The 248611-nt window shown below is 41.7% G+C and overlaps 6 protein-coding genes across 14 annotated transcripts; 3 read left to right on the top strand and 3 right to left on the bottom strand.

Annotated features, from left to right (window-relative positions):
* Window positions 1–13041: 13041 nt before the first annotated feature.
* Window positions 13042–73662, top strand: zbtb46 (zinc finger and BTB domain containing 46). Of its 4 annotated transcripts, XM_063463820.1 has the most exons (9): window positions 13042–13293; window positions 34076–34299; window positions 34418–35357; window positions 57349–57630; window positions 62353–62690; window positions 64159–64201; window positions 64320–64445; window positions 67953–68128; window positions 69217–73662. In XM_063463820.1, the coding sequence occupies exons 2-9, from the start codon at window positions 34114–34116 to the stop codon at window positions 69655–69657; spliced, it is 2532 nt and encodes an 843-aa protein (XP_063319890.1). In that variant the 5' UTR covers window positions 13042–13293; window positions 34076–34113; the 3' UTR covers window positions 69658–73662. The 4 variants fall into 4 exon arrangements, 3 of the variants coding, with proteins under 3 accessions (XP_063319890.1, XP_063319889.1, XP_063319888.1); XR_010091907.1 differs by lacking the exon at window positions 69217–73662 and having other exon boundaries at window positions 13049–13293; window positions 64320–67268; window positions 67953–68003; XM_063463819.1 differs by lacking the exon at window positions 69217–73662 and having other exon boundaries at window positions 13049–13293; window positions 34079–34299; window positions 64320–67978.
* A 2924-nt stretch (window positions 73663–76586) lies between these two features.
* slc2a4rg (SLC2A4 regulator) lies at window positions 76587–113188 on the bottom strand. 2 transcript variants are annotated; one of them, XM_063464548.1, is made up of 9 exons: window positions 112744–113188; window positions 110886–111121; window positions 91978–92078; window positions 89676–89914; window positions 87034–87134; window positions 85348–85621; window positions 84208–84348; window positions 82269–82396; window positions 76587–80933 (listed from the first exon to the last, which is right to left on the bottom strand). In XM_063464548.1, the coding sequence occupies exons 1-9, from the start codon at window positions 113011–113013 to the stop codon at window positions 80822–80824; spliced, it is 1602 nt and encodes a 533-aa protein (XP_063320618.1). In that variant the 5' UTR covers window positions 113014–113188; the 3' UTR covers window positions 76587–80821. The 2 variants fall into 2 exon arrangements, with proteins under 2 accessions (XP_063320618.1, XP_063320619.1); XM_063464549.1 differs by lacking the exon at window positions 84208–84348.
* A 974-nt stretch (window positions 113189–114162) lies between these two features.
* Window positions 114163–159361, bottom strand: LOC134619065 (uncharacterized). 4 transcript variants are annotated; one of them, XM_063464789.1, is made up of 9 exons: window positions 159003–159361; window positions 125975–126176; window positions 124511–124565; window positions 124256–124346; window positions 123726–124132; window positions 123215–123367; window positions 122447–122608; window positions 120900–121040; window positions 114163–117783 (listed from the first exon to the last, which is right to left on the bottom strand). In XM_063464789.1, the coding sequence occupies exons 2-9, from the start codon at window positions 126100–126102 to the stop codon at window positions 117277–117279; spliced, it is 1644 nt and encodes a 547-aa protein (XP_063320859.1). In that variant the 5' UTR covers window positions 126103–126176; window positions 159003–159361; the 3' UTR covers window positions 114163–117276. The 4 variants fall into 4 exon arrangements, with proteins under 4 accessions (XP_063320859.1, XP_063320863.1, XP_063320862.1 ...); XM_063464793.1 differs by having other exon boundaries at window positions 124256–124343; XM_063464792.1 differs by lacking the exon at window positions 159003–159361 and adding an exon at window positions 142804–142906.
* Window positions 159362–164500: 5139 nt separating this feature from the next.
* Window positions 164501–215038, top strand: nkain4 (sodium/potassium transporting ATPase interacting 4). 2 transcript variants are annotated; one of them, XM_063463822.1, is made up of 7 exons: window positions 164501–164807; window positions 182580–182717; window positions 183900–183980; window positions 192072–192272; window positions 203303–203363; window positions 211929–212013; window positions 212719–215038. In XM_063463822.1, the coding sequence occupies exons 1-7, from the start codon at window positions 164754–164756 to the stop codon at window positions 212726–212728; spliced, it is 630 nt and encodes a 209-aa protein (XP_063319892.1). In that variant the 5' UTR covers window positions 164501–164753; the 3' UTR covers window positions 212729–215038. The 2 variants fall into 2 exon arrangements, with proteins under 2 accessions (XP_063319892.1, XP_063319893.1); XM_063463823.1 differs by lacking the exon at window positions 211929–212013.
* A 121-nt stretch (window positions 215039–215159) lies between these two features.
* Window positions 215160–218810, bottom strand: birc7 (baculoviral IAP repeat containing 7). The gene is made up of 7 exons (XM_063463821.1): window positions 218152–218810; window positions 217567–217666; window positions 217099–217180; window positions 216927–216972; window positions 215964–216173; window positions 215652–215717; window positions 215160–215470 (listed from the first exon to the last, which is right to left on the bottom strand). Exons 1-7 carry the CDS (start codon window positions 218690–218692, stop codon window positions 215271–215273), a joined length of 1245 nt encoding a protein of 414 aa, XP_063319891.1. The 5' UTR covers window positions 218693–218810; the 3' UTR covers window positions 215160–215270.
* A 1049-nt stretch (window positions 218811–219859) lies between these two features.
* LOC134618722 (YTH domain-containing family protein 1-like) lies at window positions 219860–227847 on the top strand. Its single transcript, XM_063464258.1, has 6 exons — window positions 219860–220325; window positions 221137–221161; window positions 224177–224256; window positions 224528–226174; window positions 226322–226366; window positions 226537–227847. Exons 1-6 carry the CDS (start codon window positions 220299–220301, stop codon window positions 226561–226563), a joined length of 1851 nt encoding a protein of 616 aa, XP_063320328.1. The 5' UTR covers window positions 219860–220298; the 3' UTR covers window positions 226564–227847.
* Window positions 227848–248611: the final 20764 nt, after the last annotated feature.

Raw genomic sequence — 248611 nt, 5'->3', positions numbered from 1 at the left:
GTGAGTGTATGTGTGTTAAAGAGTTTAAAGGTGTGGTGGGAGTTGTAAGCTGAGGTCAGTTAGTTCCGACCTCGAGGAGAGCACGGCCACAACCTTGGAACAGTGTGGGGGTGGTTCACTTCCCCTTTCCCTGCCTCACGGCTTCCTGTGAGTGCTAGAACCGTTAACCACACCCTCCTCCTCTGGCCTACACCCCCACACACCACCATAGCAGGCCCTAGAAAACATCCACAACTCTCCTCTCCCCTCTTTCTCCTTCATTCCCTGGCCAATGAACACACACACACACACACACACTCTCTCCAACAATAGCCCTCTTCCCTTATACCTCTCCCTGCTCTTGAACTCGACTCTACCCTGGCAACCATCTCTGCGCTTCCCTGGCCTGGTCCGCCTCTGACCCCAGACCAGCTAATTGTCATGAAGATGATTTAGGATGAACGTACGTAGGCACGCTTCTGTTTGAGCCATTGTGGTTCTGCAGGTAGGTCTGTGCTCGTGATCTGACCACACAAACGAGACGCACAACCACCTCGTTGAAAGGCATTCTAAAGATCCCGTCTGTGCTTAGCAACAGCTGAGTCACCGATGAAAGATGTCGGTGAGCTGATTCTCCAACACTCGCCATTATCAAAAGAGATGAAATGATCTGTTTTATGGGATTTATGACACCAATAAAACAACCACAACAAAGCACAGTCATGTTCTGATCTATTTCACTTTATGCCACCCTATCACACCTACAGCAGCAGCATTCCTACTATACTCCCATCAGTCATTATGCTGCAGAAGAGGAGAATTGTGAACGAGATCTTCTGTGTCAGTGCGTGTGTATGTGTGTCTGTGTGGGCGTATATAAGCCTGTGGTCTGTGGAGGGACAGTGTGGAAGAGTATGTGTGTGGGGAGAGAGAGGTGTGTGTATATATTATGAACAATGGTTGTGGTGTTTTTTTTCTTTCGGGGGGGGGGGGGGGGGGGGGGGGTCTATTCCTCGAAAGGGAGTGCTGTTCCCGTAGGGGGAGAGGAGGAGTGGGGTGGAGTGCATGGTGGACTGAGTGTATGTGGGGGAGTGAGTGTGGGGGCAGTTAGGCCATCTGGACTGTGAGGAGGCTGAAGAAAGGGAGAGAAAGAGAGAGAGAGAGTGTGTGTGTGTGTGTGTGTGTGTGTGTGTGTGTGTGTGTGTGTGTGTGTGTGTGTGGGTGTGTGTGCGTGCATGTGTGTGAGAAAGCAAGGAGGCAGTAGGGATGAGAAGAGAGAAGGAGGGAGGGATGGAGAGCCAGAACTGAGGCTGTAGGAGACAGGATGGAGGTACACGAAGAGCAACAGAAGGAGGAATGTTGCTCATGGTCATAAACATTTCTACAGCATGGTAGTACTCAGCGTCGGCAGTATGTATCGATTTCACTTGATAGAGAGACAATAAATGTGAAAGCTTATGTGAGCATAAAGAAAAGACGTGCATCTCAAAGCCTCCACATTCACTTACTGTTTTTTTTATATATATATGAAAGAACTATGCTAAAGAAAAAATTCTATATACATAATGATAGGCTGCCAAAGCCATCCCACAGCTATTCTTGTGCTCACTTTGGTTTACTAGCATATATTAAAATGCAATGAAGGGCATGTAGACTCAGATTCACAAGATATGAGTACAATCTAACTGAAATCATCCTAATTCATTATTTACATGCAGTGACAGCAGAGTCTTTGTAGTGTTCATACGTGCCTGGAGGAGAACTCGCTGTTTAGTCATTTTACATAAGTGGTTCCAGAATTGTACTTGATTTTACTGTTTAAGTTACAATAAATATCTTTACAGACAATTTCGAAGCAGTTTGTTCTTCACTCGAAGACCAAAATGAATCTTTCCCGATCCATCGCAATCCACAGCAAGCACTCTGAGGTATTAGAAAGCCTTCTGGAAAAAAAATAAATCAAGATTGCATATTCCATGTTTGTCTACTGCTGCATGCACGTTCAGATCAAGATGCAATTTTCACAAAAAGTTCCAAAATTCAAGGTTCTTTCTGCCACTGCAGACACTTTGATTCTGTCTTTCACAGCTGAACAAACATGGCTGGTGCTCTGCAACCCCTGTCAATTCTGACAACCAAATTTGTTCTAATTTCATCCTATATTTATTTTATAGTTACAGCAGAATAACATGCAACACTGGTCCTAAGCCTATATCAAACGGTTACACAGAATGAAGTCTTACGGGGCGGAATGCTTCGATTTGCACACCGAGGTGTGTTTACAGATCTTGGGAGGTTATTTCTGTAGGTTGCATGCCTATGTGCAGTGTGGAGAAGAAGAAAGAAAACATGCTATGGACAGCCTAAAGTGATGCTCCTTGACTCAGTATCAGTTGTGGCCAGTTGTGGAAAGAGGTGAGCTGGCTCTTCATCTCTGCTTGAGGCTAGTGGCTGGAGGCCCAACCAAAGATCACACCCAAATCTCTGAGCAAACTGCCAAGAAATGAGTTGCATAGTAGCTAATGTAGATGCCAAGATTTGACAAGGAAAAAACAGTATGGAATAGAAATATATAGATATTCTAATTCTTAGTCTGCTGCAAGGATTTTGATCCTGTTTGCAAACCCATACATCATGACTGAACAATGTTACAGGAGTGCAATTCTAAATAAGGTCAAATCATCAAGATGCACAACTTTGATGTCTGAAGAGCCACGTATCACAGAAACATTCATTTACTGGTTGCATACATGGACTACCAACCCGACCACCCTGACTACATTATTATCTTTCAAGAATTTAAATTCAGTGTATGTGAAGCACCAAAAAAAAAGAAAGAAAGAAACAAAAAAGAAAAACGAATTGCTTTGGGTCCATTATTCATTTCCTTTACCACAAATACCACCACTGGGCAACTTCTCTGTCTGCAAAAGCACAAGAGGCCTTTTCAGAGCAGCCGTTTTAACTCATTATAAAGAAAAGTACAGCTGATCCTTGTACAGCAGTGAAACTGAAACAGAAATCCACCATCTTTGATTTGTGTGAAAACATGTGAAAATGCTCCTCATGAGAAAACCTACAGTAGGGGCACTGGGAGACAAACCTGCATAGCAATCCCTTTTCAGCACAGAATATTTCTCACTGTCTGTGCAGCAGTAGTAGTAAAGATTTTCATTGTTGAGCCCCGTGTTTCCTCTTTCAAAGGACTAAACTGGATTTTGAACAGGGAATCATCCTCAAGACAGGGTCGCGTGGATTAGCCAATGATCCTAGGGTACAAACAAAATGTGTGCCAGTTATCCTGGCACAGATTTGGAGCTTTTAGGAATGTGGAGTTGTTTATTTTGCTACATGTTAGTGATAAGAAAATAAATGTACCTGTTATCCAGGTAGATGTGTGACATGCGCAAATGTGAGTGCGCTACCAGAACGGCCTGTGAAGGAGACACACAGGTGCACAAAGCTGATGTGAGTATTGAGGTGAACTCAATTTCGGAGTTGTGTACAGTATTCGTGAGAACAAAAAGAGGAATCCCTACTGTTCCTGGATTGCCAGCTGACCCCCATCCCTTTTGACTATCAACCTCATTCCTCCTCCCATCATTTCCCTCCCCTGATGTTTTGGCCACATCAATATCACCTCCTCCTTTTCCAAACCTCCCACAAGACCTCACCTCATCCCCTTCCCTGCCCTGAGCTCTTCAGGTCCTCCAGGCTGAGAGGTCAGTATGGGTCAGGAGCTCGTGACTCCCTCATTCACGGTCTCTCCTCTCTGTCCTGACCTCCAGTGTTGTTCTATCACAGCTCTGTTCCCTTTTTCTGTCCTCCACACAAACACTCACCCTCTCCACTCATTATCTGACCCACTTTTTTCTCTCTCTTCGCTTTCTCCCGCTTTCTGCGCTCCTTCGTTAGCTCAAGCTGTTCTTGGATGCCTTATTGATTGGGGTTTCTATTCACCTTCACTCACATCCTCTTCTCTCCCTCTCTCTATTCCTTTTGTTCCCCAGTGTACTGTAATGCTCAAACCTCTTTGATCCGCGTGTTTGTGTCTGTGTACTGCTTTCCTAAATGTCTCCATTTACTGTAAGCTCTACTACCACGCCATGCACGATTTCTCTGTCCAGCAAGCGCACACATACACACAAACACACATATTACAGATATATACTGATAGCGTCAGAGGACTTTACTTTGATTTCTCTCTAACCTTAATGATAGCAGGTACTTGGTTAACCCTCACCTTAAACTGACCTTACGCTAAACTTAAAATACGGTGAATGTCTTCACTGTACAGTTTAATAATTTACATCATTGAGACTCCCTAACCAAGACATACCCCCATTATGTGTCTGCTTAAACAGATCCACAACATGAGTAACACCTGGACAACCCACACACACAGAAAAACACATCATACACATAGTCAGGCTCACATTTTATTTATTTGTCTGTTCTGTCTGACTTTTTTCTTCATTTTTGTGTTTGCGTGCACTTTTGGATGTGTGGGGTTTTTTTGCACATGATATAAACCAACATGTTTCTCCCAGCATGTTAACCAGGAGTCTTATGTGGGGTGTGTTTTCCCAAAGGCCACCAGTGTTAAATCATCATTTTGAAGAAGGACCGCGCAGCTAAAAACCTCAGGTACTTTAGGGGATTTACTCACAAACCCGCATGGGCACAGTGCGCATACACATTATATTAACAGAGCAAACACAAACACCGCCGAGGGGAGGGGCTGCACTTTACCCCCACATAGACGAAGGGAGAGGAGATGAGGTGCAGAACAAAAATTAGAAACCAAATTAGAGGAACTGGTCAGGCGAGGAGAGGAAGAGAGGAGATGGAGGGGTGGGAGGGAAAAGGGTAGAAGGAAAGGCGGACTAGGACAAACAGAGCCGGTGACCTGAGGAGGGAGTGTCTGAGAACCTTACCAGCATGGATCAACAAGAAGGCTGCTGAGAGGACAGAAATACAAGTTAAAACAGTGAGCACAACACGCTGAGAGAAAAAGAGCACGAGTACAAATGTCAAACATGTTTGTTGGTGTGAGGCGTCTTTGCCCAAACTATCACCTTTTGACCCTTGTGTAGCACCTCTAAAATGATCCCAACAGAAGCCTCTCTTGTGCCAATCACTCTTTGACCTCACGCTAAACCCCTCCCACCCTCCACCCCCAACACATGTCATCATCACCCCCTCACATCCCAGTGAGATAAACACAGGTTTGAACACAAGTAAGCCTCACAGCAAAATAGGATTTTTTAAAAACTCACACGGCACACTGCGACCCCCCTGGCTCCCGCTCGTGATGAAACCATCTCCTGACTGGTGCATCCCACGCCTTCCCATTCAGCCTCTCCTTATCGAAGAGCGTAAAAAAAAAGAAAAAGACAGAGAGTCAGCAGGGTGGGGCTGGAGAAAAAACACTTATCATATTGTCATTCTGATGACTTTGCCTCTTCCCACTTACAATGCTGCGTTCTAGTCGTCACACCTAGATACGTGCAATTTGCACCGGCCTAGCGCTTGATGAGTATCCCCCTCACATAAAATAAACCCTTCCTTGATGTGAAGACAGTCTAACTGGGATACTTATACATTACAACCTCCTACAACTGTGACCTCCGCCCCCGACCTCTTCCAATTCTTCCCCATTCTCCCTCTCTCATCCTTTCTGTAGCTTCCTCTCCCTTTCTGTCTCCCTGTCTTCTATTGCCTCATCTCTTTCTCTTGTTGGTGTAAGTAAGCAGCTTAAACACCTACAGGGTGTGACATTGGGGCCCCACGCGCCTCCGAATGCAGTCAGTGCGGGCGGGAGAAGGCAGCGCTGAAAAGGAAAGCGTTTCATCCGTCTATTCTCTCCTCCCCGCTCTGCCTGGCATCGACGGCGCGAGTGTGGTTAAGGCATAGCCAAGGCTGTCCCCTCACATTAGCCGGGGCTGAGCCAGACAAGCCGTCATCCCCCCCGCAAGACTGTGCTCCACTGCTCATCTTAACACCCCCCCCCCCCCCAAAATCAAAAATTTTTTTCTCTCATCCTCTCATCCTCTATCCTCCTCTCCTCCACTCAGCTCAGCTCTGCCATGGGCACCAGTCCCCAATCTCCAAGGTGATTATGACAAAAACGAACGACCCCCAAGAGACGGGGCCAGCAGAGATAAGAGAGAAAGAAGAGGATGGTGGAGGGAGAGAATGAGGAGGAGGAGGAAGGGATTGGAGATGGATGATGTAACAGAGAATTTTGGCTGTGCATTATGATTTGGGTTGAGAATTTCAGAACCAGCAGCACATAGCAGTTCATATCTATCTATATCTGTATCTCTCTATCATACTGAAATTAGTTTTGTGCAGGAAGAAAGAAGCCAGTGGTGGTAGGTTGATAGCTGTGGGGGGAATTAAACAAGTACTCTTGTACTGCAGTGCATATGGATACCTTTACTTTATGTATTTCTTCCAACTTCCAGCTTGCTACTTTCTACTTGTACTTTGCTTCATTTAAAAGGGAAACGCTGTACTTTTTTGGTTTCGAACAACATATGGTGCATTGGTATAAATTAAAATAAATTAAACTACCCAGCAGTGCATTAAAATCTGATTCAAACCAATCCAATAATATGATCCAATAACAAAGACTATTAAAGGCCATTATGTATAAGGAATACTTCTTAATTTGAATGCCTACAAGGGACTGAGGTACCAGATAGATAGATAGATAGATAGATAGATAGATAGATAGATAGATAGATAGATAGATAGATAGATAGATAGATAGATAGATAGATAGATAGATAGATAGATAGATAGATAGATAGATAGATAGATAGTCATTACATGCTGTATATAATTAGATAGATAGAACAAATAAGATCCTATTTCTTCTGTAAGGGTCAAAGATCATTGCTGTGGTGTGGAATGGGGTCATGACCCCACATGGTCAGCAGAGTCAAATCAAGTAGCAGTGCTGAACTCGAGGAGGTCATTAAAGAGGCAGAGTGTCCTGATGGGGACAAGCAGCATGGGGGGAGGCTGTTAACCCCTTCCTTCGCCTTTCCCTGCTGAAACAAGAGAAAGCAATGAGAAAGGAAATGTAGTGGAGGAGAAGAGATGAGAGGTCATATTATTGTAGCATAGCAACCCAGGTTTCAGTGTGGGTTGAGGCGAGCAATAATATATAATATTGCTGAGAGGTTAGACAGCTTAGAAGAACCTTTCAAGATGGATGTGGAAAGAGAGGTGCACTTTCTGCACAGAAGAGGGGGAGGGAAGGTAGGAGAGGGGGTGGGGGTGAGCCGAGTCGGTAGAAAAAAATAGCCCAATCCTCCCATCTCCATCCACTCCCGACACTCGTCTCTTTCTCACTGTCTCTCACTCTCTAATACTATGTTAGTTTCCCTCTCTCTATCTTACTTTCCCTCCCTCTTCTTCCGCTCTGTGCATCATTAAAACAAGCAGAGTAGTGTTCAGAGCGTGGGGCTGAACTGAGACGGTGACCTCCACAATAAGAAGATGTTCTTGCTTCGGGGAAGAGAAGGTCGTTTTGTACTCCTCTCTGTCTCTCTCTCTTTTTCTTCTACTTACTTCCATTGGAGTAAATGAGATTTGGAGGGGGTAGTATAGTGGAGGAAGGGATCAAGAGGGTAGACATGCAGACGGTGAAAGACGAAGAAAGAAAGATGCAGAGGGAGAGAGGGCTGTTTAATGTAGGATTCATAACACAGAGAAGAAGAATATGATAAACAGGAAAGATGTGAATTCCCCTAAAGTAAAGTGGATAGTAGGGTTAGAGCAAGGCAGCCAGGGGCTGATACCACAGAAATGGGCATGAAAAGCCTGAATATGAGTCTGCCTGCATTTTCATTTGGGAAGAAGATCCTCTTTGCTCGGAAATGGGTAAAACACATCTTCCTTGTCCACACATGCCGATGGACAGCATGAGGTCAGCCAGGAGCAACTGTTATCAAAGAAAGCCACGATGTTGGATGTGGTGATGCGCAGCTTGTCCAGGGGCATCTTTTCATCTTATACATACAATAGTCACCAAGGCCTGAGGCCTTAGGGAGGACAGAAATTCCTATGGGTGACACAAGGACAGGCAGTGGTGAACAGCTCCACTGCCCCCCCCCCCCCCCCCCCCCCCCCCCAAACTCCACGCGGTGCCTTCACGCTGGCGCAAAATGTGTGGGCAGCGAGCACAAACACATTCTCTGAATCCTCCAGATGATTATGCATCCCTTAAATCCAATAACCTCAATTCATTCTGCTTTTCCTGGTGTCATTCTACATTGTAATTCATTCATTTACACTTTCTTTGAGAAATTGGCTCATTCTGTGGATTCTTCTCCTCCATTATTAATGCTACCCTTCCTTACTTTCCTCTTACCCCTCGTTCCTTTCCTTCCTCCCTTCCATCCTCTCATCAGTGGACTTGGTTCCCATACTCTTAATTTGGCCTTTCTCTCCGAGGGAGGACTCTCTTTATAAAAGGCTTGTCGTTTCCCAATACTGATTTGAGTATCACTAAGCTGCACCTTCACACATATTGTTGTCTCACACCTTGTGCCAAATATTCCTTTGTAAAGCCTTCCCCCATCCCCTGCCTGCACCTGGTAGAGATAGTGTTCTTTCAGCCGCAGGCTCTGCCTTCTATACAAGCAGGGCTAGGATGGCACAAGCAGCACACAGCTGTTCCCCTTGGTAAATTGATAGTGAAGGGTAGTGGATGGGGCTTTGAAAGCGCCTTGTGCTATTTTTGTGACAGTTGTAGATTTTTTTTGCTGTTTAATTCAATGTGACCAATTATGCTCCCGCGATCCTCAGCAGGGGAGCTTGGAGAGCAAATTAATGCTTGACTTCAAAAAGTTTTCCTAAAGTGCGTTTACATTCTTCATCCCGTTTTTTTGTTTGTTTGTTTTTTCTCTGATTCAAATTCAAGTCATTAGAAAGGGACCTGGTCTCACTTCCTGCACTGAGACAATGTGTGTTCTTTGTGTCTGGCTTTAAACTTCTTCTCTGCCTTAGCAACAAACTGTTAAAGTCTAAACAACAAGCTTACTTTCATTATTTAATAGCAAAACTTAGGTGGGAAAAGCAGAATACAGAAGAACAGTGACTGCCCCTTTGGGTAAACAGCAGCCCACAACACACCCATCACCTTGTGCTTCAAGGACTCTTTGTAAACATAAGTACCACACACACTCACAGGCTAAACCCACTGTAATACCGAAATCCCGCTTTTCCCTCACACCACTCGCTCTCTCCTGGGTGGATTGCCTTGATGAGTGCTCCTAGGAGTGAATACATGTGTAAGTGGCCTAATGACGCCTAAACCCATCCATGAGCAGACAGAGGGGGAGAGAAAAGAGCGGGTGAGAGACAGGAGGAGTGGGGTTGAGGAGGGGATGCCAGGGTCATGCTTGTCGTGAGAGGCGGATTGGAAGGCCACGCTGGCGTGAGGGAGCACAGCTTTGAGTAAAGCAGCTTGTTTCAGAGAGGGATTGTGTTTGCAGACCCTACTCACAGAGAGCGAGTGTGTGTGTGTGTGTGTGTGTGTGTGTGTGTGTGTGTGTGTGTGTGTGTGTGTGTGTGTGTGTGTGTGTGTGTGTGTGTGTGTGTGTGTGTGTGAGAGAGAGAGGGATCTGTGCCTGGGCATTACAGACCTACAGCCTTAATCCACATGGCCTGACATCCTCTGTTATCCAGCCCTCTGCAGCCAACTACCAGACTGATGGAGACACAGCTCTACCCCCTGCTGCGCCATGCCACACATCACTCTCCACAGACACACACACACACGTGCATGCACGCACAGTGCATGTTTTGCTGTACTACCCGCTCTCTTCCCCATATTTTGTCCCCACTTCCTCAAACCTACAGTGATTCCTGGTCACAGCCCATATATTCTATTTCCTAAGAAATAGGCTCATACCCAGTTCCTCATTACTATATACATCCACACACAAAGTTCACTATAATCAGTGACACACACAAACTCCAGTCTGTTGACACTGTAAAAGTTCCGAATAAAGAGACAAGTTCTATATTTAAAATATTAATAATAATTAAAGTTTCCTTATGAGTTAATATGCATTTCCCCTCAGTTTTCTTTGTTTACTTTTGTACTTGTACTTAATTTAGGTACATCTATTTTATGCTACTCCTTCATCTGCTGGATTTCTGTACATCAAGGAAGGGACCAGTCATAGCAAATGCTTTTACACTCACTGGAAACTTTATACACCTGTTTGTCTGTTCATTAATGCAAATGTTTAATCAATCAGTCACATGGCAACTGCTCTGTGCATTTAAGCTTTTACGGTGAAATTCTAAGTGAGCATTAGAATGAGGTAGGTGATTTAAGTGACTCTGAACGTGGCGTAGTAGTTGGGTCAAATGGGCTGCTTTCATAAACTGCTGTTCTACTGAGATTTTCCTGCACAACCTTCTCTATGGTTTACAGAGAATGGTCCAAAAATTAAAAATATCCAGTGAGCAGCAGTTTTCTGGGAATAAAAATGCCTTGTTGGTGCCAGAGGTCAGAGGAGAATGGGCAGACTGCTTCAAGCTGACAGGGAGGCAATGCTAATTCAAATAACCATCCATCCATCAACCTGGATTGGGGGGTGGGGTGGGGATGGGGGTGGCTATTCAAATAACTACTTGTTACAAATATGAAGAAGAGCATCTCTGATCGCACAACACATGGAAGATGGGCTACAGCTACAGAAGACCACACAGGCTGCTCCTGTTAGCTAAGAACAGGAAGCTGAAGCTCCATCGGCTCAATCAATTTGAACAATAGAGGGCTGGCAAAAGGTTGTCTGGTTTGAGTCTTCTTGATTTTTTCTGTGGCATTCAGATGGTAGTTTCAGAATGTAGGTAAGTAATATGGCATAAACAACATGAAAGCTTGGATGGATCCTGCTTGGATCAGGCTGATGGTGGTGTACTGGTGTGGTTGCTATGTTCTTGGTACGCTTTGGAATCCTTACTACCAACTGAGTGTCATTTAAACACAGCAGTCTACCTGAGTGTTATTCACCACCTGGGCCCACGTCCTCATTTTAGGTTTGACAGCGTTTTAGTAGATAAAGGTGAATGGCTTGGGCATGAATTGAGCTGCGGTTTGGGGAAGGCCTCGAAGGGGACTGGTGGCTGCTCCCAGGCCTGGCAGATCCCCGTGTACTAAACAGAAGTGAAGAAGTTAAAGAATTGAAAAGGGGAGGGTGGGGCATATAAACAAGAATGAACAGCTTGTAGAACTGGAGGAACATATATAGATAAGAACCGGAAGGAGTGTGTGTGTTTGGAAACATTGGTCACACTCCTGAAATTCAGACTTTATCTCCAATTGCTGACCATGACGAACCCTATATGACCAAAGTGTAGCCATGTTTGTTGGTTCCAGAAGGACAGCATGCTGTGTCACAACGTTCAGATTATCTTACTAAACATGACAATGATTTCACTGTACTCGACTGGCCTCCATAATCACCAGATCTCAATCCAATAGAGAACCTTTGGGAGGAGGTGGAACAGGAGATTCACATCATGGATGCACAGATGACAAATCTGCCGCTCTTGGCCTAAAACTCTCTGAGCAACCTTCCCTCCTTGTTCAAGCTATCTAAGACTCAACTAGGTGCTGGAAAGAATTTATGCAGTTCTAATGGTAAAACGGGGTCGAACCCAGAACTAACAATGTGTACTTAATAAAGCGATTAGTGAGTCTATAGTAAAATGCGGTGTAAAAAGCTCTTGTATTTGTTGTAGCTCTACAACATAGAATACCACATGAAAAGGATGTTTGAATAGTGGAAGATGTTGGGATGAATCTTATAACTGAAGCAGAAATACACAGTGTCAGTTTTCAGAGTTTGTATTGTACCGAATGTTATCTACACACCTATGAATGTGAAAGTCAGTGTAATACATATCAGCCAGTCGGCCAGCACAAGTTGGACTGCGATGCCCTGCCTGATCTTATGACACCTGCAGTTTATCTCAACACCCTTTGGAAGAATCTGACTCCAGGTCTAACTGGACTAAACAAGAGTTTTCAGATAAATAAATAAACAGACAAACAAGCCCCACCTCCTAAGTGTACGTTCCTCATAATAGCAACATCTGTGCTTTTGCATTTTGAATGAATTTGTTTTAGTAGCAACAGAGTATTTTTACATTGTTGTATTGACGTTTTTACGTCAATAACAACAACAAAAAAATGTCTGAGTCCTTCTTCCATGTCTGAGAATTTCATCTGTTCAGTCAGTCCATCTGTTGACTCTAAACCCACTGATACAGACCTGTACTTTAACGGGACGTACACTACATTCCAATAAATGCACTGTTTGTTTTGGACTAGCACAGAACTTCTCACATCTGTCCCCCCTACCTTTTGTGTTAAATGTTTGCCACCTCATAATTTTCCCCAGAACTTAAAGGCATGCAATGAGAAGAAGAAGAAAAAATCCATCATGTGTGAAAAGGAGAGCTCAGGCTGAAAGTGGAATTACCCCTGACTTTTTGCCAAAAAAGAGACACTTGCAGGCCTGAGCATCACATGTCTGTCATAGGTGTTTTCCAGTCAAACTGTGTCAAACTGCAAAAGCCACTCTTGTTTTTGTTTTTTTTGTTTTTTAAATCTTGACTGATCGGTGTTTTCTTGTTGTTGCCACAAGAGGGGGTAAGTTACAATAATCCCCCGGTCACTACTGAGCCCTATGGCAACAGACGCACAAGCTAGAAGACCCACGGGGGCTCATCACAGCCCCACTGCTTACATCATAACGCATATTATTATTACTACTATTATTATTATCATTATTATTATTATTATTATGGCCGTTTCGGAATCATTTTACATTAAATGGATATAGGCTACACATAGTGCGTTCACGCTGTCTCATTTCCTGACTGTCCAGAGAGACAGCGAGAGGAGATACGGGGACACGGAGAGCGAGAGAGAGAGAGAGAGCGTAGGGTTAGAACTGAGAGAGAAGGGGAGAGAGAGCGAGAGAGAGGGAGAGAGATAGACATGCACAGAAGAGGAGGAGGAGGAGGGGGAGGCTCCTGATACCAAGACACGGAAAAGCAGGGGAGGGAAAGAGAGAAAGAAAAAGGGGCTGGTGGAGGAAGAGGAGCGGGGAGTTGGAGAAAACGGGGAATAAGACTTACAAAGAGCATACAGAGGAGAAGAAGGAGAGTACCTAGTGCTTTGGACATCCCCTCCTTTCTTCTCTTAGGCTGTCACACCAGATTGGACTCCGAAGGACCGACACCACGTCCACCCCAGACCCCATGGGGTAACAGGTATGTCTGACTTCCTTATATTACTAGTAGCCCTTTAAAAAAATACAGCGTTCAGCCTCTCTCCCTTTGGTAACAGGTTTAAGATTTCATTGAGACGCGGCGGATATCGCAATATTTCCATGGCTTCAGGCTCTATCTTACCAACAATTAGTTTTCTGCCTCACGGAGCCATCGCGTCTACAGCTGATAGTTGGTGGGCGCACAGGTTGGAGACATGACACAATGCAACTCTTCACAAATCGTGGCGCTATAGTAGTTGGCCATCGGAAAAGCTACTGTATGAAGGCCTGTCTGTCTGTTTTTTCTTTCTTTCAGTTTTTTTCTCTCTCTTAGTGCTTTTTAGTCCAGTCCGTCGGCATCATGTTAGCCACGCAGAGTGTATTTTGACAGCGATATACCCGACCGAGTGAGCAGGCAACAGTCTGAAAGTACGCCTACCTGTTCCATACGTGACAGCCAGCTGTCTATTGCGCTTGTTGATATTTGGAGAAGCTGTAATTTGTTGAATGGATACGCATATCAAAGCCATATTTCACACATTAGGCGGCGAATTATTAAACAGATAGACCAAAAAAAATCTATTCCTGTCCACTTTGCTGTGTTTTTCCACATGTGTTTGAACATACTACCAAACTGCTTCAAATCCAAATTAATATTACTAGTACAAATGGGTAGTAGCAAACACTTTTTCATTGTTAGCGCGCAGGAAGAAAATGCAGTTTCCAGTTTGCGTAATTTTCGACTGGTTTTGAATAAAAACCATGCACCACTTAGTCAAACGTGTCCTTTTGACTTTTCGAAAAAGCCCATCTTTTAGGTTAGGCAGGTGTATGTGACACTTGCCGACACATACATCATTTTTCTCTTGGGGTTCGTGTCAGCTCCTCGAGTTTGACGAAACCACCGGATCCTGCTGAAATTTTTTACAAAGTTTTGAAAAGCATGACACGATATCACCACACTGATTGGGGTGTGGGGAGATTGTCAAGCGCACACGCCGTACCAGAAAATACGAGTGATGCTCCGTACACACGTCTGGAGGGGATTCAAAATGAAAGCGCTCTGAGTCTGGAAGACAAGGGCTTAAACCCTCCTCCTTCTCCCCTCGATTAACCTCCGTTTGGGGGATTTCTCCAGCTGGAAATTTCTGCTGCGTCAACACCCAACCCTAGAGTACCAGACAAGACAGAGTGGGGGGGGGGGGGGGGGGGGGGGATTTTGTTTGCAGATGGTGCTCTTGGGTATTTTTTTTCTTCTTCTTTTCTTTTTCTGTAATTGTTGAGGTACAGCTGATCATCATCTGATCCTCGTTGAGAGTTGAAAAGAGAGTGGCGTCAAGTGTTTTCTGTTTATTAAAGCTGAAGCGTCTCTCCCGCTCGGTCTGTCTCCAGTGCTGTGGGTACAGTGTATGTCTGCTGTCTGTGTCTGCCCTCTCAAACCGGTCAGTTCCGTCTTCCTCCATTTTCTACCATGCTTACCATGTGAGAGGGGAACAACCCCACTTCATTCACGCTCTGTAAAGAAAACGGCGGTGAGCGCCTGGCTGTTGTGCATCCCCTGCACAGCCAGGTGAGAGCTCAGCAAAGAGATCTATGCATTGATCTAATCACTGTCCATTATCACAGGGGATTTCAAACTTTTATATAACATAAGACAAACTTAGACTGACGCTGGGATTTATTCCTCATGAGATTATTTTAATTGTTTCACCTTGTTATGTATAACCTACATCAGTTAAAGCCTGTTTTTCAGATTAGGCAGAAGCAAAGTTACAAGTTACAAAAGTCAGCGAGAGAAGGCTGAGAAGACATATACTTGGGCTTTTTTGTGCTAACACAAATCAAACAAAAACACTGCAGATTTAAAGCGTGCCCTTTTGGCTTATAGCTTTGTAATGCCAGTTAGATCTAGGTCTTTTCCTCTGTTTGACATCAGCTAACTGGATCTCTGGGATTAAGAGACCATCAAGCCATTTTTCCAAATTGTCTTAGGCCTCTCTCTGGATTTGTCTGGTTACTTTGTCCTTCCTACTACTCAGTTAAGAGTTGGCGCTTGATATGATAAATCCTCCAAAGTCTTTTATTCAGTAATTCAATTACTGTAGGCTTGTCTGTGTGTGTGTTTGTGTGTTTGCATGCATGCCGTGCACATTTTGCAAAGTCCTCATGAGGAGGTGAAAGCCTAATTATCTTCTTTTAATGCCTACAATCCTCAGCTGTTCTGGTATTCAAACACATTTCAATATGCCATCCATACTGTCACGTTAGCTTCTTCCACAATCCTGTCTGTGGGTCCTGACATGACATCCCAGTGGGGCTGCTTCCCTAAAGTGGGGTTGTGCAGTATCATTATTAAGAACAGTGGATGTCAGTGTTGCTGTGTATGTGTGTGTGTGTGTGTGTGTGTGTGTCTCTGCACCTCCATCTGTGTGTTCCACGGGGAGAATATAATACAGACCAAGACAACAGTTACAAGGATGAGTGGAGGAGGAGTGTAGGCGAGATCGGCCGAAAGATGGAAAAAATATTAGCTGCGCGTGTTCTTGTGGGACTGCAAAGCAGGATTTGAAGCACTTTACACTTGTGCATTCTCTCATGAATGGACCTTTTGAAGTTGATTAAACAAGATTAAGTGCATCAGCATGACTTTTCTGTCTTTTTCTCGGTTGAAACCAAAGTTTCCCATCGTGTTTGCTGGAGGCTGGCGGAGGTTGTTGCACTGAATAATATCCACACGCCGCAGCAGATTTTGGACATCTGTGGGAAACAGTGAGGGTGTGGCTGTGTGTGAATAGATGGTGAGAAAATGAGAAGGAGGGTTCTTGGTTTGGGTGGTGGTCAGGTATGAAGCTCCACACTATGGCCTCTTCATTGTGTGCGTGTGTGTATGAATGTAAGCCTGTAGCTGTGTAGGTGGTGCTCAGGTTGTGGGCTGAACTGTGTGGTAGCGAGTTGGTCGACTTCAGCTACGCAGACCCTGGGGATGTAGTGTACTACACCCTCACAACATTAAGCGTGTGTTCATATAAACAGCGTGACAATACTCTATACATTAAGTTTATCTAATTTACAGTACATTTTCCCAAAAGATAGAAGGATCAGTGCTCCACAAAGACACATTTGTCCCTGTTAACAACCTTGTACTTGATTCATCTCCCTGTCTCTATCTCTCCCTGCCAGTTTTCTCAACCTGATTGCCCCTCAGAGCTTACTTGTTAATGGGAACACCTGTTTGGTTAATACACTGCAAAATGAACCACTTACTCTGGCATGTACATGTCTTACATGACACAACACATCTCTCTGGAGTTTTGTGACAACTCTGTTTCCTACCTGTTACATCGTGGATATTATAATTCTCACATCTATTTCATTTTTAGACAGTTTAGTTTGGCACATATTAACCCCCCACCTGCCCCTACCCATATCTCCACCGGTTCCATCCCCCCATTTCGTAATAGCTCCCGAGGCCCTTTAGCTTAACTGGTTCTATAGCTCATTGTGCAGGGATGAATACAGGTGTTCCTAATCCCCATGGGGTTACACGGATGCTGTGGGGGATGTGTGTGCGTCCGTATATTTGTGTGTAACAGCTGGCTTCCCTTTCTACTCATTTGACATGCTCTATCTGCCCCCAGCAGAGAGAACAGGTGAGTTTAATCCATCCCCACCCCAGACCCGCACACATGTGCAGAATTACTCCCTACCTCTCACATATATCTTAATATTTCATAGCGTTGTTTGCGCTCACTTGGTCACCTGCTTGTGCAAAAGGACGTCAATGAAAATAACAATCTGTTAAGTTCCTTTCTTTCGTTACTTTGTCCCTGAATTTTAAATTAAAAAATCGTTGCCAGCTTTTAATCTTTTTTTTTTTTTTTTTTGTCTTTTACAATTCAGAAGAAAGATTGAAGTCCTGAAGGAAAATTTAAATTTGATTGCTGCTAAAAATAAATGCAAGGGAATTTTGAAAATTTTTGCTTAGGAGCTGTTGATATTGCAAAACACCTTTTTGGATCACACATTCCTGAGAAAACAGATGACGGATTTCACTTCGCGTGCTCTCACCAGGGTGTGTTTTTCTTTTATTTAGGAATGTGGAGCAGAACGGCTTTTTTTCCAGGGAGCCATCATCACACAATGCTTATCAGCATCATGAGCAATTTTCTGGAATTGGCAACATTATCTAACATCAGTTATCAATTGCATCAATGCGCACATTCGGGCCAGCTTGTGAAAACCGATCAGATCCTCTCCATTATTTCGTCACCGCACTTCTAATTGTTGCTTTAATATTCTGTGCGTTTTCACTTGCTCGGAAGCTGTCAAAACAAAATTGCAACAAGTGAAGTGATGATGGCAGTTTTGCACGTCAGGTAATGCAGGCCGGTTAGATAACAAACACATATTATCTTCCAGTTAGCATTCTGTCTGTTGGTAATAAACAAACAAGAGACAAAACAGAAATTATATCTGTTTTCTTATCCCTTTAAGCTTGCTTATTTACACTACATATTTCTCTGTCTCAGGCAGTTAGCAACTGTGCCCTTCATGTTTTTTCCATTAACTCCTTTGGTGTTAAGCTACAGATTACCCCATGTTTTAGGATATTCTGACTCAAACTTTTATATCTCTGTGGGAAGTATGAAAAAAATCAGCTTTTTAGAGTTAATCTATCTTTTTGCATCCAAGTTATTTAAAAAAAAAGGACCCATCACAGTAATTTGCAAAAGAATGACACACAAGAACAGTGTCTGCATTCTGAACCTGTGATACTGTATCACAACTCTCTAGTAATGAGCTGACATGAGACTGATTAGCGTTGTTGTTCGCATGATTTGCTTTTGTTGACAAAAAACATATTTTATCTTACCCAGACTTTCTTACCTCTTTCTAGATGATTAAATGATTTCTGCCCCTTTTGCAAATTGTTTTACTCGCCCTTGAATATTTCCAAATGTCACTTTTTTTGGCTCAGTCTCATATGTATATATGCTGGGTAGGCTGTCCTTAATGCATAATCATTATCTGGCGTGGATGAACTGGTAAACCAGTGAGAAAATACAGTCTGCACGAGCGTGCGCTCAGTTGAATTATTTTATCAACAAGATAGTTGGCGTCCTCGTCTCTCCACTTTGCAGAAAGGTCGCCATCTCCTTAGTCAAATTTATATAAGCCATTAAAAACTTGAAGGTTTTTGGGCTTAGAAAAACCTCTTTGTTGAGGTCTGGAGTTTGCAGACTGTTGAAAGCTTCATATAAGTACATGGTTGTTAGTTGTTATTTTCCCAGTGAAAGAGTTTGTCTTTTATACACATAGTGTGAGCATTTGATGAGAAATTGAGCGGCTTTGAGCAAATACATCTTTAGAAACAGTCAACTAGCCTCGGGCTCTGGCTGGTGAGAGATTTCCATATCAAAGCTCAGGTGAGAGAACGAGACAGGGGAGGCAGAGCGAGGAAGGAAAAGAGAGAACGTGAAGGAGAGAGAATGGGGAGGGGGGTGACTGTGTTGGAGGAGGGGTGGTGGTGGTGATGAAACAGACATTCATTCCAAAAGCGCTCTAGCCCTTGTTATTCTGTCGCTTTTTTTTGTGCAGCACAGTTTAGTCTGTGTGTGTCAGTGCTGTCTGTCTCAATCTAAACTCCTGCTTAAAAAAAACACACACGCAGAAAGGAAGGTTGGCAGGACTCAAATACAAACCAGCACCTTTCTGTACTCAAATACCACACAAAAACTGTCTCTACAACCTTATGTTGACTGGCTCTGACCGCAGAAACAGTGTGTGGAGCAGAGAATGGTTTTCTCCCACTAATACTGAATAACATCTGACCTGTAAGCTTCTGCCAATATTTGGATCTCAGTTTAATATTAGTACTGTAGCATAGAGCCATCATTTTCCCTGGAACTATTTCTCTTCTTTAGCTATAAGTATCAGACCTGACCCCATGGAATTGATGGCGACACTCTAATTAATGGATAGAGTTTTCGTTTGACGCTTTCAAAGATGTGTGTGTGCCTCCGTATGTGTGTGCGTGTTTCTGACGAACATTATTCAGCTTTGTAGAGTTTTGTAATCCAGCCATGGACTCAGGCTAGAGTGCTAAAGTGCTGCTAACAAGGCCTGTTTAACATTCTCTCCCCTGCTCAACATACAATTATTCCACTTCGCTGCCATTAACATGTACAGTAGGACTGGGCTTTTAATTGGCCTGATATGACTAATGCCAGATCAACTTGGATTTGCTAATTAGTTTTTGCTTTAAAAGTGCCATCAGGACATGAAATATTCATTGATGTGAGGTGGAGCGAGGACTGTGGGTGGTATTAGTGGGATATTAGTGGTATAGGCAGGCTGCTCGAATGTGCTGGGAGAAGAGATTGAACCTACGTTGGCCTGTTGTGGTCGGTTATTCATACTTTGGGTGAGGTGTTAGTTTTTTCGTCATAATTTCAGACACCCACACACACACAAAGAGAGACACGCACACAGATTCATTGCGCTCACGCACGCACGCACACCACCTCCTTTCTCAACATCACAAGGCCACCTCGTCGTCTCCAGCCTCCACCTCTTCTCTCTTTCTCTCCTGCTCTCACTTCCCCCTGTGCCCTTCTCCCCCTTCCCATTATTTCATCTCCTATTTTTTTCTTCTTGCCTTCTCATCTCACATCCTCTTCTCTCCTAACCTTTCTGCGTTCCTTCACTTTGCCCTAGCCCCCCGTCGTCCCCGCGCCCACCTCCCCTTGCACCGTCCCAGCTGTATCAACCTGGCTTTTTTCTCTCCAGGCCTCTTCTTCCTCATCCTCTCCCTCCGCTTCCTCCTCCTCTTCCAAATTCTCCTTTTCTTTTTTTCCCCTCCCACTCCTTAATCTTCCACCTCTCCTCCTCCTCCTCCGTCTCTCCTCCACCACCCCCTCCTCTGCTGTAAGTGGGCCAGGTGCCTCATGTGGCCTCCCCTACTCCATTTCTCATTTTTACCCTCCCTCTACTCCTTTTCTCATTTTTACCCTTTCTCTGTTCCCTTTCTCATTTTTATCCTTCCCCTTGACCCTAGCGCATATTTATACATTCTGTTAATATGAAAAGTTGCAGGGTCCAGTTTTCTGCCAAGTACACCAACAGACTTAGCTCAGATGCGGTATTACCTGTGAAGATAAGCCGTTCAACTTGCAGTAAGTTTTCTGTTAGGACTGGAGGAAGTTATTTCACTTCAGAAAGGTTTTAACAAAGCTTTTTTTTGTTGTTCCAAAACCACGTCCTTTGTGTGTTTACATGTGAAATTCATAAATCAACGAAACAAGTGGACCTTTGTCATAGTGGCCGTACATTTTATGGGCTCTTCGGCGTCAGTGTAGTTCCCTTTATGAACAAAAGAGGTGAAGCCAATCCACATGGGAACAGAAGTGAGTAGGTTCACATCCCTTTTTCGGTGGCAAGGGGCAAATTTCCCCAACGGCCCTCTCACCACTCTTTCCAACACCGCATTTTCAAACATGTACAGGCACACACACACACACTAACTGAAACATGCATATGTAAGCATCATTGTTGCTGTCTTTTTGTTCTCTTCTAGCACAGTGAGATGGCATTGAGCTTTTCACCTCTCTCTCTATTTTTTTTCCTCACTCTTCCTCTTTTCACTCATTGCCATTCTGTCTGCCTTTGTCTGTAGCTGGCTCTATCCCCGTGCCCTCATCTTTTTTACTCTATCTTTTTCACCCCCGCATCCCTCCCTCCCTCCCTCTTGTCTTGTATCTCACCTCCCCCCTCCTGGTTGTTTTGGTGTGTGTGCTGGTGTGTCATGAAGGGGGTGGCAGTTGATTGGTGGTTGGTGGTTTGGACAGACACCTGATACTGGCACTGGCTCACAATGTGGGAATGTGTGACTTCTTCAAAATTAGGTTTCCGTGGTGGGTGTTGTCCTTAGCGATGGTGAGCACCATGGTGAGAGTTTACACAGTGGTCCTTTTGTCCTTCCCTCGCTCATTGTGTTTCTTATGCCTTCTTCTCTTTATGAATTTACAGTTCTTTCCATTGCTGTCTGGGGGTCGGGGAGGTGGGCGGGCGGGCAAGCAGTAGTTCCAAAAGCCTGCAAGCAATGGCAGCAGTCAACAGGTGACAGTCAGCGTCACGTTCAACTTAACGCTGGCTGAGTGAAGAGACAGACAGATAAGCAGGGAGGGGGTGACAGAAAATGAGGTATCAGGACCGAAGTGAGGATTGAAGTGAAGCGTTTGTCTGATCAAGCCTCACTTTTCATCAGTCACAGTGGACATAATGGCCTTGAGCCACTCTTCAGTCAATGCAAATGTCCTTTAAAAAGTCCCTTTTTACAAAAAAACAAAAACAAACAATTACATTCCAACAAAAGAAACTTTACTTGAAACTTTACCTTAAATCTGCTCCTTTTTTTGCCAGAAGCTTTAGGAGGTATGCCATTAAAATGGAGCAGTTACTCCATGCGCAGCACAGCAGCGAAACAAGGAAGACAAAGAGTGTAATTGATTTTGTATCTTCACTGATTACTCTAAGAATTTAGTCAGAAGAGGAGCTGCAGCCTTTTTGTTGAAGAGGTAGAGCCTCCATATCGATGCTATGCATTGACTAATACCTGTGGTGATACCCTATGTCATGTACTAAACTCTTAAGTCTTGTGGACTTAACAATAAGTGTTTAGTTCTCCAGAAGTCCACTAAGCAGTGCAGTAGATGAGAAACCTAATGAGTCTATACTGACGGTTTTCCATACTCCCTCCTTCTTCTTTTGCAGCTTCAAGGCTACTTTTTTCCACCTCCTTCCATTTCTGTTGCTTTTGTATTAGTTCCCTGTCTCTCCTCCTCTCTTTCCGTTCTCTTACATCTCCTGTCTCCCTGCCTCTTTCTTACCCTTCACTGTCTCTTTTCTGACTCCAAAATGCGAGTCTCTCTATATTTAGATACTCTTCTCCTCTCCCCTTGATTTCTCTCCCTTTATCTCACCTCCTTTTTTTTTCTGCCGTTGAAGGACAGATTTGCAAAAGCACTCCAAGATTCATCAGTGTTGTATAGCAGCTGCTTTTTGATCAGCTTGATGAGTGACAACACAGCCCCGGGCTATTATATACAAATGTGTTTTTATAAACGCTTCGCTCACTATATGTAAATCCCAGAGCTGCTCAGTAGTACAGTTAGTTTTGGGAGTGTTAGTCACGAGTGAATATTGTATGTGGAGTGCTAAGCTAATACAGTACAATGATGTGTTTTGTTTTTTTTAAATTTCTTGTTTTGTGTGCGCTCCAGAGTGTTTGTGAATAAGATTAGCAGGGAGTAAAGTCTCGTAATATTTGCTCAGGGGGGATGCAGGTTGTGCCTGTTGAACTTGTGAGTACACACTTAAGCTGTCGTGGTTTTTTTTTTTTTTGCTCCCCTCTTTGCGTGAGCTCATTGTAAGCTGTGGCCCAGTGTGGATTTGAGAAAGATGCCTCTGTTTGCTGTCTGACAGAGCGACAGTCTCACCAAGTTACCCTAACACACACAGACACACTTTCTGGACGCCCGCCTCGGCACCAGATAGCGACTGGCCACCAGCAGTGAGTCACCATCATTCAGTCATTCAGCTGTACATCGAAAAACCACACACTCCAACAAACAACAATTAGCTTTCAGCTGTCAGACATTTCAGACGTGTAGTCCTTAAGGCCTACTATACAACGTGATCTTTTTTTTTCTTTTCTTTTTTTTTTACGTTGTCTTCCTCCTCTCCTGGTAACCCTTTGTCTCGTTTCCTCCTCACTGTTCACTTGCTTTATGTGTGTATATGTGTGTGCTTGTGTCCTAGTGTGTGTTCTTGCCTGAGACCTTTGGAGCTGGTGGCTGCAGTGACTGTTTTAACAGCTCGGGAACAGCCTGCTTGTGTTCTTTGTGGTGCAGTCATGTACAGTCGTGTCTAGCTGAGTCGTGACAGGTTGCTTTTTTGCTGTGACAGGTTTTGTGTTAAGACCTATGAGAGGGTCTGGACAACCACACACACACAGACACAGACATTTTCACGCACACACACCGAGTGGCTCGCTGGCATGGAGAGAAAGAGAGAGAGAGAGATCAGAGTAAGTGTTAAATGTGAGTTCTGAGCCAGTCCGTAGCCTTATATTGTCACCATCACTCTGGCCACAAAGCCATTTGGTGCTTTTGAAAACAGAACTGAGATTTGCCAAAATAAGAGAAACTAGAGGAGACGAGACGAGGGGATATAAAAACAAGCCCAGGGGAGAAGAGTACAATAAATGAAAATTATGCCTTTTAAACAACTTGAGTCATCATTTTTGTAATTTTATTTCGTTTGGGCTTTATTGTGACAGGATGGTTTGAGAGTGGATGAGAAAGTCTAAGCGGGGTGAAGACACGCAGCAAATGGCTCGGGGTAGAATCAAATCTTGGCCTCTGCAGCACATATTTTACCTGCTCAACCCAGTGAGCACCCTACTGTAGTTTTGTTTTTTAGTAGCTGCTGTAGTCAAACAGCACAATCTCTTGCTTCTTTTATGTCGAGTTTTGGCCAAGCTTAACCTTTTGTGCAAGGAAACATATATATATGGGAACTTGATGTGCAACATATCACTGAAATGAACAAGTCACAAAAGTTAAAGAAAGTCCAATAATAATATCATCTAATAACTCTCTATAGTTGGATTATTGGTTTAAAGTATTTCACCGAGTGCCCTAGAAAGGGTTAACACCACTTTTGTTATTCTTTTTCTATGTTTGATGTGGAAGTACAGTACTTAACTCCCTGCGCAGAGTCTAGGTTGGATGATATGTTAAATGTTTCCAACTGGGCGCTGTCAGTTCAAAAACTGGCGACTGCCAATATATTCACAAAGGTGTGAATGTGGTGTGGTGTGTGTGTGTTTGTGTGTGTGTGCAGGGAACCCCTACACCCATATGCACTTGCTTGTTGTAATCAAAGCAAAATCTCCTCTCAGATATTTGTTTGGTTTTAAACTGAACAAAACCAGCAAGCTTTGGGGTCCAAGCGGAAGCTATAAGATGTTAGGAATCTTTGTACACTTTAACTAAACAACCTTATATGTTATTAAATGATCAATATCTTCAACCAGTAACGTGCGACGGTTGTTGCTTCTGTTAGCTCGCATGCTTGTCTGACATGAGAACAGAGACTTTCACACCGGTTCTTTGTTCTGCAGTACTTAACATCAACTATACAATGCCAGGTCTCCGCGGCGCTAGATTTGCCGTTCAGAATCTCGCTTTCAATCTGTCAGTGTCTGTGTACAACTGCAGCTCGACACAACAAAAAGGAGACACTGCGCAGCTATTCAGCAGTTGCATTTTACAAGTTTGGTATGTACCAAGAGGCAGGCAGCTAGATCGGCAGAATAAAGAGACAAAAACATAAGCAACAAATATCAAGTCTCAAAAAAAAAAACACCCAACACTAACAGAGCCCTAAATTCAAAGTCATCAGGGGTCTTTGGGATGAGCTTAACCCTCAACTGTGAGTGGTAGTGTCGTGATGGTCGCAAATCATTTGTTTGCAGGGAACAAATCTCTAAAAAGAATTATACATTCACTACATTCATCTTACTGCACAAGCAACTTGTTGTTTTTCTTCCACTTCTCTGTCAAACATAAAATCAAATCAGCTTCACTCACCAGCTATGGCCAATGACAGCCAATGATGCATGTAAGGGCATGCTGTAAGCTAGCATATGATTGGCTAAGAACTAAACCTGGGACTAAGAGGAAAAGCTTACAATGAATAAACAAGGACTGAGAGCTGGGAAATGCCAGAAGTGTAGGACTGATGGGGTTGGTGAGTTAGTGGGTGAATGAGAGCCTCAGATAGGCTACCTCTTGGTCACGACAGAGTGAGGGACACATGCCGGAAATAATCACTGCAGTATACCGTATACTGATGCAGTGACAGGAGTGAGTTGGTGACTGAACCACGGCAAATATTTTATGCAAATAAAAATTAACCATGCCCCCCTGACAAAAAAGTGAAATTTCTCCCATCACCAGTAACTGACCTTACAAATTCTCTTTTACCAAATGGAAGTAAATCCCTGCAGCTCGTTTCCAAAATCATGTGGAAAGCCATTTCAGTAAAGCGGAGACTGAGGTGTTCACTAAGAACTTTTAATGTTACATGTTTTGTGATCTGGCATCCACATATTTATGCAGTTATGCAGTACAGTTGGTCAAAGTTTAACTTGAAAGTCTGTTAGCAAAAGCTGTCTTCAAGTTCTCGTCTGCATAATTTTCTTTTTCTTTTTTTTGCTTCAGCTTGTGTTCCTTCCCCTGTATGACACACATGTAGAGATTTCGCAGTGATGGGTGTAATGTTATTTTTTTTCAATAGGACTGAAAATACAGACATAACCTTGGTGTTTATAAAGAAAGAGGGAACATTTATCTGTTCCAGCAGTCCAGATAATCTACTACTCTCCCTCATGAGGAATGTAAAAGACATGATGCATTTGTGATCCATCAGAATACTCTTTTTCTTAAACAAAGATTTCAAGAAGCCATGGACTAATCCTGCTATTAGACAATGCCAAACGTTAAAACCTGCACGTCCCACAAATTTCCTCAGACTATCAGGGGTTTGTGAATCAGCAGATGAGTCTCTGAACTATTCCAGTCATGAAACTTGGGTTTCACACCAACAGACCACATAAGGTGATGTGATCATTCTCACAAGTGACCTTCCCCCAGCACCCCACCCCCATCTCTAATGCCACACTTACACCACTTGTCTCCACCCACCTGAAAAACCATAAACGAACACTTCCTGTTGGTGATTTCACTTCCACGTACACCGCAAACGTTTTTCACAAACCAGTAGCCTTTTCCCGTCTTTACCTGCACATGCATTGCAGGTGATTGTGCGGCAGATTCTGGAAGATTCTAGCACTGGCTGTTAGATATTTGAATGATACCTGCTCATTTGCAGCAATTTATTTATCAGGGTGCTCCCTCTGTCTGGCTAGTCCCGGTCCCCTTTCTGTTAATGACAGCGTGTATGGAAGAAACGACACACTGTCTGGAGATCTGCTCTCATCCTTTCACGCGCTTCATATCCTCCCTTTCCTTTTCATCTATCCTTGCTTCCTTTATTTCCAGCTCTCGCTTGTTTCTCCCTGTCCTCTCACCTTTCCTCCCTCCGGTATAGCCCTCTTTCGTTGTATTACAGTCCCTGGCTGCTGCCTCCACCCCCCCAACCCCCCAAGCCTTGTGCTTCTCCCTCCCACTCCCCCCCCCCCCCCCCTTTCATTTTGGGTTCTCCGACAGTGGTAATGAGATGTTTCATTATTTGCATTTCACAGCTTTTAATAGAGGGAGAATTTAGGCTAAGCCCCGGGTCGTCAGTCAGGGAGTTACCATGGGAGACATAGCAGGCTTAGGGGCCTAGAGAGAAAGATAGCCCAGAAACTACATTCACATACACACACACACGCACACACACATCTTGGAGTGTGAAGGAGGAAGACGTTGGAAAGAGACAACAGAGAGATGGTCACATGGATCTTCTCACCCTTTTTTTAAAAAACTCTAAAATGTTAAGTAGTGTCACAGCTTGCAAGGCATTTAAGGTGAAGTTGAAACCCAGCCAGGGTATTTAAGCTAAAGGACATCAACAGCAGTGTGTTTGAGTCACACCTCTTTCCCGGTCACTCCGGGATGATCCCAGTCCATCCTTACTATGACCGGATTTCCATCAGATCACTCTAGGCTTAACACCTGCCTGGCTGAAGGTGAGAATGCATGGTGCCGGAAAACGTCTGGAGCTGCTTAACCGTATAGATCAGTGGGACGGAATGATGGGAGGGTTGTAGAGGCTGATCTTTTTGGATGTGCAAAAAAAAAAACCAAAACAATAAAAAGAAGTACAGGTAACTGCATGAAAGTCTTCAGGTGAAAATAAGGGAGGTGCGGATATTGTTTTTGGTCAGTGTGTGCAAGGTGTGACCAAGGATGGAAAAGCAAGGGATGAAGGGAGTTTTGCTAAGTCTCCCTAAGCCTCCCGGATCCTCTTTGGTCCCTCTCCACATGACATGGCTATCCTTCTTTGAGTCAATCTCTTCCTCCACCTTGGCTCCTTGGATGCCGGCCAGTGAAACAGAGAGCGGGCAGAGAAAGGGAGAGTGAGGTAGAGGTGCAAAATGTGGCACGATTAGAGCTGGTGGGGAAGGTGGAGAAAATAAAGGTGGACAGATGGAGGGCGTGTGATAAAAGAAACAAGGGAGACAGAAAACACGGAAAACCTACAGGGAGATTTAAAGAAGTCAGAAACTGAGATAAAATGACAGACAAGACATTAGCAATAGTTTTTTTTTCAACTGACAATAAAGGAAAAAGCAGCTAAGAACAAGCCAGCTAATAGCTTTGTTGTTTTATTTTTTTTCTAATTGCTTGCATGCCTGCCTGGGCCTGGCTCTGTGTCATATGCATGTGTTTGAGTATGTGTGTGTTATTTTTGTTCGTGCCCGCCTTGTTGATGGACTGCCACCCTGGCTTGTCCCGGAAGGCTGCCAGCTCCGTCGGATTGGGGATTAACCCCGGGATAATGGCCTTGATGCCCAGTTGAGTGGAAGCAAAGCTGTTTAAAAAATATTGGCTGCCTGAGTCACTCTCCCCTCTCTTCCTGTCTCCCCCTCTTTCTATCTTCTCTCTCCATCGTTCTAGCCTTGGCGTTTCTGTGATTCTCTGCTCTAGCTCTTTTTTCTCTCTCTCTGTTTTTCAGTGGTCTTTATCTCTTCCATTCTCATCTCTCCAGCTCTACGTTTTTTTTCCCCTGTCTCCCTTTTGACTCTTCACCTTGCTCCGTTTTCGCGTAACCTCGTCCCGCATTCAACGCGACCTCTTGTAGGCCCCTCATTTGTAAAGTGTTCGGCGAACATCGATAACACTCATCACACATTCAGTTTTACATTGAAAATAATAAACCTTGAAATTCAATAGAACTTTTTTTGTTTTGTTTTGTTTTTTAAGTAGTGGAAGCAGTAGATTTGAAACTAGAAAGTAACAGCTGCCCTGTGCCACATGTGTATGTAAGAACAGTGCCTCTATTGTTCAGCCGAATATCATTTTAATTCCCTTTATGCATGTTCTAATTTGTTCCAGTACTTTTCTCTCATTACGCAGAAAAAAAAGAGTCCACTCACATTCAAATAAACAAATTCTTACTTCCTCTTATTTTTGTCGGTATTAGTGTCAAAAAGCCACGTAATATAAACAACTTATTTTTATTCTACTTTGTTTGAAAGGTTAACACAGCGCATAATCATTCAGTTCAGACCTGCCACCTCGGTTCCTTTTTCCACAGAAACTGCCTGCTCTGATATGATAGGGTGATGGTGCAAGTCAGTACTAGAAAATATGCAAAAAGGAGCGTGTTGCCTTTTTAGCTTAACTGATAAAATTTTGTAGCTCAGGCATGAAGCCGGGGTGGTTGACAGCATAAATGCCAGCTCTTGGCTACCGAGTCCCGCTTTGATATTCCTCTGCCTACCTCCTTATATTCATTCACTTCTTCAATCTCTGGCCAGTTTCTATTGCATCCTCCCCTGCTGATTGTCAAAGACAGCGCCAAGATAATGATAGGGATGTTAAACGGGGGGAATTCAGTGTAATAAGGCCTGCTTTTGTTTATGAATTAAATGAATTGATCTTGTATTAGTAAAGATAAGAGATCTATTGCAGCACTGTGCCCTTTGGCAGTGTGTTTCAAAGCTGCATGTATTCTGTAATCCGTGCTGTGCTATGTTCATTATTTTGAACATAAGTCTAATATTCGATCTCGTTTAGCTGCCGTTGGTCTCCACAGACTCTTGAAAGAAATATCTGTAACAACAATGTAAATGCAAAACACAGAAAAGTGGTGTAAATGAACCAAAAGAATTTTATACGTGCAAAAACAAGTTCACGCTGTACTTTAAATGTTTTTAAAATGTTTTCACTCTCATGATTTTATCAGTTTATTTTTTTTCTCTTGATTTATTAATGGCTTTATTTATTTATGTGGCCACTCAAAATGGGGGCTGTGTGAACTCTGTGTTCACTCGGTTTGACATGCCGAACTCATTTTATCAAATAATGAGCTGAATTGTTACATTTGTCGAGCAGAAGGCCACAATTTGAATTTGGAGTGATTAGCTGAGGGTGGCGGTTTTGCGAGCAGCACATTGGCCACTTAATGATAATTTGCCCTGACCAACTGGAAATCCTTTAATTCAAAATAAATACAACTGCAAACTGCCCAGATAGTGCTAACATGCACATGAAGGAATTTTAAAGCCAGTTAATCTGTGTACCTGCTGACAGGAATGTTAATGACGGCTGAATCAACAGACACCAAAAGTAAAAGTGTGCTTTTGAGCGAGTTGTATTTGCTAAAATATGTCGTGCAATCCCATATTATCACCCTGTGCGAAGATGTTGCACATGTTGTAACTTCTTCATCCAGAGTGATGTGCGAATCCCTCGTGGAATCTCAGCGTTGGCCTGCCGTGAAAGCGCTGTGTTAAACCCTAGTACAAACAAAGTATCGCTCTGCCTTTGATCCACAAGGACCTTGCGCTCCGTCTCCCCTCGGTCCTGTGCGGTCAAGGAGGCAGAGAAGTGGCTCGGAGGGACAGGCTGCATTAAGAGAAACAGAAGAAGGAGGAAGCCCCATTCTCTCACTCCATCACACGTCTCATCTCTTTAGTCGTCTGGCTGGGGCCTAAAGTGACTTTGCCGTGATGTGACCAGGACAAACCGGGTGTGATGCCATGACGGCTCTGCTAAGCGTGTGAACGTGGGTGTTTTTAGTTCTTGCATGTGTATTGTGTATTTAGGGGCAGGGACTGAATGTGTGTGCGTGTTTTGAGGGGAACGGTGCTCTTGATTTTGTGTGTGCGCGTGTGTGTGTGTGTGAAGAAAGGAGGGGTTAAGGAGGACAGTCACTTTTGATTTGGCCTCAGAAGGGTGACAGGGACTTGGAGCTCCAGTGGCATGCTTTACTGAAACAATCTTCTCTGACCTCAAACAGGCACACACAGACTGTCAGCCTGCCTCCTGATGACTTGTTCCTTACTTCTTTTTTTTATTATTTATTTTTCACTTTTGCAGTGAAATTTCATAGAAGGATGAAAAGCTTTTTCTTCCTGCTGTGTGACATCCTGAAAGCAGGCTTTAGTTTCTGTAGCCTTGGTGAGACTGCTAATGCTTTGGATGCGACGCAAAAGTCTCTGGCTCGCTCTCTGTATGGCTGATTGTTTGACAAGTTCATTTTACCTTGCCTTCCAGTCTTGCATCAGATATATACTGTATATTTGAAAAAAAAGTAATGATTTAATATAACAGCAGGCTGTACTCATATTGTAGGAGGGATGGGTTTTGGTCTTGGTGATTCTGGGGTAAAAAGGCGGAGATCTTTGAGGAAGAGAGAAGCTACTATGAACATGATGTTTATGTGTAGCTCAGGATTGGTTCCTCTGGAAAAGGAGTCTTTGACTGGAGGGATTTGGACATGCTGAAATTAAACAAGCCAATTAGGCAAGCAAAGAGTTTAGAGGTCAAAGCGCTCTCCATTAAAGCTGCTTTTCTCTACCTAACGACTAACTCAGTATGTCTCGAGTCTGTTGAGGCAATAAATCTGATTATACCTCTCCCTTTCTTTCTCTTTTTCTCTCAGTCACTGCTGTTTGGGTTTTTTTTCTTGTTTTACACTCCACTGGTTGCTGCTTTTGGTAAATCTAAGGCATCATTTAACATGTTTTGGGGTGCAATTCTAGCTGCGCGCTCACATTACATTCAACCAAACTCAATGACACTTTTTTTGTACCTGGTCTATTGTATCAGAGCAGTACCACAGGGCCATTATCATTAGATCTATGGACATCCATCACAGAAGAATATGAAAAGTCGCAACTATACGCTGATAAGGATTGTAAGCTGTATTTAAAATAAGTCAAATCAAATTACAATCACATTTTTTTTTCCTTCATCTCGTGGTGCGTAGCACTGATGCACGATATCTGTGTCAGACGTTTCTGACTTCTCTCAGTTACAGATGTGCAATGAATTTTGTTACAAACTGATTCCTGCACAGGCTGTAACTAATGGTTGTTTTCATCACCTGCTAATCTGCCGGCTTTTTCAACTTAGACGTTAATCCCTCTCTCTACACACCGTTAAATAATAATGAACATTCCTATAGTGCAATTTTAGAAAGTCCGAGGTGATTCTTAAGGTGTCCTTTGTCCAACTTTGATTTTAAAACCCAAAGAAATTTTGGTTAGTGTGACAAAGAAACACATTGAAATCTCACACAGACTTTTAAAAAATTAATTTCTTTTCCTTTTTTTCATGTTACTCATTCAGTCGAGAGCTCATCTTTGTAACACAGACGGAAACAGAAAGCTGGCTGATCCTAAATGTGTGAGCGAAGACATTATTGCTCCACCTAATGACTTGCTATAGCTGACTTCCTCTAAACTACCAACAAATCTATGTCTGAAATGGTGCTGACCGCTGCTGAACGGTGTGTGTGTGTGCTGTACAGTGACCCTTTATTTCTCCATCCATGTTGGTGGGAGAAAAAAAGCCGGGCACAGAAACCAGAGGAATATGTCTCAGTGAATAAATGACTCCTTTTGTGTTTTATGTGGCTCTGAGAGCAAGTCTATCTTATAGACTTGTCTATACAATTGGATGTGCCAGTGGCCCTGAGAGAAGAAGAGCAGAGGGATGAGGAGCAGAACAGCTATGTCTTTAAAGCCGCTCGGTTTGTCCTCAGAGGTGAGAGGTGAAGACTCTCAATACCTCTATCAGAGCAATGCAAAAAGGAAAAAATATTTCAAGGTTAAACTGCCAATAGATTTTTTCTGAGAAATGTGTGAGCTGGTGGATAAAAGCATTGCGTCAAAACTTACCTTTTGAGACTTTGAGGGACACTGTTATTCTACCTTCACATCCAACTTTCTTCCTCCTCACAGTTTTTTTTTCTCTGACGAACACCAATCACAGCGAAAGGTTTTGAGCTTGCTTTGCATTGATTGTTTTTTTTTTCTACTTGTGCAAGGCAGGCTTCACTAGTTGTCACCATCACTCCATCCACTTGTCCACTGCTGTTCATAGGAGGTGTGTTTGTCCAAGTGGACGTGGGAGACACTGTGGATTTATCTGATCTTACAAGCCATCAGGTTGAGCAGAGCTTTGCTAAACATGACCTGAAGTGTGCCGGCCCCCGAGCAAACGCTGCTGTCACCTTGGTCAACCCGAGCTGTCATCTCGTAGAATGGCCCATGAGAGCTGACAGCTGTGGCGTTCCCAAAACAAATCACTGCTGCGTTTGGTAACACTCTGCGTCCCCACGATTTAGCCCTCACCGAGACAAGAGCAGGAGCGGCGGCTGCTAATGCTCTGGCTAATGTACTGCCTGCATGTGTGGGTCTTCTTCTTCCTCTCTCTCCCTCTCTCTCTCTGTGTGTGTGTGTGTGTGTGTGCATGTACATGTTTGTATTTGAAAAATCTTAATGTGGTTTTCTTTGTTTTCCCGCCACCTTCTTCCCAGGTTCAACATAACGATGTTCACGTCTCCCTTTGTCTCCTTCTTCACTCCCCTCGCTATGGCCTTTTCCTGCAGCGCTTCTCCAGTGTTTGAGCTCACAGTACATCTTATGTGTCACCTAACCTGTGCACAGCAGGCTATAATGTTTCATCTACATTCAAAGGAAAAAAATGATAAAAAACAAAAAACAAAAAGACAAATCAGAAATTGCTATTTGTGTGGCTAAAAGTAGAATCTCTCTTATGAGATAAGAGATTGTAAACATTCAAGTCGTGAGCTTTTTTATGGGATTTAATTTGCAAGAGTAACAATAAAATATGACAGTCTTCCTGTTGTACCACCATGAAAGTTAGATCTTTGTTCCCTGACAGTCAAGCCACTCCACAATTTGTCATTAAGGGTCCTTTCTTTGTAGTTTAAAAAAAAACAAAAAAAACCTCAGTGTTCGCAAACCTTGACTGAACCGTGCAAGATCACAAACACTGAGGTGAAGGTTCAAGAGTGGATTTCTGTCTTAACTAGACAGCTGATTGAATATTCATAGTCAAAGGGAAATGAGAATAAATAAATAAATAAAACAAATAGGAACCGAGGCTGTGTTTATTGATATATGTAATGGTGAAGTGGTCCGTACTAAATGAGTCTGTTTGCTCCCTCAAAAACTGTTTTGTGAAAGTGTTACACTTTTTAACTGACATTTTTAATGAGCTTACACATGCTCTCTCTCTCTCACACACACTCACTGTCACACACACACACACACACTCACACTCGCAGCCACGCACTCACACACTCGCAGCCACACACACTCCCACACACACATAAATGTACCTGTCAGACATGGTTTAAACACAGAGAATTTTGACTATTTGTTACTGGGCTGTTTTTAGACATCAAGCTACGGCATTTGAGATGTGGTTTCCATTGATGTCAGGTTTTTTTTTTTATGTCACAGTCATTACTGATATATCCTTACCCTGGCTCATCTATAAAAGAGTGGTTCAGTTAAATTCACTTTTTTTTCTCGCCCCGTTACATGAAAATTAAATAAGGTTTGCAAAAATGGATTAGATTCTATTGCTGCTATATATACATATTTATCTATTTCTCTGCATTGCAGAAACCAGACGTCCGTACTGTACATTTCAAATGGTACACTTAAAATATTTTGATATGTTTCGCAGATTTAGTTGACTGATTGCACGTCGTCTTTAATTTTCCAGCAGATGTTTGGAGGAGAGGCTTTTGTTCAGCTACACAGATGAACAACAGGAAGGAGGACATGGAGATCTCGTCTCACTACCGTCAGCTCCTCAGAGAGCTCAATGAGCAGAGGCAGCATGGCATCCTTTGCGATGCCTGTGTCATTGTGGACGGAAAGATCTTCAAAGCTCATAAGAATGTCCTCCTGGGATCGTCACGCTACTTTAAGACTCTTTACTGCCAGGTAAGAGACCTCATTGGGGCAAAAAAATTATCTTTTACAGATATTTTTCCTTTATAGCATGAGGTAAATGTTTTTTTTTAAACCACTGCTGCTAATACTCCTTCTTATAACCCTCCAGGTTAAAAAGGGGGCAGAGCCTCACCACCAGACTACTGTCACTCATCTGGATATTGTCACAGCAACAGGCTTCAAAGCCATCCTGGACTTCATGTACTCGGCGCACCTTGCTCTCACCAGTAAGAATGTGATTGAGGTCATGTCAGCTGCCAGCTACCTGCAGATGACAGATATTGTCCAGGCTTGCCACAGCTTCATCAAGGCTGCACTAGACATCAGCATCCGCTCAGAGATGGCTGATGAGCTGGCCGACTTTGAAATGGGCGCTGTGGCTGCTGCTGGCCTAGGTGGAGGCGGGGGCGTTGGAGGTGGTGGAGTAGGAGCTGGTCTACCAGGGGCAGGGGGTGTTGCAGGAGCTGGTTTAGGAGGCGGAGGGGGCATAGTGGGCATGGCGTCTGAAGCCCTTGCTTCCATCATGTCTGGTCGCAGCACCTCTCCTTGGCTGGCTCGCCGGACCAGCCCGGCCAACTCTTCTGGGGACTCAGCCATCGCCAGCTGCCATGAGGGCGGCAGCACGTATGGAAAGGAGGACCAAGAACCACCGAAGAGCCATGAGAGCCAGGAAGAAGCCTGCCATGACTCCCAGCCCGCATGGCCTCATGACTATCGGCCTGGCATCACTGTCAAAGAGGAACAGGTATCCCCTGCCTCCTCCTCTCATCCCCGGGACACTCCCAGGGGGGCAGCCCAAAGCCAGGCGGAGCAAGGGACTGGGGGACCTGGTGGAGGAGGTGGAGAAGGGCCCTGGCAACCTCTGTCAGGATCAGGGCGAAGGAAGAACAGGAAGAACAAGGACACAGTCAGACATATTACCCAGCAGGCTGAGAGGAACTGGGACCGCGAGCGGGACAGAGAGAGAGAAAGAGACAGTAGGCCTGGATCTCCTCTGCCCTCCATGCTGGCTGTAGCTGGATGGAACTACAATGGGCAGGATATCCCAGGTAGGACCGACAAGCTTAGAACACTTTCTCCTATTTGTGGAAAGTTTAAAAGCAGTAATAGTGAAAACAAACCAGGTGTCTTCAGGTCAGAAATGTGGTCTTTAGATTATCAGGTCAACAGAACAGCAGCAGATGGAATTAAATTGGACGGGCTCTCAAAACTGGTAGGATGGAGGGAGGCCAAAGAAAGCCCTTTGTGGTGCTGATTTGATGACTTTGAGGCTTTAGGGTGTCCTGGAGTTGCTAGAGTTTTATAATGCTGGTCCCTACTTAGTTAGTTATCCAGTCATGTAATTAGTGATTACTGGTGAGATAATAAGATCAGGTTAGATAATTGGGTGAGAGTGTCACCTAACACCTAACTGTAGCAAAATCTAATTTATCTTTTAAAAGCCATCTTCTAACCAACAGACCAGTAGATGTGTTGGAGCAATTAAATTGCTTTGTTGACTTTATGTGCATTAGAGTGTGCATGACACTTTACAATATGGTGCATTAGTGCCTAATACTTTCATTCCTGCATGCGTATTTCAATGCATGTCAGCTATCCACAGTTTACTAGTATAAAATGACCTCTTTTCCTCCTCCGGGGTTGAGCTTAGCGAGCTTATACACTAACGTGTTGGGCCTAAGATGATTATCTCAAATCTTGGAGGTGTGAGGTGAAGCCTGGGTAAATGCAGATGGATAATGAAATCCTCTCCTTACTGCAGTTTATGTAAGCCACACTCCCACATAAACAAGCAAATGCATATGCAAACGCACTCATGAACACATATTTATTTTGAGAAAGCCTGTCTTGATCCTCGGCCTTGTGTGTTTAGTGAATTCCTTTAGACTAAAACTTATACATGAAAAACTTACCTGTCTGTGTGTGTGTTCGTTCACCTCTGTGTGAGTGTGAGCGTGTGTGTGTATGTCTATGTGAAGCCCAAGGCGTCGATAGGTAGATCATTAAAAGTAAGGGAAGCTAATCCTGGGCGCATTAAGGGAGTTGGCTGTGAAATGGGCACACGCGTCGCGCAGCGAAAGAAAACAGGATAATTGAATTGACCTGGGTCACTGCACGGATTACCAGCGCGTCCTCGCCATCCCAAGCTCCTCCCCTCTCTCTGGGGTTTAGGGAAGGACCTTCTGGAAAGGGCGAGAGGAGGGAAAAGGAAGAGAGAGTGGCAGATGAGAGGGGTAATGAGAAGGAAAAACGACAGAGACAAAAAGAAACGCACGTTGGAGAGTGCATCGTACTGGGCTTACGAGAGTTAGGCTGTGCATCTCAAAGTCTTCTAAGCAAGGTTATTGCAGTTACTAAAGCTAAAACCGAGAGTAGATGTGAAAAACAAAACAATGTTTTCACAAACTGAAATGGAAATTAAAAATTATACTTCAGAAGGAAGAAGTTTAAGTTAAAGAAAGATTGAATTTGGTCAAAAGCATGAGGAGACTGAGAATTCTTCTTAATTTCTTGCCCTTGGTAAACAACCCCATGTTATAATAAAAAAAGGCCTTTAAAACGAATTAAACCCACTTTGGAAATCAACAAAAAGTAAACTGATTAAATTAATAAAAATGTCCCAGGTCCCTGATTTTGTGATTGTAGTACGGTGCCAGAACCACATGCACTCACAAGGTGAATGGCTCTATTAATCCCTTGGTCATAACCATGGTTCTGAGCTGTGGTGGAAAGAAGAGTTTAAGCCTGCCTGTGGTGAAGCAGCCATTAATAAGAAAGGTGTTGTCTCACCTAAAGGTTAGAGGAAGTCTAGTGTTGCTGCTGGTGTAGACTCGCCTGGTGCTCGCCAAAAGGCAACCATTTATCCTCGCTTTCACCCGGGTTTTGGGACTGGGCTCAGCATGGCGAAGAATGGAAGGATTGGGTCTCCTTCAGTTGGATGCCATTTAGCAGTAGAACATCATGTTACCAGCGGGCTTATTTGAGATTTAACAGCGGCAGTTTATATCAGGATGTGTGACACCATATTGTGTATTGAGTCCGTTTGCAGTGGGTGGTGTCTGTGTGCTCAGTAAAAGTTTAGGGGATTGCTGAACAGGTTTAGTGGCCTGATATTAGTCAGGGAGCCTGTACGGGGAGTGGTGAATTGTTTTGGTTGTGGGAGTGCTCCTCTGCTCGTAATGTGTAATGTCCACAAGTTTGTTTGACAAAGTCAGGGGTAAAAATATACAGGATGTCTGTGAGCTTATGAGAGTTAGTGTTCTTAAGTCCTAAGTCCCCCTTAAGTCCAGGATTTTGTCACCTGCAGGCAAAGATCACAATCAGGAGTGAAGGGAAAGGCCAAAGAATTAGAAAGTGATGCATGATTCTGTTACAGATTTTTCAAATATAATATTAGAAAGCGTTTCAGCGATGGCAAGGAGTTACGTCTGTTTTATGACAGATTCTTTGCTGCTACTTGACAAATAAAGAGCCTATAATAATGGAACACTAAAAGCTCTCGCTGACACATAAATAATATTAATTTAAAGATGAAAACAAACAGACCCAACAAACGTAAAACATGTACATACACAGCCTATTGCTGCGATTGTTATCCCTACAAATAGAAAGCCCACGCTGCATTATTTTGATGATGTGACCATGGCAGGTCTGCTACTGTGTTCTTTAGGCAATAAAGTCTGTAATTACTGAGTCATTCATTCTTTACTTCATTAGTTTTACTGACGTGTGGGATCGAACGCAATTTATCCTACTGCCAATTATATAAATCAGAGCGCATTTAATGTTTGACCGATAAACGATTTTCAAGTTTTCCAAATAGTTGCCTAAGTTCCTGCTGATCGACTTATAGGCTGTTTTTTATTGTCTTTTTTGTAGGGATCATTCTGAATGGTCACATCAGTTCAAAGGAAAAAGCATACATGAAAGGTATGCATAATAATGATGATGATTCATTCCATTCACTCTCACAGTAAGCCAAGATACTGCAAGCAGGCGTTAAATCAGTCACATTGAAATAAAAATGCAGACATAAGAAATGTTACTAATACAACAAAGCCTGCTAAATGTCCTTATTGTGAGGTGGTAGGTTAACGGTTTAAAGTTAGATAGTTATTGTGGTGAGGGTGTTGTTTCATGTCCAGTTGTTGCTTGCCATAAAGGGTATCCAGGAGAAAGGGCACCTTCAGTCTTAGATTAACTTAATTGCTTCATTCTTTATTGATGAGAAGTGCCTAGACACACTCTCTCCCTCACTCTTTCTCTCCCTCTCTCTCTCATTCATTCATCTGTAATCAGTGTCCATGCTTTGCTATTAGAAACGCTTATATGACGCACAACCATAAGGATTTCACTGGATTATTCTCTAATATAAGGATAATGTATAGCTGCAGAAAGGCTCAGTGTATTAGCGTGCATGAAAATGCCATGTGCCCATGTTGACATAAACAGCTGCGGGAATTAGGATTTGTTTTCTTTAGATCCCCTTCCGTTGCAAGCATCTGCTCTGTTCACTTGATGTCATTATTGAGGCCAGTAAGCACTCAGCATCCTTTTCTCTCCCGTGCTAACGCTTGATCTCCGCATTTCTTACGTTCACCTTGTCTGCCGCCGCGAATGTTTGAAACATCACATGTGAAGCCAGAAAAGAAACCAGCCCCGCTTACATCTCAGTGAACTGAAACATGTGTATGTTTCTTTTTTACACAATACTATATTAGAGGTGACAATTTTTGAGGAAGAGAGTTTTTAATAGTCTGTACTTCTTTTGCCTGCATATGTCTCAAACCTTTGAATAATTATCCAAGATTATTTTTAGTTTGGCCCCCGCTGCTTCGTCCAGACCTGGATTAGAAAGCTCCAGCAAATCAAAGACATTGTTTTGAATATCAGGAGTCAATTTTTTTATTTTTTTTAATCAGTTTAGTATATTCTTCTTCGGGGCCTTGAGTCAGCCTCTCTTTGTGTAATCCACGCAGGGTGTGCAATCAGTTAATCAATTTGATGAATGTGGCAGCTGTGTTTAAAGGAGGTAAAGTTGGTAGTCTGCTAATCTTGGGCCGGTAGCTCAATCCCCGGCTCCTCTAGTCCGCATGTCAAAGTGTCCCTGGGCAAGAAACTCAACCCCAGCCCTGGCTGCCCTCGATGTGTCAGTGTGTTAGTGGATGCGGCTGTGAGTGGTCTACAAGACTGTAGAACTGCTACGTAACTGCAGTTCGTTTGATTAAACAATATTAAATATTTTTTTATTAACCAAGAAAGTGAACCTCAAATGTGCATATGAGCGATAATATTCTTGGCAACTCATGAAACGTAAGATTGTGCACACTACACACAATCTCATACAGTATTTATAGATATCGCCAGATATCAGGAAGACGGCTAAGTTGTGACTATATGAGTGTCATTTTGAGACATTATGTGCCGTCTGTGCTCATTTTACTTATTTTATTAAAGTAGGAGTCACTTCTTTGGTTGGTGGATATGACATTTTGGAGGCAGACGTCACCCTTTCTTCTGAACCTGCCCCCTCAGACTGAGAAGAAGCCAGAGCTGCTGAAAACACGAGTTAACGATTGACTTAAAAAAAAAATTCTTGCTGCTTTTATACTTGGGGCAAACACAAACTTGATCTTTATCCCACATAATAACGGCACTGGAAATACTTTTTGCTTGTGTTTTTGCTGGTATTAAAACACACACACACACACACAGTGACCTTTAGTGGCAGCTTGGGGGATTTTGGCAATGGCCGGTGTGATATACACGCTCACATACACACAGCTTAGAGCATCTGATTATGTAGACGTGAACAGTTCAATCACACGTGGGCTGTTCTTTCCATTTCCCTCTAGCTGTTGCACATTGATTACATCGAGAATCTTTTTTGAAATCCAACATCTTTATCTGACTCTCTTCCTCTCTGCTCTGTGGCCTCAGAGTTCCCCTCCTAAACCACTTATTCACATTCGCTCACACATATACCCACAAAGATGCACTAAAAAGAGTGAAATCATTTTTCCATAGAAGCTCGTCCTGTTTATTCGCACGAGCTCTTAAGCGTTGCAGTTGGCGCTGCGTGTTTTGGCGTCCTCGAGTTCACATTTTCATCCTCTCGTGCTCCGGAGCCTCCTGGAGCCACTCGGGGGCCCGCAGACAGGTGCTCTCAAAATTGCCCTCTACTTTGCACTTCCGCATAAACTTTCTCTCATTTTTTTTCCCTCTTCGTCTCCCTGCGCTCCTCTCCCCAAGTCTCGGCAGTCTAAAGGTGAACACTTGAAATAATGAATCGGATCCCCCTTTCGCCCCCTTCCTCTCTGTATTCCAGTTAAGACTCTCCCCATAGTATTTGCACTTCATTAAACTTGAAATAGGTTTAATATTTAAAACACCATGAACAGATTTCAACCCCCACACCCTTCGCACACCTCTCCACTTTTTCCTCTCCCATCTCCTCGCTCACGGTTTAATAATCTACTCTCATATTTCGTGCCTAATTCACTCCTCCTTCATTAAAAACCAAAATAGATTTAATATTTCAGACTGTGTAGACTTAATTTTTAACCCCTTTCTTCATAGCTTAGTGTTTGACACATGATGGGTTAGATAACTACATCATGTTGAGGCCTCTCTTGTCAATCCCCCCGATTCACTTTTTCACTCACTCCAGTTCACTTTTTCTCGTGCCTCCCGGTTCATCTTTCTCATTTTTTCCGCCGTCATTCTATTATCAGTTCTGTCTCTCTGCGCCTTTGTACTGCAGGCCTCTCTCTATGCCTCTTTCTGTCTCCTCCACCCTCTGTTTGCTCTGCTGCTTTGTCCTCTCTGACTGCATAGCTGATTTTGGACCTTTCCTCCCATCCTATTGACTTCTACGGCCTGTTCACCCCACCTCCTTCAGTTTCCCCCTTCTCTCCTCCATCCTCTCCTTCCCCTTTTTGTCCTTTGCTACTGCACATACACAAACTCATTTGCCCCCTTGTATGGTCTTTTTTGTTCTCTGGGGAGTTGTGACAGAACACTGCAATACTCTTTTTTCCCCCTTTTGCTCTTTCCATCTCCTTTTCAGTCCCCACTAAATTTAAAAAGAAAAAAAGTTCCATTATCACTGTGGTAACCAATCGTTTCTCACCGCCCACCAGCCCTCTTTGTCATATGACCTCACATCCTGCTGGACATTACGGGCAGTCCACCAGCTAAAAGCCCCTTCTCCTACTCCACCACGGCATCACACCCCACACACACACACACGTTCACACAATTTTTCACACTCTTGCTGTCTGTCTTTTTCTCTCACAGCACTCTCTCTCTCTCTCTCTGAGTTCTCAATACTGACACCTGCTCTATTTATACTTCTCTGGCTTTAAAAGAACCATTTTGGACAGGAAGCTGCCCCCTCCCCACTCCTGACCGTGGCTTTTTTCCAGAACGTCAGCACCCCCCACCTCTCTACCTCCTGCCCCTGGAACAATCCAGAGAAGGATTGCTGGGTGGAGGAGAAGAAGAAGAAGAAGGGAAGGATATAGTTTGCGTATGTTTGTGTGTGTGTGTTGTTGGAGATTGGCTGAGGGGGGGTTAAAGATTAGCCATCCCACCTTGAGTGAACTTGGGTCGTGCCAGCGCGTGTGCTTTAGTCAACCACAGCCCACACAAAACCTGTAGACTCTCACCCACTAAAGCGCGGGTATGTAAACGCATACATGCAGCAGCTGGAAATGTCTTCTAAAATGTTCTGTAGTATAATCCCAATATCTCACTTCAAAATGTGGCCAAATAAACCCCCCCAACACACACACGCACCACACACAAACATCTTGGCATTGATCACACAGGTCTCAGAATTAAACTACCCAGAATGCATCCTGACAGGATGTCCTGTTGGCACGATGCAGGGGTGGGTGGGTCAAGAGGTTTCTGTGGTTAAACATTCATAGCAGTACCCCCACAGCTAAAACATGGCCCCGGCACATCCACACGCAACTCTTCAAACTTCATTGGAAGATAAATTTAACGTCTGTGGTTGCGGATCAAAAACACACACCTATGAAGTTAGACATGATGACACATTTGTTATTCTCTCAGTTATCAGTTATTTGTTCTAACGCTCAGGTTCATCTTTTAAAAAAGAAGACGATTACTGAATTGTCTTTGTTTTCCTGTTGACTTTCGGAGACGCGTTTTTCCTTTCATATCAACGACCGCATACAGCTTGTTTTACTCTAATTGTTCGGTGCCTAAAAAAATCAATAATACCAAAATCTGTGTCAAACCAGATTTTTTAAATAGTATTTGCCTTGCAAGCACACCTCACTATAACCATTCTATTTTTGCTTACCTATCACTTACCTTATCTCATTTTAACTACTCAGACACATTGCTGTGCGCGCGCGTGCGTGTGTGTGTCTGTGAGTGAGTGTGTGCGTGTGTGTGTCTGAGAGAGAGAGAGACAAAAGACGAAAAATATCAAGATAGTGAAAGCACAACATGAAAGAACGTTACTACAACTGGATTTTGACTTTCTTTGTTATGCTCGATAGAAGGTAGGCAGCACAGAAGGTGGGTATTGTGTAAAGTTAAATGTGGGCTGCATTTATTTACTTATTATTTACTGGGAAATTGATGCAATGTAACGGTTTATTAGCAGTTAGCAGCTACACTTTGAAGTGCACACGTGGATGTCTGTGGTGAAGACACACATAGCCGTGTGGTTTTTAATGCACTTTGGTCCTGTGATTTCTAAGTGGATTTAAAGGCATTTCTTTTTGATGGATTATCAGTAATGATGATAGAATGAGTAAGGAGAAGTAAGTTGCCCTGTATCATGCCTGGGTGTGCAGAACTGACTGAGTTTAATGTCCATCATTCTGCACAGGTTTCAGAATTACTCAAGGTGTTGCAAGATAACTGACAGGGTCATAGTGTTACAGTTAAAATTAAATTTGGGAACTTCTGATCCTAATTTGCCACAATAGGAACTTATTTACTGTAAATCCATTCTCCTTATACGGTAAAGTTTTTTCACACATGAAATGCTCCATTTGAATAAGTTCAAGGTGCTGCTGTGCAGAAGGCCAGGCACAGGACAAAACTGCGTAAGAAACATGACAAACTCTATAATTTCACTTGTAATTAACTTGTTAACTTGCAATTTAATGTTAAAAACAAATTGATTTTACATATGAGTGAGTGCTCCTGCTTCCACTCTTTGATGGAGGATCCATGACAAAGCTCCTGATTTAGACACATGAGATGTGATGTGATGTGCGCTAGGATGCCTCCCTCCTCCTGTGATCTGATATCCAGTAATGGTCCTTGTAGTCAGTGAGCCTGGATAGCACTGCTAGCTCATGGTGTGTGACATGGTACCCAAAAATTACCAAGAGTTAGTCGAGCGCAAGCAGGCAGGATACTGATACTGAAGTGTGGGGGAGAGCGAAAGAGGGGCAAACACGTACACCGTCATAGTGACGGACATGTAGAAGCAGAAGCTGCAACTTTAGGAAAGAGTTTAACCTTAAAATAAAGTACTTTACAGTAAGTTCATCAAGTCAAATGCATGCGCTCTCTTTCTCTCTCATTTTCAGTCAATGTGAAGTTCCTCTTTCCCAGTCTGTTTATTTTAGAAAGGTGGCTTTGTTCTATTTACTGTACCCACTCCCTCAGCAGCCTCTACCCCTGTCCGACCAGTTAGAAAAGGGGAGCGATGAGGAAGAGGAGGGGGAGGAGGGCATGATGTTTGGACAAACGGACAACCCGAACAGGATATAGAGGTCTACAGCCTGTGGGTGTGTCGGTTTGGCTGTGACACAACTCGCACACAAACACTCAAGCGTGCACACGCACGAACACACACACACACACACAATCGTGGGAGTGTTCCCGCTGGAGGGCAAAGTCTCCCTTCCTCTTACACATTCATTCTCTCTTTTTCCCTCCTTCCCTTCATTCCCCCTTTCCGCTGTCACACCCCTCTACACCTCCTTCCTTTAGACCTTTCTTTCTCCTTCATCCCTCTTTCCTTCTCTTGTGACACCCCCCACCTCCCACCCCTCTGCCTTTCTTTCAAAAAAAAAAAAGGGAAAAAGAAAGTGTTAAAGATACAGAAGAGTTGGCCAACAGCAATGAGAAACTAGGAGGGAGAGGCCAAAATCACCACAGGGGACAATTATGGCTTGGGCTGTGTACGTGTGTGTGTTTGTGTGCGGTTCTTTTTGGGTTTGATAGTTACAGTGACGTTGTTGAAAACAGTCCTGGAAGCCACTATCTGTCCTTCACAAGTATTCTTCCCCTTCTTCTCTCCTCTATCCCTCCTTCCCTCCGTCTGTTTGGACCTTTTTTACCATCCTGTCAATTTACGCTGTCACTTCTGTTTTCATTCATCTCGTACACTGGAGCTACAGCCACTTCTTGTGCTGTGCGTTTGTGTGTGTGTGCGGCCATGTGTGTGTGTGTGTTTGTGTGTGTGTGGTTTCAGATTGAGTACATGGGCTTCAAATAAAGGCAGAGCTGTGGGTTAAACTTCCTCCTCATCAGCAGGATCTGTGTCAGTTTGTTTGCTTGTGTAAAACCAGAATTTCCAGGTTAGGTTCCAAAAGTTTAAAAAAGCGAGAAGAAACACTAGTGGATAGTCACATTTGTAATAATGCAAATAATTCAATGATACTTTTTTGTAATAAAGCTTTTTTTTTAAAAAATCTTGTACTTGCTTGAATTGCTGTAGTGTTTGAAATGTGCTATATAAAAAAAACTCCTCTTGCCTTGCCTCACTGCAGTTGCGATTTTGAAAGCAGTTCCTCCTGATTTTACACTCCACTATTCAATAGAATTCATATAATCATCCCATGATGATAACACATGTGCTATTACATTTCTAAACACAGATCAGTGCTAGCGCCATAAAAATACCCAACATGAAATACACATAATTCATACTAAAATGTTCATTTCTAAATTTTCTCGCTCAGTTACAATAAATGCAATATAATATATTGTTATAAAAGAGCAGCGGGACCTATAAATGGCCTGCTTTTAGTTACTGTGTGACTTCTTTCACATGTAAACACACATCAGGGAAAAGCTGCAGAGAGAAAAAAAACAAGTGATGTCACACTGTTGGTGGTTTGTCAGAGGTTACAAACACAGGCCAGTCTTTCCTTTCCCAAGTGTCTATATTCATTATTTTTGTATTAGCATTGCCTTTCTGTGTAACATCGATGGGTTTTTCTCTGACGAACATACGGCGACATATTTCTCCTGTTAGAACAGCGGTTAGCCCAGAATTGACGTCAGGACTCCAGGTCTCTGTATCCTCTGTGCCTTGCTGTCCCTTAACATAGTTTGATAAAAGGAGGCCACAGTCTCCTTTTGTTCCCGTTGTCTCCCACTCTTCCCCAACCCCTTTGCCCCAGATCACCTGCCTGCCCACACTCCTCATTGTTTCCACCTTCCTCTGCCTCTCGCCTCGCAACTTTTTCCTCCTCGCTACCCTCATGCTCCAGCAGCAGCAAGCAAACAATAACTTCATCTGATCCACTTAATCTCCTCGCTATCTTTTTTTCTGCCCCACCCCCTAAAACCTTCTTTCTTATATGTCAGTAAATCTGAATCTGAATTGGGTCACGGGCTTGTTTCAGGTGGGCCCCAGCAACTGTACCCGTATCTTTTTTTTCCCCTTCATCAAATTCCCCAGTTGACACTACACCTCGCCTGAGTGACCATTAAAAAAACAGTTAAACCTCTCTGATAAAGTCAGAGTGAATGAGAAATTAGGCAGTGGAACGTGGTGGTAAATATGTAAGTGAGCATGTGTTTGAGGAGGGCACAAAGAGATAGAGAAAATTTTGTATATGGTGGAAATGTAATTGTGACCCTGGCTTTTTTTTTTTTTTTTCTTTTCCCCTCTGTGTGGTTAGACTGTTTGGCCTTCCCGTAGTTTATCTAGCCTCAGAGACATCCAACTTCAAGGTTTAGTTTTGTGTGTCTTTGTAGATGTGTGTGTGTGTCTGTGTGCTGTACAGGAAAGAAGAAAGCGAGCAACGGGGGTGAGAGGTAGATTTGATAGCGGAGGACACCCAGACCCTTCTTCCCTCTCTCCCCCTTCATACCCCTCTGTTTAGACCTTGATAAGTGGAGCCGAAGTCTGTGGGGGTTAGGGATTCCTGTCTAGCACAAATGCATGCGTACACAAAGACACACACACACACACACACATTGGGATCCGCCCGCTCCACATTCCTGTGTCCGACTAAGGAAGCAGCCTAGCCGTCTTCCCCTCCACTCCCAAATTATCCCCTTCTTCTAAAATCACTACATACTTATCACACACACCTCTTTACCGCTCTCTTCCATTCTGACTCATACATACCTCCTCTATCTTTCTCCATCCTTCCACTGAGCCCAGTGCAAACAGCATGTCTAATCATCTCACAGTGAGCGTAAAATGTTTTACTAGAACAAGTGAAAAAGATCTGGTGGTACAGTGACATAATGTCCCTGTTTTTGCAGTGCAAATACAAGTTCAGATTATGTCTTGCATCACTCTTAAGATTGCTTTGATAGAAGCCGAAAAACACCAAAATCACTATAAAAGCTTACTGTATGGCCAAATATTAAGTAAAATTGACCTCTCACAGATTTTCAGGTATTTCTGCCGCTCACCTATCACTCTGTTGCAGTGGGGTTTCTTTGTATGATCTCTCACTGCTCACCTTTTTTTCTCTCAACTCTCAACTTTCATCTCTTTTTATTCATTTCACTCTTTTGTGTCCTTCTTCTTCTGCTGTCCAACTCTGTTTATATATTTTGCCCCCTTTCTCTCTCTCCCCCCCCCTCCCTCTATTCCTCCCTCCCTCCCTTTCAAGGGTGGGTTACAGGGGTTAGGAAGAGGTCATGTGGTCTCACGCTGCCCTTTCCTCTAATGGCTTCTTAATGAGAAAGAGAGAGCGAGGGAGAAGCAGGGAGAGAAGTGCTTTTGAGAAGTGGGGTGAGATATCAGCAGTTCTGCTTGGGGTACTGACTCTGTGTGTGCATGTGTGCGCGTGCGTGTGTGTGTGTCTGTGTACGAGGCTGTGCGTACAGCTGAACATGTATTTGTGCACGCACATAGTCTGCGCTACTTGACCGACCCCTTGCTCCATTTGAAGGCCTTTCCTTGCTCTCTGTTCCTCTCTGGGGAAAGAGGAAATGACACGTTTGTAGCCTCGAATAAGCTCTGCAGCTCATCACACACAGTGTCCACTGGGTCTGGCTCGGGGATGGGTGGGAGATGTTTTGGAGGTGAGGGAGGAGGGTAGTGCGGGTGGGGGGCTGGGCTGGGGTGGGGTGGGGGCTCTTTAATTTGCACAGCTTCTGCTGATTTGATCATAAGCAATTAATCTCAATGGCTCAGCTCGGGTGCAGTGGGGGAAGAGAAATGAACACAGTCCTCTTTATGCAGGCGTCCCTTGCTCTGGTTTTCCCCTCTGTCCGTGCAATGTGATTTTTACACTTCTTATCCCTTATATTTGTATCATAGAGGGAACAAGCTGTGGGGATTCTGCTGTGGCGGTCGTTCCCATGTCGTCCCATGTGATTTCCCCTGCAGAACAACCCCAGCAAATTTTGTCTTTGCAGACAAATATTAGTACCAAATCCCCATTTTTTTTCCCTTTTTTTCACAATCTGGTTTGAAAAGCTTTTAATGAGTCTAAGGTTGGCAAACATATTAATCACTTATATGGATTAGCAAAATTTTGAGTCAAGTATAAAAATACAAGTTGATACTTGGAAAGCCAAACTTGGATTTGCACAGTAAGTGTGTAATCAGCTCCACGTTGGTTACAGCACCACAATTCAGAGCTGCATTAGGACAGGGCATCGTCTATTTTGGTTTTCAGACTGCTGACAGGCTCGTGGAGTAGTGCGAGGTTCAAGGTCCAGATCTGTCGTGATTGATCTTGAGATCCATCCAGCTTTTATCAGCTCAGGAGTGACACAGATCCCCCCTGATCCACTAGCACCAAGCTTGCAGCTAGCACAGGTGTATATGCTCATCTATAGCTCATCTGTTGCGCTTCCTTCTCCTGTTTAACCCTTTGCTCTGTTCCTTCATTTTCACTCATATGTCTGTATATGAGACAAACAGTCATTCCCTCACTCTCCCTTTCTCTGCAGTTACTGTGCCAGCTTTCCATCTCCCTCTATCTCCCTCGCCCTTGCTTTTTCCTCTCCATGGCACCATACTCCTCCCATGCTGAGGCCAGAGCTCTCTGCCTCCATTGTTGGAGGCAGGTTGCCAAGGATACAAGCACAGAGGCACAGTCTTAATGTTATGAGATGGGAGAGATGAGCAGAGAGAAGGGAAGAGGGGCAATAGCCTCTCTGGTCACTGGGCAGCTCCACAGCAAGCTAATGCTCTCCAGAGTACATGTAACTCCCTAAGCTTCCCACTTTGTGAAGTGTTCCTGTGTGGATGGAGCACAGTGACACTGGTGGGTTGTGGAGTAACTTTTGTTCTGGTCGCCCGCTCCCCGCTCACCTGTTGTGACTGTATTGTATGACTGCAGTGCATGTGTTGTGTTGTGTGTTTGCACATTTGTCAGGCAGTCATTTGGTGGGAGCATTCGAGCTGCCGTTCTTTGGATATAAAACATATTAACCAAATTAATTTAAATGCAATCGTCTGCACATAACCGAGTGCTAAATTTGAAGAAATCTAAAAACATTAAATAAGAGTCTCAGTACACTTGGGTCCAGTGCAAATGATTTATTAATGGTTTTTCGTTAATCAGGTGTTTTGAATTATTGGTTTCATGACTAATTGTTTCTGAAATGAAATGAAATAATCATATTGCTTTAATTTTAAGTAGGTAAGTAGGCAGTGGTATCTGTAGTCAGTTCCAGAAACTTCCATCACAACTATGTGGTGAGTTTGTGGAAAGGTGAGATATTTTTAAGAAAATATAATATACCTTTTTTCCTCACCACTGAACTCTCTTGAATATGTGGGCATTAATATGCCATTTATCTCATTTATAGTTCCACAACCTGCTCCAGGATGTCCAGCTGGAAATATTTTGACATTTGCCAACTTTGTTTGCTTCTTAAACTTGTCTTAAATTTATTTCCACCGAGCAGTAAAAAGATTATACCGGCTGGATAGTTAGACTCGAGCTTTTCTGTTGGTCAGTGTGAGTCAAAGATTGTGTTAACCCACACACCAGTAACCCACAGGCTATACCATCCCCACCCTGAGTGTTTGTCATTTTCCTCCTCCACTTTCCATTATCCCTCCTCTCAATATCTCCATGTCCCAACTCACCCTTCAAAATACAACCCTGACTGGGCTGGACGGGGGCATTGGAGCCGGGTCCTCTCCCATGTATAAATCCAAGACATAACCTCTCACTCTTTCTCAATCTCTCGATCTCTCTCTCTCTTTTTGCTCTTAGCACAAAGCCCTGCGTGTCTGCCTTCCTTCCCCACCCAGCATTCTTTCCCCATGCAGACCTCTCCCCCGCTCTCTTTCGTTCTCTCTCTGTCGACTTCCCTCCTGCCCGCCAACTCACTCAGCCTCACCCTACCTTTCATTAGCCCACTCTTTATCTCACGCACTTACTCGGATCGCTCTCTCTTTCCCTATCTCTCCAGCTTTTACACTCCCTGCTCTCTCTCTCTTTTTTGTCTACCCCCTCAGTTGCTTTGGCTTTTTTGTTTCTGATATATCTTCATTTATTTCTCTCTCCCTCTCTTTCCCTGCTGACCCTATTATTTTTATATTCCCTCTCTCTCTCTCTCTCTCTCTGCCATCACTCCCCCTCTCTCCCTCTCTCTACCTCCCTCCCACTCCTCTCAGTCCCTCTAAGCTGCATTAACTCCCCAGATTACCTTGAGCCCTGCAATCCTCCATCCCCCACGCACTCACCCGCTCTTCTTTCCCTCCCTTCCTTCAGTCATTCACTTGCTCACTCAGACTACGTCCACAGCTAATTTTGACAGTGTGGATAAACAGCTGCTTTGTGGCATTTTGTAAAGATCTCTGTCCACGCTCAAACACTTAAACTGTAGAAAAATAGATCTCTAGTCCACTGGCCTCAACAGAACTGTGGCTCACTGACTTGTGGTAAGGAAAGGGACATACACAGCCGTCTTTAAGATACATTTTTTTTTCTAATTTATATATTTTTCTCTTTCTACTGTCCAAAAATTAGGCAAGTAAAAAAAAAAAAAAAAAAAGCATAGTGATCACAGACCATCAAAGATGAGTCAGATGTGAATACTTAGTTAGGCCTTCTGTACACACAGAGGTCCTTCAAGCCAGTAGTTTTACAAAAGCAAATTAACAATAAAGGCTCATCAAAATGCTTCATAATTCAGCCTTTTAGAATGATGAATGAAACGAAACTCCACTATGGCAAGGGTTCAAATCAACAGAAAATTGCCTTTTGAGCCTTACAACGTTTAACTGGACGTAATATGATTATTTTCCAAAAAATGTATTCAGTCATGACCACTGTTGTCAAAAGAAAATTCGCATTTCTATCTGTATTCATTTATATTTAACTATAAAGCTCTGTTTTCAGGTGCATATGTAGAAAGCGTGAGGCGAGAATGCTGGCAGCAAGACCGCATCACAGAACCGACTTTAAGTCTGAAACAAGATCAAAGGAGTTCCAGGAGAGGGGGGTGGGTTGCAAAGCGGCTTGGAGACATGCAGCAACAAAAGCAAACCTAAATAGCGTGGCCTAAATGAGATTTTCTAATTGGATGTGTAGAAGGATATCAGCTGGGCCATCACCCCATGTCAGCTGACAATGATATCCTCCACCAGCTGGGATTGTTTGACTGAACTGATGCTAGTTTTTACCTGTATGTCATTAGAAATCTCTGATACTAGTGGTTCACATACTTTCCGTTATGCTTTTACTGGTGGATGAAAGTCCTGTGCATACCAGCGTTTAAAAGGGCAGAAAAAGGGACATCAGGTCATTACAAAAAACGTGCTGCTCGTATGCTGTGTTCTGACATTTTTTTTATTGAATCTATTCTGTCAGAATACAGATTGATCCACAAAAGAGCAGACAGGTGCGAGGCAGAAGTTAAAGGCACAAATATATTTAGTGTGTTTAAAGAAAGTGTATTAAATGACAGACAAGGTCATCTGTTCCATTTTAAAGGGAAGTGTGTGACTAAGTAGATATAAAATGCATGCCAGGGTTGTCACTTGTATACATAGAAAAACTTGGCACCTAAGAAACAGAGCATGGAGCCCTGCCCTATGTGTGTTTGGCATTGCAAAAGTTTGCAATTCAACCATGACATTTTCCTAACACTAACTACATCATTCATCAAGCTCCATTATCAACCTCAAGAAGAAAATCAAACTGCGAGTAAAAGTGACACTTAGAAGAGGACCTGGCTGAAAGTCATTTGTGTTTGTGCCACTGCCACAACTTTGTCTGCATGGGAGGCTTCAGAAGGTACGAGCTAAACCTCCCATATGGACGCTAACAAGCAACCAATCTGAATATTTAGTCTGAGAACTTCTTGGAACTTAGAGCACTGATCCATTAAGGATCAAGCAAATCCAACTGTTCTCATTTGGACAGCTTATTCTTCTTAAGTCACTCACTGTTGAATGATGTGATCTACAATGCTCAGCTCAGTGATATTTATATAACACGTAAGCCACAGAAAGGAAATGGTAAGTGAGAATACGTGCAAAAGAGGCTGGCCGAAGTGTTAGCTGTTAGCTTGACACCTGCGGGTAGGTGGGCCTACGGATGTGTCGATGAATTGTGCTGCACTGCTTTGAAGTGTGACCGCCATTTTAAAAAGGGATAAATCCTACCTAGAAATACATGTATATCCTCCTCGTGAATACAAATGCACTGGAAAAACACTCGAGGAGGTTAACCGTGGCCAGATACTGCACCGTAGCCAGATTACGTGAGATCACATCCTGATTAATTCTGCCCACATGCTTGCATCTTGTGGTTGTTTAGCATTGCCGTCTTAATGTAGACACGGGCAAAAGCACAGAGAAAGGGAAGTGTTTTCAAATTTAGCTGGCTTTCCGTAGCCTACTCTCACACTCGCTCGTTCGCCCCCACCGTCACCACCCAACCCTCCCTCACGGAGCCTCTGTAACCTCCCCCTCACCTCTCCTCGCTTCCCCTTCACTCACCCACCCACCCACGCTCCATCACCCCACCGTCCACCTCTCACCCCACCACTCTTGCAATCGTTGTGCTCCTCTTCTCTTTTCTCCTCTCCTCCCCTCCACCCACACTCTCTCTTTTTCCTCCGAGCCCCCAGCAGTACCGCCATCACTACCAGCACCATCATCTCACTCTCTCTCTCTCTCTCTTTCTCTCTCTCCTGTCCTTTACCACTTTCTTCCCTCTGTCCCTCCCTCCTCTAAAGCCTTCAGGCACTGCTTGATTTATGCTTGCCCTCCCTATCCACCTCCCCACCACCACCACCACCCACCCACCCATCCTTCCCTATCTCTCCTGGAGGTTGTGGCCCGGCTAGTCCCTAAAAACAACAGAGAAAGAAAGCAACAGCGAGAGAGAGAGAGAGAGAGAGAGAGAGAGGATAACAACCTCTTTTACTTTCCATCCTCCCTCCTTTTTAACCCAGCATTTTTTTCATTCTCCTCTCCCACACTGCTTTTTAAATTGCCTCTGAATTCTTGAGCTGTTTTAGTGCCTCACTCCCCCTTCTCAGCTGAAATTACTTTTTTACCCTCTCAAACTCTGGCATGCTGAGGAAGCAAGTTCCACCTTCCCTCCCCTCTTTGTCCACTCGAGGACAAACACGCACTAATCACAGGTTCAGCGTACGGAACTGTTTGTAATAAAAGGTGAAGGAGAGACTTTCATTTTCTCATTTGGAAGCTTGACGCTGTGACGGCGGCGCGCAGACAACGCGGACAGCAGCGGAGTCTTGTGAGCAACACGGCTCTTGTAATGCCTTGTCCTTTTCAACCTCAGGCTGGTCAAGCCATTAACCGGGCCGACTTGGGGCAAGGCTTCTTTCTGTATCCTCCACTGTCTCTCACACACACATGCGCACATATATGCATGGAGAGATACACATTGAGAGAGTCTTTCTCCTTTGTTTGCACTCTCTCATACTCAAACACACACACAAGCCCTACTTTCTTCTCTGACAGCTCTCTTGTGGTCGACAAGCCTCAGTAACTCGTTGCTTAACCACCCTGGACTTTTTCTCTCCATTGTGTTTGGTTACTGTCTCTGTTGATTTGAAGGCGGGGTGAGTTATGTGAGTGTGTGTTTGTGACTCGAGGTGTTGAAGGAGCGTGTCCATCATTAGCCAGGTCATGTGCGCATGAGTGCGAAACCTGTAAAAATCTTTTTGGGGGGTTTTTGTGCCTTTTTTTCTTTCTTTTTTTTTTAAATCTATTAGAATCTTTATATTTGGAAAATGGAAACTCCCTCCCAAAACAGTGTCAGGCTTCATTTAGAGAAGAGGGAGGCATTTGTAGCGAGAAACACACACAAACACCCGCCCGCACACACACAAACACACACACACAATCAGAACAGAAGATCAGAGGTCAAACTGGGTCACCCGACCCTTCCCTCCCTTTTCAGGCCTTCTCTCTCCTCCTTTTTACTGCGTCAAAGCGTGCTCTCTAGTAACACAACTCCCCTTGTGAAACACACACACACACACATATCACTTAGATACAGTGCAGCCTCCAACCACAGCGCATAAAACTGTATCTTCTATCCATTAGCCGTAACTCGCTCAATGGATGATAAATTCAGGATTCCTCATAACACATTTGAAGTATAGTTCAGCGCACACCTATTTTATTTCCAAGGCAAGTCTTATTCCTCCTTTGCTTTTTCCCACTCAAGCCCCTGCATAGCTTGCAGCATCGCTCATGCGCGCGCTCACGCACGCAAAACACACACATGAACAAAGAGAACCCACCATTTCCACATATTTGTCTCTCTTTTTAAAAGGGGGTTTTATTTAGCATAAATGTTGAAGCCAAGGGTGCCCGGCTACCATGGCAACCAAATTAAACGGAAGATCTCTTCAGAAAGCAGAAATCTAAATTATTCGGACTCTTTTATGAAGGGGAAAATGAAAATTCCCTTCACTGTACAGAGACCGCTGCACTGTAAAGGCAGAAGAAAAGAGGAGGGGGAAAAAAAAGACGAGGAAAATGCTATTGTTTTTTTTTGTATCTGACCATGCAGTTCAAAGCCATATTCCATGCCATTGAAATTCATAGGTTGCCTCATGACAACCGGTACGTTAACACTCAGCATATGTGCACAAAGGAATGATGTAACCATAGTGTCTCTAAAACTCGGGATAAACCTATTGCCTTTGAAAGATACCACAATATGTGTATCTACAAATCCTCAACCAAACCCGGCACATGTATGATGAAATCCATAAGCTGCGCGCATGGGATTAGGTGTGACTGGTTCTGGTGTGGTAAATGATTTTATCTGTAAGAACAGGATGAGGTTTAAGTAAGACAGCATCTACGCTGGCCTGATAAAGCTTACATAAGTAAAGGCGGATTATGCCGTATATTCTGATTATTTAGCGAGGAAGCCTGTTTGCGATCAGCTGAATACTAATTTCTAATATCTCCCGCTTAGTCCCGGATATGTGGGTATATCCTCAGAAAAACAGGATATGGCACTGCATGTTGCAGGCAAGGGAAAGTGGCTCACTAATGCATCAAATACAAAAATTCATTTCACACATTTTTTGTGCAAGACAGAAGTTAGACCGGCATCTGCAAGGAGACCATGAAGCAATCACTCTTCCATAACCCTTCCATTCAATCTACAATGTGTGACTGAAGGATTGTTACTGTATGACTGTAAGGAGTGCGGATATGTTCCATCTGTAGATGCACGTGTCTAAGGGGATGCTGGGAAACCGTTCTGGGGTCATTCACTCACCCAATGAACAGATGAGTGGAAGGAGATAGGGGTCAGAGATGACCCTCTTTTCCCTCTCTCCTTCCATTTGTCTGCCTCTTCTTTCTCCATATATGTGTGTATTTGTGCAAGTGTGTATGTGTGTGTGTGTGTGCTGTTGTTGGCCAACAGCAGATCTATGTTATTGATTGACTCCTGTGGCTGCTGGGCTGCCCACTGAAGGAGGGGGCAGAGCTCTAATGAATTCCTGCACCTCATGCCCTGTGCGCCAACCCCTACACCCCCTCCTTAATTAACTTTGTGTGTGTGCGGGTGGGACGGGGGTGTGCGTGGATGCACGCATGTGTGTCTTGTGTGTATCATCTGTGCTTCCTCCACAGCTCAACACCCCCGCTTTTACACTCCCCTGCCTTTTTTATTCCTTTATCTCTTTCTACGCTGCCCATGCCTCCTCTTTTTTTTCCTCTTTACTCCCCCCACCCTTATTTTTTTTAATATCTTGTGATACGTTAGCTAGCCGTTTGAAGACTACTGATTACTTCGTATGTATGTCACTCTCATCTGAGGCGCCCCATCCTCAATATCTCACTCATATCTCTACACCTTTCAGATCTATATGTGCAACCATGCATACAGAACGTGTATCCATCCATCTGATCTGGGATCATTTATCTATCCCGAGCATGAAAAATGACTGACAGTTTCCCTGTGTCTGTGTGTGAGAGAGGGAGAGAGAGAGAGAGAGAGAGAGGGTGGTCAGCATTGACCTAGTAAGCTGAGAAAAAGCTGTATACCCATCGGTATTCCAGACGTGGAGCCAAACTACTGTCTTTGTCACCTTGACTCCCCTGCAGCAGACGGCCACCAGGCTGCACAGGAAACACTTAACACTGCCTAACTGTAGTTAAAATGAACAATAGGGCTATTTTGTTTTCTTGCTTCCATTATATTTTTTCATGTTTTCTTTCCTCTTTTGCTTCCCCACCCGTTTCTGTTCTGAGTGCCCCCGCATCACCCTAGTTACTGTCCTCACTCTGTTTATTCCCCATTAGCTCTGAGTGTGATTTCAGCTGTCGCTGCTTGGGCGCTGTGCAACGGTAAACTTATATATTAGGATGTCAGAAGGTTTCTGTCCAGAACAGTCACACATAATTGTGTACACACCCCCCTCTCCTTAAGGCAAGACTCAAGTCTGCATTAGCTCTCAGAAGTCTCTGTGTTTGTTTTAGATGTAGACAAGCCATTCTTTCAAAGACTCTAAGCCAGTGATGTGCCTGGTGTGTATTTTTGTCTACTTCTTTGTTGGAGAAAGCAACCTGTCATCAGCTAAATGTCAATTAGGAGGTAATAAAAGTGTGTTTGTGTCTGTATTTGTGTGTGTTTTTGTTTGCGTGTGTGCATGTGTGTGTGTGTGCTGAGCAGAGCTGTCGTCAGCAGTGTGGTCTGACAGTCTTGTAGATCTACAGTGGAACCTCCAGCGACATGTCTACTGCTGACAGCTTCTCTCTGCTTTCAACGAGTCTGATGGCTAAATGCACACACACACACACTCAAGCACACACGCTCACAGGCATAGCGCATAAACACGCGCGCACACATGCATCACGTCTGTGTCTGCCGTTCGCTCTCACACTGTCTCTTTATGATCTCTCTGTATTTTTGTTGACTGGTGATGATGAGGTATGTTAGGGAGTCGAGGAGAGCGAGGGATGAATCAGAGTGGTGACGTGTTGGTAGTCGCTACCAAAAACACTGGGTGTAAACGATGACTTGGCTGAGAGGGTTGAAAGGATTGGTTTAATATGGTGTTTTTTTGTGCTTTCACTCAGGCTGTTATCACTGTCAGGTGAAACCTAAAAGTGTCAACTTTTTTTCTTGTTTGTTTGGGGGGGGTTGTAGTTTGGCCATCCCTGTTTATCCCCTTTGGAGATGCTTCACAGTGTCAAAAGTGATGGAATTTTCATGCTATAGAGAAACATATAATCCCTCAAATATATTAAAACAGTGCTTCAGTGATTTAAAACACCAGCTTGAGCTTGAATAGCATTTTAATGTCACTCATTTTTAGTTGTATAAGGGCACAAGAACCTCACCCGTCTTCTGTTACTTCATCTCTATTCAGGGGCAGACGTGACTGAACCCAACAGCTCAGACAGCCGTGGCGAACGCCTCGACTTCTTCCTCAAACAGGAAGAGCCTCTTACCACAGAGCCCAGCTTCCTGGGCACCAACGAATTGGAGGAGGCCGGAGGAGGAGCCGGGGGTGGAACAATTTCATCTGTAGCCAATCTGAAGGCAGCGCTGATGAGTAAGAACAGCCTGCTGTCACTGCGGGCTGAGATGATGGGAGATGATAACCCCTTGTTGTATGAGTACCTGCCCAAAGGAGGACACTCCCTGTCTTGTAAGTCACTATTTACTAACACTGCACTCACCCTGATTGTTATGCACACACACACACACACACACACACACCTCAATATAACTTAGGCATACACAAATTTTCTACTACTTTATCTTTGAGTACCTGCTTACGTGGTCACCTGCGATACATAAAACATACAGGCGTGACTGCTTCTGGCATGCGCCTCCTCTGTTGTAGTGCTTTCCCTCATCAGCCACTGTTATCTGGATAACTCTGAATCCCTGTGTGTGCAAGTGTGTGTGCATATTGGTGCACGCGTGTGTGTGTGTGTGTGTGTGTGTGTGTGTGTGTGTGTGTGTGTGTGTGTGTGTGTGTGTGTGCGCGTGTGGTGCCACTTGAGTGTGTAACCAGTTTGTGTGGTAATGCCAGTGATGACTAGTCAGCAGTGACTCAGTGAGAGAACATTTTGCTGGGATCGCTCGTGCTGTCTTGAGAAAATTTGTTTGGTTTTATGTGACAGTTTCTTTGTGGGTATCAGTGGGTCTACGGCTGTATTTCACCGCAGCAAAATAACACAACAGTGCAGCAGCAACTGTTCAGATATTTACCTACCGAATTGCTCCAACTACAATATATAAATCTCTGCAAGCTGTTAGAAGGGCTTTCAAAATTAACAAATACATCCAAACTCACCAAATGTCATAAACAAAGAACACAATTACAGCAAGCAATAAAAAGGTGATCTTCACCTATTTGTTCGCTACAAATCTTTGCTTCTTGTTATATATCTGTGCACGACCGAGCAATAATTATTCTTCTCTTTAAAATCTGATATTCTCAGCTTAAATTAGTAAAAGAAGCTCTTAAATCACAGAATTCTTCCTGTTACAGTGTAATAAATCATTTCCTAATCATATCAATAATAGATCAATAAGCGACCACATTGGTGCTTAATTTGTCTGTGTTAACAAGAGATATTTTTTTTCTTTGTTCTGTCAGTTTTTTCTGCCTTCAATGAGGGTGTTAAACTGTGTGTGTGTGTGTGTGTGTGTGTGTGTGTGTGTGTGTGTGTGTGTGTGTGTGTGTGTGTGTGTGTGTGTGTGTCCTAGTGTGAGCATGCATTTGCTTGAGTCCACGTCCGCGTGGGCACATTTGTGTGCGTGCGCATGTGTGTATTCAACTCGTGTGTTTGTTTCTTTAGCTTTTACAGTCTAGTAATTGGATCTTTTGTCCCGAGTTCTGCCTGTTTTTGTGAGCGGAAGAAAAGCAAAGGAAGGGTACAACTCTGAGCCTAGTCACGTCTTTTCAGTTGAGCCCCACTCACCTACAAAATAAAAGACAGGGCCAAGACTTAATAGACCAAAACACACATTCGCAGTCGCACGCACTCGCACATGCACGTCACATCACATCGTTCCTTTTGTGTCAGTGTTAAGTGTGTGGGATTGAGATGTTTCTGTTGGCTTAAAGAGGAGAATCGGATGCTGTCACAGCACAGATAGACAGCCTCACAAGCCTCAGAAAAGAGAAGAAGAGGCTTTCTGATACACACTCAGACTTTACAGATACACTCAGCCTTGACTATATGAATAGGGGATTTGGAGAATTCAGAGAATGTTAATCATTTGCTCTGTGCATGGAAAAAAAAACACATTGAATGAGCACTATATCTGTATTTTAGTTGTCACCAAAGAAACCTCAGGGAGGGTTTTGGTTAGCCAAACCCTATTTTCTATTCCCTGCACAATAGGGGTTGGGGAAATGGGCCTGTCGAGATGGCCAACATCCTCCCCTCCCTCCCCAGGTCTGTCCCTGTGTCTAAATGAGGACAGAAAATAAACAAACACTGTACCTCAGATTACTGGGCGGAGGATAAGTCTGCCTGGTTTGACAGATCACTGCTCCCTGCCTCCCTCCTTCCATTCAGCCCTTTCCCCCCCTCCTCTTGTTCTCCTCCCGCTTCTCCTTCAACCCATCTTAACATCCTTCCTGTCCTTTTTCCCTCCTGTACTCCCCCTCACGCTATCCGTCCCTCCTTTCCTCCATCTATTTCTCCTTCACCCCTCCTTAACACTCATCCCTCACACTCTCCCTCACTCCCTCCCCTTTTGGCCAGCTCTTGCAGTTCCTCCATATTTGTCTCACTCTTGTCTCTTCCCCCCCTCTTTTACTTCAGCTGTGGAGCATCAAAGCATGTTGGTCTAAAATAGTGGGAAAGTATTGATCTAGGCGCGGAGGAGGCAGAGCAAGGTCACCTGTCCCAATTCCAGAGAGGCTTGAATATAAGCAAAAGGCCTTGACATAGAGCTACCACCTCCCACACCCTTTCATCTTGTTCCTCTTTCTCTCATTCTTTTTTTTCCCCCCGACATAACTGACGATTTAATAAACCGGGTTTCTGCTAAACATCCACGCATCCAAAAATAAGATCATACTGGAAATATCTCTCTCTGTATGTAGCAAGTCAAACTGATTCGACCCCCATCTTGTTGACAGGACATGGAATTAAAATGCACAGCTTCTCTTTTTGCTATCCTTTGCATGGGTCACGGACCACATGCCAAAATACAGTGGAATCAGTGTGTATGTCAATCAACCTCCAAAATCCAATTAAGATCAATGGGATTTGGCCCCACTACCCCTCTGTGCGTCAGAGAGTCAATTCCAGACAATGGATTTTGCAGAACCATCCCTGCACACCTGCCCACACTGCCACCATGTACAGGATGTTAGGAACATCCAATTAACTATAGAGATTATACTGACATTATTGAACTTTTCCCTCCATTGCCAGCTCTCATCAATTCACATCTACTTTTAAAAATTGACTCACCTCTGTGCACTAGCTACCATTCATTCCACAGCTACTGCCAAGAGATTTTCAAAATGTATTTATGATTGTGACACAAATTTTGCTCCAAATTTAACAAATGGATCCCATATAGCTTGTCTTCTGGCTCTCTCTCTCTCTTTTTTTTGATACTGCAACTGGAAAGGAAGAACAGTGAGGGTTAATTCAAAAAGCAGATGGAAATGAATCTAATCCAGACTTGGATTTTCAAAGTGAGTCTACTTTATATATTAACTTTTTTGGATTCAACAGGACTTACCTGCAAGTGGAGGAATCTAATACACGAATGTGCACAGAGCTGCTATGAACCCGAACCTGCACGGTCTTTTGTTCATATATTTTTTCAAATAATAAAAAGTAAACAAAACTGTCCAAAGGTTATGACTAGCCATGTGTCATTAAGCATTTTTCCGTGAGGTTACAGAGAGGTAAAATCCAATCCAATCTTGCTATTTTCTCCTAACAAACTTACAGAGCTTTTTAGTTAATTAGTAACCTTGGTCAGTCACCTTCCACTAATTGCTTCCCTAAAGCCTAAACAGATGTAATAAGTACGGACTCCATTGGGATGGCAGGTGAAAGAAAGGGATGACGATTGTATGTTAGTTCCTATTCAATCATCCCATGTTTAAGTAATGCAATTATTTTACTTTTTTCTTGTCTTTTTTTTTTCTTGCCGCTGTGCAGGCAGTCAGCTGACTGCTATTTGCATACTTTAAAGCTTGCCAGACACAACTGAAATATTAAACTCAGTGATACGACACTGTAATATATGCAGTTACATGTTGCATTTCTGCAAGAGGCTTGAACCAAAACTGATTAACTATTCCATGAAAGCCCTTTCCTGAGAACCGTCTACTGCCAGAACACCATTTGTTAATGAGCTACTCCCTTTCACCTGTATCTCATCCGTTTACTCTCGGTCTCTACTTCCTCTTCGCTGTTAATGCTGTTTCCCCTGTCACTGATGGGGTGGGGAAGAAGAGATGGGGAGTTAAGCATTTGTGTGTGTTCTCAGTGAGTGGGAGTGGGGAGTGTCGGGTGCGGTAGTTTAACATTCCAGGAATCCATCCACGGCCGAGCCTCATGGTTGTGTGATTCTGTCCGTTGTGCAGAGGAGGGCAATGAATGGCTAACCCACTGCATAACTCTGGAGACATTCCCCAAAATGCTGCCCACATTTGCACACGCTTGCATGCGTACACGCACTGTCTAGAGAAGCTTGCGATACATTATGCTTTGATTAATACACACTATTAATCAAAGCGAAGAAAGGGAGAAAAAAAAGAAATGCGCTCTCAGTACCAGCTAATGGTGATATTAATGTAGCAGAAAAAAAGGCTCTGTGTGAATAGTTGTGGAAAGCTAAAGGTTCTGTGAAAAAAAATTGAAATTCTTATCCAGCGTGTCTTAACTTGTTGCTGGTAAACATCTTACATGGTCGATGTAGTCGTCCTTTACCCTGCGTGCACAAAAAAAAATCTTCACTTGAGCTGCAAGATGGCTCCTCTCCAAAACAATCTCCTTCCACGCTACAGAGGATCCTCAAGCCCTCTCCTTATATGCATTTTACTCACACAACATGGCACATACACACTCACAAAACACACACCCGCTGCCATCCTCTGCGCACGCATGTGGGTGGAAGGAGAAGGAGAGCAGAGGAGCGAAAGAAAAAAAAGAGAGAGAAAGAGAGAAGAGAAGCCCTAACCCTTTCCCCTTGGCTGGTGGAAAGTGAAACTTCAGAGTTTTTCTTCCTCCCCCTCTCCATAGTGTTTGATAGTGTAGCACTGGCAGCCTCTGTGTGCCCCCCTGCCCACTCTCTCCCGTTGTGTTCTGGTGGCCAGCTGCTAGCAGAGTTGCAGTTGTACGTGAGTGGGTGGGTGAGACTCGTTTCCTGTGCTCCTCAGGGCTCTACTCCAACAACTACTGCAGCACGCTTCGGCCAGGGGCCACGGGGGCCACTATTCATAACAAACAGGGGGCTGGCTCCTCTCCTCCTCCTCTTCCTCTTCTTCCTCCTCATCTTCCACCATCATCATCACCACTACCGCCATCATCATCATCATCAACAACATCAACATCAGCATACTGCCCACCCACTCCACCCACACCACTGCACCCCTCTGAGCTTCGGCCCCTGGAGGCCCCCGGTCTGAGGGCTGGGGCACCCCTGCTGCACTCAGAGAGATTGGACATGGAAGTTGAAGAGGCCCCTGAGGGCCCAGAGCCCTCCACCTTGCCTGAGGTAAGTGTACCAGAGCCTGGCTCAGCTCCAGGGCACAGGCTGCTCTCTGGGCACTGCTACTCCACTCAGATAAAAGTTCTAACAGTGGAGATAAGTATCCAGGGGGCAGCATCACCCTGTTTCTATACATGCACACACCGAAGGGGTTTGAGAGGTGACGGAGGGTAGGAAGTGGCAAGTGATGTGGTGGAAGCAAGCTAGGAGTTTTTGCAAGAAGGAATTGGGGGCTAATGGGGATATTACCCTTATTTCAGAGAGAGGTCTTTTTAAAAATGTTAGCACATCATTGCTCAATCCCTTTCTGTAGCTCATTCTCTTTGTGGAATTTGGCATATTTCCTGCTTCGCTGGAGAAGAAATGCTATTTTTTTTCCTTTGTTTGCTCTTTCTTTTCTGTATGCTTTGTTTGCTTTTCTCTTCCTTTCAGATTGCCAGTTCTTCACTCATGTCTCCCTTCTCAAATAATCTTTTAATATAGTTAGACTTGAATTCACCTTCAAGCCAGAAATGTCTTTGCTCAATATTAGTGGTAATGTAGTCCGTAGTAGTTACATTAGTGATGACACATCTAGTCACAATGGCAGCGTGTGCTTAGAGATGGCAGATAACAGGCAAGGTAGTGTGATGAGAGTGAGTAGAATCAATACAAGTAGACAATGAGAGGTTTGCTCTCGCAGCCCAGGAGATTGTTTGTTCTTCTCAGTGTGTGAGTGAGAGAGTGGGTGTGTGTGTGTGTGTGTGTGCGTGTGTGTGTGTGTAAGAGAGAGCATGGCAATATGAGCATGTGTAGCAGTGAGTTTTGTGCCAGTCTATGTGTGTACGCTGTGTGTGCGGGTGAGCATTTAGGAGCAGCATTTGATTTCAGTGGACCTGCCTCCCAACAAGCCTCCCTATCTCTACGGACAAGCCATCTGTTTGCCCAGTGCATGGTGTTCTGTTCTTAGAGAGGAGGAAGGAGGAGGAGGAGGAGGAGGAGTGTAGGGGCTGAGCAAATGGGCGGGGGTGAAGGAATGGCAGGAGTATGGAGTAGATTGAAGAAGAGTGGAGTTTAGTTTAGTTGCCGAAGGAAAGAAAGTGTGGGGACGGGTGTTTAGGTGCACCTTGCTTACACCCAAGAGAGTTTTGAGTTTATGAGTATCTCTCCCGTAATTCATTTATTAACACTGTAGCTCAGCATAACTGCTCATCCTGTGCCCATGAGACAGCTGTAGCATCCAGAAATGATTTACTGTTTTTTTCTCTGTTTGCTTTCCAGTTTCAAAGTCGTTGAATAATCATGACCTTGTTTTGCTTTACTTTTTAATTTTCTGCTTCCATGTCTTTGTTTCTCCATTTCTTACAATTATTTTTTAAATAAGCTTGCCTTCACAGCTTGTACCATCTTCCTTCCTCTTGCATGTCCAGACAACATTCCATACAGGCTGTATAAATATGCCTGTGTGACATAACGGTATGTTTTGTCCTTACAGGAGGGCACGAAAGACAAAGAAGACACGAAAGAATACAACACAGGTATGGAGTATGCTATAAAAGTTGTCACAATTTAATAGTCGTGATAACTTAAGCTTGTGCTTATTGTACCTCATTATTTCTCTGACTTTCACTCTCACCATCCTTCTCACTATTTCAGCCTTGGAAGGTGACCAGTCTCCTGTCGAGAGGGATCAGATGGGCGAGGGGAGTTGTGCGGGTGGCTTGACTGTGCCTGCGTCAGTGCCCGTGGTTGGCAGAGGGACTAAAGGGCTGCTTGGGCTGGGTGAAGAGGCTGGATTAGGGGAAAGGGTTGTGCCAGAGCACGGTGCCTGGCCCTCACAGGGGTTCGCCTGCTCCCTGTGCAAACGGCTGTTCCGCAGCCTGGAGCATCTCAGGGAGCACGAGTACCGCCACACCCTATCTCTGATGGCCTTGTCCCTTGACTGGCCGAGCATCCAAGGTCCGCACCACCAACCGACCCAGCCCCATCAACATCCGCAAAGTCATCCTTTTCACTTTCAGTCTTTATACCGGCCTGCGGTAGCTGAGCCTGCACCGGCGCGGTACCTGTGCTCGCAGTGCCCCGCCAGCTTCACTCTCAAATCTAATGCGGACCGACACGAGAAGACCATCCACTTCAAGAAGAAGTTGATGCAGTGTGTGTACTGTCTGAAACACTTTAGAGATCGCACAGACCTACACAGGCACCTGTCATCCGTTCACTCCAAAGAGAGAGGGCACACCTGCCCTGCCTGTGCCAAGGCTTTTAGCACCCAGAAAAACCTGGCCACACATGTAAAGGTGTGCTGCCAGGTGGGGTCAGTGCCAGGAGCTATACTGGGAGGCAACAGTGGAATGGAAATGTCTCAGGGTGGGACTATAGACCCACTGTGGCGAGTAACGCAACAGATGAAGGTTGACAATCATAATCACAGTATCAATGTGGAAAATTGAGAGTGGAAATACAGGCAGCACGCTACACAATTTCCTACCCATCAGTTAGTCGTGTATCCTCAAATGTGTTTTACGTTCATGCCAAAAATACTCTGTGGTGTCATCGCAGTAACAAAGTAAGAGTTCCTTTTAAAATCATATGTCTGTTGATTATGGATATAAATATCTAGGGACTTTTTCTATTGCTTGCTAAGTTTTATGTCACTATTATTATTTTTTTAATGGTGACTCAAACTGACGACTAATGTGTCAAAACTGCACAACTGCTATGCAAAAAAAAAGAGATACGTTTAAAACAAACCTTTGACTGAAAATATATGTGGTCTTTTTAGACTGAGCGAATAGTTTTAGTGAGCACTGAGTGTACCCATGAACAGGTGAATTACTTTCCACTGCAGTGCCGGGTTGAGAGATTTGGGGGGGGATGGGGGTTTCCACCTCCCCGACCTTAACCACTTGTCTCACTCTCTGTCGCCAGCCACCAGTCTGACTAAACTCTTCTCTCCTTTTTAGGCAGAGAGATCTTTATCTTTCTGTCCACCCCTGCATTAGGGGCACAAAGACATTCAAAGATATCTGCCAGGCATTACTCTGAGTCACAGCCCACACAACCACACCACCTGCAGGAATTTTGTAGCATTGCATCATAAGGACAAAATAAAAACCCAGGCGAGAATATGACTGATGCCAGGGGCAGTACGCCTCAGCTGATAGAAGGAACTGTCATAAAAGAACTGAAACACAGAACAAAAACATTAGATTTTGTTAACTATAGGCCAACAGAATTTGACCCCAAATCCACCGCTATTGAGCACAGTATCTTGAACTCAGTGTGACATGACTGCTTTCAGTCAAAGACTGTCATATCGGTACAGATGAGGGGATATGCTGAACGAGACAAAGCCAGCTAAAACAATAGATCAGTAGCAGCTAGGAAGAGGGGGTTGGGTGGTGTCATTTTCTCTTTCTCTGTCCATCTCTTCTGTCCCAGATCTGTAATTCTTGCAACGGCTGAGTGTGGTTGGAGCTGGACAGTAATTGGTCCTTCACGGCTCCGGCCCCTCTTAACCTCTGACCCCTCATCTGAAGAGGAAGTGGGCAATGAAGGGCAGATGCCCTTTAAACTGGATGAGCTTAGTGATGTCACGGCTGCAGACAGATAATGGTGTGGTTGTGAGCACGGGGTAGAAAATGAGAGATCAAGAGAGACAAGTAGGCAAATGCAGGAGAATAATAAGAGAGGTGGTGGAGAATGTCGATGGGCAGAAGCAGGATTATTGGAATCAGCTTGAACACTGGCTTGAAACCCATTGCTAATGTAAATTCACACCAATTTCTGCCAAAATTTTCTCTCTTTAGTTTACAGCAGGCCTTTAACATGCAACAAGATACTGTCTTGATAAAACCCAGTTACAGTAAATAGGTTTATTGTGTATACGCATACTGTGATTACTATGCCCAAAGAGAAGCTATTCACTTGTGTTTACTTCTAATTATCACTTGAGCACATTGAGCTGCAACTTCTGTGTGTTTAGAATAGCAGAACTGGTGTCAATTGGGAATCTGTCCACTTCCTGTTGTGTGCATATCCTGTGTATATACACAGGGAATTCCTAAATGCCAAATCCTTTCTGCCACAGAATCCCACATTTTCAGGTAGAACGCCCTGTCCTAGCCAGCAGCTGGGACATAGCAGCAGGCTTGGAGAAGTCAGGAAATAGTCAGAGCCAGTCATTGAGTAGAAATGAAAAATACTGAAAGGCCGTTTTTGAGTGCTGTTGCAAAATGTGAAAATACTGAATGATATTTCATTCTATATCCTCGATTTTCTCATTGACATACCTGTGTTGTACAAAAGCTGTACTTTTCAAACAAGATTCTACTTGTAAAATTTATGCTGTAATTAAACTATGATGGAAATTTTTAAACTTTGCTGCCGTTTTTATTCTTCAATGAAGCTATCCGTGTTATGTACACATGTGCACACATACACACACTGCAATATTTCTCTCATTACTTTGGCACTTCAACCAAAAAAAAAAAAAAATCCAAATACCTAACTCTGTTGTGCAGTTCATGTGTATTTGCATGCTTTTTTTGTGATGTGCTTCTTGAATATTTAATCAGAGCAGAAGTCGATTTGCAGATGGAGGTAAATATATTGTAAAAGCTTGTAACCCCTACCGTATGTTTGACTCCCAACTCTACGTGATTAGTGTTTGTTGTGTTTTTGTATTCGTAAATCCAGTTCCAGTCTCCCCGAGTCATATGCTTTGTGTCAGTGGCTAGAAAAAGACAAACACAGAGAAACAGTCAGTTTACTTCGATGTCTTTTACCTAAGCTACCACTTAAATCTAGACTTTAAATAAAAGATTCACCAGACCCCGACACAACACTAAGACATGGTATTAATATTTGTTGTATTTTGCTCTTGCCTCCCCTTGTGTGATTCAATATTCCTTCTTTGTGTGGGTGATTTTATTTTCTTGTCATTGTCTGTGTTTGTCTTTCTGTCTGTGTTTTTCGCTGTCCATAGTAGAGACCTTCTAGTGCAACTAAGGCAGACTGGCTGTTGTGTTATGTGTTTATAGTATCTCTTTGCCTTTATTACTTTAGTATAGAGGAAGAGCTGTTGCTAGGGCAACCGTAGCTTTGACGGGGATTGGGGTGACCATGGGAATTGATGGTACATTTCTAGACCATGCCGCTAATTAAATGCAGTAACTAAAAAGTGACATGTTGGTTTATTTAAACAAGCTTCACTCAACCTTCAATTCTTTTTTTTCTCTCCCCCTTCTTTCTCTCTATCCTCCCTCCCCTTCTCTGTCCTTTCAGTGAATGACTTCACGGTGATCCGCAAAAAGTTCAAGTGCCCCTACTGCAGTTTCTCTGCTATGCACCAGTGCATCCTAAAGAGGCACATGCGCTCCCATACTGGTGAGAGGCCCTACCCCTGTGAAATCTGTGGCAAGAAGTTCACCAGAAGGGAGCACATGAAGAGGCACACACTGGTGAGTGCAGTCCTTCATTTACATGTAGGAGGTAGCAAATTACACCTTACTCAAAGTGAAGATTTATAGATGTTATATATAAGAGACAGACAAAACATTATATATACATTACCTACTCGCTTGTTAATTCCTGTGTAGAAGCTTTGATTTAACATCAATGCTATTACCATCTTGGGGTTTTTTTGGGGGAGCCATAAGTGATTTGGATAAAAGGCCAGCATATTTAGATGCTATAGTGCATTCACAGACACCAGCTACTTAGTTCAAAGCAATCTTAGACAGTATAAAAGATGGACATAGCTACCACTGGGTTCTGAAGTGCCCCTTTTGAAGCCTTGGGATTAATGTTTCTACCATCGCCATCTTGTTGCAAAATACTGGATGTGATGTGAGGTTTACCACAGACTTTAAAACCACTCTCTTGTTCTTAGCAATTTATTGTGCGTCTTCAGATCACAGAAAATACTCAATTTCGAAACACAGTATGACCAAGATTTACAAAATAAGCAGAATTTTTTATTCAGTGTGACCCAAACTGAGTGACACAGTGAGTGTATAAACTCTGTGGGAAAGTGTTTACAGAGGTCAAATTAGGAGGCCCTAGACCTCTCTTGAGGTTTTACAGACATTTGACCATCCATCATATAATGTTAGCTTGTCTGCCGGAAATGTTACAATCATGGTCACAACCTAGCTCACAATTTAGGTAAATAAGGCCCTAGTCACAGAAACCTAAAGAGTGGTCCAAGACCATCTCATAATCACCGATCGTGAGTGAAAACATTTGTATTTCCTGACTGGTTATGAGTGGTTGCTGGAGGTTGATGGCAAATGAAAATTGCTAAAGCCCCATGCACACAGGTCTACAGACTGGTCAATGACCCCCCTGGCAGTCACCTGTTGCCAGCAAATAAATTGTATTCCTCTTCCTCTTTATTTATTCAGTCACTAGCATATTGCTGCAGTTGTAATTTGAATGGATTCAAATTCAGTTTCAGCTGTGAAGTTGGACCTTTTAGAGTGCAGGCTTTTGCTCTTCCACTTGGAATTTAAAAATTTTGCAAAAATGTTGTGTTTCCACCCCACAGGTCCACAGCAAAGACAAGAAGTACGTGTGTAAAGTCTGCAGCCGAGTCTTCATGTCAGCAGCCAGTGTTGGAATCAAGCATGGCTCCCGCCGCCACGGCGTCTGCGCTGATTGCTCTGGCAGAGGCATGGCCGCACTCCTGGACCACAATGGTGAGGTGGGTGGCGATATCTCTCCGGAGGAGGAGCTGTATCCTGGCGACCGTTTCCACGATGACCAAGCAGAGTGTGATGGAGATGGAGAAGGGGAGGAGGAGATGATGGTCGAAGGGGACGGAGAGATGCTGGGAGAAGGGGAGGAAGACAGAGGGAAGTGGAAGGACTCAGGGATGACCGCTGAGACGCACGGAACGCTGGACAATGAGAAAGAGGAGAGTGACTCCTCGGCACAGGAGGGGGAGCAGCAGAATGGGAGCGAGAAGGACTTTGCCTGGATCTCATAGAGTCTGTCCGGCTCCTGTTAGTGACCCATCGACCGATCTCTGAAGATCTTTTGTGATCTCTCAGGCAGAATCCTCTGCTCTCTTTACCCATTCGTCCCACTTGGGGCAGGCCTTCCTTTGAGTGGAAATGCTGTAGGGTGATGCGCGACAATGATCTAATACCATTACGAGTAACACTCAAATGCACACATACCGACATGCACACACTTTTACCACACACACACGCACACACACACACGCACGCTCTTCTCAACCTTGACTGCCATAGTAGAGGAAGAGATGGCTCAGTGCAAGGCTTTTTCTGCTTACCTCCTTTACTTCTGATGCAGTGTTTTTGTGTTATTTTTCTCGAGGGTTCAGGCCAGAGTCCAGTAGTTTTCTACTCTGTCAAAACAGGAATCAATGGCGGCGCTGCCAAGAACATGGCCAACGCCAGACTGCTATGTATGTTTGCCATCACAATCATCATGGAAATCAAGGATCACTGACAGTGTAGGGAAATAGCCAGGAGGAAGGCTGTCTTGGTCTTATAACTATGACTATAATGCTTCTGGGAAAAGTGTCTCCCTATGAGTGAAGGGGGGGTCTAAATCTATTGCAAAGCTACGTGTGTCAGAGGACCGGGCAGCCCAATGGCACATTGTTGAGTCCTACTGCCACAGACTTGCACTTTAATGACAACTGACTCCTATCAATACCCTGAACCCGTGGTTTACATTTTTGATCTGATCTTTACTTACCTAAACAACTCGGTGACCGCACCTACCTTTAAGGATATACTTTATGTCCTCTTGACTGTTATCACGAAATAGAAATCACTGAATCTTTGTGCAGATTGCTGTTTATATAGCCTATGCCTTTCAGTGGGGTCCTTAATCTTTTCTTCACTTAAGTTTACCGCCTGGTTTCTATTGATCCATTCCAAGAAATACTGGAGTTTTGAGAAATGTACATAAAGTTTTGTTTTGGTTTTGGGGTTTTTTTGGGGGGGGGTGGAAATTTAAAAGGGGACTGTAGGCTGTGCGAGACAGAGAGAGACAGAGAGACTGAAAGATGCTTTTTAGCGTTTCAGCCGTCTTCACCCACAGAGTGGACATCAGTTTCTGCTTCCTGTTTTTAAAATCAATTCAAGCACACAGTGGATGCTCTACACTAATAACTCTTTCCTTCTCTCTCGCTTTCTCTGGTCCAGATTCTCTCACACTGGAGGTTGTGACGATAGGACCTGAGAGCTAAGTCTCTCACACTTAAGGAGGAGCTGCCTTTGTGTAAATTTTTTTTGGTTTGTTCGTTTGCCGTGTGCGCGTGCGTGCGTTTTAAGTGACTCATGTAATTCCACTTGCTGGAATCAGAATATGCAGACTCTTTCCATGATTCTTTTGCTGATATGCTTTCTCTGGCTTTGCAAGGTTAAAAAAAGAAGAATTGCAGAATTGTGCTTGAAATTCAGAGTTTGCTATTTGCAGAGAGTGTAATTTTACTTTGTTTTGTTTGACAGCTATTTATTGAGAAACCTGTTTGTTTATTTGTGGATTCCTAATTTTCAGAAGTCCTCCCCTTGCTCTCGCCCTCTCTGTACGTGTTGAGTGGAACAGGATGGCTGCTTGTATGCAAGGATGAGTGTCCAGTGTCCAAAAGATATTCTATATTCAGTTCTTAAGATTATTTCCATGTTTTGTTTTGTTTTTTGGTTTGTTTGTTTTTGGCAAAGTTGACAATTCAAGTGAGTCAGATGACATGTCTTATTATTATGAATATCAGAACTATGATTACTTGTTGTTGATGTTACTATTATTAATTATTATTAAGTGCTGGATGCTAAGCTTTATGGTGTGTTCTTTTTTTTGATATTTTATATCTTGTATAAGAAAAAAAAAAGCTTTTATACTTTGCCTTGTTGTGGACAGCAAGCCATGGGGCTTTTATCAATCTTTTATTGTGCCAGTTTATGCTTTCTCTGTCGTATTTGCTTTTATTTTTATTTTCATTTCTTTCTTTTTTTTAACCAAGGGGGAAAACACATTCACTGTCAAACATCTCTGTTAGATATTGATTGAAACATGTATTCAGCACATGCTTTTGCATCACTAATGTACACTAATTGATTAATATCGAACCAAAAACAATCGAGTAATTTGTATACATAAAGTGCTTTTGTTTCACGGTCTGTGTGTGCAGGTGCTTCTGGATTTATTGTTGTGGTAAACAGTTTTGTTGTTGGGTTGTTTTTATTTTTTTGAACCTGTCACTATTCGTCACAGTTTGGAAAAACAAAAAAGAAAAAAGTGCACGTTATGGTATTATTGTGAATATGAAGGGCTGTGTGAAAGGACCAGCTAGCTTTTGAAGACCGCATCTTAAAACCAGGCTGATTCTTTTTTTCTTTTTTTTTCTGACTACTGCTGTGTCTCACGCCTTTGATGACACGCAATCAAGTAGAAATGCAATGTGCAGACGAAACACGTCTATCGGACAGTAGAGCGTTGAGTCCACATGCTGTAATCCTATATGTCAGTGCTTTCCTGGCTTGACCCCAGTTCATTTACATAAAGGGAAAGAGTGCTGCAGTAGTAACTCTGGGAAACATTTTGTTGCCAGTGCTGGTCGCACACATTTGGCCTCTTCTGTAGGTGCCATGGACTGCACTTCCCATCAGCCCCTGCTGAGAGACTCTCAGTACAGTGAGATTTGTGATGCTTTCTTTATGTCTGACAGATGTCTTTATTTTATTTGCATTATTTATTGTGCTTTTGTTTGACCCATTTATCAAACAGTTGTACTTTTCTGGGGTGGACAAAAAAGAAGAAAGACAATGGGGTAGAATATGTTTATGAATGTCAATGGTGGGTGTGGAAGGAGCCCATAATCGGTGGCAAATCTCTGTCCTGTGGTGCTGTTTTGGCCCCTGAGAGGCATCTGGATGTATGTGTGACTCCCCCGGCCCCCGCGCTCTTCTCACGATCTGTACTGTACGTCTTCTTCCTCATTCTGGGTTGTACTTCAGGAAAACGTCTGCCATCAACCCCTCAATATGTGCCTCAATGACATTTCACCTGTGTGCTTGCAAGAGTGTTTGTTTCCAAGAGACGACTGAATATTTGTAACTCAATGGATAGAGATTATCGAGATGCGACCGATCAGATTAGAGGGCCAAAACGTTCGAGGATTTTGAAAACTTCAAAGAGACAAATCATGATGGGCGACCAGATTCTCCTTCCCACCGTGTGTTGATGACCTTTTGTGCCCTGATTCTGTGGTCTTAACTGCATGCCTATGTTCATTTTGTCATACCAAAGCGGCATCTTCGGCATCTGCACACAACTGTCTCATTCCACACGATGCAAAACTGGAACTTTTTTGCTCTATTGCAGATGAATATGGGTATTCTTAGACATGTACAAATTGCAATCCTCATTTAGCCTGTATAGCTTGATTCACACGTGCAAATCATGAAGCCATAGATATGGGTATATCTATATTATACTATATTTCAAAATTGGCGCTTTTTACTTTAGATTTTGTTCTTCTACTAAGAGTGATGTGTGTATACCTTCATATATATAAATTTATATTACTATTATATATTATTTATTTTCTCCCTCAAGTTTCAGAGGGTCTCTGATTTGTAAAAGGTCGCACTTGAAGCTTGAGGTTTGTTTATTTTCATTGGGAATATTGTTCAATATGATGCTGACTTTATATTATCATAATCCTGTGTTTGTAACAAAATGTGCTAAATAATCAAAAAAAAAAACCTGTCCTGTTTTTACACCTGTTTTGTTTTGGGCAGATTTTAAGTGCTCTTGTGCTGATATTTTTTTGGTTGATAGTACTGATCACAAAACATTTTTACAGTCAACCATGAGCCTCCTGTTTTGATGTTGGGACAGGCCCGCCAGCCGTCCAAGCCTCTTTCTAATTCATGTTTAGTGGAAGAATTAGCTTGACTATTATTTGCAAAAACCAATCAGTCTCAATAAATTTTGAAATTGCTGCTGTAAAGAAGTGACCAGTGTGTGCTATGCCTTTTGTTTTCATGAACACAGCTAATAGCAATGGTGCTGTCACACCACCTGTTGTCCACAAGGGGGAGAAATACACAAGTTAAAAGACAGCCGAGGTAGCAAAAGCAGAAGGAATGAATCCACTCTGTTGCCTTTGAAAGACTGCTCATCATAAACTTACACTTCGATAGTCACAGTCATCTTCATATAAACAAATGAACCCGATGACAAGGCTGCTTCCATTTAGGTTTTATTTTCCTTTCTGTCACATTACATCACAAAGATCACATTATCGACATCATACATGTTTCATCCATCTTTCCAAGCTCTCGTCATAAGCTTGACATTCACACAAATACTCCTTGAGTGCACCACTCCTCAGAAAGTGCTTCCTCCATGTGCGTGGGACTGCTGATGAGGACCAGAGGCCAAGCCCACACACAGGAGAAATCTTGCCCTCCAGTGAAGACCCAAGACTGACGTCAAGTTTCCCACAAAATGCTCTTAGCACTGTGTGTTTGTGTGTGTTACGGGCTGCAATGAGCATTTTTACATCTGGTGAAAAACAGACTACATCAGCCTTGGGTTATTGGATACTTGGAGAGGAAATCTAACACATAAAACCCTTCAGTGTTGTATCTCCTAACAAAAAAAGAAAAAAAGAAAATAAAGGGGGGAAATGAGCGATACTAGACATGCAAAATAACCTCAAACTCAACCAGACAATCAATCAATCAATCGAGAAATAAAAAGCAAAGGTTGGTTTTTATGCCAGCCAGCGTAAGGCTCAGTAAAAACACGAGATGGTACGGGGAAAAAATAGGTCATCGGATGAGAGAAGTGACAGACGGGGTAAACTCCCAGACAAACAATACAGCAAAGTAGTAGAAGAAGCAGAGAACTGTGTAGAGCTGCCATTGCAATGCATTACATTTGATTTGGAAGGAGATCTATTGGCTTTGCTGCTGCTGGTTTACATACGACATTCACAAAAGCACCACATCAATTTTGACGTAATTGAAAAAAACAAAAAAGAACAAAACAACAACAAAACAAAGGCTTTCTGATGCACATTTCAAGGGTTTAGTTTAGCTTAATATACTGGGTAAAGGCTTGGGTGTGACCACAATAAAGCTGGACAGGACAAGAACAGGAAGTGGAAAAGGTGATCGGGGAAATCGCTGTAGTAAAACGGAAGTGGAAAGGATATGTTTTTTTGTTTTTTGTTTGTTTTTAAGTGAGCAGTTGGAAGACACTAAAAGCATGCCGTCTATTGGAATGTGCAAGGCAGGATCAAAAATTTCCATGGTGCCCCATGACGAAGGTTATCCTGCCTAACAAAAAACTTAACATCAAATCCACAAACAACACCTCTGACAATGATAACCACACATATTCAGAAAAACAAAAAAATGCCAGGGTAAAAGAACAGCAACGGTGTGAACGTCACCAAAAAGCAAGTTAGTTCTTGTTCCATTGTAAAGCGTTTCATTGCACAAAATAGGATAGTAAAGCAATACTGCAAGGTCGTGCCATTTTATATGATTTAGCACTGCGGCAACAGCTGTCTGTGGGTGTTAAAGATTTGGATACCAAAAATCAGGACATGTTAAAGGTTCACTACAGGCAGTAAAAACTAGCCAGCAACTATTACAACAACAACAAAAAAAAAGACTTTATACTTTTTTTTTTATAGGTTTTACATTCAACATGTTTTGTTTTTCTCCCCTTTGCCTCTAAGCTACAATATACATTGAATCTGTTCACTATAGCTTCTCAAACAACTTTAAAAATGAAAGAAAAACATTCTGTACTGTAAAAAAAATCCTTTTCATATGACAGTTACAACAAACAAAAGAAAAGCGATATATGAAAAAAAAAAAAAACAACCTCACGGTTCTCTTTATGTTGCATATGTACAAGAAAGCCCTGAAAATGCAAAAAACCATCTATATCGTCACTGCTTTCCATCTACTGCAAATGTGTACACCCACAAACAGTCAACTTCAATCTCCATCTCTCATTATGTAGCTGAAAAGGGGTAATGGCTGATCTTGTCACCACAAATGTTCTCTTGTCTAAGATCTGTAACACAAGAGCAATTTTGTACCCATGTTTTTACCCAAGATTCACTCAAAGAACAAAACTCCTAATAAAACAAGTCTATCGACTTACCCTCACAGGCCAGTTTAGTGCAACTTAAGAAAAAACAAAAAACCTGCCTCTGTGGCAGGCAGAGGGTCATACTAGCTTAACATGTGCTAAAAGTCCCATTCTCTGCCAGCTAAAGCGCTGGCCTGTAACCCCCGCTGGTGGAATCTGAAAGTGCTTGCACTGCGGATGGGGAGGAGAGAGAGAGAGAGAGAGAGAGAAAGAGCTAAAATGGGGTGCATTTGACACCAACCCAAAGCTCAACCAAGGATACAAAATAAAAAAGTGGTATCCAGCACTAATAACATATGTACATGTTACTTTTTTCAGCAAAATGTAAAGAAGCAGGAACTTGTTTTTAAGTAAAGGAAGCACAAGGCTGAGCTTTGTGGATAAAAATTGTATTGTGAAAAGAAACTCCAGGCAATAAAACACTGTAAAGCATTTGTTATCAAGCTGATAATGTGTAGCTACTGGCTAAAACTGGTGTTTTCCCATCACTGAGACAAGGCTGGTGCTGCGTTCATCCCTTGGCACTCTTCCAAGGAAAGGCAAAGTGACTACCGAGTACCTCACTGTACTTCCAGTACCACGCTCCTAAAGCTGGCAGCACTGCCGTGTTTAGTACAACAACTCTGACACAGAGTGCAAGACATTGACTCTCAGGATCACGTGCCAATAATGGGGAACCACAGAGGTTTGCGACCCCTGCCCCTGACACCCCATTTATTCCATCAGGCAGTGACGATACCCCTCCCACCCACGACCCCGCCCAAAACAAAATACCCCTTTCACTTAAAAAGTTTCGTATATAAAATTTTCAGTTATAAAAACACGTCTTTGCACAGTGCAACCTAGTGCAACTTGATTAGTTCAGTATATCTTTTCCTTTTTGTGTTCTCTTCATTGGCACTTGGTGAAATGGTTAAATTTCTGACGTTAGAGGCCTGCTGACCTAGCTTATGTGAGATGCCACTGGAATAATGCTTTATCGGGAGGATTTATTTTTTCTTTTAAAAGGTGGGGAAATTAATGTTCAATAACAACAATAAGTGCTCGTGTGTGTTTAATGCTTGAAGGGGGAAGTGCTACCATACACAGTGGGGGAAATTATTATTTCATCCCTTGCTGTATTTACAAGTTTGCTCACTTACAAAGAAATAAACAGTGGCTAATTTTTAAGGGAGAATACCAACCAACCAAAAAAAAACCAAAACAAAAAATCCCCCCCCAAAAAACCAACATTACATAAACATAAATTTATTTGCAATCAGTGAGTGAAATAAGCATCTCCTACAACCCAGCCAGAGTTCTGGCTCCAACAGATTGGCTATGTGCCCATGTGGCATACAGATTACAGCCAATCAGTTAGAGATACTCCTTTATCTCCACTGATTGGCTGCACTAGACCTGCACTAGCCTGGAATGAGCTACAAGACCATCAGTAGGAAGGTTGGTGAGAAAGTGACAACTGCTGGTGTGATTCTTGGGAAATGGAAGAAATATAAAATGACTCAATCACCCTCAGTCTGGAGCTCCTTGCAGGATCCTGCCTCACAGCGTGAGGATGATCATGAAAAAGGTGGTGGATTAGCCCAAAACTACACGTGAAGAGTTTATTAATGATCTGAAGACAGTTGGGATCACAGTCACCAAGAAGACCATTGGTAACACACTAGTACGCTGTAATAGACTGAAATGTTGCAGCACCTACAAGGTCCCCCTGCTCATGTAGGCACATGTACAGGCACTAAGTGATTCAGAGCAGGCTTGGAGAAAGTGCTGCAGTGAGGCATCAACTCAACCTGTCATGTTTGGAGGAACAGAAATGCTGAGTATCACTCAAAGAAAACCATCCCCACAGTCAGAGGTGGAAACATTATGCTTTGGGGCTGTCTTTCTGCTAAGAGCACAGGGCAACTTCACCGCATTAAAGGGGCCAATGGACAAGGATGTGTACTGTAAAATCTTGGAAGAGAGCCTCCATCAGTCAGCCAGAACACTGAAGATGGCTCGTGGATGAGTCTTGCAGCATGACAATGACCCAAAATATACCGGCAAGGCAACAAATGAATGGAGTGGCCTAGCTAGTCTCCAGACCTCAGTCCTAGAGAAAATCTGTGGAGGGAACTGAAGCTGAAATTGAGCTTTAAAGTGCCAAACAGAGGCCAAGAAAACTGAGTGGATTTAGAGTTTCTGTAAAGAGGAGTGAGCCAAAATCTCTCCTGAGATGTGTGCAAACCTGGTGACCAACTACAAGTAACGTCTTACCACTGTGCTCGTCAGCAAGGGTTTGTCCATCAAGTACTAAGTCATGTTTTACATGCAAACTTTTATGTAATGTGGGCTTTTTTGTTGGGTATTTTTGGTTGATATTCTGTCTGTCTCCATTAAAATGTAACTACCATTCAGTTCATTTCTTTGTAAGTGAGTGAACTCAGGAGATAAAGTAATTGTTTCTCTCACTCTAATGTGGCATCAGCCAACAACAGACAGCACATGCGACTCTGCGATGACAAAGGACAGCACAGGTGTTTCTATGGCGACAGATGTCTGAAGTCATCCTGTACCTCAGTCAAGGAGACTGTTCAAAGATTGCATTCTCATACGGAGGACAGGCACTCTGTTTGTCATACATTTCTACTGAGATCAGGTAAAGGCAGTGTCGCTTAGCGTCGAGGGCATGCTGCAGAGCTGCATATAAAATCTGCTAACAATAAACACAGAGTTGAATCTCAAAAAAAAAAAAAAAAAAAAAAAAGAAGGAAAAAATATACATCTGTTTTATCTGTCTCTGAGAGAAAAAAAAGTTACCCGTTAAAAGTTTTTTCTTCTTAATGGAGTTGGGTTGTATCAGAATTAGCAGTCCAAAGAATAGGAGATATTACAAACTGCACAGAAGATCCAGCAACACTTTCAACAGTCACATCCTGACACATGGGTCAACTACAAGAGCTCATGACGCCTTACTCACTTTCAGACTTTACCTTCTTTTCTGTGAAAGTAGGTGAAGTTTTGCCAGAAACCTTTATTTTGTCACTAAGAATGTCGGTACTTTTATTTGGCTCAATGGTTAATGGGAAGTATCTTTAGAAGATTATCTTTCATCTCAGTCATCTAAATCTAAAAAATACCTCAGCCAGCTCTGAGAAACTTGATGAGAGATGTACACTATGAACGGGGAAGGGGAATATGCGTAAATAATAATGCAACTTAACAATTGTTCCTGATTTTTTTTTTTAAATAATATCAAAAACAGATCACTACATAGACTACTCATGTCATTTATTTGTCAATTACAAGTGCTTTTTGCCCTTGAAGCTCACAATTTAAAGCTAGTTAACCTTTAAACAGGGACAACCTAAAAAATATCTTGTTTTTATTTTGCTCTCTGTTGCTTATTTCAGATAAATGGGATTTTAAGACGTAACCATTTACTTTAAATTTCCAGTAGCGATGTAAAACGTCCTTAAAGGGGCTATGTTGAGCGGAAAAAAAGAACAATAAAGAATTTAACCTTCTAAAAATCTACCACTTATATTTTATCTAAAGCATGGAAACCTTGGCCTCTCCTTTACTCTTATAGGCCTAATCTGAAAAGTAAGACTTCATTTTGGTAAAATATTGCTACATTAATTGTTTACATAAATCAGTCAATCTACAAAAACCCTGCCCCGCACTGACTTGACTTAATCCTGCTCATTTATTTCCAAATGTTACACCAGAGCAAAAGATCATTTCAGATCTATGAAATTAACTCTGGTGTGCAATGCTGGTTAATGCTAACTATTCCAAATATGGCAGAGTGAGTAACCTGTCCACTTAAAACTGTAAGAAAATGAATTAGAACGCCTGATTGTCATCATCAGGTGGCAATCAAGTCAGATAATAAGTCAGACTGTAAGTTAAAGTTTCAAAGGGCAGTTCTCATTCACGTATCGTCGTGGTAAACAATCTCTTTAAGAGCATCAGCTGTTAGAAGAAAAAACTATCAGCCTTTCAACCTCAACTCAACCACAAAGCAAGACAGATGATAATCAATCCTGCAACTCTGCCAATTGCACAGTGAATCTACTTGTTGCTTCAGCAACTCATTGCTGAAAATAAACTACACAGTATAAGAAACAGATGTCCACTTTTTTTGTTACCGTGATACTTTAAAAGAAGGTGCATATTTCTAAAAGTAGAGAGAAGAACAGAGGGAAATACATATCTTGAAAACATTTTGGTGCGTCACAGGAAATATTTTTGTACCACTTAGTGTGAAGGGTTTTTGTGCAGCTTTGCAAAACAAATATAGCTGTTTGGCTACTCTGAATCTGTGTAACAAACTAGTTGTTTGATACTGGACAAAACGCATTTCGACATGCAGTCAGCCAGACTGCTGAAGACAGCGATGGTAGAGCTTACGCCAAATCTGCTGGCTGTAAGTGAACAGGCTTTTTGCACCTGGTAGGTTTGGAGTCCCTTAAACAGTGACACTGAGAAACAGATATGCTACAGAGGTCTTACAAAGCACATCAGGTGTTAACCCATGATCCGACTTAAAAACAGTAGCTTGCATGATGCTCTTCTGATAAACAACAGAGCATACCCAAAAGCTTATTTGTAGTCTTTAAACAATGCCTTGAGTTGAAGCAATTTGAAAACAAAAACTCAAATCAGAAGGCTTATAATCGAATTTAAATGTTTCTTTTTTTCCTTAACTCAACAGAGTGAAAGTGTTTCAGTCTTAGAACAAAGTATCCAAACCTGCATAAAGAATTTTTTTTTTCCTCTCTCTCGCGAGAAGTTTTTTTTAAATGTTTGTTTTGAAGCATCAGTTTTGTTTTGTCTTTGTGTTTGGAAACGGAAAAGAGTGAAGGCGAAACCCCCTGCTGGGCTGGAGGAAGCAGTGCTGAGAACTCCATTGTGAAGAGACTCCCCTTATTTCCTCAGTGGAAGTGTCCACCTAGCTGTCGCTCCTAGAGGGGAAGAGCTCATATCGCAGACCGAGGAAGGGGACTTTATTAGTCGGTGAATCTCTGACAGGCCTTTTTCCAACGACAGGCTGTGCACCACATGTCTCTCTTCTCCATGCCGTACACCTTTCGGCACTTCTTCGCCTCCCCACGGGGTTTCCTTGGTAACAGCAGATGTGACAGCATAAGGACATGCACATAGACATCCAGACACACACATGGGCAAACGGCATACATATACGTACAATGTGCTTAAAGGTGAGTAGGTACAGTATCTCTCTTTTAAATAATTCAGTATAAATGTGATTCAGTACAAGAACACCATTTTTGAAGAGGCCGATATTATTATACCTATACACATGTAATATCTGACATGGTTCAGCACCTTGAAGAGTAACGCAGGCTTTTGGCAGTGCACAATTATAATTACACATATGATCCAAATGCCATTATAAGAATTTAAAACAGTCAAACTACTTATCAGCAGAATTAAATACTCAGCCCAATAACATCACACTGGTACGAATGTAATCACATTCACACATTCATACATTCACGTTTCAGAAAGTATATTAGTGCAAGCAGCAGTTTTATTCATTTAACCTACTGTGACCCACTGAAATGATAATAGCTTTGTAGCTACAATAGCCACAATTTTACATTTTAGTTCCCAGCCTGAGGAGTTTGCATGGACTTCCTGCAGACTCCTCTAAGGGAACTAATGGGAAGTGTGTTGAAAGCATAGACAATTAAAAAAGGTGGACGTAGCTACCATGACGTCACCAACTGGTTTCTGAAGTCCAGTTTTACACCCTCGAAATGAGCGTTTCTCGCCATCTGACAAGGAGGGGCACGTCTAACTGTGAAACCATGTGCTTTGTCAGCTATTGACTTGTGTTTTACAAGTTGTTAGCCAATGACTACGCGGTTTCATACCACAGATAATGCTCCACTTTTTACAGTATGGCCAAGATTTTCAAAATCTTATTTTTTAAATTCAGTATGACCTAAAACAGGTGAGTGAGCCCATAAACTCACCAGGAAAGTATTTACAAAGGTCAAAACAGAGCGTCATTTTCCCATAGACTTCTATAGAACCATAAGTCTTTTAGCAACCACAGCTTTCGCCATCTGGTGGCCTTTAGATAGAATGCAGGTTTAATTTTTATAACCCAGATGTTATGTAGATGCTTTTTACTGTATATATTTGTAAGCAAAAGTAAGAAAAAAATGCAAAAGAAAGAAAAGATTTCACATTTGATACCAAATGCTGAATCTGCAAACACAGAGAGAAAGAGCCAGTCATTCACACTCCCATCCACACCTATAGCCAATTTATAACACTTTTAGAACACACACGCACACTGCACACAGAAAAGCACCAGCTGACCAACAGTTTAAAATCCCAAACATTCTTCCTATGAAGCAAAAGCACTTTTAGTACTTTGACTCAAGCAGACTTAATCAGCACTCAAAGTAAATTGTGGATGCATACCTGGCTCCTTGTGTTGATTTAGGCGATGGCATAATCAGTGGGTGGTTCTTGTTAACAGTGGCGTGTGAGCTAGGTGCTGGCTGCCTCTTTTCTCCAATGCTAACTGTACGAACATGAGTTGTTGCCCCCTGTAAAAGAGTCATAAGTCAGTTGCTCAATATCATACTGACAGAGAGCAGACCAGCTTCATCAAGAGAAATGATCAGTTATCAAATACTGATTGAACAGACACATGATGTTTATGCAGTTACAACCACATAATGATGACAGCTGAAAAACAGAAAGACACAACCTGGATTTTTCTGCCCCTGTCTTAATGAACTACAGTACCTTAGTGTAGCACAAGACCACACTGTGTCACTCCTGTTAGTTAATAATAGGACAAAAAAGAACAATTGGATAACACAAGATTTGAACAATGTCAGCTGGTCTGATGATTGCCAATTTCTGCTGCCTGCAGATCGTAGAGTGCGATTTTGGCTTAAACAGCATGAAAGCATGCCGCCTTCTATCACTGGACTCCTAAGAAACTTTTTAAAATTCATCACTTCAACAAAGCCTTCAACCTCTAGACTTTTTGATTATTTATATACTATTTTGTAAAGTGTCCTTGGGTTTCTTGAAAGGTGCTATACAAATCTAAATTATTAATATTAATATTAAATCAACAGTTCAGGCTGCTACTGATGGTGTAATGGTGTGTTGCTATACTTGCTCAGGACACTTTGGGTTCCATAGTATCAAACTAATCATAACTAAAACAGCATGACATGAGTATTGCTGAGTATTGTTTCTGATCACGTCCATCTCTTCAGGATTCTGGTGAACCAATTCTATCATGACTGCTTCCAGTAAGATAATGCAGCATGTCACAAAGGTCAAATCATCTCAAACTGGCTTCTTCTTTGTATTCAAAGGGCCTCCACAGTCATCAGATCTCAATCCAATAGAGGTAGTGGGATATGGTGGAGATTCACATCATGGATGTGCAGCCAACAAATCTGCAGCACCCGTAGGATGCCATCATGTCAATATGCACTAAAATGTCAGAGGGATGTTTCCATCACCTCATTGAATCTATGCCATAAAAAATTAGGCAGTTCTACAGACAAAAGAGAGCAATGCAGTACTAGCAAGGCGTACCTAATAAAATTGCAGGTGAACATACTGTTCAGTGGTCTGAGCACCCTTTGGCAAATTACATATATTTCTGAAGTGAAAAGTAAAAATAGCAGTCTTTTCTTTGCATTTTAATGCAGAATTAATGTTCATTTGACATACCCCAAAAAATTCAAAAATACAACAACAAAATACCAATCTAAAAAGTCATTTTTTATGTCTATGTTTCTCACTGTTTTTGATTACTAAGAGCAACAAGATCACTTTGTGGAACGGTGTACTGTGCAACACCTATAAAACACACACACAGGTTTATCACAAATATACAAATGACATTTAAATTTTGCATTTGTTTGGTTCAGACACTGGCACGAGCATGACTTAAAAGTTCTCTGCAACACAACCGTGACAAAACAGGGGAAACTGCCTTTCCATAATTACTCTGCTCCTTCTTCCAGCTCCAGTTTTTCCTACCAGTGGGAAAGCTACCACTATCTACAGTGGAAGACAAAAAAAACTCTGCTTTTCTTTTGCTGGTTGTGCAATCGAGCCTTCATTCAAAGTGGTGGTAAACTCTGTTGGTATCATGTTATAGCCATTGCACTGAGCAAACAAATTGTATTAGATAATGATAATTTGAAACCAACAGAGTCGTCAACTGCTTTAGGTACAGAAACAAAGACTGACACTTCTCTGTATAAAAAGAACATAGCGTAAAGAAGCAAGGACAGGAAAAACAAAAAAGTGAAAAAAGCTTCCAAAAGAGCAGTGGAGAAGTTAAGATGAAGTTAAAAGGGTTGTGAGATAAAGCCTCACTCACCGGGATGCCTTTAAAAATGACAGGAGGGGACTGCCACGACACACTGATGCCATTGCCAGTCCCAGTTCCAGGCCCGATCCCATTACCACTGCCTATCCCAGCCAGCTCAGGACCCACTGGGATACTCACTGGAGCGGTGGCCTGGAACATGGACAGCCATCCCACATAGCCAGGAGAAGACACAACAGAAACGAGAAGGGACAGGAAATGAGCAAAGAGAAACAGAAAATAAGAGATCACAGAGGGAATAGGTTGTATAAATTAGAAAGGAAGGCATATCTTCAGCTTTTAATCTGAAAGGTGCCTTAAACTAAATACTGATTACAAATGTACAACAAAACTGCTAATATTTTTTAATTCACACAAATAAAAAGATTTGAGTGAAAATTTTAGTTAACCAAAACTGGCAGGCACTTGCAATATATTGCACAAACGGCAGTATAAGGAATAGCAGGAAGAATATGAAGTTAGGATAAATAAAAGAGTACGCATACAGTACAATACAGAGAAAATGAAGTAGTCCTATTCAGTTTCTTTGCATAAAAGAAACATCGCAGTTTCTTTAATATGTGTATTCAGTTGTCACGGCAACTAAAAGTGTGATCCTACCTGAAGCCAATGAAAAGGACTGAATTCTGTGAATTCCTAAAGTATTTAAACTTTAACCAAACTTCCAGCTGACACCATGTAATTTTACCTTCAAGGACGGGTCAATAGAAAAGGCGCATAGACAGGCAAGGAAGGCCAATGAGAAGAGGTTTAAGAAGGCATAGATCTAATCTAATAACTAAAACTTTTCTGATATCAAAATGAGCAAAAACTGGATTCGGACTTCATTCGTCATGTGAACTTCTGTCAATATTTGCCAGAAAGTTTTGCTTCTCTCCTTGTTACATACTCCCACACTGGCGTAGGAGCTAAGTAACTCACCCTGGCCTCTTTATTTATTCATTTATTTATTTATTTGTTTGTTTTCACTGATTTCAAAAACTGCCTCTGCACATTCCACATATTAGAATACTGAATCCTAGATTAGTAACATGCCAAATGTTTAATGTTTTGTCTTGGGTTTTTTGTTTTTTTTTTTAAATGCAGCTTCAGCTATTCTGTGTGTCTTGTCTCGCGCTGAATGTGAATTACCTGGTAGGCATGGTCAGTGCGGATGTGGCAGAGTGTGGAGGGAGCTGACTGACTGAGCAGTGAAGGGGCGTGGCACTGCGAACCATTCATGTTGATGTGCTTGGAGTGAGGGACATCGGTGAGCGGTGGAGGGAAGATGGGCGGCGGACCGGCTGTGGTTGGGGAGGTGGGTGTGAGGTTGGACAAGCCCTCCGTGAGGCTGTCCATGTTGACCTCAATCTCTGAGTAGTAGAAGTCCTCTTCTCCATCACTGTAGTCAGAGTCACTGCTTCGCCTACAGGGGAAGGTTATATATTCTCGATTAAAAATAAACATTTAAATTGGTTTTTAAGATAAACTGTAAACATACAAGTGATAATGATAAGAAACCACAAACAGGCTCTCAATACATTACGACGGAATCAAGATAGACACCTATAAACATGGATAGACAAGTTGTTGATTATAACAAAAAAAGTGTACTCTCTCCAACAGAAGGGGGCAGTATAACCCAGTGTGCTGCAAAGGTCCTTAAACATACAAGCTGGGAATTAAACTAACAAAAACAAAAACGAAGTACAACGCCCACAAGAGAAAATAATCCTTCGAGTAACAGTGTCTCTTTCTCTTAACTTAGAATTGCATAAAGGTATGAAATCGCTTTCAAGCCTTCTGTTAGTGATTTCTGATTACCCAAGGCGTACCTGCTGCACAGCAAAAACAGCCACAGCATGACTCATCAATGCCAGTTGACCATATATAATATAATGTGATGTCTTGCAAAAGAAACAACATCTCCATGCACTGTAATAAATTATGGGTTAAGCTGAGAAAAATTGGTCTTAACTGGGCAATGCACAGCTGCAGTCATAATTATTCACCTCCATAAACTTGTGATGTGAATACAATTTATACAACATTTTTCCTTTTGTAATATTCACCTAACCTTTTATGTGCCCTTTGCTTAAGAATGTAGAATCTTCCTTTTTTGGTGTAATCAATTTAGTCTTTCTATCTTTTGAGACAGATCATTTATCTTTGCTGTACTTGCTTCTCGGCTTAAACACCTGTATTTTCAGGATTTATATCTGCACAGCAGGTCTAAATCCCCTAAAAAAAATCTTATTTTTGAGCAGTTAGAAATTCTTACCAGAAAACGAAAACGTTTAACTTGTAAACCTTTGCATACGTTCCATGGCTGAATGGTTTTTGATAGCAAATGCGCCTGTGAGCACCTGTGCAGAGGCACAGTAATTCAATAGCCCAGTTGGACACCATCCAAACTGTGGCAATGTGTGTCACTTTTCTTGTCTTACCACACTATTTTAAAATCACAAGGTATGGGAGTATTATCTGGAGCTGCAGAAAAGAGATTACTAACACAAACAGAAAACACAATGACAGCTTCACAAAAAAGAATATCCGTGTGATCTCTTGAGATTATAAAACACATGACGGTGGTGTGTGTATGTTTAGGTATTTAGCTAAGAAAAGCATGGTGCTAAGTGCATGATACACACAATATAAAAAACTATGTTTGAGAGCCTACAATTTTCTAATCAATTAATCATTTTTTTAAACATCTGACAGCACAATATGAATATGCAGCTGTAATCTGGTCATATTTTACACAAATACGGTGTGCTGAGCCCCGAAGGCAGTAACTCAACACTGTGTGGGTTTACTTTGTAATGACTACGAACTAACCCCAGGTGGATGGTGCGGATGTGTCGCTGGATCCCTGAGGAGGTGCTGAGGACCTTTTCACAGTTCTTCCACAAGCACTTGAACATGACCTTCATTGAGTTCTGCAAGAGACGTTTACCAAAAACAAAACTAAAGTTAGCTGGCTGTTGCAAAATCTTAGCAGTTGTGCTCTGGTTTCTGAGTGAGAATCAAGCTGCAATTAAAACAATAAATAAATGAACACATTTTCTGCATAACACTGTTATGCATGGGATGGCCTGTGTGGCCTCCTCAATAAGAACTGCTCTGTTGAGAAAGAGTAAGAGTACAGTGGGAACTCTTTGGGATGGAATGGGGATATATAGCACAGGAAATAATTCGGTGATTACATAAAAGGCTGGTCACACTGTTTAACAAAACATTCAAGACCTCTCACAAAACTAGACGTGTAATTTGGAAATTTTTATCATAGCTGATCCTCTTGTTTTTTTTGTGATTTTACCAAAAGAAAGAACAACAAAAGAACAAAACATAAGACCTTAGTTCATTTAAATGGGAAGCTGTTAGTTGATGAGAGATAGATTGCCACTTTTTATTTTGACTTATTTTCTTTTTCCACATGTCAGGCCCTGGCAGCTGTCCCTTTAGCAGGCAGGGACCTGCATTGCTGCTAATGGAAGACAGTGGGTGAAAGACAGTGGGTGTGTGCTTTTATTACCTTCCAATAGCCTCTGGAGAAAAAAGGGCAAGAAGAAGAGAACTGAGGGAGGGAGCACGAGAGACAGAGGAAGCAGGGCAAGAGAAGCGAGTTTAAAGCAGGTTTTTAACAATAGTTACGTTAACTTTCTCCTGCACCGCTATTCCTCTGAACTACTTCTCACCGACTCCTACTGCGTACACTTACCCCTAAACCCTTCAAAAACACAAGAGGCCAAACTCCTAAACTCTTTGACTGATGCTAGCTTTATGCACATACCCCATGAAGCTGTTTGCAACAAAAAGTACACAGCAAAGCTAATCTGTAATCCTACAAACAATCACAAATCACTTAATTCTCAAAGCGTTTTTCTTGCCTCTTACCACAGTAACATTAAGACTAGTGAATGCCATGTTAAATAATCCTCTTAATTCAATGCCCGCACAAAAATCAGACAGCCTAAAATCCAGTGGGGGTAGTTGCTGTTAAGAGTTTGTGACAGTTATGTCACAACACAAAGCTAACCAGCAAATTAGCCAACCTTTAAGCCCACTTCCACACAACTTGTTTTTCTATACTTGCCCCAGCATCATCCTACTTAATTTCCTGTCTGCTTATCTATAGAATGGCATGTCCTTGGAGTCTTTATGGTTTTCATATATTCTGCAGCGAAATAATCTTCACTGCTGCCTCACTCCAGGGAGGCTCAATTGCAAACTCCCACATATACAGTATATGAGCTCTCCTTTGTCACCGTATGGCCGGAGGAAATATTGAGATTGATTTCTCCTTCTGCTGCTACCCTGTGCATCAGTTCTCCTTTCCGTCTTTATACCCTCCAACTGCCCTCATTTTTATGCATCCCTTGCATGCTTACTCCCTGCTGTTCATTCCTACACCGTCTGCCGATTTTCTTTCATTCTTATAAAACCCTACCACCTCTTTCCCTGAAAGGACTGAAAAGGCGATTGGAAGCTACTTGACAGCAAAAACATTTTGCTGTTCTGGACTGCTTCTGTAGTACAAAACGGAGGAGGTGAAGTAAAAGCAAGAACATAATCAATCGTTCACACAACCAGAGAGTGGCAGGCCATATGTAAGAGGTTATTTAACCTGCCTAGTGCTTATGTTTGACTGTTTGTGTTGTGGATTTTCTATCTCCTACCCTAGTACTTAAAAATCAGAAAGGTACAGAGCTGTTTGTATACAAGCTCAGCTTGATTTACTATCTTCAGGATGTACTCTATATATTTAGCCTAGACATGTGTTAAATGCTCTTACCCTATAACAGCTGGGATAGCCTCCTGGCCCCTGGGACCCTAAGTTGGATAAGTGGTTAAGAAAATAGATGGACAGATGGGTGGATGAACCGCTGATTATTTCCTATTCAAAACTAAAATTTAATCTGCTTTTTCCTCTTTTAACTTCTCTATGAAACGTTATCAAGTTAACAACAGTCACTTCAAGGGGCTTTATATTGTGAGGTAGAGACCCTACAATAATACAGCAAACACTCCCGCAATCAGGCGACCCACTAAGAGCAAGCGCTTGGCAACAGCAGGAAGGAAAAACTCCCTTTTAATGGGAAAAAACCTCTGGCAGAACCAGACTCAGTGCAGCCATCTGCTGCAATCAGCAGGGGGTGAGAGGAGTGAGACAGGACAAAATACATGCTGTGGAAATGCAGTGTGGTGTATAAACAGAGAGTGAAAAAAAGGTCAAGAAGAAGAAATGCTCAGTGCACTATGGGAAGCCCCCAGCAGCCTACACCAAATCTAAACACAAACTGTAATCATCAGGTGTACTAAGGTGTAGTGAGGTGAAAAAAAACTGTTGAGACCAAAACAAAGTCCAAGCTTCAGAGGTGTGACACCACTGCCTCAAGCCTCAAGCCGCTTGGATGCCACAAAACTGCCCAAGTTAAGAAAGAAAGAAAGAAAGTCAGGACGTAAGCGTTTATCTTTACCTTTCGCTTCCGAGGTATGGGGTCTTCAAACATGAAGTGCGGGCTCTCTGTGACATCCTCACTGCCATCATCACCCTGGGACGAGAGCGGGAAGCTCTTGATGGTATCGTTTAAAAGTGGTGGGGACGGAGTGGAGGGGACTGAATGGTCACTGGCATCCCAGCTCCAGTTGCCGCTGGTCGAACTGCTGTAGCTAGCTGACAGCACCTCTTTCCAAGCTCTGCCGGCCGGCTCGGGGGCTGTAGTTTATACAACACAACAACTTATTGTTATTGGCAAGACGTGACTGAAATGAGGATGTTTTATGTTTGAAGACATACAAATTTGACCATGAACTAAGAGCCAAATGTGAACCAGTGAGGTATGAGAAAAAAATAGTTCTGAGAACAGGTCCATAAAAACAGCAAACTTAGCTGATTTAAATCTGGCCATCTCATGGATGAGAAGACAGCTTTGAGCTTCCAACACAGCTGTTATTTTCAGATCGCTTCCCGTCATCTTCTGACCATGCTGCATACCAGAGTGCCAGCTCAGAGCACTTTGAGTTTTTTTGGCCAGACAGCATAACAATTTTCATTCACCATATGGGCCCCTCATTAGATTTGCCTCGTGCAACTTTCTCCATTCCCCAAAAATAACAATGAAGTTGAAGGGCAGCAGTTTTGGCACACTGGACCAGATTCAGTGGCCATCGCAGACACAAATTAAGTGGGCAGCTGCCCTAAAAAAAAAACACAAAAAAACAGTCCAGGGGGTGCACAAGAAGATGGCCTTGAACGGGACAACCAATTTTAACTTGATCTGTTATCAGAACTCTTTGATAATACCTCTCAATTTTAAATTTGCATTACTGGAAACATAATATTGGGGCTCTCTTGCAAAACAATCCCAATTCTAATGTCACAAAAAAATTAAAACATATGTCTTAATCTGTAAACCTTAGAAGCTTATTTCCACAAATTATATAATATCTAAAACAATGGATTCTTTACTACACCACATATTTTTTTAGCTACTGTATACTGAAACTTCAACCATTGAGTCCAAACTTTCTTTACTTCCCAGAACAAATACTATACAATTTCCAGTGTATAGGCCCAGAAACCCTTTCAATACATTTGTTAATTTGTTGATCAATTATATAGTGCTTTAAGACTTGACTATCACAATGGCTTTATCTGACTTTTAATCAGGCAAATTATAGTGAAAAACGCAGAGCAAGGACTAATATCATACATTTTGGAGAGACCTTCTACAATTCAATAACTGTTTCCCATATAAATATAAAGAGATAAGGGTTATCAAACTATTTTTCAGAATTATCAAGGGGCTTCAGTGGACTGTGTGTTTTCACACAAAAAATATAAAAATAAAAATAGGGTATCCAATCCTGCCTCAACTCATAAAAACAAAAACCTGTCACTTTTTTAACAACCAAATGCACCAGGAGCTAAACAAATAAATAAATAAACAATTTAATTTTTAAGTTACAAAAATATAAGGAGAGGTTTTGGAGGTTACATTAAAAAAAAACTATCCAATCTCAACAGGGATCCATACAACCATGGATACTTTTTATAAAAGCACCACTGTGATTTACCACAGAGTAATCAAGCAACACCCCCTTTCTGAAATATTTTGTCAAATAAGCATTTCATCAAGCATTGCAATCATAAACCCACAGCATCCTCTGATCTGATCTAATGACTGCATCACAGACCATTTCTAAAATGAAAGCTTACAGTTCTTGGTTTATTTCTATTATGTCCAAAATGGTGCAGCAGTGTCAACAGGGTGCTTCTAGCCTTTAGAGATAAAAGCTATATGAGCTCTTCCTGAGAGCAAAAAACCAGCAGCCCGGGTTTAGCGCTGAGCTAAAAAGCTGTCAGGACTTTGACCGTCTGGTGGTTGGCATGGTAATGGCAACCACAGCAACACTGGAAACAGCAAAAGGAGCTGTGGTGAAATGGTCAAGGCTAAACAGTTGGCAGTAAGTGCTGGGCTTGGGTAAACATACATGCATGGAAAGATGATGGAATAAAGTGCTAATAACACTGCGTGACCCTTCTCTGGGATAAATACATGTTAACACATCAACGAGTCAGCAGCTCAGCCTGTGTCAGGGTAAACTAACATCAAGTGATTTGTGATGAGCACCGTCCCCAGCGAGCAACACAAACTGAATGTCCTTGATTTTGTTAAACACAGTGGATGAGTCAGTGTTTGACAAAGCAGCTTGCACTCAAGGAGCAGTAGGTGCATGGGTGTATGAATGCAGCTGATGCCGAGCCAATGGTGTTACCTGTGGGTGCAGACGAAGGGTAATGCACCAAAGGTGATGTGGACAGTGAGGTCAGGACGGTGGCAGCCATCACCTCCTTATCGGCGTGACCTGACGGCTTCCTGCAAAATAAAAATGCACACTGAGCACGAGAAACATATCTGGTGTAGTTTTAAGGGGTACTCTTGTCTAACCAACCCCATGCTCTATAAAACAGAGGTTTGTCTTGACTGTTTTTCAGAGTATTGGAAAATATTTAAGAAAAAAAAGTTTAACCTTGTCCCCAGAGAAACATTCAATTCTCTATATAGCCACAAAATACAAACTGTGATGTTAGAAGAAATTTACATTAGGAGGTAAACAAGTCCAACAAGTAGCCAGAGCACAGAGAGATATGTAATTTCATGTACAGTAAATCTTAGACAACTTACTATTGTGTGTGTTCAAATATGTGCTTGTGTGCATATATACAAACACGGGGACAAAACCTCTAGAGTGAAAGTGTTTTGTGGTGTGTTTCTGCACAGCTTGTGCAACCTCGCTTAGAGGGGAGAACCATGCTTTTTGCTCAGTTCCTTCTCAGAACGCCCCATGCAAAGCAATCCAACCTCATCTTAAATCTTATTCATACTACCCACTTGAACTGACACCAGAAAACATTCACAAACATAGGCACAGACAGCCTAAACAGTGTGCTTTGGCATAAGCCATTCTTGTTAAAAAAAAAAGAAAAAAAAAGATCTTGCAAAGACAAATAAGCTTATCTGCTTCAGACACACACTTATTATTCCTGTTGGTTCTATTTAAGACTTCTACTGTCCTTGAAAGCAAAATGTGGGGAAAACTATTTGAGGCCAGGCCAAGCATTCATCCCCACACAGTTGTTCACATTTGCACACACAAACAGAATTCAATTCTCATGTAAGATCCTGAAAAAGATATACCAGTGTCCGTACCAATCAGCTATGTAAGTAAATATAAATCCAAATTTACCGATCTGTGCTATACACAGTAGACACATACTCATATTCTCATAGAGAATAGAGTCTGCAGCTTTAAGAGCTCTAGTCCCGCCCCAGACTTCTTCACTACACAACCAGAGTAAACTGGTTTGAGGCATTTTCTCAGCCAAGCCCTAAGCCCTGGCAGAGATCCACTCTTGAATTCTCGGTGCACGTACACACACACACACACACACACACACACACACACACACACACACACACACACACACACACACACACACACACACACACACACACACACAAAACAAAAACTTCATGCTGGAATCAACAAACAAGAGAAGTACGCTTCAAAATCAGCAAGTCTACATGTATCTGCACACATTCACACACATTTTCAAATGAGAAGTCTCTAAAACATTTTACAGACGCAGAAAAAAAGTTAAAAAGTGCCTAAGCTCCCACGCTGATGAGAATGTGTCGGATAGGAAGCAGACAGATCAAAATGGAATGTACCAGATACGGAGGAATCTTTCAGCCAGTCTGAGCACAAATGTGCATCCCAAAACTTGTGTGTGTTTGTGAATTCAACGCAGACATTTGGAAAAATGGTAGGATATACTCTATAATATTCAAACTACTGCCAAGATAGAAGCCATGGTCAGAAGTAGGGTGTGCAGCACACAGGACAACACACACACACACACACACACACAGGACAAGAGATAAAGAGATAACAAGATTAGCTGTGTCCTATTGCAGTCATTAGCCTTGTTTTCAGCAATAACTCGGGCCAACCAGGGACACACTTCTGATTTACCTCCATCACTCGTTTAATAAAATCCGTCTATAAAATTTGTGTTAGGGCTCTTGGTTACCTTCTATTTGGCCTGCATATAGTGTGGTACTCTGATAGCATACCACTGACAGTCATGCATGTCTGTTTTCTGGTGTATGGCCTTAGCAAGAGAGATTAGGAAAAACAAACACAAACTGGGAGGACAACAATCCCTGTAGTTGATGTATAGCCTCATTCAAACTTTGATATTCCCCTCTTGTACACATTGATATAGACACACCCATTCCAGCACACCCCAGCACTCATTAATACCCATCCCTACAACCCACCCTGATTTCCTGACATTGAGTGTTTTCCTTCCTCCTTACCAGAAAAAGCAATGATAACTCCACCACAGTTTCATTACATCTGGTTCAAGTTTTTAATGTGTGTGAGTGTGCATTGATTAAACAAAAACAAAACAGTAAAGGCCTCCTTCAGAAACCTTTTCTAAAAAGTGCAGTTGTTGATTGACTTCTATTCTTGCTGACAGCAGCAGAGCTAATCTGATATCACACCGACTTTGATATCAATGTTTACATCAACTTAGAAGCAGACAGCTGTCACATTTTACCATCATAAAACCAGATTAGAGAGATAACCATCCCTGTTCGTCGCTCACTCTAAAGCAGATATTGCACACTAAATGACACGGCCTGCTACTCTTGTTTTCACTTCTCATCTGCCTGTGAAATAACTAAGGAGCCTTTAAACATGGTGAGAGTGGATGACAGCTGAAAGAGCAACAGCACTGATGTGCCGTAAATCTGTCTGCATCTTCTTATGAGAGGTTTTATTTTGGAGCAAGTTAAACTGGGGATGTCTTTATTTAGTGCCCAGAGTGAGGCAAAGGGAGAACAGAGATTGCTGTCAACAAAGTTGGTCTGTGTGTGGTATATGTATATGTATTTGGGAGAGGAGAAGGGTGGGGTTTTGGTTTCCGAATCCCCCAATCAGGATGTTTACACGAACCATTGAGTCTATCCGTGGTGCATTTATGGCATGCAGTAAATTTAATAGTGACGTGATAAACATAGCAGCCCTCCACCCTCCCACATATGCAGATTAACATGTGTAGGCACATACTATGTGGTAACTCTGGTATTTGTTGAACTATAATGACATCATTTGCAATTGAAGCTCTTAAATTTACAAGCAGTGCCATTGACAACTCTCTTTTATGAGACAGGTAATATACATCAGTTGGGAAGTTCTAACTCTATTTTACAGTACTTGCATGTGTGTGTGTTTTGCATCTAGTTTGGTTGAAGCATTTGGCACACTTAAGTACATGCAGAAACAACACCATTCACTCAATCTCGCTCACACACAGCCTCTTACCTTCCTTCCTCCCTCAACTTGTATTGGCCTTGGCTGGGCCAAAAACACTCCCCTCTGGCAGCAGCACAACACAACCAGCTAAAAATCAACAAGCCAGGCCCAGGCACATACAGGGAGAGGGAGAGAAAGAGACTGCCACTTAAAGCCAAGCCAAGAAGCAGGCAGCAACAACAAGGTGTGATTATGGAAAGGGGGGGGGGGGGGGGGGGGGGTTCCAAGGATGTGTATATTTGTATATCGTGTGCCAAAAACAGTTAAGTTTTAAAGATGACCATTTCACCTAATGTGCACTGCAATAAGCCAGGCAAGAGCTGGCTGTTTCCGTGGGATGATTTTCCAGCTGACTTTTTATTACTTGGATGTGGAAAACATGGGGTTTTTTCCAAGTTTCCTAAGGGGACACTTGAGGACTCTGATACTGCCAGTGTTGATGTGATGCTGCCGAGTTACTGTTTGGCACCACCAGCCGGTACTATAGTGGGCTCTGTGCTGTTGTTGGGGAGACGACAGGGCCTCCCCACTATATTTAACACATCACCTCTGCTCTAGTTACCATTCCAGTCAAAATCCCTAGGATCTGCCTGGTTTATAGAACGATAGCCCACTTAAGATCCAGGTCAACAGCTACAAAACACATGACTGAAAAAGCGATACACTGTGTATATGGCTGAAGATTTGTCATACTGTATTGGCTTTTCTAAAGTACACTTTTCATCTGAGTTTTTCCCAACCTAATCTGATAATTGCATGTGTATCCAAAGTGCTTCTAGAAGTGTCTCACTACTTGGTAATGCCTTTGGGCAGTTATTTTGAAGCCTCTGTCAAATAATTGGAACAGGGCCATACATTTATATTAGGTTCTCACTTTGACATAAAAACTACGTGTCCCATTAGAGTACTGTACAAATCTATACAAATTCCTGTTGTGGGTCAGTAAATATAAATTCATGTCTAAGATAACAACTAGATATGGCTGCTATTACACAGTTAAAACTGCTGTGAACCTCTACTGTCCCCATTCATGATTGGCTCATGTATTTCCCACTTCAACTGTTGATTTGCTCTTTAGAGGGGTAAAACAGATTTCTATTTAGGATTCTCTATCTGCTATTTCTTCTTCATGTAATGCCACTGATGTATCTCACCTGTCTGCCAAAGAATATACTCATTTTATAAAAACCGACTACCAACAATCCCCCTCTTATCTAGGGCTTCTCCTGCATGTCAATGAGACTACATTGATGTATCTTGTTTACCAAGAAAGAAACTGTGCCTCACTTGACTCCAGTTTTAGAAGGTCAAAAAAAAGAGGAAGGCAGAGTGACAGGGACTTGGCAGTATTTGTAATATTTATCATTTTGTTGTATCACTTCAGTATGACAGGTCCAGTTTTCACTGGAGCAACACACTGCCAACAATAATCTCCGATCTTCCCCTAAGCCCCGGTGGTGGAGGTTTTAAATAGCACTTATCTGTCCAATGTGATCATGTGTTCAACATGATCCCCAAAACAGGCATCAGATAGCTTTTTTGTGCCTGTATGTACTGTATGTGTGCTGACTTCCTCATATTCAAAGCAGGTGCAATTGGCAGAGGCTTGCGTGTGATTGGCAGTTAGAAAGACAGCAAACACGGCATCACAATCACATGAGTAAAATAAACTTTGAAGCACCTCTCTGTTTGAGTCATCATGGAACCTAACCCTACACATTCAGCACATGCTGACTGGTGTTTTTCCTATGTTTTCTTATGAGGTATCGTTACTGAACACAAATTCAAATGCACATGGGGTAGAGAGATATGCACACCAAAAATAGAGGTAATATCTCCGATCAAAAGATATAGTTTTCTTTAGGGAAAGCCTTTTGTTAATTCATCTCTAAAAATTAGGCCTGCATTAGTCATCCTCATGCACACACTCTGTGAAGGAGGCTGACAGGTAAATAGATGGCAGCCACAAAGTGTGTTGCTAACATACTTTTTTCCTCCCTTGCTGTAATAGGTGTTTTCTTTCTTTTTGATTTCAGTCTATTTCAGACTAAGAGAGTTGTAAATGCTGCCTTCAGAAAATGAGGACTGTTGTCTAAAAATGAAGAACATTCAGCAAAATGTCATCTAACTGGGATATTCTGTACAGTGAGGTAACGTTAAGACAATAGAGGCTATTAGAAAAGACCAGGCTTGTGTTGAGGTTCCTCTTGCCTGGGGTGCAGCTCGGACAGCTGCCCCTTCCACACCCACACCCACTACTCTCAATCCCACACTCTCTCTGCCCCTCATCATCTTGCCTTGACTCCACAGTATTACGTAATGCCCTCTGTTCATCTTTTTCTGTCTCACTATTTTTGCTGCAGGCAGATGGTAATGATTAGCATTAAACACTCTATCCCTGACCCAACACAAGCTGGTGTTAGAAGTGTAAAGCAGGAAGCCTAGAAAGAGGCAGAGTGGACACTATGTAAAGGTACTATGCACTGTATAAACTGAATGAATACAATGTAAAAATATATGAAGTATATAAATATAGATGTGTGGGTAGGCATTAAGTATGATTATCATTGTGCATGTAACCACGCATGTGTGTGTATATTCCTAAGTCCGCCATTATTGTCCATTCAATACACATGTTGCAGCTTACGTAAGTCTCCAGGCTTTGAACCCCCGGAGAGAGAGAGGCTGTCAGACAGGAGCCGTGTCTCTTTAAAGTGGGTTGTGAGTGTGATGGTTATTCAGTGGTGGGACAAAAAGCCCTCTCTTTCTCTCTCTTGATCCTAGAATGCAATCTGTGCCCTTAGGGAGAAGCACAAACAACAGATAGCTTTGTTCTGGCAAAATAATACCGGCTAGACGTTGAGAAAAAGGCATGATTCCCTCTGTGGCGGTGGCGATTCACTCAAGATGTCATAAACTACACAACACAGAGGATGGTATCTACAAATTTCAGCTGAACTACAAGCTCGCATTGATTCAAACCTCAGTGAATAATAGCTATTTCGTGTCGAGTAACCGCACATCCCATTTCAGGATCACACAGGTGCTTGTGACGAACAGGCCTCAGTGAGAAAATGTTGACTCAGCAACAGCACTTAAAAGGATGATGACAAAGTAGATCATGACACACTGCCTGACTTGCATACCATGCTCATAAACTGTGCATGGGGTAATTGTAGGTGATCAGATTTACAGTGCGAGCTTGACACAGTCCAGTGCAACCAGACACTGAGTGAAGAAAGGTTGAATTTAAACCTCACCTCACCTCGTCAATGAATTAAAAAAAAAAAAAAAATCCACAGTCACTTTTCCATAGCCACACTTTAGGGTACTACTACCTCACGTAAGACATCAAATCTGTATTATAGCTGTATATTGCTTATACATGTAATATTATTGCGAAGTAATAAATACTACAATTAGTCAGTAGTTTTACTTTTAGACATCTTTATAATAGTGTTAATGTCTCTCAGGTACCTTCCTTAACTTCCCCACTGTCATTTGATGATATACAACAAGATTAACTTAGTTCCCTCCAATAACAATGCTGTTGCTAGGGGGAATGTGGGGTATTCACTTCTGGCCTGTGCCCTTATTTTCCTCTAGGAAGTAAACAAGAAAAGACCTTTCTGCCTGAAAACATCGACTCTTTATCAAAACAAATATGAATCTATATTTGAGTACATGTAGTAAGAAGTCATCAGTGCATATCACATGTATGTGTCAAACTAATTTAAACCACCCTGCCACTCAATGTACTCACACTAACTGTCAAAATACTAAGTAAATACTAGAAACGCTACTTAGTGGAAATGGTGAAAAGGCTTTGAATAACGGTCAAGTTCTCTTCCTGAAGAAGTCATGCTTTTATTTTGTTTTAAATTCTTCACTTCTCACTCCTACACTTGCTTACTCCTGAGATTTGTCCGTCTGCCATCACAAGCCAGAGCAGGCCTTTGCCTGGTTTCCTGTGTTTTGCAAAGGCAAACCAAAGCTGTTGCAAAGCCACTCTGCTCTACTTACTCCTATAAAGCCAAATATCTGCAGGGCACCATCAGACAGACAAAAACTCCAGCCAGTAAAATAAACTGACCCCTATCTTTTTTTATCTTAAAAAAAAGGTAGGGGTCGTACGAAGCACATCAGTAGAAGCACTCTAGCAAAAAATTTGAAAAAAATAAAACAAAAAACAAAAATGAATGTGAAGCAAGAAGTTAAAAGCAAAAGTATTACCTGGCTTCTAAGTTGAATGTTTGTCTACAGCCTGTTTGCTTACTGTGCAGTAAAAGCAAAGATGTGTTAGGAGTTATGTTTGTCATGTAAGGACGACCTTTGACACAGTTTTGTGGTGGACTGATAAGCATGCACAAAAAAACTAATAACTGTGGATTTAATGTACAACAAAATCCACAATTTCGTGGTAAATGTACAATCACAATAAATGGCTATTCTATTCTATTCTATTTTATTCTATTCTATAATGATCATCCTAATTTTTGTGCCACATGTATTTGAACCATTAGCAGAAATACATTTAAAAACTTGCACAGGGATTGGATAACTATCTATAGATTAAATTTGAAAAATGGCATCAAAACAGACTCTCATTTTGTTATATATATTTTTGTATTATATGTAAAAAAAATATATATTATTTTTTTACTCATCCCAGATCTTCACTGAATATCATCCTACTCTCAGCTCCTCACTAATCCTGCCAAACTGTACCGGATAGTGACTAATATAGAGGAAAATGCCATAAACCATATCTTTTAGTAATTTAAGCCTCCCTGTGGAGCTTCTGGCCTTATGACAGTATTGGGAATAAGGTAAGGAAAATGGTTCCTTTATCACTCTGCCACGTCAGGAATGGAATAGTTAATAAGATAAATGGTAGCAATAAGAGCACATCATGGAAACACTAGAGAGATGGTGGTAATGATGATGAAACTGTCACAGATTACTGAAATAATATTAAACCTCACTGCTGGTCCAACCTCCTAGGTTTTTCTGTTTTGTTTTGTTTTTTTAAAACATTTAGCAGCTCACTGAAAAATGAATGTTGGATGTAATATGATGAGGAGTATGACTAGCTGAATGCAAATGCTGGTTCCCCTCTGAGAGTTATGCATTTTCCAATAAGGATAGGCCGAGTGGTTGGTCAGACTAGGACAGACTCGTTCTCTCACACAGACAAACAAACAGATGGGAGAACTTGCCCCGATGGAGCTCTGGCCCAGTGAAAGTCATGCTTTGTGCAAGCAAGATGTCTTTCTGTCAGACATTCAGATCTTTTTCATCCAAGTCTCTGCGGTCTCAGACTCGGACACACATGCACACACATAATTTCTAGAACTACATATGGGAATTGTGCATTAATGACAAACATTAGCAGGCTTCAAGGCATAAAAATTTTAACATCTACAATTCCATGACAACTTTAACTTTTGGCTTTTATTTTTACCTTATAAATGTGTAAAAATCTTTACTCCTACACATTACAACTTCCTGCACATAGTGCTTTTATTTTTTTTTATATTTCCATGCATATTATTTATTTTTTCTTTTTGGCAATTTTAATATATAATTACTTTAGTATCTTCTTGAGGATGTCGCTTCCTTGACAGCAAGCAAAAAACATAAAACACAAATGTTCAGGTTCTATAGAAACCCTAGTTTTTATATAAAATTTACACCAAGCATAGGGTTTCCTCTCTTTTCTCTCTCTCTCTTTTACTCATGGGCCAACTGTGGTGAAAAAATACAGTGTGAAACATATTGATCATTGTTTTGAATCTTGGCCCAAGCCAGGTCACGGCAATTCGGACAGACCAAAGCAAAAGCTGTTAGACAAGAGACTTGTGATCAGCCCAGCCTTGTCCTCTAAACAGGTTGCAAGCAAGATAGATTTGATGAAAAATGCTGAGCTTGGAGAGACTTCACCATTGGATCTATCATATATGAACCAAAAAACAGGAAAAAAAAAAAGTTCAGTTTCAGATAAAAGCCAGAGCTGAAAATCCAATAAATCTGAAAAGAGAGACTAACAGGAATATGAAAATCTCTCAGTATTTCTGTGCTTTGGAACAGCTATGAAAGTTCTACAGGTTAGTCAGGAAGTGATCGGTGCTGTACTTTACACCTCACTGAACAGCTTCACACACTCACTGCTTTGTGCAGTGGCATGTTGGTGCTGGAAGCCACTAAGATTAAGAGGGGTTACTTTCTGCATCTCCACAGGCCGGAAATCTCCACATTATCTTGGCAGCAGTCAGGAGTCCAGTCAGTGTGTTCCTGAGAGTACTCAGCTAAAAAATAAATAAATAAATAAATGCTTATAACCCTCTTCATGTGTTATTAATAGCAACTAAAATTAAATTCAAGTAAAGCAAAATACTATTGTAGTTATAAAACAAACAAACAAAACTTGGAAATATGGGCTGTGTGAAGTGCTTTCTCTTCAATAGGACTGATAAGATTTAGCTAGCTCAAAGACAAAAAAAGGGTGTATGGAAAAAAAAATCAATCCAGTCAAGTGGAGAGCACAGATCCCAAGTTAACAGGTGAAAAAGCAAACAATGTGCACATAAAGCAAAAGGAGCTCCACTTCTTTTCCCTTCTATTTCTCTGTTACACACAACCCAGACACATACATTTATCAAACAATAATATGGAAACATCTGTGTATCATGTGGCTAAATCATGGAGTCATCTATAATTTGACTTTGTGCATATAACTGACTTATGTGTAAATACTGCTGAATAGCTTAGCAGGGGAGAGCAAACAGTGTGACGCATGAAGCAATAACCAGGAGGTGAGAGGACAACAGCCTTACTGGCAGATCAGTGTTAAATGAAACCTGACTACCTCACTGTGGGTACAGAATGAAAGCGATTGTGTGTGCGTGTGTGTGTGTGTGTGTGTGTGTGTGTGTGTGTGTGTGTGTGTGTGTGTGTGTGTGTGTGTGTGTGTGTGTGTGTACACGTCTGTGCGTGTTGATGAGATGAAGAGAAAAATAGGGGGGTGAAAAAGGAAAACACACATCTGTTCACATGTTGCTTGACTGCTCATCTTGTCCACCAGCATGAGGATAAGTGATTATCAAAGCCCGTATACTGTAGTTCTTTTGTTCAGGATGCACATGTCTACACACACTTAAGGATACACACAAAGCGTAGGGGGTTTCTAGAAGCTTGTGAGGATCTGGGCCCACTGGCTTTTTGGAGTCTGGGTGTGGTAGCTTTTATAATTTGTTTATCTAAGCCCTAATCTTTGAAAATTATTTTGAAGAGAAGATTTACAGTCTATGCAGTGCTTCCAGGTATTTCCTTCCCATTTTGATGTATTGAATTGCAGTTCGTGGCACTTTGAGAAGTCTGTGCCAACACAAAAACGACCGAAATGCCAGTAGCCCAGTACAACTGAATTTTTGACTAAACCAAAAGACGGGGCTGTAGTCGTTTACACTTGTACTATCTCACTACAAGTGAGATCACGTTCACCTGATGTTTTTCAGGACACTGCCAGAAATAAGCTTTTCCCATGTCCTGCATACTACCAAACTGAGATGCAGATAGCCACAGTGTAACAAAGAAGAGACAGGAAAAAAGAAGAGGACATTTTTCTGACAGAGCAGAAATTTCTACACATAATAAGTTCAGTAATGGCCAAAAGCTATCAAGAAAAAGCATCACAAGGACACACCAGTTTAGTTAAACAGATAAAGAAAGGTTAAATAAGCATCCTGCCAAGGATGGGGGGGGGGGGGGGGGGGGGCTAATACAAAAGTACCACCAGGTAAGCTAAAACAAAACAAAGCATATCAGCCAACATATGGATTTTTTGCAATGATTTTTATTTCCTAAAAACTGTTATCAGCAGTGACATCACCAAACCCAAAAACCATTATCAGTAATTTAAACAAATATAAGACACTCGCCTCTGCACAGGGCAAAGTATGTAGTAAGAGTCCATCAAACTTTGAAGTTTGCAGTACTGTCTGAATTTCACTCCTTCTTGTCAGCAGAACGAGATGACTTCGATAGAGTTGTGTGTGTATTTATAAGTGTTGTGATTTGAAACAAGGGAAAGGAAAACCCATGAATGTGGCTTGCTGTCAGCCATCATGGAGCTGGTTTTGGATGCCATTTGCAAATGCACCGAAGCATTACGCAGCATACTCAGAACATTTTCATTTTCCTGCTGTGTTGTGCCAATCTATTTTTCACAGGAAGGAGCAGTAAAATTGGCATAATTAGCTTTGTCATTGGATTTTTACAATTTAAATGTATAATACTGTCAGACTATATGCTTTGGAGGAAAAAAAACAAAAAAACTTTTAACCTTGCACATCAGTAAACACATTTTCTACCCAAAATCACTCCTTGGCTTTTGAGTCTGCAAATCTGCAACTGCAATGCCAACAAAAACAATGTGAAAATTCCAGTGATGAGTGTGCCATCGTTTCCACGCCTTATGAATGAAAAAAAGTGAAGGGGAAAAATTGTTTTGACATGCTTTTTCTTTTTTTTTTTAAATGGGAATCTGAAATAAACTTTTCAGAAAGCCTCAGTATTGTTCAGACTGCAAAAACTATGTATAGAATGAAAATCAAATTCAGTAGCAAGGCAACTTTAAAAACCTCACATAACTTGACCCTTACATTTTTCTATGATTATCTTTAAGGTACTTTTTATTATTATTATTATTATTATTATTATTCCCCAGCAGGAGACAGTGCTGGGGAATGACTTGTGATTAGATTGGTGGTGGCTGTAGCTCAGGAGGTAGAGCAGGTCAATTGCTAAATGCCATGGTTGGTGGTTTGATCCCTGGTCTGCATGCCAAATATCCTTGGGAAAGATACTAGCTCCAAGTTGCTCTCAGACGCATCCATCAGAGAATAAATGTGTGTGAACGTTAGATAGAAACCACTTAAATGGAAAAAGCACAGAAAAAAGTGCTTGTATGAATGGGTAAATGAGGCAGGTTGTGTAAAGAGCTTTGGGAGAGTAGCTCAGGTAGAGTAGAAAACCGCTACATAAGAACCAGTCCATTTACCAATTACGTTATTAAGGGTGTTTTCACACTTATAGGTCATTTCCTCTGGGGGAGAATCAGCTCAGGAGTTGGTAAACTTTTCTTTTCACAGAGAGAAAACTCCAAGCGAACTGCAAGCGATCCAAAATGTGGCACTACAAACCACGTGAGAATGTTTGGTACGCTTACTGGCCAGATATGTGAGGGGAGGGAGCAACCAAAGTAAATATGAGAGGAAGGTGCTGTGGTCTGAACAAGTGTATAACATGAAGAATTTACTCTTAACATTCGTATTTACCTGGTAATATTGTGCAGGTTTTGTACAATACACAATCAATAGTGCTCTGCTAGCTCAAAAAACTTGCAGCATATACTGACTCAGATTGAGGTCGGATCATAAACAAACCTCTCTGGAGTCTGTTTGAAAGCAGGCTGAGACCACCTTGTCCAACGAATTTTAGTAAAACTGTTTTGGTCCATATCCGACTGTCTATTCACATCTACAAAAACAAACTGCACAAAGAGAGAAAACAAATGAGAGTTTGACTTGATTTGATATCTCTAACTGTCTGTGTTTGTTTCTTTATCTGTTAATTCCTCCTACGCCATCAGGAGTTGCGAGACCAAGTGCATCTTACATCCCTGGGGGTTGTTATCTATGTCAGATATTACGTAATCATCATGTTGCCTAGAAATCACACCTATAACCTCATTTTTATTTACCTATAATAACACCAAACTTTTCTTGGAAAAACTCCAATTATTTATGATATATTATGGCATCAGGTTGCCTGGCAACCACCTAGCAACATGATAAAAAAAAACTTTATCAATCTACAGCACATTACAAAAGGATCCAATTGTCCATATAAGCTGATGGATACATTATAATCCCATGATGCTGCCTAATAACAACAAAACAATGGGCTAAAATCATATTTTATTTTTTTACATTTAGACACCAATAACAACTTAGAAAAGCACTCCATCATTTTCTTTCACAGCCAACAGCAAATGTAGACCAACAGTGCTGCAGTATGGGCACATACCAGTAATTGTAATCTGGTGCAATTATGGGGGAAAACAAGTAAATAAATTAGTTACAAATAAAAATATTGGGTTGCATCCAAATACATTATGTCCCATGCAACGCTTCTGTGAGAATACAAAAGTTATTCTTTTTTTGTTGCATTTTCTATTGGCCCTTTTGCAAATCACACGGGTGAGCAAAGGCCTGGGACAAACATCAGTGCAAGAAAGTATTCAAGAACCTGTCTCTACATTGATGCAGTGTCCACTTATTCCACAATGGTGATACATTTTTTTGCATTTTGTTTCTGATTCCGCCCACATGTCAAAATGCATTACTTGAACCAACCCAAGTCTGTCATGCGAGTAACCAGCTGACCACGTCAAGGCAGGTGGCCATGTCTTGGGACAAGAATGTCTTTCAGTGCTTCAAATTCCAACCAAAATAAGGAAAGGCCTCTGACATTACTGTACAGAGTAAAGCGTTTTTTGTTTTTTCCAGCAGAAACTACCTCTCTCCAGCCTGCAGATGATTTGTTTTTGCTTTACACTCCTCTCTGTTGATTTGAACTGCTGGGAGTCTATGTGCAAGGAGTGTGGGCCACATAGACATTACGATGCAGAGATCTAAATGATCGACAGTATGGCTGCACCTGACTAAGAGTTGATAGGAACAATAACAGTTGCGACAAACCTTATGATTGTATGGCAAAAAATTGTAGATGTCTTAATAAAGCTGGAATAAACACTAACATAAAAGGGATTTATCTCTGAAAAAAAATTACGGGATTGATAAATAATCTGTAAAACTTCAAAAGTAACCTTCCCAACACTGCAACAGAGAAAGTTAATGACTCAAGAGGGAAGGATATCGAGGGAATGATAACAGTTGTTTAGATAAAGCAAAGTTAAGGGAAGGATATAATGACACACAGGAAAGAGAAAGGTGGCAGTTGTCGGTGGGTAGGAGGGGATTGCACAGCTGGTGGTTGGTATAAAGAATTGGGCAGAAGGACAGAGAGACTGACTGAGGAGAAGGAGAGATAGTTGACTTTGGAATCTTTAAACGCTGCTGAGGCAGAACAGGAGGCGTTATGTAAGCATCTATTAGTGTGTGTGAGCAAGCGATAAAGCATTTTTCTGCAGCCTTGCCAGAGCTGCGCAATGAGAGTTTCCTTCCCTCGTGATAAGCATTTCTTTCCCTGTCCTTAAGGCATCTTGCCCGAGGACGGATGTACACTATAAAAACCGACATATACACTAGCGAACACGAAAAGCAATCGGGGCCTTTTAACTGAACATGTATCCGACACATAATATAGAGAGCAGTATTTTTACAACAGAGCGCTGTTTGCAGAAAACATTCCTGCATGCCTCCTACGCTCCTCCTCACTTATGAAACTGAAATGAAATTTTGCCTCTCTTCTTCACCGCATATCAGGAGATGATTAATGTCTCATTAGAGCTCTGTACACATACACACACGGTGCAGATTTCCCCCATTAGTCTGCGCTTCTTCCAGAGACCTTTATTAGTATTAAAGAAGGAGTGATTCAGAGCCAGCCACAAAGGTGCACCCTGAAAACTTTTTACTTTGATACTAGATCCTCATTCCTCCGTGCCCCTCCAAGTCAGTAGACAGTAAAGCTGCATAGTTAGATGATAAGCTGTCTGCTACAATCCTCTGCGGTTATAAATCACCTATGTAGCTCATAACCCAGATCCTGAGGCTGACCTAGCAGACATTCCAGATGCCTGCTTGCGTCCTGATCTGACCCTCCCCGCTTGCATGACTCCATTCATTGAAGATGACCTTTAACCCCTGCCTGTCAGTGCAAGAGGTTTAACCTCTTGTACTCTGGAGGGAAGAAAGGAGGCTACAAGCAAGGATGAAAATGTACCTTCTAATTCAGAAGGGATTTTTCAGACATTTTCAGATTTTATGAAAAAACAAACATTTTTAACACACAATTACCATTTAAAGTCATATTATAAATGAAATCATGTTTGATTGCCAGATTTTAAAAAATAACAACAGTACTATTCAGCATTAACCAAATTTAGCAACAGATGCAGCTGAACCGGCACAGCGAGTTTGTTTGACAGAAGACAGGGCAGATTTTTTTTTAGCTTTTTAATAGCAGGACTGACTCTTAAGTGTGGTCGTATTTCGTTTTTCAGCATAGTGCTGAGAAAGACTTGATTAAAAATTGCCACCCTTTCTGCAAAATATCCAGAAAGGAAATCCCTTCACAAGTACTTCCCACTATTTAAAAAGAATCAAAGTTACTTTTCAGCTCGCTCAAAAATGGGAAATATGACAGTTTGCCAGTCTGACTTGTTAGCACATTGCCAGCAATATAAACTGAAGCTATCTTTGTAACCTACTCTTGTTAAAACACTACATGTTGTCCTGTTGCTGCATGTGTAATGTGTGTTTTTTTATGTGTTTTAACAGCACTGCAATAATACTGATAACGGTCGTCATTTTCCTCACTTTAACACTGACATTAATTTTTTAAATCTCTAATCTGGAAACCCTAAAGTGTCATTCCAAGGCAACTATGCAACTATATCTCCCTCAATCAGGACGAAATGTCAGCACCCTGAATGTGGGTTAGACATCCCCACACTACAGTGGGGGTGGGTTAGATGTTCCTCTAACTCTGACCTTCAACAATCGCCAGTAATGTCTCCTTTGGGAGAAGTGGATTGGTAATGAGGTGGATGAAGGGGGATGGAGAGGTGATGAACTACATTCTGCCTGCTCACCAGACCTAAAACCTGCTGGTGATTCTTATACAGACTGAGTCAGAGGCCGGTCAGTAATTATGTTAAAAACAGACCTGTGTTTTTCCCTCCTGGTGTCTTGTTTATGCTGATTCTATGTTTTCCATTCATGTTACCCTACTGTGGTAACAGTGTACCTGACCAAGGACAGATAAGAGAAAAGCTTTTCACATCGCAACAAAACAGCCCCGCCCCCTTCACTTCTCAGAGCTCTTTTAATGTTCATTCAAACTGGTCTTTGTTCTGTTATCAGGGTACTAGATCTCACACTGATGACTACTGACAGGTTGACGTGGTCTACTTAGGATGTGGGTGAAAGGGAGACTTCGCAGAGAGAACATAAAAAAGAGAGTTAAAAGGAGACACACACACTAAGACCGCAGCTGACAAGACAGGTGGGAATGTTTAAAAATGTGCTGCAGTTTGACTATGTTTAGATGACCATAACCATTTGTGCCCAAGTAAATGTGCTGATTCTTCCTCTTCCTTCCTGCAAGATCTTTGTCCAGGCTTGTCTAAGGAATAGTGACCTACTTTGCAGCATTTGCAAAATAACAAGACAAGGTGTAAAAGTACCAAGTTGTATTGAAGAAACAATATGCAACTGACAAAGCAGTTAATATAAAACACACAGAGGACTGAGTGACATCTTTAAAGTAAGTTCTTTTTAAACACAGTTAATCCTGTCCCACACTGAAGGTATTACCCAAGTCGGTGGAGAACCAATGAAAATAAATGGTTTTGTTGACATAATCTAACGCAGGGCAAAGAGTGCTACAAATGCACTGGGGGTTACACCCACATAGACAACTACCACTTTCCAAATGTGGCCAACACTAGCAGAAAAAATAGGTACCTTACACTGCAGCGCAGTGCTGTTACTTTGTGAAAGTCAAAGCCAGATTTGTCAAAACCAAATTACTGTGAGTGGGTTTGTGTGGCAATAAGAGTTCCCTTTTAAAGTGCTCTTATAATTTGTGATGAATACCACATGCATGCACATCTGGGTAACAGAGAGAGCTGAGATGAGCCAAGAAAATTAAGCAAGCATTATGAGCTCTCCTACTAGACTCAGTACAAAATTCATTTTACGTAGAGATAGATTTATTAGCTACCAAACAATAAAATATTGATAATCTCATATTACCAATATTATCTTGAGAGCTGGAAGTTCAAGTTTCTATACTTTTTTATGTTTTATAGAGCAAACAACTAATGAATCAATCACAGACCTAGTTTAAATCCAAATATGAATAATGACTAGGTAAACAATTTCATGGAGAGAGAGAAAGGAGATTCTATCACCAGCAAAACCAGTTGGAGCAGAGTAGAGACTAGAAGTTACTCCGAAAGGTCAATGGAGCAACAAAGAGGCCTCGCTAATATCACTGCGCAGTTATATAATGTTATGCAACCTCTTTTAGCCACTGCATAGTGTCAACCCAGACTGTGTTCTTGTGCCTTGTGGAGATGAAAAGAAACATAAATGTTTCTAAACTGAACAGATCAGTAAAAAAAAAAAAGAAGAAGAAAAGAAAAAAGAGCCATTTTGTCTGTGTGTAACACTATCACCCTGGTTTTTAACGCACGCTCAGTCTTGCATGCTCCCAGGAGACACTCCCTCACATCATACATGACCAGCAGCACGTGAAATTCATGTGATGATGAGAGAAGCATGGAAAAGAGTAAACGTGCGCTGTGCAAACCCCCAGACCCATACAAAAACGATGCCTGCTTACTGTTTGTACCGATGAATGTTATTACATTTGCAGAAATTATCATAGAGAACCTCTTAAAGAACTGTGACATTTGCATATAAACATATTCAACAAGAAGGTGCTCAGTTTTTATACAGCTAACAGGTATTTCACTGTGAAAGTGCAGTCTGACAGGCAAACAGTTTTTGGACACGGACAGTAACCCCAGCAGTTGTATAAAAAGAAGGAAAACGCTCTTAGGCACCACCTACAGCCTCTCCCAGTCCGCTTTAACTGTTACATAATCACTTTAGTGCAGTAGGCTTGTCCCAGGGTGCACGTTCTGCCTACCCTTAGGAAACTTTATGCATGTATGTTTAACGAAGACCAATCACAGAAGGCCCTGGGCAGGAATACTCATGTGTCTCTGTGTGAAAATAGTGTGAAACAACTGGAGGAAAAGCAAACTGCAATGCACATGAAACATCTAATAAAATACACTCACTCACACACACAGCAAGGGTGCATTTTACTGCCTGACATACAGTGAACACATCACGCTGATATATCCACTAGCCCGTCAAGAGAGGGTCAACAAAGATGGCATTGAGCTTAGGTGCAATCAATACATTTAGACATGTGAGTAGTAAAAAAAAAAAAAAAAAAAACTTTCCGAAATCTAGATAATGGAGTTATCAGTGAAATGCACTGTGACTATTTCATGCAGTCTCCTTTTCACTTGGTCAAGCGCTTGAGCAATCCTGGCCCTCATAAAGCTTTGGCTCTTTTAAGACGAGTTTCGAAACCATTCTGGATGAAATACCAAACATGCGGTCAGTTAACCAGCACGCCCCCACACCATTCATGCCCAAACCACTGTACAGTTTTAGCCAGATGTCGAAGCATTGGTAAGGAACAGAAGTCCAGAGCTGTGCATGACAACTGCCTGCAACATTTTTATCACCACGCATTCAGTGCCAAATTAGTAGTGGGATGGGGGCTTAATAGAGGCAAGAGCACAAAATCTGGTTTGATTGTTTACAATGTGCTGCATAAATCTATAGCTACAATCTATTCACATATGCCCAAGCTTGTGAATGGATGCAAAGATAAAAGTAGGAAACACATCAAATAACTATATTTCTTGAAGTTCTCTTTCATGCAACAAGGAACACTAGAGAAAAGAAAACCAAAGATTCACCAAGTGTCCATGACTATAGATGACATCAGCCTCTCCATACCTGTTTCTGGGGACAGGGATGTGGGATGATGAGAGGGAATGTCTCTCTGTCTGTGGTAGGATCTGCCCTTGCGCTGCTCTGAAGTTGCTGGTCGGCTCTGGCTGCTTCCCAGGGTTTCTGATGTCCAAATGCATAAAGCCACCTGGCAACTGCCCGTTTACACCCAGGCAGTGAGTGGGGCTTGCCCTTTTCAGGATCCCCATGGAACCTGTGTCTTTTTGGTCCAACAGGCCATTCTAGAAAATGCAGCAAGAAAACATTACAGTCAGTTTATCTCTGTTACAATCAGGCCTCGATTAAAAACATTAAGTCTAGCAATACCATTAAGTTCTTATTTAACTGAGCATAAGATTACTGGTTTTTCTCTGATTTTATATATATATGGGTACAAGCCAGGGTATGGTGTTTTTTAGTGTAACCGTTTGCCTTAAATAGCAACTTCTTTAATTTTTCCTTCCTCTCACTTATCAAACCCAAGGTTATTGTCCTCTCCACTGAACGCTGCTGAACCAACCAGAACAGAAGCAATCCTGGGTTAGAATATGGTTATCATTTCCGTTCCTGCCACCTAAATTACAAAACAACACAAATCTAGAAAAGTAGCTGTGTAAATCTGCTAAATACACATAACTGCCAGGTCCAATGTCCAGTTTTGTGTATTCTGTGATGCAAATGGAAACTCTATTGAATATTACATGATAATATATGAAAATAACTAGCATGTACAGTGTTAAAGTAACTATATGCCTCATTGTGTTATATATAACTGATTAACCACTAACTTTATAAAATGTTACAAATATACTTTGGCAGTCCAGAACTGCTTTTCACATGCTTTTTTCAGATTTAAAAAAGTTTTTAAATTTGAGGTGACAGAAATAAGAGCATGGCCACGGACACCAGACCTCTGGGATTGTCCTATGGTGTCTGCCACTGGGATGCTTGCAGAGTATCCATTGGGTTTTGTGGGTTGTGGGGTGGGGCTCCTGTGGCTCTGGCTTGTTCTGCTGGGACAATCAGATTGCGATCTTGGGAATTTGGTAGCAGGGTGCACTAGCCTGCTAAAGAGAGGCTGCTGCAGCTGGGGAGGGCCCATGCTGGTAAGGGGTGTGCTTGGTCTGCAAAAATGCTCCAGCCGGCAACAAGTGTCAGAGCCGCATTCATATGAATGGCAGGACCCAGTATTTCCCAGCAGTGTTACATTGTGAGGAGATTATTTTTTTAATTTGATGTCGTGGTTTTAATATCGTGAGTAACTGGCATATTTATTATGAGATTTATTTGCTGTCTGCATAAAGGCTCACAAATTAAATACAGGCACACACAATGCAAGTACAAGGCCGATGCAAACAACAACAACAACAACAATATATCACGTGTTTTTACTGTTAAGTCCGTGGCGTATGTGTAGTTAGAGTCGGGCCTTCCCATGTCGCCAGGAAGCCCAAACTGTAGCTTCACCCTTAAGTTATGGGGGAGGGGGGTTGGGCTTGTAGTTTGAAGTCCCTGCCCCCTTTTCTGTAAACTTTGCAAAGAGTGAGCCGCCATTAAAAGCGGTTACAGTACGATGGAGTTAATAGTGATAGGTACGGGCAGGAATTGAAATAACGGGCGCTTCAAAGTTATTTAAAAATAACGACACAGTAGTGACGTATAAGCCTCACAGTCGCAACCGTTAAAACGTAATAACAGCACATGAAAATGGCGTAAAATGTCACAACTTTAAAGTCACACAGCTTGCAGACATGCTAACATTACGTGGGCGATATTATCTTGAGCGGTAACTCGGGTATATGAAGGGACTTTACCGGCTAATGGAGTCGTGCGCACACGCGTAAAACATCTCAACTGCACTTACTTTTTCCACGTCGTGCAACAGCCGACCACCCAGAGACAGCCCGTTCCCTTTTAGAGGGGTCCTCTCGCTTTTAATCTCCGCCGCCGAGCCGCCGTCCATTACGTTTTTGTACGGCACGGCCCCGTTTGTGTAAGCCGACATGGAACCGGTTTTTTCCACCGAGGGGACCCGGGTGTCGCGGAGCACCGAGCGGCCGGTCCGACAGTTAAAGTCCGCACCGCCAACTCCTGTCCCAACCGACGACTTCTCCACAATATATTTGGACTCCATATTCAGACAAGGCGAGCAGGAGAAAGAAAACCAGCTTTCTAGAAATTTTAGTGCAAATTGCTGGAGTCAGATACATTTATTAGGATTGTCGCAAGTTGATGGGAACTGTCTGTGTCTTTACTTATATCCTAGCCTACATGTAAAGTTTTCCACCACTGCCGCCGCCGCTGCCCCAAAAAGCCGCCCGGTCAGGAGGATAAAAGATTGTTTTGCCTCTTTCCTCCAAACGGCTGCCACGCCCCCTCTGCTCCACTCCTATTGGCGCTCTGCATATATAAACATTACATTCTGGCACGCGTCCACCGCAAAGCTGCAGGTGATTGGCTAGTTTCACTCTGTCAATAACAGTTTTTTTCGAAGCCAAGTACTGTGGGTGGAAGAGAGAGAGAGGGGCGTGTTCTCAGTTTACCGGCCGGTGTCTGTCGACGCTGAGCCGGTCTGCGAGGGAGGCGAGGTCGAGAGAGTACAGGAAAAACAGCGTGCAGGCCTCAGCGGCTAACTGCGCATTTATAATTTTGCAATTCAAATGGCACTTTAGCGAGTTGCAAACTATTACACCTGAACTTCTCATTGTAGGCGAGTTATTATAGAAAAAATGCATACACTGCTTTCTCCTTATAAGTGACAGGGCCTGCATTATTGGGGAAATGTATGCTAATTCAAAAGTTAGCATTTTGGAAAACTAACACCGTCCGGACACAGTAGCACGAAACACTGCAACTCACTGCAGTAAATAAGGTCATTTGCAGAAGCAAGGTACAGATTTATGGTGATTAATTCAAATCTGCGTAAGCTTGACTTGCACTGCATTGCACGAGAGGTTTCAGGTCATATTTCACTGATTCCTCTATTTTTATATGTCGTCCATGTGTCTGCTTCCTTTTTATAAAATGCCTTTTGAGTGTGATCAGAAAGGAAAAAAAAGATTTCAGCAACCTTTCTTCATTTAGCATAGCTTCTGTTATTGAACGATACAGTACACCTCCCAGCTGCTCCTGCTGTATTGCTTAATTTCTCACAGAAAAAAGCATTTTCTTGCAAGCTGCACTTTCAAATGAGAGGCCGCTGCAGAGCAGGAACCAGGTGTAGTTTGAAAGCTGTCACAAAGCAATGAAACTACAGGCAAAACAAACACTTTCTGATGTGCCACTTTATTAGAAAAGTAAAAACTCACTTTAATATTTTATGAAGGTTAATATAAAACATTACAATCTTCTGCATACAGTATCTGCACTGTCACACTATATTTTAATATATGAATTATTCTGAAACTAAAACCTGTGCTTTAGGAACATACAACATTGGCTACAGCTGTCACAGCAGTATTGGCCCATATTTATATAAGAAGACAATTAAGAAACAGCGTCTGTATCTGCATGGAAAGCATGAAAGATTTTGCATCCACAAAGTACAATGTGTCTGTGACAACCATCTCTTTTTTTTTTCAACAAATGTATACTGTATGTTACATTGCAACAACATCAGAACAGCAACAGTGTATTTTACACATTTACATCATCATACTGTATTTGTGCAATGAACATCTGTCTCGATGTGTGTATAACAACCAAACATATCCATCAGTGCTTTTTTTTCCTCTCAGGATAAAGGAAATGTGACACATTAGGTGACAGCCAAAGAAAAAGGATTAAGTGCGATAGCGGCTTCCAGCCGGCATTGTTTAAGGGAAGCTTCAGCGGAGCTTGTTAAGCGTCTCAGCTGTTGGCCATTTCTCACATTAGACAATAGTTGAGCCGAGGGTGCATTGTTGATATCGGACTGGGGTTGGCGTGACCCACAGCCTCTGCCCCCTTCCTCAACCTCCATTTCGCTCCCAGTCCCTCAGAATAGCACATCAAACACCTCACCTGCACAGCGAGGGAGGAAGGTGAAGCTAAGGAAAAAGAGGTCTGTATTATAGAATGAACACAGCTGGAAAAGGGAGCATTATGCAAGAGCTGACCAAATGTAAGCAAAATGTGCTTCCTCCCCTAAACTGGAGAAGCACATGGTTGAATGTTGCTCTCTGTGCACACACTAGAGGAGAAAGAGGAGGAGGAGTGTCCTGTGGGTCTGTGTCCATTTGCAGTGAGCCTCATCCAGCTTTATACTGCGTGTGCACCCTCACCCCCCACCCCCTCAACATGACACTTTCTTGCTCCCCCAGAGCAGAGAATAAACACAGCTCTACCCCAAACTCCCAGCGGCTCCTCCCTGTTAGCTCTCTTGCTCTGCTTTGCTCCTCCAAGTTGTTGCTTTGGAAAAACTGCTTTGAGTCACATGGCAAAAAAGAAAAACAAAAGTACAACAGAAAAGATTAACAAACAAGATCAGTTAAGTACCACAATATTTTTCATCTCGATATATTAAAGCATGCACTTTTTTTTTGACCAAGCAGGAAATATTGCACCAACAACATAAACATACTGTTTTTATGGCAGTGGTATGAGCTATTCAACCAATAGAATTGTCAGTAGGTAAGAAAAAATAAACAGTGCATTAAAATACAGAGTGCATTTGTTTTTACATACTTTCTGACATTATTAATTTAATTTACTAACCTTACTAAACCTGTCTTCTCTCTGCATTTTGTCTCACAGTGAGATCAAATACATCTTTTTACTCTCAGCCAGCGAGCAACTTTGTATCCCTCTTCACTTCATATCTTTATCCCCATTTATTAAGCCTCAAATATTTTGTTTTTTCCCCTCTGTTCCTTTTTTTCTTCAATGTTTCCCCACAGCTACATGGGAAAGACATTGTTTGTAATGGAAGCAAACTCAGGACAGAGGCTGGAGACATGGGTGGGGAGAGGGGCAACCTTCCAAAAGACACTCGCTGGTAATTTTTATGCCCAGCTCTTTATTTTCCTTGGAGTCCAAGACTTCTGTTGCTATTTCAACCACAAGACTTAAATCTGGTAAGCTACCGGGAGCTCTGGGTTTAACTTAAGTCCAGAAAACGAATCAGAGATGTGCCCTTTACGGCACAATAATGCACAAATAAGCCCAGCAGTCCTGCAGCTGTCCAGCGCTAAATTACAATGGTCATAAAATCAGATGTTTACAGTGCCCAAAAGATATGACATTAACTGCGCATGATGAAGCATCCTGTATTATTTTGGACACTCTTTCACTTCCTCTTTTTTTTTGAAAATATTTTTCTCTCTGTATTCACAATAATACTGTAAAAGTCTTGCATTGTGAAATGTATCATCCATATCACCCTGGGGAGATTCTTGCACAAGCCATTCAATACCCCTGACCTGATCACTTTTCCCTGCATCACTGCCAAATATGTGTGCATGTGTGGGGGTGTGTGTTGGGGTGTGTCAACATGCCTCTAGCTACAGATGTCAAATTTAGGTGGATTTTTAGCTAATCTCTTCATTCAAGTGGAGGTTACACTATCGAGCCAAACATATGTATCGTGATTACTAAGTGGGCTATTACTAAAAACTGCTAAAAAGCTTGGGTTGGATCATTTCTGAGGACAACATCCTTTACATTTAAACAGGTCTACAAATCATAAGCCAGTATTTGAACACAACACCTCAATCGTGTCTTCCAGGCAACAGGTCGGTGCACAATGAAAACCTGTTTCGAGTGTTTATTTTAGGGAGAGATAGCACCGCAAATCTCTGTGACATCCATGTGCTTAAGAGGAGGCATGTACACGTGTCTTTGTGTGTTTGTGTGTGTATACTGTGGACAATACGTTACAGTGTGCCTCACATTCCTTGTACAATATAGCCAGTTTCACTGCTACTACTATTTTTATCTGTTTTTAGTTGCACAATGCATGCACATTTCTTTATATTTTATTATACTCAGGACAGAGTATAATATATATATATGTGTGTTCTTCTGAGGTTGTGAGTTACACCACATACGCTTTAAAGAGTTTTCATATAAAAATAAAGATATTATGGAAAATGTTGCACAAACAGGTGAGTATGGTGAGTGACACAGCAGATTGAAGATCTCTATCCCAGTTTTATTTGTTTGTTTGTTTTTTTCAAATGATTTTAGTCCATATTTGGGCTGGACTAGGCTTAGGCTGGTTCTTAAGTACAGACCAATCAAGGGAAGTCTGAACCTGGATAAAGACCCTGTTTGTACCTGATTTCAACACAAAATGGATCCTCATGTTGTTTTACTATAGAGGGCCTTGTGTCTATGTACAGCAACCTGTTGTTCTGTAAACAGGAAAATCTCCAGACTCTATACCAGTGGGTTCTGGGCCCTTTCGCCTGTCAGCCAGCTACAGGCCTGTGACATACATCTCCATGCCATCATTGAAAGTAAAGATGGTGGTAGTGCTGTTGCCCCCTTGTTTCACATCACTGATGGTCTCATAGAAGTTTTCCCCACCAGGCAGGCCTCTAGTAGGAAGGGTGCTTGGTCCTGAGGCCTGAGGTGCTGCTGGTGTTGCCTGCTGCTGCTGCTGCTGCTTCTTTCTCTTCAGAGTGGCACTACCCCCAGCTGTGCTGTTATTGGTTCCCCCTTGCTCACGTTTCCGGTGTGGGTCGATAGTCGCGTATGCAGGGTCTGACTCAGCCACTGGGGAAGACCAGGACCTGTCTCCTACAGGCTCGTAGCAGGGTTCCTCCTGCGAACGTGCTTGGCTCTGGACTCCCCTACCTCGGCCCCGAGAACCCATGTTTCCTCTATCTCCACCAAAGGATCGTGGGAGGGTCTTGGCTCCATTGTGTTCCATAGGAGGTTTCTTTTTCTGGGTTTTACATACGATAGAGTAGGTGTCTGCAATCTGAGAACACACACAGTAGGAGAAGGAAGATGTTGTTAGTTATTAATAACGCTGAGCTATAACTCTATCCTGTAGTCCACTGATGACAGCTCCTTAAATAGAAGCTATGTGTTGGTGAAAGTCCGTAACCACACTTGCACTGGCATTTAAATAGTCACCTCTTTCCCAGTTTCTGAGTTATCTATATGTAGCTCCAATATTTTTGTAATTACCCGTTTTTGTCCACTTCTGTATGTATTCCAGATATAAAGGTATAATTTGTGAATAAGTCGTTTTATATACAGTCCAGGCTCAGACAAATAATAATTGTCTGAGCCTGGACTGTGTACGTATGCAACAGTTTGTGTATGTGTTGACAGAGCTCTGCGCTGTGACCTGACCTATTTTTTTTTTTTTTTTTACAGGGCAGGATAAGAAAGAGTAAACTATGTTATCAGTCCGTTAAGTTCTAGGCCGAGAGGCAGCATTAACTGTGCAGTGGATGAACCTGTTAAAGTTTCACCACGACTGCTTTGGCAACAGAAGTATAGTGTGAAAGAGCTGGATCACAGCCAACTTGCAAAAAAAAAAGTAAAAAAATAAAAAAGCTTTGTGCTCATTAATGGACTTTGTTCCCGTCTTATTTGCTTATGTGCATGTTTTTTTTTTTTCGTGCTCTGCATGTGCGTGCAGCATGACTGCATATGCAATATACTGCATATGCAGATGTCCAAATGAGAAAATCGGACATCTAGAATTTGCCACTTAAGGCCATGTGTGAGGTCTTATGCAATTTTGACACAGAAATACCAGAGGTCACGACACTGGTTTATCAGAATTCCCCACAATAGAAGCATAAGAGCAGAGGATTGTGGGACATGGTCTTGTTTACCTTCCGTGTTCACACCCAGGCCAGCAGCTCTGATCTACTGGCCCTGAGAAGCACTGGCTATGCAAACTCTTGTGTCCACCCCCACACACACACACACACACACACACACACACACACACACACACACACACACACACACACACACACAAAGACACGTACACGCTCACACGCGGAGCAAGATTAGTCTTGTTTTTGTGCACTCCCAAACAACTGAAACCTGAGAACACAGAGACACTGCTCTTTGTGCGTGTGCTCACCTTGCCTTTATATGTCTTACATATTTACTGTCCCTTTGAAATACACTTTAAGTGCAAATCACTTTCACTGTCTGTAAATCTTTCTCTCTCTCCTCTGTTTGTTGGTTCTATATCTGAGAGATTTCAAACGATGCACACTCCCTCCCCCCACAAATCTCTCTTTTGTGACCTTTTTGGATAAACAAAGACCCTAGCGTATGGTATAAGTGTGTGCAGCCAATGTGGTGTGTGTGTGTGTGTGTGTGTGTGTGTGTATGTGCAAGCGTATGCACACGTGTGCACACAGAATTTGCAGCTCTGCTGCAGAGGAAGGAAGTCACAAGATGATGGGGATTTCAAAACTGGGCTTCGTATCTGCAGCTGTTGAGGAAGCCTGCACATTGTATGTTTTCTTTTCTCCTTCCTCACCCAGTACTCCTTTTTTGTTATGTTTCTGGCATTGCTAATACACTCTGCTTAGACCGAGGCTTCGCTAAGTCACAAATTTATTTTCTGCATTTGCTGATTTGCAGTGGGAACAGCCATATGCATGATGCATCTGTGTGTGATCAACTTTATGAATAGCAGATATGGCGCAAGTTTCCAAACAGTCTTCTAGCAGTTGATATTCATCTGGTAAGACATGTTTCATGCAACGCGATTGGTTGGGGAAGGCAGCGCCTCCTAATAGCCACAAATGGAGTGGAGCAGAAGAAGAGAGTGCCAGAAAAGAGGAGGAGATTTAGTCGGGAGTGGAAATCCAACACCTTTTGACGACTGTAACTGACAAACTCTTGAGGATACAAAGTATATGGGCATGTTAGGGCAACTGAAAACAGAAAAACAGCCGCCAAACAGAGAGAAAAGTCTGTAAAAGACAAAAAAAAGAAAAAAAGATAGCAGGATGCATTCAAGGCCAGCTGCTCTGTGTATCAGTCTGATTTGCAAAAAGAGGAGTTAAAGTGAAGCCAAACAGCAGAGACGTAACCTCTTCGTCTCCACATACAGCATCCAACCTCTTTGGTTCAACACAGGCGTAGACAAGAAACTTAGCAGTAGCTTTAAACTTGTCAGGACTGCTGCTCTACTGTTCTGAACATGCCTACAGATAGACAATATGTATACAACCATACTTTTTTTTTTGGTTCATCCTTTTTTCCTCATCCTTAATGCAAGAAAGTTTTATTTTGTTGTCAAAATTAAGAAACTATTACTGCACAGAAACTATCCCTGGCCTGTTGAAGATGATAGAAAAGATTGGTGAATGGAATGGAAAAAGAGAAGTTGTGTTAAACACAGACTAATTATAGACAGGGGTCTATTTCGGGGATGCCTGTCCATCTAGCTGGACTGACTCCCCCAGCCCCTCGGGCATAACAGAATTTCCTACACAACTTGCAATTCTCTCAGCACTTCATTCTGTATCCAGCAGAGAGAAAAGATGAGACAGGGGACCGAGAGTGGAAAAGTGGGGGTGGCGTTGCTCTGCACAGAAACGCATGTGGTGGAGTATCTGACATGACTGGCAAAGTGCAGGTTTCCTCCTTCCCCCACCAGACATATGCTGACATATATATACATCCGAGTCGAGGTCTTGGTCTTGGATTGATGAAGCGAAAAAAACCAAAATCTAGCATATAACAAGCATCTCCATGAATGTGAGGAGATTATTAATTATTTCAGGGCAAGCAATACTCATGTCTGATCTGTCTGCTCATACTTTCAAGGCAGATAGATGAGTGGGGGGAGGGGCTGGAGATTAGGGTCAGGGTTCACGCAAGCAGGGTGTTGGATCTATGTCACGTAACCTTTGCCTGTAAGCAGAAACCTTGTATGACAGGCAGGTCACAGGGCAGCAGTACTATGACGGCATGCCATATCAGATGGGCGCCCCCTTCGGTAAACACAGCAGTAATCAGAAACCTGTCTATCCATCCATCTTCTTGTAGCCCTTACTTTTTAGTAGTCCCTCCCTCAGCTCCCACCACATACACAGACACACATACTACCTCCTTTGCAGTTGGAGGTGATGGGTGTCCCTGTTCATTCTCCCCAGGTGGGTGATGTGGAGGTGGGTGCAAGGTGATGATGTCGTTGTCCTCTGGAGGCTTCCAGATGTACTGTTCCCCATTGCCCATGAACACTGCTTCCTGTTAGGAAAATCAAAGTAAGAGCTCAGGCAAATATTGCATTTACAATCTTTAAGTGCTGCAAAAAGTATATCTCACAACATGTAACAAATAACAGGCTTTTGAAAAACAATTCTATTTCAAAATAAGCTGTATAGTTATTTTTGAAAAACTCTTTAGAGGTGTAAACTAGTGCCAAGCAATGGATTCTATCTGGAGTGAGTTAATCAGTTTCTCCTTGTTGTATGGCCAATTCTTCCACAAGCTTTTATGCAAATCCCTTCAGTCAAAGACATCCTGCTGACAGACAGGCAGACCCACTGACACACAGACAATGCCTCCGAAAACACAACCTCCATTTAACTCCGCCGGTAGAGGCAATTTTAGCAAGAGTTTAGGGAAAACAGCTAAGAAAAATCTGTGTTTTACAAAATTACAGGACCTTCTTAAACTTCAATTCCTACAACTGAATTCACAGTTGCATAGATTCGATCAAATTATGTGAACAATGCCATTCTATTTGTTTCTATGCTAAGAAACAAAAGAAGCGTGGGAGACTAACACTAAAATGGACGCAGTAACTACTGGTGATGAAAAACCAATTAGAAATCATGTAGTGGTGTGTACACATGTGATCAAGGATGATTAAACTTTTATATGTTCCTCCTGTTCCTCCGTCAGAGTGAGTAATAGAGGCCTGGGCAGAGTAAATGGCTTCAATATGTGAACAATATTTATTCCCACTCTGGCTGCTGGCTACCTGTTAGCCGTTTGTAGACAGACTTGCTGATAGATTCAACAGGACATATATATATACACACACATACACACAAAGCTGGGCAGCCTGCCAAACTCTTACATAATCTATCTTTCCACCCTTTACTCAATATTACTGCGCTGCACAGCAAAGTGCAAAGGAGGGAAAGTCACACATGCACAAGCATGCACGTACAAGCACACACACACTCACAGATCATCATACTATCAATGATTTAGCAAGCATGGCTTAAAGGTGTCGACGACAAGCCTGACAAACAGAGTAAATGAATTTTTTTTAAACACCCTTAAATAAATCTCTTTAAAAACACAGTAATAGCCATCCCCATGCACATAGGTGTTTATGAATACATCCCAACTGGCACATGCAACAATTTTAATAAAACAAATACAATTAAGATAGGATACAAAACAATAAAAACAGAACTTATTGAGGTCAGTGATGTGGTGAATGTGATCACTTCTACTGTTGTTTCAAATTATTTTAGCAATCCAAGAATACTAATCTTCAATCTGATTTTAGAAAGCTGTTTGTTTGTGGACAGTGCCCCCTGGTGGTAATCAGACAGCCTTACAGTTTGGAGAAGTGGGTGGATAGTTGGGCGTTATGATGGGTAGCATAGAGCATTCTGATTCAGTAATTTCTCTACCTTTGGGAAGGAGTGAAGGTGAAATGGCTCCAGTTGTTTCCGTGGAAACTCTTGACTGCGATGTAGTGGAGGAGGACCAGCAGAGGGTGAATCACTCACGCTCGATTGGCTGTCTGACTGGCTGTCGGCGCCGTTGTTTTCCTTCCTGTTTATCTTGTCAACCTTGAGGTTTTGAATCACCATTGAAAACATTATATGCAGTTTTAATAAAAGTTTTTAATATAATAGACGATTTTAAAAAATCTGCGAGCAGTGTAAAAGATTGAAAGCGAACTCCTTTACTCAATGAATTACACCAATTTTTAGTTAGTTTGTTTTCTTACTTGCACAACCTCCACTACTTAACATTACTACGGTGCGATACTTTAACCACCACTGATCATATCACTAACAATCTGCTACCCTTTTTCCTGACTGATTAGTGTCACGCAAACGCATACTTCTGTAGAGACAACATCATGTGACATGACAAAAACATCACCTATCACCTAGTACCCACCGTAAATACATAAAAAAAAAAGTTTCCATTAGTCACAGTAGGTAACAAGATACATGAATGTACAGCTGAATCTGTGTCCTTTTATTACCTCAGGTTGGGCTTGCTGGAAGTTTTAAAGTGAATGCAGGTAAATAATTAAAGATTTACTCCTTATCCTAAACTGACTTAGAATAGTTCCCTACTCATAGCTTTAATGAGGGAAACGCCACCTCTTTAATTTTAAAAGATACCAGCTTAAAACACTGATAAAAACAAATCAATGTAATTACCTTTCTAAACTTTCGTATAGATGCATACTCGGCTAAAGATGGATCTTGAACAGCCAGGGAATTCACAGAAGAGAGAGGTGACCTACTGACCCCACTTGCTCCATTACCTCGTCCCGTCATTGGTCCATTAATAGTGTCATTCCCTCTGCCACCCTGGGAGTAAAAAAAAAAAAAATGGGAACAGAGAAAACATGTAAGCATTGCCTAAAATTATTAGCGTCAACCATCCAAAAACACACACAGACACACAAAAATTACATGCAAAGCACCCTAAGCTAATGTTGCATGAACAAGGCAATGATGCAAGCCATCTATATGCAAACAAACAGCGATTTTAGTTGTAATACTGATTCTTGTGCGGCACATTTTATTTCACGTGACTAATAGCTGCTGTTAAACTGTTTAGTGCATGTACCTCCCTAGATGTTTTTCGGAGAAATGTAAATGAATGCATGATTGCTCGCGAGCAAGTTGCTTTATATTTACAGCTATTTAAAATGTATGTACGTACGTTTCCGTGCCCGTTTCCACTCCGAGCTCCGCTGGCATGAGAAGAGGGGCTTTGAGGAGCCCTGGCTATAGCTGGAGCGTTGGCTGATGTGGTTGGTGGGGCAGAGGGTACTTTTGGGCCTTCCCGGACACCTACGCTTTCATATAGGCCATCATCCAGGTAGTGGGTAGGGGTGGGGTTATTGCGTAGGCCCACCTCAGTGTAGGTGTGATCTCTTGCTTCGCCTCCTCCTCCTCCTCCGCCTCCCCCTTCCCCTCCTGTTTCCCCTTCTCCCCCCTGGCCAGATCTCTGTGGACTGGTGGGGATCTGGGGGAGCTGTCGGCCGTGGGAGGGCCTCAGATCCGTCTGGGAGCGGCGACTGTGGAGAAGCAGGAGGTCCATACTAGCTGGACGGCTCTTACTAACAGCTGCGCAAAAGAGAAAGATGAGGGAGAAGCGGAAGGAGATGGTTGTGTCAGGGCTGAAACAGTGTAACGGCTTATGGTAGTATATCATTTATTGTCACTTAAGCGCTGTTAGTCACCACTTACAGTTTCCATTGCAGGGAAAGCGATTGATCTCATGGAGCCTGGTGTCAGATTTACTCATGGAGTTGAGTTTTGGGTGGCGAAGGGTACCCTGCTGTCGTGCACACATGGACTTGTTAATACAGACATAAAACATGCAAACGTATGCATGTGCATCTGTACTAAGCTTAGAAGAAAAAGAGCAGTGGCAGATAGAGAAGTGGAGAGAGGAAACGAAGAAGGGAGGAAAAGATAGAATATAATGAAAAGATGTCTCACCATATTTACAGATGTCCCTTTCTCCCCGGCCGGAGGGTGCTTGCTTTTGCTTTTCCTGACACAAAATCAAAGTGAAGAAGGTCAACAGAAGCCAGTGGACAGAAAGAGAATATACACACACTCAGAGCAGATAGATACTATCAGCATCCAACTCTGGTTAGGGCATAAAAGTCCTCGGTTGATAACAAGAGCCCAGTAAAACATTGAACGAGCGTGACTCAGGCTTTTTTGCCAAAGTGGAGAATGACCTTCACTGCAATTTGTTTTTCAAGATAAGAGCAAGCAAGCTCACAATTATTAATATGTTGTTTGCTTTGTGTCGATTCTCTTCGCGATTTCACGTTACTTTCCTCTAGCATTAACCTCGTGAAGCAAATGTATGGAGTGCACGCATCACTGTGGATCCCTGGAGGCTGTATCTATAGGAAACAGTTGATATGGCTGAGAGTGTGACGAGAAGACAAGAGCTCCTAGGTGCAGGTGCAAATGTGACAACAGTTCTACCCCCGTCTCTGAGATCTGAGCTCTTACTGCTGTGCTGCAAAACAGAGTGCTGCAAACAGGTGCAGAAACCATACACTGCACCTTCTTATTATGCAAGTCGCTTAAAATAAATCTGAATATAAAAGGTGCCACGGGAAGTTGTGGCAGATCCATGTCACTGGAGCTAGATATTATCTCCTCTAGTAAGCTGGAAATCTTTTGTTCAAACATATGGCCATCATTGCCCAAGGAAACCATGAGAAGAGAGCTCCCCTTGGAGCTTTTCATAATAACATGGCACAGCAGAAGGGTTTAAGGTAAAAATGACGTGAAGGCACAAAGTCAGATCCACTGCAATCTTTGGAATTTAAAAGAACCTTACATCTTAAAAATCAGAAGCTTACATCTTCTTTACAATTTAACAATGCTGCAGTTATGTTTTCATAAAACAAACTAGGTTCTCTCCACATGCTTGTCTTTGTATACCATAGCAACAAAACTGCAGTGCCTCTGATTGGTCTCTGAGGGCTCGGCAAAAAAGTCATAGGCTGTTCCATTGCTCCTGCCTGGCTCAGAGTCTAATCCTTTGTAAACCGTGGGGTGTCCCATTGCTTTTGCCTGCTGAGTAGTTTGCTGGAGAGGGATGACGTGATCCTGTTCTGACTCTGGCCTGTCTCGTCAGTGTCCTGTAAACATCATTTCATCTGATCCGACACTCGCAGCCATTAACATTCATTAGCGCCACTCTGCTCAAAGCAGGGGATAAATGAGATGGAGAGGAAGGATGTAGAAGTGAAAAGAAAGGAAGGAGGAGAAGAGTTCAGAAGAAGCGGAGACACATAAAAGAAAGAGGGGATAGTGAGAGTAATTTGGGAGGGCACTAAAGCAAGAAGCTGCAAAGATCATAAAACTGGCCGTTCATCATTTTATTCCCCAGCCTACTTATACCACATTTCAATGTCACGTGACCACAAATCATACCTTTGGCAGCCAACGCAGACAAGGACGATCAGGATGGTGACCACGAAAGCAGACGCTGCTGCAATGGCTCCCAGTAGAAGCAGGTTTTGGTAGGTAAGGTTGTCTTGAGATCCCCCTTGTCTTTCCATGACACCCACTCCGTTTTGCTCACTTCCTTACTCAAGCTTAAACTCTTCCGCTCAGACCGTCTGCTAAGGAAAACCTGCAAAGACAGAGGAGAAGGATAAAGCAAGCTATACAACATATGAGTGACATGAGAGATAAGAAAGCAAAATGCTGCCTAGAACAAGGTGAAAAAATGTGTGCGTGTGTTTGTGTGTGTGCTCCTGGTTTGCCTCTGGCTCTTTGTCACTGTCTCATTCTGACATATCAGTTTCTATTTTTGACTCAGTCGAATAATGCACAGAAAATAGAACACCTTACAAAGCAGTGACTACGAGCACGCCAAAAATTGTTTCATCACATTCTTTCTTTTTGCTTTTAAAAAAAGATCAAATGATACCGTAACATTCATTTGACTAGCCAGAGAGATTCTTGCAGTTAGTTTAACAGGAAAAACCAACTGAGCTCCCAAGAGTGTGGCCTCACTGACGGAAGGACCAGGCTCGCTGCTGCTACACTCCATTTGCCTGCAGAATTCTTTTTCTCATATCACAAGTGGCTCAAACACTGACGAACAAAATGTTTCATTTTTAATAATAGAGTGTACGACATACAAGGTCGGATTTTCACTTCAGGTCTTTTTATATAATTTACTTCACAAACATACTCAATTCGATTTAAATAAGCCTTAAATGAGATTAGTTTTCCAAAATGTGCTGTCTACTATTAGGTTAAAATGCATTAATATCAGCATATTTTTAATTACAGTAGATCAAAAAGGTTGCAGTAATGACCAATTTTTATAATAAATTGAGTATTTTACAAACTAGGCTGAATTGATTTTATACCTGTGCATTTGTGGGAGGCGGTTATGGTACTTCTACTTGAAAGTGGTAGGGAGTACAGTATGTAGTAAAGGAAAAGTTCATTCTTCCTCCAATTGCATTTCTGTGAATATATTTTTATAGATGGACTGCATTCATAAACTTTACCGAACAGTACAGAGAGAGGTGTCGGGGAGAAACAAACATCACGGTGAGATGAGTCAGATATTTCAGTGCTTTTACCCTGTCAGTTTCCTAATGCGGTATATTTAGGTTCAGCCAAAGTGACAATCAAGGAAAATGATCAGTGAAATTACAGCAAGCTGATATAACCTACTTTCTGTATGCTCTATTAAGGACACTGCTACGCTAACTATTTAATTACGCTAATGATCTTTAGCTTTTAGTGCACTAAGCTGCAGTATTGGTTTTATTCCAAGCAGAATATTTTAGTGTTTTGCCCAGCCCGGTTAAGTTATTTTTAATATAAATTAACCTTACATTTCAGTTACTACAGGACAGCCTAGCTTTTAAAAAGAGACTCACACTGTTGATGAATGTCTTACTTAATGAAAAATGCTAGATGCTTTTTACTGATATTTAGTGCTAACACTAACTTTACCAATACTATATGATCAGTACAGTTAACATACACATACCAGTATAATGTTTTTATGTTGATATTATTATTATTTACTAGAGGCTGACTATTAGTAGCTCTTTGCCAATATACTGGTACTGCAAAGAAGAAGAAATGGGACAAACACATTTCAACCATGTTATGAGTGTTGTGATTGCATAGTGTGTCCACAAAGGCAACAGCCAACTGATCCGAGCAGAGCTAAATGGACCAAAGTAAGATTATTTCTATACTACATACATACATACATACATCGGCCGATATATGAGATCCAAATCCAAATATCTGGACTGGTATCAGTTTCAAAACTCGTATATCGATTGGGCTTTATTTTTAAGTATATTGTGTCTTCACTTGAACAGAGTATTTATACCTTGTGCTAATTTACTTCTTTCAGTTTTAACAGGCCACATTGTGACAAGCTAACCCTAGTAGTCAGCTATGGTTATCTAGTTAGTCTACAGTGTGAAGTTATCAGTGTTAATATTTAACACGAACTAATGTCTACTCATATCTTAAGTAAGTTAAGTGAACATCTAAGCTTAATTTTGCAAAAAGCTGCTTCATCCATCTCTAAAACTTAAACTGAATATAGTCCAAATATACTCGGAATTACTAACTTATCAGCACAAGTTATTAGGAATAAGGCACAGAAACGCACACGAACACACTATATGCTTTGCATTCTTCTAGAAACACAGACAATGGCATCCATGTGGTTAAGGATTGCATCCAAGTGACAAAGCGAATAGTGCACAGAAAGAGGTCATGGCAGGCTGTATACAGCTGTACATAATGTGTGTGTGAGAGTGATTCTGGAACATACCACCACAGGATCTGGCTCTGGCTTTCTGTTTCTTGGAGATAAAACTACATCTTTTCCATGTCCTCTTTTTTTTCATCTGTCTCTCTCTCTCTCTAGATCTCCTTTCCTCTCTCTCTTTCTCTATCTGTCTGTCTGCATAACCCTGCAGATATGTGAGGCGATGCACAGCGAATGAATTAGCAGAGCAGAGGCCTCAGACAGCCCTTTATGGAATAGACAGACAGGCAGGCAGAGTACATCACAGTGGAGAGAAGGGGGGGAATGAGGCAGAAAATGAATGAAGGCAAATGGTAAGAGAGAGGTGGTCAGACACAGGAGCAAATGAGTGGAGATGAAAGGGGAGAATGGTGGAAGATATGCAAGAAAATGGGGGGAAGACTGGGAAAGAGGGGAGCGCACTTCAAACGCGAAGGAGGAACGAGGAGGGAAGGGTGCAATAAACAGTGGGGGAGGGAAGAGAGAAAAGACAGTGATGAGACTAGGAGGATGAGGACAGCAGAGAGATGCCGTGGAAGCCTTAGAGAATGTGCGATCTACGCGGGAGTATGGAGGGGGGGCGCAGAGAGGGAGAAAAAGGAGTCGATGAGAAGGAGGTCATCAGCGGTCTGTTTCTGCCTGCATTTTGTCAGCCCCCTTCTGAAATATTCAGAGGAGAAACACATACGACGGGTGTGTTTCTGAACTGCCAGCGAACACAATGCAAGACGGGAGCACATGTCTAGCAGCATACTTAACAGTACGCGAAGCTCACAAGTGGTGAACAAGCCTCAGAAAGAGGAGGAGAGGCAGTTCCTGCACGACGCGCAACGCCCCTGCAGCATGCTCAACAGTGACACACAGTTAGGGTGCAAGAATGTTTATTCCAGCATCTGTCTTCATTTCAGAAGATTACGTGTAAAATGATGACAGTGATAATAACAGCATATTGAGAAAGATGACAATGGTGGTGATAGCCCTATTGAGGCCCGCTGCTGGTGATTATAATATAGATGTCAGCAATGATGATGAAAGGTGCAGTAGCTAATACTGATGATAATGGTACTGATGATAATGAGTAAAGAGGTCAAAGGGATTGTTACAAAGACACACTGAGGTGCGGATGCAAGCAGCAGAACTGAGAGAGCAGCAAGCAGGATGCAGCGGTGCAGCACAACCACAGGGTGGAAGGTTTCCTCTGTGTGTCTCTGAGACTCACATACACGCACACAAACACACACACGCACACACAGAGAACATAAAACAATTTCTGTGTTACAAATCAAATGTCAGTCTTTGGATTGCACAATCACTTTGCAAATAAAAAGTCAAATCGACACACTATTTAACCCTCTAACGTACAAATGGGGTCTGGCAAGCTTGTGCAGCCTTGTGATTTTGCAATCTCTGCTTAACTAAAGCTAATTATAGATTCCACTTTTAGTTGCTTAAAATAGACTGATGAAAAAAAAAAACATCAGCAAGTTTTTCAGGTGCGTGGAAATCTGTTTTAGAGACCAGCAGAGGAAATTTATCAGACTCGGTTCTGCAAATGAATAACTACAAGCATTTTTAGTCATTATCCCTTTAATTAGATATTAAAAAATCATTATCAACAAGCTACTTTATGAGCAATGCTTTTTTACTATGAACCGACCTCACTGGGATCTCTTAGATTGCAGCACTACATCAAAAGTGGGCTTTTTTGTAAAGTTTAAAAATAAACGTAACCTGGCTCACTTGCATATCTAAGATGACATTTATATTTCTCTTTAAATTGTGGATTGCATCATGGGTTGTTATACAATTTTAATAACTTTCAGTAGTCAAGATTTGTTGGTTCAGCTTCCTGTGAAGGCTAGCTTTAACCCCTCATTGGGCAGGGAACCATGTATGGTAACTTCAGTGGACATCAAAATTAGCCTCCCCATGCTTCTCTGTGAGGTTGTGGAACCACATGGCTTTCTCCCAGTTAAAAAACATGAGCCTGGAGTATTTCAAACTCAAAATGTGTTTTTATTTTTTTTGCCCTTCTTACACCCAGTTCATTTTTAGACATACACCAGATGCATTCAGTAAGCCATACTTAGACATAACACATAACTCTGGACAGTAGTACTTATTAGTACACTGGATGTTGCCAAAGGTTGGTATAACAATATACAGTGATCCAGTAAGAAGTTTACTTCACTTATAGACATTTTCAAGCTAGAAACAGTCAAATATGTGTGCGTTGTTAAGTTTTATGACCATATAGCAGTTTTTATTATACGTACTTATATTGCATATACTAGTGTATATTTATGCTGTGAGACTTGGTACAGCTAAAATTGATTTAGTAATCCAATATTTGGGATTTATATAGTTTTGATGAAATTATGTGTAGGAAAAAAATTAAGTGGTACCACTTAATGTTATATATTTACGATTTATATGTCAATATATTTTGTTTTCAGTGGATCTGCACTTTACTGTTACTGTCTCACTTCAAAGTGGGATATCAATACTGATTAAAAAATCTTCTTTTGCAACTGTGATCTTCCCTTTTATGGAAAAAAGAGGATGTTGCTGTGCCAGACTATCAACTACCATGCCAGAGAATAGTTCAAGCTGTATTTGGATTTATACACATGCTTAATTCGGTGTTTATGAAAGAGCTTAAAGAGCTGCCACATTACAGCAGTTTCACCAAGTGCTATGAAACAGTTCCCTATGACTGGACAGGACTGCACTGTGTGCTATATTTCTGACAAGTGCGAGTATCAGTAAAGATACATATTCCTAAATAATAATTATTTTGCCTTAAATGTGTGAGAAATCATATAATTGACCTTGATTTGCAGCATAAATATATTAGAAAAAAGGGGCTGTCCCATATCATACTGTCTGCGATAACACCATATACATTTTTATGTGATATAAAAGTGTCACATCGCGATATTACATGCCACTAGCTGTGCTCACTAGTTGCAGTCCATATGATATGATTACATGGTGGAAAAGCATAACTGTAGGCAGCTGGTTAAACAGCTCAGCGTAAGTAAGATGGAACATCCAAGGTAGAAAATATATTTCAACTGTATTATCTGACAATATTGTGCAGCTTCTGAAGTGTTACAAGGTTAAGTTAGTGTTAAACTAATGTGTTAAGCAGTTAATTTATACTTCGACTTAAAATTTACAAAGAAAACATGACCTAGGCTACTTTTCTGTTTACATTTGATTTGTGCTTTATCACTGAATACAATGCTGTGTCACTGTAATGCTGCTGCAGACATCTCGTACGTTCACTCTTTGAATTACATAGTGTGTCATCATTGGTGGTAGCTCACTTGCTTACACTTGCTGTAGTCTGTAAGCTGCAAGCATTAATAAAATGCTGTTCAGTAATTATTTTCCTATATCATCAGAAATATTAAAGCAAATTTAATTTAAATATTGTGATTCAATTTTAAGGCTGTATCGCCCAGCCCTACACAAAAGTAAGAAAATAAATAAATAAATAAAAACAATTTTAAATAGGGCTGAACGATATATCGCATTTGCAATAATATCGCGACATGATCGAGTGCAATTTTCTAACCGCAAAGGCTGCGATTATACTCTGTTTACGTGACATGCGCGAGTAAAACATGTGATATGATCAAACGAGATTGTCTAACCACAGAGGCTGCACTCTGGTCACGTGACACGGGGAGCAAAGTTTTGAAACAGTCTACCGAGAGTGAACTAGCAAGCAAAGCTGTAGCCTACACAATGGCCTCAGGTTCAACAGAACCAGAGCCTGCGGGGATGCTAGTACCAAAGAGGAACTGCACATCACCCGTGTGGGAATATTTTGGGTTTAAAAGAGATGATGTCGCACAGAGTCAGGTACTGTGTAAAACCTGTCTTGGTAGAGTTTCTACATCTCGGGGAAACACTACGAATTTGTACCAGCACCTTAAGACTCAGCACAAAACAGAGTATGATAGATGTATGGCTAAAAAATCTAGTAGTGTGCAGAATAAACCTAGTAACGTTACTCGGCAAGGATCACTGACCGAACTGTTTGAAGGTGTTACGCCATATGAACGCACTTCAAAACGGCACGTGGAAATCACCAAAGCAGTAACCCACTGCATCGCGAAAGACATGATGCCCGTCAATACGGTGACCAAGCCTGGGTTCAATAATTTGGTAACTACACTGGATAAGAGGTACAGAATGCCCTCCCGCACGTATTTCAGTCAGACTGCAATACCCGAGCTACATATGCAATGTAGACGGAGGGTTGCAGCGGAGTTAAAGGCTGTTGAGTTTTTTGCGGCGACAACAGACATGTGGTCAAGCCGTACAGCAGAGCCCTATCAAAGTCTGACGGTGCATTACATTACCGAAGACCTCCACCTCGAAGCTCGCAGCCGACAAACGGCCTACTTCCCCGAAGACCACACAGGGGAAAACATTGCTGCTGGCCTGAGAGAGGGGCTTGCGTGTTGGGATCTCCCTGAAGACAACCTTGTCTGCATAACGACGGACAACGCGTCAAATATGGTGAAAGCAGCACAGCTGAACGAATGGACCAGGCTCCAGTGTTTCGGACACAGATTACATCTTGCTATTGGTAAGTTACTGCCGTGAGAGAGAGAGAGAGAGAGAGAGTGTGCGTTATTAGTTTTATTTATTTAATATTATTTTTTAATTTAATGACTGTCTAGTAGTTCACAGATGTCGAAAAACTGAGTGTGGTAAAGCCACTGATTTTTTTATGTATATTTCTGCAATCTGCACATTGTACTGACTTTCATTTTAATGTTTACACCAGGGTTCCTTGTCAGCACTTTATGCTCAGATGTTTGTAAGCTAAAAATAAACTATTGTGTATGTTCAAATATACTGTTGTGATTGAAGAAGTTAAATAAAAATGTCAGTCATCAATTCATGCATCACCTCATGTTATCATAACAGAGGTCTGTCTTCCAGGAAATAACAGTTTAAAATTAATGTAATATAGTAGTGGCCATACTATATGATGTATTGCTTGTCTTTGTTTAATAATACAGAAGACAAAGACCTTAAAAAATAATCGCATATCGCATCGCAATCGCAATATTGGGGCAAAAAATCGCAATTAGATTATTTTCCATAATCGTTCAGCCCTAATTTTAAATCACATCATATCCTCCAATAACACACAAGGGTCGAAATTTTACATTTCCACTGAAAGAGCAGAAGAGCTGAATAGAAATGACTTCAATACCAACAGCGCCAAATGTTGCACAAAGCACAAGCTGGACGGCTTTGGGGAGTCTGAGTATATATTAAGTATATTAAGGTTAGCCTCAGCATTTCAACAGTGATTCCCTGCAGTCATCCAAAATTAAAGAAATCTGTGCAGCTGCTCTTCTTATTCTTGTATCCTAGAATGGCTCTCTTATAACGACTTACATAAGGTTACTTACATTACTTAGTTTCTGATTTGGCAAGCTTTGCGAAAGAGACATTTTTGGAGCATCACGTGCATAAACACAATGCAGAACATATTATGTAAAAATAAATCTATTTTGTATTTTACTGATTAAAATATTAAGACAATGCAGCACTAACTTCTCTGCCATTGGTCTCCATTAAGCATAAAAAACATACTGTATAATGAAGATGTTAATTAACGCTCACCGTAACACACATTGTCATGTTTTTGCACTATCAAACTGGACAGATTTCACATCACAACCACAGTATTTCACCAAGGAGAGAAATTAACCTTTTTGTTTTCATCAATCACATCACTATCTTTGATTTGATGTCCGCCACTAACTAAAGTTGATGAATCTATTTGCTAAATGTGGGGAAAAACAGAACACTACAAAACAAAGAGGAGGAAAATCACTCTCTGCCTACATCCCCACTGCATAAACTATTATTCTAAAACTTAAGCATAATAATATCCAATATCACATCAGTACTAAGAATGAGTGTGTAAATGAGAAAATACATTAATGTTATCATAAATAATCTCATAAATTAAAATACTGTAATATCATTAACATATTCTTTATTTCAGTAAATTGTTCAAAAATAGACTATAAGTTAAAAAGGACACACTCTTACCATTAGTGGGTTTAGAATGAACTATTAATATGGCAATACATTATAATGATTCCTCTTCAGGTACAATTATTGACAGAGTAGTAACAAATATCAGTACTTCAGAAAAACACGCAGTCACTGAACTGCACACCCAACAGTTTCACCAGAGTTATTACTTTATGAGTTCTCATGCAGCTTACTTAATGAAAGTGAGCAAAAGCTGCAGTGAAGAGGAAGAAACTCACTTTGGGTAAACAATATTGAAATTAAATAACACAATCCTGACAATAAAGAACAAACTAACACCACAGTGTAGTGAATGAAGACACAATTTCAGCTTTTTCAGGTGTATTTTCATCTTCGGTTACATAGATATTAAGATTCATTTTGGACTATTGCTGTATTTTCAATTCAATTTTATTGATAGCGTTAAATCACGGCAACAGTCGCCTCAAGGCGCTTTATATTTTAAGATACAGACTGTACAATGAATGTTATTTTGATGCCATAGCCACTGTGGGCAACACTTTGTGATAGAATAATAGTAATAATTTATTAATAGCTCAAATAAGAAATAAAACAATAATAAAACAACAAAAAACTAAGATATCGCTAACAAGACTGCTTGGTTAAATTTGCTTATGTAACTATATAGTTACAATCAGGAATAGTATCAGAGTTTTAACAGGTAATTTGACATTAAAAACTTATCAGTAAAGCTGTAACATCTGAAAAATCTGTCAACATCCCAAAAACTATTTTTACACACACACACACACACACACACACACACACACACACACACACACACACACACACACACACACACACACACACACACACACACACACATGTAACAGTAAAAGCCAAATGTAACAACACATAACAGTATGCAGTGTTTTATTCATAGATGACAATCATTTCCATCTTTTTTCACTATTTATAGTTTGGCTGGTGCTTTAAAAAAATTGTGTTACCTCCGCAAAGTTTTATAAGATTTTTATCTCATCGTTTTTCTCTTAAAATAAGTTTCAGATTTGGCCATTTTGTTTCCAAAAACTACGCAAAGAGACTTTTTTTGGTTGGCATGACTGTCAACTTCAGTTGAAAACAGTCACAATGAAAACTGGCGACGGCTCGCTGATTGACAGCTTTCTGTTGAACGCTTTTGTATTTTCGTAACTTTGAGCAGCACCAATAACCTTTTCAGAGATGGATATCTCAAAACCTCAGTATGTAAAACCGAAACCGTCTACATTGCTAGAAAGCGCTGCAGGTGAGTTAAATTTCCTTTTCCCTCCAATTCCCACGTTGGCCACTGTCTCTTCTGTCCCCAAGCTTACTGAATTTATCACATAAAGACTCCCCCAAACCCCACTGTTCCCTCTTCACACTTGATTAACAAAACCAGCATTCGTGCAATTTTTGTAAATGCAGCCAGACAAGGCTGATATGCCCCTGCCATGATCCTGAGCACAGCTTTCAACCTCTGTCATCACATTAGGACAAATTCAACTAAGTGATTATTAATCAACGGCAACAATGGAGTTCTGAGATATGAGGGTTGCTGCGTAAGTGTGTGGGTCTTTGTGAATGAGGGAGTGTGCAGCACTGTTCTTTCCCAATAAATCAACACATCAGTTACAGGCCACCAATGCTCATCGAGTGATATGACATATTTTCACTTAAATCACCTCCACAGCACCGACTTGTAACTAAACAGTCTGTCCTCTTTACTTCCCACCTCCAAATCAATCAATAATGCCATTTGAAGATCAGTCACTGAAGCACGCATTATCAGTGTTTGACAGAAATAGATGGCAATCATAGAAAGAAAGAGGAGAGTGTAGAGGACAACATGCCTTATGAGGCAAGTTCATCAGAGGCCTGTAGTGCAGCATATTACAGCTAAAAGGAGACGCGGAATCACATCATGTCCGTGGCAATCTCAGGCCCCGCGGGACACCGCTACGCTGCGCATAACAACATGGACTGATGGGGAGACAGCAGTAAAAAGGGAAAGAGATGCACAGGAAGGCAGGTGGGGTGGAGGGATGGGGGTGCACAGCTTAACCCTCTGACATTTTTGCCATCAGCTAAGCCTCACTAACACACACGGACACACACACACATGCACAGGACTAAGACCTTGTACAGAAACTTGAAAATTCAGTTTGCAATTTAATGCCTATCCCGAAGTGACCTGTTACAAACGGTCGCATAAAAGATCAAGTGAATTTAACCTGCTGAGCTTTTGTCCTGGACTAACGTTCTAATCTCATAACCAAGAACAAATATGATTTGGACTCTGCTAAAAGCTTTCGGTAGCATACTTTCCTTAATGAGCAAAAGCATTAAGTGACAAGTGTAGGGTCAGCTTTTTTTGTTTTGTTTCAGAATAGCCTGTTTATTTATGAGATATAAATAAATATATTTTATATATATTAATTTTTTAGGGGAAATTCTACATTTTTTGACATTTTTAAAATTAAGTAAAAAAAATGGCAGTTTTATCAAAAAAAAACGTAAAAAAATTTTTTTCCCTCCGTTAGGTTCTAACTTCGTGAACATTAGTATCCGGCTCTGCAGCTCTGGCACTGCTGCTGACAGTTATCCTTTGCTGAGCTGCTGAATGTGTCTTTCTTGCACAGAATGTATGACTTATCTCTGTTGACCACAAGATCATCAATTGCCATTTCACCTAAGCCCTACGTTACTTTGCAATGTGATTTAATATGTTCGCTTATTAAACATTCAAACAATTTCAAACTCATGCCACATATTCAAAACCCCTTTGCTGTACACATTTAAAAATGTACAGCCAGGCATGCACTTTGCTGATGCGGTGATCTGTCTATGAGATGAATGGTCTGCTTTGTCTTTCCCTAAATTCAACCACTGGTATCGTCTTATTTTCAAGGCTCTCTCTCTCAGCTATCCATTTTTTATTTACAGACCTACATCCGTCATAAAACTATTGGTAGTCACTGCCTTCGCTCCCAGGCGTTGTTCCTTTTATGTATCTACAAAGCATTTACTGAATTAGGAAAGAGCATATTCAAATTTGCTCTGAATCAGGCGCAAAAATCAACCAATTTAGTATTATGTTAACACTTCACCTGTGCACCTGTGACGACTGTGTGACAATTCAGTTATGTTTCTGTAGCTTTAAAGTTTATAATATTGTATGTTTTTATATGTCACTGTCCATCTTTGGCATTCATACAGTCTTTTTTTATGTTTTGCTGTGTGCGTATTATTGTGTAATGCATGGTAACTAAACAGACTGCTGCCCATCCCTGAGCCTGGTTCTGCTGGAGGTTTCTTCCAGTTAAAAGGGAGTTTTCCCTTCCTGCTCTCGCCAAGTGCTTGCTCAAAGGGGTCATTTGATTGTGGGGGTTTTCTCTTTATTGTTGTATTGTGACTACCTTTTAATATAAAGTCCTTGACTTGAGACTGCTGCTGCTGCGATTTGCCACTATATAAATCAAATAACATTAAAGTGAAATGAATTGAGCTGCTTTCCATCTTGGCCAAGACATGCTAATTTGAGATTTTTGATCTCTATAATTACTATTACCCTTATTAAATGAAGGTTAAATAATATAAATAAATGAATAAAAATAAAAGATTTTCATATTTTTCACATTACATTATATTTACATTTTGTACCATCTACTGATACTCTGTATTTATGTTTTTTAACCAATTACATGAATCAAAACCCATCACATTACTAACAGACTTACTAACACCATCCAAAGACTAAACTCGCATATTTGTCCATGCCACAGCCCTGCATACTTGTCCAAAATCAACAGTGTAGTTTATTTTCTCAGCTTGACAAACGTGCCAATTAATGCTGTTTGTGTACCGTTTGATAAAACCTGCAGACCTAACATTACTCAGAAAATGATAGGAAATAGCTAATCTAGAACTGCCTTTTAAAAGATTCGTCAGAAGAGGGATGGACTAATGTTTTGTTAGATTTAGTCTTCTTATAGGATTTGCTTTCAGTACAGAAACTACAGAATAATGTCAGGCTTATCCTTTAGCCTTAAGGCTGTGATGGGACTAACTATGATTTTATTGCATCACACAGCATTTGTATTACATCGTCACACAGCGTATTATGTAATTCAAATGTAAATAAATGATATTTTGCACATTATGGTGCACTTTGGATATGCCGTGCTGATTAAAGGCCCTTGTTGTTTGTCTGCCATTATAAATCTTAAGGGCACTTGGTTTAAAATGTTAAACAGGTAAACATTTCTAAAATCCACTCTCTGCTATTCTCAGCAGAGGACAGTTGGCAGCTCTACCCCGGTTGCTGTTGGGTATAAAGAACTGTTTGTTTTATCTGTTCCACACCCGATCGAGCGCCTATGATGTCCTCGAACGGCAACCCTTGTGTTGTTTTATTTTTAGAGTTACACAGGGTTTTGACATTTCACTTGTTTGCCTCATCCTTTGTCGCATGGCGAAATCTTTCCACCATAATACAACAAAGAAAATCCCAGAGGTTGCTCAACAGATTTTCGGAGGGGGTGGGATACGTGTTTATTTTAACTGCTGAATGCAGGATGTGCAGAGCAAATAACATTTACCATGAATTGGTAGGAGTTGAATAATAAAGTGTGAGAAATGAAACCATTAGCGTATCTACTGCCTGAAAGCTAATGCTGAATGGGAGCATTTTCTCTTGATGTATATGTAAATTTCAGAGCTGACAGGAAGTGTGTGTGAAATCTTCTGAGTATAAAGAGGCTGTGCAGGTCAAGCTAATAAAAATAGGAGGAATAGACTCAATACAATTTGTTCCGTTCCTGCTTTGTGAGTGCACAGAGGACAGTTCCAGTGAGAGACTACATAAGCTGCAAATACAGTATAGTGCTGATCCTACAGACTCAGGGAAGGCAAGACCCCATTTTCCTCTCACTTGACTCGACTTAATTAACCAGAATGAGTCAGAAGCAACACTCAGGATTTAAGATTTGTCCTTATGGGATTGGGGATCTCTCTCGCTCTCTCTCCCTCACTCCCTGTTTTCCCCTCTCCCTCTCTAACTCTCTGTTTATGGTTGACTTCAGTGCTAACTTCCTGCTCATTACTTTAATGATGGTTCTACTGTGAGCTTATGCTCACGAGTGCAGTTTGCTTTTTAACACTGCAGTTTGGGAATAGCAAGAAACACACACACATGCAGAGAAACTCATGCATACAGTGACAGAGAATCAAATGAAATCAAACTACTATGTATGCATTATGTATGTGCGTTGTAACTAAAAAGAAAAACTCCAAAATTCAAGAATCTTTCACACTATGTATCACCATCCAACTTGCATGTTATCCGCAGTGTTCTGCGACCATACATGCTCACATTTCCAGAGAATAAAAGAGTTAATAACAGACGGGAAAGTAAATGGGAAGAAGGGTAGAGTGCGTCAAACGTCTCTTTTTCTCTTCTGAAGTATCAGCAGAACTCCGTACATAACTGTAATACAGAGAAAGAGTCTGACAGACAGATATATCCAACCCCAGCTCTCTGCTTTTGCTTTAGATGCATTATTCATCTGTGTGCCAATTTGGAGGAACCCTCCCAATTCCCCAGCTGGCAGCAAAAAGACGAGAAGCGCGAGAGAGAGAAAGAGAGAGAAAGAGAGACAGGCAGACTAGAGAAAAAGAAGTCGCCGCGAGAATGTCAGAAAAAAAGAAAGACAGAGAAAGAGAGAGAAGAGGGAGAGGAAAACACCAGAACAAAGAATGGGTGAGACAGATGCAGTAAAGCGGGAGTGGGAATGGCTCAATCTCTCAGCTGCAATGTAGTGAAACATCCAAACAGGATTTCGAATGATCCAGGGAGACTTCTCCCTACATGTTTTAATATTCCCAGCTCTGTTTGACTCGTCTGCACAGAGCAGATTAATGACGATTTCCACACTAAAGACTCTTAACCCCTTAGAAAACACATAGGAAGCAAAGAGCAGGGGCATGATGCTCACTTCTTTTTGCCTGAAACCAAACTGCACACTATCGCTAAATCCCAGTTTCACACACGCAGCAGTGTAAATGTCAGTGCAAGCGTGCTGTCAAACATATGCAAACACTTGCTTAACTGCATGATGACACCAGAAACTCACCTTTTTTTTTCATAGCATGCTCCATCATCATCTCTTACTACCTTGGTGTCTTGACAATGTCATCCCTGCATTCCCTCCCAGTAAACCCCATCCACGCTGACAGCTGTGGAAGCTATCCATCCTGGGACAGCCTGCCCCAGATTTAACCCTATCTCACCCTCGCCCTCTTTTCAGGTTTGTTACCTATTATGGCAAAACACTGCCACATGAACAGACCAGATTACAGCCCAGCAGAAGATAAAATGGTCACTCACAGTAGCACCTCCTCACCGTGATGAATGTGGGCGTGTATGAGGGGGAGGGGGAGTGGCGGGCTAACTGTGTGGGGCTGGATCAGCGGGATTGCTGTTTAATCTGCTGCTGTCTCCCCATAACGGAACACCGAGTGTTTAGACCCAACAGCTGGTTGAGTCCACCCCCAAGCCTGTGTTGTTGCAACACTAACACTTACTCTTCAAAGGTTTCCCCCTTATTATATAACCTCACTTTTATACTGTACAGCACACAGTACAGTATATGTACCATATCTGATAGGTGATCTGCCATCTACGTGATCATTTCCACCGTAGTGTTATGTAACAGCATTAACGAATCGCGCTCCCGTGGAGGGCGTTGGCTTGTGCTTCTCCGCTGAAGGATCTGTCAAAATGTGGAGCTGCTCAGAGGATTCGCCTGTCAGATTTGGCCTTATTTGTCACTTTGCTGTGATTCTGCTCCCTCAGCTTTGTCATGTCACCGTTTCGACTGCTTCAGAGGGCTCCTGGGAGGTGCTCGCTGGGAGAATATATGCCAGGCATTGTAGCTGATTTACATCAGGTCAGTCCTCTCTGAGACAGATGGAATGCTTAAGCTCTGCACAAAACACTAGTTATGATTATTTAAACAACTACGATAATCTCCAGAGCTGCTGTTACCACAATCAAACTACAGAAATAGGTCTTGTCCTATATTTAGCAACGACAGTTTATGGAAAAATATGTCATGTTGCAGTACTATTGGAAAACTGTATAAAAAAAAAAATATATATATATATATATATATGTATTTTATAACTGAATACAAAGGCTCATTAGTAGTATGGATTTTGATCTGAGCATCTTATTGGTAACGGCTTAATTTTACTGCATGATTATGATCCCATACCATAACTGGATTTAAAAAAAAAAAAAAAAAGGTTAATAAACTGGTTCCTTTATAGCGCTTTTCTACTTTACCTGAGCACTCAAAATACTTTATACGACAGGCCTCATTCGCCCATTCTCACCCATTATTCACACAGGTGCTTTTTTCTATGTTTAAGGTATTTCTATCTAACGTTCACACAAATTCACACTCTGATGGATGCATCAGAGAGCAACTTGGGGTTAGTATGCTGCCCAAGGATATTCGGTATGCACACTGGAACAGCAAGGGATTAAAACCACCTCAACCACCACCACCTGAGCAATAGCCATGCCAGTGGATCACTCATGTGCCGGTCTCCCCAGAACCCGGACATCAACATTACTGAAGCAGTGTGGGATCATTTTGACAATACAAAGAAGAGTTCCGGATGTCCTTCAAGAAACCTGGAGAACTATTCCTGAAATCTACTTAAAGAAATTGCAAGAAAGCTTGAAAGAGAGTTAGGCTGTGTTGAAGAATAAAAGTGATTACTTGACTTTAAAGCTTGTTAGAAGTGTACAAAGCCTGTTTTTTGGTTATATATTCCATTTCCATTTATGCTTGTGCATCTCTTTATATTTTTCTAGCAAAATATTATATTTTTAAGGTTTGAGCTACATGGGCAGGGTGTGTGATCAAAATGCTGCTCTTACGACTGGAGATGGACTCAAAAAGATTCCACATTTAAGTTCTTCTTCAAATCACACAGGCCTGAGTGATCGGAGCATCATGCTGAAGGAGGCATCCTCTCATTTCAACGTCACAATATTTGATACGTTTTCATTTTGTAGCTCAGATACACAAACGTCACCACCTCCGCATGTAATGAAAGGCATGTTGAGACCGTGGATACTCCCCTTCTAAAATATTCACAGATTAAAACAAAAAAAATGACAAAGGTCCCACATAACCTAATACAGCCAGAAGCACACACGCATACACGTGTAGACCCACATGGCAGCACCAGTTCCTAGGTCTCCGGTGGCAAGTGATGTTTTCACACTTATGTGGGGAGATTGCTATTTCTGCGCGGAGCCAGATAACTCAATTATTCATCACGGATGCTGGTGCACTCACTTTACCTCAGTTAGGATGGAGGCGGGTGTGTCTTCCTTTGAGTGTGTGTTCCACTCGCGCTTGTCTATGCTCGAGTCGGAGCGTGCGCGCGTGTGTGCGAAGACCTCCAACAGAAGATGAACTGCTGACATGCCACACCACACAGCAGGAGAGGAAAGAGGCAAGAGGAGAAAAGGAAAAGGAGCTGTCATAAACATGGCAATCAAAGAGATATGAAGCGGGAGGTGAGGATCAAAGAGCAGAAAGAGAAGAGGCAAGGAATTAGTTCCCTTATCTTCTCTCTAAGCCAACTGTGCACCTTCCAATCCTCTACAGCTCAATCAACAGTTACAAAGAAAAAAAGATTTTTTGAATTACCAGCAAAACTGAAACTCAGCTACCGTGGCGCTCAACCTTTTCAGCACAAGAGGGCTTTTTTTTTTATCCACCTCGCGTACTCTTGCTCAGCAGCTGTACTCATGAAATAAAGCATAACATTTCAGCCTTTTATTAACAGTGCACCTAATCTTTTCCAGTTTAAACTTAATGGGACAATTACTCTGTCGCTTAGCATCTGACGTGCTTAGCCGTGGTCTAGAGTGGCTCCAGCTAATCTCGAACCCAGAGGGGTTTAAAGCGCAGCTGCATGCCAAACTAGACCTGATTGCTCTGTCAAAACAAGCACAGGTTCAGCAGAACCAAAGCTAAACTGGAGCTAATAAGGGGGTGTCTGTTCTGTCCAACGCAGTGAAACCTCAGTATCATGCAGAAAACTGAAGGACGGCTTCTCTGATGACTTATGACTATGCCAAGGGGCGATTAATTGCATTGTTGCACTGTTTGGTATTGGTATAATTGCGGTATGCACTGTATTCTGTTATGTTTGCACTGCTGCTCATGTTTCCATATTAACATGCAATTAATCATTACAAGTATGGGTGTAACATTACATGTATCCGGTCTGAACTGTTCGTTACCGACGTCTGAGACTTCTGTTTGGTACGTCTTCTTATCTAAACAGTTACTGTCAGAATACTATAATTACGTCCACAAATCTGCAACAGCAGAGTAGAAATTCCTGACTGCAAATCCCAGAAATGTTTGGCAGTGCACCAGGTATCGTCTATGCTGATAGAGTTAGCCTGGAAACCCAGGCAGACCCTATACAATTATTGATCTCATACAATGTGTTCACGTCACGTTTTAAGCGACCTTTCTGAAAGGTCACAACCTACAAGTTATGTGCACACACACTGTACAAGTCAACCGATCCTTAAATAGGAAAGAATGATTTTGTCACGACTGAATGTTTTTATGTCATTGAGTTATTTGATGACTGATTCATGGCACTTTAGTTCTTTTTCCACCAATGAACCACATTAAGCGAGAAAAAATTTCCCATCTGAAAGTATCTGACCTTGTATTGACAGTATATTTGACAGAGTTGACTCCTTAAATTTTGAAATCATATCATTTCATCACAAAATTTCCAGTTAGTTTCCTTTAGGCTGATCAACACTTAACACACTGACCAGTATCGATAATCTATTAAATAGCAGCACTGACTAACAGTAAAACTGTAAATGGGATTTGGTCTGATGATGCACACTGTATAGGATTAATTATAGGTCATGCAACGTGGGTACAAAACCCCGGATCACAAAAAAAGTGGACGACAGCGCAGCATCTTCAGCTGTGTCATTAGAAAAGGTGTAATATGCAAATGAGGTGGTCTGGGTGGGTTCAAATCCAGAGCACTCTATGTTTTATCATGAGCATAGAGCCACTTAACCACACGTCCTTACACACTGGAGGGTAAAGGTCATGGTTCAGTGTGACTCTGCAAACAGCTGCCGATTGTTCCCCCTAGAGTCCATTTATTGCCCCTAACGCCATATGGACTTCTTGGAAGACCTGACTAAACCCACTGCACACACTTAGCCTTTGGACACAGACAGTATGTCTACATATGCTCAGACATATTGTTCATGTAAACAAAGACATTTCTAGGCTCATAGATAAAACTTCTATGGGTCTAGCTAGATATGAGATGCATGAACATGCACGCATACAAAATGTAAATGAGGAACTGCATCCTGTATCTGCACAGTCTGCACATTTGTTGCATCTCCAGGCATCAGTCTTAATGCACAAGAAAAACCTGCAAATATGGGGAAGACACATAACTCTGTATCAGTGGCAGGCTATCTCGCTTGTGCCGGTGCCCTTATTTCCCCGAGGACAACTCCGGCAAGCCAATTGGAGCAGTTACACATGCCAACACTCTCATGCAGCCATTTAGCACACCCACCCAGTGGCTCTTTTCATCACCTTTACAGTCAGTAACTCTCACGAAGACGCAGACTACATGCACATGGCGTAAATTCACAGAAACAAAAGAGACACAAATGCAGACAAACTGTCTTATTTCGAATGATCACACAGAGACACAAACACACTCTTCCCCCACTTTAATCTTCAGGGCAGGCAGAATCTATGAGTGATTTATTTTAAACCTTTCCCTGGGGGTTTTACAGGATTGAGCCAGTACTGAACCTGATCACAGCACTCACTTTCTATGTCAGCAATTTGTGAATCCACCCCCTTAGTCTGAATTTGTCTGGGTGCGCATGTGTGTTTGCAAGCAAGCTAATGAGTGATAGAGAGAGGTGGGAAGGAAAGACATGGCGAGTGAGGGAGAGAGAGAGAGGGGGAGACACAGGAAGAACGAACTGGCACTGTGATGAGTGTGTACTGTAACTTAGCATACTGTCTGTAGCACACGCCCCCATGGTTTTGGGTGGTGAGTCACCCTCTGCACTTGCAAGCTTGCATCCAATGGTACATGCCTTGATATGAAACACAATTTCTTTTTGCGTGTTTTTGGGTGTGTTTATCGAACCTCAAAGATGTGAAACGTGAACCTTGAATGTTCTGCAGAAGCTAAGCTCTGGGACAACAAAGTCAAAGCGTGACACACCCTCAACAGTCGCGCTACCATCTCCCATTCACAGCCCCGTAGCTACTCAGTACCATCCAGATAACTGTGTCTAATTTCACTGGATACTACATTTCCATTTGAAAGGTGGTTAGTGCCTATTGAGCAGTGTTATCGTTGCTGTGCAGAGACAGGCTCCCTCGCTCCTCCCAGCCTCAGACGGAGAAGCCATCGATTTGATTCAGTCTTAAAAGCCAGGTCAGCCTCAACAATGTCAGCTTATGGAAAAACCATTACCCCAGGTGAATTCTGAAACGTTAACCTACATGCATGTTTCCCATCACTCTCCTGCTTTCCCTGACTGTCCTACGAAACACCACAGATGGAGAAGAGACAGGAGAGGGAGCTCTGTGGGTTGCTCGTCAATGGAGTATTGCATGCTCCTCACTAGGTGAGTCATCCTGCCTTTCTTTACACTCCTTGTCCAAGGCCACCTACCTTACACCTCCACTGTAGCACAGCTGCTGCCAAGTTACTACGCCTGCTCATCCATTACACTACTCACAGCCTCTGACACTGAAGAAAAGTCACAGATGACTAATTTTATCAGCACAAATCGTGCTGCTACATCTAAAATGATATGTGGGGTTTAAAGCAGAGACCCATACCAGTTAGCTAGAATATTATTATCTTCTGGCTTTCGCCTGTGTGAATAATGTTAAGAACAGCATTTTGATTGTGCTTGGAGTTCCTTTCTATTGAGTTTAATATCTGTTCACTTTGGCTTGCAAACAGAGCTGCCAACCAAGGAGAAGATGGGGTTTATTTGTCATTTCGGTTTGGTTAATTTTCCATACATTAATTATCCCAGGTGTCACAGGGCAAATGATAGGGTACACACTTTAGAGGCTCCCATTCAACTACAGCATTTAGTACATATAGTCACCAAACACTTTACTAGGTACCCCTTACTAGTACTAGGTTGGACCCCCTTTTGCCCCCAAACTCTGGAGGCCATTTGAGTACAGTGAACTTCTTGCCATGTTTCCAACCAACCATCCATTCCAGTTCCAGAAACTAGTTGAGATGATTTGAACTTTGTGACATGTTGTCAAGCAGCCATCAGAAGATGGGCACACTATAGTCATAAAGGAAGTGAATTGGTTATTAACAATGTTTAACACAATGTGTATTTAGAGATACACTAACATTCTACATGCCTTGGCTGTAATGAACGGTTATTCAGTTCAGTTCCATTTAATTTATATAGCACCGAATCACAAAAACTGTTTCCTCAAGGTGCTGTTGCCTACAATAATACACAGAAAACATGGAAAACCCCAACAGTTAAATGCCCCCTATGAGCAAGCGCTTTAGTGACATGTGGGAAGGAAAAACTCCCTTTTAACAGGAAGAAACCTCTAGTAGAACCAGGCTCAGGGACTGCTGCGACCAGTTAGGGTGAGGGGAGGATGACAGGCCAGAGATTAATAATAACTAATGAATAAATGCAGAGTGGTGTATCAACCATCATCAAAAAGAAAAGTTTTAAGCCTAATCTTGAAAGTAGAGAGGGTGTCTGTCTCCGGAAGCTTGCGCCACAGAAGAGGGGCCTGAAACATCTGCCTCCCACTCTAGTTTTAAATAGCCTAGAAACCACAGGTAAGCCAGTAGTCTGAGAGCGAAGAGCTCTATTGGGGTGATGTGGTACTACGAGGTCTTTAAGATAAGATGGGGCCTGACTATTCAAGACCTTGTATGTGATCAGAAGGATTTTGAGTTAGAGTCTGGGAGCCAGTGAAGAGAAGCCAATAGTTTCTGTTGCCTTCCTATCAGCTCGAAACAGTCTGCCTGTTGTCCTCTGACCTCTGGCATCAACAAGGCATTTTCTCCAAGAGAACTGCCACTCACTGGATATTTTCCCTTATTCAGAGCAATCCTAGAGATGGTTGTGCGTGAAAATCCCAGTAGATCAGCAGTTTCTGAAATACTCAGACCAGCCAGACTGGTACCAACAGCCATCACATAAATTCACCTAAATCTTTCTTCTCCGTTCTGAAACTTCAGCAAGTCATCTTGACCATGTCTACATACCTAAGCGCATTGAGTTGCTGCCGCTGATTAGATATTAGGGTTAACAAGTGGATGAACAGGTGTACCTAATAAAGTGGCCAGCAAGAGTATTTTAATAATTTTAATTATTAATTAAACTAAACATAGTACAAAAACAGCGAAATGAGAGCCAAACAGATGAACTTCTGTAGCATAAATATACAGTATAATGTATTAAACCTGCTAATGGCAATGTTTTATAATGTTCAAACACAGCACGATGAGAGCTAAAAAACATCATAACAGTTGTTTTTTCATATATGTTGTAATAACTCTTTGTTTCATTGGCACAAATAATAGCAGATAAATAAATAACGAAAAGTGAAATAAACAGAATATGCTTATATAAGCGTCTAATAGTAGGAGACAATGGTGGCTGACATGTATAGCTCCACTTGCAGTGAATTTTTGAGCATCATGAAAAGCATTAGCTGAGAAAAGTTCAATAAAAATACGCATTTTTAACATAAGCACAGGATAAACAAACATCATCATAATGAGCCAGCCGTTTTTGCTGTGGAATCATCGACTTACTAATGGTCGCCAGCAGAAAAACAAAACAAAACAACAACAAAAAACACATAACTGGAGACATCACAATGCTTCTGTATCAATAAGTATATAGAAAAAACAGTACAGGTATTGATAACGTTCATGAACAGAAATGACTTTGGAAAAATACCAAACATCCTATTCAAGTCCTATTTCCTGAATTATCCAATGCTTAATTTATTTGAATAAAAAAAACCCAACAACAACAACAACAACAACAACAACAAAGGAACAGACATTACAGGCCATTAATATTTTACAACCATTAATGCTCGCTATGGAAGAACCAAAGGGTATGAGTAGTGATAAGGACATTAGGTCTAAGCCTGTTATATGAAATGTTCTATGCACTTGACTTCATTTCGCTGAATGTCTGACCAGCTGCATGGCCTTGCATGCTTCATGTCAGGGAGATGTATGTGTGTACCGATGTAAATAGGGTTAATATAGTGCAGGGGCTTTGCTAATTGGGTTAGCAAAGATTCCATTACAGCTACCACACTGACAGAGCCAGCTTGCTATCGATCAAATGGGTGAATGAAGGGGACAAACAGCAGGTGCTTTAATTAAACAAGTCCAAGCACATAAAAAAAAACCCCCACCAGACTGTATCCACACACAAATGTGTCTCTTTACACTCAAACGAACTGCACCAGCTTAGTTGCAAAAGGGCAGACGTATGTGGATATGTGTATATATATACACACACACACACACACACACACACACATATACATATATATATATATATATATATATATAAAAAATGGTGATGGTAGTTGCAAAAATGGTAGCAAATAACTAAATAAATATGGATTTGTGCATGTGTTTGCATGAAAAAGTGTGCATGAGCGAGAAAAAGACAAACCACATGGGACCTAAGCGCTCTTTCATGTGGAGGTGAATACATAAATAATAAAATTAAATCATCAAAAACAGCCCAAAATAGTCCCAGCCCTTCTTTCAATAATATACGCACTGTATTACATGTTCTACATTCACTGGACTCACATTAGTCTGTATCAGTCCTGAAATTAAATTATCTATAAATTGAATTGTCAAAATGATGATTATAATTTTTTTTGTTAGCACTTGCTCAAAAATTAAAATGACCTAAAGATAGCGATAAGAGGCTTTCTGATTAGAAATGTCATTTTGCAATAAAATGTAAAAGAACTATTGTCAGTAATGCGTTGTTTATCTTCGGGCTTTGATGTGCTGCTTGCTTCCATAGCTACTCATTATCTGATGGTAGCTAGGTGCAATCTGCAAGGTGTCGGGGGAGCAGAGTACTAAATAAAGATATTTTCAAGGTTTTCAGACACCAAGAAATCTCAACCCCAGTTGTGTCACTTTACTTCCTCGCTTAGCACAATGTGCTGCCTCCTTAAATAGCTCAGAGTTTCTCTGAAGCCAGGCACTTGACTTAACACCAAGATAGGCAGATAGGGGAGCGTGCAGCAAAAAAGGAAAAAAGAAAAAGAGACGTCAGTGCACAAAAAAACCACACCATCCCCGCTGTGACAGGCGCACAAACCTAACGCAAGATCTCAAGTTTCGTTCTGTGTGATCCTGCTATGTACTATGTGATAGGTAGATACATAAATTCTACCTTTTAGGTTTTGAATCGGATGTATGGACGCACTTGTGACAGGGTACTCATCTGGCCATGTGTCAAAAGTTTTTTTGGGCCATTATATTGAATGTTTGAAAACCTGAACTGACCTCAGGGAGAAAGTTCAAGTAAACGACTCTGACGTGAGCTCTTGTGTAAGGAGATACCTCTGAATCCTGAAAGTTGTGGAGTGCCGAAAACCATTATTTAAACGGATTAGCCCCCCTCTTGTTTATGTTTTGATTTTGCTGTGAACTATTCTTTAAAGCCGAAGGCAGCCTCTGGAGTGGAGTTCAGATGATGTGATCTCTCTTTCCACAAGCCACTCTTATTAAGCAGCCCCACTAAAAGCCTGAGGATTCTCTTACTAAACCAATCAATAAAGGATCTGTCTTGCCATGGTCCCCGGAGCCCTCGACTCCACCCTTCATTCTTCCTCCGGCTTTCACTGTCCCCCACAGGCTCACTCATTCATGGTAAGCACAGGGTGAAGCTGACGCTACTGTGCATGCGTGTGCATGTGTGACAGATCTGGTACCTGATGTGCCGCTATCTAAAACCTCAGGAGGTGAAACGGGTGAAAACAGTCCTCTGAGGCAGAGCTGAGGAGCAAACCGCCTGTTAATGAATAAATAAACAGGGAAGTCAGCATGAATGCCCCACTGTCACCGTGTTCTCTGAGTGCAGAGGCTGATCTTCCATCGCTAACACCTGTGTGACTGTCAGAGGAATCAATAAACAGCTACTGTTGCAAAGGTGAACTCGCCCACCAGTGCACACTGTGCTCCCACTGTCTGCGTCTCTAACAGAAAGAGACTTACGGCGGTGGAACACCTCACATCAAATTAACGCATGAGTGTGAGTCGCCAGTGAGAACAAACATATAACATATATGCATACGACATAAGTGGAAGTACAGAGACAGATGGCTGGTATAATAGCATCAAATCTAATGCATTCAATGGGAAGATATAGCTACACTCAAAAGACAATAAAGAACTTTTAGCTTGTTTCCTCTTGTACATTTTTTTGCTGACGTCCACTCACAAACAGATATTCATTGCAATCAATAAACACTTAAAAATGTCTCCAATAACTAACTCCATGTATGTTTGCTAGGTGGTGGTAGCAAATGTGATTTATTTGCAGCCAAAGCCAATCTAGAGGTCTCTCGCACAGATGCCAGGATTAAGCTTAAGTAAAACATCTGATGAAACACATCTGTAACTATATAGACGATGGCTTTAGCTCAGCCTAAATCTGATCATGGAAAATGCATATGTAACACTCTTTTCTTGAACCAAGGGCAGGGAGTATTTTTTTGTTATTTACAGCAGTACAAAACAAGAGGCATGCTAAAGAAGAGCATCCCATCCTCGCTAATGAGATCAAGAAGATATGCTCTGTTTGTGCAGATTAAACTTACAGTATAAACACTTCTCCACCCACAAGAAGTCAGAAACTCTAACTTTAAGAATGAAAAACTCTCCTCCCTCTTTTATCAGCATGGAAACAGGGTACTTGTTGTACTGTAGCTGTAAGGCTTTTTCAGTGTGGCCCTGAACATTCAGAGGAGCAACACTGCAGACAGCAGAACGCTGTCGGGAGTGCTGGAAAAGGTCGAGCCAAGTCAAATTTCCTTAGGCAAATGAAACTAAAAAGATTCACTTTTTATTTAAAAATAGGAACTTTGCACACTTAGCACTTTGTGACTACACAAATGTCGCAAATGGTAAATCGGTTCACGCACAAAAAGGGGACATTTGTGCAAGACATCACATGCAGCTATTTATTTTATTTTTATTTTTTTACTGACATTGGATGGTTACTCAAAATTTTGGCCACAACAACTGAAGAGATTTTTCTGCAACCGCTAGACATGCTTAGACACACCACATTTTCTAAATTATAAGAAAGAAAAGAAAAAAAGTCTGAAAATACAGACAGAGTTTATCAGAAATCACCTCTACTTAGGTGATTTTAGAAGTCTCAAAGACTCATTTAGCGATCTGACTAATCATCTAGAAAAAAATCCACCTTCTCAAGTTGCACCTTTAATGCATCACAGAGTTATGAATTCTGTGGATTCACATCGTGCAAACTGAGCAACTGGTTTATGATGCATTCATTTTTTCCCCTTTTTCTAAATTAAAAAAAGGCTCAGTCACTCATGACTCAAGTACAAAGTAGGGCAAAAATGGCACCTACACACGTCTGGCACTCTGAAGAGAAAGGACTTTGGTGATGATTAGGATTGGGACAAACTATGTAACCCGATATAGCACTTCTTTCCATGTGATACAGTGGTCTGGTCTACACCAGTGCCAAATATTTTAATAACAATTTTTTTAAACCATTAAGAGGTCCTGAGTGGATTCCCAAATTTAATTTTCTGGAATTACTACTTCACGAGTTCTTGTGGCGGAGCTTACCGAATGAAAGATGTCGAAGAAACTCACAGGGGACATTTCACAGACAGCAGGACAAAGTGACTCAGAGAGCTAATTAATTAAACAATATTAAATTTCAATATTTATGGCACTTTTTTTAAACATCCACACCACAATACAATAAATCAAACAAAATTACCAGTTTTTACCTTTATGGTTATTTCACTCTCCCTCATTTCCACAGATAGATTCAATCTACTGTAAATAACTGTCCCGCTACGTGACACGTATCAAAGAATTGTACGGTTGCATTATCATATTATCGTTATTGTGGGTGATTTATCGTGTTTGTATTGAAACGTGAGCTAGGTTATGAGTTAACTTGTGGTTCCCACAACGGTGATGAAAAGCGACTATGGGAAAAAACAAACACACGTGCTTTTTGTTTGCCTTCATGCAACCCTACCAAAGAAATAATGGATCACATGCAGTGGCAATGCTGAGTATGAGTTAAAGGTGGAAGGAATATTTCCTCAAAGCATAATTTGACAACTATGCCTGCTGTTGAGACTTCAAGGGTTTCAGACTTTCTAAAACCGGCTAATAGGAAGTTTAATGCAAGAAGATTCATGTGTCTACTACAGTTTCCTCTGCCTAAATAAACTGACATGTAAAAACTGCAGCATTTTATTACATTAGGGTCATTTTCTTCAGCTTTTCATCAAATTACTGGATGAGGTTGCTTACTTCAAGAAGTAATGCTGAATAAAATAAAGCCCAAAAGCTGGCTCCCCCCAGGGCTGTGTGCTCTCCCCCCTGCTCTTCATCCTCTACACTGATGACTGCAGATCCACACAGCCCAACTGTCACCTGGTTAAATATGCTGACGACACAGTTCTCCTGTCACTGCTGTCAGGCCCCTCACAACACCACGGGCCCGCTCTTCAGGAGTTTGTAGAGTGGTGTGACAGCTCCAAACTTGAACTGAACGTGAGCAAAACCAAAGAGATGGTGGTGACCTTCTCCAGTAGGCAGAGGGATCTGGCCGCTTCAGTCACCACCACCATCCACGGGAAACCAGTGGAGGTAGTTGAGGAGTACAAATACCTGGGAACCATATTTGACAACCTCCTGAAATTCTCTGCCAACACAGAGGAGATTCTCAGGAGGTGCCACCAACGGCTATACCTCCTTAGGAAACTCAACTCCTTTGGAGTCAGCACACCCATCACGATGACTTTTTACTATGCCTTCCTGGAAAGCATCATGACCTTCTCCATCACCTGCTGGTTCCACTCCCTCAGCCTTCAGAACAAGAACAGACTGCAGCACACTCCATCAGTGTGCTCTAAAATCATTGGCCTGCCTGTCAGAACTCTGGCACAGGTTTTCAGCCAACAGGCCCTTAGACAGGCAGCCAAAATCATCAACGACCCCTCTCACATTCTTCACCCTGCATTTCAATGGCTCCCCTCTGGGCGACGCCTCCGCTGCATTTCCTGCAAGACTGAGAGGAGGAGAGCCACCTTTGTCCCCAAAGCCACTCTGCTTTTTAACTCCAGCCGATAAGACCATTTCCCACACCCATAAACATAAACTACACTCTTCTTATACTACCGACACTTTATTCACTTTTAGTCACTTACAGTTATTTATTCACCTTTCAGTCACTTTAATTTTAAAACTGTGTAATTTTAAAACTGTACATACTGTATATTCATTATTTCACTGTTATTGCCTGTTCTTATTGTTCTTATCTTCAATGTTATGCTGCTCTGTTGTTTGTTAATTGCCCCTTGGGGATAAATAAAGTCTTCTGATTCTGATTCTGATTCAAGGTTCAAAAGAGGAGAATAACTTCTCTCAGGTCACGTTCAGCAGAAGAGGCTGTAGTACATTACTTACATGTAATAGTAAAGCTAAAATGTTCTAAGTACATTATTTTATGTCGTTTGGATTATGAGTGCATTACAAATAGACATAATGAGGAGTTAAAAGCATAACTATGTAAATCACTGCCTTTTCTGTACTTTATTTATTGTTCGCGCTTGTTTTCAGGGACATTATGCTGTAGTGCCGCTGAGACATGAATCAATACTTACTGTATGAATTACCGTGCTCAGACTCTAATGGCAAGCTTTTGCCACGCTAAGCCTGAAATATATTTAGTGCAGAGCGAGACAATGGACACTAAACATTCCATGCACTCGACAATTAGTCGGGAGGATCCTGCATAATTGTTAGTTAATTGCGTCAAGTGATGACTCAGGGGATGAGCTGTGGTAACCACTTCCGAGGCTTTTTTCATGGAAAATATGGTGAAAATGATGAAGGCCTAACGAAACTGTTTTTGTTTTGTTTTTTTAATTAGGCTAAGCGAATAGTAAGAGAAGTGCTGTGCAGTCACTGTATTGATCTGTGGTATGGTAATTTTATCTGATATAAATTTGTTAGAATGCACATTATATGTATCTATTGAATATGTTATCCTTGAATGGCCACTGCAATGGCATTTATTGCCTTATACAACAGAATTAATAATTTAGAGCATTTTATGCTGAGAGTAACTTTTGGTGCCCTTTGGTAACAGATCCGTGGCACTAATGCTGGGTGGCAGGCCAGTTTGAAGCCCTGCACTACAAGTCAAGGCTAGGGCACATCTGTCTGGCTGACTGGCCAATCTACAGCCCCTCGATCCCTGAGCTATTAGGCACACAGCTGACATGCTTGCATGTGTATGCACATGCACACTTTGAGGATTCATGGACCATTAACGCTGTGATCTGTAAAGTTACCATCACATTTAACAAGCAAACCAAAAGCCACTGACAATGGCTTACATTTTCAAAGCTCTCAACAACTACGTGCTGCCGAGGGTCTCTGTCAGAGAGATTATAATGGAAAGACAAAAAAAGAAAATAAATAATAATAAAGAATCCTGATGGGAAAACTCTGTAACGGCAACATGTAACCCAAAAAGTAATCTGCTTTGTAAAGTCAGTTGTGTTGTTCCATTGCTACAAGCACAGTTTGCAACTGCAAAGTGTTGGTTTCACGAATCACTTCAGAGCGTGCAATGTATTTTGAATCTGGATGAGTCAGTATTGCTGCAGTTTGAAGAACAGAGTTGACATAGAGCTAACATTAGTTAGCTAACCAAGTTAGCAGTTGTTGGATTTGGGATCAGTGTAATCAGCGTTCTTAGCGTTCTTAGCGTCAGTCTCACATTTGTCAGATTATGAGTCAACCCATTTCATGGATGTGCAACATGCACACAACGGTCACCGGCACACTCACAGCCATACACCAACATGTCGCCATGGTGTGGCTGTTAGCAAGTTCTTCAATGTGAGTGAGGAGGACACAAATTTCACTAAAGTAAATTGCAGAGGAACACCACCTAACAACTAACCTAATGAGACACTTAAATCATCTTCACCTTTGTTTCTTATGAAAAAAATTGCACAAAAATGAAAAGTTGATTTTTGATTCTGTATGCTGTCAGTTGTAGTTCTTTTAAAGAAAATCAAAACTGACAAAAGTTAGCATTGGCAAATCACACTTAGAGAAAAAAACAAACAAACCACAAAAGAGAGAAGTTGAAATTGGACACGAAAATTGCACTTGGTTCAAACATATTTTAAAAAAGGAAGATTTGTGTGGCTTTTCTTCTAAACATTATCATTCTTACTTAAAGTCGTGGCAACATATCCCTCTTTTTATCATGTATGCATAACTGAATGGTAGTTTGCATGATTTAAAAAAAATCATTTTAAAAGAGAGCATGATACTGTGAGTGGGATCAGAAGGATATCTGCTAAAAGCTAGCATGTAGGCACACATCAGTGTGTGGGGAAGATTATAAATGAAAACTATAACTGTTGTATAATTGTTTGCATGAATATTATGAGTCAGTACGATTGTGCCAGAAGAAAAAAAATGACAGTGAATAGGCACTTTACATCTGTGTCAGTGTGCAGAGCATTTATTTGAAACAGGGGGTAGTTTCTCTGAACAGAGAAGCTGTTGAGATTCTCAGTTTCTGATTGGCTCGCAGCCTTTTTGGAAAGAAATCGTGCCTTCCGGCTATCTTTACGTTTCAGAGAAGATTTCAATCCAACCGCAGAAGAACTTAAAAATTCACTAAGTTCAAGTTGTTCACCAAGAATAGCAACATTTTATACAAAGATGATTTTTCTCTTCCAGTACAGCCTTGCAGTATCTCTTTTCTAAGCATGCTAATTTACCCAGCTGGCTAGCAGTTACGTGAGCGTTTAGTGAGTTTAAGGTCATGCTTGTGCAACAAATCAGACTGGTCTCACAGTGTGACAAAACAGCCTGACTTTATGAGCAAATGTATACGTGTACGAGTGACTAATACTACCTTTATGACACAATGATTGCATGTATATGACATAAAGCGCTGCAGTTCAATTCTTCTATAACATTTTAAGTTTGTAGTATTGAGAGGCTGTTGACAGAGCGCTGATAAAGATGCGGTGCATGATAGTGAGAAGTGTTTGTATTTTTTTAAACAACTCTGAATATAATACAGTCCTTTACATAATCATCTTTATGACATAAATTCTACTCAAACACAGTTTAACACTCATAAAAATTAGACTTTATAACAGAACAAATGCATTTGACTGCAAATAAATAAATAAATGTGTGTGTTGTAGAGAATAGCAGGGTATGTAATTATGATAAAATGCTAAAAAACATGATTGTGGGTATTATATGTGAAGTATAGCTGTGCTGTGTGTGAGAACAGGTCTGATTTACGACCTAAGCAGCCACTCATAAATATTAGTCCTGAGGCACACGTCTGCATGTGTGTTTATAAAGGAGGGTGTAAATGTTTCACATGTCGAAGCGCAAGGAAAACGGAAAGAGAAGAGACGCCGTGGTGCAGGTGTGCAAGAGAACCAGTGAGACTCTTTTTTTCCCCCCTTTTTTTCATTTTTTTTCCATTTCTCTGAGATGAAGGAAGGTGGGAAGGGATGATGGGATGTAGGTTGGATGAAAGAAAAGAGCGCTCCAGTCCTGTCGCCTTGGGTGCATCAGCAGCAGGAATTGTTCTCTGCCCTGTGGGGGCCATCTGACTGTTCTGTCACCCTCAACAGAAGGCTGACTCTGCCTTAAAGTGCTCGGCCCCGCGCTCGCAGTTCGACAAGCTTGATGTTTAATACATACACAGGGAGAATATTGAAAATGCCTCAGGAGAAATGCAGCACACAGGCTGTAAGGGAGAGAGGGGTTTTTTTTGGTCAGTTTGTAGAACAACCAAGAATAGTGGGGCTCCTGTACAAAGCATGCGTGGGCAGGCTGCAAAATATAATTGCTGAAGACTCGGACCAAAGCCGGAGCTCCATAGCAAATTGGAAATCTATTACGTGCAAGAGTTAAGCACCTCTCAAAAACAAAGCACTTGTTATGAGGGGGGTACTTCTTCATTGTGGTGATTGTGTAACGCACTGACATATCTGCGGCAGGAAATATACGTCACACTCATGCATGATGCTTCAGTCGAAATAACAGGCCGTGAATTTAACACGTAAGCTGAAAAGCCTCTCCCTTGTCTGTAATCAGGGCGAGCATGGTGAAATTCAGGGCATCACTCCTCAATAAGGCAGGAGAACAGGCCTCAGGGGTGACCCTCCTGCTTAAGTCAACACAATGGGTGTAATGAGGTGAAATACACACACACACACACACACACACACACACACACACACACACAGAGGAGATGGGAACCCTTATTGCATAGTTAAGTGCGATTCATTCATCTACATGCACTGAGCCTGCTGCAGAAGTTCTGCTCACACCCACACATTTAGCAGCACAGCAAGGATTTCACTCTTATTACAGGTTACTGAGTGAATCAGATGTTATGAAATGATGTCATTTCTAACTGGCGAGCCTATATTTAACACACCACGTGTCTTAACGGCCCGAACCTGTATTTTGAGTAAAAAGAAGAAGAAAAAAGAGCCCAAATGCCACGACTGAATTGTGACAATCAAACTTTAAGCTGATCTGAAAAGCCACTGGTTCTTTTTGACAAGCCTGCATCTCCTCGGCACTTAATAGTCAGCGAGTTCATCAGTTCTAAGTCCATAATTAATCAGCCCGAGCGTGTGAGCAGGACTGGTGCCTTTCTCTTAACATCACGTACAGCAACCCACGCCCTCCGGGCCATCAGTGGATTAATGATAAGTGCCTTTGATAGGAGAGCCCCTCACAAAGGCTTTATTAATTAGCCTAACGCCGACGCTGTGGCCGCAGTGTGCAACACGTCCCCGCTAATCAAAACTTTAAAGGGGCACGATCGACCTCCCATTCACCCGCACGACATCAAACCCCTGACGCCTGCGTGCATTAAGTTGCCGCTGAAAGTGCACCATTTCCAAATGAGGGGCAACTTTCACACGTCGGTGAAGACGCGGTTATGCGCGCTTTACAAAGACGCCCGTGAATCATTGATCAGACAGGTGGGATCGAGTAGTGGCTACGGCATAATTCAGAGGTAAGGAGGGACACTATCCAAAACTGCCCAGATGTCGCCAAAGTGGAAGCAAAAATGAAAACGACGGAGACCAGATGCGTCGTACTCACTCGTCCCCGGTGCCTTAGAGGAGCATCCCGGTCTCTCACGGCCAGCTTTTCAGATGAGTTCTCCTGGGACAGCGCGCCTTGATCCTCACTATCATTCTTTGCAAGGCTCCAGCCTCCTCACAGCCTCCCTTTACTCTTCTTCTTTGGCATTACAAAAGAAAAAAATACAACGAAGAAAATCAAACCCGTTGCATGCCAAATAAAATTCTCCTTCAGGTGTTGTTTCGGGGTTGCTCCCGTCCGTCTCTCGGTGTGCAGGGCAGAAGTGACAGAAGCGGATTCCTATTTGAGGGGATGCTGACGCGCAACCGGAGGGGCTCGCCTCCTGTCTTTTTCATCTGGCTCCATCAGCAGCCCTCGGTTGGGCAGCACCATGTGACTGAAAATAGCGTCAAACACACGCGATGGCACGCTTACTTCCTGTTACCGCACTTCAAAATAAAACACTATATCTATAGTTTTGGGAAAAGGAAACTGAAGAAGAATCCCATTAATAGTAAAGTAGAGATCACCAAAAAGATAGTAGATTAAATTTGATTTCATCTTGCAAAATAAATAAATAAATAAATAAAATTAGACAGGTTTATTTCGAATATTTAAAAGAATAAAATATAGTTGACATTTATGAACATTGATCAAAGCTAATATCCGACATATTAATTCAAATAAAAAGCAAAGTAAACAATGCTTTTATTTGCATATAAAATATTATTTATATCCATTCCCTGCTACGTATTAAGTTTGCAACAGTGAATACCAAAAACATGAATCCCACGTTTGAACTGGCAATAAAATATAGTAAAAAGCAAAAAAAAAAAAAAAAATTAGAAAGAAAATAGTGAAGGAAAGTATGCCTCTAGTGCTGTTGTCCTTTTAAAATGCCACAAACACTGTCTTCCTCATATCAGATCATTAATAAATATTAATGTAGAATTAAAGCCTGTACTAAGGAACAGTTGTTTTTAATACCACACAACAGAGAGGCCTGTATAGGCTCAACCTTGGCCGAAATAGTTTAAAATTAAGGACAAGATTTGACATGGTCATCTGGGGATTTCGCATGTTTTTCTCTTTATAATGTCTTTTTAGTTCCTTCTTCATCTTTTCTTGTCTTAAATTGGTCTGAATTGATTGTGGGGCTGATATATCTCTCTAGCAGTATCTGCTGTTGATTTAGTATAAACTCAAGCTGATTTCTTCTCTGGTTAGGAAAACTTCCCCTGAAGTCTAACCAGCACAAAATATATTACTTTTATTTTGAAGGGGTTCCTCTTCACCTCTTTTCCGGCTTCAATCTCTATTGACGCACCTGTGAAGGCACCCATTCAATTAAGACTGACCTCACAGAGAGTGCCTCCAAGCGACCGCAGTTAGAGTAACACCGACTTCTCAAAAAATTATCCAGAGGAGAAATATTTCCTTTCCGAAGTATTGTCAGTTATTGACATGTTCCTTATAGCAGCCTCTGTATTCCTTGTTTATCGAGTTCTGGACTTTTGTAATGGCAAACAAAGAAAAGGGAAAAAAAATCAGATGGGCCTGCGCCCCCATCGTCACATGCACTGTATAACGTTAAACTTTTATGAGCATAGCCTAAATAAAGAAAACATTCATATGCGTGTTGGAAAGCCGGCGGTGGCTGTAATTTGAAGCTGTGTAAGCTAGTTCGTGTTGACAAATCTCCCACAGAGCTGAAGGGAGCAGCTCATTTCGCTTTTGATTTAAAGTTAGGTTGTAATGTATTTCAGTTGCACCACTGCAAAAATATCCGGTGTTGTTTTTGTTAACCCCCCCTAGCTGACATATTCATTTCTGCCTGAATAATGACATCATTTGCGAACCTTTGGTGTGAGCAAACTACTGTTGCAAGAACAATAATTTGGGGGAAATCAAGTCTTTCAGGCTGCTGTAAGTATATGGATTCAATTTCTTTTGCTCTCATGTCTCAGAAATGATGAATTGGCCCTTTGATAAAAGTGAAAGAGACTTCTGTTGAGTGCTGCAGGACAAAATCCTCACTGGTGTGTTTGAGCGCCAAAAACGTGTGAGAAGAGAATCAGTGAGGAAAAAAGAGGGAGAGAAAGAGAAGAAAGAGAAGTAAAAGCGACAGGCTAAGACGCTTTTTCAAAGACAGACAGGCCTTGTCCTTTTGAGATCTTTTCCTATTGTTGTCCACTGTGGGCCAGACTCTTGGGTCTCCTCCACAATGCAGGTCCCCTCAGAGCAGTGCACCACTGGCTCTCCTGTCACTTCACATTAGTGTCTTCATGGAGAACAGCAGCCCCGGAGGGCCACACTTGTCATGAAAGAAGTACTCTGGATACACACCCACCCACTCAAGCACACACACACACACACACACACACACACACACACACACACACACACACACACACACACACACATTATGCAGACTGTGAAGATAGGAGGTGTCAGGCAAAATGAGAACACAAGGAGAACCTCCATCAAGGCTTCCAACAGAACTTTAACAGTGACCTTATTTCAGCCTCGTGCTTGCCTCTCTGTCTCACTCTCTCCCACCCAACCAGCAACCCAAATACACACAAGCACAGATTTATGGCACACGTTCAGAAGCCATGTTCTCATGAGAAATGCGGCCTAGGTATAAATAAGCTTCACGTATGTCTTGCACTTACAGGCTTGATGTGTAACAGTGAAACATGCCATCTGCTACAGGCAAACAGAGCAATCACTCACACGGAACCAAGAAAACACCTTTATTCAATGAAATATGACAAGATAAATACTATTTAGAATATACTATTTAGAATTTGGCATAAAAATGTGAAAGTAACAACCCCTCCCCCCAAAAAAACAAAAAAAACCCTAAACAAAACAGCATCACTTGAATGTTAAGCTTGAACAGTATTTCCTGGCTATAACCAGTGTTGGGAAGGTTACTTTTAAAATGTATTCCATTACAGAATACCGAATACATGCCCCAAAATGTATTCTGTAACGTATTCCGTTACGTTACTCAATGAGGGTAACGTATTCTGAATACTTTGGATTACTTAATATATTATCATGCTGTTTACAACTACGTGAATGTACTATTGCTGTGATTTATTACTGTTACTGAAGGTCCGCAGCTCCGAACCGTAGTAAAGGGACATCTGGCTAATACGGTGGGTTCCGTGTCGGGCTCGTAGCTGAAAACTAGCTTTACTTTGTTGTCTGGGTCAACTTTGCTAGCGAGAGACAGAGAGAGGCGTTGAAAGGCTGCTCCAACGGAACTTATTTTTTCCGGAGGAAAACACGAACACAGTGTACAGTTGAGTCTTAATAGTTTACTTACAAATGGGCTCGTCAGGCACTCTTCTTGGCTGCAGTGGTTATTATTATATTTACATGCTTCCAGCTCCCGTTTTTGCTCCGTGACAGCTCAGACTTTTCCTTTCTCTCCCTCCCTCGCTCACAGACACATAACGTGTATGGTAGTCCATTCTCGCTGCAGCACGGACTACACTGCCCATGAGGCTACATTCTTTAGGGCCATGCCTGTAGCATTCTGCCTATTAGCTTAGCACAACAACAACAACAACAAAAGCGCTCTCTCACCCAGGAAACACGCAGAGAGAGAGAGCGTCACCCTGTAACCATGGCAACCGTAACGCTGCCGCCTGGAACAACAGAACAACAGAACAAACAAACCCAAACAGTCCTGACCCGCGACAATATGAAACAGGAAAGTACCGCCGTGTAATCCATTTATTTCAACAAAGTAACTGTATTCTGAATACCACCTTTTTAAACGGTAACTGTAACGGAATACAGTTACTCATATTTTGTATTCTAAATACGTAACGGCGGTACATGTATTCCGTTACTCCCCAACACTGGCTATAACTAACTCAGGCCCCCGTAACCTTTTGAGCATTAACTGCAATTACTGTCATTCTTCTATTATAATTTATTTGATTGTCTTTAAATAACTTCTAGCTGTTAGTTTACAGGAACCAGGCGGATCTTGAGTACATAAGCGAGCACACCATGACTGCTGATGAAGGTGGTGTGATTTGGGGAAAAAATATAAAGCTGACAGTCTTACGCCTGGAAGAATACATTGGCAAAAAATATTTTTAGATTTTAGTGATTTGATTTTAATTATTTATTGCCATCGTCACAAATTTTCAATAAAAAGTAATTCATCGTCCAGCTGTATAACATGTAGTAAATGCTCACCTGCTGAGATTATGTAACACGATGCGCCATTGCTTATCTCTCTGAAATAAAAGTACCGGAGCATACGCAAACTGTAAGTCATCACTCTATTGGGAAACAGGGGCAGGTGGATTGCCAGAACGTTTACTCGGGTTTCAGCTTTTCAGTTTTTCTTTGCTTTTTTTTTTTCTTTTTTCCATGCCTGATTCGTGCCTGCTCGTCGGCTTCCTCAAATACCCTGAGGTTATTTTTGGCGATGGGAGGGAGGAGCTCCTCCTGGGCCGGCTGGACGCAAGAGGGCAGGGCGGCGCACGGAGGAGGAGAGAGGAGAGGAACAGTACTTTAAAGGGAAAGAGCGCGGGAGTGTGTGATGAAATGAGATGTGAAGTGTTCCCTCACTCAGAGCCTGCAGACACGTAAAAGATTTAAGAAGCTAGTGAGGGGAGAGGTGGGACCTGCCTTCGTGCGCTCCTGCAGAGGGAGAGGTAGACTGAGAGACTTGCTGCTAAGATCCTCTCTCTTTTAAATTATACCGACCACTGGTTGCCTAAAAGGCAAGTGGAGATTCACACAAAAGGTCTGCACAAAAAGATGCACGTAAAGTGAAAACAAACTCGAAGTTGTGCGTAAATAAACTAAGCTATTTACATCACGGAATTAAAAACATCTTTAAACTGAACCCTTAAGATTTAGGGAACACACAGGAGCTTAAATAGCTTTAATTATTAGTGAAGAAGCTGTCAAGCGCACCAGTACGATGGTTTATTAAATATGAAAAGAGACGCCTTGACGCAAATAGTAGAAAATTATGTTTTGTGTGATGTAGGTCTTTGTTGAAACTTGCCAGGGTGTGTGTCGACATACAGCCACGAGATGGAGCCAGTTCTCCACAGATAGCAGCAGTGTAACCTGGTATCCGTCCTGACGCTCTAATATACGTCCGAGTTTATCTAGCGTCATTAAGTCACAAATAATACGAAATTCTAAAAACACAAGTGCACATCTTGACAATTTCCACTGCCCAAATGAGATTAATCTCCATTTCTGCAAATCTAATTGGCTCATTTCTTTTTAATTAGTTCAACAGGGACAGAGTTTTATTCGCCACGATAATAAACCAACCTGTGTTAAAATATTTCGACTTATAAAGCGCGAAATTTACCGACTGCCACAGTGAGAAACCAGGTGACGCCCTCAGTCAGCCCTGTCTCAGCCTCGTTTTTACTACCCCACCACCGCGACCACCTCCCACCCCCTCCTCCTTTTTTTCTTTTCTGTTTTTTTTTTTTTTTTTTTTACACACCGGCTCGCAACCACCCTCCCAGTCAGTCACCTCAAGTGCGGCCGAGCGGCTGGAGCGGAGGCAAACAAACAGATCCAGAGCATCCGGAGCGACTCTCGTCTATCGTGTTTTGGGCTCAAGTAAAAGAGACCGGGGTGGAAAAAAAGAATGGGACGCCGGTGCTTGGATCAACACTGAGTCCTGCCAGCACACCGAGAGCTCCTCTGACTTTTTCTTTTTCTTTTTCCCCCTCCCAGAGTCACCGTGTTTTCACCGCTGACACAATGGGCTGCTGCAGCGGACGATGCACTCTCATCTTTATTTGCACTTTACAGCTGGTGAGTTGTTCCACACTTCTGCACTTTTTAGCTGTTAGAAGTTTTATTCTACGAGGAAGCCACTGCGTGTTTGACAAAGGAATTACTTTCCAATACAGTGTCTGTTTTTACATGGGCAGGAGCACGGCTTCTGTTGGAGGATGCAGAAAACTGATGAGGACATGTTAAATATATATATATTTTTTTAAACTTTAACTAGGCAGTAAGGATCCTACTTAAAACAAATCTTCATTCGTCATGTCTACTGAATCCAGTTTGTTTAAACGTAGTTCTGGGAATAATCGTGGATTTCTAACTTTTGTGTTTTGATGAAGAAGTGTTGTGTTGACATGAGTTGTGACAGACAACATGTGGTGTTGTTGGTCTAAAGAACTCAACTTCTCTGAGCACCAGAAGCCTTAAGCAGCTGTACAGAGATATGACAGAGCAAATTTATACTAATCACAATATTATAATTGAGTCCCATCTTCCACCTGCACTAACCATCATTCACCTATCTTTGTATGGGGTGTCACTTAAGTGTTCATATAGCCACTTAATGTATTTCACATTTGTGTAGTATAGTTCTCATGTAAAACATTGGCTAATATGTCAGTTTGTGAATTTTGAAATTAATTTCTACAAATGTTTTTCTTAGAAATTCAAACCAGCTGTAATTTGCGAATTTTTAATAACAAGAGGAGGAAAAAGGTCGTTGAGACATTTTAGTTTCTGATCAGTGGTGTGTGGGCTGTGACATTTTACTGATGATACGTCTCGGATGATGCTTCCTATTGACTCAGAGGCTAGCTTCCCTTTGCCATTATCCCGAGTGAAGTTTACCTGACAGGCTGTGACAGTGTTATTTATGATGGCATTAAAACTCAGCTTGCTCACACCATAAGCTCCCACGTAAATGCCACTTTCAGAAACGAACACAGCTATAAAATCGTCTCCAGACAAAGAGTGTAATGGGAAAGTTGTGATATATTGCATCACACGGGAGGGAATTCAAAATGGAGCATTAAAAACAAAAAGGAAGCAAGTATCAGTTGGTGTCAAACTTTAAGAATCTGGATTTAATAACAAAGCCCACAACTTCTAATTTGCAAAGTCTTTTGGCCCTAAAACCAACATTTTACACCAGTTTTTAGGTTTCTGGCTGCTGGGTTGTCTCGAGGTCATACCTTTCAAATAATACAAGGCTGCTCTTTCAGCTCTTAAATATTTGTTTAAGTCCTGCTATCTTCCTGCTGCTCAGTGTCTTGCTGTTCTTTTGTGTCTCGGATCTGTTCATCCTTCATCACGGTGTGAAGAACGGGGAACTCAGACTTTTTCTTGATAGTTTGCTCATTAGGCCACAGGGGTCTTTGTGTTACCTCTTGATTAAAATGTGACTCGCTTCACTGGTGACACAAACAATCGTCTCACACTCGCACGAATACAGTAGGCTATCAGCCCACTTTGAACCACACACCTGTTTTTCCTTCACAGTCCTCGGACCTTCTTGCCTCATTAGAGAGAAGGAGGCTGACCATTTGTTATGAGGTTTATAAAGCTGTCAACTAGCTGCCTAAAAAGTCCCCAAAGACTTCGGGAAACAGCTTTATTTTCCCCTGGCAGTATTTCTGGATGACCTGACACTTCCTGTCTGGAGGAACACACACATACACACACACGCACACCTGCACATTGACAAGTTTAAACTGCAGCGAGGGGTTGTATTAAACCCTGCCTGACCTTTGAAAAGGTCGTCAGGCAGTGTGTGTGTGTGTCTACGTATGTGTTCACATGAATATACATGTGTATGTAGAGCAGCAAGAGGGACCCCCAATCTCCCCTGGCTGAAACCTATGCATTTAAAATGAGCCAGGTTATTCCCAGTCCATTACAGGGTAAAACTACCATTAACAAAACAACATACTCTGCTCCTCAGATGTAAAAAAAAAAAAAAAAAAAGCCCCTGTGAACCGCTGTGTGCTAATTAGCCTGGCAGAGTGCTTTGATCAAACCTCTTTTGGCATCTCGGCCATCCCCTAATTGAATTGTGGTGCGCTTTCCTCATCAACAGGCCGAGTGCTGGGACTCATCTCTCTGGGACAGAAGGCAACAGATAATGAGCCCGTATTGATCGAAAACGCCTCTGTTCCCTCTTCTCTTTGCAGCCTAACTGTTCCAGACAGTAGTGCTGGATGGTTGTCAGAACCCCGATCAGCTCCAGAGAATAGCGAACGTTGGCAGGAAGCCCCGTCTGTGTAACGATTTGTTTGTACTCAGAGACACCAGGGAGCTCATTTTGTTATCAACCGGTTGGGTTTTTGAGGTGTTGACCTTAACTTGACCTGGAAGTAAAGCACTTCCATTGGTCAGATACAGGACCCAGTCTAGACATATGAATGTCAGCGACTTGCAATGACGAGGAGGTTGTCCTTAATAGAGCTGATGGTTATTGTGGCTCAGCGGAGCTTGATGATAGATGAAGGAGGCCTTTTCAGTGGTCATGGCAGTTTTTCAGGAGAGGGCAGACAGGCCAGCACACAAACGCACACACACACAATCACAGTGGACAAAGGTAATGAACTTAGAAGTGAACATTGACCCTGACAGTCCTGGCCATAACTATTCTGGCTACTCTGACGGATGCACTCTCGCAGACACACCCACACAGTCACAGCTGCACATTCTTAACTTTGAGTTATAGGTTATTAGGTCTAGTGGTGGGTGAAGATTAGAGCCTTCGTACGAGCTGTGTTTGACCTCTGACGAGACGAGGCAAGCAAAGGAAGAAAATTGAAGCTTTTTTAAAAATGTATTTATTTTTTAAAATTTTATCACATGCAAGGAGAATAAACAATGTCCTTGTTGTCACAGTAGCTGCATAATTTGTGTCTAGGAAGGAAAAAGTCACCCACGGTACAGCGGCACAGGAGAACTGCAAGTTTTACCTCATGTTCACCCTTTAAAGGAGACTACCCACAAGCACCGTGTGAGTGTTTGTGTGTTACATCTTGCATCACACTGCCCACTTTTCCTCTAGTCTTTTGATGACAAAGCTAGAGAATATACTCGGTAGAGAAAGCTTCAGAGAAGAAAAGCGAGTTCAAGCAAAGTACTTCCAAGAAAGTTTTTTAGCAGAAAAGCTGAGCGCCTCGTCCTGAAGAGTGTTATCTCTAAAGGCGCAACATTATCCCTTGGCAAGCTTCACGTCATCTTCTACATATTACAAAGGATTTAGGTTGTGTTTTTCCCCAGTTTCCTCTGCTAACTCATTTGCTTTATGGAGGCACGAACATTCAAATTTCCTGCTGAATATTCATGATCTCAGACATGCTGGATGCCTTTAACATACTGTTTCTCTCTCCTCACTAATCTGTGTGTGCTAGCGGGCACACAACACATGGAAGGTCTTGGCCTGTAGCTTTGATATTGATGCGTCGCACAGCTATAATTAAGAATAATTACTGCAGCTGGAGCAAATTGTGTGGCAATAAAACACTATATGCTGTCAGACCAGCAAACCAGGGTGTGAGGGTTACTGCTACTGTGTAATCCTCCCGTGCCTTGCAAATTTACTGGTGACGTGATGTTTTGAAAGCTGTTTACTACAGAAATATGAGCGCAAGTGCTAGAATATTTTAATTTTCCCAGTTACAGATGCCTTAGACATCTGCTCAGCGGGTTTTGCTGAGTGCATTTGTGTGTAACTTCTTTACAGAGTGCCTGAGTGAACCTGGAGTCGTAGCTGTCTGATCAGTGATAATAAACTGCATTTCTTTGACATTGCCAGGTTGATGGAGGAGATAGGCCAGCAGGAATAAAATGAATGGTCGTAGCTCTTTATCGCTCCACTTCGTTCTCATTGTCTTCACCTCTCTGGTGCTCCTATTATGTTTTATAAAGCTTCTCTGGACTGTGATTTATATCACTGTGGGCACAAGCACATTTTTTACTATTTGTTTTGGCTTGCACAGATGGTGGAGGACTAAGACAGCACCGGTACTTGAATTATCCATGCAAAAACAAAATGTGTTGTCAGTGTATTTTAGACTCCTCGCAAACTCTGTGTATTCACTGAATACCAATAGCAAAATGACTTCTCGGGTCGGTCTGTGTACGTTCTCAGTCAGTCATAGTGATCTAAGGAGCTTGGACAGAAAAGGGACTGGACTTTTTTAAGTTTCTCAAAGATGTTGCACCTCTCATCCGAGAAGCTTCTTCAGAACTGAAGTCATTGTCATTTTTTCAAGTACTTTACTATAGTATATAGCAAATTTACATCTGCTGTCCCCTGGCAGTTAGATGTTGAAAACAATATAAGTGATCATGCTCTGCCTTAAGCTTAACAGGGAAATGCAACCCTGCCCCCAGTCCACTTCTTGCAAATCTGGTAATGAGCTTGTATAAACTGTATAAATCTTTAGGGGGTAAATCTTTTTGTCCCTCAAGTTTTTCCACTTCTTTTTACATTCCCTCACATCCATTCCAATAGTTTCAACAATGTCCCTCCGTGAATTTGCTGACATTTGTGAATCCTTTTGTTGATGGCGGCGTTTATTTTTTCTTACATTGAGATGATAATTGTTACTCTCTCACTGATAAATTTACAAAGTTCAACAAAAAAAGTGTCTAGAAATGCATAAGAGTAATTGACAGTACTGTATAGGCCAGTTTCAATAGTTGCAGGCTTTGTCAGCCCTACATGTAGTTACATTTCTAGGGAGGTGCACATCAGGTTATGCTGTAGGTAACCCAGCAAAGAGCTGACACAGAATCTGAAAGATGCATCTGGCTTTTCAGTAGATCAAGTGATTATTCTTATGGAAGGGAATTGGGTAGAAGATGCTAAGGTATGCCAAATACTACTTTGTTTTTGTTCCACCATGCAGTACCATCTGGAAGGCATCTGTTTGGCAACTACTTCCATTTTTCAGTATGGCAATGATACCAAACACACTGCTAATGCAGAAAAACACACAGTTGAACTCTATCTGTCATGGATTAGCCTCCCCAGAGCCAGGAGCTCAACATTATTGAAGCAATGTGCGATCATCTTGATAGGAAGAGAACATCCAACATCCAAAGAACAGCTATGAATGTCCTTCTACAAGATTTGAGAACTATTCCTGAAGTCTACTTACAGAAGTTCTATATCTTGTCATACTGCATTTCCATATATGTTTGCATGTGTCCACAAATTGCTGCAATTATTTCCCAGCAAAATATAAATAAATGAGGGATTGCTAAAGACATTTGTCCAGTACTGTAGCTTTGGATCTGTCCCGATATGTGCTTTGGTCTTAGAAGAATTGCTACTTGTATCATACAGTTTATACAAGCTGATTAACAGATTTGCAAGAAGTGTACTGGGGGGAGGGTTGCAATTTCCTGTTAAATCCTAGAGCAGCACCGATCAGCTAACGGACCAGGGACAACCGATGTAAAATTGTTATATACTGTAGTTAAGTGTTCTTCCTGTTTTATAAACTAATAAATCAAACTAATCTGGAGTCAGTTGAACACTGAGCAACACTATGAGGCCTTAATAATACATTTATTACATTATTATTTTTAAATACATTTAAAAATAATAATGTAACATATATATAATTGATTAATTCATTCTGCATTAAAAATTGCTCTTCAGACTGCATTAGCTAAATTAAATAAGCATTTTTTAAAAGAAAGTTCACATGCAGAAGCCTATTTCCTTTCAAAAATTGCTGTGCGTGAAACGGGGAGCACAAAGGTCTGACAGTAAATGACTATAGCTCACAGAGCTCCATTAGTTCAGATAATCTCAGAAATGAAGGTCTTAACCTCATCTTATATTGTCTATGGGCCCATATTCTTTTCGTTTTGAAGGTCATGCGGTTCGCTGTAATTAGGTACCGTAGGTGTATGTGTGTAAGTGCTGTGCTTGTGCTGTCAAATAGACCCCCAGTGTTCAATGCTGATTGTGGTCTTGACCCAGGTGCTCTGTTGATTGCTATTCCTGAACAACCCTCATCCACAGAAGAGCAGTTTCTGACAGGTCATGCCCGACCTGAGCTGCAAAGTTGATTAAACAACAGCTTACAATGAGACACCAAGACAAGGTGACTCTGTAATAAATTCACAGTCACATCGCTGACTTCTGGAGCTCCAATGTGTCATCATCTCACCTAAGAGCTTAATGTAACCTGGGTACTCGGGGATGGGAAGCACTGCTTGAATCTGTAATGAATGTCTTTAGCATGTATCCTTTGTGGAAAGACAATAAGGCTCTTCGCGATCTCCTTTCCCTCTTTTCGTATCCTCCACCCCTCTACCCATCCTGTTTTCTTTTCTCCCCCTGCTGGGATCGCGGGCAGGTTGGAATATGTTTGAATTATTGATTACCATCTAATTTATCAGTGGGGCAACAGTCACTGGAGATTTGGAAGACATACAGATAGAAAGAGGGAGAGAAGCAGGGAGCCAAAAGAGGGGCGGTTGTGGTAGTTCAACCTCTCACCCTAGACCAATTATGAGCATGACCCTCGAGACCTGAGATCTCCACATTTCACTTTCCCCTTCCCCTCTCTTTCATTTTCTTTCATTCTCCGGCCCTCTTTCTGGTGCGCTGTTACCAGGGAAACCTTTACTTATACAATAAGATGCTGAAGAGCCTGCAGGTAATGAAAGCCAGCTTGTCAAAAGGAAGCTTGGTAATGTATGATGCAAATCTGAGTTAGCATGCTGAGAAGGGAGATGAGTGTTAGTAGACAACCTCTGGGCGTTAGACTGCAACGATGATGGCTCACATCCTTTTGTCAGGGCAGCTGTCACTCTAAAGATAGCCTTACTTACATGCAGTATGTATCCTCTAACCGTGCCACAAAAATGTCTGAAATCCAACATTCGAATCAGTATGACCCACCTGGTTTGTTCACAAACTTTATCTGAGAGCAAGAATCAGCTGATCCCAAGCCAACCGTCAGCCGATGGCTTGTCTGATAGCCTTCAACTGACAAAGCCTAACATATTACAGGGAATATTACTTTAAATTGCCTACCGCTGCTTCTGCAAGCCGCTTTGCAGTCCACCTCCATCTCCACTTCATGCTGTTGTGTCAGCAGTTACTGATGCTTTCTCAGTTTTTTTTTTTTTTTTTATGGGTCAGTGTTGCGTATCCCCACATGAGAAGATGGGGAGGTCCCAGTACATAATCATGCCACCAGTGCAGATGGCAATAACAGCCTTCTTTTGAATATAGTAGCCCTGACTGGAGCGGGGCATGGTTGTGCATTGGTTAGCACTGTTGCCTCATAAGAAGGTCCTGGGTTTGAATCCAGACTGAGGCTTTTCTGTGTCTGCAGTGGTTCTCTCCGGGTACTCCGGCTTCCTCATAGTTCAAAAACACCCATGCATGATTCTGAATTGACTGTAGTTGTGAGTTTCTGTGTGTTAGCCCTGTGACACATTGGTGACGACTCCAGGGTGGACTCTACCTCTCACCCTGTGACAGCTGTCTTAGTCCTCCACCCGCAACCCTGATTCAGACAAGCTAAAGAAAATGAACGGTCCTAACTGGAATGTGTTTTTAATATTCTTCTGTCTGTGATGGCATGTTTAACAGATTAAAGCAGCTAGGTGGTGACCTTTTTCTTTTTTGACCGTCATGATATTGCTCATGGATGTGAGTTTATAATAATATGAGTGTTTGTCAAAAAACCCATCTCCTTTGTCCCTTGTTGCCCTTTTTACAACTATTCGCGATTTTAATGTCTTCAATTTACTAGACCATTAATTATGTTCTTAGAGAGAAAGCCGTGGACTGGGAAAATGTGACCGTGCACATATGCCCATCCATGCAGAGGCTTGTGCCAGTGTGCCTGTGTGTGTGTGTGTTCCACATCAATGATATTGCAATATTAAGCTATAATGGAGATAGAACTAGAACTATTTGCAAGCCCATTTCTCTCTTTCCATTCCAGTGGTTCCAGTGGTGTCATTTGTTATAGTGTGGCATTGAATAAATTGCTTGGGGAGCACCACAGCTGGGATGACTATCTTGACAGATCATACTCAATTGAATGGCTGCAATGCATATTCATCCCACTCAAATTTCCCCCCACAGTTTTTGGCAGCCTGTCCTTGTTTTACAAGCAGCTGATGACTTCACGGATGTTTTTGCTCTAATTGTGTTTTGTGATCAAATGGTCGGACAGCACGGATGCACGCAGCGTAACTTCCTCTACGGTGGATGAAAGATTACGAGTGATGGTATTATGATGAAAAGAGCAACATTACTGACTCAATTATGGAAAGCAGAGCTGGAGGGTGCAAACTGCTGACAGCTGTTTGCTGTTCTTGACTGCATATTTTTGATGAGAATTTCCTCTGTCGCTGCTAAATTGCCTACTTGTTAACTGGGGCGAAACCTAAACAGCTCTTTGTTAAATCTGGGACATGATGAAGCAGAAGAGCGGAGACGATTGGCTGGTTTAAGCTGCTCCCATTCTTAACTTTTTCTTCCATCCCATCTATGGTTGATGTGTTTGGGTTTTAGTCACCACTTTATTCTTGTAGTGCTTTTCTTCTGTCATCTCCCTAGAAGATGTTGTTACTTTATATTTTTTGCACATTAACCTTTTTTTAACCTGACCTGATATAATTTATTTCTTTTGGAGATGCAGTAAGATTCAGTCTGCTGTCATTTTTCATTTTTTCAAGAAAAGCACACATGCCCACTAAACTTACATTAAACCTCTGGTCTGAGGCTAAACTCATAAGAGCTGCTACATTCACCTGAAAGATGATGTTGTAAAGTCTCATTTAACCTCTAATAATGTGAGAATTACTGTCCCTGATTAGCTTAAAAATGTTATCTGAAGGAGGAGAAAGAGGAAGAGATATTGAGCAAGACAGCCATTTACCAGAAACGAGAAGGCTTTCTGGTGTCACAGTGTACACATTTGGGTCATTTCTCAGAGGAACATGTTAATCACCGAGTCAGCTTCATGACGAACATGTGCTAATTCCTCTCAGTGCTGGCCAATTTTTTCCAGGTGTATTATTCCATTCTCTAAGACTGCATGCATTAGGTTAACTATAAAAATATTACCTTACTTGTAACTAAAGATTTGCCAAGAACCTTTGGATGGGCTCAGTACATTTCCACCACGGGGACCAAGGTCTTAGTTAAGTTCTGAGGAAATTATTTTTAGGAATGTCCTGAATACTGTTTTTTTTAGGCTCTGGGGCTTCAGTAGTAATCACCAGGAAATTTTCAAAGATTAGGTAGGTGGTTTTAACATTGCAGCTTCACATTCCTGCCCACTTCAAAACCAGAGAAGCCAAGAGAAATAAAGGTATGCAGAAAACTGATCTTCCATGCCTATTGATGATAGTCTCTCACAGTTGTTGCTTTTTCATCGAGACAGTAGGTGGTCTTGTATGTCTGCTGCGCAAACACTGATTTAAATACATTATAGATTGACTGCTGTCTCATCAAAATCATGTTTAACGTCCATCTAAAAGATTTCTGAGAGTGGATGTAATAATTTTTAAGGAAAGCACAGCAAACTCAAAATAAAAGAAGTACAGGGTGAAGAAACTTCGTAGCAGATGGAGAAATGGAAGTGGGACAACTTTTACCCGTAACGAGGTCAGTGGACAGACAGGCTAAGAACTCTGAGTGGGTCTCAGCGTGAACGTATGCTATGAAGTAAGCTTGATTCACTTGAACTGATTAAGCTCAATTACCTGAGCTGGTTGTTGCCTCCAGTCCAGAAGATGTTTAAAACCTGATCCTAAAGCAAACACATGAGAGAGCGAGAGAGAGAGAGAGCGAGCACAACAACACAGGGCAGAATCCAAAAAGTTTAAAGTGGTTTGTCACAGTTCAGAGAGAGAGTTAGTTCAAAGCGCTGGCTTTTGTCACATTTCTTTCAGGAGGGGCAGATTTACGTGCTCCCAGTAGCACTGACAGATTAGCATGTTATTAGTAGTAGGAACACTTATGGTTTTACATATTTCATCTTAAATAAGGTTGGTTATTTTTTATATACTTGAAATAGCTTCTTCTTCTTCTTCTTCAAAAAAGAGATGCCCCCAGCACCTCTCTTCCCCTCTGTTTAGCACTGCCACTTAAAGCAATTGATATTTAAAGGCACTAGCTGCTGTGTGTTTCATTGTGCAGGCCATATTTCAAACAGTGAAGAAGAAAGTGGCTTATGAAGGCACCCTACCTCTTAATCCCTGTCTCAGCTCTGCTAGACTAGGCACGACCAAGGGCTATCTATCTGTCCAACTCTCCATGTGCCCAATCAAAGCCACACACACACACACACACACACATACACATACTGAGATTGGCACCATTAGTTACACTGCTACACAAGGACCAGGCAGCCACCAGAGTATAATAACTTTACCCAGGCAAGAGGTGAAAAATTGGATTGTAGAAAGTTTTTGAGAAGTACTTTAGTGCCTGCTGGGAGTCACAGAATAAAAGACAAGTCAGAGCAAAAAAAGAAAAGAAATGACAGCCAGCCTCTGATTCATGGTTTGTCCCTGTTACTGTCCTGCTCCTTATTTAGTCTCAGAGTAAAGTATTTTAGTAGTTACCTCTAGTAACAGCATTTTGGTCGCACTTCATTTAAGCACGGTGTCTTCTTGGATCCACTGAGGTTCATTTGCATATTGACACACAGACCCAAGATGATGTTCGTTTGACTCTGAACCTGGTCTGTTTCGTTTGTTATTCAGGACTGAGTGAACCTGTGAAAAACGTGTTTAAGGATTGTCCTAATCCAAATGGAAAGGGTGATTTCCTGTTTCTCTGATCCACCTGTCTCTCAGTTCTTCCAGAAATTCACAAGAAAAAAATAATAATACATGAAAATGACATTTCGGATAAAATGTGCAGCAGAAAAGTTTTCTAATTTTCTGTCTCGTCCAGACCCCTTAGACTAGTATCCCCTCGGGGGTATTTCAACACCCAAATTGGCAACCCGTTTAACGGGGCCATGCAGGAACTCATATTTCAGTTATTTTTATATTAGGTGTGGAAAATTCAAAAAATTAGAAGAGACAAGCATGAATCTGGACTGGATTTTTTTAATAGTCTGCCGTGCTTTGCACTGACTTTGACTCTATTCCCAGTAACTTCCAGCAGGCAGGAAAATGCCAGTTAGAGGGCAAGACACACGTGAAACATTAGTGCCTGTTTGAATATTACATACAAATTGGCCCTGTGAGTCTCATTTTATCTGGCTTGCTCTCACTGAGTCGTGTGTTTTTATGTAAGTAAAATTAACCATTAAAGCCAATGAGATAAGAAAACGGGAGATGGCCGAATAAGTAGGAGTTGTCTTTAATTTACCCCTCATATCTCCTGGCTCGCCTCAGTGTTGTCCTTCAGCCTGACAGTGTGAGTCAGAGTTATACGCTTGAACACAGAGAAGTCTGACTCATGCAGCCTAAAGTCATAAAGAATGGACACACGTACACACACATATCCTGATGACACATCTAGTAACATGTTATTAGAGGACATTTCACAGAGGACAAACACAGAAAGAGAAACACTGATGTGATCTCTGGTATCTGCAGGCTAAGGTGGGAAGCTGTGGAAATGAGAGGGTCAGCAGTCACCTCTATCTTCTAGCTCGGGGTGGAAATCACACCTAACGCCTCACCAGAAATCTGCCCTACTTTCTGGATATCTCGAACTCACGGCAACACGGTTTGAGTTAATAATCATAAACAACTGTCAAGACGGCGCGACACATGTTTCGGTCTCTGTCTGAAACCCCGGTTGGATGCGCAGTCAAAGCGCGCTGCCTTTCATTCATTTCAGCCACTTATCTTGAGCACACATGCGCGTCTTAATTAGCTCTCAAACGATGCAGATCAAACGTTTTTTTCTCCCTCAGACAAGTTCACTCTGATCCCCCACATCACTCTTATGTGTGGCTTGCTTCCTTCTTTCATTCTTTCGTGGCACATTTAAAAAGTGGCGGTGATTGAAATGTCTTTCGGATTTGATATTCTCTAGTTTCATATTGGAGAAAATGGGGTCTATATTGTCGGGCTGTGTTCTTTATTGCTCTGTTTGTGTTTGCTCATGTATGCATACCTCTAGAGACTGAGTATATTTACCAGCTAAGTGAGAGAAGCAGCAGCACTGAGGTCTGTGTTCCTAATTTGGTATTGCATGGCCATGTAATTGACAGCTTTAAATAGATATTAAAAAGCAGAGAAGAGAGAGAACTCAGAATGGACAGTAGTGGAAGTGTGAGGAGTGCTTGTTGCATCCTGCTGCCGTACCCATCCCATAATTGGCAGTTATTTATAGTGGGAGGAGTGGTATGTGTGGCCAACATGCTTCTCCACATATACACACCCAAAACCAAAATGCACGCTAAGAGTTTCCGTCACCCAAGAGGGAGTCATTTGTGCTTGCGAGAGGTCAGTGGGAGGCTTTTACGGACCTTTATGTAGCCGGCTCAATATTCCTGGAAGAGCATTGGTATCTTTTGATCAAATTCCACCCCACTCTCCAGTAACCCGCTCCCTTTGAATTGTGGGCTAATTGTGCTATATAGCTTTTTGTGTAAGTGTATGTGTGTGTGTGTCTGGGGGGTGGGCAAAGGCCTTTCTATCCTTGATTGATTGTTGTCATCTTGGTGTATTATTGAGTTAGCAGCTTGCGTGATAGGGTAACTGCAGCTTCTCAGAGGAGAGGAGACACACCAACGTGCACACACTCACACACTCACACATGCCTCATGCCTCATGCCTATATGATCTTTAATTCAATGACTGGTGGAAATAATTCAGGGAAAAGGTCTATGGCTGTGTGTAATAAATACATCATGGGATCTGAATTATGTTTGTTGGTTGGATGGGGTTTATGCTTATTAACTAGACTTCTGTCCCAAGCCGGGACAGCAGTCCATGTCAGATAACATATGTGCTGAGGACAGTGTGTGTGTGTGTGTGTGTGTGTGTGTGTGTGTGTGTGTGTGTGTGTATTTTTTATATTAGTAAGCAATATTAAAAAAAAATCAGTGTCAGGATAAGAATTATTAGGAAAGAGTTTAGCATTTTGGCTGGTGCCACATTGCAAAATGGATGTTTCGGACAACAGATGGCCATGCGGTAAAGCACACTCTGCTTTCTTGTCTGTTTCACTCTAAATGAAACTGTATTTTACATCATGAACATGATATTGCGCTAAATAAGGCAAGAGACTGAAAGCTTTAGTGCGTGTTTACTGAGGTCATAAATTACATCAGCAGTGAGGTATTTTTTCCATGGACTTCTATATAATCAGACTTCCTTCTGAAGCCAAAGGAGTTGACCTCTGTTACTCATTAGAAAAAAATGCAGCGTTAAGGCAGTTTCTGTTTGGTGCTGCTTCTGAAACCCAAATGTAACACCCATCTTTTATACGTAAAAGATAAGTACACCAGTTCAGTTCTAAGGTTTTAGTATTAGGACACACACACACAAAAAAAAATCAGCCGGTCTTAAAATCAGGTAAATACAACGTCAGATGAACAATAAAACCTGACAAAACCTGACAAACAGTTTAACAAAACCTAAACCACAACACAGAAGCAGTGGGTGAAAAACTTCTCACTGATTCCTGAGGAATAAGGAGGGTAAGTAGCAGCCAGATGCTGCTAATTAAATGCACTTGATTCAGTGATCATCAGCAAGCCTGAGCGTCTCTATAGAAGCAGAGGTTTGGGGATTTTGCTTGTTTGGAGCATTTGACTGTCTGTTAACATGATACCAAGGAGAAAAGACATCAGTAATGATCTTAGAGATGCAATTGCTGCTGCCCATCAATCTAGGAAGCGTTAACAGGCCATTTCCAGACAATTTCAAGTCCATCATTTTACAGAGAGAAAGGAGTGTGTATCTCCGCAAATTCACCCAAAGATCAGAGTGTGCAACACTGCACGCTGTGCGACCCAGCAGCAACAATTCTGACTCTACAGACCTCAGTTAGCATGTGAAATGTTGAAGGTTATGACAGTATAATTAGAAAAAGACTGACCAAATATGCTTTGTTTAGAAGGAGAAAGCCTCTTGTCTCTAAAAAGAACATGGCTTAGGTTTGCAAAGTTTAATGTGAACAAACAACAAAACATTTGAAACAATGTCCTTTGGATAGTCAAAACCAAAGTGGAGATGTTTGCCATAATACGCATCACCACATCTGGAAAAGCAAACAGCACATCAGGATTCAGGCTTGTTTTGCAGCCACAGTCATTGAGTTGATCATGAACTCTTCTGTTTACCATTTGTTCGACAGCTAAAGCAACAGGACAATTATGCAAACCAAAGGGTTTGCAAATCTACAACAGACTAGCTGTAAAAGAAAAGATTTAAGGTGTTGCAATGGCCACATTCAAAGTCCAGACCTCAACTTGACTGAAGTGCTGTAGGAGCTTAAGAGAGCTGTGCAGAAATAAATGCCTGCAAACCTGAACTGAAGCAATGTTTTAAAGAATTGTGGGCCAATATTCATCCACAGTGATGTGAGAGACTGATAAAGTCATACAGGAAGAGCAACTTATTGCTACTAAAGATGGTTCTACAAGCTGCTGAATCATAGGGTGTACTTTTTCCTCACTGCTTCTGCATTTTGCGTAGCTTAAAAAAATGACACAGCCATTTATCATGTGTTGTTGTTCATCTGATGTCTAATTTAAACCTGGTTTTATTGTGCTTTTATTTTACGTTGTTATGCATAAAACCTTAGAACTGAAAGATGGTAGACTTGACTGCAGTCTGTGTTCTTTAAACCGACAGACACGCTAAGTTTTAATGAAGAAAATATCTAAAATTACCTCGTGACTTTTCCTCATTCTTTTAGCCTTTTCAGAAATTGTACCAAGTACACACAGATAAGACCCTGGGGCTATTTTCACTTATCTAGCCAAAGAGAATAAAAGCTGGTTAATAGAATTTGATCTCTTTTTTTTCTTCCACCAAGATTAGCGCACAACATTTTGGGGGAGCTGTATCATCTGTTCTTCCCGTTATTTCTTTTCTTCTCCACCCCCCCACCCCACCCACATTTCACTCCCCCACTTAGATAATTATTTTGAGATCAAGGGTGCTTGGGGAGTTCGGAGTAACATATAACTAGATGAAAAATATGAGAAGTCAATTTGTTCTTATTTCAGATTTTCTTGCAACAGTAATAAAGCTCAGTTTTAACCTCAGGGAGAATCCTGGCAAAAAAAAATATAGCACAAGTAACCGAGAGCAGAACAAATGTAAAGTGAATACTGGATAAACAGACCAAAGCAAAAAGTTTTGCAATCTTAACTTCCTCTCAACTGAAAGGACAAGAGAAATGGGAGAAAAAGAAAAAAACGTATAACAAAATGTCAGGCTTTCCCTGTGGAGCTGAGGCAGGCTGACAGGGAGATGGGATATACCTCACACCACCATACAACGGACTAATATACAGGGTATCATTAGGCAGGAAAAGAGTGCAAGATACCTCAAAATGCAGCTCCTTCAATACTCCTGCATGTGATTGGCTGCAGGACTGTGTTCATCGGCCTGGAGCACAAGGCTGGATAACTAGAGCTGATATCCATCCTGCCACATGAGAAGTACAGCGCATTAATTCATTTAACCATTACACAATCAATTATGGATTTAAAAAAGCTGCTTTTTAGAAAGTCATCTGTATCAACTTCAAGAGCCTGTTTTAAAAAGCTCCTTTAAAACCACAAACAGTACATGTTTGCTTGTCTTCCATTAAGTTTATTATTAAAATTTAAAATTTATTATTGATCGGCCTGAGGTATCTCATTAAAATCATTGATCAGGCTTAAAACTGGGTCTCTTTCATGTTTGATTGTAGCCAGTGTGATGCAGGAGTAGCACTTGATTCTTATTAACCTTCTCTTATGTCTTCACAAAATAGGGAGGGATTAATTCAGATATTTATCCAGACGTGCATCTAAAAGTCATAGCTGAATTATAACTCCAATAATGGGGTCTGGGTCAAGCCGGCAAACACTTCAAACAAATTAACTGCAGCCTATAGCTGCATCTAATTTTTGCTGAAGTCCTCGTGCATCAGTTTTATTTAGCTCTCTAACCGTGACCCAGAGCTGGCCAGAAGATCTATGACTCCTGATTTTATTCATTCCCTCCAGGCTTTCTCAATTCTGGGGATAGACAGAAGTTATCAGGAGAGTTGGGGGGGCTCAGTCGTCTTGCATTAGCATATGTTGTTTGTGATTTTTTTCCCTTTATCCTTTCCCATCTCTCTGAGTTTATACCATGTATTTCCCCAGCATTCGCCCGATCTGTCTCAGTTTTCCAGCCATCTTTTCTTGTCTGTTGTCTTATTTTCATGTGCATGAAAAGTGCAGTTTGTGGAGATATTCGTTGACTTTGGCATGGTAAGGCTCGATGCGGTTCACTCACCTCTCCCTTTTGTCACTTCACACCCTGCCTGTGGACTTATTCCCCTCTTTCATTTTTAATTATCACTCAGTGTTTGATCTTCTCCCTCCCCTCCCTGTCACAATGTCTCATTGAGTTTCTAGTAACATTTCCATTACATCAAGGAGCGCAGCCACCGTGGTGTATGGAGTGTGGTGTGTGTGCGCGCGCGTGCGCGCGTGTGTGTGTGTGTGTGTGTGCTTGATGGGTTCTTCCTATCTTTGAGGCAGCAACAAGATTTCTCCCTCTCTCATCCATCTTCAAGCGCTTGGCTGTAAATGACATGTCAGCACACAACGAAACACATCATTGGTTGAGGCACACACACACACACACACACACACACACACACACACACACACACACACACACACACACACACACACACTGGGAATGGAGTGGAATTGGATCGGCAATGGAATTTTAATTAAGCGGTTTGCACCCTCTCCCTGTATTTTCCAGCAAATGGCATGCTAATTGCGTTGATGCAAATAGGGCCTGCTAGTCTTGAAAGTTCAGCTTGCTTTGTTTTGTGTTTTTTTTTTCATGTCACAAAATACTGCACAGAAAGATTGGAGCTACAAAGAAAGGTGAAAGAGACTGATGTCCTCTTCAAAAAAAAGAAGAAATAAAGCAAAAACCAAAGAAAGACATCATTCTAGAACAAATCTTTATTTAAACGTAACTAGCCTTAAAACGTTATTGATGCAGGACTAAGAATGATTAGTCTCTACTGGGAAAACTGTGGAATTTCTTTTTTTTTTTTTTTTTAAATTGTAGATGGTTTTACTTTTCTTGTGCATGTGAACATATTCGTTGTTGTTTGTAAGCACGTACCATAAGCTCACTGCAGTGGTATTATTAAGGAAGGCCCTCACCTCCCATAAAGTTCCCAGAGCATTCTCATTCCTGGCAGGCATTGGCAGAAAGGTTGGAAATAGTGATCTAGTCCATGGCTCAGCAGGGGTTGAATCAATAAATCTGTCATTGTTTATTTTATAAAACTTCTGCCCCCCACCACCACCACCCCACCCTGGGTGCTTCCATCGTTTGAGGCTAAACTCTCAAGCTGTTCATGTCAAGTGGCTCAGTATGGATTGTTGGCCAGTTCCTTTGAGGGAGACACATGTTGTCTTCAATAAACCAAGAGCAGCACAGGCTTGTAGTGTTTATCTTGATTCTTTCTTATTAATTATTGCCCGTTGGTGTTTTTGTACGTTTCCCTTTTCCAGATTTATGTAATCAGGTTTAATTTCTTGCACTTCCCTGCAGCCTCGAGAAAGATGGTTTTCTTCCACTGCATGTTAACCTGACTTTCTTCTTCTTCTTCTCACCCTTTAGGTGTTGGCTTTAGAAAGACAGGTCTTTGACTTCCTTGGTTACCAGTGGGCCCCCATCCTTGCCAACTTCTTCCACATCATCATCGTTATCCTCGGCCTCTTTGGCACTATCCAGTACCGGCCACGCTACATTGTAGTGGTGAGTGCACATAAATAAATCACATTTGTCTTGCAGTTCAGTTGAAACTCTGTACAGTCTCTCACATAATCCTATTTTTTGTGGGGGTTTTGCATCACTTTGCGTTTGCTCTCTGTCTGTGCATGTACCACACCTCGGACATGTTGTTGCTTTTCAATTGTGCTGCACTCTTTTGTGCATTGTGCGACACCCTTAAATCACTCTAATCCCTTGGTAATTAGGCCTAATTAAAGGGGGTGGGATCTTGAGGGGGTGGTGGGCCACTAAGGAGCTCATCAGATTTATACACGGCTTCAAGTTTGGGGACAGAGAAGGTCGTTCTTTAAAGCGCAGTGGAATGCATATGCAGCTTGTTCATTACTTTGGCAGAAAGCACCACTACAAGGCTTTATAAATGCACTTTTACGCACTTTGGTTTTTATTTGACAACGTAACGTTCATCTAAGGCATTAAAAGCCTGTTCTGAGCAGCATTAGTGGAAGCACAGATGGTGATGTTAATGACAGGAAAAGACTGGAGGAGTGTGCAACAGATACAGAGAACAGAATAAATAAAGAGAGGCAGGGGAGGATAGACAGAAGCCACGCAGGATAAAATGAAGACACAGAGGAAGCAGGAATTGAAGGGAGGGGAGGAAGGAGGAAAAGTTTCAGCCATTGTCTATTGTCAGATGGAAAATGGAAGACTGCAAGCTAAGGGGTTTCAAGATCTAACACGAACATTTTTACAGGGGCGCTGATTTGCTCTTTACTCTTTCACTGACATTTTAAACACACAGTTCATCATGAGTCAGAGGATTTGACAATCTTCACTGTGATGAGTCTGTCAGTGAATACCACTCAGTAGCACTCTATAGCTGTCAACAGTTGGCTGTCTAAGCGTACAATTTTAGAAATGGTTTAGTTTTGAGCTTCACTCAGCCCTTAAAAACCTGCAGCCCCCTTAGGGCTCAGATAGACTTGCTGAACTTACTGGCATCATGAAGAAAAAAAAGAGGTCTTCCATATAAATTTGTGTGTGTATAGTGTCTGCATGTGTATAGAGCTATGTAGGTTTGAAAGCCCAGTGGCCACAACCTTTTCTTTGTTTACTACCTTATTCATCCCGCCTGCCATTTATTTTGAAACTGTCATATTGTCTTCAATTTTCCCTGCAGCTAAACAGTTTTTTATTCCCCTCCAGTACACGGTATGGGCCGCGATCTGGGTAGCCTGGAACGTCTTCATCATCTGTTTTTACCTGGAAGTAGGAGGCCTGTCCAAGGTGAGAATGTCAAAATTCCAGCCTGCTGTTTTCTCAGGATTTTCCTTCATGTGTCTTCATCCCATTGAAGCATTACTGTTTGTACCTGAGATAAATCTTTGTAAAGTTATGTATGTGCACATGCAGGTGGAAGGAAACATTCCCACTTTTTAAAATTAATTATTAAAAATGTGACTTGTAAGATGTACCCCAAATACTTTCTGAGTACTAAATAAGAGAGTAACATAGTAGCCAGACCTGGTCAGCGAGCCAGCTAGCAACGAAATTATGAGAGAGAAAGGGCCGGGAATATACATTCAAAATATGAGTGATGGTGTTGTTTGAAATCCATTGTAGCACTGATGATAAAACAAAAATAAAAATCATAAGTTAACTTGCCAGATATATTTATATAACTGACTGCTCAGCCTGAGTAAAGTCTATGTGTGGCAAAGGCTTGTCATGGTTTCAGGCTGGTGAGGGAGTAGTCCTGTGTTTGAGAGCTGTAGCCCAGTCTACATCTATAATGGCATGATTCTTGATGCACCTGAAAACCCCTCCGTTACAGATATTGATCTGTGCTATACCTACCAAACATCCAACCCTTGATGCAAAAGATCAGTAAGAGACCACCTCAAATATATCTCTGGTCAGACGGGTAATCAGTGTCCTAATTATATGCAGAAGATAAACTGTTACGTAGGGCTGGGCCATATCATACCATTCACGGTAATACCGGTATAATGTTGGGCAACGATAGGAAAATGAAATATCGCGATAGAATATGGGTAAAACGCACATGTGCAGTGCCTTTGTTTTCATACGCACATGGCGGAAAAAGCATGGTGGCGACTGAGAATGAGAAGGGTGAAAGCGGATCGTTGAAACAGATGAACCACAAGTGGTTTGTAAAAATGGTGCCAACTTCAGTAGTGTGGAACTGGTTTGGTTTTCATCCGTCAGATACCCACCAAAGCACAATTTTTGGTAGAACATGCAAGCGGGCCGAAAAACCTGGGGCTGCACAGCGTCAACGCATTAGCGCCGTCTATCCCCACGCACGGGGCGATCCGCGTTAACTGGCTAACGGAGATTTGCTGCGTTAACGCGCTTATGGCGTTAACGGCATTTTAATGAGATTAACGCTGACAGAACTAGTTTTAATACGACTTTGGCAAGCTACGAAGCCGCAACTCTTGATGGATTGTCGGAGCATTACGGCAACCGTAATACGTACTGTGCTTCAACATAATATTACCGTGTTGTGTGTGTATAACCTCTTTTTTTGTGGATATTATACATGGTTATGCTGAGGATATGTCGGCCAATTTCCACTGGAAATGCCTTTTGGTTAAACTGTCAGCAAGGAATTTGCTTTTGCACTGTTAAATTTTTATATAGCTTTAATGCACATAAAAAACAGCTGCTTGTTTAAGTGAAAATACAAGAGTTTCTGCACAATGAGCTATAATGTGTACATATGCCTCACTTTAGTTATGTTACCAGATGCAGACCTGGACGTCTTGGATCCTTGCTTTCTTTCCTTTGCTTTTGTTTAAGGCCATTAAAATTTCTTTTTTGTTGACGCTTTTGTTCTGCAGGTGTTCAGTTTGAGTTGTCTCAGTCTGGTGCAGGCTGTGTTGATATGATGAGCAGAGAATGGGTTAAATCCTGTAAGGGTAACTGTCAGGTTCTGGTAGGTGTGTTCTCTAACCATGTTGGAAGGCATTTGTTTTCAAAAACCACACTTAGATAAGGTATAAAATCTTATTTTTGTTATTCCACTCGAGGACAGAGGGTGAAATCTCTGTGAAAGGCTAGCTAATTAAATTTTTAGTGTTTTCAAATTTGAGGTTTGATTACAAATTCCAAAAGAGAAAGGGTGCAGTTGTCCTGAGAGCCAGGACAGATGAAAGCAAAGATGGTTCTCTGGAAAAGAAGCCACAAAAAAAGCCTCAAGTAATAGTTTTCCTGAAAATGATTCGGCTTCCTTTTGACCTTGTGCCAGTGCTGTTGCTTTATTGCACCAGGCTGCACCTATAAGAATTGTTGCCATGTAATATAAAAGCATAATTAAGGCTTCTTGAGCTTTATCGGCACTGAACATATATTTCAGCTGTAATTAGATATGATGCATTGCCGCCAGGTCTTTTCTGCCTGAACAAGCCCGAAGGCCTTGGTGAGAATAACAGTGAAGCCAGAGTAAACACAATTACTTGCAGTATATAATGAATGTGTGACACAGCCATCTATGAATCCACTCTCTGAACAATAAATCACTCCCTTGAGGATTCTGTACAATATTCACCCACAAAAGCAACACCCCCAGCATGTGTGTGTGCATGTATGTGTGTGTTTTCTTATATTTGGCTGCTGCGTTTCTGTCGACCTGTGGGTTACCCTGCTGTGTTTCAAGTGGAAGCTTAAATGTAATAGGTAAATAATCAGGAACAGTCCCCTCCCAAGCAGTGTGAAACCCACACACATGCACAGTTTTGAGTTCTCTGTGGCTGGATCCCCTGTGGTTCCTCAGCACAGATCAAATTGGTATTCAACCAGACAAAGGCAAGTGTTTGGGTTGTCACCTTCACTCTACCCCCCTCCTCTTTCTCCAAGTGTTTTCACTTTGTTCATTGTGCCTTTGATATATATATATATATATATATATATATATATATATATATATATATATATATATATATATATATATATATATATATATATATATATATATATATATACATATATATATATATATAATTTATTCTAAATTTTAAAGCCTAGAAAATGCAGCTCCTCTGCTCTCCTTCCCTTTTCTCTCCTCTCCTCTCCTCTCCACTAATGGGTAGCTTGTCCAGTTGCAGGCTTGACCGTTGAGAATAATGAATTCTTGTCGGCAGTGTTCATCTGACACCTGCTCAGACAGCCAAAATGAGTTTCAGAAACACCTTCCCAGGCAGGCTCTGGCGACTTTGTCATTGTGTGATAGTCCTTGGCTCCATCAATTGTGTCTGTCTCTCACTGCGAATGTCTTTGTGCGTCCACTGTGTGTGCGTGTGGCGGTTGTGAGGTTTTGCATGGTTCCTGCTAGAATAATGAGGCTTGTAGGGGACAGCTGCTCGGGGCTGAGGCTGGGCATTAACCCGACAGATGGAGCCGGCCTGGGCTCCAAGCTCTGCATATGGTGGCCAGGAGGAAGGCTGGCTAATGGAGCACACACACGCACACAACCACGTCCCATGCACACATGCATGGCCAAACTTGACACACAGGACCCTAACACATTTTATCATAAAACAGCGTCAGCTAATTTTGTCTGGCTTGCTCTGAGTGATGTTGACAGAACTTTACTGGAGGGTGTGCATGTGTTTGTGTGAGTGGTGTGTGCTAGCCAGACCCTCAAAGTGAGGGGGCAGGTTGTCAGAGTCATATGCCACATGCTCTGTCACCTCCTATTGATCCCTTATCCCCTCCCCCATGGTACAGCACAGACTGACAGACAGACCCCTGCTACTCTGCACGCACCTCTGTTTTAAAGAGTCCCTGGTCATTCACAGTCTTAATTCTCTCTCATGCTTTGCACATGAGACACTCTGGTTCACAGAAAGTAGACATTTTACCCTTTTTTCTGAATTTTTTTCAGAGGGGTTGTACATAAAAATGGCAATGTCCAAATTAGTTGGACCACACATTAAAAAGACTTCAGCCAGCCAGATGTCTAGTACAAAATCTGTGTAATGTTCAATTTAACTCATAAAGGAAACATTTTGTCCTGACTCGTTCCTGGCAGCTTCTCGCCTAAATCAAACCTGTAGATTTAACGCAGCTTAGATAGTGTCCAAACCTGCAGACACTGTCCGAAGTTGACATGTGACTAATATTGCCTAATACTTACAGTAAATACTTTCCTTATCTTAGTTTTATCTGGTCTGAAAGTGAAAGGACAATTATTTATTCTTCCTATAAGACTATAAAAGTGCTGCACAGTAGAGAAATCTGAAAACTCTACTTTTGTGTTTATCATAAATATGCCTACCTCTGTGATCGCTTAATTTATTTTGACGAAAGCAGCTGATCACAAATTACAGTTTTTGAGCTTTTGTGATGGTCAGTCTGTTGTCCGTCCTTCCGCAATTCACAAAAATCCCTGCTCCTCCTACAGCATTGGTCAGATGTTAGTTAAACAGGATTAAGTTCTCCTTTATGTGACTGTGTGTGAGCTCCCTCGACTTCCCATTAGTTTTGGTTTTTTTTAATAAATTCTCATTAGTTTGTGCAATACAGCTAACCGGTGACTACAAAATCTATTACTGTCTCTCTGCACTTCACGCATTACAATAACCTGTATATTGTGATGAATCATTAGCTGGATTGGCTTGACGGTTTGGTTTTAATTGACCTTTGTTTATGTTTAGCGTGTCAGGTTACTTGGTGGATATAAAAAAGGAATTGCATCTAAGTGTTACAGCTCAGAAGTTTGCCTGTTTTTAGATTAAGTGGTAGTACTTCTGAGCCATGATTAGCTCAAACCTTTCAGACTTGATAAACTGGCTTTACACATAAATTAAAACATAAGTTAAGATAAACTAGTTATACGCTGATTGTGTATTTAAAGCCAACAAGGGCAAAAATATTTAGTGTTTTTTCCCCTCTATTTTCTTGGTTTCTTATCTTAAAACAATAACGTGGACAAATTTTCATATCGATCCACCTAAGTGTGAACGGAGTGTGAAACTTTACACTCTGCCTCTCTCTCTCACTCATCCCCAGCACACACTGTGTCTGCTGACTGTGTTTTAGAGATGATAGAAGACCACCGCGAGCACTTTCTTTCCAGCTCATGAATCAATATGTGGCTCACTGTGTGTCCTCACGGTTGTGAAATTTAAGTAAATTCGAGACTAATCAGAACTAGAAGAATCTAAAGCATTTAGTTCAGTACTCAGGTTTATTTCCCCAGTGCGATCACTCAAGCATAGTTTCTAATCTTTTTATTTCACAAACGACAAATTAAATAAGAGCCTAATCATTTCGACGTTTAGCCTCATAGACTGCCTCGTGTTCCTAGTAGTCCTCTAACAGAGCTGTCTCTAAATCTCTATTGACTTTTGTTAGAGAAAATAGTTTGAGTAACATCAGTAGACTAATCTTAAATCTATGATATGGGGGGGATTGATTTGTGCTTTGGGGTGCTGGAAGCATAACAATAACACTCCTGACAGTAAGTTGCCCAAAGCCTCTTCAGTATCGACTGCTGACGTAATGCAGTTGTGAGCTTGGCTACAGATGGGATAGAGATGGTTTCCTTCGCTCGCAGGATCCATCAGTGGCATCTGTCAAGTCATTAGTCTTCACAATCCTACCTATTGACCTTCAGCTGTCCTTGTTTTTGTGACTGTTGAGAAAATGACAGAATGATGGCAAAATAAAATAAGAAACTGAGGGGGATGATAGGTAATCTACAAGAAGAAAGAGGGATAATATCAGCATCATGATTAATATTTTTTCTGACTCCTTGAAGACTTTGCTGCTGACTGCACAGATGGACTGGTGTTTATGTGGCACTTTTCTGGTGTTATTGACCACTCAACGTGCTCTAACACTGCGAGCCACATTCACACACATTTTTTTGTGTGCTTTCCTCTATGCACGCACACACAAATGCCTGTCTTAGGTGCATATTTAGATTTGATATCTTGGCATGTGGACTACAGATTCTGGGGACTGGACCCCCTAAACATCTGGATCCTGAGCCAGAAGATCGGTGTTCCTGAGCCAGTTCTGCCCCTGCTCTTAAAATCTGGTTATATTATGATGTATGTGTTGTTGATGTGTCCATGTATGTGCCAGTGGGGGTTGATAGGAATCAGATGTTTCCTGACAGCACTTGGCAACGTTAATAATGCATGTCTTGTCACTGAGGGGCAGATGCAAGGTTAGATTGCTGTATCGGGGTATTGATTTGTGTGTGTGTGTGTGTGTGTGTGTGTGTGTGTGTGTGTGTGTGTGTGTGTGTGTGTGTGTGGTTGTGTGTGTGTCCATGAGCTCATATGGTTGTGTAAAAATTGAGCAACACCGTGCAGACTTATATGCATAAAAAAGTTGTCTCCAAAAGTTGCAGTATTGCTGTAGTATGGCTTAAGAATTTATAAACCTCACATAAACAGCATATCTCCTGGCTGAGACTTATGCACATATTAATAATATTTAGTTCAGCCAAATTCTGAAATATTATTTGTCTAGCCCGGCAGTTGTTTTTGATTTTACTCGATTAAATGTAGGATATAAGCCTCTTAAGATTTCTCTGTTCAACCCAAGACAACTGAGGTCCAGAGAGAGGAGTGCATTTTTAAGATGTCAACAGAAAGATGGCATTAATATTATCATTTATGTTTTGTTTTTTTGGTTTTTTTTTCAGAAAGTAGTTCCAAAAAAAGTGACTGAGATGTTTCTAAGTTATCCTGAGAAACAAGCGGCTTCTGGAAAGGCACATAGATGATTTGAATTCATGACATTTTTAATGTTTTTAAACTATAAATGCTATTTTATTTACCTCAAATATAGTGATGGAAGCAGACATTTGAAAAAATAATGCAAACAATAACTGTTTACATGGAGAGATCGCACTTTTTCTAAGTGGTAGAATGTGTTTTTTGGTATGACAAGTTCAGTCCACTCAGTATATAATGCCATGAAAATGTGCTCATACTAAATACCTGACATACATGTGATGTACGGTCACTTATTGTATTAGATGAATGTGTTCATCTGTGTGCAGACATGGTCACGACAACCGTCTGAAGTTCAAATCCAAGTATGAAAGAAAGGTGATTTAAGTGACTTTGAACATGGCATGGTAGTTGGTGCCAGACAAGCTGGTGTGAGTATTTCAGAAACTGCTGATGTACTGGGAAGAGAAATTATCTAGTGAATGGTATTTCTTTGGGAGGTTGTTCTTAGTTAAGGACAGAGATTAGAGGAGAATGATCAAACTGCTTGTTTTCAGAATTTGACATAAATAAAATGAAATCCATTCTGGATTGTATCAAAGTTTAAGACTAGTGGTGATGTAATGGTGTGGGCGATATTTTTTGGCACACTTAGACCCCTTAGTACTAATTGAACATCATGAGTCCTGTTGCTGGCCATGTCCATTCCTTTTAAGACAACAATATAGCCATCTTCTTATGGCTACTTCCAGCAGGATAACACGCCATGTCACAAACTCAAATCACACACACTGGTTTCTTCAACAGGACAGTGAGTCCACTGTACTCAAATGGCCTCCACATCTACAAGATCTCAATCCAATAGCGTGCCTTTGGGGTGTGGTGGAATGGGAGATTTACATCAGATCTGCAGCAACTGTGTAATGCATCAATATAGACCAAAATCTTTGAGGAATGTTTCCAGCACCTTGTTGAATCTATGCTACAAAGACTTAAAGCAGTTCTGAAAGCATAAGTTGGTCTAAACTGGTACTAGCAAGGTGTACCTAATAAAGTGGTTGATGAGTGTACCTTGGCAATCCCTTCATGTTCCCTGTAATGCTACAGTGAGGTCAAAATTTAAGAATTTTTGTACTAAAACGTTAGTGTTGAATTATTTGATGGGTTGCCTTTAAATGAACCAGACGCAACCATCAAATAATTCAACACTAACGTTTTAGTACAAAAATTCTTAATTCTTAAATTTTGACAGCTGGATGAAGTGTAAAAATTGTCACCACTATGTTTGCCTGAAGGGTTTTTTTAAACCACATTTTTCTGGTTGTGATTATCTATCAGTCAAAGCTGCACTGGCATAACGTTGACATGCTCGCACACTAAGGTAAGATGGTGAACATGTTGTTATATTGTGTTTTGAGAACCAGCTCAATGCAGCGCTAACATAAGTAAGGCTTTGGAGAGTCATTAGCAGTCTAAAGATGCTTGTTTGTCTTCCAACAGCTTCTGTAAGTTTCCAAAGTTAAGCTCCCTGCCTTTTGAGCATCTGTGCATTGGTTGCTTTGAAAGCCAGCCTTGGTTTCCTTATAAAAAATACATGAATGTGCTTAATAACTAAAGAATACAGTCCTAGCAAAGAAGTTAATGTTTTTCCTTCTCCTTCCAGGACAGTGACCTGCTAACATTTAACATCTCAGCTCATCATTCCTGGTGGAGTGAACATGGCCCCGGCTGTGTGCGGAGAGAGATGCCACAGGCTCCTGGGGTCCATACCACGGAGAGCCACTCCTACATCACTGTCATGGGCTGCTTCATGGACTATCAGTACATTGAGGTCATGCACAGTGGGGCACAGATTCTTGTTGCTGTGAGTACAAGTTAACAATACCCGCTGACATTATGCACATTAAAATACCGTTCATATGCTGAGTCTAGATGGCCAGGACTTCATTGTATCACAGTAAGTTGGATATCTGTGAGTTAAATGTGAACAGAATAGAAAGGAAGGTGATGTTTTTGTCTTACTTTAAGCTTTCTTTTTTGGTACAGTTCCACAGCAGCCCGTTATTTTGTCCGGGACAGCCTACCTTCCTCTGCCCTGGTCTCCAAATGAAAAATTGCTCAGTTGTTTTGTCTGCTGAGGCTCAGACCTGCCAGATGCTAACGGGCTACTCAAACACTGGAAGGACTGTTATTGTTCTCTTTATAAGCTCTGTATCAATTCGCCAAAAACTCACATCCTGCGAGCATGGACATTCACACACACACACACACACACACATATATGACCGACTGCCCCAATCCTGGATGGGTGCCAGGGCACTCTCGGTGACCAGCTCTGCAGGAAGTTGGGTTCAAGACACGCACAATGGCACAGATTTACTCACACTAACAGTCACTTACCCTCTGACTCCACCGTGACACACCCACACCTATTTTTCACAGTTATTGTCACTTTAGTACATGTGGAGTAGTTAATGTTGGCAGTAGGTGACAGACAGAAAGAGAGAGTGAACACGCAGTGATGTTGTCAGCCTTGAACTATGATGTACCAGTGTGTTTCAGAGTCCTGTTGATTTTATCTAATGCTGGAATTATTTACAACTGGGGAAGTGTTGTGAATGCAGTTTGATAGATTGGAAACAAGCAAAGGGACCCAGCCATGAGAAGCACTGGATTTTACCATTCATCCCATGGCCCCCACGGAGAAGGATAATAAAATGGCTGGCCTCACTTTACAGCCCCGGCACTCTCGCTGAACCTCATTACTACTTGCATTATGCACAGTGAATTGGTTTATCCTTCGCCTTCGTTGAATTTCTACTCCACATGAGATGGCAACACCCTTTTGCCTGCAATTTACATGAAATTGTTCAACCAAGCATTCAACTGCAACTCCATGGGAGTCGCTCCCTAGAGAAGCAGGGAAATTGGTACTGAAATCTTAGCGTCACGAGTGACATCGTTTTCCCTGTATCCCCACTTCCTCTCTGGGTAAAAGCAGGGCGCTGCTTAGGAAAATTGAATCCTTTTGAGATGTCCACTGTTGTTTTGGTTAGTCCCCTTTTCCTCTCTGGCTGGAAAACGGGGCCAGACGGGGAAAAAGAGAGAGCTGAAGGGATGGTTGAAAAGAAAAGGAAGAAAGTGGGGTGTCCCTTTGTCTTTGTTAGAAGGGTTTCAAGGTCGCAGTGAGAGGCCATTAAATATTTAGTTTGGGCTCCAAGGAGCATGTTTCATTAAGTTGAAAAATGTGGATCCATCGGCCAATAATGGAGGCATCGCTGTCATCCATCAGCTCAGATTTGTCATAAGCTGGATGGAAGTGCTTCAGAAGTAAAGCTTTGGGTTAGGGGAAGTCGGCCTTGTTTTGTTGCTTACTGCTGCTGCAGGCAACATTCAGCCAAAAAAGGAACTTCAAGATTTGAAGGATGAGCTTGAAGTGGAGGCAACCTTTTCGAACTGGGTTAATGTATTATTCATTTATCACTGCGAGGGATATTTTCCTCCATCTCTGTCCTTCTATTCTTTGTTGCCTTCACTAAATCGATATTATAGTACACATCGCTGTTTACTGGGTTTGGTTATCATACTACCGTTATAAGAATGAGTCATTAAAAGATCAATGCAGTCAGCAGAAAACCCACAGTTGTTTTTGTCGTCTCTCTGTATCGTCCCATCTTCCGTCTTTCTTCTTTCACTCCTGTGAACTTGCTTTACTGGTAAATAAAACAGTTGTGTCTGAGAAAACATTTCCAGTGAGGTAGGTAGAGTGTGGGTAGGAAGACAGCCAAAAAAGGAAAAGAAAAATGGTGCAGGATGTGAAATTGAGTTTACATCTGTAGACATAACTCTTACAAGCTTAAAGGGAACAGTGAAAGCTGTCTGAGATGCTGTGCTACTCATAAAACAGCCGGAGAAAGTGCTTTCGTGTACACACATACACACACAGATATCATATCATTTAGCGTAGGTTATTGCTGCCACAGGCAATGCTTTCTTCTGTTGCATCTCTATTCCCTAGAAACCCGCAATGGGTGGAAGATGATAACGGTAGAATCGGCAGTGTGCGTCATTCTCTCGTTCCATTGCTCATTTCCTCTGTTTTCATGTTTTTCCCACATCACATTCTCACAGCTCAGCCCGTCTTCCTGTCTTTTTCCTGAACAGATCTCGCACTGTTTGACCTTCACGTCATTCAAATTCACAAGAACCTAAACAACAAACGATGACAATGCATTTCTTGCTCACTCAGTGTCACTTGTGCTTCTTTTTCTCTTGCGCTTTAACAGCTCTGTGATGTCGGTCTACTCTCTGTTTTAAAGGCGCAGCTTGCTTTAGCACCAGGGGGCAGGGTAATATGGTGGATGAAGCAGCCGCTGTTGATTAGATGGGTATTTTCAGCAGGGCTGGCATGAGTAGACCGCTGTGATCACTACTCTGGGGTCTGTTTGCCTACAGGGTCTGTGTGTGTTTTTTGGCTGTTGAGATTCTCTCAGCTCACCAGTGTTAAAACATCACGGGCACCCAGGCTGCCCCCTGATACATCGGAGAGGTCAGAGTGCTCTCTTTGGCAAGTCCTTTAGTCCATGCTCTTTATTCCAGCTCTCGTGCTGAGCAGCACAACTGGGAATGCATTTTTTTTTCTGTTTTTATGTAAGATGCACTGGGAGCCATGTGGAGGATTTCTCCAAAAACATTAAATAGCTGTGCATCGTCCAGTATAACAATGGCACAAAGCACCTCTCTGGTATGTCAGCATTGACACTGCGTTTTAGCTGCACTGTAAGTTTTACAGCTTCTGCTTCAAAGGATTATAAAGATTCTGGGATTAAAAGATTTATAATGCAGTAGTGAGCAGTTATTAGGGCTGTTGGTTGCAGCCAAAAGCGAAGAGGAGAAGAGAAAGACCTCAAGACCAGAGGAGAAGAAGGGGGAAAAAAAAACAACTGGTCGCTGTTATACTTCAAAGGCTGTCTCGGCCAAGAGCTTTAATTGTTAATCTGTTTTGGAGGGTGAAGGATAAAGATTATCTTATTATAGTATTTGGTCTTTTTAAACTTAAGAGAGAGCGCAAAAAGAAGAGTCAACAGAGAAGAACGTGGAAGTGAAACACAAGCAAGTTTAAATGAGTTAACTTCATCTCCAGTGCGATGCTCGCTTACCTGTTTGCTCATTGAGCGTCTACTTGTTTTGTTATTTACCTTCTTGTTTCGGCTTCAGTTCATTCGTTTCTTATCCCACAGAGCCCCATTTTTCCTTCCTTCACTCAGACTTCATCTAAAATCTATTGTGTGGGGCAGCGTGTGAAGAACAGCCTGTGTTTGCTTTCTTTATGCAGCTTTTATTTCTGCTTGGGTAAGCCTGTTGTGTTTGTGTGACATTAGCATGCTGTTAAGTGCATTTACTTGATGTGGAAGATGCAAATAAGCACCGTAGACACTTTCCAATGCCTTGTGGTTGTATGTCAGCTGTACAGACCCGTGTTCTTGCGTATGTGGGAGAAAACGTTGATAAATGTGGACTGTGCACTCCCTACCTTATAATGGTTTGTCATTAAACATGCAGCTGTCTGCACACGAACACACACATCTAATTTTCTGCAGATGAGTTGGCACCTTATTGTCAGGCAGAGAGTCCTGTGTAATTAACCTACAGGACATCTGTACCACCTCTCTATCTGTTTTGCGCCTCTCTGCATCCCCTCCGCCTTTCTCCCATGTGGTATGTTTTACCTGCAAATTCCTTTAATTGTAGTGCACTCAGTGAGTTTTCTCCTGACACTGAGCCACAGTCAATACTGTGTTAATTAGCTGGCAGATCGACCCAGATATCCGTCGTTACGAGCACATGCATTAACCAGGCAGCAAAGAACTGACGACGTCTTGAGATAAACTGAATTTAAGTGTGGCATGGTGAAAAGAGAAGTATATGGGGCTAAAACTGTTAACTAAAGCTGAAGTTGTGCAAGGCAAAACAGTGGCTGGAGACAACTTGAGATCTTGTTGCCTTTGAAATGGTTGCTTTGAAGGGGAGGGGGTCAGGCCTGTGACCATTTGCAGTCAGTTGCTGTCTTCAAAGTGATGGATGGTGATAAAACAGCAATAAGACAGTCAGTCTTCTATCAGTTTGTGGATGAATGGGAACAAGTTGGCAATTAAATGCAATCTGTTTGTGATAATATGGTGATTAACTTTGATAAATTGGGAAAAATTACGACTCGTTTGTAGTCTACGTTCATCGGAAATGCAGAGTCCAGCCAGAGCCTCAGATTTGAAACTGAAATTCCTCCACAAAAAGTGATGCAATTGCTGCAAAACAGCTATTTAACTGCAAAATACCAGGCAACCCTCGAATATGACCTGCTGGCGACTAATTGAGTTGGAAAAATGAATTGCAGGGCTGATGTCCTCAGCACAGATTGACTCCAGTTGCTTGCAACATGCTGGCAGCATGTCTACATACATAGTTTTGACAAACTGCAAACTGTGTCAGGCAGTGACTGCAGTCACTCCAAGGCAGACTGCAATTGTTTGGTGACAAGTTGCTTCCCAACAACCACAACTTTTTTTTTTTTTGTGGTATCGCAGTAGTGCAAATTTGCGTATGTATTTTGCGATGGACGTCATACAGAGAGGTTTTGAAACATTACAAGCGTGCTTCCATAAAGTCCTTCAAAATCCCAATTGCACGTTGCTGGACGCAGATGATGCTGTATATGCTGTGGAATGCTGACTGCTTGACAAATGGGCCAGAACAGGGAAGAAACCGACAGCAGAAATCACCAGGAAAGGGAGAAGCTTAAAAAAAATCAAAGACCAAAAAAGTATCAACAGGGGCTGCTGTGGACACTTTGCATTGTTTTTAACACTCGGTTTCACTTTAGTTCTTTGTATGTTATAACTTTACTCTCTACCCAGCCGCCTGGAAAAACCAACAAGATGAGTAGTAGCACACAGACCAGTTTTACCACATATTTTATGCACTCTATCCATCCACAGATGTTTTCTCCTTTTTATAGGGGCAGTCCATGGACTCCCAACATGCTACCACTAGTGAACCACAAATGCAGCATTAGTCGCAAAGACGTTACCTTCTATTTCTACTCTAATGTGACTGAATAAAGCTAATGCAAATTTTTTTTTTGTGGAGTCTAATTATCTTTCACAAAATCCTTTGTTGATATTTGTCATTGATATGAATATCAAATTACTTATTTGAAATAGAAAAGCAGCATTTCTTCCAGTTAGAAAAGCTGTAACTAGCGAATGTCTTCCTAAGTCATTATCACACATGAACTGCAGCCTTTAACTTTACCTGGCTGAGCTGCATGCGAGAGTTAACTGTCTGACTCAGATTAGACATGAAGTGGTTTTTGTCCTACCAGCTCCGTTCAGGCATGACTAAAATATCTCAACGACAAACGTACTTTTTTTTTTACTGGAAAACCACAGGCAGGTCAGATTTTATAGTTAACATCCACATTCATAATCTCCAAGTGATGAACTCGATGTTTTATGATTTCAATCAAAATTAATTTAAATAACATTAGTGATTTCCTGACATTCATTTCTTGAAAAACTGACACCAGAGCATCATGAGCTGCACTTTGCATTCATTTTACAGTGGTTGACCAAAGTAGCTGCATGCCCAGTGGATTGATGTTTATGAGTGAAAGTCTATTTTCAAAGGTGGCTTTGTGTCTTTCTGGACAGACACATTCAATGTAAACTTGACCTTCATTAGCCTATGCAAATACAAGTAACCTTTCTCTAGCTCTGTGCCTGATCTTCTCACTCACACACACATTAATGTCAGAGCCTTTAACTTCTCTTCGGCCTCATTATCTGAGAGAAGAAATGCAAATGGCACTGAAATACTACTAATACCTACTTAGTTCACTCGGCAGCATGAAGACCCACTGGAGGACATCTTTACTTGTTTTCCTGAACTGAAGTTATAGTATCCAATTGTCCGCCTGCTTGCTTCTTTCTCTGTGTTATTAATTCTGGAGATCACTGTTCACTGCTCAGCAGCCCCGGAGACAAAGGAGAGAAAACAAAGAAGAGAGTGGTATTTAGTGTTAGAAGAGCCGAAAATCGGGAATCACCGAGGGCTGGAGAGAAAGAGAGTAGAGGAGGTTTGCAGATCGCAGAGTGACAGGAACATATAGACCTGTGTTTAGAAAAGTGACTACTATAAAGACACATAAAGTACACAGCGCAAAGGAGAAGGAAAAATGATTGGCAGCCAAATTAGTTGGCTTTAGTGTGGCACGTCTTCACAGAAAGACTGAGGTCAAGTCACAGAGGACATGTGGGGGCTTTATGTGCTTAATTAATATGACATTCATTTCTGCACATAGGTGCCGAAAACTGAGTGTGTTGGTGTCTGTGTGCAAGTTTGAGTGTGAGACACAGAGAGACAGGCATTTTATTAGCTTCATTTAAGGACGCTTAATATGCAATGATACATAAGTGGAGCTGTCACTTGTTATTGAGGACACCGACCTATATTGGCTGCTGCCTCCAGCAAAAAGCCGCCCAGTGTTCGCGTCTCTGATTTTTTTTAATCGCATTTCCTGTCGCACTAAATGCATGGAAGCAATATAAAAAAGGACTTGAAGACAGATCGGTTTAAGATTAGCTCTAACATGCAGTGTCCGACTTTCGTGCAGTCAGTTGTTATGAGCGAATGAGTAAGAGAGAGATGTAATTTGTTAGCTGTTAATTGTTAACAGGAGAACTGCTGGAATTTTTTGGCCTCTTGACACATGAAGTTTTCCCATTTGTGAGCTACGCGTCAGTACTTGCAAACTGCTTTTGTGAAAATGGTCTGCTGTCAGTGGGAGTTTCAAAGCTCTATCAGACACCAAAAGTCAGCTTTTTATACATAAAATCAAAGCTGCAGTCCTGACTTTTCTAGACATCACCTGACAGAGTTGGTTCAGGCTTATGACATTAAGTCTTCTACCTGCCAGCTCCTTTGTGCAAAGTCTGTGTGGTGTTGGGATTGAACCAGTGTGTGAATAGCGCAGCTAATAAAACTGTGCATTTACTGTTTGTGAATTGGAATCATGTGTGTTCCCGCCTGCAGGCAGCAGTCTCGCTTTAACCGCACCGAGTAGTTCAAGAAGCGCAAACGCATCTGAAGCAGACTATTTCCTGCTGTGTGCTAAATCTGAGAAAGCGCAACCGGGAAAAATATCCTGACCTGATTCTTACTAAATTGTCCAAATTGAGTGGAAACCATATAAAAGAGGAATGGAAGATAAAAATCAGCTGTAACATGCAGTGTTTGATCTGTCTTGCTGTCAGCATTTATTTCCCATGCCTGACCGTTCGATGGGCACACTTTGAGTGTTTGGCTTCAGTTGATAGTCAGTAAAATTGTTATATCAGACACCAAAACATCTCAGCATTTTATGATACTATGAATCACAATTTTGCATCTCTCGATTGTTAAGATACAGGAAATATTTTTCATCTGTCAAAAGGTACACACTAGAATTACCCTGTTCACATTACAGTGTAATCTGCCAGACATCTGTACCACCAGCAACCTGCTTCTACATGTATTAGGCAAAAGCAGTGTTGGGTAATTGCACTGCAGTGCACATAGCTTTGCTTTAAAATTACTGCCCATATTTTCTCTGCTATCGCTAAATTGACCATGAACTATTACATTGTTCTTCACTGCCATAATCATAACAGCAAAGGTATTCAATCAAAATGGCAAAATGTTTCTTTGTGAAAGAATGTCCAGACACCGACAAAATCAATGAAGCAGCACATGAAAGCTTTTCTGGCAGCTCAGTTATCCAACAAACCTTACGTAGACAGTTTATGTCGACGCACACTTTAATTCGACTCACTTGTGTATGCTACACAGGCATCTGCTTGCTGCTCTGGCCTTCTACGCTGATGCTTTGACTATCCTATGTTTGAGTCAACCCCAGACTGGAGAAATCAGGGCCCTTTTTATGAAGTTTAAATCAACATGCACTCATGCATATATTAACTCATGAGAGCACACACTTTTACAGGCAAAACACACATGGGCACACACACCGAGACACAATAAAATTGAAAAACGGGGTGTGCCCCCTGCTGTTAACACCATCTTGTGTTTGACACTGGCTTTATACATATGCTAATTCACCTCCATTTCACTGCCACTGTAATGGATGGGGTGAGACCAGCAATTAGATATTAGAAAGAAAAAATATAGTGACAGCGAAGCAGAAAGAAGAGTATCTTATCTAGCCCACACAGAGACAGAGACCTTCCCTTTTATACTAAATGTGACACCTGCTTTTCACTCATAAATAAAACATTTAATCTACATCTGGAACTTCAGTGAAGGTCCAACAGATTTTGTACGTGCGTAAAATGGAGCAAAAACGCAAACGACAGAGACGAACAGCGCATTATCTTTGTTTCATCTATAATTACATCATCCAAGCTAAGTTATATGTTGAATGAATCTTACATAAATAGATATCATCGCGCACAGTCATTACCCCCTCGGGTTTTGTGTTTGTGAACCCAGTGTGCGAGCAGGGCAGCGTGCCCGACGCTGTTTTAATTGGCATGGCAGAGTGCCAAGTGATGGATGGGTGGCTGGGTGCAGAGACTCGCTGTGTATATTTCTGAGTTGATGACAGCCATCTGCCAGTGCCACGGGCCATTCTCAGTGCTGTGTTTCCCCACACGTGTGTTCCTCCTATAGTCAGCTGTGTGCTGGCTCTGCTGCTTTCTGCTGCGTTTGTGGACACGGGCAACCACTCTATGCACACTCCATAACCTACGGCCAAAGTAAAGCAAATTACAGTTAGAGTGAACACACACACTTATTCATATACAGCCAGTATGGAGAAATGCTATCATATTGTATTTTTATTTTCCGGGAGGGGACTTTTCTCTCTGTCAGCCAAGGTTGAATCCTGGACAGGGTTGAGCATAGGGACATTTTTCTGGTGACAAAAGTTGCAGCTGTTGGGTTATTTAATGTATTTTATAAGTATCTAAAAGCTCAAAGAGTTGCAGTGTTAGTAGAAATAAAATGGAAAACAAAGAAATGGGGATATGTTATGACTAAACACCCTTTTTCCTTCAGTTATTGTTTAATGTGTACTCAGGGAAACCGTGACTTGGTGTTTTTCTCCTGCTGTATCCTACGTTTCTTGGTAGAAAGGGGAAATAAACTCCCCTGTGTTTGTCTCTTTCTCTTCACCAGAAGCAGCTGGTGAATAGAACTGTGCTAATAGAGTGCAACATTAAATCTCCCACTCTGGGGCCAAATCCAGCCACTGGGCTTAACAACGTTTCTGGCAGAAACCCTCGACTGCAGTATCTTTTACTGACTAAATGTTCCTTTGTGTATTCCAGCCAGACACTAACTTTGCCTTTCTATGCCGGGCAGGTATGGTGGCAAAGAGTTTTTAGAGGTTGTTATTGTTGCTGCCTGCTTCCCAAGAAAAACATTTAGTATCAGCAGTAAGAATGATCCAAAACAGTAAAGCTCCAGCCACACTGCTGAGAGGTGCTATGAAGCTCTGTAGAGCAGAGGGAAACTGTAGAGTCAGATGGCAGTTCTCTCAGGATTCCTCACCACAGGGCTATCACATTATCAAAACAGAATTTCTAAGTGCTTTGGCAGGTATTTACAGTGCTTGAGACACCTCTCATGTCTTTATACTTTACTTCCAAGAAGCAGGACTTGTTTGTCTTTATTAAAGTGCTCTTGAGGAATAGTTATATAAAGCAAGACGCTTTATGGCGGTCTTTCAAAGTTTTTCTTTGGACACCGGGTGCTTCTTTAGTCATTTTCAGTCTAGGCGTTGTACCTGATCATTTTCAGAGGAATGTTGTTTTGGGTTTTTCTTGTTAAGCCACTTAATACTGACCTGTGAATCATTCAAACATTTAAAAAAGGCATCTAACTCAAGTTATGAATCAGTGTTGTGTCTGCACATAAACAGACAGCTTAGCAAAGAACCAGTTTTAGGCACTTTGTTACAAGCATCCTGTTGCAAAAACACATAATTTGTTCTAATTTCTTTAGTTGAACCTACAATTAAACTAATGATAGCACAAACTGCCAGGCATAAAAGATTATTTTGCAAATATTTGTGATTCCCTTAGAGCTGTTACCATAAAACCTTTTCATATCTCGGCATTATGTTCAGTGTGTCACGGTTTGGGGCTACAGTTTTCTCAATTATGAACTCAGAAAAGTTCTTTCAGATTTTGAGCCACACTGGAACGCCATCTGGAAAGGGTCTGATTGGCAAGGGCTTCATTTTTCAGCACGCCACACTGGCACTGCAGTAGAGCCATACGTGGATACACAATGGAGCACTATCAGAGCGCAGACCTCAACATTATTAAAGCAGTGTGGGATCATCTTGACAAAGAACGAGACAAAAGGAAGCCAACATCCAGAAGAGGCTGGACAAGTGTTCCTGAAGACTACTTAAAGAAATTACAAGAAGGTTTGCCTAAAAGAGTTCAGGCTGTGTAGAAGAAGAAAGGTGTTCATACCTAATATTTACTTCCAAGCTCATTAGAATTGTACAAAATTGCAAAAAGAAGAAGAAGAAGAAGTAAAGCACAAATTTGTAAGGTGTCTTTTTAAAATGTTTTTGCTCAATAAATGTCTTTAATGATTACTCGATATTCTTGTTCACAGAAAGATTTAATTAATGAACAAATTATTCTGGCTTTCACCCTGCTCTTTGAGCAGTGTTGCATCATCCAGTTACTTAAGGATGCGGAGAACAAACACATTTTCCTCCTTTATTGTCTCTTTGTCTATCGAGGAAAGCACTCAGCAGCTTAACTTCAGCCTGGCAGGTCTGTGGTGTCTAACCTCCTATGTTTGCTTGTGTGTTCGCAGCTCCTTGGCTTCGTGTACGCCTGCTATGTTGTCAGCGCTATCACTGAGGAGGAGGACAGCTGTGAGTGACTTAACACACACACACAAACACACATACACACACTCATTCTTGCAAAGGAGCCTCACAACAATGAGTGAATCACACCCAGAACCACTCGCACAAGGGAGACGAAAACGCCTGAGTTGAGGGGAATAAAGCTGCATCTTTCTTCTCCCTCTTTTCCTGTCCCACCCTATACCTCTCCTATCTGTACCTCCTTCCTCCCCCACACCAGCTGGGCCCTCTTGTTTTTCTTTCCCTCCAGAACCAAAGGAGCCATGTGTTACTCTCCACACCTCCTTCAGCCCATTCTTTCCTTTCCTTTCGCTTTCACGTGTACGCTGGGCGCCTTGTCTCTCGCAGTCTGTCATCCTTGCTGTTGTTGGAAACCTGTTATTTCCCTCCTTTAATGTACTGTGGCCTTTTGTTTTCTCACTTTCTTCTTTCTGTGTGCCCCACGTTTTAACACTCCAGCCGTCTCATACCTGGTAGAGGTGAGATGGGGCTCTTGTTAACAAACACAAACCTTCTGTCTCCCCCCCTCAGGCCTGTTTCTTTTGGAGCAACTGAAACATCTAGATTTCTTCTCTGAAGCGGCTCCTCGCAATGTGCTATCTCAGGGCTCTTTTTCTTCTGGTGTCTGTGTTAGTTCCTTAAGTTAAAGTTACTTGAGGGTGAGAGGCTCATTCTTTTCCTGTCAAGCATAAACAAGCACAGAGCTGGTGAAGAGTGTGGGAAAAGACAGCAGGGAACCATGAAATGAGTCATAAGAGAAGATGGGGGGGAAGCAGAGACGGACACTTTTGATAAATGACGCAGCTGCTGTGACCTCATAGGCAGCAGGTCGGAGGTCCTGCAAGAGGTTAGCCAATCACAGGCCAGGAAAAATTAGATCTAAGGGTCAATGGTAGTCATAAATTTCTGATTTGTTCTGCAGTAGCTCTCATAGCTACACAAGCCTGTCCACAAGCTTGAGAATCTGTCTTCACAAATATATCATTCAGTGGTTAAATGGACCACTGGCATAGTTATGTACATGTTTTTTAGAATACTAATTTCTAGAGCCTGGTTGTGTTCATGTCTGTTTTGTAGCTTTTAATGTGATTTGAAAACAGAGTAATGAACAAAGCACTACATGCACTAATTGAATTAAAACTGCAGGCTCTTGTAATTTGGTGGAATTGAGGTGTGTGTGTGTGTGTGTGTGTGTGTGTGTGTGTGTGTGTGTGTGTGTGTGTGTGTGTGTGTGTGTTCCTACCAACCAGTGTTACAAAGGTCTAAGCAGTTCTTAGGTGGTCACATACCAAAGGCTGTGAGTGGTTTGCATCACCACCCAAGTGTCTTGCAGCCTTAGCTCTAGCCGGTACAACTTAATCAGCAGTCAACCATAAGTACTGCTTTGAAGGCAAAACCAGTTCTATCCAGTAGGTTTTTTTTGGGGTTTTTTTAAAGTAGGGTTTTTTCCCTCAGCAACTCCTTCTTTTTTGAATTCTGTTCATTCCCAGTGAGAATGTCCATTAAAACTGAAGTGGATAGTCATCCTCTCTCAAAAATAAGAGATAAAAAAAACCCCCAAACAAACAGCGAAAGGATGGCTAAAAAAAGAAAAAAAGAAAAAAGCTTGGGGTGAAAAAAGAATGTGGTGTGATTTTTATTGGTTTTAATTATCTGGCCCAGGCTGTGTTAAAGTGAAACGCTGCTACATCGCTTCCAAGTGCTAGCTCTTTGTTATTGTAATCAGCCCTTTGCCTGTACGCACCCACCAATATGCACATGTTTGTTCGAGCAGACACAGGTGCACACACACACACACACACACACACACACACCAGCTAAGGCACTTTCTGTGCTCATTTTCTCCTCCTATTTGATGTGTAGATTAAAGCCAGTTTCTCCACTGAGCTCCCTGGCTGTCTCAGCATTTCTCCTCCTACTCAGAAGTATATCTTCCGTATTCCTCTCTCTCATTTGCTTCATTTCAATTCCCAGTTTCTTCACAGGTTTAGGGAATGATAATATATCATAGCCCAGGTTTATTGTGTTTAAGAAATCCTCTCTTTCCCCCGCTCTTTTACCATATCTGGCTTTTGAACTTTAATGAGGTGTGCTTGTAAAAAGTTAAAGGTCTCTGGTCACTCATTGTATCAGCCTCATTAAGCGCCTTGCTGGTCAATAACTTCCACGGCTGATTGCGCCTTACTGAGAGAAGAAAGGTAGAGACAATCCTCTGGAGGGATGGAGAGAAAAGAAAGCGAGCGAGAGAGAGAGAGAGAGAGAGAGAGAGAAAGAGTGGGCATACATTAGGGGAGCAGAGGGAGGTGTTTATCGGGAGCAAGTTGGGAGGAGAAAAAGGACCCAATATGCAAACAACAAGAGACATGATGAGCTTTTCATGAATAAGGAGATAAGAGAGGAATTCCTTTCACGCAAAGCACTCTTTCACTCTCCAGGGACAGGACTGAGTTGGATTTGAGTGCTCAGACTTGCGTAAAGACTAGCAAAATGAACACACACACACACACGTGTATACAGGCACATACACACTCGCAAAAAGCCAAGAAGACACAATGGGCAGAATAACAAGCATCATATACCATCAGCTCAGGGTTTGACATGGCTTTCAGGCTTTATTACTGATAGAGTGTGTATGCGTGTGCGTGTGTGTGCATGAGTGAACTCCCTTTTGATGTGAGTCTCTCTCCCTCTGTCACTCACAAGTGCATCTATACGTGGTTGCGCACTCGTTCGTACCTGGATGTGTTCGTGTGCGCGTTTAGCTGACTGTGTGTGACTGACTGACTGAGTGTAGGTGATTGTCTATATTTGTGTGCATGAATTTGTTACACAGAGTTATCTGCGGTGAGCAGACACACCAGCAGAGTGAGTGGTGGGGAAAATCCTCTTTGTAAAGTAGGTCATGGAGTTAGCCGCCTAGCACTGGGATAAGCTTGCTTTAGCTTGTCTGCTAATTATGCTGCCGCCCTCTGTGCTGAGTCACATCTGCAGAAAATTCTCTAAAAACAGACAGAGGAGCTATAGGGCAGGATGCACAGGGGGCGGTATCATCAAGTTGTGTGAGAAGGTCAAAATAACAAAAGTTCTAGTATCTTCAAAAACATGGATGCACGTGTTCAGGGCCTCGTTTGTGAAAATGTTCGTTTTCTTTTTTATACTTTAACCTAACCTTAGTAGTGCAGTCAGTCATTTTTGAGGTCATTTTATACATTAAAGAGAATATTGTACATATAAAAAAAAATACATTAATTAGTGTGCAACAAACTGATGTGTTCTCGTGAACTTTGAATTAATCCATTAAAAATACACAGGAGCAGGCATTAGAAAACTTGTTCACAAAGAATACACTGTGAAAATATGAAGTCGACATCAAGTGATGATGAGCTGGTCCTGATGTTTCTAAACAAGCAAAGGAAGAAACTGAAATTCTTGGTTCATCCGATTCTAACGAGAAGGCAGCAGCAGGGAGAATTTCATGGTTTAATCCGGGAGTACATATTTCAGGATGTCAGTGGAGCAGGTTAAGCTCTTGTTGGCAGAGTTAGGACCACACCTGAGGACGCAGAAAAACGATTTCCCAGCGCAGACTGACTCGAGCAGCGTCTAGCTGTGTGTCTGAGGTAAAATAGTATTATTTTACTATTTGTATATTCAGTACCACTGCATTTTTGAGCTACGAGTGCACTTGTTCCCAAATGCAGTGATCGGATTGGTCCGTTATCTTTATTCGTATCCGAAAAGTCTGGAAAATCAAGCTGGGTTAAAGAAAAATGCCACAAATTGGTCCAGCAAAACTATGTGGTCGGCGTGAATGAATAGGTTAGTCTGAAAAATATTTTTAAGCTTCAAAATATTCACATGGATTTTACACGCCTGGTGAGTAAAGGCCTTCAGACTTCAGAAATGAAGGTTCATATCTATGTTTTATCATCTAAGAAAGGGTCCGTCTCTCCCAGACATATGAAACATATGAAAACAAAAAGAAACAATGGAGAGGCTGGAACCAGAGAATGCATTAAATATTGCAAATTTTACAGTAGACAAGTGTGCTCTCCAGGGTCTTTTGCAGAAACACAAAGAAATGGGGGTGATCTGCCAAAACAAACAAAAAGCCAACAAGCAAGTGTTTCGGGGTGATTAGCCAGCCCCATAATATATGCTAATCAAGGATCCAGGCAGCAAAGATGCATGAATTTCTGTCTATAAGCTGCCCAACAAGCCATTGAAGCAAAATAATAGTAAAAAAAAAATATTAGGATGTTGGTCAGCAAATTTCAAAATCAATACATACTTAATGGATCAGCAGTCACATTAAAGTAAAATTAGGGTGGCAACCTCTTTGCGACTAGTAAAAGTTAGTGGTTGACCAGTGATTGCAGTTGTTCTCAGACAGGTTTGCACGTTACTGGTGTCTAATCTATAAGTACAGACAAATTGCCAACACATTGAAATCAGTCTGAATTGTTCTTTTCATTTCCCGTTTATCATCACAGATCTGGTCCATGCCTTTGAAAATGGCAACAAAGTCGCAAGTTCATTGAATAAAGTTGGAATAATTTTGGTCATGCTATGATAACATAAGGTAGACGGTTAATGGAATTGTTTATAATATATTATCTTCAAAGACTTAATACTATAAGACTATAATTAAGACTATAATAATTGCTCATAACAAGTGCAAGCAATCAACAAAAAGTTCATTTGGGTGGATGATGGCTGTTGCGACGGAGTCTGAAATTCCTAAGAAACCAGTGAAGATGGTGCTGGATGTTGGAGTTTAGAAACATCATTAATGCAGACAAAGTTTCTACAGACTCCATCTCTCCCTTGAACATCTTACTCTCACTCATCTTTGCATGGATCATAAAATTTAAATGCACTTTCAATCAAACACACCCAACATTTTTATGTGCAGAATAACAATGCATAAAACAGCAAAGATGGCTGCGTGTGTGAGGAGAGAGATGCAGACATGCAGAGCCAGCTAGGAGTGTGTGTGTGAAAGGGACCACAACTGTCTTTTAATTGACCTCTTCCATCATTACAGATTCTCTCTACAGAAGTCTTGAATGAGCTGTCCAGTCTTTTATCACTCTCTCTGTCTTTGTCTCTGCCATTTCTCACCCTTGTTTTTCATGATTTTCCTTACACTATACTCTGTCTGTTTTAGTCTAATTTTTCAAGTGAAGCCCCGCCGTCCCCTCCCACCACACACACACACACACACACACACACACACACACACACATGTCTGGTTTGCTATCCTCGTGGGGACATCCCATTGACATAATGCTTTCCCTAGCCCCTTACCCTAACCCTAACCATTAAAAATGAATGCCTAACCCTAACCCTTACCCTAAACCTAACCATAACCTAATTGTAACCCTGACAGTAAAACCGCATTTTGAGTGTGAAAATTGCTTTCAACCCCGAGGGGACCTGGATTTTGGTCCCCACGGTGCAGAAAGTCCCCACCAGGATAGTAAAAGTCAGATTTTGGTCCCCACCAGGATAGTACGAACCCGTACACACACACACACACACACACACACACACACACACACACTGTCTGCTGACTGTATCTCTGCTGGTTCAGTACAGGCCCTCTGATTTCCACTTGAACTGAAACATAATCGTCTTACATTACATTACTCCCTGCTTGTTTGGGGGCACTACTTAGATGCCTTAACTACTGACCTACATACCTTTCATATCTTGCATGTGTCTGCAGAAGGGGAAAAAAACATAGCTTGCTCAATCTGCTTGGAAGAAAGTGATCTTGCTTCTGTCAGTGTTGGTGTCAAAAAACCGCCAGTATCTGTTTTAATAATCTCTCCAGTTAAAGGTTTTCTGTTTGCACTGGTGTTACTAGATTGTCAGTGTGTGTTTAAAGTTTACCATCCTGCAATATCAAAGGAAAAATAGATTCTTAAGAGATCTGTTCTGAATAAACAAGCCACATTTGATCTTGGAAAATTTCACTATTTCTTCTAAACAGCTTTTTCACTCTTATTTACTGTTGCATCGACAAAGATTGCTACAGTCTGAAACATTCCCAGAAAAGTGGAAGACATTACAGTGAGATAGACGATCACATCTGACATGTTTTCAGAGAGCTGTGTTTTTAATGTTGAAAAAACACAGTCATATGGATTTTTTTTCAGTAATTTCTCAACCATCAAGGATCAGTGAGCTGCACAGAAGACCGACCTCAGAGCAGCATCAGACTGATGCATGCTGTAATTAATAGGGAAATGATTCAACATGGAACAAGCAATTAACTGGCTGAAAAACAATATAGTCTGTAGGAGGAATAGAGGTCGGGGTTATAAATTAAGCATTTAATAGAGAGCAAAGTAATGTTTTGACACACTGAATGTCTTCATTAGAGTGAAAAGAGACAGCTTTAGAGGCAACCTATTATGCCCAAGCCAGGATTTTTTTCTTTCATTCTTGAAATCTTAATAAAGCAGATTTAAATGATTCACACAAAATAATCCTTATTTGGGTCCTGGCAGACGCAGCCCCTCAGTTCATCATCTACATGAAACAATCTCTTTCACATCCCTTCCCCCTCCCTTTAAGCCAGCTTTCTTATGATTGGCTGTCCCTTGTAAACAAAAGGTTTGAACAGCAGGTGGGTGGGGCTTCTGTACTGTAAAAGCCTTAGTTTTTAGTTCATAGGTCCTTTTCTAAGCAGCAATTTTAAGCATCGTAGCCCAGGTTGATTAAACAGAAGTGGCCCCATTCTCTTTAGTGTTTCACAGCTGTTTCCTGTCTTAAAAAAACAGAGCCATAATTAATGTTACTGATTAATTAGTAATACCTGTGTTTACTTAGCAATTATATGCGAAAAGACTACTGTGAAAAGAGCTTATGTGGATTGCTTGCACATGCCCGAGCTTATTATTTTTAACTCTGGCTCTGCTAAATAGGAGAGACTAGCATCCTAACAGTGTATATACATGACAGAAAATAAGGATATAATACAAAATAGTACATCATACACACCGGGCCCAGTTTAAGTTTAGGTTGGTCAGTGAATATGTCACAAGATTCTTTACAGAAATCTGACTTTCAAATACTTTCCAAGTGGAGAAGTTGACCTATTTGTAGTATTACATGAAAGGCACACGGATCGCCAAAGTCATTGGGAGTTTTGCTCTGGAGTCCTCGAATATCTGTGTCAAATTTTGTGGCAATCCATCCAGTAGTCAACCTGATATTTCACTCTGAGCCAGAGTATTAGATTCACAGACTGGTGGAGGGATCCACCGAGCGATATTGCTTTGCTATCCCACGAGCTGTAGCGTGTCTAAAAATGGCAACCATGATTATCATCCAGCTGTATTCCTCAGCACGGTTTATCATGGCAGGAGATGGATCCCCACCTGCTTATAATGAGAAAATCACTCGTACAGAAAAGAGCAGGGGAGAGGGCTTTGTGTGTGTGTTAGTGTGTGCATCTTTGTATCTTTTGGTGGGTGGGTGGCATGTGTGTGTGTTTGTGGTGTGCAGATGAAACAGTGAATGCCTGGAAACCGGGACAGGGTCAGAGGAAAGGGGTGACACAGCACAACCCTTCTGGCTGGTGTGTGCATCCTGTCTACCTATCAGCATTTAGCAGACCACCCCTGCCTCCTCTTATCTGGATGGAACTGATTGGGCCTTCCACTAGTCTCTATGGCTGGCTTGTATGTGTGTTTTTCCACCCCAGGTGCTGGGTTCCAAAAAAGAAACAGATGTGCTCATTTTGTTATTCACTCAGCTAGGGTCCTCTATATATTTGGTGTCTTTTCCCACTGAATAGGGTGCAGCTTTTACTTTTCTTCCACTCGCTGTGTTTAGAGGAGACTCGCAGCTCCTGGACACGCTGGCCTTTTTCACACGGACTCCCTAATCTCCTTGGCTCCCTGTCAGTCAGACCGACAAGCGTGACGCGGCCCGTCCTCTCCTCCTTTTTCCTCCCCTCTCTGTCTGTCTCCCTCTCTGCCATTTATGTCCCCTCAAAAGCCCCAAGCCTTTTCCATCCATCTCAAAAATCCCTCTCTCCGCATCTGTGAAAAACACACTGCACTTTGGTACCAGCATGTCCTTCTGTTTCTCGCATGACATAACACTCGCTCGCTCATCTGCACCTCGCCTAGAGTCTGAACTCTTAACTGAGAAAATAAACAGAAAGGTTTGAGCATCAATTTGGTGGCTGAAGGTCACCTCTGTGTCTGAGCGATAAAAAGGCTTAGGCTATTTTGACAGCTGGCAAGCTTTCACCTGTTCCCAAGCTTTCCCTTAGGCTTGAGGCAGATGCACAGATGAAAAACAGTTTTTTCTCTCCTTCTTTTTCTCCTTCTACTTTTGTAGATTTTGTCAAACTAAAAGAGACTCAAAGTTTGCACTGTTGTTCACGAGCTGCCTACCTTACAACATCTGTGCACTCCATTTGTTCCCATTGTGTCTTTTTGTTTCCATTTCATTCTTCATTCAGTTTCTTTTTTTTAATTGTGCATGTATTTTTAGTTGTCTGTCTTTTGATTTACTCCAGGATTTATGTGTTCAATACTTTGTTTTCAGTTGATTTTATTGGAGGATTTGACCCATTCCCACTCTACCATGTCAATGAGAAATCATCTCATCTCCTCTTAAAGCCCATGTACCCGTAAGTACGAGTGCGCTCTCATCCCATTACATGTGTATTTGTCTCTGTGTGTTGGAAGCATATTTATGTGACCTTTCACATTGCTGTTGGTGCAAGTTGTGATCGTGAAACTTTTACATGCTTTGGAAAGTGCAAGAAAATAATCTCCACTTCCATGTCCATGCCAGAGTTTAGTGTCAGCATCTCTAGGTTGCAACACAGCGTTTGCTGACAGAGATTACACAGAGTTGCTTACTCAGTATCTGGAGATATGACTCATGTCTGGGGAGTAAACTAGTGTCTGAAACATGCTACATCCTGTCAGTGTGCTTTGGGGAATATGGAGACCTTTCATAGCACTGTGTGCGTGTGCGTAAGTGTGTGTGTCCACAGGCAGCTACTGGTAGAAAAACACATAAAAATATGTCTACAATTGGATTAATCACTTAAGTCGTGCAGAGGAATTAATAAAAATAAGCCTGGGAAGTAATGTAATAATTCTCTGCCAACATGAAATGAATATTTTATTAGCTTCTTGACAGTTTAATCAACTCTGTCTCTAATAGGAGGAAGTTTTCATCTCCCCTCTCAACCTACTGAGAGTTACCTGTGTATCCTGGAGAAAGTGTGTGTGTGTGTTTGTGTGAATAGAAATGTCTTTTTCCTTTGGTTGTTCAACAAGTCTTAAAGCTTTGCCCTTTCTGTCTATCTTTTTGTCCCTTCCAGGTCTACGTAAATAGGAGAACATCCAGCGGGGAGGTGATGCAGCAAATTCCTACAGAGACAAAATGGTTGCTTTGACACAAACGTCCCAGTGCGCTTCGGTGCGCGAGACGTTCCTCCCTCTTTTGATTTCAGTCCTTTAAACATGTAATTTGCTGGTGTACTGCCCAGAAAAGCCAACATTTCTCTGTAAGGGTCCATCGTGATGGGTTTAGGGAGCTGGGGAATTGCAGTAAAACAAAGCATGTATTTAGGGGTATTTGTGTATTTAGGCAAGTATCAATCATTTTGTTCGTGTTGATTTCTCTGCTGTGGTCCCACTGCTGCAACCTGCCCACAATGGGCAAATACCCCCCTCCCAGACTGTGACTGTATAGAACATGTACAGCTATTAAATACATTGTGGATGTAATCAGGGGCTGCCCGTCATTGCCAGTCTGTGGTGCTGTGTCTTAGAGGACTCACTGATTTAGCATATTATTGCTGGTTTGGCTCAAATCTTAGCCGGAGGGCTGAATTACAGTGGAGCCTGTGGAATGAGCTATTGTGTGCTGTCTGTTTACTTTAGGCCAGGATGTGTGTGCATAAATACAGAAGCAGAGCAGGAAGAGACAGGGGAATGTAGAGGTAGAGGTAGAGGGTGGGGAGGGAACAAAAGCACCAAACCTACAGGGGCATCTGTCAAAAATAGAAAATGTAAATAATGGAAGTGGGAGGGTTAAAATTAGCTTTTTATTTAGAGTTTGAAAATGTGAGCTATCAAGAATGCAAAATAGCGTGAGCCTGCAAGAGGCATTCAAACACAAAGGATGGCATGCGAGTCTTAGTTTTATTTCGGGAGTCTTATTATTGTGACTATTTTCACCAACAACAAAGTCGGTGTTTCTGAAGTGTCAGGTGTTTGTGCTAGATGATACGCTGAAAGCTTTGTTTTCACGTCAGTCCCCCTCTAACTACTGACAGATCTGCCAAGGGTGATCATTACACACACTCAAACAAAGGTTACATAGCATATTTTTAACTTGAAGAAAACAATAGAAATTGTTTCATTGTTCATATTTAAGCACAACAGTGCTGAGATGTCTGGATATGGTCTTCAGTGTAGAAGTAGCGTGGCCTATACATGAATAGATCAGAGCGTTTTCTCCTGTCACTTCAGCAGTTTAAATTAAATTGTCAGTGTTAATAGTCGCAGCTGTGATTGTTTGAGAGCATGTTGGAGTGTTTTTTTTGTTTTGTAATTTTATGCATATTAAGTAATAAGTAAAAAGCAAAACTGGTGTTTTTAAATTGCTTTATATGAACTGGCAACTTAAATTTCTTGTATTCTGACCCAGAAACACGACAACTATTCCTAGGCAAATGAAAAAGTTCATATCTCCCATACTGATTGGTAGCACTTCTTTTGTTCCTGTTAGTGTCATCAAGAAGTCAGATTTGCTCACGTCTTACTGGTTGCGTGAATCACTACTGCCCTCTGGTGTTCATAGTATTCATGTGCAAATTTCAAGGCTACTGAGTTTCTGCTGCATGCTTAACCTTCCATAAAACTCCCTTTGTTTTTAGCACTTTCCCTGGCCAGGATTTGTTTCTTATTTTTGTGTTTTCATAGTTGTATTTGCCTTCAGTTGTATGCTACATCATATAGACTGAGATTTGGTCCATTTGAAAGTAATTGCATTGTGTTAATTGATTGGAATAGTTAGCCACTTGGCTTGTTTTCTGTGGAAGTTTTTTCATTTCTGTTTTCAGCACCTTCAGCTATCAAGTGCGTGTCAGAGTCCTCTGTGATCTTAAATGTGCTTTACTGCCAGACAAACAGTTTTTCAACTGTTATGATTCTTCAAATGATCTGAATACTGTTTCCATTCGATTGATCACCTCGCTGTCTGAGAGATGCAATAATTTTTGTGTCATTGTTTCTTTATAATTTAAAGTTTACACACTCCTGGGAAGCCAGCTAGCGTGTGAGTAAAAACACAAAGCACCTCATATTGTAACATAATCAGTATTAATAGGAAAATGCTTCTAAAATCCTAATGTAAAACAGGTCTTCCTCTCAGTGCAATACAGCCTTTTCCTAAACCTGGTGACTGGTATTAGTTGAAACATGTTATATTTGTTAAATTTTCACTGAAAAGAGTCTATCTCTGTGTAGATACTTTTTGTTTTTATAGAAAGTGGAAATGGTTCTTTTTCTCTTCAATTTTGCGTCCTGTGTTCCTCCAACCCGATGTGACCCGAATTTGTATTCCTATTTATCCAGAACTGTGCTTTGTGCTCATGTAAATATGTGTTTGTTAATAAAAGAATGTGCTCTTTTGATGGTCCCATGTGTCATTTAGTAGGTAATTCTGTTTTTGTAAAAAAAAAAATCCAGAAGCTATAAATATGATGGCAGCTTGAACTGTTTATTGTAGAAAATGATCTGGTAACCCTGACAAAATAAGCAATCAGCACTCTTTATTCTTTCCAGTACAACAGAAACTGGGGCCTGTGGAAAACTCAAGGCCACTCATGCAACACCTGTATAGGGGTGGCTTTTCACTACAGCCTTAGGACATGAAAGCACGGACGCTGCCTCTGATGACAGCTCTGCAGATGGGGCAGTGACGTAGGCTGGCAGCACAATCACCACAAACCACCAGATGACCACAGGGGATGAAAACAATGGACACAAGCTTGTCCATGCACACTTTACAGGTCCTCTCCTCCTGCAGCTGCCTCAGCAGCTCCTCTGGACTGTTTTCCTTAACTGTTGGGAGAAACCGATGAAGACAAACACACAAACTATTTGTTTAAGCACAATGTTGTAAGTCAAGCCTAAAGCAATTATACACATTTACTGTTTAATTGGTTGATTTCAAATAAATAAAACTACTACAAGCACAAAATTTTGATCTTTTTTGAAAATCTTTGAGATATTGACTGCTGACCTTTCTCTCTGGCAGGTGTCTGTGTTCTTACATTTCCAGCACTGGAGCCTTGCCTCATCTCTGGCTCTGATGTACGCAAACATTAAGAGTCAGTCAGATATATTCGGAACTTAAGGATCTATTAAAATGGTGAATTTTCCTTAATAAAAACAAAACCATTTGAATTCTAATTGAAATACAATGGCTGTTGAACAAATACAGTGAAAGGAAAAGTAGAAACCCCCCCCCCCCTTGTATTGTGAAGTGGAAGTATATACAGTAGCAGAAAATTTATGTAAATAAACTTAGTTGCTTTCTAACAATGACAGCTACCTCTGCTTCGAGGCCTCCTCTGTCTGTCTTCCTCCTCCGCCTGCAGTACATCAGTAACCAGGTCAGATACAGACGTGTAATGCTGGCCTGTCAGAAGGTACTTGGTTTGGACCAGACTCTCCACCAGGCTGGCTTCAAAGCCCATCTGGAGCACAGTCTGTACCACAGGAGAAAGCATGGCCGATGAAGCTCCCAGACCTCCGACCAGATCTGGGGATCAGAGGAAGGGAAATGCCAGGATGATGAGAGAAGCAGCAGCCTTCACTGGATGCCATGTGAATTTTATACTAGTCTAAGCACCCCACACACTCTACCCTCTATAAGATAATGTGTAAATAATTGCCAAATTGTGCAAGCTTACCTCCGTCTGCCAATATATAAACATTTCAAAGCACAGACCCCTTCTGCATTTCAGCTGCTATGGATTATAATTGTGCTTCCTTCATTGTATGGAATAATTGCCCTCTCATGCCTGCCCTGCAACCATGAGCAATAGTCAAATGGCTTCCATAGCTCTCCCTAATTACTTCAATTTTAGAGCAAACATTAGCTCAGGTAATTGATCGCCCATTAATTTCATTTTCAGCCGCCCCCAAAGCAATGAGAATAGAAAGAAATGGACCTGCTACTCAGTGGCTAATTTAAGGTATTAAATCGAGTTTGTGAAAGGTATGCCTTTATCCATCAGATCTGTATTTCAACCAAAGTGGTCGACTTAGGAATAAATCAATCAAGTGGCCGCAGACCTCTTTTCTCTCTTTGTGTGACTTGCAGTGCAAACAGAAATGTTTGATCCCCCTTTTTCTCTCTTGTGTGAACAAGCAAGACTGAGTGTTGATGGTTTAAATCTTTGCTATATATAGAGTACACATATATAATTAGAGACATGAAAGCAGAAGGCTGCTATGTTGTTAGTCATATCTCCTCAGCAAAAGTTAGATTTTTTCTTTTTATAGGACTTACCGCCTCTGGAGCTGATATCTCTACCCGAGGAGGTCTGTGATCCTCCCTGGAGAAGTAATATACATTTTTTTTATTTTACTGATTTAAATGCAGCAGTGACAAACTACAGCTCATTAATGTGCAGCTATAATATCTCCAATGTTCCAAATAGATAAGAAGCAAAAGGTCTCACCATAGTGTCATCCAGGTGGAAATGAGTGTCCTGTATGTTGCTGATGTATTCCTGCCCCCTCGTTTGGATTAGGAACTCACATCTGAAAACAAAAGCTGCTTTATAATCTACAATATACAGACACACATTTATGCATATGGTGTATATGTGTGTGCCAGAGATTTGGCCAAGAGCATCTTTTCAAATATAATACCACCTAATTATTTTTTCAGTTCATTTCTCAAATCAAACATGAACGATCTTGATAACTCTGGCTGTAGGTTTGTGGTAATTAGGTCATGCTGCAGAACGAATTTGGGACTGATCACATGCATCTCTGATGATATTATGTGATGCGAATTTTGACATCCAGAGTGACTAAAACCTTTGCACAGTGCTCGATATAAAAAGAAATATTGCCATGGCATGACACAAAAAAAGCATTCAGCTGATGTTTCAATATCTGCCTGCGAAATGTCCTGTTGTTACCGTGGAAACCATTTGGCATGTTCCTGCCAGGGGTCGTCGCCTGGCTCCCAGTTCCTCAGCCCTCCGTCGCAGTAGAAGCATTTGACATTGTCACCGTGACCTGCGATAATATAAGACGGCTGTGAAAAGGGAGCAATGACACACGCCCACTTAATCTTCGCAGCTTTAGAACGAACTCAGAAAATCTCTTCACACACCAAAGGAATAAAATACATGCAAAAACTATAACCTGAACAAATTGTAATGAAGGTTAATCAAGCCTTCCCTGATACTGTCTTGACAAAACTGCTTGGAATGCTGTTCATGATATTGTGTCCACACCCTGTGTACTGCCTGAAGCTGTACAGATCCTACCTCTTTAGCAGCTCCAGCTTTGTCTAGGTTGTTCTGTCCACAACATCATGAGTCAGCAGGACAATTGTACCATGAACTCTCACACAGTGGGGCTGGTCACTCTAGCAGTGACAAGATCTGTGCTGGATATTTTACTTACAAATACGAATAAATACTATAGTTTTGCTCATCATTTGTTAAAAACAAGAGGTGATCAGCGTTATTAGGCTATAAAGTGAGACATTTGAGTACCTGTGTAGAAAAAGCCTGCTCTGGCAAGAACATCGGGTTGGATTGAGGCTTCGGTGGGCCAGTTGTGGAAAGTGGTGAGCCGCGAATCCTCTGCTTCCATCTCTGGGTAGACTGCTTGCCCAGCTGTTCCCTGGTCATCCATAGTCATCCTCTGGAGCTGACTCAAAAGCTGTCCATCCACAGAATCTGAGGAGTCAGCTTGAAGTGGGATATTTCCTACAGCTCGACCCAGAATGAAGCTGCAAGCAGGGAAATGTCTTTTATGCTCAGTGGCTGGGCTATCCCCTTGTACCCAGCATCTTAAAATCACTCCACAGCAGAAACACTGTACTTTATCCCCAGGGCCTAGAAAGAAAAATCCTGCCTTGGCCAGATCTCCAGATGTGACAGGTGCATCTGCTGGCCAGTTGTGGAAAGTTCGAAGTCTCTCCCCTTCTCTTCGCATCTGAGGCTCCTCAAGGATGTGAAGCATAGCTTGCCTGTCATCCATCATTGTGTAGCATATAGGTTTCCCTTTCCCTTTTTGTTCTGTGCCAGTCATCCCTTTTGCGGTCCATAGTGGAGCGCACACTGAAGGTCAGCGCAGCACATCCAGTTGAAAATAATGTGATCAGCTGCAGGGGGCCTGCACAGTGACCTACAGGAGACTGCTTTCCAGAAAATCCCACAAATGCCAGAATATTTGCTCTTTGATCCTTGAATGAATGACAGCCTGAACATGCCATGTTGCTCCGCCTCTTAGGAAAACACTGCAAAACATTTCAGCAGCATGCCTTTCCCTAATAACTAATAATTGTTAAAAGGATGCTTTTCTTTAAACAAAATAGCAGAAAACAACTTAATATATAGGTCATGAGAATAAAGGTAAATAAAAATGAGAGCTTGCACAATAAAATGTGAAAACTAATTGCTTAAATACACAAAATAATAAGATGTGTCATCTTCTTTCTTGGAAGGAAAAAAGTGTACATTTAAATCTAATTAAAAGATCTTCTAACTAAATAGTCTATAATATATGAGAAAGTTGGGATGTTGAATATCTAGATGATGAGCCACGAGGCAAGCCAAGTCAAAACATAACCTACACAAGATGGGGAAAATAAAACAGCTCTTATAACGACTTTGATTTGATTATAGATAATCAAACATTTTCTATTAACACTATACACAGTAAATAAATTTGACCTTTGACTAAGTTTAGGGGATTGCGTATGTCTCGTGCTTCCTCCTAGTGGTTAAAGGGTGTAACATTTACTGCACAATTGCATTTCTAATCTATGTAAAATTAGCTATACTAAAATAATCATGACAACTCAACTGTTTTCCTCACTGTGTTTCAGGCTGATTATATACCAAATTCATAACAATGGGAAACCAGTGGCGCTGTGCACACAGTCTCACATGAGCGCTGTGTCTGACTGAACTGTCAGTTCTAGGGGGCCTGCAGAAAACCACCAGCAGTCTGCTGACACCTCCTGGCGCTATTTACACCCACAGGGGATGCAGAAAATAGCACTCGTGACACTGGAATAGTACTTATAGAACTAGAATTATGGTTTTGTGTTTTTTGTTTTATTTTGTTTTTTGTTAAACGACTTGGATTTATTCGTTGCTACCATTAAATCACAGCCATGGATGCACTTTGCCGATGGTAAGGATGCCTCAAACTTTTGCCACCCCGTGGGGAACGACGTGAACTACAGCGGCGGCTCAAAGCCCGGATGGAGCAGCCATTGGGGAAGTGTACAGGGCTTTAACGTAACTGAGGAGGTCTCTCTCTCTCTCTCTCTCTCCCTCTGTGGAATAAAAAAAAAAAGACAAAGTAAGAGGCGACCGAAAATATTCACGGTCGGAAAGGCCCGTTCGGCGACACGTACCATCAACTTGAATACCTTTACCGGGGACTTGACTGCTTTCGGACGCAGTATCCGAAGCGACTGACTTGAACTGTGGAAGTTGGGATACGTCCACACAGCGGAAAATATACAGCTGAGCCTGCGCTACAACTGCTAGCCACACGCTAAGCGGCGCAGCTAGCCACAAAGCTAACTGTAACTGAGCTGTGAACTTGCTTTTCAAATCACGGGGGTTGCAATTCAGTCACAAGCTCAGGCTCTGTGAGAATCCAGGGATTTGCTTAATGAATTATGTCTGCCACAAGCATTGACCCTCAGGTAGGAAGGACGACTTACTTCGTCTGTAGAGAGCTTCTAGGCTACCTCACCCGCTAACGTTAACGATTTATTGGGCTATGGCTATTGCTCGGAAGTGCTAGCAAGCCACTAGCATTTGGCCGGTGCTTGTAGCTAGCGAGTTAGCCACTTTCCGTGAAATTGCTAAATGTTTTAATGGACGAGTAAGAAAGATGACACTTTTGCGTAAATATTCAGGCTGTTGTCAGATGTATCTTTAACAGAATCGATATGTTTTGTTGCCGATTGGGGACGGGGGAAAAGTAGCAGCCAATGCCTGAATACGTGAAACCCAAAGCTAGTTAACGTCAACAGATTTACATAAAGGCTCAGGCTAACTTATTCTTTAAATAGTAACTTTTATAATGGAATGTTTTCTCGTGTCTGGGCTGTGCAAAATGTTTGAATCTGCTAAGAAACACTAAGCTGAAAGCTGCATTAAGTCTGATGGCTTTTGTAGAGCCATTTTAAGGGAGCTATGGTAGTTAGCAAAGTTGTATGTGGATTAGAGCTATCATAAACTGGTTATTTAAATAAACAGTTAATCATAGACCATTACATTGTACAATATGCCAAATAAAAGTGTAATTACTATACACCTTTTAATATAGAATAGCGTAAGGCAAGTGTTTCAGATGGCTCTCTTCGGGAAGTAGTCTCATGTTCAGTTTCTAGGCAATGGATAGGTAACATTATGGGTTGTACTCACAAGCTACGTGTGATATCTCAGGTCGACTCAAAATAACTTTGTGGTCTTCTTTTCCCCCCTTTTCTATGATTTACTTGGATACAGAGATCAAAGGGACAAGCATCTAAAGGTGAGTTGTGGATGACTGTATCAAGATAATTACTTTTTACATCTAAAGACCAGGACAAATTAAAGGAAAACTTTAAATGCTTGGCCTGGAGATATCCAGTGGATCTGTTTTGCTGTTGTGGTTTGAGTCCACTTATCACCTTAGAGGGAAGAGTATCTGGATTACTACAATATTGTTCTTGAAGATCACCTTTGTTCTATGACGAATAATTTTAATTAGATGTCAGTGGCCTTTTTTTTGGATGATAGTACCCTCATCCCTCATAGTCATTTAAATGACTATGGAAATATAAATCATATGCTACCAGAGCCATGTCACAAGTAGCATATGATTGATTTTTGAACCAATGTCTTGGACAGTGCACCATCACCATTATCATAACACTAAATATCTTTTAGTACAATGTTTTTACAGTCCCCCAGACACAGACACTTTTTAGAATAAATGCCAACTTTCATAGATGAACTCTTTAGAATTTGGCAGATTAAGATTGGGTCAGTGTCCGAAATTGTCCTTTTCCACATGTAGCAATTAAAGGAGATAGTTTCCCGGGTTGGTACTACTTAAAACACTGTAACAACATGTAACAACATCTGTGTTACAACAGACCGAAGAACCATAGTCTGGTTTTACTTAAACCAGCGAAATTGGCATCCTTGTCCTCTCTGTGGTGTGCAATACCATATTTCTGAGTAATTAGTACACTATGCTGGAGATTGATACAGTGTAATGGAAATTTATTGTTAAAATTATCTAATTGGATTGTCAAACTACATTGTTTATTGTGTTTGACACTGGTAGATGAATAGCTACATTAAAAGGTGATATCTTTTCCGCTAGCGATTTTTAAAAATTTTTATGCTCTTATTCTTCATAAGTCAAGTGTTAACATGTAATACAAATAATATTAAAGCCAAATGGCAAAATATTGTACTATTTCACATTCAGTGGGACATACTAGATTAGAATACCTTTGCTATTAAAAATAAAAATTTCAGAAACCTGTAGATTGGTAGATTGGGGGTGTCAAACACAAGGCCCGTGGGTCAGAATTAGTCTGGCAAAGACCCCGTTCCGGCCCAGTGGAGGGCTTTGGAAAATGTGATGGAGGGAATAGATTATGGACTTTTAACTGTATTTTACAGTATTTCCTACTGATAAAGACCATTGACACCAACAAAATAGAAATACTAGATAAACATTAACAAATAAAACACTGCAAAGTTCCTGGTTTTTCACTGCCTGCTATAAAAATGTTATATATATATTTTTAGAGTAGATCCACGGGGGGGGGGGGGGTAATGGACATTTAATTGGCAGTTGGCTGGCAGAATGTTTTTATTTGTGCAGACGGATCTCTTACATTTGTGGCCTTGCATTTGTGTATGTGGCCTATGATGTAAAATTTGACATCCTCCCTTTCCTGTGGATTCAGTAACATTTTCAAGAATGTGGCATTTGGGCGAACGTGTTTTATTTTTATGTTTACAGACGAGATTGATATTAATGAGATGCAATGATTTATGTCTCTTATGGTTTGGCATTTATTTAGTTCATGATTTTATAGTAAGGGCACAAATCCATCTCTGCAGTATGACACACACACACCCATAGCCTAGAAAATTGCCTGCAAATGTTTGCAATATAATAAAGGGTGGGGGAATAAAGGTTCCAATCACTGGAGATGCACTATATTCCAGTTTACATTTCCTAAATCCCATGTTGATAAAATTTCACATCCTTCACACACTTTCCATCCACATTAACAGTCTTTTTCCAGTGAATACTCCCATATGGAATATATATATATAAATCTTATAAAGTTTGTATCTGTCTTGTGTGAAACTTGTATGAAAAGCATACAAGAGTGAAAACAGATATAAGATCCCTTGAAAAATTATATAAATGAAACTTGTATGTTTTGGATACTTCCTAAAACAATATATGAAAGTAATGAGAAAGTGGCCACTTTCATGAGTAAATTATATAAGCCTTATATGATTCACTATATGAAGCAAGCCAAATCTGATGCAAGTCTTTTATAAGTTTTTTCTATTTCTTTTCCATATGGGCTAACATAATCAGAAACCCTTGTAATCAGAGTGAATTGTATCATACCACCAAATTGTTAAAAATTGCAATGAAAAAGCTATTTTGAAAAGAACCTGCTTAATGTTGTTTTGAAGGCACAATAAGAACTTCCTGTTGCTTCAAAATTGCTCTCATCTCACAGGTGAGGGGCACACTTGTGTCTCCAGAAACTTGGTATTTTCAGTGTAAAACACAAAAGTCCTGGGTACTCAGAGCTTTAAATATCAAAATGTAGTTTTTGATGATAAATCACATTTTTATTACATTATTACTCCACCCGTGCCTCAAAATTCTTATTACTGCAGCTGTCCAAAACAATGACTCCTTTGTACTGTAATGTTGTAGCTGATTTGTGTAAATTAACTTTTTTTTGTATTTTTTATCCCAACCAATTATTACACAGAAAGATTTACTCACAATTTATTATTGTCGGTTCTTCATGAACACTGATATTGGTATATTTCATCTGCTGCAGCTTTTGGAGTAGGTGAAGTGACAGACAGGTCTTAAATTGTGCTCATCTCAGGTCTGACTGGCAGCAGGCCACAAGCTCATCCACATCTGGTATATGGTTGTCTGGCATGGTTTGCCAGTTTTGGTGTAATGTTTGGGTTGGTTTTTTTTTTGGTTCGTTTTTTTTTTTTTTTTTCGTCTTTTGGAAAAGCAGAGACATTAAAGACTGATTAAACTAACATTTATAGAACTAATATATTTGAGAAATCGAAGACAACATCAGTGTGATTTGATTTTTGATTTTGTAAAAATATATTAAGAGTTTCATACATTCATAAGGTTATCCCTGAACACACTACATCTTGAAAGCTAAAAAAGCTGTTGCTATATAGACCTCAAAACATAACTGCATCCTCAGTACAAAATAAGTTTAAATGATCCATTAATGGGTTTTTTTGGTTTTTTTTGCAGTGCAAAATGGTTCACTGCATCAGAAGGACACTGTCCATGACAATGACTTTGAGCCATACCTCACTAGTCAATCAACTCAGGTAAAGTCTGCTCTTCAGCTTCTCTCACATGAGTTGTAAGAATGTTATTCATTATCGAATGCCACAGCATGGCAAATGTATGAACAGTCACTGTTTATAAAAAAGTGAACCGGGTAACCTAAGCAGTGAAATGGGATTTGTTAAGAAGCATTTAGCTATTTACCTATCAAAAATCTACAACTAGCAGAGTTGTATTTAATTTGTTGTGGGGTATTTTTAAGTTTAACTCAGTTACTTGCTAATGTTGTGATTCTGACTTCTATTCATTCAGAACAACAGTTACCAGTCCATCACCGACCCTTACTTGCCAAGCTACTACGCTCCTTCCATTGGATTTCCGTACCCCCTAAGTGAGGCTCCCTGGTCCACAGGTGGGGACCCCCCTATTCCATACCTCACCCCATATGGACCCTTGAGTAATGGAGACCATCACTTCATGCCGGACACAGTGTTTGGCCAGCCAGGGGGCCTGGGAAGCAGTATCTATCCCCACAGGTTTAACTTTTTCCCTGAAAACCCTGCCTTCTCTGCTTGGGGGACGAGTGGCTCCCAGGGCCAGCAGACTCAAAGTTCAGCCTATGGTGGCAGCTATAGCTATCCTCCCAGCTCCCTGGGGGGCACTCTGGTGCCTGATGGTCAGACAGGGTTTCACAGTGACACCCTGAACAAAGCCCCTGGTATGAACAGCCTGGAGCAGGGTATGGTTGGCTTGAAGATCGGTGGGGATGTCACTGGTCAGGGGTCAGCAGTAAAGGCTGTAGGATCTGTGATTGGTGGACCTGCAGTGGCAGCCACAGGAAATGGAGCAACGCCGATTGGAATGCCCCCACCTAAACCCACCTCCTGGGCGGCCATTGCCAGCAAGCCTGCCAAACCACAGCAGCTAAAAGCTAAGGTGAAGCCAGGGATGCCCAACCCAGGGGGAGCTCTTCCCCCACCACCCATCAAACACAACATGAACATTGGGACCTGGGAAAAGGGCCCAGTGACTAAAGTAGCCACAGCTCCACTGCAGCAACAGCAGCAGCCTCTTGGCCTGCCTCATGCCATGCCACCTCAACCCCCCATGCAGCAAGGACCCATGCAGCCCCCTCCTCCTCAGTCTTTGGTGCAACCCCAGATGCCACCTATGGCCTTACAGCCCCAGCCCCCCCATCACCACCAGCCACCACCCCAGCCCTACCAAAACCACACCCAGCCCCCACAACCCCAAACCCGCTGGATTGCTCCACGCAACCGTAACCAAGGTTATGGCCAGGGTGGACCTGGCCATGATGGTAGTGGTGTGATGGGTGTGGTTGGTAGTGGGAACAATGGTCCCCAAGCATCTTCCAGCCAAGGACCTGGTGGAGAGTCGCACCCAGTGCTGGAGAAGCTGCGGGCCTCCCATAGCTACAACCCCAAGGACTTTGATTGGAACCTGAAGAATGGCCGTGTTTTCATCATTAAGAGCTACTCTGAGGATGATATTCATCGCTCCATCAAGTACTCCATCTGGTGCAGCACTGAGCATGGCAACAAGCGGCTGGACTCAGCCTTCCGGGCCATGAATGGTAAAGGTCCTGTATACCTCCTGTTCAGTGTCAATGGCAGTGGTCATTTCTGTGGTGTGGCAGAGATGCGTTCACCAGTGGACTATGGGACCAGTGCTGGTGTTTGGGCACAGGACAAGTGGAAAGGCAAGTTTGATGTGGACTGGTTGTTTGTTAAGGATGTGCCTAATAGCCAGCTGCGCCACATCCGCTTGGAGAACAACGACAACAAGCCAGTGACCAACTCCCGTGATACCCAGGAGGTACCTCTGGAAAAGGCCAAGCAGGTGCTCAAAATCATTGCCACCTACAAACACACAACCTCCATCTTTGATGACTTCTCCCATTATGAGAAGAGACAGGAAGAAGAGGAAGAGGTGCGCAAGGTGGGTACAGTCATCTCTCTGTTATCTTAAAAATAGGATTTTGTACCTTTTTAGTGGAAAACTGGTGAAAGTTTCTTTAGATAATTTGACTCTTGATTTGTTCCTGATCTTGTTTTTGTCTGTTTCCTCTTTGCTCTTTTTTGACAGACTTTTGAACCTGCTCAGATACAGAACCGCTCTCGGTTGGATCAGGTAAAAAGCTGACTTTTTTTTTTTTGCCATTTGATCAGCACTTTAAATACATGTAGACATCTGTTCACCAAGAAATGCTGCACTTACTTTGTTGTTGTCTAATGATCATATGAGTAATGTTTGAGTAATTTCTTTTTGTTTGTTGTTTTTGTTCTTTTTTTTCTGAACAGGAGCGCCAGAACAGGAATAAACAATAGAAGACATCTATCCTTGGCTTGATCAACAGTTACACTAGGACTTGATTTAAAAAAGACAGAAGATTATGAAAATGCAAGCAAACCCTTCTTTTTTTTTATTTTTTTTATTTAATCCTGGTGAATCTGCCATCATTGACACTTGTGCTTTTTTTTTTTTTTTTGCCCCATGTACCACCACGTTTTGTGCAGGGATAACAAGCTGATTTAATGTATTACCTAGCCACCACCACCACCACCACTCTTTTTATTTCAGTTTTTTATAAACATTTTTCTTCCCATTCCATGACGTACTCTTCTCTCAACAGACTGGTTTTCTCTCTCTTGCCCACCCACTCCCCCCTCCTCTTTCCAATTGAATCAGGGTTTGACTGCACCATGGAGGAAAAAAAAAATCTGCCACTTTATATTTCAGTACAATCAGGAACGGATGTGTCCTGCCCCTATTTGTCCATTTGGGGGCAACATTGCCATGCTTCAGAGGTTTAACTGTGCCAACAGGGTTGGAGGATCACAAAGGCAATGTTGGACTTGGAACTGTGCGATAATAAAACTTCTTCAAGGTTTTATCTATTTTTCATTCAGATCGACAAAATCTCTATTTTTTGGCTTACTACTGACAATTTTCATTTCAGAAACCTGTTTTCTGGAGCCTTAACATTTTTTTTTCTAATTATTGGTGACTTCTCAAAAGAACTGCTCAAACAGTGACACTGCTGGAGAAATCAGGGATAGTGTGAAGTCACACGGGACTCGAGACATTTCAGAGGAGGAATTGCAAAGGCCTCTGGGAAAGAAATAATGGATGTGTCCTCCACAACCAGAACTCTCACCATTTAAATCAAAAATTGTACTATTGACATCCTTCACACCCCTCTGCTTTGCTTTCTTTTGATGTTTGTCGTGAAGGGGTCCTTTGTATGTTTCATCAGGAGATTCTGCTTGTGTACACAACCCAGTCTGAGAGAATTGTCGCATCCACCACCTTAAATTACTTTATCAGATTTATGTAATGATGTAAGTGCTGCATTGAATCAATTGTTGCTATCATATTTTTGTTCCACAAAAAGGGGGAAGGTTCCGATATTTGTCTAGTCACCGTCATTCTGTCTTAATCCTTTCTTTGTTTTTTCCTTTAATTTGGTTTCGCTAAGTCTATCATGTTGGTCATAATGCTAAGCTTTAACGTAGGAGCCTATATATTCATGGAGAAAGCCTAAAAATGTATAACCTAAAAATTAATGTAACTGATTTAATATCAAGTAAGAAAAAAAATACGAAGAATGAGATGTGGTTTCTGTGTGTTTTTTGGATGTTGCGATTATAGTTTGTTCTAGACTGAAGCCATTGATTATGATACTGTAAACTACATTGAGGTATGTTTAAAAAAAAAAAGATTGGATATTAAAAAATAAAAAATATTATTAGATGTGTGGGCCCATGCATGGCAAGCTGCATAATGGAAATCTGTTGGGGATGGCTGAAGTATTATTTACTCTGCAGCTTGTTTTTTCGGGTGATGACGGGTGTTCAGACGCCTTGGAGCATTCACAGCAAGATTATTTGTGAGATCAGTTGGTTCGCGCCTCGTGATTAGTTTGAGATTGTCATTTAATCTTGGACTGAAAGATTACAAAGATGAAGAGAGGAATTCATGACTGCCTCTTTGCCTTTTAAGGGATTTTTATTTTTGTTTCTCTCGTCTGTGTAATTCTTATTTTTAATCTGTTGTGATTTTACAGTAAGCTAATTCAATTTTCAGATTCCACTTCACAGTTCTCTGAAGTCGTGTCACCTTAACAGTAATGTCAGGTAAACATGTCCTGGAAATAAGCTGTTTGTATTCTCAGATTATGTTAGATTATGTGAGTGTTGTGCGATCTGTCTTGACTGTTAACACCGTTAAAACATTGAAATGGCACAAGTGCTGCACTGTGCTGAGGTACTTCAAGTCATTTGAACTGTCTGCTTCACAGCAGTATTTTCCAGGTGTGTGTTTGCACCTGACCAGTGTAAACCCCCCCCCCCCCCCCCCCCCCCCCCCAAAAATCATCGAGAGAACTGCCATCTAACAGTAGCCTTTGTTCTTTGTCTCCTCATTTTTATTTTTATTTTTAAATCTGCACTAATCAATAGCTAGGTGGATCTAAGCAATACGGTGAACATGTTTGCCTTCACCAACACCACTCTCACCAAGCAGCGTAAAGGCAGGGAAAAGCTTAAGGATGCCGCCGACGACCCGTTGCAGCCACAGCCGTCTTTCTCTCAGGAAGCGACTGGTTGTGATTGTAGGACAGGGCCTAAATGCATGTTAATGTAAACTGTCAGGAAATGTTTGCTGCAAGAGGGATGTCAGGTTAGCCATGAAATTATATTTATTAAAGAAAGGATCAATGAAATACAAAGTACTAAATAAACCTTATCTTGTAGGCCACAGCTGTAGTGAAGATACCTTGTTTAAAAGATCTATCTTGGTTTTCTATCTTAAAAAAAATCAAGCCTTAATAAACTGTCCATTCAGAAATTACTTCGTCTTGATCTCATGAATTCTTTGTGAGTAACTAAACAAACATTTAGTGGCCTTATATAATGAGTGAAATCTCTGTAGTGCAGCCTGCAGAGCTTAAATGTCACTGAAAGGTTTTCTTTGCTGCAATTTGTTTTTCTTTGTGTTTTTCACCATGATGCTGACAACAGTGTAAATACTTTATTGTAGTATAAGGCACCTGTGTTCACAGTTTCAAATAGTCTAGAGAAGAATTTGAGTGCACAAATGGAGTTGCTGCACCCTGGAATAAAAATAAAAACAGATTTGAAATTTATTGAAATTGATTTAGCCATTTTACGCTTCTAAAATAATACAAGATAGAGGCTTTAGGTTTGAATTAGGAAAAGGGTGGGGGTAATCTAGTTGTTTAGTCTGAGATGTCTTTTTCGCTTGCTGTAAATGTAAGTTGTTTTGAAACTCCGTTAATGATATAATTGATCCACAATAGATTTTCTTTTCTTCCCTTGACAGGAGCTCTCCGTGGTGCTGAATTCTTGATTTGAAGGACCTGCTGGTAGGATGTTCCAGTCACAATCTGGCGTGAAAACACTCTGAAATCTTTTGTGAAACAGAGATGGAGAATTTCTTCTACCTTAGATATACATTAATGTAATCATTTTAAAGGATGTGTGGACAAATGAGTGAATCCTTTCCAGATCATCAGGGAAGATCTGTGGAACAAAACCTATATCACAAGACCGCTAATGTGTAACTCTTAGTTCTACATTTATAAAATATGCTTATGCAAACAGTCCATGGATTCAAAACTGGGATGAGGGCATACAATTGGTAATAAAATAATCACAAGAACAGATAGAAAACTCAGTGCAGCTTATTCTTTATTTGTTTTGCATCATTACAAAATATAATTTCAGCTATAACAACGGGCAAACAATATTTTCAGACTATCTACAGATTAAACAGCAAAAGGTGCTATATAACTGCTAATAGAATGAGATGAGTTCTTTTTGCTGGAAATCTTTCTGAGTGAATTAAAGAAAAAAAAGATTTTAATAGGTGGCACAAGCTCCAAACCTGAGGCTTCAAGTTACATGACAGCAGCAAATACTGAACTAAAAGTGTTGGAAAATGACAGAAAACACGACCTTTGGCTCTTTGTGGTAATGTTGGACCATTCATTTATTCATATCTAATGAAGCTTTTATTTATTAATATGTTTTGAAGACCTTCAGATGATCATTAGAAGCATACCCATCTGAGCTAAATTTGATCGAGGTATCAACCAAAAACATCCAGTGGAGACCAGGACTATCACAGGCACTATTCTTCTGTAGTGCTGGTTGTAAATCAATGGCCTGTTTAACAGCAGAGTGAAATCCGAGCTGGTCTAAAAGGAGCAGTCAATTATTTTGTGGGACTTTATCTTATTTAGTATTCATTGCTATGCCCCCTGAGTGATATACAGCTTCCGCGATGCGTTGTCTGAGGGACGCCTGTAGGTGGCATTGAATCGCCTATATTTCTATATGCTGACTCCGTGCGAATAAACCCTGTCGCTATGGTCAGTTTGTATCCCTTCGAGGCTCTTCAGCCTGTGCTGTGGGCCCGAGGATTCAGCCACACCGTGAGGTGTGTCGGAGTGGAACTGCTGTCCTACTTTTCCTCTAGAAATAATTCATCAGACGCCAACCCCGGCTGAAGCTAGTAAAGTCCACAACACCTCGGTGGTGGCCTCTGTTACATTTGGTAAAATACCTTTAAAAAATTGCCACACAAGGACAGCACAGAATCCCACCGATATGGATTTAGCATTCATGCGCTCACAGCTGTTTCCGCTGTCAGACACATACAGTTTGGCGATTTCTTGGCGAGCTTCGGAGCTGGTGCACCAAAACAATTTGCTGCTTAACGGTCTCGCTTAATTTTAAAAGCACAACAAATATAAAAACATTTTATTTTAGTTTTTATGTAATTGGTCCCAAATCTCCCGCTTGGGTTTAGAAATGTCATGTGTTTGTTTGTTTGTGTGTGTTTTTGTTTTAGGATTGGCGCACTTAAAAATGAAAGCCTTTCACTGAGTACTAAATTTAAAAGAAGAAGAAGGCTGAAGAAGACCATATTTTAAAATGATTCCCGAGAGTGTTTTATAAAACCAAGAGGTGGACTTCTGACTTGGCAACTACGTTGTGCGTATCCAGATTTCAGATACACTTTGCATTTAAAGGATATCCCGGACTAATCAGGGATTTCAAAGCAATGTGTTTCTCACCAATGACTTGAAATAAACGCTAGATTGGACTACCCCAATTCTATACCAAAATGGCCTATTAAAGTACGCATTGCGTCCATACAGTCAAAGCAACACACACACACACACACACACACACACACACACACATCCGAGCTTCCGCGTGCGCACGCACACACGCGCCGCTGAGTGACAGTACAGCAGTCAGCTTTATCCTGCTGCTATGGTCGGCAGTGAGGGCCTGTCCCCCCCTCCCCTCCTAGCATTCGGGGTCAAAGGAGCGCACTCTAAGCCGACAACCTGATGAAATAACGAAGGAATAAAATGTGAAGCATGATGCTGTGTAGATTCCTCTCTTGGCATTCACCGCGTGCCTTAATTGTATGGACATTAAATCAAGGTCCGCTGTGAACACGCAGAGTGACAACCCTTTAAGAAGTCGCCTTCTCACCCCGCCGACGGGTGCAGAATGAAGACGAGCAAGCAGCTTCTAAGAATGCCTGACCTCCACACGCTCAAACCCCCAGCATCTTCTGCCAAGGAGGATGCAAGACTGCTTGACTGCGATTTAAGTACTGCTCCCGTTTCCGTGCGCGCGCTCGGGTGTACACGCACACACACATACTTACGCACACACAGGTACGCATCTTCTCTATCTTTCTCTTACACACACACACGCACACACACACACAGACAAAAGTAAAGCCGATTTGCAACACAATCACGCGCGCGCACAAGCATTTCGGACACTCAAATCTAAAAGCCGATTTGTAGCCTACACCAGCAATAATGCGCACCGCCACATTCTTTCCCCCGCGCCTCTTTAGATTGCACGCAAAGAAATATTGATATCACTGCGCCACAACTCGGAGCCCCCCTCCCTCCTCCCCCTCTCCCCATCATATCAGAATACGATCCATAAAGATGAGAAACAAACCTTAGCGTGGCGTTTTTGCAAACACTTGCGCTCTCTAATTCGGCGGGTTGCGAGTCTTTACGCATCTCTTGGCACGATACTTCGCGCAGATTGACACCTCAAAGCTACACAGCCTCTCGCTTTGTCCTTCCTCATAAAAAAAGAAAAAGAAAACCCACTCATTTTACATTAGCCTGACCAAAAACACAAAGAGTTAAATGTAAAAGAAAGCAACCACGATGGCAGTGCGTCACAAGGCTATTTGAAGTCATACATCCCAGTGCGAAGAGTACTGTATGTTCCATTTCATTTTGGCTTGAGTGCAGTTCCTCGACTTGTCCACGATCAACGCCCTCGGACAAAACGCGCGATGTCTCCTCTGCTGCTGACAAACTACAGAAGGCTAGTTTTACAATAGACTACTGAATATCTTGAGACCCCAGGTCGCTTCTTCTACAGCACTCTAGCATATCCCTAAAGCTCGTTGAGTCGGCAGGCTGCTTTTCTCGTGCTTGAGGTGAGGGGAAAATGGCTTCTTCATCTTCAGAAATGTCCTCCTCTACCAAGAGTCAGTCGGTTCCTTTCGTTTCGTGTCTTTTTAATCTGACCCATTTCAGGCACAATCCAGCCCTGGATGCATGCCCCCTCTCTCGCTCCCCCCTTTCTCTCTCTCTCTCTCTCTTTCGGGCTGTGTGATCCACTGTCTCCCGGATTAGAGCGCCCCTCTCTTCCCATCCTAGACAATCGCGAGTCTCTGCTGATTGGGCTTCAGCGCAAGAGGATTACATGGGCGCACAATGACGTCATGGCCCGGGGCCCAAACCACCACCCGCCCCCCTTCTCTCCTCACCTCCCCCCATTAAAACCAAATCCTCATCAGCCCCAAATGTCCTTGAAACCACCGACCTGACTTTCTGCAACGCGTCATGCATGCATGCATCGGTGCATTTTACTGTGTATGCTTACAGATAATAGAGTAGCTGTAGTCCATAGCCAGAATTTACTAACAAATCCAAGTTAGCCTGGTTACCGAAGAAGCCAAATATACGTGGGATGTCCAGCGTCGCTTGTGTGCACCTGAACCCCTTGAAGGTTTTCCTTGCAGATGCAGGCGCAGCGTCCAATTCCTGCTTCATGTGATGTTTCAGGCTTGTGGTAAAAATAAATAAATAAATAATTAAATTTGAGCATGCTCAAACGTGACCAGCACTTTGTTGTCATTATGAGTTCAGCATAATTTCCTAAAGCAACAAAATGAAGTTTTCACTTGTTTCAGGGACCCACAGCTCGTTGGCGTCTAATCTTAAATTATGACTAGATTAGGAGATGTTAATGAGATGTTAACCGTGGGCAAACGGTGAAGGGGTTTCTGCTTTGCAAACTAACCACTGGTTTTGCAGTTAGCATGTTGCAAATGTAACAGGCACACAGCATGTAAAGCTTTCTGTGTTAAACGTTTTATCCAGAAAATCGGTGCTTGCCAGTCTGCAAAACTGTGATTGTAGTCACGGTTATTGCCTCTAAGGTCTGCGGTCTGTGATCCTGGATGGTCAGGGCCATCATCACATGCTGCCGCAGTGTATAATGTTCCACGACATCATGCACACTCTGTAAATGGTGTACAAGACACTAGGAAGTGGTTATTCTTTTATTCTTTAGCCTGACTGATAGTATTGTAGCAGTCTCGTTAAACATTTTTTATGTTTTAATTTTAGAGGCGTTGACTTGTTAGGTTGTCTGCCTTTTAGGTGTATATTTGTCAGTGCCCCTAAAGGTAGGTTTGATTATTTATTTATTTTTGGTTTGCTTGTTTTGGAGCAGATATTTTTGCCTGTTGCTTCCTCCTTCACTTTCCATCTTGCAGTTCCTATTTGTAAAATACTTTTAAATATTCTTAATATCATTCGGGTCAAACTAAATGTTCCCTGCTTTTTTGTATTCCATTGGATCTATTTTATTATTTTAGACGCCGTTTCCATACCAGCATCGAACAGTGTTATTAAACCTATATGATTTTTTTCATCGCAATTTTGCGTAAACACACAAGTCCCCTAAATAGTGCCGCATACTAACACGTATGCATATTATACATTTAAACGCCATTCCCATGAAATCCTTCAGTATTTTAATTTTTGTCCCGGAAGAAAATGTCATTGGATTTTCAAATGTTTCTTCCCTCTTCCGTAGCGTGGTTCTACCTCCCACTGTTGGCTGAACAAAGACAGGGAGAGGAAGAACCGTCAGCCTTGTTTAGGAAGAATCCGCTGCGTTGCTCTCGATAACTGAGCCCATAGAATCGCAAATGTGGTCTTTTTCGAGCAAATGTAATTATTAACTATTTTACCAGGCGCTTTCTATTGACTCATCCCAGCCCCCGCTGCAATCTGCATCGCTAAACAAGCTTCCAGCATTTACTTTAATTCAAGTCAATTCCCTAAGTCACCTAATTTGTTAGGCCTATAAGCCTGCTGGTTCCTGATGCCAAAATGCAATAACCCATATAGCACAGCGGCCACCTGCTACAGGAGATGCGTCCTCTATCCAAATATAGCCTATACTGATAAATCCACGTCGGCTTGGACTCGAAATCCTTTGTTCAGTGTCTTACTCTCGTCGTTCCTGGCATCCTCCAGCTATGCACCACAGTGTGGCTCCATCATATCTTCTCTTCACTTTGTGCAGCGCAGGTTTTCTTCACGGTTTAAAAAAACACCCTAACAAAATAAATAAATAAAAGAAAGAAAAATACATACAAGAGCGGGAATTACGCCTAAACGTGAACGAAATGCCCTCCGTGTCTCTCCACATGCACGAAGAAGCAAAGACAGCTAGATTGTGAATTGAATTGCAGTTGCTTTTTCCCTCCTCGTCTCTCCCTCTGCCGAGCTAAGCGGCCTCCACATCTTAAGCTGAATGAAGGGGGAGTTGTCCCTGTGCATTACAATGACATTCAGGCCCCATTCATTCAGCCACTGTCTAACGGTCTTTGGACAGCAAATGCACCCCCATCGGGGGGTCGCAGCCCCCTCATTACACCCCCAATCCCAACATGCAGCCCCCCACAATAGCCCCAACAAAAGAGAAAGGAGAGTCGGCCCCAGTTGTGCGAGCTGCGGCCCCTGGACTTTTGAGGTATGCTGGGAAAATATTCCTGTGCATTTGAATTGCATTAAGAAACGTGCCGCGGTGGAGTTTAACGTGAACACGCCATTAAAACGTTTCAAAAATAAACGGTTTTTATGCTGCGTGCTGTTTATAATTTCTCAATGCCTATCCCTTTTTAACATATTGACCTTTTCTGCAGCAGGTGCAACAAGCTTTCCTATAAACGTTCAAAGCAGTTATCAGGTAAAACACAAAACGCTCTCTTATTTAACTGCCTATTAACGCTATTAAACATTATGTGAATGGCAAAGTTGGCGCAAACAGGTAAAAAAATGCTGTGAGAATGCGCAAAGAGAGGTGAGCTATAGACCAGTTTCAAACAGTTTTGCATATTCATGCACATGCTGCGTGAAGTTTAGTTTTTTCTCTCTCTCTGCGCGAAATTGCAAATCAGAATGCAAATCAATTAAAAATGAATGCATTTGCAAACATTGCGGAAAAATGTAATTTTGAAATGAAACATGTTTTTATGCTAATAGCAACATTTAAAAATTAGCAGCTTTTGTGCTGTAAAAAAATAAATTAAAAAAACAAACAAACAAACAAACAAAAAAACATCTGGAAGTCCTGCAGTAATGACCAGTGCAAGCAAACAAACATCCGCAGTCATCATAAAATCTGACACAGCAGCGGCAGCAGCAGCAGCAGCAACAACGACAACAACAACAACAACAATAATAATGATAATAAAAATAATAATAATAACAATAAGCGAAAACAGTTCAGATTGTGGAGAAATAGTCCCGATGAAGACAACTTTCCCAGGGAAATCATACCGATTTCCGAAATGCTGTTGAAGGCCCGAATAGGCACAGCTGGGCATCTGCTTATGGGCCTATTCATCAAGAGGAGGGAGAGGTCAGCACTGCTGCTCCGTGGGCAGCTCTGCACTATAAGCACGTTATGCAGATGCACAGCTTATAGTTTATAACTTTAACAAAGGAAAAAGGTGTTTTCAAAAAATTACCTCCACCAGGCGACAAGAAAAAACCCGTAATGACACTTATATAATTTTGCGTCTTGCATTAGTTGTGTTTTAGTTGCATTTTCATTTCTTCCTAACTTTTTTATAATATTCATATTGTTTTTAGCATTTGCATTTTAATTCTTTTCTTGTTTTATATAGTTTTTAATCACGAGCAAAAACATTCCACTTCAGCTAAAGACGCCGGGGTTTTCCCCAAAAAAAAGAAAGAAAAAAAAAGAAAGAAATGAAAAGAAAAGAATAAAACACACAAAAAAGTGTTTCAAATAGATCTTTAAATGCTGGAAATTTCCTTTAAAACACTGCATGAGGTTTATCAAAGAGGGGGGGGGGGGGAAACAAAGCAAAAAACAAAAAAACAAAAACCAAGTGTCCGGTGCATTTTCCTCTAAACCTCCCACACTTTTATACTGGCACTGCTACTTGTTTTGAGAGGCATATAAAAAGGTGTAATTTTGCAAACATTTCTTAAGTGCACAGAGCCAGAAGGACCCTCTAGTATTGTCCAGGGAGAGAAAGAGAAACACGTTGACAAAGGAATCCATTGTTCCTGGTGAACAATTCAAGGGTCCTAGTAAGCTGTCCTCTACGATCAGGCAGCCGGCCGCTGATTTGAATGCAAGGGGCCCCTCCAAGGAGAAATGGTAATATATGGCAAGATACTCCAAACAGTATCCTATATTAAACCATGCTATTACCAAGTTCTGTACAAACGCAAGCACAAACACAGCTGACAGGAAGATAAGGTGGAAGCTGGAAGTTTGAAGAACACTTTACTGTACTTTGGATGCAATGGGCTGCACCTGCGCTCAGAGTAAACCTCCCCCCCCCCTTCAAACCTCAGTTATGATGCTGTGGTTCACATGGTTACAGGTAAGCTTCCATTAATGCTGAATTGTTTCCTGACAAGTTATGTTATTTTTAACTTGACCATATAACTCTCTAGTGCTCTAGACAATTAAATATAGTTTAAACAGATATCCATAATTGCCTTCGTCTGTTATTGTAATTGTCTTAAGGGTCATATAATAATATGAAATACCATATGATACATGAAGATATATAATAATATGATGTTAGCTAATAAGAGTAAAGGCCTACCCTCGCACTCTAAAAGTACATTTTTTGGATCAATTAAATTGAAATTAGTTATTTCTTGCCAACTTTTTTGTTTGATTGGATATTTAATTTTTTGCAGTGTTTTGGAATCTCTTTGCAACCTGCTGTATTTAAGTATTAAAAATATTATGTACATATATATATATATAATTTATGTGCACCCACACAGTTTTAGATAACTTGCAAATTAAATTAGAAAATATAAGAGCAAAGAAAGGTTTATGCATTTCGCATTAAAGTTGTCCTAAAAGTTATCTTGGTACAGTGAAAAGGAAACTTTATCAGCTCTTACCCACCAAATAAAAAGCATCTCTGATGTCACTGTTCATCATTTCACAATGAGAAAAATTGCGCTGTGCATTTGCTGAGAGATGGACTGTCACTTTGTGTGGCTTAGAACAATGACTTGAACACACACACTCACACGCACATGATGCTGTGTGCATGTTGTAAACACAACTCCTCAAATTATCATTTTCCCAACACCAGTCTGTGGCAATTCCTCATTGGATGTTTTACAGATGAATTACATTTGTCCTTTGCTTTGTGGACTCCATATCAATAATCCTGGGCCACTTGACAAGTGAGGTGCGCATCAACGCTAATGTGGAGGTCCTTGACTCTATCTGATAAATGTCATGAGCTGTTTGCATTGATCTGTTTGTCACACAGCCAGTAGAAAAGGGTCATTATCCTGTCTGTTTCTATACATTTATTGCATGTTTAAAAGTCTGCTGAATCTCAGCTCTCCCTTGAAGGTGTGTGTGTGTGTTTGTGTGCGCAGGAGCATTCATCTCTAGAACCCAAATGTGTGTGTTTGTAATCACTGGAAAGATAGAGAAGGCTGTAATCGATATTGCCCACAATTAGTGTTTGTGTGATGATTTCGATCACAAATAACACCTTATGTTACTTCATGTAAATGGCACTTAAGTGGTGCAAAATTGTATTTGACTGCACGTCTCATATGTCTATACAAGACTCTCATACATTCATGCATGCTGCAATTAGCCTGCACACTACTAAAGCTGCTCCTGGGTCATGTACTCCAGCCTGAGCAGTCAGGAGGCTGGAGAGGAAATAGACTCCTGAAAAGGACACACTGAACAACGAGGAACATTAACTGCCTCTGCAGATATTCATTAGTGGCAGTTGTAAAACAAGTCAAATTTCAATGAATGTAACACTGTGGCAGCAAAGACGGGTTTTTTTGTATGACACTGAGATAGAGAGCAAAGGTGACGCCAGTGCTGAGGTGAGTTTTACACAAATCTTGCATGTCAACCGTTCACATGAAAACAAAGGCACACGTTTAACCTCCCTTCAAAGCATTGCTCTTACTGATGCTCATTCGTGCCCAGCGGATGACACACACACCTCTCTTTCGTCTCATATTCGCAACACACTGCTCCTCTACGCTGTCGGTTAACCCCGCAATTAACCCTCAGCTCAGCCAAACATCATTAGGGAGAGAGAGAAGGGGAGAGACAGAAACTGAGAAAGATGAGGGGCAAATAAATGCACAGAGTGAGAAACAGTGACACGCAAGTATGGGAAGTTTAGCCCGTGTAAAGCTGCACGTCATCGAAGTGATATTTTTTTGTTTGTTTGTAAAGTATAAATAACTTTGCCAGATTGATCCTGCTCTTGCAGGGTTTTTTTGATGTGTCCCTTTCCTGGACATTTTCTGGTGAGTTTGCATATATATATATATCTTTTCAGTTATTCACAAGCTATATAGCATAACCCCCCTGACCTCTCCCCTCGGCCCCCACCTTTTTTTTTTTTTTCGCATATTGGGTAGGCCCCAGTAAAGAGGTTTGGGCGTTGGAGCATCAGAGAGGTTTTGCATACAGCTGTATTCAAGTCCGGAGCAACTCTGCTGACATGCTGGAGGCGTGTTTTTAAAAATTAAGGCAAAAAAAAAAAAAAAAAGCCTACATACAATTTCATATTTTACATGATTAAAACAGGTGTATTTGTGTTTAAAGTAAAGAAAACCTTAGAATAAAATAGATAAAGCTAAATGCAAAAAGGATGACGGTTTCAGCTTTAATCCTGTGTCTTGTGTGTTCAAGGTGCTGCTTTCAAGCAAACAGACCAATGTCCAGGAGATAGAGAGGTTTCTTCATATCATGCATTCATTGTTTTATATCAGGGATAAGAATGTAAAAAATGTAGCCTAGTTAACGATTTATCCCAAACACCCTTGTTCTTTAACTGAGAATGTACCAAAGGTTAATAGGTGGTCTATTGTAGGCTTGTTTAGTACCAAATACTAAATAAAATTTAAAATGATTTATGAGTTGAAAGGCCCTCCTGGTTTGCAGATATCAGATTTTTAAAACTGTACATGAAAAGCTGGAATACACAGGCCTTTTTTTTTTTTTTTACTTTTTCAAAAAAGAAAAAAACCCAGCTATAATGCCCTTAAAATTTACATAATTTCATATCCAAAATAACTCACATGACAGTAATGTAGCTGCGGATGAGGTTGATGAGGTCGTAAACTGAGGTTATGGTTCAGCCATTGTTTTCATCCCCGCTGATGCAGTCCTTCCTACTGGTACAGTGTGGTGCACATTGTGTCTAGTGGGCATTGTGGAGTATCTGGGGGAACTGTTTAGACCCCCATAAGAAGATTAGAGATGATTGGTTTTATTGACTGGCCTGTGCTGCGGTTATCAGGGCGACTCTCAGAGCACGGAGCCACGCTTTTGTCTGGCCCTCATTGTTCTTCCCAGCCCAAGACCCCGCGCTGATATGAATTTGATATGACAGTAAAGTGCCAATTATGTACATACATGCAAGGCCCCGCTCCTTTTCAGCTCTTCGCGGAGAGAATAGGCAGCGAGGTGAAGAAGAGGAGACTGAATAGATAAGGTGAAGGAAAATGTCGAAGTGTTAGCAGGCGGACTATGAGGATAATTTCCTGCAACAATATAGTGTGTGTTGTTTCCTGATCCTTATATTGTCAATAAAACACTGACACTGGTACACTGATAAAGAGGATGTTTCTGTGCAGCGCTGTCAGCCGCATTTCTGATGGCCTGATTATTGCAATCAGGTTACTAAATAACAGGAAATATGAATATTAAAGTGCTGTAATTTCTTTGCAGCACAAACTAAACAAATTGCAGAATTTTATTTGATTAACTTGCTAGATTTTAGGTTTGTTAATGTACTCCCAGTACTGCAACAATATACTGCAAAAGTGTTATTTGATAATGGTACATGAACATTTCAGATGTGTCTGATCATCAGTTTAAATTAGGTAAATCTAACTTGGCATGCATCATAATAATTGACATCATAAAATAGACAGCTGCTTGACATGTGCGCTTGACACACTGTGTGTGTGTGTGTGTGTGCGCACGCGTGCGTGCACGTACATCTGCATTTGTGCGATTCAGTCTGCCATTTGAAATCAAAGTTGGAAACGTTGTTCAAGTCCATTTCTAACTCCCTTTTATCTGTCTCTTCCTTTTTTCCTCTTTTATGTACTCGTCTTGGAAAAAAGGTGTTAAATCATCTAAATCATTCCCTGGCTATTATATCCAATTAATGCCTCCTCATGGTGTTTTATTGTGTTATAAACTGCTATTGCTTGTGGTTCAGTAGACAAACACAATGTGTGTCTGTGCCGCCTGCCACCGGGGCTGGCTGTGGCTGTGCTGGGGAGGGACAGAGGGGGACTTGGCCACTGCCCATGGGGGCCCTGGCCACTCTAAATCAGTTAGTTTTGGAGGAGATCCTAGTCGGCTTTTTAAGAGGGTCCATTATAGGCTTGTTAATGCCTCAGCCGAGGGGGAAACACTACTAACTGCACTCAATTCCCTACGCACTCAGTCTCCTTCTCACTCACTCACACAGACACATACACCTACGAATGCACACACCCGTTTTCTTCTCCCCCTTCGCTGTGTGTTTCTCTTGAGATGTGAGTGACTGCGTGTTGTCTCCTCTCTGTATCTAGTGTGTTTTTCGATCACGTGACACACCCATCTCTGCCTCTGTCTCCTGTTCATGAATTTCATGGGTTTGGCCTTCACTGAAAGCAACACAATATCACAAAGTGTACTCTCCTCTTCCATTGATCCGAGCGCTGTGAGTCTGAATGTGTTATTTTGTGCGCACGTGTGCGGCTATGACCAGTGAGTGTGTGAGTGCAGTGTGTAAAATGTGTTAAACAGCTTGAGGGTTTCTTTGAAGATGTATTTTGGAGCCTAGAGGGGGATTCTGGAGTGTGTTATTGCATATTTAGGACAGTGTGCGAGGGTCTTTTGAGAGAGTATGTGTGTGTGAAATTTTAATTCACACTATAAGTGTGAAGCGACTTAGTTCATTTATCACTGAGAGGAGATACCCAGAGAGCTGTTTCAACTCCCAGTAGGTCCTCTGTCACACCAAGCTCTGCAGGATCCTAACTAGCCGCAAAACTAAAAACTACAAAGTTCATCGAGAAACGATTGCTCTTTGGTAATCCCAGTTACTGTGGGTTTTTTCTTTGCATTTTCTAAGTTCTTTGCGTTGAATTCTGTGTTTTTCTGTGGTCACGCTTGCTTTGTTCCTCTTGAGCTATAGGCACTGATATTGCCACACCTGAGGTGCAAGCCAGTGTCCTCCATCTCTGCATTCTGAACTGTTGTCAAGGAAAGGTGCCTCTCGGTCGCCCTGGAAACCATGCCTCCCAGCATGCTTTGTGTGAGTGACAGGAGGAAGGTGTGACAGAGTGAGGGCTTTGTGTGAACGGACATTCAAAGCCCTTTCTGTTTGTTAGCAGAACCCAAATGCACCACTCTATTCTTCACGTGCTTTAAGGTTCTGAAAGTAATATTATTAGCAATCACAGTTCATGTTGCCATTTCAACAATCACTCCATCCAACATGTATGGAAAGACTTCAAATTATGCTGTTGTTCTTTTATTCTTATTCTTATTTTCAGGGATAAGAAGTGCATATTTTCTATGACAATAGCTGCAACATAATTTTGCGGTGGAGGGGAACGAGCAGGATAAGTGGCTGCCATGATTGGTTACAGCAGTGGCAGCCTGTGTTCATCTCACTCCCCTCTGTGCTCGCTCATGCGAGACGCTCTAAGAGCGTGTCCTCCTTGGAGAAGACATGCGTGTCCCTGTGTCCAGAGCACGCAAGTCTGCTTTCACCTCTGAAGCGAGTGCAACACTGATGGTAGTTTTGAATCGTATTGTTTCTCTGTGTTCCTATCTGTGTGTGTTTGAGCTGTAGTTTACAGTCTGCAATAAACACATGCCTGCACGCCAGTGTGTCTGTGTGCAGGAAAAGAATCAGCTCCTACAATTCTGATCTTTTTTGTGTGCATGTGCGCGTGTCTGCGCAGTGTTCAGTCTTAGAAGCCTGATAAAGTGTGAAACCAATAACTGATAAAGTGTCAGACAGCGGGGAGTACTGTCCAGTGGTGAACCTGGAAATGGACCTTTTCCTGAACACTGACCAGATAAGCAAAATCAGAAATAACTGACACCAGGGAGCATCTGTCAGGTCTTACTGATATGTAGTCTAACTCTCTGCGCAGTTTCAGCTTGTGTGGCTTTTTGCACATCCTTGTTTTCTGTTTCTTGCTATAAAAAAGCTGCACCATCAAATATGCTGCATGATAAAAGCGCCTCAATGTGCGGTAGCTTCTTGCCACATAAGTGATGTAGACAACAGCGGCATTGCCGATAATGTAATCATTCTGCAAGTCTCTCTTGATTACATCAATACAGTTTCACCTGTATTTCTCCATCCTACCTGTCACCAGTCACCCCAACATGCCTCGCCAATCTCTCGGAGCTGCTGATGATTGCACTTATCTGAAAACTTTATTGGCAAACAGGCTTCAATTTCTCAGCCTCCCCAAACCGCAGTCAAGATATTTTGAAAAATACTCCATTAATCACAAATCCCCCAATCCCCACATCCATCCACACATTGTCCCACCCCATTATCATTATCACCATCTTATCACCACTTTGTCATTAGCTGTGTCTAACTGTGATGGCGCCAGTGTTGTTTTTCTTGTACTCGAGTGTGTGTGTGTGTGTGTGTGTGTGAGTGTGCCTTCAGATATTTTCTCTCAGAAGATGGTGCTTTATTTGGTGTGATGGCGTGTCTCAGACACATATAGCACACACATTAGGAAATACATTTGATGTTGTTTGTTGTCGGTACCATGGGAAGTGTAATCTTTGAGTGAAGAGATCTGCATGAATCTATCGGGGGAAAAATATCCCTGAACAGAACCTATTTTGGTCTTCCTCTGATCTTCATATTTTCTCCTCCTTTAGTTAAAGTCTACTCATCTGACCAACCAGGATTTTTATTCTGTCCTGTCATTCTGACCTCCTACTTTTTTTTTTTACCTCATACTTCCATTTTTAGTGTTATCTCACCATTAGCCTACTTTAGCTCCTCTCCTCTCCTCTCCTCTCCTCTCCTCTCCTCTCCTCTCCTCTCCTCTCCTCTCCTCTCCTCTCCTCTCCTCTCCTCTCCATCCTGCATGCCTCAGCAGCCTCTCCTTCCTGTCTGTCTGTGTTGGCATGAGCCTCCCTGGCTCTGCCCCCGCCTGCCCGCACTTTATGCTGATTGGACCAGCTGTTCCACTTAAATTCACCATGGCAACCACAACCTGTCGCCTAGCAACCCTGCTCTTCCCCCTGATTCCTGCCAGTGTTCTCCACAGGCGGACAGGGAGAGAAAAGGAGAAGAAGAGATTGAAAATTCCCTCAGATTTTTTTTTTGTGTGCGTGTGCATGTGCATATGTGTAGGTGCGTGTTTGTGGGTGTGTGTTTGTTGTGTGTGTGTATTATACATGGGTATGTTTGGCCCTTGTACTGATGAGATGGTTAGATGCAGCCTGTGTTTGCATGTAGGCCAGAGGGACCTTCAGTTAACTCAGAGGGGTAGGCATAGATGTATGAGCCAAATTAAGATTTGTATGTGTGTGTGTGCACTTGTGAGTGCAGTTTTGTCTGTGTGTGTGTCTGTGTGTGTCTGTGTGTCTCCTTGTCTCCTGTTGACTGGACTTGTCCTCTCAGGCGTGATGAGAGCAAGGGTACACATGGCCTCATGCTAAAGAATTCATGGTGCTACTGCTCTCAGAGGCCCCACTGTTAGAGTGGCCTCATGGCCCGAGCATACTAATCAGAAAGATACTAGATAGATGGACACACACACACCCATCAACACCAAAATGGCCTGAGTAGGCACTCTGTTCTGACATGCTGTTATCCACCCATTTTAACTGTGGAAGATTACACTGTTACTAATAGACTTTTCCTGTTTCCCGGGAACCAATTCATGGTCAGGTAATCCTACAGCTCATCCCCAGCAGATGAACTCCTTTCCTGGGGGTAGTACCTGGAAGAGCACAAAGCTCCCCTCCGCCTCTCATAATTGGATCTCATACAATTCCAAAGTCGTTGTCTGGTTTGCTCTCACGTCACTTCTGTGTCAAAGAAACACTAGAGACCTCTACCAAGCCAGCGGTGAGCTGCTTCTGTGTAAGACATGCAACAAGTGCTGTGCTCCGTCTGCGCAGCCCCGATGTGTATTTTTGGTGAGGACATACACATAATTAATTATGAGTTTATTTTAATGTGTGTTCAGCTGCCTCCATCATCTCTGTAGAGAATTTAGCCTGGCTTGCTAATTAATCCAAGCAACTGAAACATGAGCAAACATGGATCTCACTAATCTCTATTTTCCCCCAGTCATATAACGTGCTGTCATGTTCCGGCCTACAAAATTACTGCAGACTTTTAAGACTTCAGGGCCCTTTGCAGTATGTAGGTTTCATTTGTGTAAGACAAACTTTGACAACCATGAAAGAAATGCTGCAAAATATTCATTGGTCCTAGAGGAGTCATGTTCCCACATTCACGTCGATAATTTGACTGACTGAATTTGTGGCAAATAAAATGGTAAACAAAAACAAACTAAAAAAGCAAAAGTGGAAGGAAAGCAAAGCTGTACACCTGCATTTTCAGAACCTAAGAGCATCTCACACGATAGCTGATAACATCCCTCTGGTCTCATGTATATCCTTTAGATATACTGTAGATTACATTCACAAGAAATGTGTTGCAAAATCTGGTCTCAAACTGATTTTCACATACTTGGACCAAGATTTTATGGGAGACAACTCATAGAGGCTCATATGTAGAAACAAATGTAACACAGACCAAAGGCATCTTTAAGTGGACTTCATGTGCCTCAGGTGCTGAGCCAGTGCAAACCCAGATCCTATTATCTATCATCTAAAAACAGTTTTTACAGTGATGCTCTCAGTGTCTTTCCTCTTTATCCAGGTTTTGCCAGGTGAACTCAAGATATCTGCACACACTATAAAAGGACAAAAGTACTGGGTCACCTACACTTTACATCTACAGTAGCTGCTCAGCCACCGTGCCACACAGCTCCTTGTGCACACTTTATGTGCTGATGTTAATGCCAGAGGTTTGGAATGCTGCAGTTGCTGATTCAGCAGAGTGTTGGCAACTTTTATACAGTCCACAACCTCACTCTGTAACTTCACATGGTCTGACACTTTGTGGTTGACTTGCTGAGCTTCCTGAACAATATTTGCAATAATTCCTCTTATCTAGAAGGGAACAGACTTGTTGCAGCAGTGCATTCTATTACAGTATCACAGTAATGAGCTATTTACAATGCTGCATTCTTTTACAAATGTGTGTAAAGGCAGACTGCATGGCTTGATGCTTGATTTGATACACCTGCGACAATGGGACTGAATGCACCTGAATTTCAAGATTAAGAGCTGTGGCTAATCCCTTTGTCCGTACAGTCTAACTAAAAGTGAACACAGAGTTACTGTGGTTTTCATTTCATTGCTAAAATATTTGCTGCTTAATAGATAAGCATTTTGAGCACCCAGTAATATTGAAGAGAACTCGATATCATATAGTTTTACAGTTTGAATCTCATTTTAAGTCATGTTAAGGAACAGTCAGAGTTTTTCCATATATTTTATTTTTTACCAGTTTATTGACATAAAGATATATACCACGCAAGGGCAGAATTTCCCTGCCATGAATTTGTTGATTTATTAAAATTAATGGCTTACTGTATAACCTTTCATCTAGCACCATCAGCAGGTCAAATTATGTTTTCTTTGTGTTTACAGCCCCTTTTGAACATAAAACACTAATTTGTAATAAGCATATCTGCTTTTCAGCAGGACGTTACAATACTGGTTTTGTGGGTGATTCACACAGGGCTACTGAGAGTCTTTACCAGAACAGATACATCGCTAATGGTATTAGGGTATTAGGTACACCTGTACTTTTACAATGTGCTTTTACAGCTCTGATAAAATCATCTGGCCTTTTGTGCTATTTTGTTCAAGGCTGTTGAATGTTTTTTCTTTTTTTCATTTGTTGCCATCTCTCTACTAAAAAACTATTTGAAAATGACCTGTTCTTTTAAAGGTCATCATGGATTGTTAACATGTTTTACATTTAAACAACTCTAAAGTTTATGCCAAGAAACAAGATATTGCAAAGCAATGAAAGACAGGACTGAGGCTCAAATTGGATGCTGATTGCATCCCGTACTAAAACGCTGAACTTCTGTGTGTCTTTCCTCTTTTCATTGACTTTGTGGCATTTATTCTCCTTCTAGCTCTTCTTGTCTCTCTTGCTTCTCCTCTCCAGGTCTCTCCCCCCTGCTTGCCTGTGAAGAAAACACTGATATGACTTGTGTCTGATCTCCAGCTTCTAATGCATGTTTTGGTTCACTGGTTTATAGATATCGCCCCGCGTTCACGGAATGTCAACACAGGCTGCCTCAGCAATTATGTATTTTTGAACTCTTTGTTTTCATCGACTTTCCCAAAAACGCTGCTGCCACGGGGTCAGAAATGTGTCAGGGTAATAGCTGACATCTTTTATAGCTAATCGCACACCAAGACACACCGGTGCATCCACAGACACACAGAGACAGACCTAGTCACATACCAAGAAAACTTTCAGAATATCAGCACCACAAAAAAAAAGACCTTGCTATAAGTGATTAAAGCGTCGTCCATTAAAGAATAGGACGAATGGAAACAAGCCAAGGCTCTTATGGTAATTGAAACAGGTTTCCTGAGAGGCTGCCAGTGGGCCCACCAGGATTTGAAGCAACACTTGGCCCTTCATGTCAAAAGGGGCCCCAACAGCAATCTGTCTGATTGGAAACCCCAACTTCAAAACATGAACCACCCTTGCACACACAGAGCTGAGATCTGAAGGGTTATACCTTGGCCTCCACAGCGGGCTGGTTCCCTTCAGCTCTACCAAATCCTTCCCTGCATGCACTGTTGGCTCGCTGTGCATTCACAATAGCAAGTTTTAAAGCTCCAAAAGCCCCGAAATCCCCCCCTTTTTTCTTTTTTCATCCAGTTTCTTAATATTAGTGATGTTTTGCTGCTCAAGCAAAAGTTTGGACAGTTGTGGTTATTTCGCAAATTCTTGTGTTCATATCTGTACCCTCGACGCTGTTTTTTTTCTTCTTCTGTGAACCGTTTCAACATTTGGATGAAAAATCTGATGACAGTTGTATGTCACTTTTAGTCTAACGTAGCCCTGATAAAACTGCATTAGGCTAGTTTTATAGTGTTAAACTCTTACCAGGTTATTATTACCAATGGTGCAGATGTTTAATGTCGGCTTCTATGTTTTGCTCTGCAAGATGCAACACAGAGCACAAATTTGCAATAAAAACAAACAAACAGAAAATTTAGGAGACGATTTGCAAAGACACTGGACCTTCGTGCCGAGACAACTTTTACAGCAGACGAACACGAACACGGAGATTACACAGGGATTAAATCTTGTAATCTCACATGTTGGCCTGTAATGCTGTCCAAAAAAGGAACAAGGGAGGCTTTTTCCCTGACAGTTTTGCACCCAGTCACAGACAACACAGAGAAGCTCATAAATCATAAACATGCTTGACTGTACACTGCTGACATGATTTTTATTTAAAACACAAAAAATCATTTAAAAAAACGCCCACAATACCTGCAACAGCAGGGAGAGTGATAATACTTGGAGCCTGACAGCATTTTGTCTCCCTGTTTTCCT

The sequence above is a fragment of the Pelmatolapia mariae genome, linkage group LG20 (assembly GCF_036321145.2).
Source record: "Pelmatolapia mariae isolate MD_Pm_ZW linkage group LG20, Pm_UMD_F_2, whole genome shotgun sequence".
Taxonomy (NCBI): domain Eukaryota; kingdom Metazoa; phylum Chordata; class Actinopteri; order Cichliformes; family Cichlidae; genus Pelmatolapia; species Pelmatolapia mariae.
This window is presented reverse-complemented; position numbering and strand designations above follow the sequence as displayed.

Excerpts from the sequence above, each read along its gene's own strand:
- LOC134618722 (XM_063464258.1), top strand. The coding sequence starts at position 220,299 with ATGTCTGCCACAAGCATTGACCCTCAG. Across the intron at positions 221,162-224,176 it reads AAAGGGACAAGCATCTAAAG|TGCAAAATGGTTCACTGCAT; the intron begins GTGAGTTGTGGA and ends TTTTTTTTGCAG. Across the intron at positions 226,175-226,321 it reads AAGAGGAAGAGGTGCGCAAG|ACTTTTGAACCTGCTCAGAT; the intron begins GTGGGTACAGTC and ends CTTTTTTGACAG.
- nkain4 (XM_063463822.1), top strand. The coding sequence starts at position 164,754 with ATGGGCTGCTGCAGCGGACGATGCACTCTCATCTTTATTTGCACTTTA. Across the intron at positions 192,273-203,302 it reads GGGCACAGATTCTTGTTGCT|CTCCTTGGCTTCGTGTACGC; the intron begins GTGAGTACAAGT and ends GTGTGTTCGCAG. Across the intron at positions 203,364-211,928 it reads CACTGAGGAGGAGGACAGCT|TTGATTTTATTGGAGGATTT; the intron begins GTGAGTGACTTA and ends CTTTGTTTTCAG.
- zbtb46 (XM_063463819.1), top strand. The coding sequence starts at position 34,114 with ATGAACAACAGGAAGGAGGACATGGAGATCTCGTCTCACTACCGTCAG. Across the intron at positions 57,631-62,352 it reads AGGAGGACACTCCCTGTCTT|GGCTCTACTCCAACAACTAC; the intron begins GTAAGTCACTAT and ends TGTGCTCCTCAG. Across the intron at positions 62,691-64,158 it reads AGCCCTCCACCTTGCCTGAG|GAGGGCACGAAAGACAAAGA; the intron begins GTAAGTGTACCA and ends TTGTCCTTACAG.
- slc2a4rg (XM_063464548.1), bottom strand. The coding sequence starts at position 113,013 with ATGGAGTCCAAATATATTGTGGAGAAGTCGTCGGTTGGGACAGGAGTT. Across the intron at positions 92,079-110,885 it reads ATCCCTGTCCCCAGAAACAG|GAAGCCGTCAGGTCACGCCG; the intron begins GTATGGAGAGGC and ends TTTATTTTGCAG. Across the intron at positions 85,622-87,033 it reads ATCCGCACCATCCACCTGGG|GCGAAGCAGTGACTCTGACT; the intron begins GTTAGTTCGTAG and ends CTTCCCCTGTAG.
- LOC134619065 (XM_063464789.1), bottom strand. The coding sequence starts at position 126,102 with ATGGAAAGACAAGGGGGATCTCAAGACAACCTTACCTACCAAAACCTG. Across the intron at positions 121,041-122,446 it reads ACCTTCACTCCTTCCCAAAG|GAAGCAGTGTTCATGGGCAA; the intron begins GTAGAGAAATTA and ends TTTTCCTAACAG. Across the intron at positions 117,784-120,899 it reads CACCTCCAACTGCAAAGGAG|ATTGCAGACACCTACTCTAT; the intron begins GTAGTATGTGTG and ends GTGTGTTCTCAG.
- birc7 (XM_063463821.1), bottom strand. The coding sequence starts at position 218,692 with ATGACTGGCACAGAACAAAAAGGGAAAGGGAAACCTATATGCTACACA. Across the intron at positions 217,667-218,151 it reads AGCAGGCTTTTTCTACACAG|GTCACGGTGACAATGTCAAA; the intron begins GTACTCAAATGT and ends ATATTATCGCAG. Across the intron at positions 215,718-215,963 it reads GAGGAGGCCTCGAAGCAGAG|AGCCAGAGATGAGGCAAGGC; the intron begins GTAGCTGTCATT and ends TGCGTACATCAG.